This window comes from Bemisia tabaci, chromosome 9 (assembly GCF_918797505.1).
Source record: "Bemisia tabaci chromosome 9, PGI_BMITA_v3".
NCBI classification, from domain to species: Eukaryota; Metazoa; Arthropoda; class Insecta; order Hemiptera; family Aleyrodidae; genus Bemisia; species Bemisia tabaci.
Window position 1 is genome coordinate 9,300,645 of NC_092801.1, and position 259,641 is coordinate 9,560,285.

Below are 259,641 nucleotides of genomic sequence, written 5' to 3' on the forward strand. Positions count from 1 at the left end.
AAACGTGAACCGATCAACATGAATCGAACGAAAAATAAAAACGTGAACCGATCAATACCGATTCAATGTACAAATAAATAAAAAGTTTGATCTTAGTAGAACACTTGCATTTACTGTGAAATTTTTAAATTGCGCTATCTGGAAATAAGGATCAGCCAAGATTTTGATTTTTTGCCATTTTAAGTCCACACGGACCATAGACTTACCCCCTGCAAACCTTTTCTGGGTACATTTTGGCGCATTTTTTGTTTTGTTTCAAGACCATGTGCGCAACATGCAACAAGATGTCCATAACGATGTCCATAAGCCGGAAACTCCACGTTTCTCCCATTTAAACCCATTGCATATAATCGATTCTCGGTAAGGCAGCCGCCTTTGACGCATATCGATTATTCAAATGCATTTAAACGGACTGATTCCAATGCTTCCAACTGTTGAGAACCACCTGTTGAATGTGCCTTGGTAACGAACAGCAAATCATCAGTGACGTGGAGCGATTTGCGATTTATCGATTGACCTATCACTTCGTCGCCCTCCTGGCATATTGGCGCAACTGCATTTTGCGATGAGCCCTGTCAACAGTGGCGTGGCGTAAATTGCGATATATCGATTGTTATGCCATTTAAATCAATGGAATAAGATCGATAAACAGGGTGTTCGCAGCGAACACCTTAATAATCGATTCTTTATCATAGGTTTAAAAAGAATAACAATCGATATATCGCAATTCACGCCACGCCAACCGCCTGCTGTCAACCATTTTACTCAGTGCTTTCTCGGGCTCATTTCAATGTGTATTTACGCCTTATTGTCAGCCGGTCGATGATTTAAGCCTACAGAAAACGATCGATAAACAGGGTGTTTGTATCGGACACCTTAAAAATCGATTCTTCACCACAGGTTTAAATAGGTAAATATCGATAATCGATCACTCACGTCCACGTCCCGCCACTGCAAATCACCCTTTAACTTCTTCATCGTCTTAAGTGGAAGTTTTTCAACTGGTGGCACAGTTTCTTACAGCAAAGTTAGGGCTTTTTGAGACTACAGAGAATTGTTAATCTAGCTGACTAAGCATGCTGAATTTTACAGACATGACCTTTTAATCGTAGTCTCAAGATCAAGAAACAAAGGTCTAAGTTCCCGTCGAGTACGGGCAAATTAATTACGCATCGCGTTAGAAAACTAGGAAAAATTAACGCAAATTTCAACGTTACGGCGGCCTTTGATCTCGCGCCGGTTTACGCGACTTCATAAGGTAATTTATTCTTTGAGCGTTATTGGATGTCGGAGGTGGGGGTGGGTGGCGGGGGGCGGGGGGCGGGGGTGTCCGTTAAGCTAGGTCTTTTGAGTGTTCCGGGCCTCGTTTCAATAAGCTCGAGAACTTTCGTGCAAAACCGCCCGACAGCAAAATGCTCCGGAGAAGTTCAGGAAAAGTTAGATAAAACTGTTACTTTGTGGGCACGTTTCTGGGTGAATGGAATTATAGAGACGGTTGCGCTACGTGTCTAAATTTTCACGTGAGCCCTGTTTTACATATACATAAATGATTTCTGGAGCTCATGCAGTAGTCGAGATACGCCCTTACGTCAAAACAAGCGACGGCTTGTACGTAGTCCGCCATACTGAGGAAAAACTCCGTGAGAAAATTTATATGTTGCCAAATTTTTCCCCAAAATATTTATATAGATCGTATTCGATACATCAAACGGGTGAGATTTTATCGATATCGATTGGTTCAAAACATAAACATAGCCTCAAAAGTCAATTCAGAAATCTGAGGGAACGGGTCTTTTGAAATAGATTTTTTATTCTTTTGAGTACCAAATGCCAATGCAAAGTGAAGTTGTGGGAATTTTCTCATTTTCAGCTTTTTCAACTTAAATCCTAATGGTTTTGTTTGAGGTTATGTTCTATTGTTTTGAACCAAACGATACATCGAACCACTATCGAATATGGTCTATGAGATGGACTTATGTGTATCTTCCTCTGAAAGCCTCAGATATGATGGAATGAAGTGCAAATGAGATTTTTTGGCAAATACAAGAAAAAAATATGATCTTTCGCGGATATCTTATTTTATCAGGAGAAGGTTGGCAAAGTCTGAATGCATGTTCATAAGTCGTTTATCTTTTGTGAAAGGCAGTGTTGCGGAATGCAATGCGGCAAATGCACAAATATATAGGATGCAACTATTCGGCCTCCAAAACCACGCTAGGAAGTATCTTTTCTGATTGAAGGCGTTCTTTATGTGTCGACAATCTTCACCTCACAAATGGACTGCCCATATCATTTTCTAATATACACCGTTACCCTGTTGATTGGGTTTCCACAGGATGCTAAAAGATGAGAAAAAAATCTTAACTCAACCCTCTGCAGTCCGCCGCGCCGGTTTCACTCTGGGACACCCGCATTACTTGCCAATCTACGTGGTTACTTTGTTGATTGTATTTTACAGGATGCAACTATTCGGCCTCCAAAAGCACGCTAGGAGGTATCTTTCTTCATTGAAGGCGTTTTTGATGCGTCGACACTTTACACCTTGCAAGTAATATAATATAATATTTTCCTTTATTTGTCAACAATGCTCAAAAAGGCTAGCAAATGCGTCAAATAAACACAAAGATTATAAGAGTTACAGCAGATTCGCTAATTACATTTCACTAATCTTACTTCACAATCACAAATTCACTAATCAGAAAGCTCATTAAGTGAGTAAAATGTTTTCTCTGTTAAGTAATTTTTTAATTTACTAGAAAAACCTTTGACGTTAGTGACATCTGTAATAGAAGATGGAAGGGCATTAAAACACTTTCTGCACAAATGAACTACACATATCACTCTCTAATATACGCTGCTACTCTGTTGATTGGATTTTTAAAGGATACAACTATTGAACCTTTAAGACCACGCTAGGAAGTATCTTTTCTCGTTGAAGGCCTTTTTGATGGGTCTACACTATTCATCTAAAAAATGCAGTAACCGCATCACTTTCTAATACGCTGCTACTCGCCGTTGCAACTATTCATCCTTTAAGACCACGCCAGGAAGTCCTGTATTCATTGGCTCCCCTTGTAAAAATTGGCAATAGGAGCTGCGTCTCAAAATACCATAGGAGTTCTTATAGCCGACTAAAGAAGGCTATTGAAAATCATATAGCTGGCTGTAGAGAGCGGAGCAAATCATATAGCCGGGCTATACGAAGCTATAAAATAGTATACAATCGGGCTATAGTTCCTGTCGCCGGGCTTTACACTTTATCGCCATTGGCTATAATAGGCGATAAGAAATCGTGTAGAAATTCGTGTGCTTAGGAAATCATTAAGTTTGATACGGAACTACCTTAATATTTACAAGACACACATTATATTTTCCTGTGAAAAATTTTATTTTTTTTTCATCAATTAAAATGAGAATAGTCCATACAGAGTTGGCAAACATTTCAAAATCATGAGTTGAAAAACGCTGACTCCGCGAGATTAAATATTAGAGTCTAACAAAAAGCGGAGCGGCGACGCACTGGCGCCTACAAACCTAACAGGGATACTTCACGCATTGCGCAATGCGTGAAGTATCCCTGTTAGGTTTGTAGGCGCCAATGCGCGTTTCGCGCTCTCTGCCCGCCCACCGCGCCGCAGCGTGCCACGGCGTCTGAAGCAACTATTTCTCACCAGAGGTATTGCACAGTATCGTAAGAAATTGAAGGCGCTCCAACATATTAAAAGTGACAGGCAACCTTCAAAAGTACGGAGGTTTTCTAGCAAAATAAATCAAGATACTACGGCACAAAAAGAGAGCGGTAGTCCAAAAACTAACTAAGTCCTAGCATCCTTATTTAGTAGCGTTTAGCATAAACTTTATCGTCTGGCTGTTGCTTTCGCCATTGGCTATGAAAGGCTATAAGAAATTGTATAGTTGGCTTTAGGTTTATAGTATTTTGGAACACACATTCTACTGCCAATTTTTACCAGGGTATCTGAAGAAATAATGTCACTTACTTGCTTTGCCTGAAACTGCGTCATTTTTTCCGCACTTACGGCTTTCTCACATGTCTCGTTTGCGTGAAAATAAGATGAATTTTGCTGTTTTAGCTATTTCAGTGATTTCATCTAAAAGAGATTAGACGAATTTTGAGGGATACTCGATTTCGAAAATTTGACACTTACCGCTCTCTTTGCTACCACGGTTATACACTGCTCCTCCGGTAGCCTGAAAAACATGTCCATCGTTGCAAAATACCCCCTGTTCCGTGATCATCCATCATTTTTCGCAACAAACCGGCAACAAAACGGTATTCTCCCGTCTCCGATGCCCTTATCCTTCAGATGTTTGGTTTATCGTTGTCAAGCCCTCGGACCGCGTATCTTTGCTCAACAAACGCCCATTGGCGTGTCGATACATCGATTGATCCGCCATCTAAACCTATAGAAAAAAATCGACAAACAGGATACACCTTCATAATCGATTCTTTAACATAGCTTCAAACGGGGTGATATTGATAATCGATCATTCACGCCGCGCCACTGCAAACACCCTGACACTTATTAGCAATTACACCGGGAGTTTATTGGACGTGTTAATGTTAAAAGGAACTATGTTGCGCGGAATCCCTATGTGCATAGGTCTTTTTAGCATAAATGCGTTGTATTGGCCAACGTCGCATCGCGCCACAGTCCGAATCAAGAGGCACCCAAAACTCGGATCGCGTAGTATCGAAAGGCACTTGACTTGAGACTTGAGAGTGCGTGGAAAATGACCCGGAACGAGTACTACCGTGAGGTTTTGACCGCTCGGGAAAAGCTGGAGCTTCTCAGCCACCGCCGAATCGAAGGAGGTACCACGATCCACTAAATTTTTTAGGGTTGGGGATTCGTAAGTCAGGCTGCTTTTTTAAATCTTCAACACAGTTTCCCGTATGGTAAGAGTCATATACCGCCCACAGAAAAAATGTCGTGACTCGATCCCAAATTTTGTATTTTTCTTCCACGCATACTTTTCTTTTACTAGGAAACCCAATTATTGCAACGATGGCTCCATTTCTTCATCAAAAGTTCCGAATGGTACGCTAGAGTTGACTCGAAAATATGTGGGATGCATGATTGTTAGTTTTCTCGTAAAACGGCATTTGGTCAGAAACAAATTTAAAAAAATTTGAATGGAACTGAGAAAAAGAGGTTTGAAGATTTATTCCTGCACAAGGCTCAATGTAGACAGTAAACTTTTACTCCTCTTTTCACAAACTTATTTATTTATTCCGACTTTCAGATTTTGGCAGCTGAACGTATACGACTAGTGGAGCTCAAAAACATTCTTAACTCAATTTTTTCGAAAATATGCCAAATGGTTTGGTTCCTCTCTGAGAAACTTGGTCAATTTGTATCTCTGCCGTCCAAAGTAAAAACTCCTTAACCTAATTCAACATTTTTCACACTGAAAAAAAAAATATTAGTGTTGTATGCTCAAATTTGAGTGTACGGCACCAACTCATATTTGTGTGAAATGCACTCAAAGATTTACCTGTGCCGGATACAAACTTGGATTTTGGTCGGACGCAAATATTAAATTTGTGCCCGTCACCAATTAAATTTGTGCCCGTCACCAATTAAATTTGTGCCCGTCACCAATTCAATTTGTGCCCGCCACCAATTCAATTAGTGTCCAGAACAAATTTATTTGTGCTGGGAGCAAATAAATTTGTGCTGGGCGCAAATTAAACTTGTGCCCAGCACAAATATATCTGTGTTGGGCGCAAATGCTAACCTAACCCAACCTAACCTAACCTAACCTAACCTAACTCGAGGTATCATATCTAGAAGTGCTGGTCCACTTTTCCATGAGTGGACTTATATGTTATGATGCATTTGAATCTGAAAAAAATAGAAGATATTGCTTGAGCATAAAAAGGATGACTAAATATACGACTCACCACTCGCAATAGATCAGCTGTGGGATCCTTCTGTAAATCCAACTTTGGTAATCCATTGGTTAATTAATACACTCACACCAGGTTACACATCACTCACGAAAATAAATTGCAGCATTTAGAAATGCTGCAAATTATCACTAAAGATTATTGAAACTAATGATTGTTTTATCACTGATGATCATTGAAAGCATACCATGCAGTAAACTCCTCGCCCTTGTGTAGGAAATTTCGATATTTTGTCTTATTTTTGGATCTGAGGGGAAACAAGTGAGGTTTGTATGATAGCTAATCGAGAAGCAAAAAGCAGTATGATGATAAATTTTATTCGAGAGGAGGAAACACAATAGCACTGAAGCCAGAACGGCTATGAATGATGCAGCCACAACACTGGGGATAGAGGGGCACATTTTGAATGAACGATCAATTTTCCGGAAGAACTAATAACCGACGCGAAGGGAATTGGCGAAATTTTGAGATTTTCACGTTCAAATGTATATTACCGACCGAATTTGGTGGGTTTACGACCGGCTCAAAGGAAGGCGTTAGATGTCGACGACGATCTGCTAACTTCTTGTTTGTTTACAAATAATAATGGTTAGGAAAATCCGATGAATGATGCACGAACGGCTACGAGAGGTATACGCGGTAATTTTAAAACAGTCTCTAATCAAATAATCCACTTTTATATTATAATCTTCTTTATTTTCCCGACGCGGACAACGAACGCGACGCCATTTCCTTTCAAACTGACGAAAAAAAGTAACGGAAATTTGAAACAAATTTATTATTAGTGGCATCAATAAATTTACGTACGGAACAAATAAATTTGTGCACAGAACAAATAAATTTGTGCCCGGTCCTAACTACTCCGAAATGCCCTCTACGCAAATTCTAGACTTCTTACGTATCAAATAAGGTTAGTGCAAGGGGATAATTCATTGGTTTGCGGACGCAAAAAAATTGGTGCCGTCCACAAATTTCACTTCAACTCAATACGATTGTTCAGAACACAAATATTTTTTTTTCAGTGCAAATTCATTTTCCTGGAAAATGCTATTTTATACGAAAACAAATGAACATTTACCCCTCATTTTTTCATTCAACTCCGGCATACCATCAGGAACTCAAATGAAAAAATCAAACATTGTGGTCATTCGGTTTTTTTGTAACAGAGCCGTATGCTGCCATGCAACGCAAAAACGCCGTAAATGCCATTTTAAAATTGTTGGAAACAATATATCGGAGCAGAAAAACTTGCGCACCAAGGGGTAATATTTTTACAGAATTTTTTCGCAAATATTTTCAAGAACATAACCCGAAAATTTGAGGTACATGGGTAAAACATTTCTTATTTGATAAAGTTTAGTTCCAAAAATGCGGGAAATCTTGATGGATTTACGGCGATCTTGCTTAGCACGGCAGTATGCGTGGATGAAAAATATAAAACTTAAAATGGAGTTACGGCGCTTTTGCTGCGGAGGGCATAACTACATCACTGATAATTGGACTACATTTTGCAATTAGGACCTATAAATTCCGGCTCGTTTGAAAAAACACTTATGTGCATAGGGAAACTAATGGCACATACGTTGTTTTTAAACCGGGTCGGATTTTATAGTTCCAAATTGCAAAATGCAGTCCAATTGTGCTAGATTTAAAGAGTGTGACGTGATGGACTTTTCCGGAACCAACCTCGAAGATACACCTGAAAAACGCGGTGACTTTTCATTGTATCCCACCAATACTCGCGCTAATAGACGGACAACCAGCCGCGAATGGAACAAAACACAATCGACAATCACTCATTGAAATGTTAATGCCCGCGAAACCGGTGTGTAACTCCGATTTTCGTTGCTAGGTCAGGGGCCATTTCACGCTCGTAGCTTCTGCCCGTTGAGCCAACCGGCGCTCTGCTGGTCCTAAGAGAGAACGCCGTATGAGCCTTCAGACATTGCCATATTTCCTTTAAAAAAGGCAATTTACCGAGGAAATTTTGAGTACTCTTCTTCAAATTTTTTAGACAATTTTGTTCTGAAGTTCATCTAAAATATCTGAAAATTTCAAGTTAAACTTATAGTCCCTTTTTACTGAGAGTTAGGAGAATGTGAATCCATTTCTGATGGGTTCCCGTATTTTAGGCCTCCACAGTGTCACAAACGGGAATAAAGATTACATTTTCACCAATTGCAAAGATTATAATCTGGAATGGACCGGGGCATTACGGGTTCGGCAAGGAACAAACGGAATGAGAGAAGGAGCGGAGAAAGGAATTTGAGAGTGGGCCGATCAAAGATTACGAAAAACTTTCAATTTGTGTAATCTTTATTCCGCTTCTGACTCCATAAGGGGGAGGAGATGGGTGTCTTCATTCTCAGTATAAAGGGAATCTTCACTTTGGTTAAAGGATGCTCAATTTTCCTCTACACTGAAAAAAAAACACATTGGATCTAGAGTCCTGACTCTCAAAAACATCGAAAAGAAAAAATACTCTTGATTCAATCAGATTTAAGCTTAAATCAAGAACGAAGCCTCTTAATTTGAGCGGATTTCCTTCTGATTTAAGCTTAAATCTCATTGAACCAAAAGTCCTTTTTCTTGTCAATGTTTTCAAGAGTCTGGACTCTAGATCCAATATGGTTCTTTTTTCAGTGCATATGTAGAATACTTATTTTATCCGGATAATTTTGCAACTCTCGAATGTCCATACAACGTTTTTCTTAGCACAGCAGCGCTCCATACCCGATGTATCTCAATCCCATTCTTGCCCCCCCCCCTCCCCACCGGCAACGATCCCCCGCGGAGGGGGGAAGGGGGGGAGCACAAATGCGGCAAATGACGATAATAATTATTGGAACCCGGAGCACGTATGTGGCGACAAAAGAGTTCGGACAATACTCCTGCGAAAGCGAAGAGAGCAGTAAGTGCACGCTGGGATAAACCTCGAGACTCATAAAAGCGTGTGCTGATCGTGGCTCATAAATAAATGTACTTGCTGCTCTCTTCGCTATCACGGCGGAATACTCGAAGATGCTACCCGGCCCGGAGCTGACCTTGGTCAAGGTGTAATGAGTCCGTTATCACTACTGACCTCCCTCCAGCCCCACGCGACAGACTGCCAGGTTGCCAGTTGAGACGATTTATTATACTGCCGTGTTACCGATGATATAGAAATAAGGAGGTTCTTTAGAATTTTGGAGAAATTTGGAGTGGCGTGAACAAGGCCCTTTATAGAGAGAGTTAAGACAACGCAGCTCATATGTGTCACAAACGGGAATAAAGATTACACAAATTGAAGCTTTTTGTAATCTTTGATCGACTGGACTGCATTTTGCAATTTGGACCTATAAATTCCGGCTCATCCAAAAAAACACTTATGTGCATAGGGAAATTAATGGCACATACGAGTTTTTTTTTTTTTTTTTTTTTTTTTTTTTTTTTTTAAACCGGGCCGGACTTTATAGTTCCTAATTGCAAAATGTAGTCCAACTCATTTCCGAATTCGTATCTAAGTTCTTTCTCTCATTTCGTTTGTTCCTTGCCGTGCCCTCGGTTCCCTGGTCCGTTCCAATTGATGATCTTTGCAATCTGTGAAAATGGAATCTTTATTCCCGTTTGTGACACTGCGGAGGCCTAAAATACGGGAACCAATCAGAAATGGATTCGTACTGCCTTTACCCTCAGTATGAAGGGACTCTAGGCGTGACGTGCTTTGCGATGTATCGATTGATCTGCCATTTAAACCTATGGATAAGGATCGATAGACAGGATGTTCGCAACGGACACCTTGATAATCGATTCTTTACCATGGCTTCAAATGGGGGAATATCGATAATCGATTATTTAGGCCTCGCAACTGGACTTGATAATCAATCGAATAGATAATTTCTAGATTTATGAACATTTAAGAATTTTCAAGCGTCACAGCACGCTATCGTAAGTCAGGTAATAGTACACAAAAGGCCAAGAAACACTATAAGATAACTATGTACGTACGTCCCAAGTAAATATTGCAAATTGAAAGATAAAATTGAGCCGGGTTGGCCCTGTGGTCAGCGCGTCTGACTCTGTCATTAAGTTCTCGGTTCGAATCTCGGCAGTGGCAACACATTTTCACGGAACTGCATGACAGGTGAAAAATGCAGAAACACACGGCCTCAATCCGTGAAAATTTAAAAGCCTAGAGGATGAATGTGTAGTTCCGGCAGCTTAACACCTTATCATAACATAATTGAACAGTCTTTAGTTCAAAGGTTTAAATGAGTGTACGCACTTTTGGTAATCTTATTTTCTCGTTCCAATAAATATGACTGATTTTCAGATCACTTTAATCTACATTTAAATGACCTAATTTTTATAGCCTTTAGAAAAAGTCAAAATTAAGTGTCAAAAATTAATTGAATTTGTATTATTCAAAAATTGAAATAAATAAACAATTAAAAGAGAGGTTTAAGTTAATTATAAGTTAAGTTAGTGCGGGCAAAATTGGCAAAAATTACCCAAAAACAATAAACACATTTTAAGGTTGTAGATTCGCAGAAAAGGGTATACTTTTACTCAAGACAGCAATGAGCACAGTTCTCCACCGGAAAAATACTGATTAAAATTAATAAATAAAAATTCTTGCCTTTTCACGCATGTTTATTAATTTTCATCTCGGTTGCGCAACAAAGAACATGTGTTGATCAACCAGCATGCAAAACTATAAGACTTTTCATTTCTTCGTTTAAATCTTATTGATAACACACAAAAATGCATTACTCAAATTGAACTGTGTTTCGCAATAAGGAACCACAATATATGGATCATCGGTAAAAACACTTTTGTGCATTGGAAAACTAATCGTATACACGTTTGTTCTTACTTGAGCCAGAAATTTTAGTTCCTCACTGCAAAACGAAGTCAAATTATAATAATACTCACTTATGCTGTCACATGCTTCTATTTTTTTTTTTTTTTTTTTTTTTTTTTTTTTTTTCACAAATAAAGCGAATTTCATTGCTTTAAAGCTTAAAACAAAAAAAAGAAAAAAAGACGTAATAAATAAAAACCAAGATAAATTGCCAAGAAAAATTCAAAAGGTGAGAAAACTCTGAAAATTAAATAAATTCATTTTCCAGATAGTTAATTCTTTCAGATTTACAAGTCGTCGAGTCAACAATAATTGCTAAAGCGATATTATTGATTTTTCTAAAAAACAAAAAAAAATATTAAAAAAAAATGAAAAATATATAAATAGGTAGGTAAATAAAATATCAATTTAAAAAAAATTAAAAACAAAAATGGATTACACCACGGAAAAGACTAAAAAAGATGTATATCCACCGCAATAGCTCCATTAACAAACAAAAAAAGAAAGACAAAATGAATGATAACCAAAAAATTTTCTAATAAAAATTTTTAAGATGAGAAAAATCTTGACATAAAATACACTCATTTTCCAGATAGTCAATTCTTTCAGATTTACGAGGCATCGAAATCTCAACAATTGCTAAAGCGATATTATTGATTTCCGATCGATCTGGCAACATAATCGACTTTAAAGTGGATCGATGACACCGATCACAGTTCAGTCGTGTCTCCTCCAGTTGCGATCTTTGTCGCCGCGTCAATATCGGCCATCGCGCGATTTATCGTTTTTCTGGTGTTTTCACCTCAATTCACCACGATTTTCACACATTCGTCGGAAGTTTTCCAAATCATCCTTCTCAATACTATTTTTAAAGTTCGAAACCCACATAATTCACTCATCGGAATAGCTTCATTTTGTGCGTGTACACGTTTATTTTTTCCCGCGAGATAAGTTTCGATTTCATCACTCTGTGCTCCGATATGTTCTACATTTCCTTTTCCGGCTTGGTTTGAATTTTGCGTCTGGTCCCTTAATCTACGACTCAATTTTTTATTTTTCGTTTATTTCATTTTAGTTTACAGAGGTGCGCCTCTTAAATGTTTTTTTTTTTTTTTTTTTTTTTTTTTTTTTTTATCGCATTTTAAACAAAAATAAACTGTTTTTTGTGCTCTGAGGTATATAATTGACTCGTATTTTTTTCTTAAAATCGATCGGTCTAAAATTGTTTAGCTATCACGTCAATTTCCCGGTGCTGTAGTTTAAATACAATATGTGAGTTTTATTTTTTAAAACTAAAAAGTTATTTTTGAGGGAGCCTCAGATTTAATTTGTGCATGATAACGAGTGTTATTTTGGCAGTGGTTGCCTTACTTACAGGAAGATGATGGCAGAAACAAATGATAATATGGATTTGCCTGCAACAAATAAATTACAAGGTAAAATATTTAATTATTTCATCCCTTCTCACGGCTTTGAGTTATAGTTATTTTCCTCTCCTTTTTTCTGGTCTGCAAAGTTAGTTCATTGACGATTACTATTCCTACATGGTAGGACTTACGCACTTACACGAGAAACTTCTGGCGGAATAAGTTTCTTGGGTTACAGCAATCACCGATACAGGGTTCATACTCACCATTTTTGATAAGCTGAAAAAAAGTCACACGGAAAAAATGGATTGCTGATTTACCAATTAAATTGTTAAAAAATATGTCCGAAATATTTCAAAAGTACATGTTGCAATATTGGACAGCTAATTCAACCACTGGGGAGGTTGAATCAGCATTTTCTTATTATATATGTAAAATCTACATTGAAACATGTCGGGCACTTTTTTTGACTGCAAAATTGTTAAAACAGCAATTCCATTTTTCGCCGTGTACCACTGAGGAACTTAAGTAAAGCATGCCGCGGTGATTTCCTTACCTCAGTTTCAGGAATTTTAAGATGGTTCTGACCCTTAGTCAGAGTATACAATCAGAGTGGAGTGAACTCGCAGAAATTTTTAAATAAGTGCCGTATGACATTTAGTTTTAAGATCAAAGAGAAGTTTTGTGCAGATTAATACGCCGGACTGTATTCTGAAACGAAGAATTGATCGAGAAAAAAAAGGCTTCATGATTAATGACGATATATAATACTCCCCGTTAGGTCAGTATTAGTCCCTGTTGGATGCGGTAATGGTTTGATTCATATCTTAGACATTTTGTCCAAAATAAATGAATTATCTCTCTCCCTCTTTCCCTCTCCATCATGCGCAAATGTTTACGTTTGTAAATTATTTGTTAACACTTCGTCTCGTTTTGATAAGAAAGTTTCAATGTCACGGAAGAATAGCATTCAAAATGAAGGAGACAAAAACATGTTCCTTGATAAGTGCTTTACGAAGATTAATCGGACGTATTTCTATCAAACGGAATTATGTGCATTATGACGTGAGCCCTGTTATACGTGCATTCCTATGGGTCTCAGGGCTCATGTCTTGATGCACATAATTCCGTTTGATAGAAATACGTAAAACCCAAACTCGCTTCCCGATACTTCAAGCCATCAATCACCAATCAAAGATGTTTCATCTCAAAGCACGACGCTGCGACGAAGTGACGAATCGATTGGTCGAACATGCTGGGTTCCATAACAAACACCCAGTCCAGTTTATCGGCCAAAATTATCACGAATCCTGTCATTGAATGAACAAGGAAAAATGATCAAATAATGAATATAGTTCGGATTGCAAAAAGAGAAATTTTCGCTTCCTCTGTTTGAGGGTCCTGGAGGACAAGGCGCATAAGTGCAGTCTAAATTTGACGAGCTGGTGCTAGGTCATTTTTCCTAAAGAAAATATTCCTACAACAGGTTTTCCTAATATTTTTTCTCACTCGTTTTTTGTCCCTGTACAGTAAGTCCTACGAGTGAGATGTCCCACTGGTTTTTTTCCTAAGGGTATTTGTCCCAATAATAATTGAAACGTGAACATCAGTAGAGCAGAGGGAAATGTTTCAGAAAGCGTAAAATTTCCCCAGCGAGCCAAATATATGCGCGCGAACAGTAGACAGCACAATCTGAGCCTTCTATACCCTCAATTCAAGGAAGAGGATGAAGTTTTACTACTTGTGGGCATGCGACCACAACTTTAACTTGTGAGGTACCCATATGTTGTTTTTTCAAAATTGAATTTAGGACAAATGCCCCTAGGAAAACAGCCAGTAGGACATCTCACTCGTAGCACAAAAAGCGAGTAGGAAAAAAATATTAGAAAAATTTGCAGTAGGAAACAATGCTTTAGGAAAAATGACAAGCCACCTGACGAGCTTCCGTATCGCAAGCGCCAGGGGTTTTCAAATGCCGCGAGAACGCGCTGATTTTAAGAGACAAACATGTTTTTTGGAAGAAATTTCATTAAAATTCAAAGCAGGAAGTTGTGCTGGGTCAGTATTCCAAGTTTCAGGCCGAAACTCAGTCTTATGTGGTCGCAAATCAGTTTTTCCTGTGTCTTTAAAAGTTGGAAAAGTGGCGCTTGTGATACTTTGGCGGAAGGTGGCGATTTGAGGATCAATTTATGTCTAAAGACAATCTAGGGGAAATATTAAAATGCACAGAATTCATTTTTATTGGGGTAAGATGGGGTAAAACCATACATCGAAAAAAAAAGAAGCTGATTTAACATTCTGGATGTAATAAAAGTGTGCGAGAACTCACCAAATGCTAAATTACCCGCTACGGCAGTTAGTTTTACATCTTGACATTGCTAAAGTAAAACTGCTGCAGCAGTTGATGCAGCATTTTGTAAGTTCTCGCACACTTTGTTACATCCAGAATGTTAAATCAACTTCACTTTTTTTTCAGTGTAAGTAATCAACGGAATAAAGACCACAGCAAAACTTACCCATTCTTTCCACTGAAAATTGCATAAAGAAGCCACTATCAGCTATTCACCTAGGGCAAGAAAGAGTTAGTTTCTATTTCTAATTTTATTATTTTTTACTGGCATGAGGTAAAAAGAGAAATCTGCGGTGAATTACTGATTTTTGGATCCACGAGAAGAACAATTGCGGACATGTGATACAGCTGTTATTATCAAGTTGTATAACTTGAATAATCTCATTACGGATTAATCGTTTTGATCGCACGCGTTGGAGCGTCTAACAGAGGCCATTAACCTTGCCTCCAGGCATACTACGAGTAGCTAATGTTTCCAAGTTCTGAGATACATCAGTTTCCCCTCTGTGTTGATCTACGCCATAGAGTTGCAGAACAGTGGCGAGGCGTGAATGATCGATTATCGATATTTCCCTATTCGAAGCTATAGTAAAAGATCGATTATCAGAGTGTTCGGTGTGAACACCCTGTTTATCGATCCTTTTCCATAGGTTTGAGTGGCGTATCAATCGATATATCGCAAAACACGCCACGCCACTGTTGCAGAAGAGTGTAGTTGAAAAAGATTCAACTGAAGACTTTCTGTGACCAAGGACTGGAGAAACAGGCGAAGAGCTCTATTCCCAAATGTTATTTTTCAAAGAAAAAATTGCGATAATTTGAGATGAAGTTGTCATTTTTTGGCAATAAAATCGCTAGGATCATCAACATCTGAGCGAAGATGATCGCTCCTGTCGCAATTTATAGCTTTAAAATCGCGTTCGATTAAATCGACATTTTATCTCAATCTATCACGACTTTTTGCTCGATAATACTGCGATAAATCGACGTCAACAATAAAGTGATTTTAATGCAAATTTATGTAATGATGAAATAATAAATCGAAATTTTTTTATCCGATAATATTGCGATAAATTGACGTTCGTATAATCGCGACATATTTCTCGATCAAATCGCAACTTATCGCGATCACTATGGTACTGATGTAGGCAGGCCTGTGTATATCAGTCTTTTACAGGCGGATCCAAGCACTTCAAACCGGGGGGGGGGGGGGGGGGGGCGTCCGAAAGGTCCGGGAAGCCCCCCCCCCCCCCCGAAGATTTTCGAAATTATGAAGCATCTAATACGCAGTTTGAGTCAATTTCGTCATGAATATCACCAAATATGTATAAGCATATTTCCTTCTTCTTTCCTCTGTTCCTTCCTTCTCTCTTCCTTTTTTTGGGCGGAACGGAAGGGGGGGGGGTGCACGCTCCCCCCTCTTCCTAGATTTGCCGATGGGCGTTTGCCTCTCAGAACGATAAACTGCTGAACTCCGCAGAAGTGATTCACTTTAAAATGTTAGATACGCAATAATTTGGGAAATTACTACCTGTTGAATCACACGCTGCGATATTTGCACACTTAATTAAGAGTTTATCTTCCAACGCTAATCAAACATCGAGAAGTGAAAAATAAAACTAAACGGGATCATGGCACGGTGACCTCTGGAATTTTAGCTTGATACGCTGTATTTTCGACAGAAATCTGTATCCCTGAGTTAGTCAGCATTTTTCTTTAAATTTCTGTTCCCGTTGATGGTTTTACTCGTCAATTTTACTCTTTCGTTCACCATGCGGGTCACTAGGTAGCGCTTTTTCCTTTCCAAAATTCCTCTCGATATCAAAATTGAACAGATGGAAAACGCTAAGAACAAATCACGTCATACTTTTTTTTCCGATGATTGACACCCATAATTCCTGCTAACTGGTGCTCTCATTAAATAGAAGGTCCAGATAGCATTTAAATCTATTTACATAAATAAATATAAAAAAATATGTTTACGAAACATTATTAGGACTGCATTTTGCAATTTGGAACTATAAATTCTGGCTCCTCTAGAAAAACACTTATGTGCATAGGGAAACTAGTGGCACATGCGTTGTTTTTAAACCGGGCTAGAATTTACAGTTCCAAATTGCAAAATGTAGTTCAATAAGTAGAGAGATAGAATAATATATTTAATACTATTTAAGGGATTCACCAATGTCAAACTGTAGGAGAACGGATTAAACTTAAAGATAAAATTGCACCGACTCATTCACGTGAATATCGGTGAGTGAAAAAAACGTGGGACAATGAAGCTCTCTTGCACATGCAAACGAGGATCGGAACTGTAAATAATCACGTAACAGAACCTGCCGAACTCACTTGTGGAGTGAGTGTTTCGTACCTTGGTAAACATGAATTTTTAATTGGTGTTTTCGAGAGGAAGCCGTGATTTCACTCTTCAAATACACTTCAGGTACACACACACACACTCGCAACATCTCCCTACCCCCCCCCCCCCTACTTTTTACAATCCTCGCTAAGTTGAGTGCGCATCTACCACTCTTCACCGATGCTTCACTGAAAAAAATTCTCGGCGTTTTACCAAGGTCCGTTGGTAATTTTACCATCTCAATTTTTTACCAATTATTGGTAATTTTACCAAAATAGACTGGTAAGCTTGCCTAAAAATCGGTATTTTTACTGTTTTTTTCAGGTATTAATACCACTTTTATTGGTTATCAATTCCCGGTAACTTTGCCGTTTTATCTCGGTAATTCTATCACAGTCGATAAAAAATATTGGCGTTTTTACCAAGGTCCAGTAAAATTACCGAGAAAGTTCAATAATTTCACCGAGATTTCTCGGTAAAATTACCAATTCTATAAATGGTAATTTTACCAAGAAAAACTGGGATCGAATAGAATCCTGAATTCTTGGTAATTTTACCCTTTTCTTAGTAAATACACCGAGATTTTTCTCTCAGTGTTAATTTGTGGAATTTTGAGTTGTGAATGGAATGAGAAGGACCATTGAGGGGCTTGGAGGACAAGGCGCCTAAGTGCTGTTTTTGTTGTTTCGAGAAATAAGTGTTTGAAGTTCCGAAATTGCTTGAATCCTAATGGCGAAAAAAAAGGTTCAAACTGACTTTTCGATGCTTAAAAATTGGAATTCCGGAGCGATTTTTTACAGAATATGCATTAAGACAAGTTTCCCGTGAAATCATTAATATCTTATTTTGTCAAAATTTGCACTTATGCGCCTTGTCCTCCAAGCTCCTCAGTTATGAATCTTATTCTGTACTATAAAATCATAAGTTCAATAAGCGTAACGTTTAGTCCTATGGACCCCAAAATATCCATGACCTTTTGAACTTTTAAGCATAATTTAAGTCACCCTATTTTTGTACCCGTCATTCTGAAAATACGAAGATGTGTCATTTTTGCATTTTCGTACTGTACTTTTATTTTCCAAAGGATACCCAAACAACAACTTTGCAACATTCGCTCAAAAAATGGTAGTAATAGTAATTAATAGTAAAAAAAGAAAGAAGAGAAATTCAATTCTCTTAGGGATAGGCGAATATCTATTTGTGTGAGGAGGGGGATTGGCGATTTGTTCCTCGGATAGCCTGAAAGCATAATTGGACTACATTTTGCAATCAAGAACTATAAATTTCGGCCCGGTTTAAAAACAACGAATGTGCTTTTAATTTCCCTATGCACATAAGTGTTTTTTCAGATGAGTTAGAATTTATAGCTCCAAATTGCAAAATGCAATCCAATTATAGGGAGGCTCTCCTTCAAGAGAGGGAGCTCAAAAAGAGCAGCAGTTTTGATAAAGAAGGTTATTTTCTATTTTTTGATGTGCCCAGATTTACCCAAATCATTCCGTCCTCCGTAATTTCGACAGTAGTTTGACGCAGGAGCGACAAATATGGACAATTATTTTTTCACTAATTTTGAAAGATTTGATTTATCTTAGTTCACGTATAATCACTGGAAAAAACGCATTGGATCTAGAGTCCAGACTCTTGAAAACATTGACAAGAAAAAATATTCTTGATTCAATCGGATTTTTGCTTAAATCAAAAGGAAATCCGCTCAAATTAAGAGGCTTGGTTCTTGGTTTAAGCAAAAATCCGATTGAATCAAGAGTATTGTTTCTTGTCGATGTTTTTAAGAGTCTGGACTCTAGGTTCAATGTGTTTTTTTTCCAGTGATCCAAACGGCTCCTATAAATTTAAATTAGAGGAGATGCAATCAGTAAAACGTCTTTCGTGAATCCTCTCATACTTTACAGAGATTTAAAAACCAGACACTAGCGATAAATGGTGTGATTTTAAGAGAATAAAAAAAATGTAATCCCAACCTCTCAAAAATTAGATATGCATTATCTGCTGTTTCTCCGCTCATTTTTATTTGGTACTTATTCAAGCGCGAATCCTTGAAGTTCTACTGACTAATTGTCACTTATCATCACTTAATGGTGTACATGTGTTTTTTGGATATCCAAACTATAAAATATATCTAATTATTACAACTAGGAAATTGGACGCCATTCGAGGAGAGGAAATCTTTTTACAAAGGAGTTCTGAAACAAAAAAATACCATCTACTATGGCACTATAATAGGCTGTTCGCTGTATCATAAAACTCCCTTTGAATATAGGATATACTTGAAGACGTAAAATTTGAAGTGTGGAGGCACTAATCCTCAATCGTGGCTTCTCTAAGGATGAGAGTCGAAAGACAAAAGCTCTCTGGTTCAAGTGCCACTTGTGGGCAACCTGTTTCGCAATTTGACGAGGGATAGAATTTTCCACTCCTGTGTGGCACCTTCGCATTCAAGATGAAAAATCTAGGTTTATTTACGGTTAAATTGTTTTTCCGTGGAGATTTGAGATAGTTCATTGAAAGTAACACCGGGTCCATTAAATTTTTGAGATAGAATTTAAGTGCAGATTTTAGTAGACAATGCAGGCAATCAAGTTAAGGAGTTCAGGTCATGATAATGCGCACAATTTTACTGAACTTTACAATGTTTTTCGCTAGTCGCATGGTTTGATTTTCGCCTGTTTGAGTGTTTGAACGAGGAGAGAGGAGTATGATGGAAGTTTGAATGACGAACGGTCAGTTTTAAGTGGCTCTCATATTGATTTTCTACCTCTTAACTATGTTATGACCGGCATGTATTACTCAAGAGCAGTTAGATCATTGTTTCGAAAGCTAATAATAAGAAATCACTCCATTTATGAGGAATCCGATTGTCTTACTGAATTACTACAGGAGGTGTGATTTTCACAGCTCTTAAAACTTCTATTCTGAACGGCGTAAATATCATGCATGTTATGGATTGCATAATGGGATGGAAGAATATATTGATGGCTTAAATCGGAAGATAGGTATCTCAGATTAAGAGGTTGCGAACTAATTTCCGAACTAGAGTCCGTACAGCTCCACGTGAGTCTTTGAGATTTTATGAGTTAAATGAATTTCTGTTTAAATCGGAGAGTTATACGTTCTAGCCATAACATTATCCTTCCTTTTGACACTAAAACCGACGCGACAAGTAATTTTTGAAGCTCTGAAACTTGACCCCAGAAAAAAGTAGGGTTAAGCATGATGACCTTGATGCAACCAATCGCGATTGATCGCTCTCAGCAGTTGCAGATATCTCTCTCCCACCGTGACCTGTCTCTCTCACACTTAAGAGAAACTGAGATCAAGTTATAGCTTTTATTATTAAACTTTCAAAGCTCGCGTTTGTTCCTAAGGATTCCAGACGTATGCTGCTAGAACTTATGAGTCTTAGAATTTAAAATATCTATTGTGATATTTAAATCATCACTGATTTCGGAGTCGGATTTTAGCAGCGCGAAGTGGTGAATTTTTTTCGGAACTACAGCTGATTGCTCTAGTTTTTAAATTTTAAATGTTAAACTTTTAGATTTGTCAAATTTTAGACTCATATACATATAATACAATTACTAACTTTTAAACTAAAATAAAATTTATGTTTAAAATTTATATTTTTCTACTAAACATATTATAAGTGTATATTTATTTGTTTTAATCAAACTTAGGTTATATTATTATATTATTAGGTTATATTATATTATACCTTAACACGTAATAACAAAATGGCGTAACGCTCTACTCGACCCCCCTCCTCCTGCCGAGAGCGTTACAATATTTTTGGACGGCCCCTTTTGAACGTCGCGTATCTATACTATAAGCTCTCAAGCCTCCTAATTTTGCGAAACTGGTGACGCTTAGTTCCAGCGTTCTACAAAGCCGATTTTTATGATTTTTGCGGCTATCGACGGGCAATTGTCTCTAGATAAGCCAACTCTTTTCAGATTTTCAAAATATGGCCTAGGTTTTTTTATATTAAGTGGTAAAGTTGCGAATTCTCCCATTTAAACAATGTAAATTTATATTTTTTGTCATAGTTCGTTTGAGCGTTCTACCGGGCCGATTTCTAAGTTTTTTGCGGTAATCGACGGGTAATTGGCCCTAGATGAGCCCGCTCTATTCAGATTTTGGAAATAGGACCCAGGTTTTTTTTTACAATCACGTTATAAAAGTGAGTGAATTTTCAGAATGCTCGGAGACTGCTACCGCTATGCGCGGGAGGATGCGCAGTGGTCGAGGAGGTTGCGCAGTAGCTGTGTAGCCTGCGCATCAGCTCTACACTTATCTACACAAGATTCGCCCCTGCTTCCACAAGACGAGCGGTGGCCGAGTCGTCAAAGACGTCGAAAGCGTCCACTTAAATCATGATGTGGGTTCGATCCCCGTCTCCCGAATTTCTTAGTTATTACCTGATCATCAATGTTCGTTGTTTTACTGCAATATTTCATCAAGTAGTCATTCCAAAACGCGTCCATTAGACTTCAAAAAAAAAATTTTGTTTCTTTATTCATCAAAACCAGAAATTATTTCATTCTAAAAGTAAAGTATACCTCATATCGTAATTTTTTAGGGGAAAAATAAAACTAACACCGATAGGAGGGTAAAAATAGGGCCGCGAAGCGGCCTATTGATGGCGCGGAGCGCCTTCAGGGGGTTGGGCCGCGTAGCGGCCAGGGGGCGTAGCCCCCTAGTATTATAAAAGGCCTCCAGTATATCTTTTTCCGCAGACGATCACAAATAAATAAAAATACAATAAACCCATTAGAAAAGGTCTCCTGGGCGACCGGATCCAACCTTGGAGGCTACAAATTCGAGATCGAGTATCCCCCCGTATTTTCACACCGTATGAAACCACCAACACTAGCTTAGCGCCGACGCACAATGGATCGAGTCAATTGGAGTGGTCGGTCATGGAGTTTTGGAATAAAACCGCACATTTTGATGTTTATCTTGTCATATTTTAAATTTTATGGGGTGTTTCTAATGGCCTGGTTACACGATCAAATTCCCGTCAAATTCCGATCAAAATTATAACCAGGATGACGGTAGAGAGTTATCCAGATTGATGAGTGAAATGAATTAAAACAGCGTGTTGATTGAAATAAGCACGAAATAAGCACGGTTGTGTGGAAATCAGATGAAGGATGAGCCCCACGGTTCCATCATCTACCATCAAATTTTTGCAGGCCGCAGAAATTTGATGGTAGATGGTGCGCACCAATCACCATTTGATCGGAATTTGACGGGAATTTGATCGTGTAACCAGACCATAACGGAAAATTTCACGAGGAAACCAATGGAGCCACTTTCAGAACCTCAAAATGTTGTATGAATTGAGATATTAGCGTAGCGTTTAAAGTTTCCAAATTATGTCCGACCTCTCCTATTGACTCGATCCACCGTGCGGCGGGGGTGGTTAGGAGGACCCCCTACACGTAGCGTATAGGGTAGCAGAAGGAAGAGTGGGCGAGGTAGGGAGGATCAAACGAGCAAACAGATCACATCCGCAAGTTAGCGAGGGGCCGACGAGCCCCCCCCCCCCCCCCCCCGGAGTGAGCCCCGGATAAAGGACACAAAAAACCCGCCAAAGCCCGGGCTACGTTTTCGCGAGCACCGGGGGGGGGAGGGGCGAAGGGGGCGGGGGTGGAAAACGCGCGCGAATAAAGAATCGAATCCACCCGCGGTGAATGGGTTCCCGGAGCCGCTGAATAGGTGTGACGTAATGTCACGGCTGTGATAACACCTCCCGGATAAGATTTATTCCTACGCTGCCGTGGTAAGGAAGAACGCCGTATGAACGTTCGAGAGTTGCCAAATTTTCATTATTAAAAGGTTTGTTTTTGAGGAAAGCTGTGGACATTTTGCCTTGAGGTTTTCAGGAGCTTTAGGTAAAATGGGGATGTTGCATGTGTGAGGAATTTGCGATTTGACAATTGATACTAGTGTAAAAGTTCGCGAGAAACACGATGGTGCCACTGGTTTTCTCTGAAATCAACTCCCAAGCTCGAAAAAAGCTCTCAAGAAATGTTTGTTTTTGAGGGAAGCTGTGGACATTTTGCCTTGAAATTTTCAGGAACTTTCGGTGAAATGGAGATGTTGCATGTGTGAGGAATTTTGCGATTTGACTATAGACTCATAGGTAAAAGTTCGCGAGAAACACGATGGTGCTTCTGGTTTTCTCTGAAATCAACTCCCAAGCTCAAAAAAAGCTCTCAAGTTGAGGCCAAAATGGAGGGGATATCCCACGCTATCCTGAGAGTCCACCTCTACATCAAGACGAACTCTCCACGCAAAGATAGGAGCAAATACATTGACAGGGCTGCCACTTTATTTGGGGACTCTAAAACTGAAAACACGGCATCACTGCTGAAAAATTGTTGCCTTTTCCGTTGGTCAGTTTCGCTCAACACTTGCACCTGGACAAGTGTCGCACAGCGGGTCGAGATAATTGGAAAGTTTGGACACGAAAGTTTTGACTAAAACTGCAAATTTTGATGATTAATTCGTCACATTTTGAATTTTAGGAGTGTTTCATAGAGAAAATTGTACGGGAAAACCAATGGAACAATTTTTAGAATCTCAAAGTTTTGTATAAACGAAGTTATAGGCTTTCAAAGTTTCGAAATTTTGTCCTACTTCCTCTATTGACTAGATCCACTGTACGCCGACTCAATTGAATCAGTGAGTTCGAAAACACACCAACTCGGGTTTTTTTCGATTTTCACTTTTTTGCGGTTGAGTAACACTTATGGATAGAAGCATCTGCACGCAAAAGGAAAATTCTAAATTGCAATCAGAAAGTGCTCGAAACAGCGACGGGGAAAGGGAAAAATCGAAGTATTTCATTGGAAATGCCAATTTTTGGCCATTTCAAGGGGAACGGGTGACCATCCGATTTTGCTGTTTTCTTTTTTTGGTTCAGTATACCTTGTACCAACAAGTTATATAAATATTCAAGCGTTATTCAGGTCAAAAAATATACATTTTTGAGGGCAGACCATGAAAAATCGGTATCTAAAAGTCGGTGAGAACGAAAACACACCAACTCGGAAATTTTTAAACGCTTAATTCTCTGTCATCAAACATGATGTATCGATTTCAACTTGGTGCTTTACAAAGTCTCTGAGTACTTGTCCTTTGGCACCAAAAAGGTTTTCCTCAAACTAACTTCTTCGCCCGCTGCGCAGTTTTAGGTGTTTCCTAAACATTTTTTCCCCCTAGTTGGTGTGTTTTTGAACTCACTGATTCAATTTGCATCGCTGCCTGAGATCCCACGCGCGGCTCATGGAACCGCTGGAAAATACTCGGTTCAATTCCTAGTTATGTCCGTCGCGATTTTATTCACCTCGAGAGTATTGGATTTCAACCTTTTGGCGGGAAAACTTTCGACGTTTTGGCGGGAAAACTGGCAGCGCAGAGCCTTTTTCCACGCCATCTCATTCTCATAATCTCCGGGAGCCGTTTCGGCCCATATCAGTTCCTTAATCGGTGCCCGAACACTCGAGCTGTGAAGAAACTCCGCTCGAAAGATTTGGTCCGATAAAACCGGCCCAGCTCATCACTGGGAAAGTCGTAAAATTAACGCTGCCCTCTTAGAAGTTCAGCAACCGAACTTTTTGACGGCTAAAATGCTCGGCTCCGGGGCTTTTGCGGCCTGCATAGAATTACAATTTCAACCGAAGTTTGCCCCGACCGAACTTGCTGAGACGCAGCGGGGCGCGCAATTATTTTTTCGAGACGCATCGAGTTCTCAGTTTTCATTTGGACGTATTTATACTGAAACGAACTACACTGGGGAAAAAAACACATTGGATCGAGAGTCCAGACTCTTAAAAACATCGGCAAGAAAAAGCACTATTGATTCAATCAGATTTAAGCTTAAATCAAGGACCAAGCCTCTTAATTTGAGCGGATTTCCTTTTGATTCAAGCAAAAATCCAATTGAATCAAGAGTATTTTTTCTTATCAATGTTTTCAAGAATCTGGACTCTAGATCTAATGTGTTTTTTTCCAGTGTATGTTGCACGCAAACCTTATGTACATAGTTCCTTTTAGCGTAGATACGTCCATTTGGTGGGCGGAAGGTCGGAAAATGGATGGTCGGCTAATTTCCAGTCAAATTCAGAGGGAAAAGAATCCAACATTTGGTAGCTTTGAATCTTTGAATGAAACTCTTTGCCTATCCTTTTTCTTTCCCTAAGGGAGCAAAATTTTTATTAATACAAATAATTAAATTAGACTAATAAACTTGACATTTTTTTATTTTTATGATCTCTAGGCTATTTAAGATTTATGATCCACACAGGTTTTTTTTCAACCTAAGTCTCAACTGATTTCCTGTTTTTGTAATTTTACTGTTGAGCATTTCTGAGTTTTGGTGTTTAAATTCTTCTATTGTTCGTTTATATATCTTTCGTGATGTTATGTTCGTGTCCTATGTTATGCATAGCGGAATTTTTTGGAATTTCTAACCCCCTCCCCCCACCCTTTGCAACGCTTCGTAACGCAACCCCAGACCTCTTTTCCGTAAGGGTTCCGAAAATTGTGCCCGTTTAATAAAAACGTAATGCTCTCCTTTTTGTATTTCGTACTTTTTGTGGTGAAAAAGCATGGTTTTTCCTCGTATTAGTAAATGTTCAAAGTGGAACTATTGAATTTCACAGAAGTTTCATTGAAATAGTCCTTTTACTGTTTGGAATTTCTTTATTGATGACGTCCTTAAAACTTCTCTTAAACACAGTGTAAATCACACGGAGTCTCCCCAAGAAAAGGCGCTTGTAAGGAACAACTTTCACTGAGAAAAGTGTTTGCATGATAATTTTTAAATATAATATTTTTTATCGTGATTCAAGCTGAGTTTATCTAGGAGTAAGAAAAATGAAATGCTTGGGTTAGGCAAAACATTATCTTAAATCGGAGGAAATTCAACAAATTGAAACTACAATTTCTGACTCGAGTCAGAAACAACGTATGTACCGTTAGTTTTCCTATGCACCTAAGTGTTTTCCAAGATGAGCAACACTGAAGAAGAAAAAAAAAAAAAAAAAAAAAAAAAAAAAAAAAAAAAAAAAAAAAAAAAAACACATTGGATCTAGAGTCCACACTCTTAAAAATATTGACACGAAAAAATACTCTTGATTCAATCAGATTTAAGCTTAAATCAAGAACCAAGCCTCTCAATTTGGACGGATTTCCTTTTGATTTAAGCTTAAATCTGCTTGAATCAAGAGTCCTTTTTCTTGTCAATGTTTTCAAGAGTCTGGACTTTAGATCCAATATGTTTTTTTTCCAGTGCAATTACGCATCATCAGTATTTTTTCATTCAAGAAAAAATATTTGTTGGCACACAAAAAATCATCGAGGATGACCCAAGTACCTTTCGTCCTCTTTATGCCATCATTTTTATACTTTTAAAGACATATTCGCGGGGTCAAAGTTTTAACAAAAATCATCCACCACCCTTTCATCCTCATTAAAGACAATGACGTTACGAAGTTACGGGGGCCAAAGCGTTGGCCTGGGTTACGGAGAACTCGATAAATTTTGACAAATTAGCGGAAACGCCGCTATCAGTGGCTCAATGTGCCGGCTTCGACAAATTCGTCACGTGTAAGCTGTCAAAAGGGCCGTTAACGCCCGATCGTCCCCGATAACGACTCCACCCCCTTCCCCCCGCGGCGCCACACTCCCAGCGAGATTACATAGATGAGCTTCACGTTGCCCAATTTAGGAGGCTCACAATCAGAGAGATATAAAGGAGAGATATAGCACCCTCAAAACGGGGGTGGATTATGAAAAGGACTTGTTTATGCTATAAGAAACGGGGTACCAAAACATTACACGGAAAGAAATTGAATGTTGATTTAGCCTTTATACTGTGAAAAAGATGTCCGACAAGTTTCAAATGCTGATTTTACATTTTAACAAACGCTAACGTAACTACGCCCACTGCAAAACGTACAAATTAAAATGTTATGTTGGCATTTTTGTATTGTAAAATCAGCATTTGAAACTTGTCGGACATCTTTTTAACAATATAAATGCTAAATCAACATTTAACTTTTTTCCAAAAGAAAAAAAGAATCAAAGAGAAAACTCAAAATCAAAAGAAACTCCACTGAAAAAAAATCTCGGTGTATTTACCAAGAAAAGGGTAAAATTACCAAAAATTCAGGGTTCTACTTGATCCCATTTCTTTCTTGGTAAAATTACCCTTTTATGGAATTGGTAATTTCACCGAGAAATCTTGGTGAAATTATTGAACTTTTTCGGTAATTTTACTGGACCTTGGTAAAGACGCCAATATTTTTTATCGACTGTGGTAGAATTACCGAGATAAAACCGCAAAGTTACCGGGAATTGATTACAAATAAAGTGGTATTCTTACCTGAAAAAAACAGTAAAAATACCGGTTTTAGGTAAGCTTACCAGTCTGTCTTGGTAAAATTACCAATAATTGGTAAAAAAAAAGTGAGAAGGTAAAGGTATCAACGGACCTTGGTCAAATCGCCGAGACTTTTTTTTCAGTGTCCGTGCATACATTTGGGTGTTTTATATTTTCATACGATGGCTAACGAGCAATACCACCTATCTGCGAGGAATGCATACTAGCGCCTACAAGACCGTGTGAATACTTAACGCATTGCGCCAAACACAGTGCGGTTGCCTCGGTCGGTTTGAAACTCATATTAGCGCCTACGAGTCTGTGCGAATACTTCACGCATTGCGCCAATGACAATGCAGTCGCCGTGATACGCATATCGATGGTTAACGAACAATACCGCCTATCTGCGTGGAATGCATATTAGCGCCTACAAGACCGTGTGAATACTTAACGCATTGCGCCAAACACAGTGCGGTCGGCTCGGTCGATTTGAAACTCAGTGCCTACGAGACTGCAGGAATACTTCACGCATTGCGCCAATGACAATGCAGTCGCCGTGATACGCATATTGATGGTCAGTGAACAATACCGCTTATCTGCGAACTGATGATTTTGCTGAACGAAGAGAACTCGTCGCCATTTTTGTAATTTTAAGGTCAAAATCTCATTTTTTTTATATATACATTACACTGCCACCGAGGTGCTCCTCTACAGAATTGGGAAAAACTGAAATCATCAGCTTGCGTATTTGACACTGCAGAATGTGGCAACGTCGCTAACTCATTTTTGTCAGTTAGGTGGTATTGTTCGTTAACCCTCGTATATCATGTTTTCATGGATTTTATTTTATTTTATTCATTTTTTTTTGTTTGTTTCACGAGTGTGGGTCTTGGGGGTTTCTGATTTTTATGTTTGTATCTTTTATTTCCTGGGCAAAGAGGGGGTTGGAACCACCCCCAAAACGTCCCAGGCATTCTGTTTGTTGGTATTTAGCTTTGGTTGCCTATTTTCTTGTGTTTTGTCTATTTCATAGTTTCTTCTTCCTAAGTAATAAAATTGCAAATTGTCCTTTTAAGCGCAAATACGTCCAATTTTTAAATACAATGCAAAATTTAGGCCTAGGGTCGAATAATCCGGGAGAAATGGGGTTTCCTTAAATACACCGAGGGGAAAAAACTTCAATTTTAGGAAAAGTCAGCGGTTGAATGTTGGAATCCCGTAAGTAAAAGCAATAAGCTTGGAATAACCACCATTGCCAACACTAGAAAAAAAACACATTGGATCTAGAGTCCAGACTCTTAAAAACATCGACAAGAAAAAGTACTCTTGATTCAATCAGAATCTAGCTTATATCAAGAACCAAGCCTCTTAATTTAAGCGGATTTCGTTTGATTCAGCAAAAATCCGATTGAATCAAGAGTATTTTATTCTTGTCAATGTTTTCAAGAGTCTGGACTCTAGATCCAATGTGTTTTTTTTTTTCCAGTGAATAATTCATCAATGGAGGGCCTCTCTCTACGCGTGGCGGCCTCAGGGAGTTGGACCGCGTAGTAGCCAGGGGGCATAGCCTCTGGTTAGATAGTATGATATCCTGTGATGAAATATATCCTTTTATGAAAGGATACATCGCTGAGTGTCTACCATTACACTTCCAGTTATCAGAGAGATCTGACAACACTCTTTGGCGATCACGCTCCAGCGTGTTATCCCGCCATCGCCGCACATTTCAAATTTTGCACACTCGAAACGACACGATTTTTGCCCGCCATCCAAATTCGCGCTTTATCGCCTCAGCCCCGCGTTCAGCTATGCCAAATTTGTCCGATTGTTTTGCATACAGATACTCTGAATTCAAAAGGACCCATGTGGGAATTTGCATGCAAATTTTTTATTGCCTCATATGAAAGTGCTTGAAGAACTGATTTCACAGTATTTTTTATAATTTTTTACTGATACAGGAAATAGAATAAAAATACATTTAAAAGTGAGAAAATGCACGTCATCTGGCGGCAATTCCCATTTAAAAACGTATTTTAGCAGATTAAATCATTTTGTCATTTACTCTCCTATAATTGTTCAATTCATGAACCAAGCGTATCCACGTGTTCAGTTCACTCAGTAGTTTGCACTTAAACACAAAATTCATCAAATTTCAGACACCTGCAAATTCTCTGTTTGGAACTACTATTTGTGGCTTATCGTAGAAACAACGTATGAGTCATTAGTTTCCCTTCCTATGTGCAAAGTTGCTTTTATGAGGAGCTAAAAATAGTAGTTTTTAATGGCAAAATGTAGTTCCAATATGTTATGACAGCTAATGAAAATAGCTACCTTCGTAACAACGACTGTCAAAAGAACTCCTAAAAAACTTCGTAAATTTTAAAGAGACAACTTCAGAAAACTGTTAAAATGTTCATTACCCCACGCCGAAAAAAAAAGTGAAGTTGATTTAACATTCTGGAAGTAAACAAAGTGTGTGAGAACTTAAAAAATGCTGCATTACGCGACATAGCAGTTACTTTTACAATGCTGAGATGTAAATTTAATTGTTCTGGCGGGTGATTCGGCATTTTATGAGTTCTCGCACACTTGTTTCACATCCAGAATGTTAAATCAATTTCACTTTTTTTCGATGCAATTTTCATTTTTACATTTGGCGAAACATGAGAAGGAATCGGTATTTTTCAATATCTTTCATAAATTTCTGACATTTCATGAAATATTTCACATGAAATTTCAAGATAGAATTTTTCATGAAATTTTGACACCTGGGTTCCTTTTTTCCGAATACGATCCACATCACCCCTCGCTTCAGTATAGCACAAAAGTTATAACCCATCATGTCACCCTGGCAAAACACGCCGCGTTAGGCAGATACGGGTAGAACCGCCAACATTGGAAAAAGTGACAACTGGCTCATAAGCGAACGATATTTATTGGGTGGAGGCTCGTCCCTTCAAGAGATGTTTTTATTCCCCTTCTTGCTCCGCCCTGATGGCAAGTTCCTGAATCATGTGGGGAACGGTAAGCAATCGCCGCGGTGTGGTGCTTTGTGAAACGCGTGAAAAAGTGACGCAGAAATGCCGAAGTTTAACAAGCTGAACGTTAGCACAAAAAAGGAGTCGACAGTTTTGGCTAATGTTAGACACGGCGTATCTTCTATTGATTGCATCACATACATACATACATGGTGCCTCAAAGTCAAACCGCCAGCGGGCTGATTGTTGATAATGATAGACAAAGCTATTCACATAAAAGACAATGGATATGGATTTATTCTATTGGTGGAAGCGGGTGGTTGCAATAGACAAGGAAGGTACGTAATAAGCTAACTAACTGCTACCCGCGAGAGACCCTTCATTAGTCCATCGTTTATCCCCTTAGTCTATGAGAACCACCCATTCACGGCATCAGAACATAATTTAAATAAAATTATAGATCGCACATGAGAAGGTTAAAAAAAAGGTTTTTAATTTTCGTTTCATTTCCGGTTGAAAATGCATGTGATACTGTTCTTTTTTTATTTTTTATTTTTGCGGCCTCATTCCCATTTCAAGTTGGTTTTGTATTTTCGTCTCAGGCCCATTACGTCATTTTTGTTGTTTTTTTAAGGCAATAATATGCGATACAAAGATTTCATAAAATTTATGGATCGCGTTAAGCAGAAAGAAATCAAACCACATCAGCTATTGTCAAATTTAATTAGGTAGTTTAACGTTTTACATAAAAACGGTTGTGCGGATTTTCGTGCAAATTTCAGTGAATTTTCTGCATAGTACTAAGCAAAATTCTTACAATTTTCAAAAGAATCCGCACAAACGTTCTCTTGTAAAAAATTAAATTGCTCAGTTAAATTCGATAACAAACACCTGATGTAGCTTGGTTCCTTTCTGCTGAATGCGGTTCATATTGCTTTGATTCATGGTACTTACGTTACCGAGCAGCAGGCCGATTACTGAAATTGATAGACAAAGCTATAGACAAAGACGACAAAAGGGATATGAGAGGATCCTATTGGTGGAAGCTAGTGGTTGCAATGGACAAAGGCAGTGGATAATAGACAAACTAGGTAACGGCAACCCACGAGAAACCCGACAGTTAGTCCATCATTTTCTCCCTTAGTCCATAAGAACCACACATTTCAACACGGAAAAAAATTAAATGTTGATTTAGCATTTATACTGTTTAAAAGATGTCCGACATATTTCAAATGCTGATTTTACATTTTAACAAATGCTAACGTAACTACGTCCACTGCAAAACGTACACATGAAAATGTTATGTTAGCATTTTTGTATTGAAAAATCAGCATTTGAAACTTTTCGGACATCATTTTAACAGTATGAATGCTAAATCAACATTTAATTTTTTTCCGTGAAGAAACACACATTTCAACCAATAAGGACGCTCCATACTACCTATGTCTTCTTTGTCTATAGCTTTGTCTATCAGTTTCAATAATCAGCCCGCAGGCGTGCTCTTCGATATCGGTCGTCTGCTCGGAGCAGTTCGATCGAAATTGGCGTCGGGGCTTTTCTCGATGAGGAAGGGCACGCAACCCGAGCAGATCCGGAAAAAAGTTAAGCTCAAAGTTGGGCCGTGATCCGTGATTTATTCGGCGAAAAAAAAAACCCCGGAACGCCGAAAGTTCGGATATTCCCGAAGCCAGGGGCTCGTTCCGCCAGGGCAGGAGGGGGAGGGGAGGATTTATGATTTTAAAAATCATAAAAGATACTTGTCTTGATTTACGGAGCTTCCCACACGGCTGAAGAGAGCAGAACGGACACGCATGGTTGCCGATGGTCTCGAATCTAGGAATTCATAGGATTCGTAGGTTCTGTTCGAACACGCTGGCGCTGGGTTAGGAAATTAACAATGGAAGAAATAACCATTTGATCTAGAGTCCAGACTCTTGAAGCATTGCACTAGAAAAAGTGACTCTTGATTCAATCAGATTTAAGCTTAAATCAAAAGGAAATCCCCTCAAATTAAGAGGCTTGGTTCTTGATCTAAGCTTAAATCTGATTGAATCAAGAGTATTTTTTCTTGTCGATGTTTTTAAGAGTCTGACTCCAGATCCAATGTGTTTTTTTCCAGTAATAAGAATTACCAGTTTGTTCGATAGATCCAACCCACATTAATTCATCTAACATAGATCTTAATCTACATATATACAAGTAGACTCAATGTAGAGAATAACCTTTAATCCCTCCTTTCAAAAACCATTTTTTTTTGTTCGACGTATAGTTTTTGGCAGGAGAAAATATACGACTAGTGGACATCAGAAACATTCAAAACTCAATTTTTTCGAAAAAGTGGGTTGGCTCATTGCTGATAAACTCGGTCTAATTTTCGTAGCGTTAATTTATTTGAGATTTTGAAAGAAGATTTTTGAAACTTAATACTTCTAGTCTATTTTATTCATTCGTTTGCTCAGTAACGAGTTGTTCTTCTGGAAAAAAATTTGATGTACTTGCTTTTTTGTGTAATGTTTCGCAAGATATACGATGGTCCCCCTGGTTTTTTTTTTTTTTGTTTTTTTTTTTGTTTGCTGAAATCAACTACTTTTAAGCTCAAAAAAATCCCTCAAAGTTCAGGCCTTCGTGGAGGAAATATCTCACTCTACGTTGAAATTCCACCTCTATACCTCGTCCACAGCAAAAACACCGCAACTCCACTCAAAATTGTCTCCTTTTTTTCCAGCACGTACTGTTATATTACAAGAAAATTCAATTGCCACGAAGTTGTATTGAAAAAACGAAGGACGAATATTTGTCGAGTTTTTTTGTAAAACAGCATTTTGTCAGAAAAAAATTGAAAAAGTGTTAAATGGAGATACGCGGCGTTTTCACTTTGAACGGAAGCTATCTAGTCCAACTCCATTGAACAAGGGAGAGCAAGCGCGTTGAGGACGGCGCAGAGATACAACTATTCGTACTCGATGGATGTCCGTGTTGCATATGCAAAAATTGAAGGCGCTATGGTGCGAGGCGTGAACGCGCAATGCTTCGCTCTATGTTGCTAGTGAGGTATCGCTCAGAGGCGTGCGTGCTTTGCGATATATCGACTGATCTACCATTTAAACCTACAGAAATATCGATAAACAGGGTGTTTGCAACGAACACCTTCAATCGATTCTTAATACTATAGCTTCAAACGGGGAAATATCGGTATTCGATCACCCACGCTTTGCCACTGATCGCTATCATGCGGAGATTTACAAACAACGTATGTGCCATTAGTTTCCGTAGGCACATAAGTGTTTTTGCAGATGAGCCAGAATTTATAGTTTCTAAATTGCAAAATGCAGTCCAATTGATATGTATCGATAAGGAGTACATAGTATTTTCAACCCGCATATCACTGAGAGAAATAGGCATGTGTCTATCAATACATAATTCATTTTAAAATAAGGTAAAGTAATTAATGAGTTGTGGAAATTTCGAGACTTCATATTTTTAATAATAACGACATTCCTTGTTTATAAATTAAAGCTGTGTAAAATTATGAGAATTGAGTTTAGCAAAGGAAAACCAAGTTATTTTATAATTTTTTTTTTATTTCTTGAAAATTGTATAGTTTTTTTTTCCATTTTTCACGAAGAACCATTCTCGTTTCAAAATTTCAATTGTAATTAGCTATGGCTTCACTTGTCTACCTCTGACCAAAAAAGTCAAGTTTATAAGAAAAATACTTTCTCTTTTTTCTAAAAAAAGTTACTCCTCTGCATGCGACGGAGCCAAACCAAGTGCATAATTATTGACTCTTTCTGTTGCACTCACTAAAAAGCCTACCCGCGGGTTCCAAGATGAGATAGACTTCCTGTGACACTTACATACCGTGATAATAGTCTGTTCCTTTCGGTGTAGCGCTGAAAATACTGCTCAAAAAAAAAACGGAAAATGTCAAAAATTTAACACATCTGTGTTTTTCACACATGCTTGATCAAGTACCGTTCGCGTGGGGTGTTCATTGGCATGGCGTGCTTTGCGATATAGCGATTGATCTATCATTCAAACCTATAGAAAAGGATCGATAAACAGGGTGTTCGCAGCGAACCTCTTGATAATCGAGTCTTTACCATAGTTTCAAATGGAGGAATACCGATAATCGATCACTCACGCCACGCCACTGGGTCTCTTCCACCTCATGCGCTCTTTCTTTCACCTTCCATAAAAAAATCATCACTATTATTGCCTGACATGGCAACGCTGACTTACGCCGCTTCCGCAGGAAAAATCAATTGGGAACCGAGTTGGAAAGGATATCCAACTGCGAATTGGAGTTTTATTAATAAAGGCCACGTTAGCGAGGATTTAGGACAGCTTTCGAGGACCTTTTTATTCGCGTTATCAGCATGTGTGGAGTGAGCGTTACGAACCCAAATATCGCTCTGCATGGTGACGCCAGTGCTTTTATCACTCGAAACCGAGGTTCACCCTTCGGGGACAGACGAAACAGGTTATGAGGTCCGGGTTGTAATTAAAAAGTGGAACTTACATAGAACCAAGACAATTTTACGTAAATGCAAATTCATTCCTATTTATATGACCATCCACAATGAAGATGTTGCATGTGTGAGGAATTTGCGATTTGACTGTTGATTCTTATGTAAAAGTTCGCGAAGAACACGATGCGGACACTGCTTTTCCTTGAAATCAGCTCCAAAGCTCAAAAAAGCTCTCAAGTTCAGGCTAAAATGGAGGGGATATCCCACGCTACTCTGAGACGAACTCTCCATGCAAAGATACATTAAAAGTGAAGCGGTGTTTTCAGTTTTAGAGTCCCCGAATAAAGTGGCAGCCCTGTCAATGTATTTGCTCCCTATTTTTGCATGGAGAGTTTGTTTTGATGTAGAGGTGGACTCTCAGGATAGCATGGGATATCCCCTCTATTTTGGCCTCAACTTGAAAGCTTTTCGTGAGCTTGGGAGTTGATTTCAGGGAAAACCAGTGGCACCATCGTGTTTCTCGCGAACTTTTACGTAAGAATCGATAGTCATACCGCAAATTCCTCATACATGCAACAACTCCACTTCTAGTTATGTCCGTCGCGATTTCATCAATCATACAATCATACAATCATACAATCATACAATCATACAATCATACAATCATACATTATCATTTTATTTAATGCGACGAATGTTTATATTTTTAGCTTCGCAGCTCATATTTACATGTAAATGTTTTTGTTCTCCTTTTGGCACCATTATACTTCATTGCTTCCCTCTATTAATAAGTTCAAGTTGTCACTCATCGATTAAACTTCCTTTTCCTCCCATAAATCGTCGGTTAAATTAGGATTATTCATGATCATGCCGCGCGTATCCAACACCTCGTGTTGGACTTTCCTGCTTGTTTTTACTATGAAAATATACTAAAATTCAATGATTATTAAAAAAAAAAAAAACTTTACAAAATATAGCGTCTAACTACATAGAAGTAGAGACAATTCACTAAGTTTTCGGACTAAGTGAAATAAAATTTAGTAGCGCAGCACTCTTGCAATTTTTAATTGGTCATTAAAGCGGCAACCCTGCATGTAAAAACCCATCAAATGACCGTCGGGGTTAAGGGGGGCTTTGCGGCTAGCCTCAGCTCCCCCACCCCCCGGTCCCCCCGGCTGGACCATTTGCGCGATGGTGGCGAGTGCTGATTTACGGCAATGGGCGGTGCGACTTCAGGTAATCCCATTCATTAAATTTTGACTGATGAGTGATTAATTCTCGGTTTATGAATTGGCTCATTGCGCACCCCTCCCGTGCCAGTTCCCCGGAGGAGAGGGGGGCGATATCATTGATGTCAAGCAATGATCTTTTGCGTTTTAGCCGAAGTATAATGAGCAGCGGTGTCAAGTCTTCGGAAAATCCTCGCACTTCGGTTGCACGAACTTCAAATACATGGCATACAAACCTAACTCAACTTTGTGTGAGGGGTGGTTTAATACTCTGTGCCTCGGAAAAGATGACGTTGATGCCATTGAATCGAAATTGTTTTGTATTTTTTTTTCTTTTATAAAAGAAACAATGCGAGGGGGTCCAAAAGAACCATGTTCACAGGTTCACCGGGGGAGGGGGGGGGGGGGGGCTTCACATGTTTGTCGATCGATTCAAGGGTTTGTCAATCCATTCACGGGTTTATCAATCGATTAACGGATTTTTCGATCGATTAACGGGTTTTTCGATCGATTCACGGTTGTCGATCATTAACGGGTTTTTCGATCGATTCACGGGTTTGTCAATCCATTCACGGGTTTGTCGATCCATTCACGGTTTTGTCGACCGACTCACGTTTTCATTCGTCGACGACTCACGTTTTTTGTCGATCGACTCATGTATTTGACGAGTTAGGTTGACGATTCGGTTTTTTCGATCGAATTTATGTCGATCGAATCGACATACATCGTCGATTCATAATTTGTCGATCGAATCGAGTCGATCGATTCATGTCGATCGAATCCATACCCTCCAAGCAAAGCCCATCTCTTGAGTCCGGGACGTCAGCGTCTTCCCGTAACTTGCATCACTTTTGAAACACCCTGTCGTGACGAAAAATGTTGCTTCCATGCAATAGCACTTCACTGGCACTGGCACCTTGATCTGCAGTCTGCAGCCTCATTGAACCCTCTAAAAGTCCCAGAACGCACCGCGAGTCTGACTGATTGATCACCGTTGCATCTCCGTTCCTCGAACAGGATGATCGACGGGGATTCCTACTTCGGGTTGTCAAATTTCATCGGAGAAAAAATACCGTAAGTGGAGATCTGCGGGCTGATTATTGAAATTGATAGACAAAGCAATAGACAGCAGTGACTAAGGAGTAAACCGTTGAATCCTATTGGTTGAAATGGGTTCCTTCGATAAAATGTTATTATTAGGAGAGTTATGGATATTTTTCCTTAATTTTCGGAGTCTTTAGTAAATTGCAGCTAAATTATCTAAAATGGACACCATATTCTTTGTCCATTGCAATTCACGTCTTCATCCAAGGAAATCCTGCGAACGTCTGATGGTTCATACGCGTTCTTCCTTAGCACGGCAGTAGGAACATGGAACCATCCAATTGGTTGAAACGCACTGAAAAAAATTACGAGTTATATAGACACACCGTCCATGTTGGGCTCGGAATCCGAAAGTTCCGGGATACTGGATCTGTAAAGCTGATTTTGCTCCGGGTGCTACGCCCGGAACGCGCAACGGTATGTCTATATAGCTCGTAAGTACGACTTCCGAGGCCGGAGTTTTTTTTTGTTTCAGTGCTTGTGGTTGTTATAGACTAAGGGGGAAAATTATGGACTAACTACAGGGTCTCTCGTGGGTTGTTGTTAGTTAGTCTATTACTTACTTCGTTCGTCCATTGCAACCACCGGCTTTCCTCAATAGGATCGCTTTATCTTCAGTTTGTCTTCTTTGTCTTTCGGTCCGCTGACACAAAAATCGATGACTATATGAAAGTTGAGAATGAGCCGCAATGAGTGTGCCCCAGTAGCAGTGATCGCGATAAGTTGCGATTTGATCGGAAAATGTATCGCAATTTTATTGACACAGATTTAGTGCAACAGTTTTTCCATGTTATTTTTATCTTCAACATTATTGCAACAGTATCGAACAAAAAAGTGTAATAAACTGCGATTTCATCGCATACATTTGCAATGGATTTGCGATTTTATCTACGGCGATTTCGCAATATCATCGAACAAAAAGTTCAAAGTGCATGTGCACATTGGATCTTAATCGCGTGGAAAGCTAGTTCGCCTTCATATTTTTGTGTATGCAACGCGGACATCCGTCAAGGCCGAATAGTTGCATCCATGAAGAAAACTTTTACTCCTTAGTCTCCTGCGTGGCATTTCGTTTGAATCGGCAGATTTTACTTACAATCTGGCAACTGCCGCGTAAGACAAATCGAAAATCTCTGAGATCTATGATGTAATAATTGATAATTGTCAGTGTTGAGGAGGAACTCTTTTAAAAGAGGTTCAAGTATACTTTGCGCCTAGTGCATCGTTCGGTCTGCAGACTGGCAAACCGTTTTTATTTCACGGTAACTTTCTGGAAGTTTCAGCAGTGAAGTATTCAGTTTCAGTGACGTTCAGTCAGAACTTCAGCCTAAACAGAATCAGTGCCAATTGTCGTGTTGACATTTTGCCTCCTAAGTTTTGAAGATTTCCAAAATAATTTTTTCGATTGAATTTACATTATTTCGCCTCGGCTACACTCTCACAAAAGCCAAACTTTAAAGTTTTGTGAACCCAAAAAACCTTAAAAATCGCCGCAAAAGGCATTCTCCTAACTTTAAAATTAGAAAAGATATATCGCGGATAAAAATATTAAAAATGGAGCGAGGTTTCGATTTTGACTTTGACTTAATTTATGTCGAATTCTAGGGACGTGCGTGAAAGTTTCTATAATTTTTGAAAGCACGATTTTAAGGTGTTTGTTTGAGTGTTATTGGTCTACATACTCAATCATTAAACTTGCAAAGAAGAAATATCAAAATGGAGGCGGGATTTGATTTTGATTTAGACTTAATTTTCATAGAGTTTTAGGGTAATTGGTAAAAGTTCTTATTATTGGCGGAAAGTGTAAACTTAAAGTGCTTGTTTGTGATTCACGTGCTAATAGTCGACCTTGCTATACTTGTTTAAGTGGTTTTATTTTGACACGATTTAAGTTGAATTTATTATTAAAAAAATAAATTAAATATAATAGAAATTTAGAAAAATTCTCTGTTAATCGTGAAAAAAATAATATATTTTTACGATAACGATCTTTAAAGAAATAAAAATGTGTGAATACTATGAGTATTTATTCATCGAGTTCTGAGTGTAACTGAAATTCAACACAATGTTACGTTGAGTGACTCTACCAAGGAACATGTGCGACGACTACGAAATCTATTTCGTTGAGTTCTAGTGAAATTCCTTCATTACAACTCTCTCGTGACACGCCCGTTGATCCTCGAAAATGTGTTCACAAAATGAAACTGTAAACTGCAAAACACTCTCAACAGTGCCTGACCTCGAGGTATTTCAAATATAATTGTGTCATTTTTGAAATGTTAAGAATATGGTATTTTGCTTCTTAATTTTATATATTTCCCGTCATTTATCTATTTTTACAAATAGTAAACTCACGAGTTCAATGCAATCGGCGCATGATTGAGAAACTCAGGGAGAACACCATACATTCCTTCAAAAAAGAAACTATTGGTTAATTTTTCTCATTTTATTGATTTTTAGGAACACAAGGAAACCGGGTTGAACATTTCAGGCGATAATTTCATACATTTAAACATGTGTTCAAGTTCATGTACATATGATAGCAAAATTTCCGCAAAAAAGTAGTTTTTGGTACGGCCACACCAAATAAATTCAAGCATTTTATAAGTGCCACAGAGGATAAGCTGTCTTTAGTTAAGCGTTGAAACTAAATCCGAGAATAGAAATGGCGGATCTTCTGTAGCACTTTAAAAAGGTGTGCTCTTCAAATAACTCGTAAAATAAGTCAATGACTGTGGAAATTCAAGTGCTACTATCAAAGAGCCCTTTGCGGGCAATTTTTTTTTAAAAAAAAACGAATTGTGATATTTTTCAAGGATACTTCCGAGTTTCAATGATTAAATCCTGCAATTACTTAGAAAATAAATTAATGGAGTCTTTAATTACGTGATTGGATCAAAAAATTATGATGGAGAATTCATCATGCTTATCAGGGGCCGACCGGCGCTTAAAAATTAGGGAATAGCGGCCCTTGGTGCTTTTGGAACGGTTATTTTTAATTGTGTTTTCCGCCGTGTGAGCTAGAAGACAATCCAATCCGAAAGTGTCCTAAATGGACCGCGTTTAGTGGAACCAAACCACATCAGCCATCGCCTAACTCAATTGGACAATTTAATTTTTTACATGGAAATGATGGTGCCGATTTATGTGCAAATTTCAGTGAATTTTCTGCATAATACAAAGATAATTCCTTAAAATTTTCAAAGGAATCCGCAAAAAAGTTCTCTCGTAAAAAAATAAATTGCACGGTTAAATTTGACAGTAGGTGATCTGGCTTGGTTCCTTTCTGCTAAACGCGGTCCGAATATCGATCGGACTAGGATTTTTCCCGATTTCCCGCCTGCCTGTCCGCCCATAATGTTTATTTGGTTTGCAGTCTGAGAATGCTGATTTGAGTTGCTTGTATGTTACAGAAAACACGACAGAGGACTCGACGACAAATTCGCGACCTCCTCCTTGTCCGCAGGAAGTATGTGATACGGAGAAAGGAGATGGATCTCGGACGGGCCCCCAGTTTCTGGCGACGGGAATAGGTAAGATTTCAACCTTTAAATTTCCTCCATTTTTTCTGCATGATCATTGGTCATCTAAAAAAAATAGGATGTTGAATTTATATTGTGGTTGTTGAAATTTTTTTTCAACGGAGTCGGTGAAATTAACGTGACAAGGGTCTTCAAAAACAAACCCGGGTATTTTTTTCCACACCTTTATTTGGATAATTTTATGAGTCAGAGACTGGAAACATTAGACTTATGAATTTTTTCCACCTTGTTTTACTGCAATTATACCGGAGGTAAATATTATTTTTTAAAATAGAAAACTTCCCTTTCCTTGTGAATTTTACAGCTCCTTTTCAGGATGCGTTCTTTAAATTCACAAGCTTTTTTAAAAACGCATTTAATGATCCTTGCTAGACGTTTTTCTTTGGCAAGATAGTATTTATTTGAAAAGTTTCTTGATATGTATGCCAATAAGTCGCAATAATCAAAACGTGATTTGATAATTAGTAAAACTAACGAATTCTTTCCTTTCTTTTTTTTAACTTTTATCGGGAAAAAAAAACCTGTCAAGTATTAATTACTAAGCAATTTTGTTTCAGTGTCTCTGACCGGGTTTCTGATGGGTGAGATGGTCTCTTGGTCATCTCCGGTTACCCCATTACTCATAAAATCCCACAGAATAACCAAAGATGAGGAGTCGTGGATTGTGTCGACTGTTAACTTTGGTGCCATCATCGGCTGCTTACTCGCCGGATACGTCAACAAATATGTCGGCAGAAAAACCGTTCTAGTGAGTAGTTCAAATATCCTCCACAGCAGCGCTGCTTACTTCAGCTTTTTCCAGCCTCAGCCATTTCTTTATGTAGCTTTTATCCGCTGAACATGTTCTCTATCATACAGTGATTTTGTTGTTAGATCAAGTCGATCACTTGAATTTAGTCATTTTACAGACGAAAGTACGTGCCCCATTACAAGGTTGCGAAATTGATTCAAACAATTCAATATTTGCATGAATTTGACTTAGCAATTTATGTGAAGAATTTCACTAATTTTTGCGTGTGATTAGATTGGTGACATTTTTAATCAGCAGTTTCCTGTTCAAACGTGCGACGGACTGCACAAAATAAAATGATTAAAAGTTGAAAAAAATTAAAAATGGTCACTCGATCACTTGCAAAAGCTTATTAAAATTTAAAATAATCATGCCAGTTTTGCAGAGAACTTGGTCTCATCATCTGCATAGTCAGTAATCACTGATGATGAGACCGAGGTCTCGAAATTGGGCCGACGATTTTAAATTTTAATCTGTAAGCAAGTGAGTGACCGATTTTAATTTTTTTTTACTTTCTAACTATTTCCTAGTAAAAATAAAAAGTTAAGAGTGAAAATTTTGCAACATTGAAATAGAGTTACGCACCTTTGCTTGAAAATCGACGAATAGTCGCATGATAAATATCGACGGTGAAACTACCAAACCACGTATCTCGGTTTGCGACGTCGCAGACTTCCTGCCATACTTTATTTTTTAAATGAAAAACTACTTAACGTCCAGTCTTGAAAATTTCTGTGATTTTTTCTCTTCGTGCGGAGAAAATTCAGTGAAAATTTCAAGGAATGATAATGATGTGGTCTACTTCAAAAAAATAAAATGTGAGCGTAGATTTTTAAACACCGCAAACGAGATACGTGGTTTGGTAGTTTCACCGTCGATATTTATTATTTACCTACATATAATATTACTAGGAATTTCAACAGCTGTCTTTCAACACTGAATCATGATTACGATTAATCTCATACATTAAATGAAATTTTTTCGCGGAATTCAATGGCTAATTATTATGAGGGAAAATGATACCCACGTCCAGTAAAAAAATGCACTGATGAGCGAGATACAAGAATCGAATAAATGAACTTAAGTTATCGCCTGTATTCTGCTTTTTTGTTTGGACAAAAGCGATTATGCCTCTATTTTGAACCAAGGTAGAATAACAGGTCGGCAATTTTCTAATCAACGACAAACAAGTTTGACGCATTTCCGCAAAAAGGTGATTGTCCAGCAACTAAACGGCGCCAGGGGTTAATCAGCAGAGCATCGCTAAAATAATAACGACACTTACAGAGTTTTGTAAACAATAGAACGACTCCCGTTCAATATTTCGTTAACTTCCGGCCAAACTATCACAAGCGCCATGCGACCAGTGGCGTGGCGTGAATGATCGATTATCGATATTTCCCCATTTGAATCCATAGTAAAGAATCGATTGCTAAGGTGTTCGCTGCGAACACCCCGTTTATCGATCCTTTTCCATAGGTTTAAATGACAGATCAATCGATATATCGCATAGCACGCCACGCCACTGCATGCGACGTCTCAAAATTTCCGCCGCCATTTTATTTCTTTACGGATAAACTTTTGGTGGACTCTGTTTGAAAATTTCACTGAATATCATCGGCAGCACACTGGAAAAAAAAACACATTAGATCTAGAGTCCAGACTCTTAAAAACATCAACAAGAAAAAGTACTCTTGATTCAATCAGAATCTAGCTTAAATCAAGAACCAAGCCTCTTAATTCAAGCGGATTTCGTTTTGATTCAAGCAAAAATCCGATTGAATCAAGAGTATTTTTTCTTGTTAATGTTTTCAAGAGTCTGGACTCTAGATCCAATGTGTTTTTTTCCCCAGTGCACTAGAAAAATTCGGTGAAATTTTCCGACAGCTTCATTTAACAATTTCTCTGTAAAAAAATACAATGGCGGCGGAAATTTTTAACTTCGCATGGCGCTTGTAATACTTTGGCCGGAAGGTGACGATTTATTGACTCTTTTTAGTTCAGAACTACAAAATCGTAAAATTCAGACTGGTTTAATATTATTTTAAATTTATTTTCGGCGCCTCGATAGTAAAATTAATGCGGACTAAAGTGACAAGACATCAGATTCCTTTTTTTTTTTTTTTAAATCAATCGATTCTTTACCCCACCTTCAAATGGGAATGTAGCGATAATCGATCATTCACGCCCGGCGCCTTCACAAGATGAGCCTTCGTGACGTAATCAATATCAATCGGGTTCAAGTTCAAGCTATACAAACGTTGATGAAACGCAAACGCGACCTCAAAGGGCGGTCAGTTATCAGTCTCGGGTCAATTTGCAACGACACACAGTGGATCGAGTCAATTAGAAAAACCGGACTTGAAATTTTTAAATAAAACCGCAAATTTTGATGGTTAATTCATCGCATGGTAAATAATAAGGGGTGCCTGTAGATGAAACTTTCAAGAGGTAGGAAGTAGAGTACTTTCGAGTAGAGGAAACTCTGCCGTGATAGTGAAAAGAGCAGTAAGTGCAAATATGAAGTTTCGAGAAAACGGGCTCAGAAGCTTCTGACCGGAAAATTTTATTGAAAGAAGACTCCATTCTTTGTCAAATTGCCACTAATCGTCCGAAAAACTCCTAGAAATCGTTTGGATGATTAAAAATCGGCTGATTTTATTTTAATTACAGTCACGGCAATGTTAGCGCCTGCAAGGCTACGTGAGTACTTCACACATTGTGCATACTCCACGGTGCGCATTATTGGTGCCTGCAAGACTGCATGAATACCTCACGCATTGCACGTGCGCCACTGCGCTGCCGAGATAGCGAAGAGAGCAGTAATTGCAAAAATGAAGTTTTGAGAAAACGGGCTTGGAAGCTTTTAACCGGAAAGTTTTATTGAGAGAAGCCACCGTTCTTTGTCAAATTGCCTTTAATCGTCCGAAAGACTCCTAGAAATCGTTTGGATGATTAAAAATCGGCTGATTTTATTTCAAGTACATAAAAAAGGTATTTTTCATTTTCATGCTAGGTTAGTGTTAGGCAAGGCAGCCGTAAGTGCCATCTTTTTCATGCTAACGTGGTTGCGTTTTGAGAACACAACAACTAACACATTTTCAGGTTAGCAATTTGCAGAGGAGGGCGGCCTTTTACTTGATAGCACTGTTTTCATTGGCTCTCTAGAAGAATATTGTTACTTGCTGCTGTTTTTTCTGAAACCCACGTTTTTTTTTTTGTTTTTCTTTCACTTACGGCTTTCTCACAAGTCTCGTTTTATACTCTTGAGATACATTTTTTCGTTTTTGCTATTTTAGTGATTTCATCTAAAAAAGTTTAGACGAATTTTGAAGGCAACTCGATTTCGAAAATTTAACATTAACTGCTCTCCTCGCTATTAAAACCGAAAAAAAGTGAAGCTGTGTAACATTCTGGATGTAATAAAAGTGTGCGAGAACTCGCCAAAGGCTAAATTACCCGTTACGGCAGTTAGTTTTACATCTTGACATTGCTAAAGTAACTGCTGTAGCAGTTGATACAGCAGTTTGTAAGTTCTCGCACACTTTTTTATATCCAGAATGTTAAATCAACTTCGCTTTTTTTCCAGTGGAGGCAAAACTACTGAAACATCTTTTGAAAACCTCAAAAATTTGCATGGACGGAGTATAAGTATTTAAAAATCCCAAATTCTGTTCGACCTCTCCTATTGACTCGATCCACTGTGCGACGCGATAATTTGTCGGGCGGACTAATTATGACAAAATTAAAAGTACACCGCCGGATCCGGAACTCGAATCGGTCGGCGGCTGATTGGCTCCTTTGATGGACCGTTGCACGCTTTCCTAGAAAATAGAGCTCAATTTGCTTGATCCAATGGACCGCTAATCCCTGACGTCAACCTTTTGATTCGCTTTTGTCCGTCCCGGGCTCCCGGATTAATCAACGTTTATTCTGCCGCTAGGATGACGTTTCCGCACAAAACATCCAGTTTTGACATTTCCGCACGGAAAACCTCGATTTACGCTTCCGCGCGCGGTTTTCCTACGGATGTTATTCCGCCTTGCGATTGAGAATAACGAGCGTCTGAAATTTGAGAAATTTCTCAGCAAAATAACACATATTAATTCAATAATTTTTCTATAGTTTCACTAAGCTCTTACAAATTTTTCTGGTGCCGTTTTTAGTCCGAGAGCCAGACGACTTTGAGTGACAAACTCGGGATACATGTTTTGACCCCCTAAATCGATAGCCTTGCATGCACTGAAACGGAAAATTTTTGTCTGCCGCCCTCTAGCCTGTGCCATCACCCTCATCTAGGCCCTCAAAGTGGTCCAAAAAACACCATCTGGTGACAAACTCCTGACGCTCGGCAGACAAGTCTATTATTAAAGATCATACCCAGGGTGACTAGAAAAACTTTGTCTGCCGCCTTCTAGCCTGTGCCATCACCCTCATCTAGGCCCTCAAAGTGGTCCAAAAAACACCATCTGGTGACAAACTCCTGACGCCTAGTGCGGTTGCAGATGTACTCCTGTGAGCAGCTTGTGTAATAAAGTTTGAATGATACATCATTCTCTTCGTTTTTTCGTGTAGAATCCGATTTTCGATGTTGTCAAGTCCAAAAATGATGCTGGTGCCCCCAATTCAAGATGGCGCCCAAAATGGCCGCCCCGGGGGTCAAAATTCCAAAATTTGAGAATATTGTCGAGTTTGGTATCCATTTATATGTAATTTTGGTCGTAGAATTCATATCTGGTGTCAAAAAATAATTTCAACCCCTTAGGGTCCGTCAAATCCAAGATGGCGGCCAAAATTTCAACTTTAATGATAATTACCCAAGATGCACCTTTCACTGTCGAATGACGTGTCTTCATTTATGTTAATTAGGTCAGAAAACCTACAAGGGAGGTCTACAATGCCACTGCACCCTATGGAGGGCCAGGGTTCACCCCCTCCTACCCCCAATATGGCCGCCGCGGAGGGCATAAATAGTGACATTCTCTCAGAACGTCATAGTAGGTGTCCATTCCTATGTAATTTGAGGCGTAAATTCCAAATTTCAAGTCATAAATCGCAAATGTGAGACTTGCAATGGCTTATACCCTATATGGGGCCAGGGGAACCCCCTCAACCCCCTCTTCTTTCTAATATGGCTGCCATGGGGGGCATAAATAGTGAAATTCTCTCAGGACGTCATGTGAGGTGTCGATTCATAACATTGGGACCATATACGTTTTCAGATCCCAGAAATCGTCCAGAATTAAGAAAACACATAACTTCCAAGGGAAATTATGAACTTGATTTATCGACTTTTTTCACCCTGAAATGTCCGCTATTCCAATATTCGCCCACATAGGAACAGTGAAATTCTCTCAAAGCGGCATAGTAGGTGTCGATTTGTTTTTAATCTGAGGCGTGGATTTCGAATCACAAGTCAAAACATGTAAATATCCCATAGTGACGAAAATACTTATATATGGCAACCGCTTTGGCCTACATTTTGGACTAAAAATGCTGCTTGGGTTCATTTTTGTCGAAAGAGCTGGAAATGAATTGGTGATTTTAATGGTAATTGACAAATTTCACGCGTATTCTTTTTCTATGTACGCAAAGGACTCAGATGGGCGTCTGTTTTTTTCATTTTTAAAAATTCCCACAAAAATATAATTTTTTTGCCGACGAAGTATGTATCTGCATTCAGAGTTCCTATGTTATTGTTTATGAACGCACTCAGTTTAATTGCAATTAAAACAACTGGATAATTGAGTGCTTTTTGTAGCGCAGGGTTTCGTCTCCTAGTAGAAGCGACACCTACAGTTTCCTGCGTTATCTGCAACAAAACGCACGCTCCTGCTAGAAGAAAATCGATTACAAAAAGAACCATCTATTATCCAGTTATCTAATAATGAAAGAACCAGAAACCAATATGAATCCTCTGTGTACATTTGAAAAAGAACACCGGTGAAATATGTCAATCACCATTAAATTATCCGATTCATTTCCAGCTCTTTCGACATAACTGAACCCAACCCAAGATGCATTCTTTATTCCAAGATGAAGGCCAGAGCGATTGCCATGCTTAAGTGTTTTTGTCACTTTGAGATATTGACGATTTCTGACTTAAAATTCGGAATCTACGCCTCAACTTACATGAGAATCGACACCTCACATGCCGCTTTGAGAGAATTTCACTGCAACTATGTCCCCCCGGCGGCCGTTTTGAAGAGGGTACGGGGTTGCTCCTGGCCCCCCGTAGGGGTAATGGCATTCCAGACCTCTAATTTGCGATTTCCGACTTGGAATTCCGAATCTACACCTCTATTTACATTAGAATCGACACCTCACATGCCGCTTTGAGAGAATTTCACTGCAACTATGCCCCCCCCCCCCCGGCGACCGTTTTGAAGAGGGTAGGGGGCTGCTCCTGGCCCCGCGTAGGGTGAAATGGCATTCCAGACCTCTAATTTGCGATTTTCAACTTGGAATTCGGAATATAAGCCTCTACTTACATAAGAATCGACACCTCACATGACGTCCTGAGAGAATTTCACTATTTATGCCCCCCATGGCAGCCATATTAGAAAGAAGAGGGGGTTGAGGGGGTTCCCCTGGCCCCATATAGGGTATAAGCCATTGCAAGTCTCACATTTGCGATTTATGACTTGAAATTTGGAATTTACGCCTCAAATTACATAGGAATGGACACCTACTATGACGTTCTGAGAGAATGTCACTATTTATGCCCTCCGCGGCGGCCATATTGGGGGTAGGAGGGGGTGAACCCTGGCCCTCCATAGGGTGCAGTGGCATTGTAGACCTCCCTTGTAGGTTTTCTGACCTAATTAACATAAATGAAGACACGTCATTCGACAGTGAAAGGTGCATCTTGGGTAATTATCATTAAAGTTGAAATTTTGGCCGCCATCTTGGATTTGACGGACCCTAAGGGGTTGAAATTATTTTTTGACACCAGATATGAATTCTACGACCAAAATTACATATAAATGGATACCAAACTCGACAATATTCTCAAATTTTGGAATTTTGACCCCCGGGGCGGCCATTTTGGGCGCCATCTTGAATTGGGGGCACCAGCATCATTTTTGGACTTGACAACATCGAAAATCGGATTCTACACGAAAAAACGAAGAGAATGATGTATCATTCAAACTTTATTACACAAGCTGCTCACAGGAGTACATCTGCAACCGCACTAGGCGTCAGGAGTTTGTCACCAGATGGTGTTTTTTGGACCACTTTGAGGGCCTAGATGAGGGTGATGGCACAGGCTAGAAGGCGGCAGACAAAGTTTTTCTAGTCACCCTGGGTATGATCTTTAATAATAGACTTGTCTGCCGAGCGTCAGGAGTTTGTCACCAGATGGTGTTTTTTGGACCACTTTGAGGGCCTAGATGAGGGTGATGGCACAGGCTAGAGGGCGGCAGACAAAAATTTTCCGTTTCAGTGCATGCAAGGCTATCGATTTAGGGGGTCAAAACATGTATCCCGAGTTTGTCACTCAAAGTCGTCTGGCTCTCGGACTATTTTGTTGTTAGGCAAAATATTTCTACGGATCAGGGTGTTTTCTTAGAAATTTTAAAGCCACCTGGTGCGAAAAAAAAGGGGGAAATTACTGAGTAAACGGAGTACGGACATATCTCACTGGTTAATGCGGGTAAATTTGCCTCCTAATTATCAATTGTTTGTTAGTAGATTTTTAGCGCTGAGTCCGAAATTGACCACAATTGTGCTCTGTCACTTCGATTTTCGCCAGAAAAATCGAATTTTCCCCTTAAAAAATGTAATATTGGCTGCTAAATCCGAAAAGGACCTCAGATTTTCTCCATCACATCATAAATAGATTTTTCGGAAAAATCGATTTCTCTCCGAAAAAGCTCGATTTTTGGGGAAAATCAGATTTTTGGAGGAAACTCGACGCGACACAGCAAAACGGAGGTCATTTTCTGATTCAGCGCTGAAATCTACCCAGGAACGAATTGATCACAGAAAGGAGGCAAATTTAAAAAAGTTTTTTTTTTCTTGACCAGTGCCTTCAATTTGTTCAATTTGAGGAAGTAGCGGAGGAGTTATGATAGAATTATTTAGTCCAAACGAGAGCTAAAGTGGAAAATGCCGACAAATGACGCCACAAAACGATGAATTTGTTTACATTTTGACATTTTTTTTTAAATTTTTGGAAACTTTGTATTATAATTCCAATATCCGACAAAATTTACTCAATATCTTCTAATAGGTCTATGAGCCACTGAGTTAGTGTTCAACATTATCCGAGCATCCTACATCGAAACACCGCTCACCGGTTACGGACAATAATCACCCTAAATAGCTCTGTTAAGAGTATGAGTTCAAATACCTTCAAGTTGTATAAGTATCGAATGATTGGTAGGTTTTAAAATATTTAATAATCATTTACAAGTATCTACTGATCACAAGCCGTCCAAGCTTACGCGACGGGCATCCGGCATATTGTGACTCTCAATATCTAGGATACAACTATTCGTACTTCATGGATGTGCGCGTTGCATAGTGACAACTTGAAGGCGTTTTGGCTCTTGTCCTATAACCCATAACGACAGCTGTGAGCTCCATTTGCTACTTCCGACCATAAAAGTGGCGTGCCTCGTGCGCACCTACGGCAGTTTTATAAATCACTCAAAATGCTTGAATAATGTCAGAAAACTCTTCAGAAAAATGTATTTTTTCCCTTAAATCTTAACAGACGCAATATCTAAAAAGGATTCACTCACCATAATTTTCAAAAGTTTTTTCAAGAGTCTCTTCAAAGCGCTTTTTAACGATTGCTTTTGGAAGAAATGCATTTCCCAGCCACAGACCAGAAACCGTAACCCCTTTTCCGATCTCGCTAGACTATCCTTCCTCTTCCCCCTTTCATTTTCTGCGTGGATGGGAACGCGATAAATTCTCGATCGAGCGGATAACAGGTGGACTCAGAAACTACCAGATTTACGGTACCCGTCAGGCTCTCGGCGCTATCTCGCGGATTAAAGGTAAATCCCCGAGTTCACAAATCACGGAGCGACACCGTAATCGGGCAACTTTTAATTGATTTTTGAGCCGTAAACAGCGCACCTAATAGGGCTTCAGCTGCCCTTTTTTTAACGACGAGCACTTAACAGCGTCGCCTTGTTTCGTGGATTTTTCACGGTTTTGCTGGAAGAACAAATGACCGCTACACATGATACGAATTTAAGCATTCTGATTGTTTTTCTCATTGGAATTTCACGTGAAATACGATTTGTACAGCGGAAATGGAGCATTTGCCCACATATTGTTTATCGCTTCATCTGGAAATGATAGATGAGCTAAATTCGGAGTATTTTTTATATTTTTTTCTGATTTGGAAAATAGTAGAGAAACGTTTAAAAGTGAGAAAATGATCCGCCTTATGACGTCACCTAGCGACATTTCTCATTTAAACACATGCATTTTGGAAGATTGGATCCTTTGGTCATATGTTCTCCAACAGTTTTTTTTTTTTTTTTTTTTTTTTTTTTTCAATTTATAAACCATGGATATCCTCCTGTTCATTTCACTCTATGCTTCCCACTTAAACACAAAATTCTTCAAAATTCAGACACCAGTAAATTCTCCATTATGAAAAGTAACTCCAAATCAAGATAAGAATGTATTTCGCTGTAAGATTTTCCATGTCAGCGCATAATTAAGCGGTCAAAACTTGCAACACGATTTTGTCACTAAATATCGTCTGGTTTTCAGCTTAAGAGTTCCATCTACAAGCTCCCATTCCTAAAGAATATACGGCCGATGTGAACAGATACAATGCAGAGAAAATAGAGGTATGACTTGGAATTTCGATTATGATTTTGATCCTTGCTCTATTGATGAAATCTTTAAGTACTTAAACCCCTTACTTAATTTGTGGAGACTACTTTGTAAGGACTTATTAAACCGCGGTTGATAAATCGCCTTGTTGGCGAAAGGAAGATACTATTCACGCAAGTATACTTTTTTGCCTAGCTTACAATTAGAAGGCGCATTTTCCCCAGTCAATTTTCGTCGATTTCTGGGTTAAGTTACTGTACTGCCTCCACGAGAGGATGTAGAAAGTTTTTAGCCTTCCTAACTTGCTCATTCCCCTCACAAATACCTTTTTCTTAAGTTTTTGGGACCAAAGTCAATTTCCGCAATAATAGCAAGTTGAAAAGTCATAGATCTTGAAATGAAGTAATTGTTATTGTAAAATTCATCAAACGAAACAAAAAATTAAAGTCTGATGGATTCTGTTTTTCTGTTATTTTATTAGACAAATTTGTACAAAAACACCTGGGTTTTCAAACATTTGAGGATTAAATGGTCTCGGGTTTTAAAAAGTTATTTGCTTCAAGCTGATGGGCAAATCTTTAAGATCAGACTCACACTCACTTTAAAATATTACAATATTTTAAAAATAATATTAGTACATTAAAAGTATGAAAGCTATGAGCTAGCAGACAAACGTCTACGATAATAAGCCTTGGGCTTCTGAAATACCTATTATAAAATTGTGTTTCTTTCAAACGAAAAGAATTCTTAACAGTAACAAAACATGTAGACGAAATATTTAAATATGTAGAGGACCTACATATAAAAAGATCCCCTTCGGTATACGTGAAAGACAAAAGTTTAGGCTCACATTGAGCTTGTAAAAATACATGAACAATTTAAAGCACCAAATAATTGATTTTGATTTGCAGGTTATGAAGCGCACAAATTACAAACATGTTTCAATAAAATGCAAGGTATGACACTAAAACCAATACAACATATTCTATCTAACATTTATTATTTTTAATATTATTTGTAAAATTAAAATAGAGACATTTATAGTTTCGCATTGGACTGTTTTTCCTTCTAATAAGTCATAAGCCCCTTGAAAAAATCAATAATGAGACTACTTCATCATCAATCGTATGTAAGTTTCTGTTTTATAGATACTAACAATAATTACATCACAACAATTTAAAAAAATAAACTATATTTTCTCGCGTATGATTCATACCTAAATTGAATTAAGGCATTATCGCATTAGACTAGGAACTGTAAAATAGGTCATAAAACATACGCGGAATATGTAAGGTATCAATGAAGGGGAAAAAAGGTTAACCACTAACAAGTCTCAATTTTGAGATTGGACTTCTCTCCGGTTAGAAGTGAAATCAATGCACCTAAAATTTTAGCAGCACAAGTTCAGAGACATGAGAAGTAAAAAAAAAAAAAAAATAAGTAAATATTTTTGCGTGTAGAGGAATAATCGTAAGCCATTGGCCACAAGGAAAATAATCATTACAAGTATCACGGGAAATCTTTTCGTTGGGCTGAAGGTACAAATTTTAACAGGTAGGTATTTTGAATTTTTAGCATTCCCTACAGCTCAGTTGAACAAACTAAACTGATTTTGAACTATTTTAAACCGATAGTTTTCATATACATACCGCATACACATTTGTTAGAATTTATTTTTTTCCTCTCCTTCGATATAATACTCAGTAACTCATAGGTAAGAGATTGCTGATCATTTGAATTTATTTCAAAAACCAATAAGGACAGGAACTCCGAATGATGACCTAATATATAATAATAACTTTTAGAGAGTAATCCTTAAGAGTAATTTAAAAATAATTTCTTGTGCAATAGTTTTTTTTTTCACTCTCGCTCTTTAAAATGAGACATGTGTGCTATCTGTTGTACCTATCTCTGAAAACTAATTATCAAAAATAGCACGGATCAGTAGAATGACAAATTTGAAAATAAGATCAATTTTCATTGAAAAAATGTTTGATGAACAATTGCACAGTGAACAACAATCAAGAACATGAGGCACTTTTAAAACGATTTTTTAAGTCAATAAATAATGATTTTCACTTACATTACTTATTTATTTTTCCAATTTAAAAATTGTCAGATTACTTTGCATTTTTTTCTTTTACAAACATCAAAATTAATATTCAAATTTGGCAGATTTTTTTGAACGATCGCTGCCACTGGAAAAATTCCCTGTTCCATTTTATAATGTCCAAAGCATGCGGCATGAGCGATAACAGGTTTCAAATAAACCTACGAACAATCACAAACACATTCAGCGCAATCAGCGCAATCACCTCCATCACAACATCCATCACCGCAACAATCACCATTGCTTGCATGACTTCCACCGCCCCCACAACAGTCACAAAATCCATCATGATCACTTGCTCCATCCCCGCCACTGCTAACAGGCAAAAAACAACCCTCACAACATCCATTGGAACTATTTCTAACCCCCACATCGGAATCATCATCCGATGAACAGCAACATTTCTGACATACATGACACGTGCACCAAATACAGAGACATGTTCTTCCACATTGGGTGCAAAGCAGACAGCCGAGAATCGCAAAGATTATGAACAAAGCGCATGTGACCGCGAGGATTTGTATGGTGTTTGGGGCTGCAGTTTGCATCATTGCCTCAGGCGCAGGCGCAGAACCCCACAAGCCTCCTTTACATCTGATATTATTTACGAGCATCTCGATGGTGTCACTTGTCAGTAGTATCTGCTCATCTACAGAGTCTTGTGAATCCGTCAGATCCAAAAGAGTATCATTTTTTAATAACCTCTTAACTCCAACTACTTTTTTATAGTCCTCTTTTCTACTTAAAAATGATCCGATCATGCTCCCTGGTTGCTCGCTACAATTGCACGAACAACTGTCGAACGTTTCACAAGACTTTCGAGCACTGGCGAATAGTGTCTCTCTGTTGTCAACGCTCACTTGGTAGTCTCCAAATGTCCCCCTTTCCGGCCGTCCGAACTCTGAGCTTTCAACGGGATAAAAATCATCCCCATATTTTAGCAGCGAACGAGGTGCAGCCTTATCAAACTCAGATTCGTTGATTTCTAAAGTCACATCGTCTTTTGAATCCGTCCCTACATTGTCGCATTCGGAGTGGACAATACGACCTTGTCTTGGAGAATCTAATCTACTGAGATAAAATTTAAGCTGTCTTCGGTTTGATGATTGTCTCCACACACCTGACAACTTTCCTTTTTTTCGTGCTATCGCATAATGCGCGCATTTCCCTCCTGATTGATCTTGGCATTCTTGACATACATTTTGAATTGTGTCACTGTACGGTTTACTGGTCAAAAAACAATATGTCCCTTCATTGACGGAGAGAGTGTCATTCCCTTCCAAACACTCGTGCGGTGCTGTACAAAAACTGAGCTCATAGTCGGCTGTATAATATTGTAGTTGGTATCTTATCTCAATACTCACATCTATCAGCGTTAGCGGAATACGTTCTTTGGAGTCTTCAAAGCATATATTTTGCCCCTTATGCATTTTGAGTGACTCAGGTCTGATTCCGTGCGATAAAATTTGTACTACTAAGTCACACGAGCTAACATACAATGGCAATGCAAGTAGAGTAATGATCAGCCCAAGCAGAGAAATTCTGTCACGAGGAAGAGCTCTAGCACTTTTAGAGGTTTGACGTCTACTTCGATCTTCGTTTTCACCAGTTTCACCTGTTTGCTCGATTGCAGAAAACATGATTGTTACAGGAGCTCTCCAACTTGAAGGCGTTCGACATGCAACCGTGACCAGAAAAAGACAAAACGCACCTGAAAGGAACTTATTGTGTAGAGATTCTGCTCAGAATCTTAGAATACTGTTTGTAAGCCGGCATCAACCATTGCGATGTCTTTAAAATTTTCAATTGACGAGGCTGAAGGATTTGGAGCTTGAAGTTACTATCCATCCACTCCTTGGCGCATCAAATTCCTGAAACATGCAATAATTTAGGATGAACATTATTGAGAGAGTAGTACCGTATGCTAAAATGATTACAAAAGAAGAATCTCGGTAGTATACAGTTTCATTAAAGGTTATATACTTATATGTTGTTTACATGCATAACTACGAGCCACGCCTAACGGAAATTTGATTTGATATATTACGATCCCACGATTTTAGCTAATTTCTCTTTCTTATCTCGATTAAAATACCAAATTTTCTCTTGTCATGAACTACGCGGCTCTCATATTTCATAATATAATAATTTTAGATCATTTTTATGCAGAAATTACGATTACAGCGACAGACATCGAAACTGGAGTCTGAAGTGACGGTTATAATCGAAGTGCGAGGAAAATTGTCATTTAAGGTGTTTCTGAAATAAACATCGTCGAGTTGAAATAATCCACAATGGCTAAAAAAATGTCTGTGCTATGAAAATGTTTATGTGTAATCGTTTGAAAATTATCCATCGTTTAGCGGTTCCAAATTTTACTCAGACTAAAATTGCATTGGAAAAACGCTCAAGTATTTGGAGGTAAAGACGCAAGTGAACGAGTAAATATGATAAAAGTTGTTATTATGTATTTACATATATTTTTCTAGTGTAAACATTATTTTCAGTTACGGTTAAAGATTGTAGAAAAACACATTGAAACACACGATTAATACACACGAGAAATTAGAGCCAGAATAAGTGGAACGGCACGGCCCACGATCTTTCCCGCCTCTATTCAAATTCAAAGGGGTCCCGCTTTTGCCGCGAAACCTTCAACCAATGGGAGGCGTGGCTTTATTTTTAGCCGCGAGCGCTCCGTCTCAACGTCTTTGTCGCATTGATGTCGCATATGCACGAGCATTATTCGATGAAATCATGAAAACTTGGAATGCACGAAACAATGCTGATTAATAATTTAATAATACCTCAAAATATATGACTAGACGATAGAAACACTTAACCAAAACATGAAGTAACTATATGGCCTTGATAAAAGTAAACAATAGAGTTTATTCTTCATATTCCACCTCACTCTCACAGCGTTGCGAAGAGAAAAGCAGTAGTAACTTTAAAAAAAAATCACGCACAAGGTTTGAATCAAGAAAATAAATAGTAAATAATGATAGAATCCGAACCAAAACAAGAATTATCACGGGTAACGGGCGACGCACATTCTAACCTCTAAAGTAGCAGCGTTGGACGGGGCACAACACTCCACAAGTTTCCGTAGATTGGCGGCAACTTCAAATTCTAGCACTGTTGGGCTTACGAGTATAACTTAGGAAAGGGATTGTCCCAAGAACGGTTTCTCTTACACCCACCTGTTGATTTCCACCAAATTTTACATTTTGATGGCACTATATTTTATCAGTCATTTCCAAAAATTGTAGCCCCTCCCTCAAATTTTGGGGAGGGGGAGGGGGAGGGGGAGGTCAAAGTTGAAGAATTCGATTGCCCATATCTTTAAAACAGTTGAAGATTTCTCTACCCGGTTTGGACGAAATTACTCCAGAAAATGTCTTCTTTTATGTAATATCAAACGTTTTTCGAAATTAGACTAACATCTCAGATATGAGCATATTTTTGAAACAAATTGCAAAGAGGGCAATTTTTTTAAAAAAAAATTATGAAATCTAGAAATGACCGTATTCTTCATTGTAATAAAAATTATGTATATTATATTATTTTGCAATATTTTTTCGTGACATTAGCGTAAACCGCATGCTGGAGAGATTTTCATATTGGGAGTTTGGGAGTTATAACCTCCGGAGCATGGCTATCTCGACCGTGATTGGACCTCGCTCACTTAAATTTTCCGCATCGCTCGGTTCAGGGCTCCGTGGCTCAATTTTTGTGATCGGTGATTTCAAAACTTCACTAATTAGTACTTTGCCTTTTTTTTTTAAAAAAAAAAAAAAAAAAAAAATTTCTCCATCTAAAACTTTCAACTCCTTACAATCTTATAATTTTCCACGTAGAGAAATTTGCAAACGTCACAGGAAATCATTCTCGTACCCGCGCGTTCTCATTACATGTGCTTGCTTAAGAAATTCGCTTCCATTATTTGGGGGCATATGAGCCATGTTGAGAGGTGGATGGCAATATTCTTTTTAAAAGTTATGAGTTTCATTGATATGAACATTGCCCGATCAAAATCCAACCTCTGGATAACTTTTGCCCTTCAGTACCCTCAGAGGGTTCAGATGAACTGGACTACATCTTGCAAATTGGAACTACAATTTCTGCCTCAGTTTAGAAACACCGTGCGTGTCATCAGTTTTTCTATGCGTATAAGTGCTTTTACAGATTAGCCAGAAATTTTAATTCTTAATTACAAAATACAATCCAAGTAAAGCACCCGAATCCTTCTCTTCTGCATTCAAACTAATTGGACTGCATTTTGAAATAAGGAACTACAATACCTGGCTCATGGGTAAAAAACTTATGAGCATAGGAAAACTAATGGTTTATACGTTGTTTCTAAGTTGAGCCAAGATTGGTACTCATCTTCTTGCCTTCTCTTTTTCCCGATCGCTCTTAAAAAGTTATTTTTAGTGATAGCATTGATAGCAATTTTTCGCCAATAACCACGAGTTTGGACCCTGGGCGGCCTGCGCCGTGCTTGCGAGAAACGGACACAAGAAGTTAAAACGCCTTCAATTTCGCACATATGCTACACGCGCATTTATGAAGCTCAAATAATTGCATTCAGGCGTTCAACGAAAGGCAATGTGTTAATAACTAGTAAGAGCTCTCTTCTTCTCTTCTGATCGTTCCTTTTTGCCCTTTGGAAGAAAACCTGGATGTTCTTCTTGTTTTTTTTAGTTTTTTTTTAGATACAATTCAAATGATTAAATTTTGAAAAAAAAAAGTTAATGAGTAATTTACCAGGATTGTTTTCTTGTGTTTCTGCCATTCGACCAATGTTAATTTTAAACACGCACATCTTGTTTAAAGTTGATTTCCAAACTTTCAAAAATTTGATTTCCTTTGCAAACTTGAGTTGATTGCGTTATTCGTAGTTCTCTTGAAATTTTGAAAAGAATACATGTAAGATTGTCCTTTAATTCATACCTTGTTTAGAGGTCCATTGAACCATGTATTTCCCAAATCACGTAAGCGCCAAAATTGCGAATGCGAGAAAAACAAGAAATCCCGTTTTATTTGCCATGCTGACGTTCTTCGAAATCCAAAAAATGAAATTTTTTGAAGACTACTCTGAAATCGAATATGATTGATTATACCGGAGAAAATGAAGAAAAATCAACCCGTCTACCACTAATATAGAGATTGTCGCTTACGTGACTTGGAAAATAATCGGTTCAATTATTGCACTGCCTCGTTGATGAAACACACTTCTAAAAATCGTAGACAAAAAATAACACGCAGGTGATTCGATGGACGCCATATGTCGTGTCAGAACGGCATGCGATATATCGCATCAATTGGTTCCATTTTTTCAGCCATTTGTCATTTTTCTCCAATTTTGAGATCGCGATTCTGTTGTCAGGACACTAAAGCACTCAATAACCAATTTTAACAAAGAAATTCAACGTACTAAAGGTGTGGTTTTTTTAGAGAGAAAACATCGCATTCCATACTGATATCGAAACCGCACTCGAATGCGACATTATCTCTCTAAAAAAACCACGCCTTTAATACGTTGAATTTCTTTGTTAAAATTGGTGAGTGCCTACGTCTCCTGACAACAGAATTGCGATCTCAAAATTGGAGAAAAATGACGAGTAGCTGAAAAAATGGAACCAATTGATGCGATATATCGCATGCCGTTCTGACACGACATATGGCGTCCATCGAATCACCTTAACCTTCTTACTATTAATCCTTAAACCACGCGACAATAAAATGGACACTGAATTCGCGAATCGACGGAAGAAGGTAGTGCGACGTCGACGAACTGCAACTTGGTTGACTGCGGGCTCGATGACACCATTAGCGTGTGTGTAAAGTTCAATACGCTATCGCAGTGCTCGGCCAGTGAAAGTTGCCGACAGAAAAATGTCCGCTAAAGTCGTTGTCCCTGCGACGCACAGTGGATCGAGTCAATCAGAGAGATCAGACATGGAACTTTTGACCAAAATTGCACATCGTCACCTTCCAGGCAAAGTATCACAAGCGCCATGCGACGTTTAAAAATTTCCGCCACCATTTTATTTCTTTACTGAGAAATTGTTGGTTGAATCTGTTTGGAAATTTCACTAAATTTTATCGGCAGCACAAAGAAAATTCAGTGAAATTTTCGGACAGCTTCGTTGAACAATTTCTCTGTAAAAAAATAAAATGGCGGCGGAAATTTTTAAACGTCGCATTGCGCTTGTGATACTTTGCCTGGAAGGTGACGACATGCTGATGTTTAATTCGTCACATTTTAAATTTCTTGGGGTGTTCTTAGAGGAAAATACCACGAGGAAACCAATTTAATCACTTTTAAAATGTCAAAATTTTGTACAAATGGAGTTATAAGCTTTTAAAGTTTCCAAACTTTGTCCGACCTTTCTCACTGACTCGACCCACTGTGCGACGTAAGGGCGTACCTCTATTCCGCCATGAGCCCCGGAAAGCATAGAATAATACGAAGAACAGGGTCCACGTGAACACTGAGATACGCTCTTGTGTCAAAGAGGCGATGAAGAGCGGGATAGGACAGGAGTGCCACACAGTGGATCGAGTCAATCAGTGCGGCCGGACATTAATATTTTAAATAAAACTGCAAATGTTTATGTTTATTTCGTCACATTAAAAAAAAGGTTTAAATTCTTATTTAGAAATAAGAGTGTGGAGTAACATGAGGTTTCAAAATAGCGCTAGTTTTACTATAAAACAAATAACATTTTTTTACGATTTTTCGTTTTTAATTATTTTATTAATTTTGGTGTTTGTTGTGTATATAATGGTTTATTTAACATTTGAGTCTTTGATTAAATGTTATGATTTAGATAATCAAACTATATAGTCTTTTTGAACAATTTTGCCTCTAGTAATTTTAGATTTCTTACCTTTTCCCTCTATCCGAATCTTGTTTTTATTGGATGAAATGAATAGATTGATTTAGATGGATGAATTTAAGAATGTATTAAGGAGTGTTTTTAGAAGAAAATTTCACGAGGAAACCAGTGGAACCGTTTTTAAAAACCTCAAAGTTTTGTACAAACGGAGGTGTAAGCTTTTAAAGTTTCCAAATTTTCTCCGACCTTTCCCATTGACTCGATCCACTGTGTGCCGCGACCGGACCGGACACCCTCCTCTTCTGGTACATCCCTCGCCTCATCCCGAGCAAGGTATGTTTACAAACTCGCACATGTAGTGTATACTGCCATGCCAAGAAAGAACGCCGCTTGAGCCTTCGAACGTTGAAAATGTTTGCTAATGAAACAAGGTTTATTTTTTTTCATTTAAAAAAAAAAAAAAAAAAAAAAAATGAATAAATAAGTAAATAAATAAATGTGACTAGGTACTAGAATCCCTAGAAGGGCTCCTAGAATCTCAAAGGGAATATTTTCCCCAATTTATTTGTAGTATTTCTAAACATTTAAAGGAAACATATGAATACATTTCATCCAAAATAAATATTTTTTCCAAGCAAGGAATGTAGAGGAAGGTTAATAAGTGGAACTTACCCGGTCAACTTGGTATTTTCGTAAACAAAGCAACAAGGGTTTACCAAACACATTCAAATAATCACGTCTAAAACTTTTACTTCCTCTAATTTAGGACAAAATTGATCTTTTCATGTAAATAAAGATGTAAAGTCAATTAAAAGAAACATATGAATAAATTTCACGGACTCTTTCGTTCCTTACGTGATCTCTCCTCGAGATTCCGGCTGATCTTCGCCAGAAATCCATCTCAGTTGCCTTAAGAATCTTTTTGGTACGCTCTTTCATGGGCCACACTTCACTGCCGTAGGTCAGAATGCTTTTGATTATGGTGTTATAAATCATTCTCTTTTTTTCTTTAGAGATACTTTGATCCCAAAGAATCCTATTTAACATAGCAATAGCTTTCCTTCCCTGCAGGTTTCGATCTTTTATGGCTTGGTCCATCTTTCCATCCTGGGATACTCGAACTCCTAAATATTACGAAGAGTCCGAAACGAAAGAACGAAAGAGTCCGTGAGGTCATGAACGCCGAGCAGAACATCGTGCATGAAATTATGACCTAACAGCTTGTCTGGTATGGTCATGTTCAACGAATGGCGGATGATATATCATCCGCCTAAGAAGGTGCTAGATTGGGTTCCTCCTGGGAGAAGACGTAGGGGACGCCCAGCAAAATTGTGGATTGGTAGCATTCAAAATGAAATCACAAGATGCCATCTACCAGATGACCTCTGGATCAATAGGCAAGGATGGCGATCAGGTATCGCAGAGCGCCCGAGCGCGCTGTAAAGCGACTGGAATGTATGTATGAATAAATTTCATCCAAAATGAATATTTTTTCCAAGCGAGGAATGTAGAGGAAGGTAAATAAGTGGAACTTACCTGGTCTACTTGGTATGTTCGTAAACAAAGCAACAAGGGTGAACCAAACACATTTAAATGATCACGCCATAAACTGTTACTTCCCCTAATTTAGGAGAAAATTGCTCTTTTCATGTAAATGAAGATGTAAAGTCTTTAGTAATTTAATCAAGTCTGTGATTACAACGTATAAGTGAACAATTCGTCACAAAACTGACTCATAACCTCGATTGTCAGATTCCGATGAAGAGCTTCACGCATGATGTGTGATTAGTGTATGTGACGTGGTGAGATAAACGAAAGAACGGGTGGATTCAGATCCATTCTGAAGCATTATCTGGTTCTTGTGGAATGGAATAAGCACTCCATGTAGACTTTCCATAATGATGTATACTTAGGGTACTCTACTCACATTGTCGGATTTCTTAAAATGACCGTGCACTCGACAGCATTCAGTTAAAGTAACATTGGTCACGATCAGATATGGAGAATCGTAATGCATGTCCAAAGCCAAAGTGCGATACAACGTATCTCCATCAGAGTCGGATCAAGCAATCTGGCAACATCGGATTTCCTTAAATTTAAAGCTATGTTGAATAATCGATTCTTGTCGGAGCACCTGACAAGAATCCTTCAAGAATCGATGCATTTCTATAGGTTTAAATGGGGAAAAACAATGTTGCGAATTTGCTGGATCCGCCAATGACCTCCATTGCGGTGTTTCAAAATTACCGCTAGTTTTCTTCCGAAACAAAACAAGCTAACTTTATAGCTTAAACTTAACACAGAGTATTTTCTCGACACAAACGAAAAATCAAGGAAGTTTTCAAGAAATTACGTCAACTGGTTCTCCGAGGAAAAAATGAAATATGGCAGGAAGTTTACAACGTCGCAAACGGAGGTGCGTGGTTTCGCACTTTGGCCATTGATGTTTCCTCATCAAAATAATACGTGTGAAATGGTGGATAATTTTAGAATATTTCTAGTGTTCTCTGTTTGGATGCTACTGACCAAAAAAACCGAAGTCCATACTGGAAACTACTCAAATTTGATCTTTTTTGACAATTTGATAGCATGAACAACGAGATGAAGGTCCATTTATTTGGAGAATGATACGTTAGTTTTCATCGATCAATTTGGATTGCGTAGTTTATGGTTTTTTTCTGTGAACGGGAGGCTTGTATTCTTCAACTCTGACGTAAAAAATGTGCTAACTTTACTCTCTTATATGATGATTTTGGGCATTTTCAGTATGTTCAACGTGTACTGCATGAAATATTGATGTGAAAACAAATGTTGCGGTGCTTAAATGTTTATCCTATATAGCGGTCCATTGAACATGGTTCATCCGAAGAATTGGACTGCATTTTGCGATGAGGAACTACAATTATCAGCTCATTTTTAAAAGAACATATGCGCCATTAAGTCCCATATGCAGATGGGTGCTCTTACAAAATAGTCTGAAATTGTATTTCCTAATTGCAAATCGAAATCCGATTATTCTATCTTATTCATTGTTTTTTAATGCTAGAAGTTTGCCATTCTATGGCAAGTTTAATAACACTGAAATTCACATGCATCATTCGTTGAAAATATTTCAAGCTCTTGAAAAGTGTATACAAGTTTCAAGACGCCTTTTAAGAAAATATTTTGGTTTTGTTCTATCATATTAATTGAAAGTGAAGGTCTTAGTGTTGAATTCTTTTAATGTATCCTAAATAAAGTAAATTTGCAAATAGGAAACATTAAATCTAATGGAATGATTTTTAAACACAATCTCAAGAATAAGTACATACAGCTTCAAAATCGTGTCTCTTGTGTGTGGTAACGTCAAAGAAATTTATGTCGTTAACATAACAATTTAAAACCATGCGCTTGTTCCTAATTGAGCTTTAAACAGGAAACTAGGCCGGTGTTAAAATGAGAACTCAGACGTTACAAAAGAAAATTAGACTAAAATATCTGATACATACATCTGTGCTAACTGAAATTGAATGAGCATTCCTAGAAAAATTCATTTACGTTAAATTGTTACTGAGATGTTGATAATATTTTTAAATGTATTTGAGGCCATGATTGCTTTAATTCTATAATTTGATTGCAATTCTTCTCGCACAAAAAATGTAATTTCTACACCTATCATCGAATTTACGGTGTAATAAAACTGATTAGAAAAATTTCCTCCTTTCAATATTTAGCTTAACTTCGAATAAAAAAAATTATATGGAGGTGGACGTGCTGAAAAGTTAATAGGAAGTAAAAATCAGAATATATATGTAGGTCGTATATTAAAAACTTATCATATTAATTTATTTTTAACACAATATTAAACTCTATTTCTCTTAAATGTTTGCATTTTTAGACATTGATGATATTTTAAGTTTCATCAAAAAAACAGTGAATATTATACATAAATAACTTAAATTTACAAATAATAAATAATAACTGTACATGTGTATAATTACAGAGAAATCTTGGGATATTTCATTATAAGAAACATTTTTCGTATGTAAGTAGTTTTCCCTACATTTTATTCTGAAGCAGCAAAAAATTTTCATCGGCAGAGACCGAGTGTCATATGATTTCGAGGAAAATGTATTCTGCTGTAATAAGACTACGTTCTCTTACGGAGCAAAAATTGCCTTCAGATAGATGAGTATGCAACCCCACCATAGGAGAGCTGGAATAGTGCTTGCTCGCACTTGCAGGGGCTTTTTGCCTAGACGAACGCTCCTTCTCTTGTGGACGTACGGTTGCAGTTCAAGACTTACAAATTGACTGCATTTTGCAATTCGGAACTACAATTTCTGACTCAATTTAGGAACAACGTTTGCACTATTAATATCGTGCTACGGAAAACGCCATATGAGCATTCGCATGTTACCAAATTTCCTCTTAAAATACTCATTCGTGAAGAAATGGATGGATATTTTTCCCTAAAATATTCAGACATTTTATATCAAATTATACTGACAAACTCCCTGAAAATTCGGTAGAAAATGTTTTGTAAATTTTCCCGAAAATTCGTAATCAGTCAAAGAAAATTTAGCAATATCTGAAAGCCCCTAGGGCGTTTTTCCTTACCACGTCAGGCTAGTTTTCCTATGCACACAGGTGTTTTAACGGATGATCTAGACATTGTAATTGTACTTCCTAATTACGAAGTAGAGTCTAATCATTAGTCGATTTATTCATACCATTAATAATTGAGGGGCTTAGAGAACAAAGCGTATAAGTGCAGCTTTTGAAAAAATTGAGATATTAATGACTTCAAGTAAGTGTAGTTTTAATGTATCGTCTGTGAAAAATTCGCTCTCAAATTGCACATTTTAAGTATCCAAACGTCTGTTTAACCTTTATTTCTGCTATGAAGATCCATGTAATTCCGAGACTTCAAACACGTATTTCTTGGAATAGCAAAAACTGCACTTAAGGTGATTCGACGGTTGCCATTTTTTGTGTCAGATCGATGTGCGATATATCGCATCGATCAGTTCAATTTTTCAGCCACTTGTCTTTTTTTTTCGTATTTTGAGATCGCAATTCTGTTGCCAGGAGACTAAAGCATTCACTTACCAATTTTAACAAGAAAATTCAACGTATTAAAGGCGTGGTTTTTTTAGAGAGAAAACATCGCAATCAATATTGATATCGAAACTGCACTCGAATGCGATATTTTCTCTCTAAAAATACCACGGCTTTATTACGTTGAATTTCTTTGTTAAAATTTGTAAGTGAGTGCTTTAGTCTCCTGACCACAGAATCGCGATCTAAAAATTGGAGAAAAATGACGAATAGCTGAAAAAATGGAACCAATTGATGCGATATATCGCATGCCGTTCTGACACGAAATATGGCGTCCATCGAATCACCTTAACCGTGAAGTGAATCAATTTTAAACTTCCCTCTTCAGCAATGGAAACGAGAAAACCCTCCCAAGCGAGGGTATCTCGATCGAACACACCCCCGATGTCTCCTTCGCGCGTAGCGGCGTCAACATCTTCCCGTAACACACAATCTCGCTTTTATCAAAACTGCAGTTCGAATTAAAATGCATCAGTCCAACCCTCTTGATATTCGCAGGCCGCAGAACAAGAGATTCACTCTCGTCGTAGCTGCTGAGAATATGAGCGTCCAGCCACCTCTCCTCCAAAGCGATGACGTCACAATCGCCCTTCAGATCGTACCCCAGCGAGGGGAGCGTTTTAGGGATCCCCTTCGGTTCATCCGCTTTTGTGAGGATCGGATCCACTCCCAAAGCCCTTTTGGTTAGTCTTGATGTGACGTCATTTTCCACGGGCACCGGATTGACAGCGCTCACACAAAAAGATGACAGTAAAATACTGCAAACGATTGGTGTTACTAAATTTCTTAATATCGATCTGCGGTTGAATTCTTTACTTTGCCTGGTTCGATCTAATGACGTCATCGGTTGGTTATTCATTATGCCTTTGTTTCTTTGATTGATTTCGGTTTGATTTTCTTTGGCGCAGGATGTGACGCGTGCGTTTTTCTTTGTTGGGTAGTTTGTGGTTAGATCTTGGTTGATTGGTGTTACTAAATTTCTTAATATCGATCTGCGGTTGAATTCTTTACTTTGCCTGGTTCGATCTATGTTCTCGTATGACGTCATTGATTGGTTATTCACTATGCCTTTGTTTCTTTGATTGATTTCGGTTTGATTTTCTTCGGCGCAGGATGTGACGCATGCGTTTTTCTTCGTTGGGTAGTTCGTGGTTACATCGTTGCTCCCGTGTGGCGGAACTGCATTGGTTCTCTGAACGGACGATGGATATTTCGTGGTTAGATCTTCACTACCGTGAGGCGTAACGCATGAGTTTTTCTGGTTTGACATTGATCCAATCACGGTTTGATTTTCCCTGCGGTTGACCAATGGACCGCTCGTGGCTCGATCTTCGCTTCCGTGTGGCGTTAAAAGCGCGTTTTTTCTCGTGTTTGGGTTGACGATTGGACGGGTCTTGGTTCGATCTCCTCTTTTAAAGGATGTAGCTTGTAAGTAATCTTCTGGCTTTGTGGGCGCTGGCACATTGACCGGGGTGGTATAAGTTTGCCAAACATCTTTCAGGGCGAGCTGCATCGCCGACATACTCCAAGATTGAAGTTGGTCTCCGTGGCTCATTTTTGGATTTGTGGCACTTCCTTGTCTCCAAAACGTGTTGTCTCCCATTAATGTGTGTTTGATGTTTACTTTCAAAGGTTGTCACTTGATCCACCAAACGTGATTTTACATTCGATCCCCTGAGAATCTGGAAACAGACATAATTTGACACTCAGTATCTCATTATACAACATCCTAAAGCTAGGGTCAACATCCAAGGGGCCGTCCAGAAATAACGTAACGTTCTTGGAGGGGGGGGGGGGGTCGAGGAGAACGTTACACCATTTTGTTTTTACGTGTTAAAGGATAGGGACCGACGTCACAAAAGCGTTGCAATGGGGGGGGGGGGGGTGTCAAAAATGCCACACAAACGCGTTACGTAATTCACGGATGGCCCCTAAGTCACGTTTCTTAATGGCCCACTGCAGTCAAGATAAGACAACGAATATATAAAAAAAAAATGCAATCCCCATCAAAATTCCACCCACTTATTTTCTTCTGTGTTTAGTGAGTTTTCCTGCGCAAACTGTCAAGTAATTTAACATTTTTAAAATTTTAATTACTTCACCTTCTTATGGTGGAGACGTTCAACTTTCAACTCGGAAGTAAAAGAGTAGCTTTTTCCGTGCTCATAAAGTAATTTTCGCTCATCAAAAAATTCGTTCTCGTAAATTTTGACTTTGCTCGCTAAGAAGAAAAAAAAACACAATTTACTCGAGTCAAAATGAGCGCTAAACTAATTTCAGAGCGACGCATGATGCAAATATCCTCCCAAAGTGCGACCCGCTTTTCTCTGCAAGTTTATAAGTTCTGTGAATTAGAAGAGTAAAGATTTTTGTAACTTAGTTATTTTCTCAAAAGTAAGCATGAAATGGTTGATTTTAATCACGTCGATTTCAATGTTTTTATGAAGCAATGAGTTTGATTTTATCAATCCCAATATGACAAAAACGCTAATTTCATATCAAGAGTTAGCGTTGAAGATTTCCATCATTTGCAACTTTTTTTGCCTGCAATTTTGACGGTACAAGCATAGTTGGATTGCATTTTGCAAAAAGGAACCACTAGCATTGCAATGTTGCTAAGATTGTGCAACTTCTTTTGTCTTGGAGGAAAAACCCGATTATCCATTAAAAGTTTCTATTTTACTACCTAAAAACTGTAAATTAAAGACAAAAATTACCATCTAAAATTCATAGTTTTTCACGATTTCCGCAATTTTATTGCAAAAGATGAAGTTGCACAATCTTAGCATCATTGCAATGCTAGTGGTTCCTTTTTGCAAAATGCAATCCAGTTACTCTTCTATACTGCGAATACTATGTAAATGGCGGGCCCATTTTAAAATTTGTAGTGGCTAAAGGAGTTTTTTGTATTTTTTCAATTTTTTCCGAGATAGATCATTGGAATTCCACCCAAAGATTTCTCGTTGTTCGTCGACATTTTCTATTGAAATTCAATCTAATTTTGTAAAAATAAATTAAGTACCAATTTAATGATGTCATATTAAAGCTATCCTTAAACCTCCCTCAGTCACGCCTACCGAAAGCAGCAATTTAAGCAATAAGGACGATCTCAGACTTAAAAAAATACGATTACATTTGCTTTTTCTAAGACGTGGTATCTTACCTTAGAATAGAAACAATCGAAGCTGCAAAGGTTAATGAAAATTGCACTGCAAAAGCACGCACTGTAATCGCTAACAATATCGTGAAATTCTTTCCGTGCGACCTCACAAAAATTAAAAACACTTGTGGTTAGTTCATTAAATCGGCTATGAACTAAACGGCAAAGGAAAAAATGAACGGTACTGGTTCTTTGATGCACTTTCGTTATGTGTCTTAAAAGTCAGAATGAAAGTTACTCGGTAAAAGGATGACGGTTACTGAAATAATTTTTTTAAAAAGCTTTAATATATACATCTGGATTTAGCGGAAGATTTTGAAGCGGGTTTCCCACCAACATGCGTCGGTAACGGCGAGATGCTGGGGAAGCCCAGGAATATGATAGGCAGGCGTAGTGTATCTGTTTCACTTCAGCCAGGTAATCTTTTAGCTCGATGGTTCCCAATGATAAAAAATTCCAGAATGAAGCCCGAAGCTTGAGCTTTTTGCCGGGAAATCCTAATAGATAAATAAGTTTGTTGCAATCCTCATATTGAGAATAACTTATAAGGAGTGATTTTAATGGAAAATAACTGAAGAATCACGATGAATGCATCAGATACGTCTTATATTCACTCCTTACCTCACAACTTACGTAAGAATTTGACGATTTTTTGAGCTTTTTGCCGGAAAATCCGGATAGATAAATAAGTTTATTGCAATCCCAAGCCAGAGCAAAAATAATAATTTATTCTCATCGGAAAAATTGAAACATCCCGAAAATCGCATCATAAAAGTCTGGAGTCACTCCTCACCTCACAACTCACGTAGAAACTGTACGAATTTTTAACTTCTCGCTACAAGACATATCTCACTAAAATATTTAAATAATGAAATATTCAATTTATTGAGAAAATCTCGAGGGAGATAAGTTTTGGGGAAAAAAAGGTGAAAATATGCCCAGAGTAATTTTAGTGTGCTCATACAATTGTCAGACAATACGCTTGCGGGTTTTAATCTGTTTAAATTTGGACGTTTTTATACTGAAAGGAACTATGTTACACGCAGAGCCTATACAACCACCCTATGCAACCTTTTAGTTTAAACACTTCCATTTTTTAATCGGTTATTAAATAAGCTTAATCTATCAATTGGGTCAAGGTTTTGATCTTCACTCTTTTGAATCTAAAAACCGCGTGAGGTCCGATCAGTCTGAGAAAAAAATTGATTCCTGAGCGATCAAGTGGCGAATGTTCTATCGTGGAAGTTATAACGGATTTACGAGCATCATAACTTTAGTTTTGTGAATTATTCATACCAAATTATATCACGGCCGTCAAAAAGCAAATCTTTTTACCACATATCAACAAGGAATAAAGTTAAATTGAGCCATGGGTGTAATTTAATAGCCGATAAATTGAAGCAAAAGAAAAGAAAAATAAAAAAGAAGGAAGTAGTGGGAAATATATCTAGATGTTTTAGTGCTTGAGTTTTGAATAGGCAGAAACGAATGCTAATTTTTGCCGCTTAATTCATGGCCATGTTCAATTATATTTTTTGATTGTTCGTTAAATTTAAAATAAATTAAAACTTACTCTAATATTTCCTATGATTTTTTTTTTGTGTAACACAATATAAAAGGGATTGAAAAACAGTAAAAAAAATCGCAAATTTAAAACGTCTGAGACAAAAAATTACAATAACCTCACTGAAAACAAACGAAAATAAACTTAATCGCATTCATGACCACTCAAGATTGCTTGGTCGAGACACATGCAGAAAAATGAAATCGAAACAATCCTTGGATGTAAAATTTGTGACCTTTAAAAAAAGATTAGACGTCTCATCGAAGATAAAAACAAAAACCGGATATTTCCTGCAAATGTTAACAAAAAAGCACTTTTTATCAAAATAAGGAAGTTCAAAATCAATCCTCGCAATTATATTGCGTTGTATTTAATAATGATAGCAGTTAATACTCATACTACTTGTATACTTCCAACTAAGTACAATTTTGATTCCCAGGAGATCTAGTGGCCAGTAATGCACTCCTGACTGCGCTGCTCGTGCGTCTGGTAAATATCACCAAGTTCATGCGTGACACTGAAAAAAATCTATTTCTGGATAACAGATTTTCTGGGAATCTTAATTTTATAATCAATATCCATTAACCACTGAAATTCTTTTTATCCATAAAAGCTAAGACCGGGAGGGTTTTTTCCATTTTTTTCTTCGAGTCAATGATTTCGATTAGTTCTTCGATTAGTTTCTTTCAAAATTCAAAAACCAATCTGTCAATGAGTAAGTAATACGAAATTAATACGATTTTTTTAAAAAAAACATGAGATTGAAAATTGGATTGTAATGTTACATTACAACGTTCTAATTTGAACTGGTATTGACCATCGAGCATTTTGATAATGACTGACGCATGAGATAATACACACTATCTAAAATGGCAAAATACTATATTTTGATGTTCATGATGACGTCAGTATTGATGTCTCTGTTGACTGCATAACTGTTGATGACGTGACTATTTTAATAACTTCACCGTTGACGACGGCTTCATTGGTGAAATTACCATTGGTAGCGTCTTTATTGATGACGTCACTGGAGATACTATCACTTTATATTACATCGCGGTCGATGCCAGATTTTGACGGCATGTGAAAAGGGAACCAGTTTTCACTTGAATTCTATGCTATTAATTCAAAAAAGAAAGTTTAATTTTTTAAAGACACGCAAGAAAATATGTGACCGTCACGATGTACATCTCAGTCCACGGAAGCAAATTTTCAGGAGAGTAATTTCTATAAATTGGATGGAAATATCGAAATTTGAGCTTTGGGCAGAAAGCACGCCCTCGTATCCAAGAGAATATTTGGTTCCTTGTAGTCCAACGTTGGGTCAGTTGCGCTAGTCAGTTAGTCACAGAATCGTGTTTTGATGCTTGATTCTTGTAGATCAGGTAAAAATATCAAGATCTGTCTAAACAGAAACTTTCTACGTTCAAAATTAACAGGGATATCGCCCTTTGAAAAGTCAGGTTTTTGACGTCATTCACCGTGGTATAGTCGCACGCCCTTGGTTTCCTCCACCTTGTTTCATCAGTTGGTGTGACGCACATTTGCACTGGTTTCTCAATAACGTAAAACTCTAATGAAAGCAAGGTGGAAGAAACAAAAGGTGTCACTACCGCATTATCATGTGATGATGTCAAAAACCCGAATTTTCAAAGGGGGATATCTTGGTATATATTAAGCGTAGAAAGGTGCTGTTCCAACAGATCTTCTAATTTTTACCTGATCTATAAAAATTAAGCACCAAAACACGATTCTGTGATCAGTGGGACTGACCCATTATATTGAGACTTGACATTGTGTTCCTCTCTGAAACCTGCTTTTGTTGAACTGCAAACTTTGAACAGCATAGCTCTAGTTTTAATTGATATTTTCGGACCTTTAATTTTGTATGCCCAAGTATTCTAAAAAATTTCTTCTACGCAGTGGAACCATTTTTATTGAGTTATTTTCGCTACAAAGCTTCCATTCTTCTTAGAAAGTCGCGCATAAAAAAGTGGCACCCATGTATTGGAATATCATACTGCAATTTTAATTGTTAATGTAAGTATACTTACCTTTCTTCCTTGGTAATTTTACCATGACAGTTTTTTCTAAGGAAGCACTCATCCAACTGAGATCGTTTTCACTTTAGTACAAAACGTGAAAAAAATTCGATGTGCGACAATGTGACACTCAAGACTGAACTAAATTATACAGGGTGGGCCAGAAGTTCCAGGACGGTCGGCTAACTTTTTAACGGTTCGAGATAGAAAAATGAAACTTGGGGAATGTTCCTATCTCAAAGGGGACCATCTTTTGGGGAGTCAAATTTTGGTCCCCCCTAAGGGAGGGGGCGGGGGCCCCAACTTTTTTTTCAAATGGCAACCCCTATCTTGTGATACCTCATTCGAAAGACCATAAAAAACTAAGAATTTTGGCGCAAACCGCAGATCAATATCTTAATTTTTGACCGAGTTATGATATGGTCAAAGGTGAAATTTGACCTATTTTCAAAAAATCACAACTCCGGTTCAAATTATCGTAAAGAAAAAAATAAAACGAGAAAATTTACTAAATTGTGTTCGCTTTTTTGTAAAAATTGCAGAAATCACTTCGAATTAAGTTTAAGGGGGGGGGGGGGTTCGGACCCCCAAATACGTCAATTCAAAGGTCATTCAATGTTCCGCGAAATAAGCCAATTTCCCTCAGATTTGCCTCCACATTATCTCAGTAAGGTCAAAATCAGTTCAACATAACGTTGGGCAAGTCCCCAAATTTCAGGAAAAGTTAAAAAAACGCAATTTAAGGTAAGTAATTTGACCCTCTAAATTGGGTTTTTTTTAACTTTTCCTGAAATTTGGGGACTTGCCCAACGTTATGTTGAACTGATTTTGACCTTACTGAGATAATGTGGAGGCAAATCTGGGGGAAATTGGCTTATTTCGCGGGAAAATTGAATGACCTTTGAATTGACGTATTTGGGGGTCCGAACCCCCCCCCCCCCTTAAAATTAATTCGAAGTGATTTCTGCAATTTTAACAAAAAAGCGAACACAATTTAGTAAATTTTCTCGTTTTATTTTTTTCTTTACGATAATTTGAACCGGAGTTGTGATTTTTTGAAAATAGGTCAAATTTCACCTTTGACCATATCATAACTCGGTCAAAAATTAAGATATTGATCTGCGGTTTGCGCCAAAATTCTTAGTTTTTTATGGTCTTTCGAATGAGGTATCACAAGATAGGGGTTGCCATTTGAAAAAAAAAAAAGTTGGGGGCCCCGCCCCTCCCTTAGGGGGGACCAAAATTTTGACTCCCCAAAAGATGGTCCCCTTTGAGATAGGAACATTCCCCAAGTTTCATTTTTCTATCTCGAACCGTTAAAAAGTTAGCCGACCGTCCTGGAACTTCTGGCCCACCCTGTATTAAGGTCATCCAGAGAGTAATGTAGTTCATATCTCAGGGACTAAAAATGATAAATTAGAACTGCAAGTAGTCCCTGATTTCTTATATCCAAAGCTCCTCATACATAGCTCAAGTTTTTTTTTAAAAAATTTGGATCAGCGATGTGCAAGAAAATAGATTTTCACGCAAAAAACTCCCAGCAAGTGTCATCAAATGAAAGACGGATCTACCGCGCACACGCACTCCTTACTTTGAGCTTTCCGACTAAAGTTTTCCAGCGTATAAATGCCCGGTTTCAATAATATGAATCCCCGATTTCAATAATTTGAACATGTATCGACAAGAGATCGTAAATTCGTCAATTTTATGACGACAGCGGTCCACTTCTTGTGCGATATAAATCGTTTTCTCCATAATGATTGGGACAAGCAGCACAATTTCGCACTTTCCCGCGAAAAATTCCGCTAATCACACACATTTTTTAAACTCATGTGTAGCGTCAACGCCAGTGATTCCATTTTTATCTGTCATACTAAATTGTAATGATTTATCTCATTTCTAACCATTTAAAGGGCTATCGAGGCAAATTCGGCAAGCCAGATCTGTACAATCGTTATCATTCTAATTAAAAATACAATATAAATCTCGGATTATCTAAACTAATGTGGCAGTCGGCCGGTTCGGATAATCCGGAGTCAGTTTTTACTTTTCGTTAAATGAATGCAAAACTAATGAAATGAATGTAAATTTCTTTAATTTTTCACTTCCGTATACAAAATTGGTTTGCAGATATATAGTTCTTATGTACAAAAGTTTGTTTAATACTTCGCTATTTAAAATTGCTCACGGTCAGCTGCCAGAAAGTGTACGTATAGAGGAGGTTAACTAATTCCCCAGTTCTAATTTGTATTTCTACACAGGAGGAGCAACTATTCGTGCTCTGGTGCTGTGTTAATTGCCTATACTCGTGATTCCAGGCGTTTTTAGGGGCATGTTTCTTGAGGCTGTGAGTTCTGTTACTTGTGTCTGATCGTAGTTTAGAATAGTGCCGTGTTAAGGAAAAACGCCGTATGGACCTTCAGGTGTTGCCAAATTTCTTTTAATAAAACACGAATGTTCTGTTACACTTGTGAATGTTTTCCCTCCAATTTAATCAGATCATTTTGTTCCCAATTTCACCTGAAGTTCCTGGAAATTTCAAGGAAAAAGATTCATAACGTTCTGCAAAAATATATGTTTTATCGAAGAAAATTTGGCAACCCCTGAATGATCATCAGCACGGCAGAATATACGCGCGTTATTACTGATTAGAATGATGATCCATGACATTGACTCATCACATTACCTATACCGTTATGGTTGCCTGAGTAAATTTAAGGAAATCTTGGATTTTTAAAACTACAACAATTAACCTCATTTTCATCCTTCAGAACATTGATAGTTCATAGCTTCTAAGCATATTCGTAAGCTCATCAAGTGCCAGGCAAACAAATCTAGGTTTAACAGAGTGAAATGACACAATTACATCAATGGAATAGTAAAAGTATATGACCTCTCTCACTTAAATTAATAAATAATTACAATCTAAAGTCCACTGAATTGGCGTGACTGCTTGAAAGCGAGGAATTGAAGTCAAGATAAAACAGTTTCTTCTCTCGATTTTTTTGAATTTCAGATAACGAAGAAAAGTGAACGTAATTTTTATATTTGCAACGGAGGTCTGTCGTTCGAAGATAAAACATTCAGGCTGCAAGGTTTAGTTTTATCTATTTGTATAACTTGCATCAAGTCTGAGCTTTGTTGTTCAGGTTCTTAATATGTGTTACACTTTTTAATACGTTTAAAATTCCTTTCCATTTACGCTTGGAAGTGTGGTACGTCATACAAGAGAGTAAACAAATGAAGGAAAACAACGCGACTTCAACAATGATAAATAATTAGATGCATTCTCTTTACAAATTCAATTTTCATTTGTAAAATGAAAATTTTTTGGGGAAAAAATGACAATGAGCTGTGTAGCTCTCTTTTTAGTTGAGCTGCTGAACGAAGCTGGTGTAAATGTACATATATAAAATGAATGGATGGGACAGAGTAAGAAGTGTTCTATTAAATTTAAACCAACAAATTAAAATAGGTACTTCATTGGTAAAACTTTCTCGGATTACCTGTAGTACTACATAGATTCATTTATTTATCATGTTGTTTAATTACAAACTACGAAGTGAGCGGTTTGATAGTTTTCTGTATGATTTGTGTTGCCTTTTCAAAATCACTGAAAACGTTTTTTCTTAAGATTCCTTTTCCTTTTTTCTTTTATTTTGACTTAAGGCATCGTTTCTTGTCAACAATTCTTTTTTTTCTAAAGTGAAAGAAACGTTGTTTTGTCATTTTAACTTAAACTTAACGATGGCAAAGCAATGTTTCTGTAACTCAGAAAAACTGACTTTAACTTAAATCAAAAAGTATGTTATTTAAAAAAAATGTGTCGACAAGAAACGACATTTAAGTCAGAATGATATCTTTAAAAAAAAATGTTCAGTGAATATAACTTGCATTCATGCAGGAATGATAAAGCCTGTTTTTTCGAAATAATAACTAATACGACTGGAAATTTTGAAACTTTTTACTCGAGATAAATGTTTTCAATCATTGATGTGGTCACACAAGTAAGAGTCTAAAATAATTTTATGAAGAGACAAATACAGACCACTTATTGCCCTCCTAGCAACGAGTGGGAGCTTTCAATTTCAAGCAGTGGCGTGGCGTGCTTTGCGATATATCGATTGATCGGCCATTTAAACCTATGGAAAAATATCGATACACAGGGTGTTCGCAGCGAACACCTTAATAATCGATTTTTACCACAGATTCAAATGGGGAAATATCGATAGATCGCAAAGCCCTCCTCGCCACTGATTCGAGACAGTACTAGGGCCCGAGTAGAAGAGGTTGCATTATGTCGGGGTGCTTAGTAAGTCGCCGATTCTCTCATTGAAGGGGCTATTTTCATACAAATCGACGGTGAAACTACCAAACCACGTATCTAAAATCTACGCTCACATTTTATTTTTTTGAAGTAGACCAAATCAATATCATTCCTTGAAATTTTCACGGAATTTTCTCCGCACAAAGAGGAAAAATCACAGAAATTTTCAAGACTGGATGTTAAGTAGTTTTTCATTTAAAAAATAAAGTATGACAAGAGGTCTGCGACGTCGCAAACCGAGATACGTGGTTTGGTAGTTTCACCGTCGAAATGTAATGCAATGAATGGAAATAAGTTGATATATTTCTGCATTGCAAACTTTCTACCCATAACATTCAAATCGGTATTTTACGACCAAATGATGCAGAAATATTGCAATTTCACGATGAAAAATTTGTGATTTCGTCTCACAAAGCTGCAAAATTATTTCAATTATTTTGCCACACCATGCTATAGTCCACGCTAAATAAGTTTACGATATTCTAAACTACGACAGAAGATCGTCCAACGTCACTTTTACATGTATAAGAAATGGAATGATCTTGAGGGCAGATTTCTGTCGCATTCGAATAGTGCGTAGACTTATTTGCTGTGGCCCCTTATTCTACCGTGCTAAGAAAGAACGCATTATATGAACATTCGAGAGCTGCCAAAGTTCCCGGATTAAAGCAGTCGTGTGACTTGCTTTGACATAGATTGATCCGCCATATAATTTTATAGAAAAGTATTGATAAACAAGGTCTTCGCAATGAACTTCTTACTTAATATCGATTCTTACCAATACCTTCACATGGGGAAATATCGATAATCGATTATCCTTTTCTCGCCACTGGATAAAATATGTGTTTTTGACAAAATGTTTGCATATTCTTCTTTGAAAGTTCCAGATATTTTAGATTGAGTTGCGAACAAAATACAGTATGTTGGAATTTTTTAGCCAACTTGCGTTAAAAATCAGCATGAAGCTGAAAACTGCTCAGAGGATTGGCCCAATAAGGTCGAAACGTGTCTGTGGTTGCCTTCCTGAATGGTCTTTACTAGTGTTGCACCAAACAGCTTATCTCTTTGAAGGGAAAAGTGTGCTTGTGTGTGATCTTTTCCCTCTGGATTGAGATTTTCAGCTTTATGCTGATTTTTAACGCACGTCCTGGCTGAAACAGTCCAACGTATTGTCTTACGACCCGTGCGTCCACCGCAATCAGTTTGTGACGAACGAAATAGTCTTAAAAATTTGAAGCAAAATATTCACAACTGCTCCAATGAATTCGTATTTTATTACAGGAAATTTGGCAAAGTCCGAGGGTTCATACGACATTTCCTAAGGGTACGGCAGACTTGGGTATATTGGACGTATTTCTGCCAAACGAACTATGTGCATTGAGTTACGAGCCCTCATTAGAATGTATGCATAACGGTTATAGGACATTTCGTCCACGATTTTTTGTCCGCGCACCTGTTTTTTCCAGTAATTTACGTCCACGCGGTTTTTCGGCACGGGAGTTTTGGTCCCAGTGCCAGTTGAGACCCAAAGTTAATTGGCCCACATGTAAATACAAACGACAATTGCTCGCGACGTTTTTAGATGAAAATGTATAATGTCTTGGAAGAATGAGGGTTTGCTTGTTTTTTTGTTTTGTCTGTTTGGTCCAACAGAGAGTAATATATAGTTGAGAGTTTTGGTAAAAATGGGGAGCGTCATTTCAATGAGACAAAATTCATTAAAACTCTCTACACCTCTTTGGTGTAAGAGGATTTAATTATTTTTCAAGAACTTCCCACCTTGGTATACCTGAACCGGATAAATCTCTATCTGCCTCAGCTAAATGCTCTTAAATTTTTCCAGTGTACGATAAGTATATTGATTTATTTTGCGAGGAAAGATCTGTACTTTTAAAGGATGCCTGTCATTCTTAATACGTTCAATTTCGTATAATACTGTGCAACACTTCTGTTGTGAAATAGTTGCTTCAGGCGCCGCTGCACGGCGGGCGGACGGCCAGCGCGAATGGCGCCTACAAACCTAAGTGGATACTTCAAGCATTGTGCAATGCGTGAAGTATCCACTTAGGTTTGTAGGCGCCAGTGAGCCTCTCGCGCTGGCAGCACGCCGCTCTGCTCTATTAGGCTTTAATATCGATACTCGCATAGTCAGCGTTTTTTTAACTCATGGTTTTGAAATGTTTGCACACTCTGCATTGATGATTCTCATTTAAATTGATGGGAAAAAATATGTATCAATTTATTAAAGGAGAATAATAATATAATGTGTTTTCAAAATATTGGCGGTTCCGTGTCAACTTTAATGATTTCCAAAGCACTTTAGTTTTTTCTTTTACATTTTGTGCTTTTATTGTGCTGCAGGGAGGTGTACGCGCAACCAAACGCTCAAAATTTGACGTATTTGACTCAAAAATATCTATGTACAAATGGGTTAAAACTAAAGATTGCGTGCTTCTTGGTTTTTTTTTTCATCTTTTATTCATTTTTGCAGTTTCTGTCGGCACAACTGCGGCTCATTGAGATTAATGTCGCTTGAAAAAGGTTTAACAAATATTTGTCACGTTTTAAAAATATAAATGTTTTCAAAATGAAGTAATAATTTCGTAAAGAAAAAAGTTAAAAAAATAAAAAAAGTACCTATACATATATTAGGTATATTGTACATCGAATATTTTAAGGATAGAAATAAAACCAAATATTCACCGACGACAATTTAAAAAGATGTTTCAAAAGGAGAAAGTAATAACATTCCATTTAGAAAATGAACAACCATAAAAACACCTCCTTGCCTCCCAATTTCTCATTTCCATTTTGTCAGTATAATTTTACATACCGACTAAAATATAACGCTTGGACCAAGTCACAGTTGCTTATTTTACGTGTGGGCGTAAACTACTGGACAAGAAAGGTGCGCGGTCAAAAAATCGTTGACAAAATGTCCTGAAACCTGCATAACAGGTCTCATAATGCACATAGTTCCGTTTGATAGAAATACGACCTATTATCAGATGGTCTCTATTTAATTCACCTCTGATTATCACAGAAATTATAGAGAGAGTATGCTCTCATGCTGAGTACCTATATTGAGAGAGTATGGCCACTGGGCCCCATGGAGAGGCTTGGGACCCAAAAATGGCGGTGCTTTGTTTTGGTTTTTGTGGATGGGAGGGGGGGCATTGCCAACTTTTGACGATTATCACCAGTTATCACCAACTGCACTTGCTGCCAATCCTACTACATCTAAGATAATTTTACTCAAAAATTGCACACGATTAGCCTGCATTTGGGTAACTTTCTCGTTACGATAAGCAGAGAAAACTACATTTTGAGTCATTTTGCATTACATTAATTCATGGCGTCCGCCATTTTTGGGTCCTAAGGGCTCCATTCAGCCTAAGATGGCTGAGCCAATCAGAGGTGGTAACACCAGTGGCCATACTCTCTCAATATAGGTACTCTACTCTCATGAGCATCAGGAAACTTGAACACGCTACACGGACTCCTCTTGTTTTTGCAGCCTCACATGATAGAGCACCACCGCTATCACTAACAAGACTATCCCGACCACGAGAGCGATCATGCAGAACACATTCGCCCAATCAACAAAATCGAGTCGACTCAAAGATTCCCCAAACTCTTGTCCACCACCGAGCTCAAAGGGAAAGTCAACGTCACTTCCGCACTGGTGGAATTTCTCGTGGAGTACGCTGAAACCCGACAGTAACCTTTCTCACTCTTCGTCGAAATCGTCGTGAACGAGAAATACGTAACCTTGCACTTCTCAACGGACGTGCAACACTGAGAGTGTGGTGCTCGTTACCGGAACCGCTTAAAATATAACAGGACGGTTTGTTGTCGAAACCGAGCTCCTTGATCAGCCTCGCCTTGTCCCAGCTGTACAGGTCGCAGGCCGTGATCTTCCAGTTCCGCGTGGATTTCAACCGCATGTCCGCTACGTAGCGCCGGAGAGACATGTCCAGTTGCGCGACTTCCAGTTTCACCCAAACGTGGCCCACTTTGACGGCTTCGACTAACGAGTCGTCGCCCTGGCTTTCGAGTTGCTTTGCTTGTTGCAGGTGTGAAACGCCCTTTTGGTTGAGGGCGCCGATCGCGCTCGGTTGGAGGGTGCACTCGCACGCGCAGTTGAGCGGGGCTGAACACGTGACCTTGAAATCGAAAATAAACATCTACATTAAAAAAATACTCGCAAAAAAAAGGATGTGTCCCATCAAGGTGGGTATTTTCGCCCTAACTTTGGTCGAAAATTGAAACAGCTTAGAATAATGTCATGTATGGTCGAAGCTACTATTAATCATCTACCCTACGAGAACTTGTCCTTATTTGAGGTGTTGAATCTACAGTGTTCGATATCTCAGAAACTAGTGACCGCATCAAAAAAATTATGAGAACAAAATGTTTTCATTTTTCAAATTTACGTGATACGTCGGTGTCTCCTGGTCAGAAACAGCCCTTCTGAGAAATGAAAAAAATTGAATTCATGTAAGTTGAACTTTTCTACTCTTACGAGTAGAATATTCTGGTGATATGAGTATAGAAGTTCTACTCATATAAGTAGAAAGTTCTTTTCATGTGAGTTGGCGAATTCTGAATAGTCTACTCGTCATTTTAGCAGGGCATAGCAATATCAAGATGTAAAGGTAACCGCCGTGGCTGTTATCTCAGCGTTTTGTGAGTTGTCGCACACCTTTATCATCCAGAATGTCAAGGCAGCATCCTTTTCTTTCCAGTGAAGTTGTTATTAATAATATTCTTACCTTGGGTGTAGCGTAAATCGCGTTCTTCCCATCAGATTGATACTCTCCAAAAACACCGCTCTCAGGACAGCCGACAGGGGCGCTGTCAACGTAGTAGATCTCCTCGCCGTATCGCAACAAAGATCGCGATACTTGCGAATCCCAACCCGCGATGGAAAGCGTCAGATTTTTCACGCCCAGCAGACCCAAACCCTGCAAGTTCAGCTGGAAGGACCCATCCTCGCACACGGTGACAACTTGCGAGTAGTTCGATCCGCTCGTGAAATTGAACCCGCTGACTTGGAATTCCAGTTCTGGGACGCCGTGGTACACATCGTAAAGCTCGCCCTTCTGGATCAGCTCCGTGGATGTTGAGCAAACCTTGGTGGATGTTGAGCATTCGGTGCTGTTGGTGGTGTCACACCAGTAGCTCACGAGTGCCCCCTCATTTGTGTCTATACTACACAGGGTATTCGACTGTGTTTTTAGGATGACGTCATAGTCTGAGGTATAGTACGCTGCTTTGTATCTCGTTTTCTGCGTCAGATTCGTGAAGAGTAATGATATACTTTCTCCATACTCATCCTCGATACATAGTCGTTGGTCCTCGGTGAGATTCAAGAGAACTGGATACACGTTTGTTTGTATTTTGAACACTGCGTTGCAGGTATTAGCGGATGAGCAGGATAAAATTTGGCATATTATAAACAAGGCTAACGCGGCTTCTAGAGCGGTGTTTTGGTTCTTGAATCGATTCCGGACTGTCTGGTTTAAGAGGTGTCCTGCGCTGTGATTAACGGAGGCCATTGCTGATCTTTTGGCTGAGTCTACACGTTGCTTAAACTCGGATAGTCTGATATGGTTGAATTGTAGTTGGTCAGCTGTGATTTCATGGATGTTCGAGTTTTTGGTCGATGCCTGAACGTTTAGATTCTGAAATTTCGCACATGCTTCGGAGGGAACCTGCAGAAGAGACAAAGCTACTTAAGCAAACAGTAAACTTACAGTAATCACCAATAAAGATTAATGATGTTTAACATGTATAACAAAATGAGAGATATTAGACAGAAATTATATGTATATATTATAGAAACCTGCACTGCTGTCTCATGCTCAAAAGTGTGGTAGTGGACCAGTGGCGTGGCGTGAATTGCGATGTATCGATTGTTGTGCCATTTAAACCCATGAAAAAAGATCGATTATCAGGGTGTTCGCAGCGAACACCTTAGTAATCGATTCTTTACCATAGCTTCAAATGGCGAGATATCGATAATCGATTATTAGTGGACGCTCAGATTTTGCTAATGATAACGCACCGTGGATCGAGTCGATACGAGCGGTTAGAAAAAATTTGAAAAAGTTAAACGCTTATAACTTCGTTTATACAAAACTTTGAGGCTTTTAAAGTTTTTCATTGGTTCCCTCGTAAAATCTACTTTCAGAGGCACCTCTCAAAATTTAAAATGTGACAAAATAACATCAAAATTTGCAGTTTTAGTCAAAAATATCGTGTCGGATCTCTTTGATTGACTCGATTCAGTGTGTGACGCAGGAATAAAGAGTCGAGCCATCGTGTTAGAGATCTTAGTCTAATTTAACTTTCGACGGCTAACGAACAAGACCACCTTTTTGCAAACTAATGATTTTGTAGAGCGAAGAGAAAATCTCGTCATTTTTGTAATTTTAAGGTTAGATTTGCATTTGTATCATACATTGCAGCATTATTGAAGCGCTCCCGAAGCGCACAGAATGGACCAGTAGACAAGGTCCGAATTTCAGCGTTCTGATACACGTTTCGTAACCAAAATTTCACGTAGAACACGATGCGCACAACGAAAATTACCGAAATCAACTCCTTACGAAGATATTTCTTGACGCTTTAGTTCAGCTTCAGCAATTTGCCTATAGTTTGAACGACACATGGTGGGAAATGAACATTGCTCGATTGAGAAGCTTGCAGAAACCGTTGTAGTGCGCGATTTGACTCACGTAGAGCTTTGAGTTTCTTGTGAGCAGGCAGTTCAAATTCCTCATAACCAATGTGAAATAAAAATGTAATACCTCCGTTAGGAGTCGGTTTCATTAGTTTTCGTTGTGCGAATCGTGTTCTATCTGAAATTTTGGTCAAGAAACATGTATCAGAATGCTTGAATTCGTGCCTTGTCTGGAGGTCCATTGGAAAAAAACTAAAATCATCAGCTTGCTTATTTTATTCTGTAGAATGCGGCAAAATGGACCACTAGACAATGCACGAGTTAAAGGATTCTGATACATGTTTCTTAACCAAAATTTCACGTAAAATACGACTCGCGCAACGAAAATCACTAAAACCAACGCCTAACGAAGATATTAACGTTTTTATATCACATTGGTTACGAGGAATTTGAACTGCCCGCTCACAAGAAACTCAAAACTCTACGTGAGTCAAATCGCGCACTACAATGGTTTCAGCAAGCTGCTCAATCGAGCAATGTTCATTTCCCACCAAGAGCTTTTCAAACTATAAGCAATTTGCTATAGCTGAGCCAAAGCGTCAAGATTGAGGTTGCCAGATTTTTATATCGCAAAGACTGTCATGATAATGTTCAGCGCGCGATGTGAATCACGTAGAGCATTGGGTTTTCATGAGCGGGTGGTTTGAATTCACGCATCAGGAATCATTTAGTATTATTGTAAGGAGTTAATTTTGGTAATTTTTGTCGTGCGCATCGTGTTTTACGTGAAACTTTGGTTAAAAAATATGTATCAGAATGCTTGAATTCGTACCTTGTCTAGTGGTCCATTGCAAACTCTTTTTTGCCAAAATGTTCAGTCAGGAGGTATTGCCGTTAGCCCTCGTTTTGCCTCACGATTACATCGCTTAGATTATTAGAGCGAGGCCCCATAAATATATTGTCTGCGCTATCAGTACATTCAAGTAAAGCTTGTGCGGGGAAAGTTCAAATCGTGATGAAATTGAATGTGATGCTGCTGACTCGCTCTCCCTCGAAAAAAGGAAGTAATATTGGAAAATTAAAAAAATCTGCGAGCCTCTGTTTTCCTCGTTTCACTATCGATGCATGTATCAACATATCGTGAACCCATTATTAGAGTCTGCTAAAAAGCCTATGAAGATGCCTTGAAAAATACATCTTTTCTCCGTTTCTAACGCCTCGGGCGATACTAAGGTCACAAAGTCACTGAAGTGATAAGATATTTGCGTCTCCGCTGATTGTTATGTGTTGTTTCTGATATTAATATGCACGGCTCTTCATTCGGATATACTCGTGTGCTAAATACTCAACACCTAACGCACAAATCTGAGAATTTCTTTTACCGACTTAATTTTTATCTTGATTTCAAAATTGAGTGATCATCTTTGATATAGCTCACTTACTACAGCGGTGGAAAGTGACTTGATCGAAGCGGACATTTTCTGCACTGGAAAAAAAAAACACATTGGATCTAGATTCCAGGGTCTTAAAAACATCGACGAGAAAAAATACTCTTGATTCAATCAGATCTAAGCTTAAATCAAGAACTCAGCCTCTTAATTTGAGCGGATTTCCTTTTGATTTAAGCTTAAATCTGATTGAGTCAAGAGTCCTTTTTCTTGTCAATGTTTTCAAGAGTCTGGACTCTAGATCCAATGTGTTTTTTATTTTCCGTTGTGAAATTTGACGCCCAAAAGAAACGAGTAAACAGGGGGTGAAGGGGTGTGAAGGGGTGAGAAGAAGGCTAACAGGGTTCTCTCTGGCTGCTGATCAGTCCAATCCTGGATGGGGCAGCCTCGTGATTTGATGACACTATTCAGGCTCATTTAGAGACTAATACTTGCCAATAGCAAATCAAAAATCGCGCAAATAGACTCAAAAGATGTTTAGCAACAAATAAATTGTATTTAAAAAAAAATTGAAATGGTAGGGACTCTACCTATAATGGCCATGCCTTATTTTCACGCAACTTCAGTTCCACACGTTTTCCAACAATGTGCATTTAGATCAAATTGAATTCAGAATATGACCAAATTTCAATTAAAGAATGACTTCAAATACCAGATTTGCAAACTTGGCCAACCTTGTCCGAAATTTCCCTGCTAATAATGATAACATCAGTACCATGTTGGCGTCAGTATTGCCAAGTTTCACTCACCAACAATTTCATTTCCAGCAGAGTCTTATCAAAATTTTTAAAACTTGCTTGAATTCCCATGAACCTCTACATGCTCAAGGATCTCCCCTAAAACTGCGACATTATTTCCAGCAAAGAACAATTCAATGGAATTAAAACCTATCTGACGGAATTCGACTTATCGATTAGTTTATATTAGCGTCAAATATCATTAAAATTGTGTCCGAATCAGATTTTTTGCTTTTGAAATTGGACCAAGTTTAGAACAACTCATGTCTTGAAAAATCAACAATGTTTAGTAGATTGGCACATTTAGTCAAGACACGATACAACTTTGATCATTATCTGAATGCAATGTTGTCCAATTGTGCCATCATGGAAATCGTGTGAAACTGGATATTTGTATAACTGCAAGAATAATGAAATTTACTTACCTGATTATCTTAAGATAGCGTGGTATCCAAATCACTGGTTAAACATGTTTTCTTTTTAGCACAAGGAGAACTTTCTGTGAGAAAAGTGAGTAAACGTGAAGTAAATCTTCATCTCAATAAAATTTACTGAAATAAAGGTAACTTTGCAAAAGCAGTTGATCGCCAGGTTCGTTAGTCCATGCGACTGGCGCTATGGATGTATGGGGCATTTTCCGTCTCAGATTGGTGACCTAGTGACCTTGAGAGAGGGAGTTAGGGGGCGAGGTGAGGAGATAGGCAAGATTTGAGATTAAAGTTTGAATGACTGAATCATCACAATGATTCTATTCATTTGATGAAAAAGCGAAAGTGCCGACGGAACATCTATGCCGTTAATAGACTTGTGTTGCAGAAAGTTTATTTTTTTTTGTTGAAGTTCCCCTTTTTACATTCAGCTGCTATGCTCTGATCGAATGAATTATTTCATAATAGGCAAGTAAATGACGAATGGTTCAAACATCAAAACATGTTTTCCCTCATTGTTTTACCAAAGCAATAAAAAAAATTGATGAATGCAGTTCGTTGTCACCCTCACGAAAGAACGGAACTATTTCAATGTTGCCGAATTTTTCCTCGCAAATTGCAGTGTTACCAGAAATGTCCTCGGCATTTCTGACTTGACATTTCACTGATTTTTTTTCTGATCTTATGCAAAAATAAAGTAAGAAAGTAATCTGAACAAAAATTTCACTCATACATCTTTGTAGGAAAATTAATTTTTTGAGTCCATTTTGCAATATTGGATCGGAGCTACGTCCCTTCATCAAGGAAACAACGAACTAACAGCTTTATAAAAATACACCCGAGTTTTACTCGACATTCTCAGAATGATAATTATTTAGAATTGTAACTTATGATAAATTGTATTGAGAGAAAATGAACGAATAAGTATTATATGTAAATTATCAAATTATTGCATGTAAAACCTAAAATTTTGATTTTTTTTTGCCTGCATCACATGCCAAGGATTCTGATCGTATATTGGTGCTTTTATGGATCTTCAGTGTATTTTTCAAAGAATACTATTTTTGTTGTCGTTTCTTTAAATACCTAAAAAATAACCATTCAATTTCGATCACTTCAGTGTCAAGCAGAATTTCAAATTTTAATTTCAAATTCATCTTTAGAAGAGCGCTCTCCTGAAAAAATTGCCGTCGTGCTTTGATGGGGATTTTTTTTCCATGGACTTTCGAAGATTGCTAGATTGGGTCAAAAAATTATTTTAGATTTCGATATTGCACGTTACTACTCCTGTTCCCTTTTATTAAGGAAAATTAACCAAGAGGTATTTTTTTTCTTCTTCTTCCTCTTTGAAAGTTTATATGAGTTTTCTTCGCTCATTCAAAAAAGTTGGGTAGCATTACCATACTCTGGTTAAAAAACGGCACAACCATACAGTATGGTAACTTCCACCAAAATTATTGCCACAATTCGGTATAATCTTGTTACTTTCATGATAATTTTGATAAAAGTTACCATACTCTATGGTTGTGCCGTTTATTTACCAGAATATGGTAAATGCTACCTATTTTTTTCCGCGTTGAACGGTCCTCCAATCAAATGTAACGCAAGAACACAAATATGCGTATTTTTACCAGTACACATTATTAATCAAACAAAATATGATAATTTTGACGAAATTTACCATACTCTATGGTTGTGCCGTTTATTAACTAGAATTTGATAAATGCTCCTAATTTTTTTCCGCGTTGAACGGTCCTTTAATCAAATGTAACGCAAGAACACAAATACATATACCGACGGTGAAACTACCAAACCACGTATCTCGGTTTGCGGCGTTGCAGACTTCCTGTCATACTTTATTTTTTAAATAGAAAACTACTCAACGTCAATTCGTGAAAACTTCCGTGATTTTTCCTCTTTGCGCGGAGAAAAATCTGTGAAAATTGTAAGGAATGATATTGATTTGATCTCCTTCAAAAAAATAAAATGTGAGTGGAGATTTTTAAACACCGCAAACGAGATACGTGGTCTGGTAGTTTCACCGTCGATATGCGTATTTTTACCAGTGCACATTATTAATAAAACAAACACGTTCATTTTTTTTTTTTTTTTTTTTTTTTTTTTTTTTTTTTTTTTTTTAATTTTCATATTTCCACAAGATAGTTGACCGCCCGAAACGAGAGCACCAATAGGAACGCCGTGACCGAACACACAGAGCCGACAATCATCATCTTGGTGGTCATCGGGTGGTCATGCCGGGGTTTCTCCCCGTCCATCCTGAACCTCAACGTCATGTTCAACGAGTGTATCTCGACCTCGCAGGATTTCCCGTTCTTCGCCTCCCGCACGGAAAACTCCGTCACCGAGTCGTTACACCCATCCTCCCGCCCGCTATAACTGCAGTTGTAATAAAAATATAGATGACCGTTCCTGTCTCCGTTCGCCTTGATGCGAAAGTTCGATGGGCTATCATCATAGCCGAGCTTCCTACTCAACCACCTCCCGTCCACGTTATGCACGTCACACTTGCTTTTCCTGCCGGGCCTCGTTGTTGTTGAATGAATCGTTGAGTAGGCCGTTGAGTAGGTCGTTGAGTATGTCGTTGAGTCCGAGTCGATCTCCGTCGTTGATGATGTGTCTTCGTTTACGATTATCCCGCCGCAAACGTAGGAGAGAAGATGGCACAGGATGATTAAGATGAGTGCTTTTTCCGATGCGGCGGTTTTCTGTCTTAAAGTGTGGTGTTTGAAACAGTTCTCGACGCTCGTAACAACGTAGGGCGTCGTTAGTTTCTCGGAGGAGTGTAGGGGGCGCCTCTGTCGCGTTTCGTTGGATAAATCCGTGGATCTTCCCAGTTGCATGGTTGATTTTATCACGAGCTTTCAGCAGCAAAAATTCAGCGAACCGTGCAGATGAACTTTTTCTCTTGGAGAGAAAACTTCTGTCTTGGCTTGATTTTGTGCTGTTTTTAGGAGTAGTTAGCTTTATTGATGTATTTCTGATGTGGTTTTTTTCCGCTTAGATTATACTCGTGACGTCAAGCACTTGACTTCCTGATTTGTTGTAATCAGGCGACACCGTGCCTCGGTAGAGATCTACAAAAAAAAAAAAATTAAATAATATTCGTTTAGTGCCTCGCAAAAACTCAAGTAGTATTTTGCAACAAAAATATTCGTATGAATTCGCAATTAGTGCTAAAATTTCAATTGTCGTAATATGGAATTGAAATAATATCACATCACTTAGCCAATTAATGCCGATTTCAAAGGACCTATAAAATGAATTTCATACGCACCAAAATAGAAAATGTGTAATGCAAAGAAAACTCGCAACTCAGATTAATGTAATTTTTTATCACAATGAATTTCAACAAAAGGTCCCCTTCAATTGGCAAATAGGCAACATACACAACCCTTCGATGGAGTAACAAGTTATACCAGAGTAATTTCAATTTACGTGAACCTGTGATACATGGGAAGTAGATTAAATGATTTAATAATATTCTCATCCTCCTTTTGGTGTGCTTGAATGAAAAAGCTTGAATTGATCAATGGTCAGGTGGTATGACATGGTAAAAGTTATATTCTTTTCTAAGACAGAAGTAAAAATAAACCTAGAATTTATGACATCCTAATGCTAAAGCAGCATACTATTTTTTCAGTGCGGGCCAGGAAAAATCGAAAACGCGACGCAGGGGGCGCGAATAATTTTCCCGAACTACATTTTTCGCGACGCGCCGGCAGGTATACCACGCCCCTCCCGAAAGGGCCAGCCGTCCACCCACGATTTTGATGTGAATTCATCTCTGTACATTAAGAATATAAAATATCTCCATCCATTACCTACATGCATATGAAATATTAATACAAAAATTGCTGTCCTAAAAATTCAGCCCCGAAGATTGGTCCATTTTCCTGCGAAAGATCTCATTTGCTCTAAACACAAGTACACTCATTCTTCACTTAATTACCTCCTTTCCTATGATTTAAGGAGTCATTCGAGATAAAAAGAATCTTTTAAGATATCGGATGGACTTGATTTGATGGGCCATGACTAATAGGAGTGTATTAACTATCCCCCTTCCCAGAGGAGGATCTAGCAATTTGGCAACACTGAATTTCTACATTTAAACCTACGCTAAATAATCGATTCTCGTTGGAGCACTTGGCCCCTCCAAGAATCGATACATTTCCATAGGTTTAAATGGAGGAAATCCGGTGTTGCCATATTGCTGGATCCGCCAATGCTCCTTCCCCACGCCACTCTTCCACGTGCTATTTCCAGACTTCGAGTGCCCGGTCATAACTCCTCTTTTGCATTCACGCGGCATGACACCTCCGAAACAAACACGTATAACGTGATGCCAATTTTAATTCTGCAACTAGGCAAGCGCATATGTGTAGTGTGAACGCATAATTGCGCATCAACGATGCGGACTGTTGCTGTATTTCGCTTTTAAGAGGGAAGAGGGTGGATCTTACAGAAATTTTGCAGAGAGGAAAATAATACTGAAAATGATTATTCCTTGTAGTATAGTAGGTATGGTATACACCAGATAGCGTTGCCACTAAATGCAAATTGTGTTTTTGAAAAAAAAATTGAATTAAAATTCGAGATCCTGAGCCTGGGTGTCGACATGGGTAGAACTGGTATGGAACCAGGGAGTCCTAGTACCTCCCAAAAAATAAGGCAGATTTTTCTGGATATAGTAAGTGACAAATTTCTCACCTTAGGAATAATTTATTTTATCTTATTTATATTACTTATTCTAACTAGCATATAATTTTATCAGACTTCTCCGTTGTCGTATCACTCCAGTTATTTTACCTTAAAGGCAATGGTTGTAATTTTGCACTGGAAGTTAGACATAAATTATACAAAAAAAAAGATAAATAATTTCAATTCAATCAATTTTATCGGTAGAAACGGCTCAAAATAGCTCTTGAGAAAACTCAATTTTTCAGCTTATATGGGGAGGGGGGCATGGGCCCCCTTTGTAAGCCCGAGAAATCCTCTGAACCCCCTTTTGGAGCTAAAAGAGTCCCACAAACCCTCCTCAACGATATTTTTAGAGATCTCTAGACCTCCCTGGACAAGGTTCCCTGCTGCCCTCCCGTTCTTATATCCACCCGTGGCTATAAACATATGAGAACACAAAGATATTGTCTTCACTCTGACTCTCATCAGATGCTCAGGAAGGTGAAAATTCGTTTCTATAGCTAGCTGAGCTAGTTAAATTTAATTCAGGCGAGCACATTAATGCCAATTTGGTTATTCATTTTCACTTACACGTACCCTCTCTTTGCAAGTATGAAGGTCAGCAGGCTTTGAACGTCGAGACTTAAGGGGTTGGATTAAATTAGTTGCGCAGATGAGGACGATCGGTGGGTGAGGATGGGGTTATCTTCAGAGAGAAAAACACTATCTAATATGTACGTGAGGATTCAACACTAGCTTAACACTGAGCCCTCAAGTACATAAAATAGTGTTATTCTCATTAGCTTAGTACAAAGTCGCAAGAATTAAAGCATGCATTTCCCATTGACTTACCTTCCTCGGATGTCTTACGTGTAGTGACAGAAATACGCATATTCTAACTTTTACTACTGACATTACCTTAAAACATTGCGCACTCCCTTATAATCAGCTTAACTCAAAAGTATCAGAATTCACAATTTAAAATAAAGTTTTTCCAAGCAGATAATTTTACTTTTAAGTCATAAACATAGCCAGTTTGAGTTAGAACTTCCTCTTAACATACATATTCCCTATTTCTCTCTTTCTCTCCTTCTCTCTCCCTCCTCTTATCCCGTGTTATAATTGGATTGCACATATGAGAAAGGGACGCACACTCCATTTTATATGAGCGGCTTGGAGGACAAGGCGCATAAGTGCAATTTTGCTATTTCGAGAAAGACATGTTTAAAGTTTAGAAATTACATGGATCTTTACGGTGGAAAGAGAGTTCAAACTGACTTTTTGATACTTAAAGATTAGAATTTTGGAGCGAATTTTTCACAGAATATGCACAAAGACTAGTTTTACATGAAATCGGCAATTACTCAATATTTTCAAAAATTACACTTATGCGCCATGTCCTCCAAGCGCTTCATATCGGATTGCATGAATCTGAGTCTTCAACTTAATTAAACAAAATGCCACCAAGTTGCACTGGTTCCAGAATTGGGCTTTGATGCTTGATTCTTGTAGATCAACTGCAAATAATCAGATCCCTCCAAAGAACAACTTTCCACGTTGGATATTAATCAAGATATTGCGCTTTGAAAAAGTCTGCTTATCACGTCATCCACCGCCGTAGTGGCATTCTTGGTTCCTTCCACATTGGTTTCATTCGTGTTTGAAGTCGAGCAACCAGTGCATTTGTGTGTAATACTGATCGATGAAAGAAATGTGGAAGAATCCAAGGGTGTCACCACCGTTGTGGATGACGTCATAAACCCAATTTTTCAAAGCACGATATCTTGGTTAATATTGAATGTAGAGTGTTGCTATTAGAACAGATCTGATTATTTATAGCTGATTTGCACGAATCAATCATCAAAACATGGTTCTGTAACCACCGGAACTTACTAATAGTATTTGGTTCTCTACCAAAAAAGTAATAATTTTAAAGAGAAACGATCTTGTGTATGTCATTACCACACATTAGTTTTTTTCACGACTAAGAGGAAGTTGCACGATTTTGAAAACAATATATCCGTGTCGGGTTTCTTCTACTAAGTGCAAACCACTTACAGTTAAATTATCTGGAAAAAAATCTTACCAAATCGAAAAAAAATCCAATCCTAAAAGTGGAAATAGATTCTAAAACAAACACTCATCGAGGAATATACCACGCGTGGCAACCAGCACGAGGCTGTTTGTGAAACTGGCGTGCCCACCGATTTTCGGCACCAACCACGGAGGTTTATTGTGATGGAGAAATGATGAACTTAAAACCATCCTGCACGTACGATTAGGTCGTTAGCTTCCGCACATGTACGAATTAATTATTATTTTGGAGGCGACATCACAGAGTCCCAAACAAACGACAAACCTCAGTTCGTTATAAGGTCTCCTACACCGCAGTGCCAATGAAGAACGCCGAATGAACCTTCAAGAGTTGCCAAAATTCCTCAGATAAAGCCTTTTTCTTGGGGGGGGGGGGGGAGCCATGCATATTTTTCCTTGAAATGGATCACTGAACAAGGTACGAATTTAAGATTTTGATACATGTTTTTTAACCAAAATTTCACTCAGAACACGACGCACACAACGAAATTTACCAAAATCAACTCCTTCCGAAAATATTTGATGATTCTTGATGCGTGACTTCAAATCACCCGCTCATGAAAACTCAATGATTCACATTGCACGCAAAACGTTATCATAAACGTCTGTACGATATACCAATCTGCCATTCTCAATCTTGACACTTTGGCTCAGCTACAGCAAATTGCTTATAGTTTGAACAACACATGGTGGAAAATGAACATTGATCGATTGAGAAGCTTGCTGAAACCGTCCCTGGTAAAAATTGGCGATAGGAGCTGCGTTTCAAAATACCATAGGAGTGCTTATAGCCGACTGAAGAGGGCGATATAAAATCGTATAGCTGGCTGTAGGAAGTGGAAAAAATCATACGGCCGGGCTACACGAAGCGATAAAAAATTATACAGCCGGGCCATAGTTCCTATCGCCGGGCTTTACACTTTATCGCCTGGCTGTTGCTTTTGCGCCATCTGCTATAAAAGGCTATAAGAAATTGTGTAGAAATTCTTGTGCTTTGTAGATCCTTAAGTGTGTACGGAATCACCTTAATATTTACAAAACGCACATAATATTTTCCTTTACTACATATTTTTTTTCATCAATTAAAATGAGAATAATCCATACAGAGTGTGCAAACATTTCAAAGTCATAAGTTGAAAAACGCTGACTCCGCGAGATTAAATATAAGAGCCTAACACAAAGCGGAGCGGCGGCGCACCGGCGCCTACAAACCTAACAGGGATACTTCACGCATTGCGCAATGCGTGAAGTATCCCTGTTAGGTTTGCAGGCGCCAATGCGTGTTTAGCGCTGGCTGCCCGCCCGCCGCGCCGCGCCGCAACGTACCGCGGCGCTTGAAGCAACTATTTCACACCAGAGGTATTGCACAGTATCATACGAAATTGAAGGCGCTCCAACATCTTAGGAATGTCAGACATCCTTCAAAAGAACAGAGCTTTCCTCGCAAATTAAAGCAAGATACTGCGGCCCAAAAAGAGAGCGGTAGTCCAAAAACTCACTAGGTCCTAGCATCCGTAATTAGTAACGTTTCGCATACCCTTTATCGCCAGGCTGTTGCTGAATCGCCATCGGCTATAAAAGGCTAAAAGAAATTGTGTTGCCGGCTATAGAAGCTATTGGAAATCTTACAGCCGGCTGTAGGTCTATGGTATTATGGAACACAGATTCTACTGCCAATTTTTACCAGGGGTTGTAGTGCGCGATTTGACTTGCGTAGAGCTTTGAGTTTTTTGTGAGCGGGCAGATCAAATTCCTCTTAACCAATGTGTAATAAAAACGTTGATATCATCATTAGGAGTTGGTTTAAGTAATTTTCGTTGTTCGAATCGTGCTCTACGTGAAATTCTGACTAGGTAATGTGTCAGAATGTGTGTGTCGGAATTCGTACCGTGTCGAGTGATCCATTGTCAGATATTCTAGTTTAAATATCAAAAAATATTGTCAAAATAATTTGAAAAAAATATTCAAAATTTTTTCAGTAAATTTGTATTTTATTGAAGAAAATTTGGCAATGTCTGAAGGCTCATACGTTGTTTTTCCTTTGCGAGGTAGTATAACTGAGTGGATCGAAATTTGAATTACCTGCGACGTTTGCACGTTCATGATTTATAAAATGACCATTTAAATCTAATTTTGTGGGTAACTTATGCAAATAATGAAAGCAGTCTTAAAATTATCCGATGCGAATTTTTGGATCTATGTGAAAAACATATTATTATCACCTGGATACTTCGTTATTTTTATGGAAGTTTTGGTAGACCTATTAATGCGGTAACTTATTCTTATTCGCAGTTTGATGTTTGGGCGTTTTAATTGGTGTTGGATTTATATTCAAGAGGATGGAGTTCCTGGAAAGCTTGTGCAGGATTGAAAGGGCTAGGAGAAAAATAAACAACATTTAAATTCAGATCTGCCAATGAGTAATCTAATATTTGTGAGAGGAATATACAAAAAGCATAAAATTGTAATCCAAAGAAGTATTGCCGGCTAATTTCCCCAAAAACGGTTTGATGCTTTTTCTGATATTGAAGATTTCCATGAATGAAATAACTCCTCAGGTGAATCATGCGTCGCGTACATTCTCGATATTTTCTTTCAATAGCCACAAAAGGAGTTGACTGAAACGCTCAAAATTTTAGAAGCAACTATTTTAACGTCTAAGCCATGCCAATTGCATACTAGAAAAATGAAGGAGTTTTGAAGTTCATCATGTTTTCATTCAACCTGATTGCTGTTTCTGTGATTCACCAATTTTTGGCAACGCTATATTATCATTTTTCTATGAAATCGTTCATTATGATTAGTAAAACCATTTGAAATACGATTAATGTAAGAAGAGATTAGCCAAGGTGTTAGGTGTTTTCACTGCATGGTGTTTCATAGCATGTTTATTAAGCATGTTAAGCAATTATTAGCATGTTAAGTAAATCAGTGAAAACACCTAACACCTTGGCTAATCTCTTCTTACATCAATCATATTATTTTTTTGATAATATTTTGCAATTAGGAACTAAAACTGGCTCATGCGTAAGAACAATTATATCTCAAGGGAGATTGATGCAACATACGTTGTTCACACTGAGTTGGAAATTTTAGTTCCGAATTAAAAAATGCAGTATTTTTTTATACGCAGTATTTTCAGTTTTTTATTTTGCAGTATTTTCTTGTTCAGATTGGGTAATTAGATAGCCTTCATCATCTTAGGGATTCAACCAACCGGTTCCATTCATCCATTCTGGATTTTTTCAAATAGTATTTTACAAAGATTTTTGTATGTTTGTTTTTAGCTTTCATTATGCGTTCCGGAAATGATATCGTGGCTGATGCTGGCCTTTTGCGAAGGAGCCATCCTTCTGTGTTTGGCGCGATTCCTGAGTGGACTGTGTTTAGGATTCATCTGCGTCACGACCCCGCTGTACATAGCCGAGATCGCCCAACCTTGCGTCCGGGGAGCCCTGGCTACCTTCTTTCAACTCTTCATCGTCATCGGTATCCTCTTTACGTTTATATTGGGTGAGTACCTACAGATTTTAACTTTCGCTCCCTTAATATAGATGTGTAACGTGCAAATCGGGGATTGGTCACACTGAAAAAAAAGGATTGCTAATTCACCGATTTAGGGTGGAGCAAAATTTGCTTCACTTCGTAAAGCTTTCTTATCCGTGCACGGTGTTGAATCAAGTGAACGACTAGCACAAATTGCTACACCGATTTGCTACATCTGCGCGCCTTCATGCAGTTAATCTTGCATCGAGTGGCTTGGAAGTGTAACTGCATTTTTGGTATTGGTACTTTGCGAACAGTAAAAATAGCTCAATAGTTAGGCTGAAATAGCGGAATTTACGGAAAAATAGCGAAATTTACGGAAGAATAACTAAATAGGTAACAAACGTAGCTTTTCAGAGAGCAAAATCACCTACACGCGTGTGTGTAAGTTAGCTGAAATTTGTGTAGCGATTTTACCTGCATGGTTTGCACGTTCGTCTTTTAGCTACACCATGCCATGAAATACCCGCGTGCACGCCAATTTCAGCAATATTTTTTTTCAGTGCATGTAAACGTTTATTATTAGCGTTTCAATACGCGTCTGATACGCAGTTTGATCGAAAAATATCAACCTACAAACGGGGTGGGGTCAGTATGGGGATGAAAAATGGGTCTCAAGAGAGACTTTTTTTGGATCGAAAAGAAGAGTTTTTTGTGTTTTTCTTGCACAATGACGACGTAATGTTCACTCTATTAATGTTCAGTATGAACATTAATAGTTCTAGTTGTACTCAATAGTTGTGGAGGTCATCTTTTCCTCTTCGTGGAGTCATGAAATCAGGAAGACTTTTTGGTGCCAAACGACATTTGTGCGACGGTATACTTTTCGAAACAGGAAGGAAGCCTCAATGAGTATTCTATGGTCGAAATCAAAAAGCGCTCTCTATTGGCTGAGCGCTTAATATGCATACCTTAATCCTAAGTACAATTTTTCATCAGAGAAACTTTGGCAACATCCGAATGTTAATACGGCAGTTTGCCCCCGGCACTATACGGTGATAAAATTTCATGAAAAATTAAATCTTGAAATTTCACGTGAAATAATTCATGAAATTTCAGAAATTTATGAAAGATATTGAAAAATACCGGTTCCTTCTCGTGTTTCGCAAACTGTAAAAATTGTGACTTTCCTCTATTTTGTGTGCCTGAGCGCGGCTTGCATACTCTCGCCCCTGACAAATGGACCGCGTTAAACAGAAAGGAACCAAGTCACATCAGCTATTGCCAAATTTAATCGGGCCATTACTTTACTTTAATTTTTTACTTTACTCCCAAGGTTCTACCAAATCTGAATATTTAAAAAAAAAATACTGAATTTTGTAATTATTGTATTTAGCAAATGGGTGGTTTTTATACGAGGATTAAAAATTAACAAGTGGTACGGAATATAACAAAATAATATGAACTATGCAAAACGATAATCCGGGTATCGGAATTTGGCTGTTTTGAAAACGCCTTCGAATGCGGCGTGATACCTCACGCATTCCGAAGAGTTCCAGTAGTTGTATCATTGCGCCGTAAGAATGTGACGGAAGATTACAATTGAAATTGCCTTCATGCACGCTGGCCTTTTCGATTTCCTTTGACATTTTTGCAGTCATGAATGCATAGCTTAAGTGCGGTTCAGCTTGAATTGTATATTGCAAGTGGGTAATTTTTATAGGAGGATTATAAATAAACAAGTGGTACGGAATAAAACATAATAATAGGAACTTTGCAAAACGATAATCCGGGTATCGGAACTTGGCTGTTTTGAAAACGCCTTCAAATGCGGCGTGATACCTCACGCATTCCGGAGAGTTCAAATAGTTGTATCATTGCGCCGTAAGAATGTGACGGAACATTAAAATGTAAATAGCCTTCATGCACGCTGGATTTTTCCGATTTCCGTTCACAGTTTTGCAGTTATGAATGAATAGCTGAATTGCGCTCCAGCTAGAATTGAGGAGCATAGAATGGAGGCACATACACGTATGTGCCCTTTTTCCGGAAATGGCAGAAACGTATTCCTCGCATCCTAATGTACCAATGTCCCGAGTTTCAGCTTAATTGATCAATTTTCGGAGCTAAGAGACCAAGTTTTGTGAGGCTAAGTCAGGCGTATTTCATCCATTTGCCTCTCGTTACGGTCGCCGCGACGCGACGTTTAGGAGATAGCGCGCAGGGCGCAGGCAGGCAGGCAGGTGATGGGTACTGATATAAGTATAAGGATCCCTCACAACAGGTGCATCGCACTGATTCTACTACTGAATGCAATATCATCGGGTTGCAGTGATTGTCTACGCGTTGCACCGGTGACACGTGACATTTTGTAATTATTAATGAATCAATTTTTAATGGTCTCTTGTGGGTTTAAATTTTTCGTTTTTTTCCGCGTGTTTTGCTGTCTTTTTTATTAACGATGATCGAAAATGATCCACCCGCACGGTCGCGATCGAAATTATGATTTATTTACGTTTAGAAACTCGTTAAAGTCTTAAAAATTTAGCTTTGAAAGCCAAAACCTATAACCACCAGTCCATTTCCGGAAAAAGGGCACATAACGGAAAATTTTAAAAAATTCCTCCCACAACACGGAAAGAAGTGTAAGTTTTACTAATGATCGTTGGTGTATGAACGGTGATATGAGTGCCCCAGTTTCGATGTATGTCATCATCAGTGCCTAGAAAGTAGGAATGAAAACTTCAAATGAGTTTTTCTCACAACTTGTTTTTTCGGTATGTGCCCTTTTTCCGGAAAGCTCCTCAATTCGGAGCTACAATTTCTGACTCAGTGTAGGAAGGACGTATGTTCCATCAGTCTCTCTTGGGATATACTTTACTCTTTAACTTTTTACATGAAAACCGTTGTGCGAATTTTCGTGCAAATTTCAATAAATTTCCTCCGTTGTTCGGAGCAAATTCCCGAAAATTCTCAAATGAATCCGCGCAAATTTTCCCTCTTTAAAAATTAAATTGCCCAGTTAATTTTGGCAAAAGCTGATGTGGCTTGGTTCCACTCTGTTAAACTCGGTCCAAATATGAATTATTTCACAGCATCGTGAAACGTGAAATGGACTGAGTTAATCAGAAAGGGACCAACCCACATTTTGGAAAAAATTGAGTTATGAGAGGGTTCGAACTCAACCACTGCTCTACTATCTATCGCCAAAAATTCAACGTTTTTGTTGGAGCAAATTTTGCAGAAATTGAACGTGAAGTTTATCTTTTACATTGAGTCTCATGCAGGAGCCAAGCTTTAAACCTCTTTTTCTCGGTTCGATCCCGATGTGGCTTGGTTCCTTTCTGTTTAACTCCGTCCAAATATCTCACTGTTTCCAATCTTTTATTCCTCACTGGCAATAAAAACACATTGGATCTAGAGTCCAGACTCTTAAAAACATTGACAAGAAAAAATACGCTTGATTCAATTAGATTTAAGCTTAAATCAAGAACCAAGCCTCTTAATTTGAGTGGATTTCTTTTTTATTTAAGCTTAAATCTGATTGAATCAAGAGTCCTTTTTCTTGTCAATGTTTTCAAGAGTCTGGACTCTAGATCCAATGTGTTTTTTTTCCAGTGAGGCTCTCCTACTTTCATGTCACCCTGCCCAGCACGCAGCATGGCGAAAAATCCACTTAACATCTCCCTCGGTTCACAGGTATCCTTCAGGACGCCCTATGGATAACCCTGGGCTGTTCCATCGTCGTACTAGTATTCTTCGCGCTGTTCCTCTGGATGCCGGAGTCCCCGGTGTACCTGACGATGGTGTCCCGACCCAAGGCGGCGGCGGCATCCCTGCAGTGGCTGCGTGGGCGGGACTACGACATCTACGCCGAGATCCGGGTCATCGAAGCCGTCGTCCAGGAGGGCCGCGACGTGGAGGTCACTTACGGCGACTTCATCTCCGACGCCGCCTCCTTCCGCGGCATCATCATTGCCATGGGCCTCTTCTTCTTCCAGCAGATGTGCGGCATCAACGTTGTTATATTCTACATGAACACCGTGTTTGAAACGGCCGGGAGCACCATCTCGCCGACGCTGGCCACCGTTATCATCGGAATCGTACAGGTAGAATTTTGTTTTGAGAAACGAATGAGCCAGTTGCGCTGGTCACAGAATCATGTTTTGATGCTTGATTTTTATAGATATAATATATGACGTCAGTATTGATGTCTCTGTTGATGACGTGACTCTTTTAATAACTTCACCGTTGATGACGGCTTCATTGGTGAAATAACGATTGGTAGCGTCTTTATTGATGACGTCACTGGAGATACTATCACTACATATTACATCGCGGCCGATGACAGATTTTGACGGCATGTGAAAAGGGAACCAGTTTTCACTTGAATTCTATGCTATTAATTCAAAAAAGAAAGTTTAATTTGTTTAAAGACGTGCAAGAAAATATGTGACCCTCAGTCCACGGAAGGAAATTTTCAGGAAAGTAATTACCATAAATTGGGTAGAAAAATCGAAATTTGAGCTTTGGACAGAAAGCACGCCCTCATATCCAAGAGCATAATTTGTCCCTTGTAGTCCAACGTCGGGTCAGTTGCGCTGGTCGCAGAATCATGTTTTGATGCTTGATTTTTATAGATAAGCTAAAAATAATAAGACCTGTCGAAACAGCAGCTTTCTACGCTCAATATTAACCGAGATATCGCCCTTTGAAAAGTCGGATTTTTGACGTCATCCACCGCGATTGTAACACCCTTGGTTTCTTCCACTATGCTTTCATCGATCTGTTATTAGACACACTACTTGTGTACTGGTTGCTCAACGTGAAACTCGGATGAAAGCAAGGTGGAAGAAACCGAGGTTGTCACAACCGCGGTGGATGACGTCAAAAACCCGACTTTTCGAAGGGCGATATCTCGGTTAATTTAATATTGAACGTAGGAAGCTGCTGTTTCGACAGGTCTTATTATTTTTAGCTTACCTATAAAAATCAAGAATCAAAACATGATTTTGAGACCAGCGCAACTGACCAATTTACACGGGAACAATGGTTTCGTGGGCATGCATTGAGTGGTAGACCAAAGGACATCATTTTAATTTTGGGAGATACCAACCCTTCCTAAAGCCGACTTGTGTCTACACTGTCAACATTTGGAGTGAAATTCTGTGCCGGAGTCTATGTAGTGCCCAAAAATCTCGCGTGATATAAATGCGGATTGAAATCTATTCTCTTACGGAATGACTTAAAATATTACAAAACGGAAGGTATTCGTTCCGATGAGTGGCATACGATTTTATAATGCTGCTTTCACTTTGCACTCATAGCTCTCTGGGTTTTTTGAGCACTGTATAGACTCCGACACCGAATTTCACTCAGAAAAAAGAGTCCCTCCACTGGCATCTTGACAAAACCCACCAGTTCCTGAGAAAAGGTACCTTTTGTGTGAAAAAAAAACTAACTTACGGAAAACTTGATATGAACTTTCGGTAAGAAAAACAGTTGATAGCTGATATAATAGTATGTTACGCCTCGACTTTCACCCCTCAAAGGCTCCTTCCAACCGAACTAGTCATCAAAGATAAGGCGACGGTAAGACTACCAGACCACGTATCTCGGTTTGCGACGTTGTAAACTTCCTATCATACTTTATTTTTTAAATGGAAAACTACTCAATGTCAATACTTGAAATCCTCCTTTTTTTCCTCTTTATGCGAAGAAAACTCCGTAAACATTTCAGGAGCTGATATCGATTTGTGCTCCTTCAAAAAAACAAAATGGGAGTGGAGATTTGTAAATACCGCAAACGAGATACGTGAACTAGAGTTTCACCGTCGAAACGTTCTTGGTCTTGTTTTGTTCATGTGAGCAGGCAAAAAAAAATGAGCCTAAAAACGAAATTCTAAATGTTATTCGAAAGTCGATGCCCGACCCCCCAAGTTGCAGAGGTTGCAACAACTTGAAACAAAATCGTTTGATTCTTGCTGTTGAACTAATAGATTGATGTGTAGATTGCCTACTCTCTCCCTCGAAGGAGCTATCAATGTTGGAACTAGTTGCAATTAAGTTGAAACATGTTTCAACTTCAAAGTTTTGCTGGTTGCCTATCTTTAGATTCTGAACAACTTTGGTGCCGCAATTTTGCAATCTCAGCAGGTCGCAACTTTGCCTTCCGATCAGATCGCCAAAAATCGGCACTTATCGACCAAAAGTTGACCGAAAGTTGCAACTTTGTTGCAACTAAAACATTGTTTCAACTTTTCGCAACTTTTACATTGAAAAATGCTACTTGGGTCCCCATAAGGAAGGAGTGTAAATTGGATGTACATATATTCATACGAAATGGAACTATGTGGAAGTGGAAAGATGGGGTGTGCTCGTTAGTTGAAGGCCTAATAAATGGGGCTTTAAAAGTGCCATTGACGTCAGTGGCAACGGAGCCGTCTCCGTTGTCGCTCTCGGTCGACTTTAAGTCATGAGCCCTACCCACAACGCTCTTGTCTTTTGCCCACGGCTCACGAATTAGCGCTCAGTTCCTTTTGATTTAATGTAAAATCCCGCCTTTCCATTTTCTCAAAAGGCGAACTATATCCACTTTAACATTGTTTCTGATGCAGCCTCCACGAGCACACCCCATCTTTCCACTGTCACATAGTTCATTTTAGCATAAATACGTCCACTTAATAATTCCAATGCATTGATTCGACAGGTGCTAGCCACGGCTCTGTCGGTCTACATGATGGACAAGGCCGGTCGGCGGTTCCTGTTCATCTTCTCGCAAGCGGCCTGCTCGCTGTGTCTCATCTCTCTGGGCACGTACTTCTTCCTCAAGTCGCGCGGCAACGACGTGACGCCCATCGGCTGGCTCCCGGTCGCATCCGTTGCCGTCTTCCTCATCATGTTCGCCTTCGGATCCGGCCCCGTCCCTTGGGCCATCACCAGCGAGATCTTCAGCAAGAACATCGCCTCCCTCGCCCTGTCCCTCGTTACGGCCGTCCATTGGTTGCTCGCCTTCTTCGTCACAAAGGTAATCCCGTTTTCACACATTAGGCCTTGTCTCCACGGGACGTTTTCATGGGATTTGTCCCAAGTTCAAATCGCAGGAATGAAACTTCTGGGATTTTTCCCAGTTACCGTCTCCACGGGACGGGGCTCATACAGTCCTGCGACTAGTTTGCGCGGGAAGATGAAGTATAGTTAAAGTCCAGTATTTAACCGGGATTATAATAATAAATGCACTTAATTGACAATTAAACACATTATTTTAACTAAACAAACGTTAAAAATGTAGCAATGAATAAAATATCGCACAGTTCGTTTTCATTTCTTCTTCTTCTCTCAGTAGGTCCTAGGGGTACAAGTACCATACTTGGTACTGGGAAAAATATTGATTAACTCAATATTTTTCCCAGCTTCGTAAGTGGGGTTTTTCCCTGGGACAAATCTCGTGAAACGGCTCGTGGAGACAAGGCCTTAAAAGAAAAAGAGACGACGGTTCCAACGTTAAGACGTTGGAGAGCGTTCACCGTAGCACCTCGCCAATATGTAAAAGTATTCTACAGCATTTTCCGTTTTTCTTGCATTTTTATCTCCTGCGCTTAAGTCTTTTTGAGATTGACGGATTCAATTGGATCTTAGTATATATCTTCGCTATCTAGCGAGGGGTAAGTTTCAGTCGATAAAAACTGAGAGAAGACGACGGTTCCAACGTTAAGACGTTGGAGAGCATTCACCGTAGCACCTCGTCAATATGTAAAAGTGGTTTTGCGCGGACGGAAGAGAGCGCTGCACGAAGAAAAAAACCTCGTGCGTGGGACCCGAAGTTTAGGTCATATGGATCTCTGAAATTTTCAGATTGAGCATCTGAACACTTTAGGTCTAGCTGCCGAGGTTCGGATTACACATCTGAAACTTCGGTTCTCACATCTGAAGTACTTCAGATGTATAAGAACTGAAGTTTCAGATGTGTGATCCGAACCTCGACAGCTAGATCTAAAGTGTTCAGATGCTCAATCTGAAAACTTCAGAGATCCATATGACCTAAACTTCGGGTCCCTTGCACGAGGTTTTTTTCTCCGTGTGCAAGACGCTGTTGAGTTAGACGTGGAGCGTAACCTAGGAAACATACATCTATGTAAGAAATGACTAGTCTTCATAGAGTAAAATATAGGGGTCATTAGTGAAGGGGTATTTTGTACCCAACAATTTTTTTGGATCTCCGACGACTAAAAATTTGAACGATCCTTGAAACAGTCATTAAGTAAAAGTACGTTGCAGAGTTTTAAAACGTAAATATAATAATATCTAAAAGACAAGCCTACAGGCAATACATAAAGTGGACAAAATAGGAGAAAAAAGGTAGAAATGGTACATAAATAAAATTGAGAAACTAGGTATTGCTTCCCGCCACGAAAAATTGCGCCGATTCACATGGAGCATTGCGGGCCTTTACCAATGCCCAATGGATACATTAGTAACATACCCGCTGCAAAACGACGGGAAATAGCGTACACTACAAACGTGGTGAACGCTCAAAATTCACGGAGAAAAAAACTTCGTGCGTGGGACCCGAAGTTGAGATCATGCGTATCTCTGAAATTGTCGGATCACGTAACTAAAAACTTGAGGTCGAGCTGCCGAAGTTCGGGTCAGACATCTGAAGTACTTCGATATATACCGAAGGGTTCGGGTCACACATTTGAAGTACTCCGGTACATACCGAAGTGCCTCGATGTCTGACCCGAACATCGGCAGCTCGACCTCAAGTTCTCGGATGCGTGATCAGAAAATTTCAGAGATCCAAATGACCTCAACTTCGGGTCCCATGCACGAAGTTTTTTTCTCCGTGAAGGGGAAAAAATGCCTGCCAGATAGGCCCAGTGGTCAGCGGATTGAATCAGTACTTATGATAAGGGCGGAAAACTTTTTTTCAAAATCCTCTTTTTATGGAATATTAATTGTTCTCTCTGGTTGTCCTTGCCATATTACCCAAGTAAGCAGCCGCATCTGGGAACGCGAGAGATAGACGTACACTAACTAGAATCTTGCGTGAACAGAGCGTCAAAAGTGGCAAATAATATAAACAATATAAATCTATAGAAATAAGAGTTAATAATAAATACAAGAAAAATTCTTGAAAAAATAAGACATAAAATGAAAATTAAAATCAGTGGATTAAACATTATAAAAACAACTAAAAAAGTCAATAACTTCAATCAGTAAATAATTTAAAATAAAATACTAATCTGACAATGACAATGTTGATCATTGGACTTTTTAAAGTTCTGATTCAATCGAACTTCCAATAAGTGTATTAGAACTTTTCAAGCCAATTTAATCGTTCGCGGTTTGCACTGATTCTTAGCGCGTTCAATTGCATACTCATTTTCTTGCGTTAATATTTTAACTTTCAGCTTCTGTTTCGGTTGAGAGAGGGCATGCAAGTGACCCAATATGTCCTGGTTGTATTTATGTTCCATTGAGCTTTGTCTTACCCATTTTTTAGCGTATTTTCCTTGTATTTTACCTATATTCTAGGGTGACCCACAAAAAATGAATTTCGGAAATTTATAGCCGTAACCCCCTAAATCGGTTACAGCATGTTCAAAAACTCGGAAAATGAAATTTGAAGTCAACCGGACAAAATTAACCCGACGCGCAGTTGCCATTTTAAAAATAGCGAATTTTTACGTAATTACGTTTTTCAGTAATTTTTCGCTCTCCAAAAAATGAAGTCGGAGGGGTCTGCAAATTAAACAGAGGGCAAAATTAGTTCATAAACTACACCCTAGTGAAGTTTTGGACCCCCTACATGCTTTTGACCCGACGCGAAAATTTCAAGCATGAATATAGCGAATTTTTGACTGTTTTTGATGATTTTTCCCTCTCTATAAATTAACGTTACAGATGCCTAAATTGTAATCAGAGTGTGAAATTAGTAGCTTAGATGCTCCCAATGCTCCCCTTCTGATAATTTTGACACGCTGCGACGTTGCCATTTTTCTGAGCAAAATCGTGAATTTCGACTTATTTCAATATCATCTATCTAGACCTGAAAAAAAAAAAAAAAAAAACTCAGGAGCCATCGAAAAAGTGCGCTAAAACACGGTGATTATACCATGAGTATCTTTTTTGAAAATTTGGACCCTGTAAAATGTTTCAGTCGGCGTGAAGTTACCACTTGGCAAACAGTGGTTGGCGGTAATAGTCAATTTTCATACGTTAGTGCGCCTTCAATTACATTTGATACCGTGCAATAGTTTCGTGGTGGAATAGTTGCATTGGCGCCTACAAACCTAACAGGGATACTGCATGCATTGCGCAATGAATGAAGTATCCCTGTTAGGTTTGTAGGCGCCAATGCAACAATTCCACCACGAAAGTATTGCACAGTATCAAATGTAATTGAAGGCGCACTAACGTATGAAAATTGACTATTACCGCCAACCACTGTTTGCCAAGTGGTAACTTCACGCCGACTGAAACATTTTACAGGGTCCAAATTTTCAAAAAAGATACTCATGGTATAATCACCGTGTTTTAGCGCACTTTTTCGATGGCTCCTGAGTTTTTTTTTTTTTTTTTTTTAGGTCTAGAGAGATGATATTGAAATAAGTCGAAATTCACGATTGCACCAAAAACTGCACTTATGCACCCTCTCCTCAAAGCCTCTCATTTCATCCTTCATTTTTTTGTGGAGTCTGTGATCTCTGCATCATTCTTTACATGCTTGTCGTAGAACAGCGTTTCATCTTTATTTTTTTCCGCAGGTTTACACGTCTTTGGAGGCATTCATGGGAACCGGTCCTACGTTCTGGATGTTCGCGGCCTGGTGTTGGGTGGGAGTAACATTCTGTTGTCTCCTCATGCCTGAAACCAAGGGTCGACCTCAAGAGGATATCGTGGACGAGCTGAGAGGCTGTAAGAAAAAGCAAACCTCTAGCAGTTGTCCGTAAGGGTTTTTTACGGTGCTTACACTATCCCCGGTCATCTATAAGACGTGACTTAACAACTGAAATATTTTAATTCCGTGTTTTTTGTCTCGTTTTTACGTACCTCAAAGGCACACAGTTTTTCTCTTGAAAAATATACCGTACTGCTCATAGAATGTATACACAAGCACGTAATGTGCAGATGGATTGCGCTAGATCGTTAGGTTGAGAAATGCCATGAACGACCAACTCGTTGTTTCCCTAGCGAAAGAACGTAACTTCATCTCAATGTTGCAAGTTTTCTTTTGCAAAGTGCATTTTACTTACGAGAATCTTGGGCATTCCTGACTAAAAATTTCACTGATTTTCCCTCAGATTTCAGGCGAAAATTAGAAAGATTTTGGATGCGCATTGCACATGTGCACTGTTATTAAATAAATTAATTTTTTCAGTCAATTTGGCAAACTTGGAATGGAGTTATGTTCTTTTGTCCGGGAGACGACAAACTGTCGAGCAATCAGGTGACCGAGAGATCAAAAACTTGGAAGAAAAGATTGATTACTGTAGCATATTATATTATGCAAAGGAACATTTCTTGACACGAGATTATAAGATTTGAATGAACTTTTGGCTAAATATTTAATCATAAGTAAAAAAGACAACCTCTAGCTCGGAATATCGCTGTACTTTACATTACTATACACATTGTACAACCACAGTACTTATTAAATAATTTTACATACAAAACCCTTAATTTGATGTTACACTTTGCAATAAAAAATAAAACATCACCGAAAAGATCAAACTCACCCGTCGTTGAATGATCTACCACCAAGTTTCTTTCTAGAATCGTCGCAAAGTCTGTCTGCTGATAAATTGTTTTGCTTTTTGCGGGGCCTTACATTATTTTGTTTGCTTCCTTCTTTTTTTAATTATTTCACGGGATAACACTGTGCTATAGTACTCTCAGGTATAATCACTCTTTACATTTTGCCAATTACGCATGTTCAACATGTTCGAGCTTTTAAACTCCTTTCAAAAAATCTAAATTTAGTACCTCACTCTTATGTGACCGATGTTAAGTCAATTGTGAATTGTCATGTTCTAGTGCCGCATAATACATTCCAGGTTTTAGTAATTTGAAAATCAAATTTTTATCCAGTTTTTTCCTTACTTTTGTTTAGTTACTAGGTTCGTAAGAATGTAAACGGTTTGATTCATTGTCTTTTACGATTTTCTGTAGACATGTTGTTTCTTTCCAGAATAAATTATTACATTTTTTTCTACATCCCCGTTCGTCCTATGTCCGAACCATTATTATTTTCTTTCGGTCCTGCGAGCCCATTGTTGAAATCGATAGACAAAGCAAAAGACAAAGAAGACACAGGACAGGAAGTGAGAGGAAATGATGGAATAACTGTAGAGTCTTCCGTGGGTTTCTGTTAGTCAGTCAATTGTCTACCTCCATTGTCCATCGCATCCCCCCCCCCCCTGCTTACACCAATATTAGGATCCCTCAATAAAATGTTGTCTTCTTTGTCTATCACTTTGTCTACTAATTTCAACAATCACCTCGCTGGTGACGACGCTAACTGGGACGGCATTGTTACCGCAACCAAAATAATCGTCAACACAGACGTAAAGTTGTAACTTTAACCAGGAAAGAAGATAGAACCTGGAGTTAGCAATGAGCAGGGCGTTGCGGACTGCGTTAAGCAGAAAGGAACTAAGCCACATTAGCTATTGCCAAATTTAACGGAGCAATTTAATTTTTCACATTAATACGGTTGTGCGGATTTTTGTGCAATTTTCAGTGAGTTTTCTGCTTAGTACGAAGTAAATTCTTTAAATTTTTCAAAGGAACCAACACAAACGTTCTCTTGTGAAAATTAAACTGCCAAGTTAAATTTTGCAAAGGCTGACGTGGCTTGGTTCCTTTCTGATTAATCCGGTCCTTGTAAGAGCAAGATTTGTTTCACCACATATGGGTGAAAAAATTTTACCCTTGAGCAGTCACAAACGTAAAGATAGCTTCTTTTTTAGAGATAAGATGATCAGAAGGAGCAAACTTGAGGACCTAAGTACAAATTTTTAAAGTTCTCGCCCAGGGCTTAACTTGTCAATTCTGAGTGCTGTTCAACGATCGCAAAATCTGCCATCATGTGAAGTGCCACTCACAGTAGACACATTGCTTGAAAATGTTGCTCTCGAGTCACTATTGTTATAGTAAATTGATCAATTGGTAGCTATTAAACGCAACGTCAAGCTTTTGAAGAAAATCTGAAGTCACTTTACTGAGTCATGATGGATTGAGATTCCTATTCATTTCTGCTCAAGCTTCCAGTATTTCACGGGCAAAATTAGTTTCTAGTTTTTGTGGTTTATAACTGAATTTAGATTTCTTGTCCTCCGTTTCTTTCCGATTAACTTCTTGTTGGACGTTCTAACCTGTGGCTCTGCTTAATGTGAGACTTTTTGTATAAACATCATAACATTTCTTTCCTAACTACGCATTATTTTTCATAATTTAATCATTGATGCTCATCGAATGTAAGCCACAAAGATAATGTTGATAATGTGTACTTATCCCGTTTGCTTAGCAAAGTCTAATTCTTTATTACTCAAATGCCGGACGCTTAGTTAACATCAAATGTCACCTTTTCCAATTTTAAAAGAAGTTTAGTACGTTGTCAGTGATCTGTGAGATTGATACTTTGTATCTAAAAATTAGTACAATTTAAAAAAAGAAAAAGCCATACTCATCTCATATCTTAACTTCTTTGATTTTGTATGGAGCATGAAAAATGTTCGATAAAAATTGTTTGAACTTTTAACAACGACCTTGTCATGTGATTTTATGCAAAATTTCGAGGTGCCAATTGTGTTAAAAAATATAAACGACAAATTCCGAGGAGCTTCGAAATGCTTTAAACATTTTTCAGTGAACATAAATTAGAAATTCAGTTCATTTTTTTACATAAAGTATGGATACACCCACAATCGAGGCACAACCCGTGAGTGTCTTCACAAAATTACATTTTCAGAAGAGCAAAAGTAGTGTTTTAACATCAAAAGCAGATGGAATGAAAGGTAAGTAACAATATTCTTATACTTGTATAGGTGAAAAGTAATTCATGGCTCAAAATTAAAAAATCAATGATGCATGAGTGTCAAAGATTATGATAGTCCTGTATATTTTTACGAGAAACACAATTATGGAATATATATGTACTTATCAAATCACAGAAAATAACTGCAATCAAGTTTACATTGAATGTAAAATTTGGAAAGAAAAATGTGATTTATTTACCCAAAAGCACGGAAACTTAAGCGTCAATTCCTTTACGTGGATCTAATGAAACGTATTTCTGCCCAACGGGACTATTTGCATTAAGGCATGAGCCCTGAGATCCATAACAATATTATGCATATCATGGCTCACGTCATAATACACATAGTTCAGTTTGGCAGAAATTCGTCCAATTAGCAGTTCTCGTGTTTATCCTCATTTTTTACGCACTAATATTTCAACTTTTGTCACAATGTATAGTCTGCTTCATTCTCACGTGATACTTCAAAACTATTTCGGAATGCGATCTCTTGCATGCTTGATTTCGTCATTTCAACGATGTGTGCATAATGCATGCATCAACGCCAGTAACTTGAGACATGAGAAAAGCCAATATTTACCTTCATTTTTGCGTGATACCACACACCATACTCAGGAGTTTGAATAGTTGCACGTTTCATTTCCACATTTAACGATGCGCGGATTTTACATTCATACTGCCGAGCTAAGGAAGAACGCCGTAAGAACATTCAAGAGTTGCTAAATATCCTTTGATGAAATTTATTTTTGAGGAAAATAATGAATATTTTTCCTTAAAATTTTCAGGAACTTTAGATCAAAGCACAAACAAAATTCTTCAAAAAAATATTTGAAAAATATTTATAAGTTTACCAGGGAATTCTCGTTTTATCAAAGAAGATTCTGCAACGCCTGAAGGTTCCTACAGCGTTTTCCTTAGCACAGCAGCATACGCGTCCGAAATTACAGTAGGTTACACCTACGTCAGGTTACTAAGTCGCGCGTATTACCGAGTGAATGTATGATCTGTTTCAGCAGAGATTGAAGCTGCAAAACCTGAAGATAGTCCTCCAGAGGTTTTTACGTTAAAAGATGAGGAGGTGGACGAAAGCAAAGCAAAGACCGGGACTCAATATCTCGCAGCAGCAATTGGTTAGACTTTATTTTCATCACTTACCTAAATAAAAGGTAAAAGGGGAAATAGAAGGTTGCGGCTTATGGCTTGCTAAAAAATGGGGAAAAAAGAGTTACAGAACATAATGTCAAAATTGTTTCAGGTGAAACTTAAATGCTCATTTTGATACCCTCGCAGGTATTTTTTGCTTCCCAGGCCTACGGGAGTATTTTTTGTCGACCTTTTACTTCGCTCCGCACATAAAATGACTACTAAAAAGCTGAATCAGCGAGTCATTTTGGCGCGTATACGTAGTATACCGCCTTTGCGATCGTTTCGACCCCCCACTCGATACAATAACCGAGTCCCTTAGTTCCTTACCGAAAAGTGACTACCGCGAACTTCTGAGATTTTCCAAAGCCTGTAAAAAGTTTATTTATCCGTCAATAATTATGATTTAAAGTTGTTTCTCATTCTGGGGCTCTCTAGTTTATGTGCAGTGAATACCAAGAGTCTACGTTACTTGGTTTTTTTAAAAAAAGCCTAAGAGTAGGGCGCGCTGATTTAAAATATGCATATATAAGCAGAAACAAGCGAACTGATTCGAGGATGGCTGATCAGGTCGGCACTCGTTGAATGAGAATTTCACTTCTTCGTTTTGTTTAAAACGTTGCCTTGACAGATCTCCACAGCCCTGTTAAGATTTTCAAAATTTGGTACCCCTTGCTCTGATAGCCGGGGCCAGCAGGATAGTGGTAAGTGCAATCTGTGATGAGCCTCGAGACTCATTAGACCATGTGCTAACCGTGGCCCATACAGAAATTCACTTCCCTATCAGGCCAAAACAGTGCACAGGCAGGCACAAAACCCAGGTAGTGTCCCGGTCCTGGCTCGGTTCGCCGCGTTGCTTCCCAGCTGAAGAACAAAAGGCGACCCTCGCGGTCCTCGTCACAGTCAGACCTAATTACTTTCACTCGATTACCCATTTCACCGTCACGCTGGGATCCATCAAATTTTCGAAAAAATTGTTTCGCGAGTACTTAGCAATTTTTTCCTTACTCTCCGTTCAAAGACGAATTGAAAGAGGTCTCATTCATAAAAATCGGCCGAATAGAAGAGAAGTTGCAGTATTCGAAATTCGAAGAAATCAACGAAACTTCTCCAAACAAAAAATAAAATGAAGGGGAAAAAAGAAATGTATAAATTACAATTAAATATAATTGACCTCAGAATTTGGCAAGCAATTCAACTATATAACGGAGAAAAAATTGGGAGAAATTACAAAAAATTCGCCTCTCGCAAGGGGCTTCCTTGTAAGAATTTTAATCTGAAGGCAAGGATTGAATACCAGCGCAATACACCATACAATACATGGTGTGCCTGAACAAGCATTTTTTTGTGTGTTAAAATCGAAAATTCTTTATATTTTTTAACTACAGTGTCTCTTGAGTCGTTTAAGCCAAAAAAAAATTCCGTCAAGATTCTGGAAAGTAAAGGCGCTTTAAAAGTATTCTGGGGCTATGTATCCTAACTGTGTCCACACATGGTTTCTGTTCAGCATATCCATGTGTAAGTATTTTTACACGTAGAATCTAATTTTCACGTCAGGGAGTCGACACATCTCGATTTTTTCGATTTTATACGGAAAATTGATGGTTTTTCGGGATTGAAATTATTATTTTTTCATGAAAAATAAATGCACCCAAAATGACTATAGCATATTGATTTTTATATATTTGCACTCACGAAATTGGTTGGTAAATTCAACGAGTGGGTGCATCGACTTGGTATATCGAGTTTCTGCAATTTTTTACGGCAAATCGGTAGATTTTCGGGGTGTAGATTGCTTACTTTCAATTCATGAATGAATAAAGCATGGACATGGTTGAACTTCTTTGCATGGAAATACGTTTAAAATAACAAAATCAAGACATATCTAATGCAACTGCATTTATAATGAGTCAATTTATTTTCAATAATATATCGGGATTTATAATAGGTACCGGTAATTTGGATATTTCAGCCCCAAAAATACCTTTAATCGACTGTATCTTTCAGGAGTTCGACAGAATTTTTCCTTTCTTCGCTTAAATTATTCCGTAGCACTTTTCTTTAAGAATCTGATAAGATATTGCTGGGGGCAGATCAAAAAACTTAAACTCGTTCGAATGGCTTTCTACATTCACAATACACGGTCTCGTCAAAGTGCGTCGTCGAAGAGTTGGATCGTATGAATTCTCTTGTTGTGCTACTTGCCTATTTTGAAATCTCTGTAAATGAAAACTAAAGGGGTTGATATGTGTGAGTTAATGACGCGCCTTATCAACACATTGTGTTGGAGTTCACTGCTTGTTTTCGTTACATTTTGTGCATCCATCGGGAATGACACTGAAATATTCCGAATTTTTAAACTAATGGTTTATAGAGTGAAAAACGGACGAAAAAGCGTAACTGTAGATAAAAAAGGGGCCCTAGTAGCAAAAAATCTATCATGAAGACATGTTAAAAGGATTTATTTTCTACAAATATTTTGTAGAAAGAATTGCTGTGTGTGTCAATATTCTTCTGATCGCAATCAAATCGGTGTATCAAAGCGAAAGAATGATCGCATTACTCATCTCACAAAGGGCAACAGGTAACCTTCAGCGACGAGCCTTATTGCCCATTCAACTCCATCTTTTCCAGAGCTCAGGAGAAAATTGGACGTATTTCTATTAAACGGAACTATATGCATTATGACGTGAGCCCTGTTATGCATGTATTCCTATGGGTCTCAGGGCTCATTCCGGCTCATGTCTTAATGCACATAGTTCCGTTCGATAGAAAAACATCCAATTGAGCTCCTCTCTTTCGTCAGAGGAGCAAGCAGTTTACGCAATTCGGTAGTGGGTATCTGCCGCTAAGTTTATCAGATGCGTGATCCATCACTCACTTTGACAGAAGCATCGTATCTGAAGTGGACCGATAAACTTTGATAAGTACCAGCGCCACTTTCGTGATGTCATTTTTGCGTTTAAGGACATATCTTATCGATCATTTTTACGAATTTTTTAATATGCAGTTGCTCCCATTTCCTTGTCCCGTGTGAACAATACACTGGCATTATTTTTGTTTTCTTTGATGCCTTATGGCTATCCAGAATAAGAAAACATTCGATTTCATTTGCTTTTATATTGCTGTCATGCGGACTCCCATCTTTTACCTCGACCCTTGAGTGTTAGATGACGATTAAATTTCCATAAAAAATCAATCTACTCCCTTGCAACGCAAAAGCTCCATGGTATCTTTACCAAGAAACTATTGAACATATTCAATTTAAAAATGTACTGATTTTTTCATTTGAACTTAGTTCTGCTAAACGGAACTGGAGACGTATCGGAACTATTCGGTGTGCTCTCCCTGCTGAAAATGACGAGTAAGCTATTCAGAATTCGCCAACACACATAAGTAGAACTTCCTACTTATATGAGTAGAAATCCTCCTCATATCACTAGAATATTCTACTCATTAGAGTAAAAAAAAAAGTTCAACTCATGTGAATTCAATTTTTTTCATTTTTCATTTTCTCCTGACCAGAAGACACCGACATACCGACATAGTATGTAAATTTGAAAAATAAAAACGTTTTGTTCTTACAATTTTTTGAAGCGGTGACTAGTTTCTGAGATATCGGACACGGTAGATTCAACACTGAACTCATAGGAGTTGATATCTTTAGTCATATGAGTTGGCAAAAACTGAATAGAGAAATTCTGCTCATATGAGTTAAATTATGTTTATATAATTTGAAATTCTATTCATATGACTTTGATTTTCTACTCATCTGTACTCACCATTTTAGCAGAGCTAGAAAGCTGCATAAGAGACAATGTTAAAAATGAACGTGATTCCTTTTGCGGAAATGGAAAAGTGGAATTTTCTATTCGATCAAACGGATCTAAGCGCCAACTGAATGTGGCACTCATGAGCCGTGGGCATATGACAAGAGCATTGTGAAAAGGGCTCATGAGTTAAAGCCACGATCCTCGTCTTAGTCGTCGTCGCCGCTGACGTCACTGGCGCTTTATAATTCCCATACATTCTTACGGCCCTCAACTAACGAGCACACTCCTTCTTTCCCATCCGCTTCTGGTTCCTTTTAGCAGAAATACGTCAATTTAATCACATGTATTCATCAGCCCTTGAAGCAGAAATGAACAAGTAATACTTTTATAAAAAGTCACAAAATATAAAATTAAATAAAAAAAATGTTTTTAAATAAAATTTATAAATTCGTCACCATCCGGCCAAAGTATCACAAGCACCATGCAACGCTTTAAAATTGTAGCCGCCTTTTTATGTTTTTACAGAGAGATTTTTCCATGAAGCTGACCGAAAATCTCACTGAATTTCCTTTGTGCTGTCGACTAACTTTAGTGGAATTTTCAAACAGATTCAACCAACAATTTCTCTGTAAAAAAATAAAATAGCGGCGAAAATTTTGAATCGTCGCATAGCGCTTGTGATACTTCGGCCGGAAGGTGGCACATTGTTCAAGTCACTTTTGCAACTTTGGAAGGAAGTTACTTTGCTTCCCCTGTAGAAAGACGATTTGTAGTGAATTAATAAGAGCCTTGCTTACTTATAAATATGTTTTTCCCCCTTTAGCGTCTTTGACGGGAGTAATGATGGGTCAGATGCTCTCGTGGTCATCTCCCGTGACACCGCTCCTCATTAAGGAGGGGAAGATCGATAAAATCGAAGAGTCATGGCTGGTCTCCATCCTGAATTTCGGCGCTGTGCTTGGCTGCACGGCCGCTGGCTCAGTCAACAGTTACGTCGGCAGAAAAAGTGTTTTAGTAGGTAAACGAAGTCGTTTCATATAATAACTCAAGCGTCAAAGATTGGCGAATCCGTATACGGTTTATAAAAACATATCAAAAAAAGGAGTAAAAATTGTAAAAAATTGCTTAGAAATAATGTTTGAGTGTCCATTCTCCGAAGCTTTTGATAACTTTTCCCCTTTTTTTTGTCTCAACAAGAAAAATGTATACTTGAGATCTTTGGTAAAAGGGGGAAGGGGCGTCAATTCCACAGAGGAAAATTCACTAACACACTCTACACCTCTTTGGTGCAGCAGGACTTAAGTAGTTTTCAAGAAAATCCTATCTTATTATACCTGACCTGGATAAACCTATTGATTTGCCTCAGCTAAAGGCTCTTAGATTGTTTCTGTGTACGATACTCCGTGACTGCGTCGGCGTGCCGCGGCGATTTGAGCTAGTATTTTGCGACGGAGGTGTTGTACAGTATCGTACGAGATTGAAAGCACCCCAAAGTATCATGGTAGATGTCATCTTTCAAAAGCACGAAGTTCCCTCGCAAATTAAATCCGGTGACGAAGACAAAAAGAGAGCGATAGTCGAGAAACTTACCAAGTCCTAATATCCGTATTCAATAACGTTGAACGTGATTTTTTTTTAACTTCATTTGTTCAAACAGAAATATGCTCAAATTTACCTCACAGAAGATTTCCTTTTGAAACAATTAAGGAAATTATGATTGTTTAAAGAAGAAAAGATACTCATATATGAAGAAAAATCACTTACATCAAGCAGAAACCCACTGTCATTCAGCGATCTTATTCTTGGTTCAGAATAAAATCTTCGTGGCGGCATACTCAAGAATGTCTCTGCCTAAATCGAGCCACTTTTTCCTCTAATAAAATTAAAAAATTATACTAAACATTATGAAATAAAGATGCTAGGACTTGGTGAGTTTTTGGACTACCGCTCTCTTTTTGTGCCGTAGTATCTTGATTTATTTTGTGAGGGAAGCTCCGTACGCTGAAAAGACGCCTGTCATTCTCAATATTCTCAATAAGTTCGAGCGCCTTCAATTTCGTATGATACTGTGCAACACTTCTGTTGTGAAATAGTTGCTTGAAGCGCCGTGGTGGGCGAGGGCGGCCAGCACGACACGCGCATTGGCGCCTACAAACCTAACTAGGATACTTCACGCATTGCGCAATGCGTGAAGTATCCCAGTTAGGTTTGTAGGCGCCAATGCGCGTGTCGCGCTGGCAGGACGCCGCTCCGCTTGGTTTGGCTCTAATATTTAAACTCGCGGAGTCAGCGTTTTTCAACTCATGATTTTGAAATTTTTGCACTCTCCGCATGGAATATTCTCATTTGATCTGATGGAAAAAGTATGTATTAATAACATATATTATGATAAACTAGGGCTCGTTGAGATTAATATCGATGCCATCGCTGGGAATCGGTTTTACACATATTTGCCACGTTTTAAAATGTCAATGGTTTTAGAATGAAGTAATATTTTCATAAAAAAGAGGGTATATTTTATATCGAAAATTTTAGGGATAGAAATAAAACCAAATATTCACCAATGACAATTTGAAAATATGAATCAAAACGAGAAAAAAACATTTCATTTAAATAACGACTTCCCATAACAATATCCCTTTCCCTCTCAACTCTCTCATTTCAATATAATTTTCGTTCCTCCTCAGCACGGTGGCATGCAAATATACTCCAAAAAGATATGAGACCTGATTTTTTTTTTTTCATCCACAGCTGACCGCATGCTTGCCGCAAATGGCGTCCTGGTTGTTGCTGGCCCTTTGTAGTGACATCAGATTGCTTTGCCTCGGCCGATTTCTGGGCGGCCTTTGCGTTGGTTTCTTCTGCGTCACTTCGCCCCTTTATATTTCCGAAATCGCCCAAGTCTCCGTTCGAGGGGCGCTGGGAGCCCTCTTCCAACTATCTGTCACCATTGGTATCCTTACAACATACACGTTAGGTGAGTGATACAATTTATTGACCAGTGGGAGGCAGTGGCGAGGCGTGAATGATCGATTATCGATAGTTTCCCATTTGAAACTGTAATAAAAATCGATTATTAAAGTGTTCATTGCGAGCACCCTGTTGTACATATAAAGTAAAGTCAGTTTGGAAAAAATATTTAAAGAACCAAAATCGAGCACATTCTACGCATATAGTTCCTTTTGATACGTCCTATAAGTCGATCCTTTAATTGCACCACGTTCAGCAGAAAGGAACCAAGTTACACCAGCTATTGCCAAATTTAATTGGGAAATTTAATTCTTACAAGGAAACGGTTGTGCAGATCTGTGTGAAAATGAGAGTGAATTTTCTGCAAAGTGCGAAGCAAATTCCTTTATATTTTCAAAGAAATCCACACAACATTCTCATGTAAAAAAATACATGGCCCAGTTTTTGGCAAAAGCTGGTGTAGATTGGTTCCTTTCCGCTAAACGCGGTCCAAGGGGACTACATTGAGGAAAACTACAATTTCTGGCTTATTATATTAGCAACACATTGCACTTAGATTTCTTACGCAAACAGATGCTTTCGTAGATGAGCTAGAAAGAGTAGCTCCTGATTGCAAAATGCAGCCTAATTCATTATTCCGAAGACTTTTTCGACTATTTCGAATTGAACCCCCCCAAGTTAGAAATCGTTTCCTAAACGTTCCGCTAGAGGTGTCGTCAGCTAAGTTGACGGTTGTTTACTTTCGGTTTGCAGGCGTTTTCGCGTCACTACTGTCCACATGAAAACATCTGGCTCTCTCAGAAGCAAGAACACAAGCTTAGATAAGTTTTTTAATACTTTCAAACCTTGTAACACTTTAATTTTTAGCCACACAGAAATCACAACCACAAAAAAGTCGCAAATCATAACTGATAAGTAGTTTTTTTACGATACGATCATGAGACTGATGTTTTCAATGTGGATAGTAGCGAACGCCGCTTTGTTCAGAGGCCCAAATTCGTCGTTGGCGCTTGCAAATTGAAAGTAAACAACCGTCAACTTAGCTGACGACACCTCTATCTTATTTCCCCCAGCGGGGCGATTATTGAAACTGATGGACAAAGCGATAGACAAAGAAGACATAGGGAGTATGGAGCGATCCTATTGGTTGACATGGTTGGTTCTTATAGATTAAGAAAAAATATGATGAACCAACTGTCGGGTCCTTAGTGGGTTGCCGTTAGTTAGTCCATTACCTACCTCCTATGTCCATTGCCACCGCCTGCTTCCACCAATAGGATCCCTCCAAATCCCTTTTGTCGTCTTTGTCTATAGCTTTGTCTATCAATTTCAATAATCGGCCCGCAGGTCTCCTCCCAACAGCGACATCAATAACCCTGGCCTCCTCCTCGACGGTGGTTCTCTTCTTCGCGCTGTTCTTCTGGATGCCGGAGACCCCCGTCTTCCTGCTGCGGACCTCGCAGTCCAACCGCGCGGCCGCCTCCTTGCGCTGGTTCCGCGGCCCCGCCTACAACCTCATCCCCGAGATGCGCCTCCTCGAGCGGATGGTCCAGAAGGCGGACTCGGCGGCCGCCTACTCCGACTTCGTCACCGACCCCGCCAGCCGCCGCGCCCTCGTCGTCGCCCTCGGCCTCTTCTTCTTCCAGCAGTTCTCCGGCATCAACGCTGTTGTCTTCTACATGAATACTGTGTTCCGGACGGCCGGAGGGGATGTGTCGCCGACCGTTGCCACTATCGTTATAGCTGCGCTGCAGGTGAGTTGCATCACGAGTTTTTGCCTCACGAGTTTTTACAGCAAAGAGGAACCAGCGGGCTGATTATTGGAATTGATAGATAAAGCTATGGACAAAGAGGATATAGAGAGTATAGAGCGATCCTATTTGTTAATTTGGGTACACTGAAAAAAAAAAAAAACACATTGGATATAGAGTCGAGACTCTTGAAAACATTGACAAGAAAAAGGACTCTTGATTCAATCAGATTTAAGCTTAAATCAAAAGGAAATCCGCTCAAATTAAGAGGCTTGGTTCTTGATTTAAGCTTTCATCTGATTGAATCAAGAGTATTTTTTCTTGTCGATGTTTTTAAGAGTCTAGACTCTAGATCCAATGTGGTTTTTCCCCAGTGTAGTTCTCATGGACTATAGGAGAAAATGATGGACTAAGTATCGAGTCTCTCGTGGGTTGCCGTTAGTAAGTCTATTACCTTCCTCCTTTGTCCGTTGCAACCCACCGCTCACACCAATAGAATCCTCCCTAATCCTTTTTGTCGTATTTGTCTATACCTTTTTCAATCGATTTAAATAATCGGCCGGCAACGCGATCTCAGTGTTGTACCTAAAAACGTTATGCTTTCTAAATCATCTAAAATATATCTCAGAGTGGCAAATAGTTTTTGCATCCCACCAAAAAATTGCTGATTTTAAAAGAAAATAATTCTGTAAATTTTAATACTCTATATACACTGAGTATTTTTAAAAGGAAAGAAGAAGTTGCACGATTTTGAAAACACTGTAATCGCGTTGATTTCTCTTTGCTAGATGCGATCCGATTGAGCGTAGCTTGTGTTCTCGAAAACTGTTTTTTTTTTTTTTCTGTGCCACACTAGGTGCTTTTTAAAATTTCCAAGGAAACACCCAGATCCGCAGAAACATTTTGCCTAACAACAAAATCGCACACAAAAAATTTGGAAGAAATTTAGAACAACTCAGTGAAACTAGATAAATTATTGAATGACACATTTCCTGTGATGTATTAAAGTGTCTTTGTACACATCGACGGTGTAACTCGGCAATCTTATGACTCGATTTGCGACGTCCCAGACTTTCTGTCATACTTTATTTTTAAACGGAAAACTACTCGACGGCAATCCTTTAAAACTACCGTCACTTTTCTTCTCTGTGCAAAGAAAATTCTGCAAAAACTTCAAGGAATGATGCCAATTTATTCTCATTTAAAAAAAGAACAAAGAGGCGGATATTTCCATAACTGAACGTATTTCTACCAAACAGACATACGTGGAGGAGAGAAATATGGGGTGTGCCCGTTAATTCTTTGGCCGTAGGAGTGAATGAGAATAATGAGGCGCCAGTGACGTCAGCGGCGAAGAAACCGTCGCCGTTGTCGCTCGTGGGCCGCTTTAACTCATGAGCCCTGTTGATAACGCTCTCGTGCCATGCCCGCGGCTCATGAATCCCGCATTCAGTTGGCACTTAGTTCCTTTTGGTAGAGTGTAAAATCCCGCTTTTCCAATTTTTCAAAAGGAATCACGCCCACTTATACATTGCTTCTTATGCAGCTTTCTAGAGCACACCCCATATTTCTCACATGCACACAGTTCTGTTTGATAGAAATACGTCCAACTGTAAACGAGATACGTGATTGCGGACTTACGCCGCCGACATGCTATTTTTCTAAAGTGTCCGTTTCCTGACTTTCAATATCCATTGATTCCAGGTGGTGGGCACAGCTCTCTCGGTCCTCCTCATGGAGCGGGCCGGTCGTCGCTTCCTCTTCCTGGCCTCCTTCTCCGCCTGCACCCTCTGCGTCTTCGCCCTGGGCCTCTTCTTCTTCCTCAAGGAGCGCGGCCACCCGGTGGCGGGCCCGTGGCAGTGGGTCCCGCTCGGCTCGGTGGGCCTCTTCCTGGTGGTCTACGCCCTGGGCGCGGGGCCCGTGCCGTGGGCCGTCGTCGGCGAGCTCTTCTCCAAGCGGATGGCCGCCCTCGCCATGTCCCTCGTCACCGGCGTCGGGCACTGGGCCTCCGCCTTCGTCGTCACCAAGGCCTTCGCCATGCTCGAGGCCTGGCTCGGCATCGGCGGCACCTTCTGGGTCTTCGTCGGGTTCTGTCTCGTCGGGATCGTCTTCGCGTGGGCGCTCCTGCCCGAGACGAAAGGGCGCCCTTTGCAGGAGATCCTCGATGAGCTCGGCGGGAAAAAGAAGGGAGTGAAAAGCGAAACGTAATCCAGCGGACAGATTAATGAAATCGATAAATGGACCGCGTTTAAGGTGATTCGATGGAGGCCATGTTTTGTGTCGGAACGGCATGCGATATATCGCATCAATTGGTTACATTTTTTCAGCTACTCGTCTTTTTTTTCGAATTTTGAGATCGCACTTCTGTTGTCATAAGACTTAAGAACCCATGTACCAAATTTGACAAAGAAATTCAACGTAATTAAGGCGTGGTTTTTTTAGAGGGAAAATATCGTATTGGATACTGATATCGAAACTACACTCGAATGCGATATTTTTCCTCTGAAAAAACCACGCCCTTTATTACGTTGAATTTCTTTGTCAACTTGGGTACATGAGTTCCTCAGTCTCATGACAATGGAAGTGCAATCTCAAAATTGAAGCAAATGACAAGTAGCTGAAATTATGGAGCTAATCGATGCGATATATCGCACGTCGCTTTGACACCAAAAATGGCCTCCATCGAATCACCTTAAGGTGATTCGACGGACGCCATATTTGTGTCAGAACGGCATGCGATATATCGCATCGATTGGTTCCATTCTTTCAACTACTCGTCATTTCTTTCCAATTTTGATATCGCAATTCTGTTGTCAGAAGACTAAAGCACTCTCTTACCAATTTTAACAAAGAAATTCAACGTGATAAAGGCGTGGTTTTTTTTAGAGAGAAAATATCGCATTCGAGTGCGGTTTTGATATCGGTATCGAATGCGATGTTTTCTCTCTAAAAAAAAAGCACGCTTTTATCACGTTGAATTTGTTTGTTAAAATTGGTAAGTGAGTGCTTTAGTCTCCTGACAACAGAATTGCGATCTCAAAATTGGAAATAAATGAAGAGTAGCTGAAAAAATGGAACCAATTGATGCGATATATTGCATACCGTTCTGATACAAAATAAGGCGTCCATCGAATCATCCTAACTAAATCGATTAATGAACCGCGTTTAACCGAAAGAAACCTAGCCGCATCAGCTTCTGCCAAAAACTGAACGATTTAATTTTTTACGAGAGGACGTTTGTGCGGATTCCTTTGAAAATTTTAAGGAATTTGCTTCGTACTATGGAGAAAATGCACGGAAATTTGCCAGAAAATCTGCACAACTGTTTCAATGTAAAAAATTAAATTTCCCAGTTAAATTTGACAACAGCTGATGTGGCTTGGTTCCTTTCTGTTTAATGCGGTCCAAATGAAAGTATACAGGGTGACCCAGGATTAAGTGCGAACAATCGAACATGGAACAAGTCGATTCTTTGGGTCAAAAAAGATGTCTTTGTAATGTTTTTTTTTTTCTAAAAACGCTTTCCCTGGGGGCCACAAAGTTGAAGAAAAAAATATTTTAACACCGTCACAATGTTTAATAAATTTGCAATAAAATCACAATTTTATTGACGGCATTTTAATGCAAAACAATTGAACGATGAACTAACTTCGATATGTCGCAGGCAAATAGTAAAATCAGGCATTTTGTCAAATGCCTAGGCAGATAGTCAGATCTTCTTGCTTAGATTGAACTCCTGTTCTTTCCGTAATTTTAAACAAAATAATTCATCCCTCATATGCGAAAGAATTCTCTGTAAAAATATGCATCATATATTGAATTTTAAACGATTTTTAGCTTCTGAATGAAAATTTATCTTGAAATTTTTAGTATGTCATAAAATGCAGAATTTTTAAAATGTTAACGTTTAAATATATAAGAGGCATTTGAAGAGGAAGAGACAAGAAGAGTTCGTAGATTTGATGAGTTATTTTTCCCAAAATATTGAAAGCTTAGGAGCTTTTCACTGTAAATTTACACAATTTTGTAAACCGTCAAAATTTGATTATCTGCCTGGGCATTTGGTAAAATGCCTCATTTGACTAATTGCCTGCGACAGACACATTCTAAAACGTAGAATATTTTTTCCAAAGCTCTGAATATTTTCTTAATCCGATCTAATTTAAGGGGATTTTCCCTCTGGAAAACATAAGAAAAAACTGGTAAACAAATACCAAAAAATAAGTCGATAATGAATCTTAAAAATACGAAACACCGGATCTCAGTTTGGGGGTTGAGGTTGGAAGAGGCCTGATTTTCGTTATCGCACAAAATTTCGTGGGCATTTTCGTTCTGCCAATTTAGATTCTTCTGAGAACTCGTTTGTGTACTCATGCGTGTGATAGGAGCTCGTATGAAATAAAACTTTTTGAAAGTATATTAAAGATCAAGTATTATTTTCTCCCCTACGCATTATACTGATATGTGAATGTATAGGCTATTTTTTACTAGATCTGCGATGTGGTAACTAACAAGCCCTGAGGTATTTAATTTTCACAATAAACGTTAATTTCAAATAAAAAGTTTTTAACAGCGGAAAACCTTGTTCTGTGAATCATTTTAAAGTGGGCGATATGGGCGACAACGTATTTGTCACAATGATCGAATTAAAAACCTTCCTGCGTAGCTCACACTACTGCCACATTTGGGCCGCGGTAAGCAGATTAGACCCAAGCCACATTAGCTATTGCAAAATTTAATTTTAACATGAAAACGCATAAGCGGAATCTTGTGCAAATTTTAAATTTGGGAACAGGTGATGTGGCTTGATTCCTTCCTACTAAACGCAGTCCATTTAAGAATAACAAATGCGCTTTTATTACAAAAAGGTCTTTTTTCTCTGATGTACATTAGGCTAATTTTAGCCTTAAAATTAACCATGTTATCCGCTGTTTGATTTGTTATCATTGCATATCTCGTCACGGGCTGCATAGCATCAAACATATCCCTGCTAAAAATGAACATGTTGGTAACGAAGTTGGTCTGGCCCAACATAGTAGCAACATGGTGAATGGAACCTGATATCAACATGTTATCATCATGATATCAACATGTTCCCAATATGATATCAACAGATGGGGGAGAGTGTTCAGCTCAGGCAGTTTGCATTGGAATGTTAAGATGAGGTCACGTCGGGAGATCTATAATTTTGGGTGTTTTTATACCTCATCAGTAGATCACACTATTTAGTGAGATCAAAAGCGAAAAATTTCAAAAATTTTCAATCAGAATAACAAATGTTGAGCTCTAATGAGTACCAATACGTAACTTACCGTCTTGCAGTACAAAACTTGAACTTCGAACTTGTGATTTGATGTCGTCTTGGATTTTGCAAGACTTTCAGTTGGGTTCACTGACAAGTGTGATCTACTGATGAGGTATAAAAACGAAACAAAATTATAGATCTCTCGACGTGACCTCATCTTAACATTCCAATGCAAACTGCCTGTGCTGAACACTTTCCCCCATCAGTTTTGTGCTGATCCTCATTGGCTCAAAATTTTTAGCTCTGATTGAAAATGTTCGAGCTTTTTGGCTTCCCCCCCCCCCTCCCAAATAGTGTGGGCCTATCTTTACCACCTTGTTACACAGTTTGGGCCACGTTATTAGGTTTTTTCTTCTTTTTTTCTTGATTTTACTTAAAGGAGATGGTCGACAAAATCACAATTTAAGGGCGGAACTAATGAACCGCTGTTTCACAGGATTCAATCAAGTTTAGGAACTAATGACATATGATTTTTAGAAGTAAATTTTATGCTTTTTTCAATGAGCATAATTTTTTTCTTCTCAGATAATCGTGGCTGGAGATATGAAGTAAAGAGCCGTATGCAAAAACGACATTTTTCGCCCCCCCACTAAAACTTATTCAAACTTCGTCTATCAGTTACTAATACTGGAGCGCTTCTTTCCCCAAATTTTCAGACCCCCAAAAAATTTTGGGGGGCGCTAGGGGGGGTGGAAGTCAAAACCTGTGACCCTCGATATCTTTCGAACGAAACAAGATATTGAGGCCCGGTTTGGACGAAAAATCGTCAAAAATTGTATACTTTAAGATTCTAAAGGTCAAAATTCCAAAATTAAATTTTTAACTTAACTTATGTGCTTTTTTTAAGTTTTTGAGGAAAAACAATTTTTTTTAAACAGATTAAACTGAAATTTCACATTTTTTGATTTAAACCAAAACCAGTTTTTTAAATTGTTCGTCTTTTTCCGCATCCAACGAGTGGTCGTAAAAGCTGGAGAACCGAACGGTTCCGGAGTTATGATCGATTGAAGTTTCCGCTCAACGCGCCGACCGATTTTCGCGCGCAAAAAAGTCGGATTTGACTATTATTAAATCAGATTTAATGTTCAAACTGAGCAAAATGTATTATTAGGGACCCTTGAGGGTTGCTGAGTCCAGGAATTACAGATACTTCCAAAAAATTCACGTTTTTAAAATTACAGCTCCGGACAGGACCACAGAGCGGCCGGTCGGCGCTCAGTGGGCCTCTAAAATAGCGCTACGGAGCTGTAATTTTAAAAACGTGAATTTTTTGGAAGTATCTGTACTTTCTGCACTCAGCGACCCTCAAGAGTCCCTAATAATGCATTTTGCTCAGTTTGAACATTAAATCTAATTTAATAACAGTCAAATCCGACTTTTTTGCGCGCGAAAGTCGGTCGGCGCGCGTTGAGCGGAAACTTCAATCGATCATAACTCCGGAACCGTTCGGTTCCCCAGCTTATACGACCACTCGTTGGATGCGGAAAAAGACGAACAATTTAAAAAACTGGTTTTGGTTTAAATCAAAAAATGTGAAATTTCAGTTTAATCTGTTTAAAAAAAATTGTTTTTCCTCAAAAACTGAAAAAAAGCACATAAGTTAAGTTAAAAATTTAATTTTGGGATTTTGACCTTTAGAATCTTAAAGTATGCAATTTTAGACGATTTTTCGTCCAAACCGGGCCTCAATATCTTGTTTCGTTCGAAAGATATCGAGGGTCACAGGTTTTGACTTCCACCCCCCCTAGCGCCCCCCAAAATTTTTTGGGGGTCTGAAAATTTGGGGAAAGAAGCGCTCCAGTATTAGTAACTGATAGACGAAGTTTGAATAAGTTTTAGTGGGGGGGCGAAAAATGTCGTTTTTGCATACGGCTCTTTCCCCTAAAATCAGCAAAAATGCGCCTTTTGAAAGGTAGTTTTTGAAGAAAACGTTAATTTTACGACCCAAAAATTAAGCTAGAAAAAACGAGGGAGGGTGATTTCGGTAGGATTTTATGCTCTTTTTGCTGGGGTTTTTTTTCGTGGAATGAACCGCTGAGGAGATATTTGCAAAAATCTAATCGTGGGTTTTCCCAATTTTGAAAAATTCAAAATGCCGACGTCCTGAGCACCAGACAATTTTCCTTAAGTTAATATGGGCATTTTCGGACTTCTGTAGCATACCTAGGAATCGAAAAAAATTGGTTTGGTTCAAAGGACAAATCAAAACTGGAAATTTGTTGTGCTGTGTTATCTTTCTTTTTGGGGGAAGAAGAGGGGGAAGGACGATAGACGCAATGAATTGTGTACGTTGTTTACGCTGTATGATTTAATCTGTGTAGAAAAGTGCGAAATAAGTACTTACATCCATCCAGCTAATAATAATTACTTAGGCCATAGACAATAATTTTAGTGGTCACTAATCTAAATTCAAGTAATGATAATAAAACTATACAACAAAGATAGATAAATCAAATGTGTTGAATAGTTAATAATTAATTTGTTTTTATTCATGTGCGTAACCATTCAATTTGCAGTGGATGTAATGAAAGTATCTGTGGGGTATTTTCTGTGACGAAATTAAAATACACTTTGCATAAGGGGATGTAGGGAATGGTTACCTACTAATCGGTTACTGGTTACTGGTTTATTCTTAATCTAACAGTCTTGGGTGCCATTTTAGTATTGTCTTCAGCCATCGGACGATGCTTACGCTCCGGCCGAGGAAATGGCTTTGTATGGATGGAATTTTCTGACCTTGTTATAGTTGGTTGCTATTTATCCCCCAACGCGGGGATTTCGGCGATGGCAGAGTCTCTAGACTGCCTTACGGTAGATTTCGGCCCCTTAAACAAAAGAGTTTTATTCATGGGAGATTTTAATGGAAGATCGGAAGAGTGGGGGGACCGCCTAGCCAATCAGCGTGGCACAACGCTTTCTGATTGGATCGCTTCGAACAACTATGTGATACATAATGTGAATTCGGGACCCACTTTTCGTAATACGAGGGGCGGCGAATCGGTTGTAGATCTGGCAATTACAAATCAAAAATTGGCACCGTCCGTGCTAGAATGTACAGTGTTACAGGATGATTATCTAAGTGATCATCAACCGATACGGCTGTCCGTGCGCACTAGGGGTCGTTCTTACGTCCCGCCGCAAAAAATACTGCCCCGCTGGCGCGTCAGAGACGGGGACCTTGAGGAATGGTCCAAGTTTTTCCAGGGGCAGACCACTCCTGGTGTCATTGACCCTGCGGAGTGTACTCATGTGCGTAACCATTCAATTTGCAGTGGATGTAATGAAAGTATCTGTGGGGTATTTTCTGTGACGAAATTAAAATACACTTTGCATAAGGGGATGTAGGGAATGGTTACTTACTAATCGGTTACTGGTTACTGGTTTTTTCTTAATCTAACAGTCTTGGGTACCTAATGACCTATAGATGCTTTGGAGCCAATTAACTGTCATGCAATACATTTCTAAGAACTTATTAAATACATTTCCTTTAACTTATTTTTCTGGGTGAAATCGTATTTGTAGTGAAAGAGTCACTTTTATCATCCATGTTACTCTTTCAGGTACTGAGTACATCACTTCCCTCCAAGAAATAATGGAGAACCAAGTTTGCAGAAAGTATCCAAAAGAGTGTCATGGACACAATCGTAAAAGAAGCTACAGAGAAATTTTTATCCTGGCTAGGAAAAAATATGTAAGTATACTAAGCACTAGATACATGGAAAACATATCTGAATTAGAAAAATACCTATGTGGGCATGTCAGGTTGCAAAAATGTCTGTGTACCTATACCTACGTTTCTTTATGCAAGGTTAACAATAATTATCAAAATAATTTGCATCGCTCTAATTCGATTGTGAATGCAAAAAGAGAATTTACAATACATTTTTTTTTTCGATATTTCATAATCCGTTGTGTCTCTAGATCACTTATTTCGGTATGTTTTATGTTTAAAAGTAATATTTATTTGTTAGAGAAAGTATGGCATATTTGCAGAGAGTTAGAAATATAAATCTAGGATTTTCCCTGGCAATATTGTGTTTTCTCCAGCAACTGTGAGGGACAAAATGCATCTCTCCGCGAAGCAAATTTTACAGCCGTTATTTAGACATATGGTATGTATTGCTCGAATAATTTTCAAAGGCCCTGATAACGGATAACTTGATAAGGCCATCTGCACGATCACATAATTTCGTTTAGCATTAATACGTCCAATTGGATGTATTTTTATTTATGCTAAAAGGAACTATGTATGCTCGTACAGGAAAGATGGGGTGTGCTCGTGGTGGGCGCTGGATAAGAAACAATGTAAGTATTAGTGTAGATATAGTTCCTTTTCAGAAAATGAAAAAAGAGATTTTACATTAAATCAAAAGGGGCTGTTAGCGCTAACTCATGAGCCGTGGGCATGTGACAAGAGTGTGGACAGGGCTCTTGAGCCATGAGTTGAAGGCCCGCGTTCTTCAATATATTCCTCGCCGCTGACGTCACTGGCGCTTTATGATTCCCATTCATTCTTATGGCCATCCATTAACGAGCACACCCATCTTTCCACTTGCACATAATTCCTTTTAGCATAAATACGTCAAATTCATTTTTAGCGCCATAAAGCACGAGAGGCTTGGCATTTTTGCATTATCATGCCACTTTGTCGAAGTGTAGATATATATGCGGCCAATGCTGAATATTTAGAACACTGCACGGATATACGTGGCGCGGAAATTACCATTGAGTTGAATGCCTGTCATGTTCTATGCACAAACACTTAGTCCCTTTTCATCGATGAGAGGAGAACAGATTTCACACCGAGTAATACACGACAAATAACCTAAAATTAATATTCTCGTCATATTAAGCAATTTTACTTCAACACTGCACCAAAGAGACATGGAGCACAGGTTACTTAGTGATTCGAATAATCTAGGTACAAACCTGGAGTCAGGGTTCTCTATCTCTAAACTCATCGTGATTGAGCTTATATACAGAGTTAAAACAGATTGTAGGTTGATAATCGTTGATATCTCTAAAGATAGGGAATTCTCATTACATAATCGATACTAGCTCAAACACAAGGAAGGGCCAAAGGAAATATTAAACTTGCATAAGAAACAAGTGCACGACTTTTGAAAAAAAAAAAAAGAAACGTAAGTTTCCGGTCTAGACTAACAATAAGTATCGTTTCTCGTGAGAACATGCTGATTTTTACGGGGAGGGGAGGGGCTTTATTTTAGTTCGATTCATGCAACTAAATATTTTAGTAGTTTCCAGCCATTTTAAACAAAAAAGATACCTGGGTGCAAAACATCTCTGACACAGCGATTCCTGATTTTGCAATTTTATGGGATTTGCCTTGTAACATGCTGAAAATTCACTGAAATTTTTAAACAAATCCGCTCCGCCGTTTTCATGCAATAAATTAAATTGCCCAGTTGCCAGTAACGCGGTCCAATGGAGATGTTGCATGTGTGAGGAATTTGCGATTTGACTATTGATTCTTAGGTAAAAGTTTGCGAGAAACACGATGGTGCCGCTGGTTTTCTCTGAAATCAACTTCCAAGCTCAAAAAAAGCTCTCAAGTTGAGGCAAAAATGGAGGGGATCTCCCACGCTATCCTGAGAGTCCACCAATACATCAAGACAAACTCTCCATGCAAAGATAGAGAGCAAATACATTGACACGGCTGCCACCTTATTTGGGGACTCCAAAACTAAAAACACGGCTACCCTGTTAATGTATTCGCACCCTATCTTTGCATGGAGAGTTTGTTTTGATGTAGAGGTGGACTCTCAGGATAGCGTCGGATATCCCCTCTATGTTGGCCTCACTTTGAGAGCTTTTTTTTGAGCTTGGGAGTTGATTTCAGAGAAAACCAGTGGCACCATCGTGTTTCTCGCGAACTTTTACGTAAGAATCAATCGTCAAATCGCAAATCCCTCACACATGCAACATCTCCATTCTACAATAACTGCGGCACACCATTGAGATTCCAAATTTACAAAATGAAACATAATGTTGATCAAGTTTTCTCGTAATAGGACAGTATGTAAGGGAGAACGGTGAAAAGTCCTGATTGGAGTTACGGCGTTTTTCCTGTGAAAAAATCAAAGAACCCCGTCAAAAATGCGTCATGAGGGCAGAAGTTTGGTGACTAGGCGGACGTTCAGTACTTTCTGAAAAGTGGTGTCGCATCACATCGGTGAAATTTAAGCCTACTATCAAAGCTGTCCGAGGCGGGGGTGGTAGGCGAACCCTCTGAAGTGGGGGGGGGGGGGGTGATTGATAAACTCGCCGCCTCGGGTTTCGGGCCCGATTTAAGCCGGCAAAAAAACTTTTCTTCTCCATCGAAAGGGCGGTCTCTGATCCGGGTTAACGGGCTGATTATCGGAACCGTTTCATTGCCTCTTTTTCACCACTCTGTGGGGCCATATCCGAATTTCCATGTTGGATAAATAACAGAGAGTAACTGCTTACTAGAAGAAAGCACTAGCTTCTTCATTTTTTTAGTACGTATAAACTGCGGGCCAGTTATTGTTTATCGACAAAACTATAGACAAAGAAGACAGAGGGGACATGGAGAGATCCTATTGGTGGAGGCGAGTGGCTACAATGCTGCCGTGCTAAGCACCGCAGGCCGCCCGCCGTATGAGCCTTCAGGTGTTGCCAAATTTCCTCCGGCAAATCACTAATTTTCGGGAAAAGTTTTGAATATTTATCTGTCAATTTATCAGATAATTTTGTTTGTGATTTGATCAAATTTCAAGGGAAAAATTTCAGAATTTTTCTAAAAAGTGAAAATTTTATTGAGGGAAATTTGGCAGCTCTCGAATGTTTATACGGCGTTCTTCCTTGGCACGGCAGAAAGGAGGTAGGTATAGCCTGACGAACGGCAACTCATGAAAAATCCCATACTGTCAGTCTATCAATTTATACCAATAGGGTCGCTTTATACTCCTCACGTCTTCTTTGTCTATCACTTTGTCTATCAATATCAATAATCAATCCGCTGGTGAATTAATTGAGACGCATATATTTCATAAAATATAGGGACAAGCATAGCGTACGGATTATTCAAGATCAACATAAAATGAGACTAAGACCGCAAAAGTAGAAATATAAAATAAAACATCCGGGACGGTTCGTAGTGTTACGACTGAATTTTCAACCGGAAAAAAAGGAAAATCATAAAAAGACAGAAACCAGCCCTCACCGCTACTACAGTGAAACTTACAATAACGATGTTTCACAAAGCTGCATGGTTTTTTTTTAAATTTCCTTTTTTCTGGTTGAAATACTTTTTTTTTACTTAAAAAAGCGCTGTTTTGCTATCGTCAAGTTTAAGTAAGTAAGTTAAAAAAAAAAAATAAAAAAAAAAAAAAAAAAAGTTCACTTAACTAAAAAAAAACTTACTCAAATTTAAGTCCACACGCATTTGAATGAGAAAACCAAATTTTGTCGATAAAGAACGACATTTTAGGTCAAAAAAATATCCCAAGAAAGTTTTTTTCAGTCTAGTCTCTCTTTTGTTCTCTTCCCAATCAGTTAACACATGAGCCTTTTTTCAATGTGCTCGTCGTTCACATTCACAACCATTCACATTGATACTCCAATGACTCGAGCCGAATTTTTAGTAGCAGAGTCCACTGTGCTCCGTGCACCCCCCCCCCCCCCCCTCCACCCGGTTAAACCCGGGTGATTTGAAGCAAAGCGTTACTTATGACTGGTGGGCATCGATTTCAGATTTCCCGCCGTCAGCGTCGCACAGTGGGTCAACAGGAGAGGTCGGAAAAAAATTGGAAAATTGAAACGCTTATAACTCCGTTTATGCGACAAATCGAGGTTATGAAACTGATTCCAACGGTTTCCTTGTAAAATTTACTACCATTAGCACCCCTCGAAGTTTGAGATGTGGCGAAATAAACGTCTGAATTTGCAATTTTAGTGAAACATGTCATTTCCATTCCCTCTAATTGACTCGATCTACTGTGCGTCGACGCCTACGAGGCGCGACGCGATGACCTTCCGACGAGCGTTTAACATGACGAAATCCCGCAAAAGCCCATCAGCCGCCCAGTGGATCGAGTCGATTAGAGAGTTCGGACATGAAATTTTTGACTGAAATGGACCACTAGACAAGATATGAATTTCAGCATTCGGATACATGTGTCTTTACAATATTTTCACGTAAAACACGATGCGCAAGACGAAAATTACCGAAATCAACTCCCTCCGAAGATATTTAATGATTCTTGGTGCATGAATTGAAACCACCCGCTCATTAAAACTCAATGCTCTACGTGATTCACATCGCGTGCTAAACGTTATTATGAACGTCTCTGCGATAAAAAATCTGGCAACCTCGATCTTGACGCTTCGGCTCAGCTATAGCAAATTACTTATAGTTTGAACAACACATGGTGGGATTTGAACATTGCTCTATTGAGAAGCTTGCAGAAACCGTTGTAGTGCGCGATTTGGCTCACGTAGAGCTTTGAGTTTCTTGTGAGCGGCCAGTTCAAATTCCTCGTGACCAATGTGAGATAAAAATGTTAATATCTACGTTAGGAGTTGGTTTCAGTAATTTTCGTTGCGCGAATCGTGTTCTACGTGAAATTCTGGTGAAGAAACATGTATCAGAATGTTTAAATTCGTACCTTGTCTAGTGGTCCATTGCAAATTTTGATGTTTATCTCGACTTGTGTTAAATTTTGAGTGGTGCTTTTAGAAGAAAATTTAACGAGGCAACCAATGGAACCACTTTCAGGACCTCAAAATTGTGTATAAACTGAGTTATAACCTCTTAAAAATTCCAAACTTTGTCCGACCTCCCCTATGGACTCGATCCACTGTGTCGCATAACGACGCTCCTCTAATATTTATTCCCCGTGAGACCGCGAGGCGAAGCGTTTTATTTGGACCGCGTTTAGTAGAAAGGAGCCAAGCCGCATCAGCTTTTGCCAAATTTTACGTGGCAATTCAATTTTCAACGGGAGAACGTTTGCGCAGATTTCTTTGAAAATTTTAGGGAATTTGCTTCGCACTATGCAGAAAATTCACAGAAATTTACACATAAATCCACACAACCGCTTTTGTGTTAAAAATGTAATTGCCTGGTTAAACTTGGCAATAGCTGATGAGGCTAGGTTCCTTTCTGCTTAGCACGGTCCATTTGCCGATTTGAGTAAAATTGAACTCCACCGAACGGTCGTTATGACTCCCGGATGAGACGAGCCCCTTCAAATACAAGATATGCAACCAGCCGAGCACACTTTGGAGGGAAAATCGCGCTATTTTAGCCGATGTCACACGATCAAACTGTGCAATCAGTTCATAGACGTCAAGTGCTGAGATTGGTCCAAGTCGTCGAACAAGCCAATCACAACAACTGACCTTGAGGATGCGACGGCTTCATTTGATGGTATAACACCAGCTAATCACGTGAAGCATACACGGTGCGCAGAAGATCGAGTCAATAAGAGAGGTCGGACAAAATTCGGAAACTTTAAACGCTTATAACTCCGCTCATACAAAACCACGATGTTCTAAAAGTGGCTCCATTGCTTCCCTTGTGAGATTTTCTTTTGTAAGCACCCCTTGAAATTAAAAATGTGACGAAATAATCATCAAAGTTTGCACGGCCGGGCTACACGAAGCGATAAAAAATTATACAGCCGGGCTATAGTTCCTATCGCCGGGCTTCACGCTTTATCGCCTGGCTGTTGCATTTTTGCCATCGGCAGTAAAAGGCTATAAGAAATTGTGTGGAAATTATTGTGCTTTGTAAATCCTTAAGTTTGTACGGAATCACCCTAATATTTACAAAACGCACATTATATTTTCCTTTACTGCATATTTTTTTTCATCAATTAAAATGAGAATAATCCGTACAGAGTGTGCAAACATTTCAAAGTCATGAGTTGAAAAACGCTGACTCCACGAGATTAAATATTAGAGCCTAACACAAAGCGGAGCGGCGCGGCGGCGCACTGGCGCCTACAAACCTAACAGGGATACTTCACGCATTGCGCAATGCGTGAAGTATCCCTGTTAGGTTTGTAGGCGCCAATGCGCGTTCAGCGCTGACTGCCCGCCCACCGCGCCGCGCCGCAGCGTACCGCGGCGCTTGAAGCAACTATTTCACACCAGAGGTATTGCACAGTATCATAAGAAATTGAGGGCGCTCCAACATATTAAGAATGACAGGCATCCTTCAAAAGTACGGAGCTTTCCTCGCAAAATAAATCAAGATACTACGGCACAAAAAGAGAGCGGTAGTCCAAAAACTAACTAAGTCCTGGTATCCGTATTTAGTAACGTTTAGTATTAACGTTATCGTCTGGCTGTTGCTTAATCGCCATCGGCTATAAAGGCTAAAAGAAATTGTACAGCAGGCTACAGAAGCTATTGGAAATCTTACAGCCGGCTGTAGGTCTATAATATTTTGGAACACACATTCTACTACCAATTTTTACCAGGGAACTTAGGATAATTAATGGTAGGATAGTTCAGACTGATTCTAGAACTTGCAATTATCTGGAAAATATCAGTGGTGTAAGTCGGCAATCACATAACTCGGATTGCGAAGTCGCAGACTTCCCGTCATACTTTATTTTTGAACGGAAAACTTTTCATACTTAATGGCAGTTTTTCAAAACTGCCGTGATTTTCCTTCTCTGTGCGAAAAAAATTCTGTATAAACTTCGAGGAATGATGTCAATGTGTTCTGCCTTAAAAAAATAACATAGAGGCGGAGATTTTTAGACACCGCAAACGAGATACGTGATTGCGGACATACGCCGTCGATATAGAGTTAAAGATTGAAATAGGTATTAAGTAGAATTTTGTAAAAGCAACCGATAACAAAATCAATAAAGAGACATAAAAAGAAAGATCATAAAAAAAATTTCCTTGCTGTATAATGATCTATCATTATTTTGAAACCCTATTTCTTACAATTACTCCTGAAAAAGAATAAAAATCTGTTTTTATACTTTAAAAATACGTTTTTTAATTTTTTATACTCGGTTTTAGATTGAGTTTCGATTGTGTTCACTTTTTATGTCTTGTTTTTTTGCGATGCACATGTATAGTCCTAGTTGTGTGTGTTCTTGAGTCCGTCACCCAACCCCCCCCCCCCCACCCACCCATGCGACATTACAAATGCAGCCTTTAAATCGAAACAGGGAGTCCTGTATTTTGGGTTTGACGTCGGAGGTAAACGCAGCGAGTATGGGTGGGATGGGTGTGTATGGAGCGTTTGTTTGCGTATCATCAAAGTGAGTGATGTTGAAGTGGCTCCCCTCATTCCTTGCCATTACTACCGATTGCGGTCAAGGGGCTTCACAAATACGAGTTGCACCGACGGACCATCCACCAGAGGCAAATTCGTGAAATGGAGATGTTGCATGTGTGAGGAATTTGCGATTTGACCAATGACTCTTGTGTAAAAGTTCGCGAGAAACAGGATGGTGACACTGGTTTTCTCTGAAATCAACTCCCAAGCTCAAAAAAAGCTCTCAAAATGAGACCAAAATGGAGGGGATATCCCACCCTACCCTGAGAGTCCACCTCTACATCAAAACAAACTCTCAATGCAAAGATAGGGAGCACATACATTAGCAGGGTTGCCGTGTTTTCAGTTTTGGAGTCCCCAAATAAAGTGGCAGCCCTGTCAATGTATATTTGCTCCCTATATTTGCATGGAGAGTTTGTTTTGATGTAGAGGTGGACTCTCAAAATAGTGTGAGATATCCCCTCCATTTTGGCCTCAACTTGGGTTTTAGCGGCTCTGGTGCTTGCACTAGAGCTGCTATTCCGGACGGTCCCAGCTGGGGAGTATCAATGCAGCATGTTACATTGTAGAGACCGCGCGTTGGTTGATGGGAATCGGCGCCATTTTCGGCTATGTTCCTTGTCATGACTTTATTTTATTGCATACTGTTTTATTGTTAGTCAATGCTATGTTGTGTATTGTATTTTTGGAATCATGGTGATACAGTCAACAATTCAAAACTTGTTTGTGCTTTTATCTCGTGATGGAAAAAATGTACTTTACGTTCAAAATTTGAAAATTTGAATTTTAAAGTTTTCGCGGTTAAGGAAGCTTTAACCACTGGGTTGGAGCTTCCTAGTCATTTACTCGATATCAGCTGATAGCAAACAAAGGTTACCAGGGAAACCGTAAACGTCTAACAACTATCGTGGCCATTGGGGCGATTATTGAAATGATATCGACTTTATGTCGCCGCTTACGACAGGACATAGCCCTATCTTAACTGTGTAATATATCGCAATTCGATATTGTTTTGATTTTTAAAAGGAGCACTTCATTCATACAGTTCCGATTAGTTTTGGCGAACGGGCCCTTAGCCTGCTTAGTACGTATAATCCCAAAACGCAGGAAAATAGATTGTAGGAAAATATTTGCATCGGAAAATCGTAACAATTTTCCCCTAGATGTCTTCCATTCCGGGTACATATTTATTGAAAACGGCGAATTTTTCAACAGTCCTATTTTTATCTACAACATCTAAGTGGCCCTTCATAATCATTTAATTTTGGCCCCTGGCCAGAAAAAGGTTCGGAAATTGCAGTGATTTTGCCGAAAATGCTGAAGTAAGTAAATTTGGGCATTTTTTTTCCTTCTTCAAACTCTGTGGAGAAGCACTTCTCCTCCAGTACATCTATTTTTTTACTTATCTCTCGCAAGGTACATTTACAGAAGGTGTGTTCCAGTATTAACAGTTCAGATTCGTTGTTTTTTTATTATAACGCTTATTTCGGAAAGCAATTATTACATTGTTCAATTCTACTGACTTTCAACACTCGATTATACTCCCGGCAAATTCTGCAGCAGCGTTTCAAATGTTGACTCTAATGCTTCCAACAGCCATCCGATGTCTAAGAGTTTATTCCTAGATTTAGGGATTTTCCGGAATTTCCAGGGATTTAGGGATTTTTCAGGAAATCTACGGATTTTTTTTTGATGAGGTAAAGTTACCAAAAATCAACTTTTTAACCTCAATTCTAGCTTCGACAATCGAAAACATTTTTTCATCTATATTTTGTAGGCCTTTTTGGCAACACTATTTTCCCCGCAAATAAGCCGGAAATTAAAACGATTGCGTCCTTCGATGTACTTAACATTCAACTGCATTCAACCTGTTAATAATAAGAAATCAACTAATATTCTTTCATTTTATTGGTCTGGATTAGCACTGCTTTCAGAGAGCGCCAAAATTCAAACGAGCCAATCAGATTTAAATATTGCAAATCGCTACATCGAATGACATCATGATTCTTCATAAAAAAATGGCGCTTTTTGCAAAATCTAGGGATTTTTTAAGTATATTTGAGCAAATCTGGGGATTTAGGGATTTTTAGCGAAATCTAGGCATTTTTTTTCTTCCCCGCTAGGGATTTAATATCGGAAGACTGGCTTCCAGTATCGTAGCGTTGATCGTCGCTGATGTCGAAATGGAACCTAATGCCGGACTTACTGTAACACCTCCATTCCTCAATTCCGGTGAGGAATACGTCTCTACCCTTAACTCAATATAAATATACAAATTGATAAGTGAGTGCTTTAGTCTCCTGAAAACAGAATTGCGAAACTTAAAATTGGAGAAAAATGATGAGTAAATGAAAAAATGGAACCAATTGATGGGATATGTCGCATGCCATTCTGACACAAAATATGGCGTCTATCGAATCACCTTAACTAAATAAAATAACCAAATTTTCAACTCTCAAACTATCAACTATCAACTATCAAAATTCAAACTATCAAAATTTCCAACAATGACAAAAATGATTGTAATATACCTATAATGTAATGAAATATACACGCTCTAATCATTTAATTTGTATTACCTTTATGTTATGTACCTACATGTTATACTATTTTTATAATAAATTTTGCCAACATGCTTTTCAATTCAGTCTACAACATTTCATTCCGACGTGGCAATAATGATTTATAATGCCCCTAAACATTAAAATGAATTACAATAGTAATGCCGCATTATAATGTCGTATTATACATCGCAACGATTCATGTCCTACTGATTATTGATTATTGTAAGATGAATTCTGTTTTCTCTGATTGTATGTTTCATACGTGCGAAGCAAGTACGGGTCACTAGAAACGTGGTTCGTACGGGTGGCTGATGAAATTGATCTTCGAATACCTTTTGATGAGCTAGGGAAATGGAACCATCTGCATCTCATGGACAATAAATAGTTGCCGTAATTAAGGTCATCCCGTGATTAAGGTGCCGTGATTTAAGTCATAAATTCTTCATCTAATTCTTGATTCATCTCCAAAATGTCTGCTAAAGCTTTCATGCGCTTCTCCTTGTATGCATGAATGAGCAAATTGGGTATCGAACAAGCGGACACTTTTTGAAAATTTAGATGATTCTGGACAATATCGTACAGAAGTCCACGAGCTGCAGATAGAACCATTACCTCTAGCTCATCAAAAGTTATTCGAAGATCATTCAACAACCTCTTTGACAAGTTGCAAAAACTTTTCGTTAACAATAGTGTCACACGGTACTAGGAATATTTACTATTTAACGAACCTTATATTTCCCTGACTCAGTCCTAAATTATAGAAGTATGCGTTACTTTTCCAGCAATCCAAAAAAACAATTATACAAAAAACCAATACCTACACTTTCAGATATAAAAATGCAAATTTTTTGCAGCCTCGCTAAACGACTTATCAACCAGAGATTTTTTAGGAAGCGGACCTCCAAAGAGCTTTCAAAATTAAAAGTATACAACAAGTGATAATGCCATGTATTCGCCATATCAAAGCCCAATACACATTTATACACCGGCTACGTAAATCTGCTAAGTTACAAAACATGAATCGACAGTTGTCGGATTGTACATCAATGACAAAATGTGTCTAGGCCCTCATTCTTGACTACAACTACTGCCCCCAGAGCCGCTCTCCGACGCCAATGCGTTGGAGCTTCCTGCTTGTTTTTTTTTAGCTTGGGAGTTGATTTCAGAGAAAACCAGTGGCACCATCGTGTTTCCCGCGAAATTTTACACAAGAATCAACAGTCATATCGCAAATTCCTCACACATGCGACATCTCCATTGAGGGGAGCTATCTCCTCAATATGTACAGAGAAAAAGTCACCACGGTGTTGTGCAAACGTCATCTCTGTGTGACTTTGTTTCCTAGTGTCCCTTTCAATTCGACGGACGAAAATTTGCGTAAAGTTGTGAAACCAGGGTGACTTGTCTGAATCAAATTATGGCACTGTCCGTTTTTGAAGCAGGGAGCTCTGGAATCGTTGTTTCCCTCACGACTGAACATAAATACACATCAATATTGCCATTTCACTTCGTAAATTGCATTTTTACAAGAAAAATCTTGAGTACGTGTAACGGAAAGCCTCACCAATTTTTCATCTGATTTTTTGGAAAAATTAGAGGAGTTCTAGTCCAAAATTGCGCAGGTATATTCTCGCAAAAATTGGATTGTTTCGGTCAATTTCGCAACTCTGGAATGGAGTTACGCCCTTCCGTCCGGGGAGCAACGAAATGTCATTTAGACCGCGTTTCATAGAGATGAACTAAGCCACATCAGCTACAGCCATATTAAACACGGCAATTTAATTTTTTATGAGGGAACGCTTGTGCGGATTCCTCTGAAAATTGTAAGAATTTGCTTCGTACTATGGAGAAATTTCACTGAGATTTTCGAGAAAATCCGCACAGCCGTCTTCATGTAAAAAAATTTCCCGATTAAATTTAGCAATAGCTGATGTAGCTTTGTTCCTTTCTATTTAACGCGGTCCATTATAAACAAACCTATCGGTAGAATTCGTCAAATCAAATCGTTTTCTCAGCATCCTATCACGAAAAACGACTACGAAACCGTATGTCAACGGCCATACCACGTTGAAAGCACCGGTTCTCGTCCGATCACCGAAGTTAAGCAGCGTCGGGCGTAGTTAGTACTTAGATGGGAGACCGCTTGGGAACACTGCGTGCTGTTGACTTTTTTATTTCGTTTTGGAATATGTATGAATAGCAAAAATCCAAGAACTAGACATCAAGGCGAAATTGCCACCACTCATCGGCATGCGAATTCCTGAAAGTTGTCTCGCCTTCTGTATCACAGGATGCACGGTCTACGTGATTCAATGTTTTTGTCAAAAACCAATGTTGCGATTCGTTAGGCACCGAATCGGAAGCTCCGAACTCAAATAAAATGACAGCTCGGAGGTTCGGGCACAAAAGTAGTACAGAGCCTCTAAATAAAATTCGCTTAAAATAGGACACATTTATTACCCCATCATATATGTTATTTCTTGGTCGCTTTCAAAGGAACACTCTTAAGCGCCACTGTCTCGACGGTGAGACCTGGTCCAAACCCTACGAGCACGCCCATCTCCAGCCCATCGCCTGTAGTGCTTCTCCCTTCACCCATCGACTTCTTCCTGAGTGCATCCAGGACGAAGAGGACGCATGGAGAGCCCATGTTCCCATATTCACTCAGCACACTCCAGCTCGCATCGAGCTTTCCCTCCGCCAAGCCGAGTTTCTCTTGCATCCCTCGCAAAATGGCCGCGCCTCCTGTGTGAACCGCGTAAAAAAGCTCGTTCCAGTTCTCCACGCCCAACGGAGCGAAGGTTTCGGCCAAGCACTGCTCGATGTTCTCAGCAACCACCTTAAATATTGAGCACAAATTGAATGCGGTGGACGCACGGGTCACAAGACAAAATGTTATCCTTTTTTTTTTAGCCAACGTGCGTTAAAAATCATCCTAAAGCTGAAAATCTCAATACAGAGGGAAAAAGCTTTTATGAGCACAATTTTCCCTCTAAGAAATACGCTGTTTACGCCGTAACTGGTGTTGTACCAAACAGCGTATATTTTTGAGGAAAAACTGTGCTTGTGTGTGAGCTTTTTCAGTTTCATACTGATATTTAAGGCACGTTGGGTAAAATATTCTAACATACTGTCTTAAATATTAAAGATTAAAAATTAAATTAACAGAATTTCGAAGGAAACCAATAAGAGATTTTTTTAGCCAACGTGCATTGAAAATCAGCCTAAAGCTGAAAATCTCAGTACAGAGGAAAAAGCTTCTATGAGCACAATTTTCCCTCTAGGGAATACGCTGTTTACGCCGTAACTGGTGTTGTACCAAACAGCGTATCTCTTTGAGGAAAGACTGTGCTTGTGTGTGAGCTTTTTCCCATTGTATTGAGATTTTCAGCTTCATACTGATATTTAAGGCACGTTGGGTAAAATATTCTAACATATACTGTCTTAAATATTAAAGATAAAAAATTAAATTAACAGAATTTCGAAGGAAACCAATAAGTGTGTGAGCTTTTTCCCATTGTATTGAGATTTTCAGCTTCATACTGATATTTAAGGCACGTTGGGTAAAATGTTCTGACATACTGTCTTAAATATTAAAGATTAAAAATTAAATTAACAGAATTTCGAGGGAGACCAATAAGAGATTAGGTCTGTTGCAAGCAAGAGCTACAGCCAGCTGAATACAATTTTTAAGGGAAAATTCGCTCAAAATTCACGTTGGGCACAGAAAGTCTGAAATCCACTCTTTAGAGCGCAGTCTCTGGAGTTTGTACCAAGTTTTTTCAGTTAGTCAATGACGCTAGTCAAATATCGGGTATTGCCTTCTAAGCGCCAAATAGACCACGTTTAGCGGAAAGGAACCAAGCTACATTAGCTATTGCAAAATTTAACTGGGCAATTTGACTTTTTACAACAGAACGTTTGTGCGGATTCTTTTGAAAATGTTGAGGAATTTGCCTCGTACTGTCCAGAAAAATCACCGCTTGCACAAAAATCTGCCTAACCATTTGCATGTAAAACATTAAATTTCTAATTAGATTTGGCGATAACTGATGCGGCTTGGTTCATTTCTGCTTAATGCGGCCCAAATGGTAATTCAGTTTGTATAACCCTACGCCTTCCAATTTCCCGAGATATATCTCTATTAGTTACAGTTCCAACTTGTATTTTTCTCATGTTCACTTTTTACATTTTGCAATTTTAGGGCAGCCCTCTTGTTTTTGAGGCACACTTTTCTATCGTAAAGAATTTATGCGGTTACAGAATTGGATCCCACGCGTGAATTACCTAAAAATTGATACCCCAACGGCCTATATCCGTAAAATTCAAATTTTTCATTTTTGAGAGGATCATTTAGAGGCTTTTTGGACAGCAATATTGGGTAATGTAGCATCGCATCCATGATATTGGACTCCATGATCACCTATATAATGTCCGGTTGCTCATCACGTCCAAGATCTTGGACTCCATGCTCACTTTAATGAGGGATAATTTTTTAGAAAAATCAAAGCGAGCATAGCGTCCAAAATTGTGGGATGTAGGTATTCTCTGACAACACAAGAGCATATGGTCCAAAAATTTATTCAGACAATTTTTGTGAAATAAAGACGTAAAAAAGTGTTTTCGTAAAAAATTGAGCATTGGTTAGGTTAGGTAGGTTAGGTTAGGTAGGTTAGGTTAGGTTAGGTTAGGTTAGGTTAGGTTAGGTTAGGTTAGGTTAGGTTAGGTTAGGTTAGGTTAGGTTAGGTTAGGTTAGGTTAGGTTAGGTTAGGTTGGGTTCAAGTTAGATTAGATAAGAGAGGTATACGATTTTCGATCATGGTGAACTATAAAAACTAGAAAAGGTCTACTTGCTATTGGACTCCATGCTCAAGCAAAGAAGTGAGAAGTTTAGCGATGAGCATGGAGTCCAAAATCTTGGACGAGATGAGCAGGCAAAATATATCAAGGGTGAGCATGGAGTCCAATATCATGGACACGATGCTACATAATCCAATATGCTTTTAAGGCCTAAATTGCAGTCCTAGAGAATGTTGGTCCTCAGAATCGGACGCTATGGGAAAAATTTCTCCAGAATCAATTGAATCAGTGAGAACAAAAACACACCTAACTCGAAAATGCTTAATTTCCATCAGAGACAATTAATTTACATAAAGTTCATTGCAGTTAGCGCATCTGCTCCAACTTAGACCTTTTAAGTCTCCATAAATACTTGTCTTTCGGCAGCAGCAAAAATCTTTTTCTTCAACTAACTTCTCCGCCTACTGTGCAGTTTTGCGAGTGTCTTGATTATTTTCATTTTTCTGAGTTGGTATGTGTTTTCGTTCTCACTGATTCAATCGTAATCGGTCATTGAATGAAAAAAAAATCTAAAAGTCGCAAAAAAGTCAAATGAAATTCTGATGATCACCTTGGGCGCAGCTTTGTTCCAAGAGACGCGAACCCCCGCCTCACATGTAACAAATCCAATAACATCCTCCGTATTTAAGATCTCTGTTTGAGTGGCTGATACTATTTCGAAGAGAGGCAATTGGCCTCTCGAGGGTTCCGAGTTACCTCCACCGTTGCCCCCACTAATAATCACGGCTGCAGCCCCATCCCCCATCAGTGCCGCCCCCACTAGAATGTCCATTCGGGTCTCAGAGGGTCCTTGAAAACGGCAAAGGCTGTAGATTTCGCAGCAAACGACGAGAACATGAGCGTCTTCGTTGTTTTCGACCACGTCTTTGGCCAGACGGAGCGCAGTCCCGCCGGCGTAGCAACCTTGCTGGTAGATTATGAATTTCTGAAAGTGTTACATGAAAATTTGGAGTTATGGATCAGTTGCGCTGGTGACAGAATCGTGTTTTGATGCTTGCTTCTTGTAGATTAGCCAAAGCTAAGAAGATCCGTCCAAACAGCAACTGTCTACGTTAAATGAATCAGTGAGTTCGAAAACACACCAACTCGGGTTTTCTTCGATTTTCACTTTTCTACGGTTTAGTAACACTTAGGGATAGATGCATCTGCACGCAAAAGGAAATTTCGAAATTGCAATCGGAAGTGCTCGAAACAGCGGCGGGAAAAGGAAAAAATCGAAGTATTTTATTGGAAATACCAATTTTTGGCCATTTCAAGGGAAAAGGGTGACCATCCGATTTTGCGGTTTTCTTTTTTCGGTTCAGTATACCTTGTACCAACAAGTTATATAAAAATTCAAGCGTTATTCAGGTCAAAAAATATACATTTTTCAGGGCTGACTGTGAAAAATCAGTATCTGAAAGTCGGTGAGAACGAAAACACACCAACTCGGAAATTTTTAAACGCTTAACTCTCTGTCATCAAACAAGGTGTATCGATTTCAACTTGGTGCTTTACAAAGTCTCTAAGTACTTGTCCTTTGACACCAAAAAGGGTTTTCTTCTAGAGTTTTCAACATATGTTTATTCTTTCATAAGTTTTTTGTTCATTTCTTATAAATAGAGGACCTTGTCCACATAGAGATAGGTTTACGGAACTTAACTTTCCTGCAAAGTTCCGTGAAATTTTGCTAGTAGTGTTGCCAGGGCTTTCGCAAAAAATGTATCCAACACGAGTATCTAAACGCGTCTTATACACCCCTCCCCCACCGGTACGTTCAGTTGATGGTTTTTATTGACGTTTCAAAACGAATGAGAAGGGGGCGGCAAAATACAGGCGGCCCATGGGCGGCAAGTAGGTAAATCCGGCCCCGACTTCGGGTCCCATGCACGAAGTTTTTTCTCCGTGCACACGCGTGTAAAGGCAATACTTTTTTCCTTCATTTATTTCATTTCATAGAAAATTGTTCTTTCACTACCATTATTTACACACTTACTTGAACCGATGGTTTAAGCCCGATAAGTTTAGCCAGGCGACGATCAGCACTAGGCGCGCTGATTTCCGACGACGTGCAAAATACGAGGTGCGTGATGCTCGCCGCGGGTTCGCCCCATTCTTCGATGGCTTTCATTGCCGCCTCCATGGCGAGCTTCGGTACTTCTTCTACAAGAATATCTTGACGAGCATCCAGGGATGGCGCTCCGTATGTACGGATGTTAGGGTTCTTTTCAACAATCTCCTCCATCGGGAGCATGTACCTCTTTTTAATTTTCGAATTTACACCTGTCGGATCAAATGGTAGATGAGGTGATGATTCTCTACGAGTAACATTCGTTCGTTGTACAGTGGAAAACAAAGAGGATGTAAAAGCAGCCCGAAACGGAAACAACAATCGAAAACACAGTAAATGCGGAAACAAGGCTAAAGTACAAAATACAAAGGCAGGACGTTTCGGTACCATACGGCACCATTATCAACTGCTAAAACAGAATTAAAATTAAAAAAGAAATTAAAATAAAAACCAGCAAACGGCGTTATATGGTGAAATTGGTATTGAAATGAGACTGCAGTGATAACAGAATCCACACAGAATGCAGTGTTCCTGTTATTACTGCAGTCTCATTTCAATACCAATTTCACCATGTAACGCCGTTTGCTGGTTTTTATTTGAATTTGTTTCTTAGTTTTAATTCTGTTTTAGCAGTTGATAATGGTGCCGTATGGTACCGAGACGTCCTGCCTTTGTATTTTTATTTTAGCCTTGTTTCCGCATTTTCCTGTGTTTTCGATTGTTCGTTGTACATACAACAGAATGGGTCAGTTAAATGGATAAAATAGCATTCAGGGGTGAACAATGAATATTGTTCCCGACAGCTTCAGGTGCACAACTATGGGTGAAATCATCAGGTTTTCTAAGTTGTAGAGTCCGAAAATGAGGTCATTTTTGAGCCTGCAACTCCCTGAGAACCTAATAATTAAATATGATGACCAGTGAATACGCGCAAATACCAGGAAAGCATCAGCGCAAAATGTGTGAACCAAAAAAAAAAAACATTGATAATTCATTCCAACAACTACCCAATTTGTCCGTTTTGATGCGCAAACTGATTTCCGAGTAGTTTTGGCGATAGAAAATATAGTCAATCTGAAATGCCTATCTCCGTGTACTTGAAGACCTAATAAATTGAGTATCGGCCCCCAAAAATACCATTAAACTATGGGGAACTAAACAGAACGCGATTTCAAAACTAATGCCACTGTCCACTGAGCGCAAAGCTAATCTTGGAACCGGGAAAGTAAGAACGGCTTCATTTTTCGATGCGCAACACGGACAACCTAGGAACACGAATAGTTGTATCCAGGCGCCTTAAAGATGACCCACTATGTCCTCTGTTGATCGACAATCAAAGCGTTTGGATAGGATTAGGTTCATTTTAAGGCGCCTGGATGCAACTATTCGTGTTCCCAGGTTGTCCGTGTTGCGTATCGAAAAAGGAAGGCGTTTTCACTTTCCCGGTCCTAAGAATAGATTTGCGCTCAGTGGACAGTGGCATTAGTTTTGAAAGCGCGTTCTGCTTTGCTCCCCATAGATTCCTAGTATTTTTGGGGGCCGATGCTCAATTTATTAGGTCTTCAAGTACACAGAGATAGGCATTTCAGACTGACAATATTCTCTATCGGTAAAATTACTCGGAAATCAGTTTGAGCTCATGAAGCAAGTTTAAAATACTCATCAAAACAGACAAAGTGGGTAGTTCTTGGAACGCATTTTCAATTTTTTTTTCGTTCGCACATTTTGCTTTTACGCATTCACTGGCCGTCATCTTGAATTATTGAGTTTTTGGGTAATTGCAGCTCAAGAATTACCTCATCTAACGACTCTACAAATTAGAAAACCTAATGATTTCAACGCTAATTGCGCACTTAAAGCTCTTCGGAATAATGTTCATTGTTCACCTCTTAAAGCGATTTTCAGCCGCCGTATTGGGTTTAAGCCTGACAATGGCCTTTAGGATATTTTTGACGGTTAATTTAGATTTTCCGTTCGAATATACATAGGAATGAGCATATTAAACTATGTGTTTGGAAACAGAAAGTTTTCCACCATAAAACCGCTATTATGGCTGATATCTTAAGTTTGGATGGAGTTGGTATGAATTTGAGATGACCATCACCAATTTCCCTTTTCTCGACATCAAAACAAGAGATTGATGTACGGCTCACGGCTCACGGCTCACATGCTCTTGAATATGGCTGTTTGGACTCCATCTTGCAGTAGGCACTATAATTTCTCTTTCATCAAAAAAACATCTATCTGCGTGTGGTAAGTTACGGCACATAAGTTGCTCCTCAAACGAGATAGCTCCTATTGCAAAATGCAGTTCGTCTGATCACTGTCCTCTAATTGCATTAGATTCTACCTTTAGCTAAAAAGGAAGGCGAAAGGATTTTTTTAGTAAGCCCAGTAATGAAGCTGGTACAAAAAGGAACGAAGTCAGGAATTTTCAATTGTGTATACTTACATATCCGTTTTAATTTGTCTTTCAAATGTGGCAAATGCTGGCTCTTGGTGATTTCAAAATAAAGCTCCGGGTAATCAGCCTGCAGGTAGCAGGTAGGTGGGTTTGCTGTACCAATTGCTTGAATTAGAGCTACTTTCTTTCTTCTTTCACTTTCCATGTTTGAATACGACTTCTTAAAACAATAATGATACCGTCTAAGAGAGACGGCACAAACAGCTCAGTCAAGTGAATACTTTATGTAGACTGCACTTTCCAATGTTTAAAGAAAATTACAAGTAGACAACATTCTCCCAACGGGCAAAACTGGATAAAACAAAATGTGAGATTGTCAGCGGATTACACAGGTCCTATATACTGATGCAGTTTTGCACGTCTGCCAAGGAACAAACGGTATTTATCTGTCTTTAAGTGATGCCAGTCAAATTTTTCAGATTTTTTCCTTAAACGGAGACTGGAAAATCCGTATACCGACGGTGTAAGTCCGGAACCACGTATTACATATCGACGGTGAAACTACCAAACCACGTATCTCGGTTTGCGACGTCGCAGACTTCCTGTCATACTTTATTTTTTGAATGAAAAACTACTTAACGTCCAGTCTTGAAAATTTCTGTGATTTTTCCTCTTCGTGCGAAGAAAATTCTGTGAAAATTTCAAGGAATGATATTGATTTGGTCTACTTCAAAAAAATAAAATGCGTGCGTAGATTTTTAAACACCGCAAACGAGATACGTGGTTTGGTAGTTTCACCGTCGATATGCGGTGTTTGAAAATCTCCGCTCTTATTTTATTTTTTCAAAGGAGAACAAAGCGACATCATTCCGTTAAGTTTTCGCAGAATTTTCTTTTTCCAGGAAAGAAAAATTACGGCAGTTTTTAGGAAATGCCATTGAGTAATTTTCCATTCAAAAAAATGAAGTATGACAGGAAGTCTTTCACTTCGCAAACCGATATACGTGGTTACGGACTTATATAGTCGATTTATCTGTCGTCTTTCAGTGCCTGCTAGTCAAATGTTTCTGAATTATCTGATTCTTTGCTAAAACGAACACCGGAAGATTTGTAAATAGCTCGTGCATTTTCTGCACATGGAGCATAGGACTATACAAAATTAAATATTAGAAATTAAACCACACATCTACATTTTTCCAATTTTGCTTAAATGTCTCTGAAAATAGTCCGCGTTTTATCAGGTCCGTACCTTAGTACTTTACGTTATCACTATTTTTTTGCAAAACTAAGCGCGCAAAATGTTGATCCCCAAACGGATGGTAAATATCGTGCACAAACATTTTCATAAAAAAATCTCCATTTTGTTAAAAATATCCGCGGCGAATCTTCAATTTTCTAAGATCCTGAGGCCCGCTGATTCTACTCGCTGTCTGGAATTTTCCGCAATTTGGCACCTCTTTTCCGCCCGCCGAACCATTCTCCGCGATTGTCTCTAACTGTGAGGCCCATTGTTTCTATTCGCAATTCATTCATTGAGCCTTCTTAACAATGAGAATAAATGATAATCAAAGTTAACCGGTCTTCTTTAATGGACGAATGGTCATAAAGAAGATATTTTCGGTATTTTCAATTTTCCGAGAGTATACTGTAAAGTTGCATTGGTCAATGACGATCCGTTGACCTTGAACCTGTGTCTGGAAAAAGTGAAGGCTATGTTAGGGAGAAGACCCTTTCATCAGAAATTTTGATTATTTGAAATATGGTAAACTGACATGTCATTTCCAACGGGTGCGTATGTCAGGAGTAGACCTCGACTTAGAAATCCTTCAAAATTCTTGGATACCACCAGCCTGCCTTAGATTAATTTCAATCATCTTTTATCGTTGCCGAATAGAGTACGCAAGTCATTAAATGTGACTTTTATGCTAAACTGGTGGCTCTATTAAACGAAATTACAACAAGAAACATGTGTATGTTGCAACATGTCCTAACGACGTCACGTTCATTAGGATAATATGTCTTATTAATGAAATAATCCAAATATTATTGTTTTAAAAATATTATATTTTAGTATTTCTTGTACATGCTGTATGTTTCGATCTTCATATGATTTAGCTCCTTGCATGCCAATTCCGCATAAGAATAACCAATTCTCAAATTTTGCACATTCTTAGAACGTTAACTCATAACATTAAACAAACTGATCGTTATCTATTCATACTCAACAATAAGTCTAATGCTTTTAGGGGCATTTAGTTAGGCCCAATTCCACAACTAGTGGATTTGGAATGTGTGCATGATTTAGGGCCATGGAAATTTTTTTCTTCAATAACGTTGAAAAATATTACCTCAATTATTAGACACATTATTTCAATTAGAGCAATATCTAAACAAAACGGAATGTTACGTGATCTCCGAAACCTCACGCTAGTAAAAACCGGTTCAAGAACTATCTGACAAACCGCAGTCTTTATTCTTTTGCATAAAAGGATACTCTACTCAAGGAAGTAGAAAGTTATGGAGAAGGATATGTTTAGGCAATGTGTGAACATGGTGACAACGTTGATGCAAAGTTACAAATTAGATGAAAATGAGATATTGGCGTAATTAACTCCTAGAAATTAATATTAAGATGCGCAGGAAAATGTGGTCGGAACATGTTGAGAGGATGGACGGGGAAAGGTTTGCCAAGATTTGCATATGGTAGGACGACATCATAGCCAAAGGCAACCCGGACGACCGCCCAAGAGATGGGCATAGAGCTGCCTTTCATTCCCGGAGTATTGAGTGATCTCTCTCATCGCCTTCATATTTTATTAATTTAGAGGCTAGACAAACAGGGCCATGGCCCTAGTCAGAAGTTAGAAGAAGAAGAAGAAATTAATATTGCTGACAATACTGTAAAGCGATGATCCCAAGAAATATTGATACAATATCTCCTGGCAATATTGCAATTTGTAGATTAACAAGCGATATTACCCATAAACGTAATGCAAGTGATCGAAAAACAGCGGAAAGTAAGAAAAAAAAAAGGAAAAAAAAACAGCAAAAGGCAAAAAAGTATTGTCTCTTTTTTTGCTGGTACCAACTGGCAATAACATCCTTCATCAATATCGGATATTGAGGCAATATCTTTTCGTGCGGTAAGAGAGTGTTCGACGCGACATCGATAGTAATGTATTAAAGTTCATTAATAAAAATCAAGCTGCTTTCGCTTTTGCTGATTTGCCCAGGAATACTCGAAACAAAAAATTACAAAGGTAATAGAAAAGTAAAATAATGGTAAGCGTAAAGGCTAAAATGACAGCAATGATGTCGAGGCAGAAAAACTGGAGAAGGGTCGTGTCAGCGGTAGAAGGTCTTAAGTGATCTGCTCCGCCATGTCTTGCCACATGCTCCACCCAAAAGGTCGCCTCCTCCAAGGCGATTGAGCTTAAATCACGTGATATCGCTGAGTATTTACGCATGTTTTCCAAGATGCTGTAAAACAATAAAATTTTCCGCATGAAACTGGAAATCAAAGAAAACTAGGGAGTTACACCACACCACTTGACAGCTTCGCGCTTCAGGCGTTATGCGGTATGCGTTATGTGTTACTCTTATGGTTTCATATTAATCAATTAGACGTTGTAAAGAGGCCGCGAAAAATGCCCCTTGAGGTGTAGGCAAATGTGATGAGAGACTAGATTGGCAGCTGATAAAAATAACTGGGTGCATAAATCAGCGCCAGAAATTTAGTGGTGGTTGTTAGATTTTTGGGCAATGACACTACCCTACTTACTCACCACATTACTTTTCATCGGTTTGCGCACACGGAAAAGAATAAATTTGCTGATTTGAAAATTTTGTAGTTAAAAAACGTGTCCGAAATTTTTCAATGTAGATTTTACAGTAAAATCGACATTTTGCAATGTAAATTTTACAGTAAAATCGACATTTTGCAATGTAGATTTTACAGTAAAAAAAATGCTAATTTAATTGCCCCGAGGTTAAAATAGCTTTTTACACTTGTAAAATTCACATTTGAAACATGACATATTTTTAACAATTCAATTGTTAAATCAGCAATCCATTTTTTTGTGCAGATGCAGAAAGATGACATATGGAATGGACTCGTTTCGCATTCAGGAATTATTAACCTGATTACATTTCCAATTAAATAATTTTCTTCCCTTTTTATTCATTACTTTTACTTTATTTATTTTTATTTAAATTTTTTTTTGCAGGAAGATAAAAAAATAACGCTCTAAGAATTTCTACGCACAATTTTTAAAAATTTTACGAGAAATATTCTCACAAATTTTCGAGTCGGAATGATGTTAGGTTTCCTTTTATAAAAGAACGCAATATGAGAAAAAATTAAGCAACACCTGATGTAGTCCCTAAGCTGATCTGGTGAATTTCGTCTTAATCATCATTAAAAGCTGTTCAGTATGATACTGTCATGCTAAGGAAAAACGCCGTATGAACATTCAAGAGTTGCCAAATGTCCTTCGATAGAACGTCTCTTCCTGAGAAAAGTCGTGAATATCACTGGAAAAAAAAACACATTGGATCTAGAGTCCAAACTCTTGAAAACATTGACAAGAAAAACTACTCTTGATTCAATCGGATTTTTACTTGAATCAAAACGAAATCCGCTTAAGTTAAGAGGCTTGGTTTTTTATTTAAGCTAGATTCTGATTGAATCAAGAGTATTTTTTCTTGTCGATGTTTTTAAGAGTCTGGACTCTAGATCCAATGTGTTTTTTTCCAGTGATTTTTCATTTATATTTCCAAACATTGCAGGTCTAATTACGAAAAAAATTCTCTGAAAAATGCGAGGAATAACATTCACAGATTCTCCTGCAAATCATTTTTTTATCAAAGAAAATTTGGCAATGTCTGATGGCTCATACGGCGTTTTTCCTTAGCACGGCCGTGTAAGCGTGCTTCTCACCTCTCTCCGTGCAGAACACTCTCGATGGCGGTTTTAACTTTTTCGAACGACTCAAGTTCTTTCGGAAGTAACCGGGCTCCGATTTTGGCATCCACCATCTTCGAAACCATACTCGCTTGATCTCCATACCATGGAATCCCAACCATCGGAACTCCAAAGTGAACCGCCTCCTGAAAACTCTGAAGACCTCCTTGCGTGATGAAAACTCTTACTTTGGGATGTGCTGAAAAACATGATAAAACGATAACTTCATTTTGAAGTGAGGGAGTGCTTTATACCTACATTCTTTGTAAAAAGAAGCGAATCGTGTACAAATACAATGCTGCTGTGCTTAGAAAAAACGCCGAAAAAGCCTTCAGAAGTCGCCACATTCCTTTGACAAAAAACGAATTTACTGGGAAAATTGTGAATTTTTCCCCTCAAATTTTTCAGACGATTTTGTTCGCAATTCAATCCAAAATATCGGAAAATTTCATGATTTTTCAATCTCAGAATTACATTTGAACAATATTCAAAGCTTTCTTCAGAAATACATGTTTTATCCGAGAAAATTTGGCAACCTTCGAATGTTCTTACGGCGTTCTTCCTTAGCTCGGCAGTATGATAAAAAGTTCAATACAGTTTCATACAACGGTTCTCCTTTTTTTATTTTTTTTTTCAATAAATACGTCACAAAAACCGGTTATCTTAAATTTTTTAAGTTCTCAGCTTGCTTTAATCACTAATCACTTGTTTTATACGGAAAATTTACGGAAAAATAAGCTGAGAATACTTTTCGTAATAATTTTAGAAACTTTGAGGCTTTGATTCATTGGAGCTCATTTTCCATCCAAAAGAAGTTCACCTGCATTGAATTCTATAGATATAGATAGTCTGCCTCAGCATAAATTGGTTCAATTCATATGAATGATACGATTGCATTTGACAGCATATTCATAGAGAATGTTAGAAAAGGATCATGCCCTTGTAGAACCATTCCATCATTTGGACTGCGTTTAACAGAAAGGAACCAAGCCACATCAACTATTGCAAAATTTAACCAAGCAATTTATTTGTTTACAAGCGAACGTTTTTGCGGATACCTTTGAAAACGTAACGGAATTTGCTTCTTAAAATGCAAAAAAAATTCACTGAAATTTGCACCAAATTCCGCACAACCATTTACATGTAAAACATTAAATGGCCAATTATATTTTGCAAGAGCTGATGTGGCTTGGTTCCTTTCTGCTAAACGTGGTCCATTTGAGACCTGATCATAGCTTATATTTAAGATTGACTACATTAATAGCAGTATCTGATAAACATATGTCCTCAATTAGAGTTATTGCGCATTATTTTATTTATGTCTTTCAAAATTTAGCAGTACCTAATATGCTTTCTTGAGGAAACCACTCCCGAGTCAAAATATTACTCGCATGCTTTGGAATATTTTGAGCTTCGTCTTTCCAAAGCGCCCGATATCCAGGAGGCAATCCCTCGAAAAACTTGAAAAAGTTGGCTCGAGCTGTCTTGGACAGAGATTTACTTTTGAAATTGCTTCCCATGCTGAAATAAATGACGCCTTTTTCCGCACCATCCAGCCAGTCTTGTAAATCCTATAATCATTTCAGAACTTAGTAATGAAAAAGAAGTGACCGATATTTTACTCATACATTGCAAAATCAGTCAGAATAAAACACATTTGCACTGGTTACTCAAAGTGAAACTGGGATGAAGCAATTGGTGGAAGAAACCAAGGGTGTCACTACCTCGATGTATGACGACATGATCCGAATTTGTCAAAGCGCAATATCTCGATTTATAAAAACATTTAAAGTCGATATTTGGACGGGTTATTAGTTTCAGCTGGTCTTTTAAGAATCAAGCATCAAAACACGATTTTTTTACCAGCATAACAAACCCATTGCTCCCTAAGACTGAATATTTAAAATGTGTTGGTTTTTTTTTGGTTTGGTTTTGTACAAAATGAATAATTTTCAGCTGTATTGTCATGCTTTTCATTATTACTTATTTCCACTTTAAAACCATTTTCCTGATTCCATCATATATAACTATAACGCAGTCCGGGCGAGAATAACGGACCGGTAGATGTAAGAGTTGGAGACAAGTTGGACCTTATTTTTGAAATCATATTTGGACGTATTTCTGCCAAACGGAACCAGATACAGGTGGGAATGAAGGGGTGTGCTCGTTAATCGAGGGCCGTAAGAATAATTGGACTACATTTTGCAATTTGGAACTATAAATTCTAGCCCGGTTTAAAAACAACTTATGTGCCATTAGTTTCCCTATGCACCTAAGTGTTTTCCCAGAAGAGCCAAAATGTATAGTTCCAAATTGCAAAATGCAGTCCAATTGGGAATTATAAAAGGCCTGTAACGTCAGCGGTGACAAAGCCGCGTCTTCCGCTTTAACTCATGAGCCCTGTTAACAACGCTCTTGTCACATGCCCATGGCTCATGAGTGCCGCATTCAGTCGGCACATAGTTCCTTGCGACAGAATGTTAAATCCCGATCTTCCATTTCTCCAAAGGGAATCACGCCCACTTTAACAATGTTCCTTATCCAGCTTTCTAGAGCACACCCCCATCTTTTCCTCTCGTCTATGGTTCCGTTTGGCAGAGATACGTTCATTTTAAGGTGATTCGATGGACGCCATATTTTGTGTCAGAACGGCATGCAATATATCGCATCAATTGGTTCCATTTATTCAGCTGCTCGTAATTTTTCTCCAATTTTGAGATCGCAATTCTGTTGTCAGGAGACTAAAGCACTCTCTTACCAATTTAACAAAGAAAGTCAACGTGATAAAGGCGTGGTTTTTTCAGAGAGAAAACATCGCATTCGATACTGATATCGAAACTGCACTCGAATGCGATATTTTCTCTCTAAAAAAACCACGCCTTTATTACGTTGAATTTCTCTGTTAAAATTGGTAAGTGAGTGATTTAGTCTCCTGACAACAGATTCGCGATCTCAAAATTGGAGAAAAATGACTAGTAGCTGAAAAAATGGAACCAATTGATGCGATATATAGCATGCCGTCCTGACACAAAATATGGCGTCCATCGAATCACCTTAAACCACTCCCAGTTAAAATTGGACGTACTTCTGTCAAACGGAAGTATGTGCATTATGAAGTGAGCCCTGAAATGCATGTATTCTTATGGGTATCGGGGCTCATGTCTTAATGCACATAGTTCCGTTTGATAGAAATACGTCCGATTGATGGTTGAATTCCTACCTTTGGCAGCTTTTTGGGGGGCTTAAGATGCAAAGGCCCAACCTCAATGACGTTGGGACCCAGGAGCCTCGGGTAAAAAAACAGAGAGTTCGAAGCTATTAAGGAGAGGCTGATCTTTTTCCAACACCCGTCGACAAGACTCTCAAATTCCGGGCCGTAGGTTTCCACGGAAAATCTTCTTGCGGCGGCCTCCATCGTATCCTTGAAACCGTTGTAGATGTACCTATCGGAAATCCAGTTCTCTATCCTTTGCCACAAGCTCATTCTGTCCGTGTAATCGCTGAGCAAGGAGGGAACGAAGGACGAATGAGGGATGCTGCCAAGACTCTCCTCCGCGGAGTTGATCATCGAGAGTGTTGACATCGAGATGATCGGTGCGGATCCGGTGAGTTTCCGCGTAACCGGGCATGCGTAAGGAGTGAAAATGGTCTCAACGATGACGACATCAAATGACACGCTCTCGGATTCTATTCGCCTAGAATGGGGAAATAATTAAACTTGGAATTACGGAAGATTGCCACGGAAACGTGTTTATGAAATTAGCTAACTCGAGTAAGTCAGGAGCTCACTTTTCGAGAACCTTGTTAGGGAGATTATGGCCACCTCGGTTACCACCTCTGATTGGCTGTGTGAGGGATTTGCGATTTAACCATTGTTTCTTATGTAAAAGTTCACGAAAAACACGATGGTGCCACTGGTTTTCTCTGAAATCATCTCTCAAGCTCAAAAAAAGCTCTCAAGTTTAATCCAAAATGGAGGGGATATCCCACCCTACCCCGAGAGTCCACCTCTACATCAAAACAAACTATCCATGCAAAGATAGGGAACAAATATATTGACGGGGCTGCCACTATATTTGGGGACTCCAAAACTGAAAACACGGCAACCCTGCTAATGTATTTGCTCCCTATCTTTGCATGGGGAGTTTTTTTTTGATGTATAGGTGGACTCTCAGGATAGCGCGGTCTATCCCCTCCATTTTGGTCTCACTTTGAGGGCTTTTTTTTGAGCTTGGGAGATGATTTCAGAGAAAACCAGTGGCACCATCGTGTTTTTCGCGAACTTTTACATAAGAATCAATGGTCAAATCGCAAACCCCTCACACATGCAACATCTCTATTCCAGCGAAAATTTAAAAAAAAAAAAAACACTCCCCTCAAAAACATTATAATGGCATTTATAAATCCTCAAAATGTATCCAAGTGAATGTATTTTGATACAGGCTAATTTAAACCGACTTGAGACTGCTATGAAAAAAGTCTTGGACACGGATTTAATTGGATGAAACTTGCTTATCGTCACAACTCACCTCTGGAACTGCATGAAAGCCTCGCTTCGGAATTGCGCTGCAGCTATGTTGGCTAATGGTTTGAAAATTTCTGCGAACGCCCACTTGGACATATCTTCCTGAGTCGTGACTGTATCCTCTTTCTTTTCATCGCTGAAGTATTTGTAAGAAAATGAGACGTCAACGTAAGTGTAGTTAGAATTCTGTCCCAGGCCCTGCAAAGGAAATATTTTTGTAGAGACTTTCAAAGCTCGAGTCAAAGTTTTAGGGATCAATATTCATTGAGGTCAAAAGAAGGTGTTTTCGAATGATAGCACACTATTTTTCCAAACTTGTCCTGAGCTACTCTTCACAAATTCTTAAAAATCAGATTTTATCTCTTACTGTGTCTACAATGTTACTTTTCTGGGAACCTCGTGAAATTATTTATTTATTTATTTTTTATCTTTTATATTTTTTTTCTCAAAAAGTATTTATTAGAAAAAATTGCACAATAAATGCATGGAGACACGCCGGATGTGACACTTCGCGTATATCGTCGTCTGGCAAAATCAAGTAATAAAAACTTATACTTAAAGTATATAATATAAAATAAACTATGTAAACCTCCACTTAAGGAGAAATGTAAATACATATTAAAAACGTGATTGCGTGATCTTGATCGTGATCTTTGTGTGCATTCTCATTCTCTCTCAACGAGGTAAACGAAGATGAAAAATCCCGTAAGTGGGGAAAAACAAAAACATTGCAGATACTGAGTTTTCACTTTTTCACTCTAAAAAGGCTTTCCCTTTATAATCTGTAAATGTGTATACTGAGTTTTCACTCTTGAAGAATAAATAGGTAAATATAAAATTTTAAAAACTTGATTTCATGACCTTTAAGCTCCAGAAAAACTTGATTTCGTGATCCGAAAAATTATTTACTCTTATATCGTGTGCTTTTCAACTGTTTTTGCGTTTTATAAGATTGAAGATCAATATACTCACGGGAACGGGGTTTGGGCTAACCACGTAGAGCTCATGCCCTTTCTGAACCAAATACTCCGTGAGGGCCATGATTGGACGCTGATGGCTGAATGCAGGACTGGGGTATATAACCAATATTTTGAAACCCTCTGCGACACAGCAAACGAGTAAACATCCCAAAATGTACCGCGGGATCATGTCCATGTGCTTATCAACAACGGGTCTACAGATATCTATTTTCTGAACTTGTTTCTATTTGTTTATACAACTGGAGTTCTGAAAGAGTAAAACATTAATTGAATCAGTGAGTTCGAAAACACACCAACTCGGAAAAAAAATAGTGCAGGAAACACCCAAAACTGCGCATCGGGCGAATAAGTTAGTTTAAGAAAAACCTTTTTGGTGCCGAAGGACAAGTACTAAGAGCCCTGGTAAAAACTGACGATAGGAGCTGCGTTTTAAAGTACCATAGGAGTTCTTATAGCCGACTAAAGAAGGCTATTGAAAATCATATAGCTGGCTGTAGAAAGCGGAGCAAATCATATAGCCGGGCTACACGAAGCTATAAAAAAGTATGCAATCGGGCTAAAGTTCCTATCGCCGGGCTTTACACTTTATCGACATTGGCTATAAAAGGCTATAAGAAATCGTGTAGAAATTTAAGTGCTTTGGAAATCATTAAGTTTGATACGGAACTACCTTAATATTTACAAAACACACATTATATTTTCCTTTAAAACATTTTTTTTCATCAATTAAAATGAGAATAATCTATACCGAGTGTGCAAACATTTCAAAATCATGAGTTGAAAAACGCTGGCTCCGCCACATTAAATATTAGAGCAACACAAAGCGGAGCGGCGACGCACTGGCGCCTACAAACCTAACAGGGATACTTCACGCATTACGCAATGCGTGAAGTATCCCTGTTAGGTTTGTAGGCGCCAATGCGCGTTTCGCACTCTCTGCCCGCCCGCTGCGCCGCAGCATGCCACGGCGTCTGCAGCAACTATTTCAAACCAGAGGTATTGCACAGTCTCATTAGAAATTGAAGGCGCTCCAACATATTAAGAATGACAGGCATCCTTCAAAAGTACGGAGCTTCCCTCGCAAAATAAATCAAGATACTACGGCACAAAAAGAGAGCGGTAGTACAAAAACTAACTAAGTCCTGGTATCTGTATTTAGTAACGTTTAGTATAAACTTTATCGTCTGGCTGTTGCTTAATCACCATCGGCTATATAAGGCTATAAGAAATTGTACAGCCGGCTACAGAAGCTTTTGGAAATCTGACAGCCGGCTTTAGGTCTATGGTATTTTGGAACACAGACTCTACTGCCATTTTTAACCAGGGAGACTTTGTAAAGCACCAAGTTGAAATCGATACATCATGTTTGATGACAGAGAAATAAGCGTCTCAGAATTTCAGAGTTGGTGTGTTTTCGTTCTCACCAACTTTCAGATACTGATTTTCCATAGCCTGCCCTGAAAAATTTATATTTTTCGACCTGAATAACGCTTGAATATTTATATAACTTGTTGGTAAAAGGTAAATTGAACGCAAAAAAGGAAACCGCAAAATCGGATGGTCACCCGTTTCCCCTGAAATGGTCAAAAATTGGTATTTCCAATGTAAGATTTGAACTCTATTGCGTGAATTGATACCACCCGCTCATGAAAATTCAATGCTTAACGTGATTCACATCGCGCGCTAAACGTTATCATGAACGTCTCCGAGATAAGAAAATCTGGCAACCTCAATCTTGACGCTTTGGCTCAGCTATAGCAAATTACTTATGGTTTGAAAAACTTATGGTGGGAAATGAATATTGATCGATTGAGAAGCTTGCTGAAACCGTTGTTGTGCACGATTTGACTCACGTAGAGCTTTGAGTTTCTTGTGAGGGGGCAGTTCAAATTCCTCGTAACCAATGTGAAATAAAATTGCTAATATTTCTGTTAGGTGTTGGTTTCAGTCGTTTTCGTTGCACGAACCGTGTTTTACGTGAAATTCTGGTTGAGGAACATGGGCCAAAATGCTTAAATTCGTACCTTGTCTAGTGGTCCATTCACTATGAGTTTCACGGGATGTGTTTTTTTGCCGAAGCATAAAAGCTTTTCGAAACTTAGAAACGCACAGACACCTTACTTCGCATCGTCAGAGAAATAGTCACTTGACATCCACTGTCCACGTTAGGATTTCGACTGTTGACTTCACAATGATAAGAAAAGGTTTCGTCGGTGCGTCAAATTATCAGTCGGTATGTAGAAGCATCAAAGATAAATCCGAATGCAAGACTTCCGACTAAGTAACTCGAGATCAGTGATAACCTATGCATTATCGAACAAATTGAATGAAATAAAGAAACCAGAATCAGGAAATCAGAATCATAGAAGTTCGGAACTTGGGAACTGTTTCCATAGTTAACGACGATGACAATTTTGCATTTGATTCTAATAAAAGAACCGTTTTAATTTCGTAAATCGCAGAGCGTTATTTTTTCTATTTTAACAAAAATATTCCAAAATTTCACACACCTATTCAGTGATTGACATTTAATATAATTCATTTCTTTTTTTAGACAATATTAGAAGTGCTGTGTATCAGAGGTGGAGCTATGAATATAACCAAGGCTCCAGTAATTCGCCCAACATTTCGGTTGCTTTCAATTTTAAATATACTTAGTAGTATTTTTTTTAACCGGCTTAAGTTTAGACTTAGAATTTATTGTGTAAACTTCGGACGTTAATGTTTCCGTGTTGAGTTCATTTTGAAAAAGTGCAATGTGTTCAACATAATCAGCTTGAAATTTTGATGAAGAAATATGTCCATGGCCAAAGTGCGGTACACCACGTATCTCCTTTGCAATGTTTCAAAATGTTTGCTCCCATTTTACTTTTATGAAAAAGAGCAAGCTAACTTATCACCTTGAAAGTAATCCGGAATTTTCTGCTTACAGAGAAAAAAAATCAAAAAATTACGTCGACTAGTTCCTCAACGAAAACATAAAATATAACATGAAGTCTGCAACGTTGCACACGAAAAAAATGATATTGCTAATTCAACAGTTCTGTGGTTAAAAAAAAGTATCCGACATGTTTTAATGTAGATTTTGCTAATGCTAATTCAACCACCCCCGTGGTAAAATTAGCTTTCCACTATTGTAAAAAGTACTTTTGAAACGTGTCGGACGTGTTTATTAAGAATATAATTGTTTAATCGGCAATCCATTTTTTTTTTTCGTGCAAGCGGAGATACGTGGTTTCGTACCAGTGGCATGGCGTACTTTGCGATATATAGATTGATACGCCACTAAAACCTATGAAAAAAGATCGATTATCAGGGTGTTCGCAGCGAACACCTTAGTAATCGATTCTCTACCATAGCTTCAAACGGCGAGATATCGATAATCGATCGTTCACGCCACGCCACTGTTTCGTACTTCAGCCATCGATAAATTTCAGAGGCCTGCCTATTCTTGTGGATCATTGGCCTCTTTGTTTTTTTTTTTTTTTTTTTTTTTTTTTTTTTTTTTTTTTTTATGCTTATTTCAATATAAAGACAATTATTTTGATGTATTTTATGAGGGAGACGAGTAACATATTTGCTTCATGGTCAATTTTACAAGGCGAGATTTCCTTTTTTCCCTCTTCCCATCTCATCCCCCCAGAGAGCCTTGATCCACTGTGCGGTCAAGGGACAAGACCACCAGATGCTGCAAATTCGCAACCTGCTGCCAAGATCCCCGGCAAGAAATCACCACTCTAGCCAGTTCCGTTCAAATCGTCGTAAAGCATGGTTGCAACACCCAATGATCTGTCGTGAGTCCTGCCATGGAGTAATGCCGAAAAAGAATGATTCACCGCACAGTTGGGCAGCAGTGCGTTTAGAAAAGCACTCTTCGCCATAAACTACCACCGGACGCCGCGCTATCAGCGGTCCGATGCAGTAATCAAAAATTGAGCTGGCTTTTCCTTTCAGGGGATTGTATTTTCGCCTTCCCTTTTGATATGAATACAAGTGTAGGTACTTAGGGTTTCAATTTTGCCGTTTCTTTCTCCGAGCTGGATATTCATTATTCAGGGTACAATAATATTACCTCAAAACATGTATTCGCATCAAAATTCCCGGAGATTTTGCTTCTGACGTAACCCGTATCACATTGCTGAAAAACGTATCCTGTTGCCTGAGCCCATGATACGCCTTCACCTAGCCGGCTATGCAAATTGACTGTCACGACGCATTAATGGTGGTATCAGAATTTTGCATTAAGATAACGCAGTGTGTTGAAGGCGCTCCTCTGTATCCTATCTGAGTGACCCTGTACAAAGATGCTGACCAAAGATATACATGATTTTGGAGTCTTTAACCGAGTCGTAATTTTGAAAAATGCCCGTAATTTTAAAAAAGAACACAATTTTGCGTTCTAAGATATTTTGTTTTGCCTGCAAGCCTCATTTCAAAAAAGAGAGCCGAATCGCTTGGCTGAGGTTTTGGTTTTTAAGCCTTCTTGCTTTTGTCATCGTATTCTCATGCAAAATTGAGAGTCGCCGTTTACAAGATCGCAATTTACTCCAAAGCGGATGTGAATTCAGATAGTTTTTTAATGATAAAATGAGCTTCATGCAAGAAGTTTCAACCGAAGTATTTGAGACATGTTTCCTGAAAATTGGCGGCTGAGACCTCAAGTTTTTGTATTCACGATCCGATTTTTCAGAGATCCATATAACCTGCACGTTGGGTCAATTGTATGAAATTTTTCTCTCCATGTATAAATCCGCTAATGAATAAAATAAAGAATTAATATAGTCTTTGCAAAGTTAACCTTTCTTTACTTTAGCGATTGAAAAATTGGACACCATTTCTATTACCGACTCACAACCTTTAAATAGAATAAAACTGATCACAAGTAAAACAGCCATAAAGATACTGATGATATCCAAGCAGAGGTATTGGATAAGATTTGCGTCTACCATCGAGGGTCTCAAATGAGCTGCGCCACCATGCCTGGCCACATGTTCCACCCAAAACGTCGCTTTGTCTAGCGCCACAGAACTGAAATCTCGCGAAATCGCAGAAAGCTTACGGATGTTCCTCTGATAACTGAAACAGAATGCAGGAAACCATTAGTCACGCGTATTATGCCATCGTGTTTTGATTCGATGATGTTTAAAACCAAAAATGAAAAATTTGTCACAATTGAAAACTTTAGTGGGGAGCAGAGACAGTAAACGGCATCAACGGAAAGGAGAACACTTAACGGAAAAAATTGATTACAGATTTAGCAATTACATTGTTACAAAATATGTCCGACATGTTTAAAATGTACATTTTACAATGAAAGAAAGCTAATTAACCACTGGGATAGTTAATGTAACATGTTTCATTGTAAAATCTAGATTAAAACATGTCTGACACTTTTTTTTAACTACATAATTGTTAAATTAGCAATTTCATTGTTTTCCGTGTTTGTCCTCGACAACTCAACCTTACAAATATTGCCCCAGAGCATGAATGAAATTTTCTACATACTTAGAACTACTAGTACTATTGGTGTAGAAAATTCCCAAAAACATTAAACCAAAATCGGAGTTTTCGTTATATGTAAAGTTTGTGGGTGAAAAACAATAGCTTGGAAGGAGAGTCATGTATAATGCTAATAAACCGTTCAGGAGCGAGATTCTAGCATTGAAATGCAACACTACCCAAAAATTGTCAAAATACGTTCTCCTAGAAACGCCGCGCCGTATCTTTTGCATACACCCTCTTTCCGGCGCGGTTAATTGACAACATTGTTTTACTCCACTTAAACTTATAAAATTGTATCGATTCTTGGAGGAACCAAGTGCTCCGAGAAGAATCGATTATTTAACATAGGTTTCAATGGAGGGAACTTGGTGTTGCCAAATTGCTGTATCCGCCTCTGGGCGCGGCCCTAAATTTTTCCCTGAAAAGATTATACAAAAAGGAAACTATGCAGGAATAACACAGTTACCGTATTATTCTGTTTAAGACTGTTCAATTGCACCCAATTTATAATACAAACAGACAGTATACGAACACACGAAAAAAAAAACACATTTTATCTAGAGACCAGACTCTTGAAAACATTGACAAGAAAAAATACTCTTGATTCAATAAGATTTAAGCTTAAATCAAAAACCCAGCTTCTTGATTTGAGCGGATTTCCTTTCGATTTAAGCTTAAATCTGATTGAATCAAGAGTATTTTTCTTGTCAATGTTTTCAAGAGTCTGGACTCTAGATCCAATGTGCTTTTTTCCAGTGCAGTATACGAAAAGTATGCTTGTAGGTCTGATTTTCCGCTCACCTTTCATCATACAGTACACTTTCAACTGCTGTTTTAATTTTTTCGAATGAATGCAGATCCTTCGGCGATAAGCGGACTCCAATCTTGGCATCCACTATCTTGGAGACTTGACAGCCCTGATCTACGAACAGCGGGATGCCAACCATTGGAACCCCGAAATGAACTGCTTCTTGAAAGCTTTGAAGGCCTCCTTGCGTAATGAAGAGCTTCACATTTGGATGCGCTGTAATTGTTAAAACAGAATTTTGCTTTAATCCAGGGTCTAAATAATTCTTACTATACAGTACAGGCTTTCTTATAGGTTATTCTGACTGAGTCCAACACTAGCGCTTCAAGGCGCATTATGGGATAGACATAATTTGAGATTCTTGTTGAATTAATTTACCCCAGGGCCGGATTTACCTACTTGCCGCCCATGGGCCGCCTGTATTTTTCCGCCCCCTTCTCATTTGTTTCAAACATCAACAAATCGTATTCGACAGTGGTTCGATGTATCGTTTGGTTCAAAACAATAGAATATAACCTCAAACAAACATGTTAGGATTTAATTTAGAAAAGCTGAGAATGAGAAAATTCCTGACAATTTCACTTTTCGTGTAATTTCGTATAATACTCTGCAACACCTCTATTAAGGAATAGTTGCTTCAGGCGCCACCGCACGGCGGGCGGGCGCCAGCGCGAAGCGCGCATTGGCGCCTACAAACCTAAGTGGATACTTCACGCATTGTGCAATGCGTGAAGTATCCACTTAGGTTTGTAGGCGCCAGTGAGCCTCTCTCGCTGGCAGCACGCCGCTCCTGTTTGGCTTTAATATTTATACTCACATAGTCAGCGTTTTTTGACTCATGATTTTGAAATGTTTGCACACTCTGCTTTGATTATTCTCATTTAAATTGATGGGACAAAAATAAGTATCAATTTATCAAAGGAGAATAATAATAAAAAGTGTGTTTTTTAAATATTGGTAGTTTTGTGTCAAATTTATTGATTTCCAAAGCACTTTAATTTTTTCCTTTACATTTTGTGCTTGTATTGTGCTGCAGTGAGGTGTAAGCGCAAACAAACGCTCAAAATTTGACGTATTTGACTCTAAAAGATCGGAGTGCAAATGGGTTAAATCTAAAGATTATGGTAGGATGGATTATGGATTATGGTTAACTAAGCAGGTATATTGTACATCGAATATTTTTAGGGTAGAAATAAAACCAAATATTCACCAATGACAATTTAAAAAGATGATTCAAAAGGAGAAAGTAGTAACATTTCATTTAGAAAATGAGCAACCATAACAACACCTCCTTCTCTCCCAATTTCTCATTTCCATATTGTCAATATAATTTTACATACCGACTAAAATATAACGCTTGGACCAAGTCATTGTTGCTTATTTTACGTGTGGGCGTAAACTCCTGGACAAAAAAGGTGCGCGGACAAAAAATCGTTAACAAAATGTCGTGAAACCGAAAAAACGAGTAGCATTGCCAGATTCAGCGAATAGGAATCGACGTTGGAGGTAATGACCGTATAAAATAAATCGGGAGGTAAGAAATGTCTTTCTTCCCGATTTTATTTTATGTTGTTTTACTGTAGATTTTTTGTATCTCTACATACCTAGTACGCTGTCCTGTGGCACCCAATCTTGCATTAATATGTTGTGTGGTTTTCTTACGGCTTCGTCAATATCCTCCGATTTCCATAGGACTCTATATCCGGCTGGCAATTCATCGAACATTCTCAAGAAATTTGCACGAACTTGAACAGGAAGTGACTTTGCTTTCATATTACTTCCGAGACTGAAGTAGATTACTCCTTTCTCTGCACCATTCAACCATTCTTGCAAATTCTGGGGAAAATGAAAAAGAGCATATTCTACCACTATTTCAGCACTTCTGTACTACAAATGGGCCTTTAAAGTATTACATAACGCACATGGGGGAAAGGAAGGTTCTAGCCAGCGTTGCGGAGGATTACATGCCGAGAAATGTAAATTTTTCAAGGAGACCATGAAAAATCAGTGGTTTAAAGTCGGTGAGAACGAATAACACCAACTCGGGAACTTTCAAACGCCTAATTCTCTGTATTACCTAAACATGGCAAATTTATTGTAAGATGGTCCTTTACAATGTCGCTAGATACTTGGCCTTTATCACCAAAAATCTTATTCTTATAAATCAAACAAACTTATTCGCCTGCTGCGCAATTTTTTGTGCCTCTTGAACATTTTTATTTTACCAAGTTGACTTATTGTTTTCGTGCGCACAGTTTCACATGTGTTTGGAATTTTTCACCAAAAATAAAACAAATCTTATTCTTGAACTAGCTCATTCGCCTGCTGCGCATTTTCTTGGATTTCTTGAAGATTTTTCTTTTCTCAAGTTGGCGTGTTATCGTGCTCACAGTTTCACTTGTATTTGGCCTTTCGCCGGTGATACACAGTTGAAACCTTGTTTCTTCCGATTTCCAACGTCATCATAATATCATTATGTCGTGCCTCGTACAAAGGAAAAACGTCGTATGAACCTTCAGGCGTTGCCAGATTTCCCTCGATAAAAACCGATTTTACTGGAAAATTTGTTATTGTTTTGCTTCAAAATTTTTCAGACGGCATAGTTCGCAATTTGATCTAAAATACCTGCAAATTTCAAGGAAACATATTTATAACTTTCCTCAAAAATACATGATTAATTTCAGGAAATTTGACAACTCCCGAATGTTCATACGGCGTTTTTCCTTAGCACGGCAGTATTACCTTCGGTAGTTTTGCAGGCGTCTTCAAATGCAGAGGCCCTGTCTCGATAATATTCGGGCCCAAGAGTCTAGGATAATAATAGAGTGAGTTAGAGGTCACTAGTGAAAGGCTGACGCTCTCCCAGCATCCATCGACCAATCTTTCACTTTCGTTCCCGTATGCGTCCCTGATAAACTGCCTTGCTGCTTTCAACATCTGACCCTCCATGCGCCATGAAAGATATTTGTAGGACAACCAATTTTCGATTTTTTGCCACAAGCTCATCCTGTCCGTGTAGTCGCTCATGAGCGTTGGCACGAAAGAAAAATGTGGGACATTACTTATTCGTTTTTGCACCCCGAAGTCAGCTGAGAATGTCGTCATTGAAATGAGTGGTGTGCCATTACTAACCATCCGTGTTATCGCACACGTATAGGGTATAGAATATGATTCCGCGATAACGACATCGAATTTGATTTTCTCAGAAATTACTCGCCTGAAATGGAAAAAGAACGAATCTTTACTGCCTTACCAAAGAAAAACATCGCAAGCGCCTTTAGACATTGACTTTTCAACAAAAGCCTTGAAAATTTGCGTCGTTTCTCCAAAATGTAAACCCGCAAGCATGCAGGCGATAGCATATAATGCTGATTTACCAACCATAAAATGAATAAAGCCTTTGTTTTGATATAGTCAGAATTAAAATTAACTTCTGCTCTGCACTGGAAAAATAAATCCCTTGGATCTAGAGTCCAGACTTAATTACATCGGCAAGAAAAAATACTCTTGATTCAATCCGATTTTTCCTTCAATCGAAGAGCCGGGCCTCTTGGTCTTGTCAGATTTCCTTTTGATTCAAGCAAAAAGCCGATTGAATCAAGAGTTTTTTCTTGTCAATGTTTTTAAGAGTCTGGACTCTCGATCCAAGCGCTTTTTCTTTCCAGCGTCAGCGCCAAATTCATTGAATCTACTTCCGCTTCTAAACCCCTGATTTTCAAGCATGTAATCAACGGATGTTTTGAATCAAGGGAATTATATTCGGACGTAAGGAACTATGTTTCACGCAGAATATGCTTATAGGTTCTTTTAGCATAAATACGTTCATTTGTAACACATTAAAGGAGAGCCTTAAGTATATTTCGCAAGCTGAATTTGACCTATACGTTGAGTTCACCAATACGTTGTTGATTCAAGAATATTTCTTGCCTTAAAGCAAATATTTTGCCGCGTTAAAGAAAAACTATCGGATCATCAGTTTTAAGCAAGATATTTTTCCGGTCTCTGAGAATACGTCATATGGTGATTAAAACCGGAAAGTTTAACATTTTCACAAATTCATTGTGGAAATAAAGCCGTTCGAGAGCCATACGTACATTTACTCACCGCTGAAATTGAAAAAAAGCTTCGCTGAGAAATTGAGCTCTATGAATATTTGCGACTTTTTCATGCGTTTGAACATAGGCCCACTTAGATATTTCCTGTTGAAGCACCACAGTTTCGTTTTCCTTCTTGTCCGAAAAATATTTGTAAGAAAATGAAATGTCCACGTAAGTATAGTTGGCGTAGTGTTCCAGTCCCTGAAAATTGTATAAAAATGTGTAAGTGTACACGTCTTATCAATCGGATCAAATCACGCATTCAGCAATTTACAAATAAGTTATAACATTATTTTCGGACATTTCAATCAATATTGGAGACGTTGACCAATTTTTTGGCCTCAAACAACCTCATGGAAACAGATATGGGTGGTTTCACGATAACTGGAATAATTTTGTCGCCATAACAGACAACGAATTTTTCGGTCATTTTTTTTTAGTAGAAATGATAATCACTCAGATTTTTTCGCATTAATCTTCAAAGGGTTGCGTATCATAACGTTTTCTAATGATTTATTGCTTTACTTCTCAATTAATATTATGTAAATTCCGAAAATGTGCTGTCTGTTACGCGGTAAAAAGTCAGCGTAACATACAGCACATTTTCGGCCATTTATATATTAAAATTGAAAAGTAGAGCGATAAATCCTTGAAAATCGTTATGACACGTAACTCTGTGTAGATTAATGCAAAAAAATTCGAATGAGTATCATTAATACTAAAAATATGACCGAAATATGTGTTGTCGGTTACGGCGACAAAACTATTCCAGTTATCGTGAAACCACCCATACGATGGAACAAATGACAGAACGATTTTTAATCATAACTGGCGAGAATTGAAAATATTGAAATGAGGTGATTATAGCGATCAAGTGGGTAATCAGCCTAACTTCCGTTAAGTTGTAGTCGAATTGGCTTACGTAGGCAGACAACTATGTAATTGAACACTCTCAATATGCCGTATGCGTATAACTCGTAGGTATGAAAAATTGCCTATCTAACGTACACACGGCTGCGACTTATCAGCGGTTGCCGTACGGTTTCTAATTTTTTCCGGCCCAATGGACCACTAGACAAGGTACGAATTTAAGGATTCTAATACAAGTTTCTTAACCAGAATTTTACGTAGAACACAATTCTTGCATCAAAAATTATTGAAATCATTTCCTATCCAAGATATTCACGTTTTTATTTTACAATGGTTACGGGCAATTTGAATTGCCCGATCACACGAAACTCAATACTCTACGTGAGTTCAATCGCGTACTCCGAAGGTTTCGGCAGGTTTCTCAATCCAGCACTGTTTATTTCCCACCCTGTGTTGTTCAAACTATAAACAACTTGCTACAGCTGAGCTAAAGCGTCAATATTGAGGTTGCTAGATTTTTATAACGCAGAGAGAGCCATAGTAATTTTTAGCGTGAGATTTGACTCACGTAGACCATTGAGTTTTCATGAGCGGGAGTTTTGAATTCATGCGTCAAGAAACATTAAATATGTATATTGGTTAGGAGTTTCAGTAATTTTCGTTGCGTAAATCGTATCCTACGTAAAATATTGGCTGAGAAACATGTATCATAATGCTTGAATTCGTACCCTGTATAGTGGTCCATTCATCACCTTCCTAACATAAGAGCGTAACTACACTCGACAATGAGCCCTGTTGTCCATATAACACAATGTCCTCTCGGGCTCATCTCATATTGTCGTGGACAGGGCTCATGAGTTAAAGATGATCACGGGCGACCGCGGCGGCGCACAGTGGATCGAGTTCGAGGTCGTACACAATTCGGAAACTTTAAACGCTCATAACTCCGTTTATACAACATTTTTAGGTTCTAAAAGTGGTTCCATTGGTTTTCCAGTGCAACTTTCTGCTTAGAGCACCCTTTAAAATGTAAAATGTTACCAAATAAACATCAAAATTTGCAATTACAGTAACAAATTTCATGTCCGACCTTTCTGATTGACTCAATCCACTGTGCGGCGGTTTCGTCACCGATGACGTCACTTTACTTTTACAATTCCTATTAGTTCTTATGACCCTAGAATTCACGAGCACTCCCCTACTTTCCCACCTGTCTCTGGTTCCATTAGGCAGAAATACGTCGAAATATCTAAAATTCCCGACAAATTTGAAGAAGAGTTTTTAAACTTTGACACTGCAATCATCGTAATTTTACAGCATTTTACTGAGGGACTATTTCTATCTTCAATAATATTTTGCAGCAACCTCATTATGACACCTCATTATGACAGAGTCTTCAAAAATTCAAACGAATCGCTATGAATGTTACTCACCGGTACAGCATTTGGGCTGACCACAAAGAGTTCATGACCTTTTTGTACTAACCGCTCAGTCAGGGCCATTATTGGGCGCTGATGACTCAGGGATGGAGTAGGATAAAAAACTAAAATTTTGAAAGCGTCCGTTGTTAAAAACATACTGCTCTGGAGGAGGAGGTGGAGACGAATCACGAATTTCCAATTTTTTTCCATTTTTCAATCTAAAATCATGGAAGCATTTTGCGTCATACGAGTTAACGTGAAATTGAAAAAAAAAGAACAAACAATGAAACCAAAAAAAAAAAAAAAAACAGCGTTGGCATTGATTTCTTAAGGTCAGTATTCATTTCAGTAGCACGGCCGAAATAACCGCTGCTGGCTGTCAGCTGAAGATAATGGTTTTATTGTTGGTGAGCCATCAAAACATTGGTGCATCCAGAAATTTGGCAACACTGTCTTTTCTCCATTTAAACCCATAGGAGAGTATCGATTCTTGAAGGGGCCAGGTGGTCCGACAAGAATCGATTATTAAGCATAGGTTTTTTGCTGTATCGGGAAATATTTTAGCACTTATTGACATCAATGATCATTGCATTATTCTGTTATTGCTAATCAAATCAAACTACACAAGGAATATTGACGTAATTTTACAAATTCAACTAAGATTTAAGGGGTTTTGTTTGTCAAGTGCTAGCGGAGCCATCCCGGAATACTCTTATGTCTATCAAAACAACAGCAAATAAGTTGGTTTTCATTTATATTTAATTTGTTATAATGAAAATAATTAAATTAGCGCCATGCAAATATCTCCAAACAAAAAATTTACCTTTAAAAGTTGTAAGTGTGAACGTTTTCATGAACCATTGAACGCTTCCTGGGACTGAAATTTCCAAAAACACGCAACGGATACCCGATTAGGAGGTCGAAAGTAATAACACCAAGGTCAAAAAAAGTCTCGCTTCATGAACTTCTAATTTGCACACTGTTCTTTCAGATTTCAAATACTCGTGTATATCTGATCGTTTATTTCTTTCTTTCTTCATTTATTTTTTGTCGTTTTATGATTTACAAAATTAATCAATTTACTCAAATACATCACCTTATTCTTAATACGACAACTTGTCGGTGAGTGTGGAGAATAAATTTAAACTAGAATGCAATATCCTCATGAAGTGCAATTTTTAATAGTATAGTGATAAAGAAGCATTGATTTGCTATTTGATGTATGGATAAAATAAAAACTATATTTTCCGCTAATTTGAAGTGCTTGATGGTGCTATTGAACCAGTATTAGACTCTCCAGAGGATGCTTGCGAACTGTTAAAATGGGGCAATGAGGTTAAGTGTCTAGTTGTCATGATAAATAAATATCGCATCAAAACTTCAAAAAATCTTAACTTATAATGTCACTAGTTGACACAGGTATTTTTCTTATTCTTTTAACGTTCATCTTTGCTGTTAAAACTCGCGTTATCCGAGTGCCTTCTTATTTTAACTCATTTGTTAACTCGCGACGGTGAAACTACCAAACCACGTATCTCGGTTTGCGGCGTCGCAGACTTGCTGTCATACTTTTATTTTTTAAATAGAAAACTACTCAACGTCAGTTCGTGAAAACTTCCGTGATTTTTCCTCTTTGTGCGGAGATAAATCTGTGAAAATTGTAAGGAATGATATTGATTTGATCTCCTTCAAAAAAATAAAATGTGAGTGGAGATTTTTAAACACCGCAAACGAGATACGTGGGTCTGGTAGTTTCACTGTCGATCGTCGGAATTAGATGATGCCTAGTTCAATATTTATTTGAAGCAGTTTCGGCTGCTATTAACTAGGGGAAGATTTTTGAACATTGAGTGTAGAAAAAAAACAAGCAGGAAAGTTATCCACTACGTTCATATTAAAAAATCGCTCAGTTATTTACTATGTAGCTATGGTCTCCTTATGCACGTCAAGTGATTTTGGGGTATGCCAAAATTTAGAGGAAGGGTTAGGGGCGAAACATGAATCATATCAAATTCGCAAGGAATGCTCACTTTGAAGGACCGTAGATTTTGATTTTTTACCACTTCCGAACTTGCACTCTCCATTTCTACTTTTACCATATACATTTACCATGTACACTTGGCAACTATTCCTAGAGCCACAGCAGTATTTTCCAGTAAAGCCATGTAGCTCCGGAAACCTTGGCAAATTTTCGGGTATTACTTTAAAACTATTTTATGAGAAATTTAGAACTAAGATTTCCTCTGAAAAATGTACTGATGTCTTTCGATGCCTTATCCAAAAGAATTATGCGAATTAAATTAATGTGAAAAAGAAAATTGCGAAAACAGAGACGTCGTCGAAACTTATCGTCTGGTATCGCAGGTGCTCACGGCTGTGAGTTTGTTATCATAATCTTTCCATGCATCGATAAAAACTAACACAATGAACGGGCACTTTAATAGCTTGCACTTCAAGCAAAGAGTTTTGCGGTTACAACCACTCCCAACTAAGCTATTCAAATAGAGCTTTAGAAATTATCTCAGATTTGGCACAGATACTACATATATCCAACGGTGCACTGAACGATAATTCAATTGCCACTTTGCCAAGACTGTAGTTAGTTCCATGCGCAGTGCAATAAGTGTATCAAGTGCTGTAGTGCTTGAAATTTTATTTCTTCGCACTTTTAAAGATCACTACGCACAAATTCATCCCAAAACTTCATAAGTGGTACGTGGTAAGTATTTTATCTAATATCTATCTTTCATTTCATAATTCATTTAATTTCAGATCACCACACAGAAACTCAGTTAGAAAATAAAAACAGAGATCTGGTAATATTTATGCTGTCATTTGAGCATTGCGAAATGGTTTATTTTACTTTTATGTGACTTACGATTCAAAAGGAATTCTTTCTTTCATTTCCCTCTTAGAGTCTTAAAATATTTATCAGGCTATTTTATTCTTTTTGTATGGTTTTATTGACTTTGGCTCTTACTTGTAAGAAATAATAAAAAATCATTCTCTTCAAATGTGACACTGGACATCAGTTAAATTGTACGTTCTGGCGGACAGGCGGATAAGGCAACCCTACATTGTGTTTCATGTTGTGAAATAAGGCTCTCATTTATAGTGTCCGATGAAAATTTCTCATCAAATAATACCAAGAGAACCAAACTGTTACTTACATACGTCCCATACGTGGCTGCATAAATTACGGAGCGCATCACTAGTTGCTGTAGGTACTCTCGTTAAAGCTGCGAAACTTCTTGAGGTCTGCTCAATTAAGTCAAACTCTTCATGCAAAGAGAAAATAATACATTGACATGATAGCCACTTTCCTTGGGGTTTCTAAACTGAAAACACGGCAATCCTGCTGATTCATTTTGACGGTGCAAAGCGACGTCGCAGACTTCTTGCCATATCTAGTTTATTTTTTAAGCAGATAACTATACTCAACGGCAATTCTTTAAAACTGCCATGATTATTCTTCTCTGTGCGAAGAAAATTCTGCATAAATTTCAAGGCATGGTGTCAGTTTGTTATCCTTTTAAAAAATAACATAGATACGGAGGTTTTCAGACACCGGAAACGAGATATGTGATTGCAAACTTACGCCGTCGATTTGCTCCTTATCTTTGCATATAAAGTTTTGCTTGATACGAATGTGGACTCTCAGAAAAGCGAGGACATCCCCTTCAATACGGCCTTAAGTTAGAGAGTTTTTTTTTTTTTTTCAGTTTTGGAGTTTGTTTCATAGAATACCAGTGAAACCATCTTGCTTCACGCGAAGTTTTACAAAGGAATCAGTAAGTACATGAATTTCCAACCCCTGATACGAACAAGAGCTTCATCATTTTATTACAAGTAATAGCCGAAGTCAATACAACCATACAAAAAGAATAAAATAGCCTGATAAATATTTTAAGACTCTAAGCCTTTAAGTATAAACTGTCGATTATTTTATTTAGTTGATTAACTTTGGATTGTTTAGTTTGTTGAAATTGATTTTCCTACTATAGCCAATATATTTTACTAAGCAAATTTGTCTCTCCGATATACTTATACATTTTAACTGTTTTTAATGTTGAAGTGTATCCAGGTAAATTCATAAAGATACATTACAACGGACGGGAACTCTCGGGCCCGCGTAAGCTTGAATGCGTGCGTGCGGCATGTCGCTTAGGCAGTGCAGAGGACGCGCGCGCGTTGCGCTACGGCGCGCCCATTTTGTTCCTAGTGTCTATCGTTGCGCGCGCCTTTTTCGAGTGTTTTGCGGCTTTTACAACAGTGGTTTCTACTAAAAATTTGTATGGGAAGATTATCAGCAAATAATTATTTTCCAACTCAGAGAAAATGCGTGTCTCGCAGAATCTATGAGAAAAATCTTTGATATTTCACTCGAGCTGCAACGTGGGGCAACCTTAGCTGGTGCAAATCAGCGAAGCTCGTTAAAAAATTACCCCTCGCACGTACAGTGAATTCGTAAAATGAGGAAACATACCTGATAGTATCATGTATGTGTAGTTCAAATTTTGTATCGCATCATAAACAAATGCACCATACGCTCGTTCAATATTCCCCATTTCAATCCTCACGTTATCAAGTAAACCAGGATTAAGAGTTTTTCGAGTAGACAATAAGTGAGTGTCAACGGAATGGTCTCAAATCCCACAACAAGAAAAAACAAACGAGTTGGCAGCTATCATCCCGTTGGTTAGATTGACTCCTGCAAGGTGAACAAACTTCCGTTACTCAGATATCGAATGGACCACTAGTCAAGGTATGAATTTCAGCATTTTGAAACGTTATCATGAACGTCTCTGAGATAAGAAAATCTGGCAACCTCATCTTGACGCTTTGGCTCAGCTATAGCAAATTACTTATAGTTTGAAAAACACATGGTGGGAAATGAGTATTGCTCGACTGAGAAGCTTGCTGAAACCGTTATAGACCGCGATTTGACTCACGTAGAGCTTTGAGTTTCCTGTGAGCGGGCAGTTCACATTCCTCGTAACCAATGTGAAATAAAAACGTTGAAATCTTCGTTAGGAGTTAGTTTCAGTAATATTCGTTGCGTTAATCGTGTTCTACGTGAAATTCTACTTAAGGACCATGTATCAGATTGCTTAAATTCGTACCTTGTCTGATGGTCCATTGTTAAAAAATTGCAAAAAACTTTCCTGCTTTAACTCAGAACCATACTCAGATATCGAATTTTCATTTTTTCTTTAAATGAAAAGATCCTAAAGATCCTCTTTCCATCCTAAAGAAAAGCAGGCAAAAATTTACCAGGAACATTTCCACAATCCTTCGATGCTAAGATTGCAGGCAGGCTCGCGGTGTACACTATGGTCGTATATTGTGCACACCGCGGGTAGTATAAGTTTAAAGCAGCAGATACACTTGGGAGTAGAACGCGTGTGTTGAAAGGAAAATACCAATAGACAAAGAAGTTCTAGCCGTGGTAACAACGTTTATTATTGTTAAAATTAGTATTTGTTTAGTATTGTTTGTTATTTATAAATTCAAACTTTCTGCTCATGGAACATTAATTATTTACTAGGGTATTAAATTGCACGCTAAACTATGACAGTCTCAGCAATACGAAAGTATGGCAACCTCAATCTTGACGCTTTGGCTCAGCTACAGCAAGCTGTGCATACTTTGAACAACACAGAGTGGGAAAGAAACAATACTCGATTGTTCAGTTTGCTAAAGCTGTTGCAGTGCACAATTTAACTCGCGTGGGTTATTGTTTTTCTTGTGACCGAAAAATTCAAATTTCCCGTGACCAACGTACAATAAAAACGTTAATATTTAAGCTATATGAGTTGATTACAGCCGTTTTCACTGCACGAATCGTAATCTATGTGCAATTCTGGCGGGGAATCATGTATCAGAGTGCCTAACTTTGTATACCTTGTTTAATGGTCCATTCAATATAAAGAAGCGAACATAGGAACTTCCCTAACATTTCCCGGGGAGATTATTTTATCGGGAGAAACGAGGCAACGTTGGAATGCTCACACAGCGTCGAAACGCAACATGGGCCGTATAAGCCCCAGTATTCGATGCCGCGATAACTTTAACGCAAGTCCGAAAAATCTTGCCGAACAAATTACGATCGACCTGAAAAGCATATTAGCGCCTACAAGACTGGATGAATACTTCTCGCATTGCGCCAAACGCAGTGCAGTCCGCCAGTTGGCTTGAAATGCATATTAACGCCTACAAGACTGTTAGAATACTTCACACATTGCGCGCACAGCAACTTGCGCGCTTTAATCGTTGTGATTTTTCTGCGTCAGGTGTGGTGGACAAAATATTCAACCAGTACACAACGCGAGCCTGCAATTATCTAAGGATAGTGGAGACTTTTCTGCTTCCTATTAACTTTCCCATCATTAAATATACCGAATTATTATTAATATTTGTAAGTACTTTAAATATGGGCTGAATTACGTATTTACTGATGGGATTGTGTCCCGGGTAAACCGCTAGTAGTAAATGAAACTAATGAAAACGAAACACTGTCATAAAATCCGGCCATGTTGCTAAATTTACAATATGTTCAATATGATGAACTCATAATGCATTAAGATTGAATTCCTCCTTATTAAGTATCAAATGTATGGATGTGCTTCGGCTGCAATAAAGAAGTTTCGATTTTCCGGAACTTTTAATTATTTCACAAACTTTATTTTCAATTTTTCCTCTTTTTTGAGTAAAAATATTCAAATCTATCAACAGGACGAAGTGTTTTTGGAGGATACGGTGAAAGTAAAACTGCACGATAAGTATTCTAAGGTGAAGTGAACTGCCAAAGCATGGTGGTTTTATCAAGAGTATTTTATGTTATCAACTTTTGAAAAGAGAATTTGAAGGGTTCAAGTACACGCAGTGTACACTCTCATCAAAAATGTTGACCGACTTCTCAGTATCGATTAATTAATGAAATCAGCAAGTGCTAATGTCTTCAGATAGCGGCAAAAAGATAATTTTTGGCCAGATAAAGCTACTCTCAAAGTTTTCAGGTGAAGGTGACAAAAAATTATGTAAGGTGAAACTTGTTCAAGATGTTAGCCCATGATGATCATTTAAACCACACTTTCAGCGTTGTATCAAGGCGCTTCCTCCTTATTTTAGGACATTAACACTTTTGTCATGCCAAAATATCTGTCGAAGTATTTTGTTACGGACAGCTGTTATGTTTTTTTCGGTTCAATTTTGACAACTCAATTTTTCATTCCATCACTGTTCGCTTTTGTCGAGAGAAAAGTTGGAGTGTAAGACTCGTAAACGTAACTATTTGATTTAAAATTGAACAACAACTTGAATGCAACTTCGTATTCAACGTTTCGTTTAACGTTTCATTCAATTGGCGGTGCTACTTAGTTAAATTGAACGGAAAGTTGAATCAAAATCCTCCGATCGACATAAAGCAAAACTGCATCTTAGATCACTGGAAGCTGCCAGAGATACTCGAACTCCGTTTGAAAGTAAAATCGCAACGATTCTGCAGGTTAGTTTATGTTACATGATATGTTGACAGATCGAGAAATGGTTGACTTAATTTTGCTGTGCATGGGAATATGCTTAGCAATTTACGCTTATGTGACCTCAACTTTCGACTACTGGAGACGCCATGGCGTGGTTCATCCCAAACCTCTCCCATTTTTTGGCATCATTAAACCACTAATCACCTTCCAGATGACTTCCGGACAACTATTTCAAAACATATACAAGTGAGTCTTATTCATTGTTCTCTTTTGTGTGTGCGTACTGCGTATGTGCGGTAGGGGAGGTTTTCTGACAAATGAAATCGACATCTGCTCTGAAACGTTGAAAAATTTCTTTGTAAAAAAATAAAATGACGGCAGAAATTTTGAATTGTTGCATAGTGCTTGCGACTTTTTGGCCGGAAGGTGACGACATGCCATTTTGTAGTTTCAGCGTAGATATAATATAATATAGGTATATGGGCTATCTACATTTTAAAACTAGGTTTAAGTCTTGGTATTTGGATCCATTCATCTGTGAGTTACTTTGAGTCAAAAGAAAGATAAAGTTTAATGTTACACACCATTTTATATATAGACAAACTCTTCAGAATCCTCGCTGAAAAGCCTAATTTGTGGTAGAGAATGGATTTCTATTGTAAAGTTTGTTTTTCTCCATCACCTCAGAAAATATCCAAATAATACGCGCCTGATGATTTGAATCATGTTATAGCAACTACCCCAACGAGCCCTTCGTGGGAATTTGGATGATAAGGAAACCGGCCCTGCTTGTAAGAAGCCCAGAGGTGATTGGGGATATTCTGGTGAAACAATTTCAAAAATTTGTTGATCGAGGACATAAATTTGACGAACGCAGAGAGCCAATCACAGCTAACTTGGTCACTTTAACCGGTGACCGGTGGCGCTACCTTCGGCAGAAGTTATCTCCGGTTTTCAGCACCGGAAAACTCCGTTTAATGACCGACTTAGTCGTCAAATGCGGAGAAGCTCTAAATAGACACGTTTTGGTAAGCACTGAGAACTGTAATATTTTATCTAGCATGTAGATACAATTTGGTGGAGAGAACTCAACCAATTTATGAATGATTAAAAAATATTTTGTCTCCGCGTGAAGTTCACAGAAACTTTTTTCTTGGTTCGGATATTATAGGTAGAAAATAGGAATAAATTTCCAGCCATAATTTTATTGTTTTTTGCCATATTTTGGGTGTAGAGAGGCTGTGGAAAAATCCAACCCTGGCGGGCACTCCGCGTGAAGTTCACAGAAATTATTTCCATAGTGGAGACATTTTAGGTAAAATGTAGGAATAAATGGCCAGCTATGATTTTATTCTATTTTTTCATCTTTTGGATGCAAAGAGGCTGTGAAAAAATCCCTCTCTGGAGGACAAGCAGCCCCCTCCAGGATGGAGTTTTTTCCGCAGTCTCTGTGCATTTAAATGATCACAAAAAAAAAAAAAAAAAAAAAAAAAAAATTAAATTGCGGCTGGAAATTTTCTCCTCTATTTGGTAAAATTCCACATATTGTTCCTGTATTGTCCATACAACAAACGACGCTTGTAAACTGATTCTACATTAAGCTATTGCGTGACACAGGGATTTACGATCTAAGTACTTTTTATGACGTAAAATTTGTAAAAAAAAAAAAAATACGATGGTGCTACCGGTTTTCCTTGGGAATAAATCTCGAGCTCAAAAAGCCCCTCAAAGTTGCAGATATTGCTTACGGAATGTTGAGAGTCCACGGGAAAAAAAGTGTGAGGGGTTATCCCCTAAACTTGTGGTACTACTAAAATTTGTTGGATGATATGGACATTTCTAATTAATTTTGGTAGTATCGCAACTCAAGTAAGGGTAGTACCGTAACATTTGGGTTAGTAATCTAATTTATCGGGATACTACCACAATTTATCGGGGTATTACCACAATTTATTGGGGTATTACCACAATTTATTGGGGTATTACCACAATTCATTTGAAATATCCATATTATCCAACAGTTGGGACTTAACCCCTACCTCTTTTTTTCCGTGTCCGCCTCTATTTAAATTTAAACTTCCTATGCACAAATCGGGAGCGAATACATCGATAGGTCTCTAAGTTTGCAACTAGCTCATTGCGAGAGTCACATCTCGAAACGCATTCAGCCGTTTTCAAAATGCTTTCAGGAATCCCTGGAAGAGACTAAACGTGGCGAGATTGAAATTCGAGACTTGACTGCGAAATACACAACGGATGTTATCGGTACTGCGGCTTTCGGTCTAGAGTTCGAGTCTTTCACCAGTGACGACGCGCCTTTTCGGAAAATGGGCAGGAAACTCTTCTCTCCATCCTTGAAATACGCAATCGCGCTAGTTATCCGTCAGTTCTTTCCGGACTTTTACAGTTACCTGGGGCTTCGGAGTTTTCCGAAGGAGGTTAACTCCTTCTTTCTCGACCTGACGAGGGACACGATAGAGATGCGCAAGAAACATAATATTCAGAGGAATGATTTTATGGATTTACTAATTAAATTGAAAGAAGAAAAGGACTTAAATGCTAGTCATAAAACGTTTGGTAAGTACACAAACTCATCTGCGCTGATTTGCACCACACATTTGAATCGGTGAGTTCGAAAACACACCAACTCGGGATTTTTTCGATTTTCACGTTTTTACGGTTTAGTAACACTTATGGATAGAGGCATCTGCACGCAAAAGGAAATTTCAAAATTGCAATCGGAAGTGCTCGAAACAGAGACGGGAAAAGGGAAACATTGAAGTATTTCATTGGAAATACCAATTTTTGGCCATTTCAAGGAAAACGGGTGACCATCCGATTTTGCGGTTTTCTTTTTTCGGTTCAGTATACCTTGTACCAAAAAGTTATATAAATATTCAAGCGTTATTCACGTCGAAAAATATAAATTTTTCAGGGCAGACTAAGTGAAATCAGTAGCTGAAAGTCGGTGAGAACGAAAACTCACCAACTCGGAAATTTTTATACGCTTAATTCTCAGTCATCAAACATGGTGTACCGATTTCAACTTGGTGCTTTACAAAGTCTCTAAGTACTTGTCCTTTGGCAGCAAAAAGGTTTTTCTTAAACCAACTTCTTCACCCGCTGCGCAGTTTTAGGTGTTTACTGAAAAAAAAAAATTTCCGAGTTGGTGTGTTTTCGAACTCACTGATTTATTTTGGCCAGATACCGCTGTTTGACCAGTTTTGAGAATATTGCTGATTATGGTATTTACATGAATGCTCCAGTTTGAGCTTGTTAAGTCTGTTTAGGTTCTACATAAATCTGTATTTTTACACATTTTATGAAGTTATTAATGGGTCAGGCGATTTATTTGCCACTACGAATATTATCTGGCGTATTCTTGAATCCAAGGAGCCCCCCTCCCCTTTCAGTGACCAAATTTTTCCTGAAAAATAAAGGGCCCTCTTCTGTCGCGTGTGTTTTTTAGTCACGGAATACAATTATTTTAGAGATTACTACTGTAATTGCAAGGGAGAAAAACTTCAGTTGCTAATTTTGCTGATACTCTCGCGTGTAAAATTGTCACAAACCTCATGAAGAAGAGTAAAGAATGACGTCAAGTGACGCCTTGCTGAATAGTTTGCACCTCCTGTAACGCTGAGTAACAACAATGCGTAACCAGTTACGATGCGAAATTTTATAAAAAAATGATTTTAGAGGAGGAAGATATCTCAATTTTGGAATGCCTTCAAATGAGAATGTATGCAATTTTACCTATACATGAGTGTGTAGATTTGTATCCAGCTTGAACGCCTTCCACAGGTAAATTAAACTTCCAACTTTGAAGATTTTGGAGCATCCTCCACTTTAACGTTGTAATAAACTATTCGCCACACTAATTACTCGCTTCCGCCGTATATTCTACCTAAATTTTTCATTTTATTATCGATTATATTTACAGAAATCAATCATAAAACTTTAACAGCGCAAGCGTTTGTATTTTTTACTGCTGGTTTTGAAACTACCTCAACAACTCTCTCCTTCTGCTTGTATGAGTTAGCTCTGAACCCTGAGATCCAGCTGAAAGCTGTTCAAGAAATTCAGGAAGCAAAGAAAACGAATGCTCATCTCACCTACCAAAGCACGCAAGAGATGCCTTATCTTGAATGCATTCTTAAAGGTAAGTATTGTGTTTATTGTGAAAATGTATTCATGAAATATTTTGATCATTAAGATCCATTTGATATTCCGAAAAAACTGTTGAGTAAAGCATGAACAATTTAACATCTACGCTTTATTTGCATTGATTTTATGAACGAATTTTTGGGTGCGTGGCGATTTTACACGGAGTTCCTTTGAAAAATTAGTTTTGTTTTAATAACATATCGAATTTTTTAGGAACACTTTCATTTTTGACTGCAGCTACACTGTCCTTCAATTACATTTAAATGCCCACTTGGGTGGGATTTGATTGAATTTTGCAAATCAGGAGCTACTATTTCTAATAAAATTTGATTTGAACAACACCATATTTAATTTTAGTTTTGAAGTATAACCAAGGTGATGTAATGATCGTTTTCATTAATTTACTTAGGACCTTTCAGCATTTCGCCATCTTCAGAGTACAGTCATTAATACATAAATATATCACAGTTATTACACTTTCGTCCTAAACTTAATAACACACAACAAGGCACATTATACCAACCATTATACCATACATTATACCATATATTTGGTATAATGTGCCTTGATGTGTGTTATTAAGTTTAGGACGAAAGTGTAATAACTGTGATATATTTATGTATTAATGACTGTACTCTGAAGATGGCGAAATGCTGAAAGGTCCTAAGTAAATTAATGAAAACGATCATTACATCACCTTGGTTATACTTCAAAACTAAAATAAAATACTATTTCTAGTCCATTTTAAGAAAAATGTGTGTGTGCCATATTTCCACACGTAGGAAAACAACAATGTTTACAATTAACTAAATACTTAGCTAGTCTTATAAATGCAGCAATGACGGACTAATGTTTACTAGTCCCTTGTCGTTGAATTTAGTCCATTAAGACACTCTCAAGGGAATACTGTCGTGCTAAGGAAGAACAATGAGCCTTCAGAAGTTGCCAAGTTTTTTCTAGTAAAAACTGAATTTACATGGAAAATTCCGAATATTATTTTCCAAAATTTTCAGACAATTTTGTACGCAATTCAATAAAAAATATCTGAAAATTTCAAGAAAAAAAATGTACGAATGTTGTCAAAACTACATGTTTTATCGAGGGAAATTTGGCAACTCTCGAATGCTCATACGGCGTTCTTACTGAGCACGGCAAAATAACAATCTAAGGTCATTCGATGGACGCCATATTTTGTGTCGGAACGTCATGCAATATATCGCATCGATTGGTTCCACTTTCTCAGCTACTCGTCATTTTTCTCGAATTTTGAGATTGCAATTTTGTTGCCAGGAGGCTAAAGAATTCACATATCAATTGTACGTATTTCTGTCAAACGGAACTATTTGCATTAAGACACGAGCCCTGAGACCCATAAGAATATATACATAATAGGGCTTACGTCATAATGCACATACTTCCGTTTGACGGAAATACGTCCAATTTTGACGACTAAATTCAACGTATGAAAGGCGTGGTTTTTTTTAGAGGAAAAATATCGCATTCGACACTGATATCGAAACTACACTCGAATGCAATATGTCTCCTCTGAAAAAATCACGCCTTCAATACGTTAAATTTTGTCGTCAAAATTTATATGTGAATTCTTTAGTCTCCTGGCGACAGAATTGCGATCTCAAAATATGAGAAAAATGACGACTAGCTGAGAAAACGGAACCAATCGATGCGATATATCGCATGTCGTTCTGACACAAAATATGGCGTCCATCAAATCACCTTAAGGTAGAGAAAGGTAAGCCGTAGTCAATTGTTTTTATTCGCCCAACTACACTGAAAAAAAGCTCTCGGCGTTTTTACCAAGGTCTGTTGGTACCTTTACCATCTCACTTTTTTTTACCAATTATTGGCAATTTTACCAAGACAGACTGGTAAGCTTACGTAATAACCGGTATTTTTACTGTTTTTTTTCAGGTAAGAATACAACTTTTATTGGTAATCAAGTCCCGGTAACTTTGCCATTTTATCTCGGTAATTCTACCACAATCGATAAAAAATATTGGCGTTTTTACCGAGGTCCAGTAAAATTACCGAGAAAGTTCAATAATTTACCGAGATTTCTCGGTAAAATTACCAATTCCATGTATGATAATTTTACCGAGAAAAAACCGGGATCAAATAGAACCCTGAATTCTTGGTAATTTTACCCTTTCCTTAGTAAATACACAGAGATTTTTTTTTCAGTGTAATTACTAACTTTCTTTGTTCTTTCAGAGACCCTCAGGAAATATCCTCCGGTCATGAATCTTCACCGAGTTTGCAACGAAACAACGCAAATTTCAGGGACAAAACTAGTGATTGAAAGCGGCACAGATATTAAGATCCCTGTCTTTGCCATTCACTACGATCCTCAGTACTACCCTAACCCACTTGTTTTCGATCCGGAGCGATTTTCTCCTGAAAACTGCCTGAGTAGGCCCAAATTCACCTTCCTCCCATTTGGAGACGGGCCCAGGATCTGCATCGGTATGAAAATTATTTATATAATTATATAAAGTTATTAATATAATAATATATAATATTTATATAATTTTATAAAATTAACTTGTTTAAGTTTAAATAGTGACAACCGAAAAATTCATCGGGCGAAAAAGAAAGTAGGTAAGTCGAAAATTATTTAAGTAGCACATACAGTAGACTCTGGATTATCCGGATTAATTGGTGCCGGGTCCGATCCGGATGAAAAAAAAATCCGGATAATAATAGTAAACACAAGCACCACCAACCAACACTACGGTACACTGAAAAAAAAGTAGCTTGGATCAAGCATGATGATTCTTAAATTTGCCGCCAAGAAATTTTTTTTTCTTGCTTTCAGCTGACTTTTTCTTAATACAAGAAAAATAATGCTTGGGTTAAGCAAACAAGTAGCTTATATTAACCAGAAAAATTCTTGATTTAAGAAGAAATACTTATTGGCGGCAGATCTAGGATTCTTTTTTTTTCCAGTGTATTCTTATTATGTATACATCATGTACATACCAACACGAATTTAAAAGGTTAACGCCAAATTAAACGACTCAATGGTGATTGTGAATGGTAAATTACAATACAACGATTAAAGCGCGCAATGCGTGAAATATTCATACAGTCTTGTAGCCGCTAATGTGCGTTTTAGGATAACTAACCGACTGCACTGCGTTTGGCGTAATGCGAGAAGTATTTATGCAATCTAGTAGGCGCTAATGCGTTCCACGCCGACCTCACAGTTTGGCGCAATGCGTGAAGTATTCCTTCAGCCTTGCAGGCGCCAATATGCCTTGCGACCGCTTCTTTGCGGATCCGCTCACTTATGGGAATGCGTACGTAGTTACATGGTTGCAAAATCGATTCGGATAATCCAGAGTCCGGATAATACGAAGCCGAATACTCCAGAGTCTACTGTATCAACAAAAACATTGAGATTTTTTTTTGTCGCACTAGGTGGTTTTAAAATTTCCAAGGAAACGCCAAGATCCATAGAAACGTTTTTCCTCGCAAACAAACTGCACAAGACAAATTTGGAAGAGCTTAGTAAAACTAGAAAAATTATTATTGAATGACACATTTCCTGTGTTGTTTTGCTGATCTGCCGCAAAACCAACGGGTACTAAGTAGAGCCGATCAGGCTCTATTTATTCAGAATACTTCAAGATTGGTAAAAAGAGGAGCCGACCGGCTAAAAATAATCCACCTCTTAATTTGAATTTTGGTGCGACACGCCGCACAGTGGATCGAGTCAATTAGAGAGGTCGGACATGACATTTTTGACTAGAACTGCAAATTCTGATGTTTATTTCATCACATTTTTAACTGTAAGGGGTGTTTCTGGAAGCAAATACGAGAAAACCAATGAAACCACTCTCAGAACCTCAAAACTTTGTATAAACGGAGATATAAGCGTTTAAAGTTTCCAAATTGGACGTATTTCTACCAAACAGACCTATGTGTAAGTGAGACATATGGGGTGTGCTCGTTAGTTCTCTTTGCGTAGGAGTGAATGAGAATAATAAAGCGCCAGTGACGTCAGCGGCAATGGATCGAGCCCCAGAGCGAGGAGCGCGATCTTTGTCTGGGCGCTTTAACTCAAGAGCCCTGTCCACAACGCTCTCTTGCCATGTCCGCGGCTCATGAGTTCCGCATTCAGTTGGCACATAGGTCTGTTTGATAGAATGCAATATCCCGCTTTTCCAATTCTTCAAAAGGAACTACGCCCACTTTTACATTGTTTCTTATACAGATTTCTAGAGCACACCCCATATTTCTCACCTCCACATAGGTCTGTTTGGTAGAAATACGTCCAATTGTGTCCGACCTCTCCTATTGACTCGATCCATTGTGCGTCGAAGCCGCTCGGAAGCACTACTTCGGTAAAAAAACATTGAGACGAGAGTGCAATTTTTTCATCGGCGGATCCAAAAAATTGGCGATATTTTTTTCTCCGTTTAAACCTATGGAAATGTATCGATTCTTTGAGGGACCAGGTGCTCATTATTTAACATGGGTTAATATGGAAGGAACCCGGTATTGCCGAATTGCTGGATCCACCTCTGCATTTTTTTACCATGCGTGGCAATATTTTTACATCATTTGGACGTATTTCTATCAAACGGAACTATGTGCATTATGACGTGAGCCCTGTTATGCATATACTCTTATGGGTCTCAGGGCTCATGTCTTAATGCACATAGTTCCGTTTGACAGAAATACGTCCATTTGGGAAATACGTGAATTTTAAACGATTATAAGATAAGTAAAGCTACATGTGTAAAAAAAAATATGGACAATATGCAATGCTGAAATAAAAAGTACACACAATTCTGATATTCCGATTTTATCGCGATAAAATTCAACGTAAAAAATCCCTTCAGTTAGTCGATAGGCAACACACGCGACACTCCGACGCGCGATCAATAATTTTATTCTGTAATCGCAATTCATCGTTTGTTTTTAACTATTACACTTGGGACTTTGAGCCGAGTTTAATTTACGCATGCAAATTATTATCAAAAGTCTCTATGAAGCTTTTTGACAAAATAATAAAAAAATTGGCCCATCTGAAGTCCAATGACCGTTGCTAAAGAGATCAAATATTAAAAAAAATGGCATTACACAATATGGAACTGCTAGCGAGCCGTAGGCTTCAGGAGCTTTTAAGCCTTTAGCCCCCCCCCCCCCCCCCCGAAGATTGTCCTTTTTGAGATAGAAACATTCCCGAAGTTTCGTTTTTTTATCTCTAATCGTTCAAAAGTTAAAGGGGGAAACACCCCGTATAGGTTGAGATTATAACATATCAGCAAAAAATAGAATTCAACGTTCAAGTTTGATGGCTGATTCCTTGATTAGAGCAGATTATGTTATTGAAAAAGTAAATTTATTTTTACCCTGATAATTGCTTGACGAGTGTTGTTTTTCCTTATTCCCAATCCATCGATGGCGACATCTTTTTGGGCAGAAGTTACCGATATTCATGTCTAGGGCTTCCTCGCAATATTCCGTGATATCGCGTATCACCGTGTTACAACATTGAATGAAATTATCTCTAAAAAACACTTTGAAAACACTTTCAACTGTTGAAAACTTAGAATCGGATTTCTATCGAGTAAGTAAATTTATTTTTACCCTGATAATGGCTTGACGAGTGTTGTTTTTCCTCATTCCCAATCCATCGATGGCGACATCTTTTTGGGCAGAAGTTACCGATATTCATGTCTAGGGCTTCCTCGCAATATTCCGTGATATCGCGTATCACCGTGTTACAACATTGAATGAAATTATCTCTAAAAAACACTTTGAAAACACTTTCAACTGTTGAAAACTTAGAATCGGATTTCTATCGAGTAAGTAAATTTATTTTTACCCTGATAATGGCTTGACGAGTGTTGTTTTTCCTCATTCCCAATCCATCGATGGCGACATCTTTTTGGGCAGAAGTTACCGATATTCATGTCTAGGGCTTCCTCGCAATATTCCGTGATATCGCGTATCACCGTGTTACAACATTGAATGAAATTATCTCTAAAAAACACTTTGAAAACACTTTCAACTGTTGAAAACTTAGAATCGGATTTCTATCGAGTAAGTAAATTTATTTTTACCCTGATAATGGCTTGACGAGTGTTGTTTTTCCTCATTCCCAATCCATCGATGGCGACATCTTTTTGGGCAGAAGTTACCGATATGCATGTCTAGAGTTTCCTCGCAATATTCCGTGATATCGCGTATCACCGTGTTACAACATTCAATGAAAGTATTTCTAAAAAACACTTTGAAAACACTTAAAACTGTTAAAAACTTAAAATCGGATTTCTATCGAGCCTCGCGGCATCGCGAGCCACGTCTTACTATCACGCGTTAATCGGTCACTCGTCAGCTGTACATCACGGGGGAAAAAGGTTGTCTCGTGCAGCCGTGAAGATGGTCGGTTCGACCATCTTCGAATATAGAAAACCGCGCCAACCAACTTGTTGGGCAGATCGGAAACCGGCAGGTAGTGACGCTGGCTGCATGCCGCGCGGCCGAGTTGACCCGGCAAAGATGGTTAGATCCACTTGAGCACGCGGTCGAAGCGTCCAGCATTTATGTCAAAGCTGTCCGTATTGAGGGGAACGCTGCCCGACAACTTTCGCCAAAATGGATGGCGGTCATTACCGCGATTTTCAGGGTTTTTATCGAGAAATGAGGGGAAAAGGACCTCTAAAATGAATATCGGAGAACGCTAAATTGTAAAAATTAAACCTCGACGTCATTTCTCGACGAGATAATAAATTAACTTAACTTTGTTAATAAGATTTCAATGTGCTGAACATTAATAAAACGAAACACTTTATGTTGCAGGGATGCGATTCGCCTACATGGAAATGAAGCTGTGCCTGGCTCAGTTTTTAGAAAAATTCCGTGTCACCCCCTGTTCCAAAACCGTGATACCCATGAAATTTGACACAAAATCATTTTTACTCAGACCGGAGGGTGGACTTTGGCTCAGCGTATCCTCTCGTGAAAGCCTTTGAGCTTTTGACCTTTTTACGCCGGTGTGTTTCATTTTAGATCATGAGAGGACACATGCACTTTTGGTGGGGGTGGGATCAGTGGCGTGGCGTGAATTGCGATATATCGATTGTTATGCCATTTAAACCTATGGAAAAGGATCGATAAACAGGGTGTTCGCAGCAAACACCTTAAAAATCGATTCTTTACCATAGGTTTAAACGACATAACAATCAATACATCGCAATTCACGCCACGCCACTGAGAAACACCTAATCAAGGGCGGCCTAGGGGGCACCAAAAAACACCCCGTCAAGAGGGATCTCTGTAACTATCTCAGCTCCAAAAAGGGGTCCGGGGGAGTTATATCGTCACCCTCCGGCCAAATTATCACAAGCGCCATGCGACGTTTCAAAATTTTCGCCGCCATTTTATTTTTTTACGGAGACATTGTTCAACGAAGCTGTCCGAAAATTTCACCGAAATTTTTGGTGCTGCCGATAAAATGGACCACTAGACATGGTACAAAGTTAAGTATTCGGATACATGTTTCTTAATCAAAATTTTACGTAAAATACGTTTTGCGCGACGAAAATTACTGTTATTACCTCCTAACCAATATATTTAATGTTTCTTCACGCGTGAATTCAAACCTCCCGCTCATGAAAACTCAATAGTCTACGTGAGTCAAATCGCACGCTAAAAATTACCACGACACTCTATGCGATGTAAAAATCTGGCAACCTCAATCTTGACGCTTTTGCTCAGCTGTAGCAAGTTGTTTATAGTTTGAACAACGCAGAGTGGGAAATGAACAGTGCTGGATTGAGAGCCTGCCGAAACCATTGAAGTACGCGATTGGACTAACGTAGAGTGTTGAGTTTCGTGTGATCGGGCAATTCAAATTTCCCGTAACCAATGTAAAATAAAAATGTTAATATCTTAGATGGGAAATGATTTCGGTAATTTTCGATGCAAGAATCGTGTTCTACGTGAAATTCTGGTCAAGAAACGTGTATCAGAATCCTTACATTCGTACCTTGTCCAGTGGTCCATTCAGTGAAATTTTCAAACAGATTCAACCAACAATTGCTCTGTAAAAAAATAAAATGGCGGTGGAAATTTTGAAACGTCGCATGGCGCTTGTGATACTTTGGTCGGAAGGTGACGTTATAGCTTCAAGTGGGGACGTTAGGGGGGCCTCTATTGGAAATGTTTGAAAAAATTAGCGGTTTAAGAAATATTTTGAGCTGTTTTCGCCAAGAAATAGGTGAAGTTACAATGGGCCTGTTGCAAACTTTTGCTAGAGCAAAAATAAGAGTTGTTTCTTGTAGATAATGCCTCAAAAATCACGATGAGCGCATCGGCAAAGTCTGAAATGCACTCATAACTTCACAATCTGCGTAAGAAATTTGCGTTTTTTTAAGCTTCCCGCTTCAAAAACGATACTACGGCATAGGTGAACTTTTTGTTAGAGGAGTCGCTCCATCGTCGGCGATATTCATCATGGCCGACGCTTGCACGCAGTTCCGCGCGTAATTCAAGGAGAGTTCAAGGTCAATCAATTCGGGCGTGGAAAATATGAACGTTAACACACCGATTGTTATCTGGTCTAATCCAGTTCAGGTGTTATCTCGTCCCATCAAACGTGTTTTGGCGGATTGGCGTCGGCTATGATGATTATTGCCGACGATGGAACGACTCCTCTTACAAAATGTTCACCTGTGCCGTAGTATCGTTTTTGAAGCGGGAAGCTCAAAAAACCGCAAATTTCTTACGCAGATTGTGAAGTTATGAGTGCATTTCAGAGTTTGCCGATGCGCTCATCGTGATTTTTGAGGCATTATCTATAAGAAAAAACTCTTAGTTTTGCTCTAGCAAAAGTTTGCAACAGGCCCATTGTAAAGATGAAGAATATGTTACAGTCTCCCCCGGTAAAAATTGGCAGTAGAATGCGTGTTCCAAAATACTATAGACCTAAAGCCGGCTGTAAGATTTCCAATAGCCTTTTTAGCCGGCTATACAATTTCTTATAGCCTTTCATAGCCGATGGCGATTGAGGGCAGAGAGCGCGGAACGCGCATTGGCGCCTACAAACCTAACAGGGATACTTTACGCATTGCGCAATGCGTGAAGTATCCCTGTTAGGTTTGTAGGCGTCAATGCACGTTTGCGAAATGCGTGAAGTATCCCTGTTAGGTTTGTAGGCGTCAATGCGCGTTTGCCCAATGCGTGAAGTATCCCTGTTAGGTTTGTAGGCGCCAGTGCGTCGCCGCTCCGCTTTGTGCTTTGTGTTAAGCTCTAATATTTAATCTCGCGGAGTCAGCGGTTTTCAACTCATGATTTTGAAATGTTTGCACACTCTGTATGGATTACTCTCATTTTAATTGATGAAAAAAAATATGTTTTAAACGAAAATATAATGTGTGTTTTGTAAATATTAAGGTAGTTCCGTATCAAACTTGATGATTTCCAAAGCACACGAATTTCTATAGCCTTTTATAGCCAATGGCGATAAAGTGTAAAGCCCGGCGATAGGAACTATAGCCGACTGTATACTTTTTTACAGCTTCGTATAGCCCGGCTATATGATTTGCTCCGCTTTCTACAGCCAGCTATATGATTTTCAATAGCCTTCATTAGTCGGCTATAAGAAATCCTATGGTATTTTGAAAACGCAGCTCCTATCGCCAATTTTTACCAGGATCATTTCGTCACCTTCCAGGCAAAGTATCACAAGCGCCATGCGACGTTTAAAAATTTCCGCCGCCATTATATTTTTTTACAGAGAAATTGTTCAACGAACCTGTCCGAAAATTACACCGAATTTTCTTTGTGCTGCCGTTAAAATTTAGTGAAATTTTCGAACAGATTCAACCAACAATTTTCAGTAAAAAAATAAAATGGCGGCGGAAATTTTTAAACGTCGCATGGCGCTTGTGATACTTTGCCTGAAGGTGACGATTTGTGAACATTTCCTAGAATATACTTACGAAGAAGTAAATTTATAGAGAGGGGAGGGCAGCCCCACTCCCTCGTGTGGATATTCATTCCGACCATGCTCTACATCGATGGATCCTGCCGTGCTAAGGAAAAACGCAGTACGGTCCTTCAAACATTGCCAAATCTCTTTTGATAAATCATCGTGTATTATTGGGAAAATTTATTAATATTTTTCTTCCGATTTTTCATTGGATTTTGTTCGTATTTTGATCTGTATAGTCTGCAATTTTCAAGATAAAATATTCAGATAGAAAATGATGGTGATGTAGCAAACGTTCATTCAAAATCAGCATAAAGCTGAAAATCTCAATACAGAGGGAAAAATCTCACATGAGCACTATTTTCCCTCAATGAGATGTGCTGTTTGGTGCAACACTGTTACGACCATTCAGTAAGGCAACTGCAGAACGAACGCGTCGCAGGTTTAATTCAGGTCTAGTATTGCACCAAACAGCACATCTCATTGAGGTAAAATTGTGTTCATGTGAGGTTTTTCCCTCTGCGTATTGAGAATTTCAGCTTCATGCTGATTTTTAACGCACGTTGGCTACATCACCAACTTTTTCTGTCTAAATGATCCGTGCCTCTACTCTGCCGTAGTAAGGAAGAGCGCCGTATGAACCTTCAGGCGTTGCCACAGCCACACTGCCCTTGATTAAACACAAATTTCCTGGTCAACCTATGAATCTTTTCCTTCCAATTTTTCAGATAATTTTTCTTACAATTCCACCAAAAGATCTGAGAATATCAAGGGAAACTACTCACAAGTTTCCTCGAAAATGAACATTTTATCGATGGAAATGTGGCAACTCTCGAATGTTCATACGGCGGACTTCCTTAGCACAGCAGTACTGCAATCAGTTTGTAAAAAATATTCATAACTTTCTGAAAAATTAACAATTTTCTGGAGAGGAAATTTGGCAACATTCAGATGCTTAGGACTCATTAATTAGAATGTAACAATAGACCTTCCGGGTTATGACCCGTCCCTCGTAATTCATCCTTGTCAGAAAACAAATAAAACTACTCTTTGTTCAAAAAACAATAAATAAATTATAAAAAATCTAAAAATCAACAAATCAACAAATCAACAAATCAAGAAGTCAAAAAGTCAAAAAGTCAAAAAATCAAGAAATAAAAACATCAACAGATCAAAAAATCAAAAAATAAACAAATAAAAAATAAACAAAAAAACAAACATAATGAAAAAATAAAAAATTAAAAATTAATAAATAAATTTATAAAAAAAAAAAAATCATTCAGATGGTCATACGGCGTTCTTCCTCATCACGGCAGTTTTGAAGATTATCTCACATCATTTTCGACTGGAAAGAGCAACTACACAACTATTAGCTAGCTGTCATCGTACAGGGCGTGGATTCTATCCCAAGCCCTGGCAAGACTGCCCATCTAAAGCCAACGGAAACGGAAGTTACACAGTCGGGTGTCTCTATTTCCGGCGCAAAGGAGCCTGCCACAAACACGCGCATGCAGTTCACGTATCCATTACCCTACGCATCTAGCACGGACGTGGTAATTAAATATTTTGACATCGTAAGTTTCGTTTCCGCTGTACACGTCCCTCCACCGCAAGGTTGCCAGATTGTGCAATAAAATGTGTTACAACCCTGTTCATATAGGTTAAATGGGGAAAAGTACTGATTTTTCAGCACTATCTGGCAACTATGTGCCGTGGTAAGGAAGAACGCCGCATAAACATTCTAGAGTCTCCAAATTTCCCCAGATTAAACCATGTATTTTTGACGAAATTTATGCATATTTTTCCTTGAAATTTTCAAATATTTTAGATTAAATTGCGAACAAAATAGTCTGAAAAATTGGAAGAAATATATTCACAATTTCTCCAATAAATTCGTATTTTTTCAGAGGAAATTTGGTAACGCTTGAAGGTTCATACGGCGTTTTTCCTTAGCACGGCAGTATGCTCTACCGTGATGTCAAAGCCGCTGCTGCACATCGAATCTGCAATGGGTGAAATGTGAGAGAAGATACTGGATGCTCATTGCACGAACAGGAAGTCGGTACTTGTAGCTGAAATTAGGATGAATAAATGTCTTCTTTGCCTGAAAAATACGTGTTTTTTCCACACAAAAAAAATATTTTCTGGGTAATTGATGAAAGATGAAAAACAACGAAAGTCATTTTTGGCCTGTACAGCAAGAAATAAGCGAGAGCAACTCGACAGACACCGGATACATTCTTTTAAATTTTTAAAATTAAAAATAAAGGTATCTCTATTTATGAGTAATAAATCCGTAAATCACTTGGTTTACCTCAATTACAAACCAAATTTCCGAAAAATTATATTTTTCCTGAAAGTGCCCCATTTTCTGGTACATGCGAGGGTCATAAAAAAACAAGACCATTTCCGGAATCAGCGCTAAACATAAATGCCATAGAGTTTGCCGAGAGTTGCCAAATTTCCCTTGATAAATGCATATTTTTCCTTGAAATATCCAGATATTTTAGATGAAATTGCGTACAAAATTGTATGAAATTTTGGAAAATAATATTCACAATTTTCCTAGTAAATTCGTTTTTCATCGGATGAAACTTGGCAACGTCCGACGGCTCATACGGCGTTCTTTCTTAGCACGACAATATGACACTCAGTATTTATAAGCTTATTGAGGAAAGTTCTGCGTCCTGAGAAAAAAAAACCTTCATCTCAAAGCACATTCAAATGAATTTAACTCCAATTGAAGTTTGAATCAACCCGTTCCAAATGGCACACTGCAAAAAAAAACACTTTGGAGGTAGAGTCCTGACTCTTAAAAACATCGACAAGAAAAAATACTCTTGATTCAATCAGATTTAAGCTTAAATTAAGAACCAAGCCTCTAAATTTGAGCGGATTTCCTTTTGATTTAAACTTAAATCTGCTTTAATCAAGAGTCCTTTTTCTTGCCAGTGTTTTCAAGAGTCTGGGCTCTAGATCCAATGTTTTTTTATTTTTCAGTGCATCATAGATCCATAATATTGAAGCATTGAATTAAGTAAATACGTTATTACTTCATCTAAGATTTTAGAACGGGTTGATTTAAGCAGCATTTTCCATATTTCCTGCATTTTTATCTTCTTGCGCTTAAGTTCTTTTTGAGATTGACGGATTCAATTGGATCTAGGTATATATCTTCGCTATTTAGCGAGGGGTAAGTTTCAGTCGATAAAAACTGAACAATCTTATCTCCTCTGATCATTGAACCTGGAAGACTAATGACGTAAATAGGGTGCGCTGAGGGGAAATCGGAAGAGGGTACACTCGGTTTAATGCTAACTCTTTAATCAGTCTTAAGGGCTATTCCGGAGATTTTCAAATATTATACGCTGGGACGAATATATTTTTTAACGTTTCCCAAAAATGTCTGCGATGTCTATTTTTCACCAACAAAATCCCGGAAAATTCAACATTAAAATGTGTTCTTAGTTAAAAAATACCCATCGTAGGGGGTGCCTTGCATTTGTCGTATATGTTTTGGTTATAGTTGTTTTATGTTTGTGTTATGAGTTGGAAATATGTATGGTATATACTTAGAGAAATCACCCGATATTAGTTAAGGTTTTTTTTTACACACATTTACTGCTGTGGTGTGTGGTATACTAGACTCGGCTCTGCCTGGGGGTGGGGCACTGCTAGCGAGACCGGGGATCTGTACCGATCCTGAGGGGCTCTGCGATGATCGTCCCCGGAAGAGCCTAGCTAGAAGAAAAAGGACTTCAACAAACTGTAATATTTTTTTAGGTCGATACATCGGGATTTATTTTTTACCAAGTTACATCTAAATATCGTTTATTTCTGTTAGAGAAGTCGATATATGTTTAATAAATTAAAAAAAAGGAGTTTGATGCTGCTGAGGGAAAATGAGGATTGATGGGTTGTGCATAGAAAGGAATAAAAACAAAGCCGACCTTCAGGTTTACCTCGTGTTGTCTGGAAATGCAACTATTCGTGTTTCAAGCAAAAACGTCCCTTATTGCTTCTCCCGAAATTGGGGAATGGCCGCTTTCTTAATCGCAGTGCACTGACAAAGTGACCTCAACCGGTCGAACTTAACCTGATCAATCATCCTCACTTCATTAAAAACCTTTACCCATATTGTCCCGAGGCCCGTATTGCTGAATGGGCCGGTTGCAAAACTTTTGCTAGAGCAAAAATAAGAATTATCTCTACTAGAAAATGTCTCAAACATTACGAAGAGCGCAACGCAAAGTTGAATACACTCCTAACTCCAATCTGCTCACAATATTTCGTAGAGGCGCTCAAACCCCTGACGCATTCAATCAACATGGCCGACGCTAATCCCCAAAATCGTCGAACCTCTGATCGTAACGGGCACCCGTTCACAACTGGGTGATTTTCTACGTGACACCTAATCGCAATTTTCCGTATCCAACAACTATGCAGTTCTAAGGCTCATGCAAAAATCGCGAATACACCCTCCGATCAAATCCCAACTTATCGCAATCACATCTACTTAGGTAATCTTCAGGTGGTTTATTCCTTATAATTTTAGTAGCCCGTTTCAAGGTTATTGAATCAGTAATTCGGAACTCAAACTAAATGGCAACCAGTTGCGTGGCCTGCTATGCAATATATCGATTGATCTGCCATTTAATCTTATGAAAAGGACCGATTAATTTCGCAACGAACACCTTGATAATCGATTCTTTACCATAGCTTCAAATGAGGAAATACACTGAAAAAAAATTCTCGGCGTTTTTACCAAGGTTCCGTTGGTACCTTTACCGAATTCACTTTTTTTTACCAAAATTAATTGGTAATTTTACCAAACTGGTAAACTTACCTAAAGACCGATATTTTCACTGATTTTCAGGTAAGAATACCACTTTTATTGGTAATCAACTCCCAGGTAACTTTGCCATTTTATCTAGGTAATTCTACTACAGTCGATTAAAAAATATTGGTGTTTTTACCAAGATCCAGTAAATTACCAAAAAAGTTCAATAATTTTACCGAGATTTCTCGGTAAAATTACCAATTCCATTAATGGTAATTTTACCAAGAAAAAACTGGGATCAAATAGAACACTGAATTCTTGGTAATTTTACCCTTTTCTTAGTAAATACACCGAGATTTTTTTTTCAGTGTTGGGCATTATCGACGGATGGAATGTAACCAGACCATCGTATATCTCGTTTGCGGTTGTTTAAAAATCTGCCGCTCCTCATTGTTTGCTTTTGGAGGAGAACAAGATGTATTTTAATTCTGGGAGAAAACTTCACAGAGCTTTTTCTCACGTAGTTGGAAAAATGAAATTATCATTTTTTCAGGACATTTTTTTCAGTGTATCGAGAATCGATCATTCACGCCTCGCCACTGATGACAACTGTAAATTTTTGCTGTTGAAACTAGTTGAAAATCTCAAATTAAAATATTTCGAGTCCGACAACGCTGTCAGAGAGGAGCCTTTCGCGACCCTCGCACACGTATTTGTTTTGGATAGGTCGGGAGCGGAGCTGCGAGTCCATCTTGCTCGCGAGGGATTTGTTTGTTCTCCCACTTAGAAGCTGTCACGGCCGCGAAATCTCTCGGCTTCATTTTGAGCTGACGTCCCCGGATTATGAGCCGATCGCCTTGTTCAAGAGCACCGCTCTGCTCCAATTGGGGACCGCTTTAAGCAGAAAGGAACCAAGCCACATCAGCTATTGCCAAATTTAATTTGCAATTGAATTTTTTACCCAAAAACACCTACTCGAATTTTTATGCAAATTTTAGCGAATTTTATGCACAGTGCAAAGTGAACTCCTTAAAATGTTCAAAAGAATTGGCAAAAACTGGACCGAGTTTAACAGAAAGGGACCAAGCCACATCAGCTATTGCCAAATTTAATCGGGCAATACAAATTTTTACCCGAAAACAGCTATTCGAATTTTTATGCAAATTTGAGCAAATTTTATGCACAGTGCAAAGTGAACTCCTTAAACTGTTCAGAAGAATTGGCAAAAACTGGACCGAGTTTAACAGGAAGGAACCAAGCCACATCAGCTATTGCCAAGTTAACTGGGCGATTAAATTTTTTTACGAGAGAACGTTTGTTTGGATTTCTTTGAAAATTTCAAGGAGTTTGCTCCCTACTATGGAAAATTTTCACTGAACTTTGCACGAAAATACGCACAACTGTTTTGATGTAAAAAGTTAAATTGCTCAATTAAATTTGGCAATAGCTGATGTGGCTTGGTTCCTTTCTGTTTAACGCGGTCCAACTTTCTCTCGTAAAAATAACTAACTCTCTCGGTTACAAATTTGGCAGCAGCTGATGGGGCTTGGTTCCCTTCTACTAACTCGGTCCATTTAAACCGCCGATGCAGGACGTTATCTCTTGATGCAAGTAGAAAAGAACCAAACCACATCACCAATTGCCAAATTTAACGAGCAATTTAATTTTTTACCTGAAAACAGCTTTGCGGATTTTTGTGAAAATTTCAGTGAATTTTCTGCGAAGTGCGAAGCAAATTTCTTAAAATTTTCAACGGAATCCGCACAAACATTATTTCGTAAAAAATTTAAATTGCCCAGTTACTCTACCCCAGATGAAATTAGAACTTACGACTTTTCGATTTTAACAGAAATTCATTTAATTTTTATATAAACTTAAGGAATCACGTCAAACTGACCGAACTCTAATTACGCAACTTTCAAAATCCAAACACAGCGGTCGCGACCCCCTGCGCGAAGACATTTCTTCCTTCCGCGGAGCTGTGGTTAAACCTCATATCTCTTTTGATCAAAATGTGAACAAACAGGACATCGATAAAGGAAGGCGCAGTTAAGGCTCGACTAAAAATACGACTCACAGTGGATCGAGTTAAAGAGAGAAGTCGGACATGAAACGTTTGACTAGAACTGCAACATTGATGTTTCTTTCGTCACATTTTAAATTTTCAGGGGTACCACGAAAAGCAAATTTCACGAGGAAACCAATGGGACCACTTTTAAAAGCTCAAAGTTTTGTATGAACGGAATGGAGATGTTGCATTTGTGAGGGATTTGCGATTTGACCATTGATTCTTAAGTAAAAGTTCGCGAGAAAAAGCTCTCAAAGTGAGGCCAAAACGGAGGGGATATCCCAATTATCCCACGCTATCCTGAGAGTCCGCCTCTACATCAAGACAAACTCTCCGAGCAAAGATAGGGAGTAAATACATTGACAGGGCTGCCACTTTATTTGGGGACTCCAAAACTAAAAACACGGTATCACCGCTAATGTATTTGCTCCCTATCTTTGCATGGAGAGTTTGTCTTGATGTAGACGTGGACTCTCGGGATAGCGTGGGACATCACTTCCATGTTGGCCTCAACTTGAGAGCTTTTTTTGAGCTTGGGAGATGATTTCAGAGAAAACCAGTGACATCGTCGTGTTTCTCGCAAACTTTTACATAAAAATCAATGGTCAAATCGCAAATCCTTCACACATGCAACATTGCTACATCTCCATTACAAGCTTTTGAAGTTGCCAACTTTTGTCCGACCTCTCCATTGACTCGATCCACTGTACGACTCCATGACAGATAGGTATTATCGCGATTTGATTGAGGGAATGTGCTCCTTGAACTCGTGTTGTGACTGTTGTCGGCAGGAGCCGAGGTCTCCATTGACGGACAGCTCGTGCCGTTGAGCGAATGAGGGTGCAGTTGCTTAAAGGTCGAGTGCTCGACCTACAGCCGCACAGTGGATCCAGTCATTCACAGAGGTCGGACATGAAATTTTTTACCAAAACTGTAAAGGATGTGTTCCATTAGGGAGGGTATTTTGGTAAAATTTGGAAAGTTTAAAGGCTTATAACTCTATTTATATGTTGCAGGCAAATAGTCAAATCAGGCATTTTCTCAAATGCCTAAGCAGATACTGAAATTTTCAGAGTTTACGAGGTTTTTCACGTTTTCACGAAGACCTCTCTAATTTTCAATTTTTTTGGGATAAAAATCCCGTTCAAGTACAAACTGTCAACATGCTCTGTCCAAACTGTGAAAACTTTATATTTTACGAAATGCTGCATGAGTTGAGATGAATTCGCATCAAAGGACCAGAAAAAACGTATTTATGATCGTACGGAACAAGTTTTTACGAGGAAGTCTTCTCCACATGTTCAGAAAATTATTTCGTCTACAGTTAGCAAAATAATCAGAGTTTCAGTCTTAATAAAAAATTTTCACTGCTTGCCCAGGCATTTAACAAAATGCCTGTATACCAAGTATGAGCACAAGCTACTACTACGTTCTTCTTTAAATATGTGGTAATGGGTGTACTAAAGATTAACATATTCGAATATGAAAGTGGTAGTCGCTTGTGCTCATACATAAACAATCTAATTCAGGACCGAAAATGAGCAATTGTTCGAGAAAGCTGTAAAACTTGCGCTGCTAAATCAGGCAAAAACCTTTCAAAAACACCTCAAATAAGGACATGTTCTCAGAGTGTAGATGATTAAGAGTCGATTTGACCATACATGACATTATTCTAAGCTGCCTCAATGTTCGACCAAAGTCAGGGCCAAAATACCCTCCTTAATGGGACACATCCTTTGATGTTTAATTCGTCACATTTTAAGCTATGAAGAATGTTTCCTGAAGAAAATTCCACAAAGGGCACCAATGAAACCACTTTTGGAAACCTCAAAGTTTTGTATGTGTCGCAGGCAAATAGACAAATCAGGCATTTTGTTAAATGCCTGGGCAAGTAGTGAAAATGTTTTATTAAGACTGAAACTCTGATCATTTTGCTAACTGTAGACAAAATAATTTTCTGAACATGTGGAGAAGACTTCCTCGTAAAAACTTGTTCCGTACGATCATAAATACGTTTTTTCTGGTCCTTTGATGCGAATTTATCTCAACTCATGCAGCATTTCGTAAAATATAAAGTTTTCACAATTTGGACAGATGAAGAATTATGAGGAGCATGTTGACAGTTCGTACTTGAACGGGTTTTTTGTCCCAAACAAATTGAAAATTAGAGAGGTCTTCGTGAAAACGTGAAAAACCTCGTAAACTCTGAAAATTTAAGTATCTGCTCAGGCATTCGATAAAATGCCTGATTTGACTATTTGCCTGCGACGTATAAATAGAGTTATAAGCGTTTAAACTTTCCAAATTTTGTCCGACCTCTCCTCTTGACTCGATCCACTGTGAGTCGGGACGTCGGAATCGATAGGACGTTGTAAGAGAAATGAAAACGCGAAAGAGGCTCACAAATCGTCCTCCTTCTGCGGTTAAGGCGTATCTTAATTCGCACATGAGCCCTGCGAAGCATGTAGTTAAATGGAAAACAGGGCTCACGTGGGCAACGAGACACACCGTTACGTCCGAGGAGCAACGGACGGGATAAATGACGAGAAAACCCGAGCCCCAACAGGTGCATGGAAGCGCCGCTCCCGGCCGCAACACAGATTTTTCACCGAGTCCCGGCCTTCACAACTGATGTGCCAAGTTGGGCGATGATATACTGGAAATAAACAACTCGGAAAACCGCTGAAAGTTAATTGGATTGCATTTTCCAAAAAGGAACCAGGAGCATTGCAATGTTGCTGAAATTGTGCAACCTCTTTTGTCTTGGTAGAAAACCCTGATCATCCATAAAAGTTTCCATGTTACACGATGAAAACTGTAAATTTAAGACAAAAATTACCATATACATTTCATATTTTTGCATGATTTCATAAGTTGTATTGCAAAGGATGAAGTTGCTTAATCTTAGCAACAATGCAGTGCTCCTGGTTCCTTTTTGCAAAATGCAATCCAATTCTTCGAAAACTTCCCTGTTTTTTCAACTCTGTGAGAAGAAAGCTCTGTGAAAATTTCCAGAAATGGAAATGGACCATTAGATAAGGTACGAATTTCAGCATTCTGATATATGTTTCTTAACCAAAATTTTACGTGAAACACGATGCACACAACGAAAATTACCGAAATTAACTCCTTACGAAGATATTTAATGATTCTTGATGCGTGAATTCAAACCACCCTCTCATGAAAACTCAATGCTCTACGTGATTCACATCGCGCGCTAAACGTTTATCATGACAGTCTCTGCGACATAAAAATCTGGCAACCTCAATCTTGACGCTTTGGCTCAGCTATAGCAAATTGCTAATAGTTTGAACAATACATGGTGGGAAATGAACATTGCTCGATTGAGAAGCTTGCTGAAACCGTTGTAGTGGGTGATTTGACTCACGTAGAGTTTTGAGTTTCTTGTGAGCGGGCAGTTCAAATTCCTCGTAACCAATGTGAAATAAAAACGGTAATATCTTCGTTAGGAGTTGGTTTCAGTAATTTTCGTTGTGTGAATCGTTTTCTACGTGAAATTCTGGTTAAGAAACATGCATCAGATCGCTTAAATTCGTACCTTGTCTAGTGGTTCATTATATTCATTTGTTCTCCTCCAAAAACATAGAATAGAAGCGGAAATTTTTAAACACCGCAAACGAGATATACGTGGTCTGATAGTTCCACCGTCGATATGCCCTAACGCCGGAGGAGCATATTTGGATGACAGGCGCTTCGTCACGTATTATTTACCCTTTATAACACAGGAGAAATATTCAGGCTCAAAATTATTAAAAATTTCTTATTTACAGCCAGTTGAGTTTATAACTTGTTTTTTCCTCAATATTTATTTACTTTTTTAGTCATGTGAATGTCCTTCTTATCAATTGACCCATTATAATCAAATTATCAGCTATCCTTGATCTTGTTATCGGCGGTCTTTATCTTACCAATCTATGATCTGATAAAATGTCATCATCGTACTTAACGCTTGGATCCAAGTCTCGCTTCTACAAGATTGTTGAGTCAGTTTTTACGGTTGGATCATTTCTCAGTGGACGTATTGTGATTCCCTTAGTCCGAGCGAAAATCCTTGTAATTCAGTTACGCGGAGGAATTATAAAGGATTTTTGAAGGAAATCATTAGTCTATAAAGCATTCGTATTTACGATTCCGCGGAGGGTAAGCTTAATTTATTTAACGCGCCTTTTCCTTTTTGATATTAAACCTTATTTTTGCTGGTTCATATTTTCGGTAGGGTATGTGCCTCGTTTTATCGAATGGAGATGTTGCATGTGTGAGGAATTTGCGATTTGACTATTGATTCTTGTGTAAAAGTTCGTGAGAAACACGATGTGGCCACTGGTTGTCTCTGAAATCAACTCCCAAGCTCAAAAAAAGCAAGAGGCCAAAATGAAGGGGATATCCCACCCTACCCTGAGAGTCCACCTCTACATCAAGACAAACTCGCCGTGCAAAGATAGGGAGCAAATACATTGACAGGGCTGCCACTTTATTTGGGGACTCCACAACTGAAAACACGGCAACCCTGTCAATGTATTTGCTCCCTATGTTTGCATGGAGAGTTTGTCTTGATGTAGAGGTGGACTCTCAGGGTAGGGTGGGATATCCCCTCCATTTTGGCTTCAACTTGAGAGCTTTTTTTGAGCTTGGGAGTTAATTTCATAGAAAATCAGTGGCAGCACCATTGTGTTTCTCGCGAACTTTTACATAAGAATCAACAGTCAAATCGCAAATTCCTCACACATGCAAGATCTCCATTGGCTTACTCACAACCCCTGTGTGCTCACACATTTGCGGACCCAGCAAATTGGCAACATTGTCTTTTCTCAATTTAAACCTATGGAAATGTATCGATTCCTGGAGGGGCCGGGTCCTCCGACAAGAATCGATTGTTTAGCGTAGGTTTAAATTAAAGAAATCCGGTGCTGCCAAATTGCTGGATCCGCCTCTGATGCTTCGCACGTTTCTAACATTACAAACTGAGTGACAGTTAAGTTGGTTCTTACCGCGTCAAAAGTGAAGGTGTGGAGCCCAGCAGACGTAGATTTTGTTTGAATTCGGTTTGCAGGATTAATTCATCACTCAACTGCTGAATAGAACATATTTGAAGCGTGGCACTCCAACGTTTCAAATAAGACTAATCGGTCCAACAAGATTATGTTAATTTTTAAATTTTTTGAATTAGCTCATTCTACCCCTGGTAAAAATTGGCGATGGGAGCTGCGTTTCAAAATACCATAGGAGTTCTTATAGCCGACTGAAGAAGGCGATAGAAAATCATATAGCTGGCTGTAGAAAGTGGAAAAAATCATACGGTCGGGCTACACGAAGCGATAAAAAATTATACAGCCGGGCTATAGTTCCTATCACCGGGCTTTGCACTTTATCGCCTGGCTGTTGCTTTTTCGCCATGGGCTAAAAAAGGCTATAAGAAATTGTGTAGAAATTCGTGTGCTTTGTAAATCCTTAAGTTTGTACGGAATCACCGTAATATTTACAAAACGCACATTATATTTTCCTCTACTACATATTTTTTTTCATCAATTACAATGAGAATAATCCATACAGAGTGTGCAAACATTTCAAAGTCATGAGTTGAAAAACGCTGACTCCACGAGATTAAATATTAGAGCCTAACACAAAGCGGAGCGGCGGCGCATTGGCGCCTACAAACCTAACAGGGATACTTCACGCATTGCGCAATGCGTGAAATACCCTGTTAGGTATGAAGGCGCCAATGCGCGTTTCGCGCTGGCTGCCCACCCGCCGCGCCGCAGCGTACCACGGCGCTTGAAGCAACTATTTCACACCAGAGGTATTGCACAGTATCATACAAAATTGAAGGCGCTCCAACATATTAGGAATGGCAGGCGTCCTTCAAAAGTACAGAGCTTTCCTCGCAAAATAAATCAAGATACTACGGCCCAAAAAGAGAGCGGTAGTCCAAAAACTCACTAAGTCCTAGCATCCGTAATTAGTAACTCTTACCATACACTTTATCGCCAGGCTGTTGCTTAACACGGAAAAAACGGTTTTAGGATCGGGTACTGCGGCGCAGGGCCCGGCCCTAAACCCGGGTAGGTGAAATTGCTTCACCTAAACCTCGGAGGGTCGGGCCCAAGCTGAAGGTAGGGTCCAGCCCTACCTGCATATCGACGCCAAGCGTAAAAAATCCGTGCCCTCGCATGGATTCGAACCCACATCGCAGAGATGGTAAACCAGCGCGGTACCACCAGGCTACGAGGCCTCGATGAGGGAGCCAGCGAATTTACGCCTCTTGAGTGCAATTCCCCCTCTCGGCATGTCAATGACACCTGATCATACGGGCATCAGTCCTCAACTGGCGTTCAGCGAGAAATGACGGTATTCGCTACTCCTGCGCATGCGCGCGCATGCGCAGTAACTAAAACCTCAAAACCCAGTCGGTGGCAGCGTTCGCAACTAGCTCATGGAGGTCTCGTGCCTATAATCTGTAGGGACGTGAGCTACCTCTCACTGCCCTACCTCTAGTTAGGGCCCCATCCTAAACTCGTTTTTTCCGTGAATCGCCATCGGCTACAAAAGGCTATAAGAAGTTGTGTTGCCGGCTGTAGAAGCTACTGGGAATCTTGCAGCCGGCTGTAGGTCTATGGTATTTTGGAACAAAGATTCTACTGCCAATTTTTACCAGGGACAGCAATATCATTTTTTCGACTTTTTCTCTATTCGGTTTTTTGTGTTATGGCTCCGCTTTTAATTACTTAGGTTGATAAAAAATTGTTTCTAGACTAATTTTTTTCTTAAATACCAATGCACACGGAAAAAATCGGATGTTGATTTAGCATTTGCACTGTCAAAAAAATGTGCGACAAGTATCAGATGCTGATTTTACATTTGAACAAATTCTAACTCAACATGTAATTTGTTCATATAACAGTGGACGTAGTAAACATAGCATTTTTTTATTGTACATTAAGCATTTATACTTGTCGGACATTTTTTCAACAACATAAATGCTAAAGCAACATTCTTTTTTTTTCCCGTACAGTTGTGCTTATTTGAACTTAAATTATGGAGACTTAGATTTCATTCTCCCCGTATGGGGGACTGTAGTGTCACAGGGTTAGCAATCCTGCGGACCCCAGCTGGTAACCCCTGCCTCAAAGGGGCCATGGACATGGTCACCGGCTTCAAGGCGTATGAACCACCCATGGAAGGGGCTGATTGGGCTCTTAGCCGTAGTGAAGGCAGCCAATCTACGAGAGCGTACTCCGAATTCAAACGCTGGTCCTCCAGGTTGGGGGTTGTGTCATCGGGCTAACTCCCCGATACCCGTAAAACCTACGCAATGTTAAACGACCTAATTTATGCCTCGGTGAACAACGGATTAAACGGATATTTCGACAAAAACTGCGCAAAAGGACAATGGTATTTGGGACGTGGAATGTCCAAGGCATTTCCAATAAACTAATGGATGTTGTTTCGGAGATTAAAAATAATAACGTTAACATAGCAGTAATTACAGAAACGAAAAAAAAGGATATGACTCTGAAAGTTTGGGATGCTATGATATGTTCTTTAGCGACGTAAGCAAAGATCAGCGGGCCCAGCAAGGAGTGGCGATTTTGGTTCGGAACGACTTACGTAAATGCATAACTTCTTGGGAACCGATCAACGAACCTACGTCAAAATGAACGTTACTGTGTACGGTCACAAGATAACCCTCCTTGGAGTGTATGGTATCAACGATGATGCGCCATAGTTGCAGCTAAAGACCAGTTCTTTGAGCTCCTGAACGATGAAATCTTAAAAGTTGGAACCTCAAGGGAAGTTATCGTCATAGGCGATTTGAATGGAAGAACAGGACGCCGGATTGGTTGCAAGGTCGTTGGTCCATTCGGTGAAGATGTGGTCAATGACAACGGGAACCGCATCATCGAAGTCTGTGAGCAAAACGAGTTAAAAATCTTAAACGGATTCTTTCAACATCGGGATATCCATAAGTATACGTGGGTTCAACGTACTCGAGACTTAAGATCCATCATCGATTATGCGATAACAAACCAAACAACGAAGATAAAGGTTCAACAGGTGAAGGTGTGCCGAGGGTTATCTTGTGGCAGTGACCATCATTTCCTCAAAGTAGAAATAGCTTTTCCTGTTAAAAGTTTCCCACATAGCGTGCCTCAACAGCAGCAGCAGCAACAGGGAGAGAAGGTCCAGCCAGTAAGGTATAACATCGATAGTCTGCACCACCAAAGTGTCAAGGATCTCTATAGGAAGCGGTTAAATGAAAAACTTGATGAAAAACAGGATTTCTGTGATGCCGAAGATCAGTATCAATTCATCAAGACTTGCATCCACGCTGCGGCTAGAGAGGCCCTTGGAGTGCGCGAAAAGATCACCACTGAATGCAAACCTTACTGGTGGGACAAAGAGATTGAGGAAGAGATCGATGCAAAGAGGCGAAAGTACCACTCCTTCCTTCACTCCAAGAGTGATGAGGACAAAATTGCTTACAAACATGCGCAAGCAAAGGTACGAAGACTCATTACGAAAAAGAAAAACGAGTCCTGGGAAAACACCTGTTCCAGAATTAACACGTACCTGGGAGGAAGGAGGAGTGCGGAAAGCTGGAAATTGCTAAAAGGTTTGCGAAGGAACATGAAGAAGGATATTATATCTCCGATTACAATCAACCAACTAGAGGACCATTTTAAAGTATTATTGACGGAAGGGCGACCCGAGTTTCAAGACAGCGCTGCAGAATGTAACGAAGAAACACAGTCCCTTGAGGTTAAACTCGAGGAAGTTGTGAAGTCAATCAAGGAATTAAAGAATGTTAAAGCTCCAGGGGCTGGAGATATACCATCACAGTTGATGAAATGCGGAACGGGAAAGTTATTTCAGCTTCTAAGGGACTTGTTTGATCGTTGCATTAAGGGTGAGGAAGTACCGAAGGAGTGGAAAGAATCCTGGATTTCAGCTAAGCACAAAAAAGGAAAGAAGGATGACTGCGAAAACTACAGGGGGCTATCTGTCGTAGGGACAGTTAGTAAAATTTACGGGAAAATTTTAAAAGCTAAAATCGAAGAAGAGTGGGCTCCATATGAAGCAGAGGAGCAAGCAGGATTCAGGGCCGGTAGGTCAACTGTCGACCATTTATTTTGTATCACACAACTGGTTGAGAAAAAAATGGCCGTAGGACAGGAGCTCCATCTAGTTTTCGTTGATCTTCAGAAAGCGTATGATAGCGTTCCACTAGTGAAACTCTGGGAAGCCCTGAAAAAATCGAATTTTAGTGATGGACTTGTGAATGCGATTAAGAAATATTACTATGGAAGTTTTACTAGAATTAAATGTCAAGGGAGGTTATCTGGTGGTTTTTATGTTTCTAAAGGTTTAAAACAAGGATGTTGTCTGTCACCTACATTATTTAAGATCTTTCTAGAACACGTTTTAAAAGAGTGGAAAAAGAAGTGCTCTGGCATCCCTGGAAACAATTTGGTTCAAAACGTTCTTGGGTAATTTACCGTGACGAAAAACGTTCTTGAGTAATTCACCGTGACTAAAGGATCCTTCTCGGTCTTCGAGGGACAAGTTTTCTGGGAGTATTCTTCAATGCTTCTTGAAACCAGGGCTTCAAGAAGGATTGAAGTATCCTTGCAGCCAACTGGAAGCCTCAATAAATTGAACAATAGGTCGGTCGAAAAAAGGGGCTGAGTTATGGTCAGGTTCAGGTAAATTGCCACTGAATTCGTATCAAACGAGTTTGAAGGAGATTTAAAGGTCCAACCTTGTGGAGTTTCTTTTTCCCGACCTGACCCGTCGAAAAACCTTGAAAGAGATGGGACGAGAGTCGAGATTCTCAGCTCAACTCCATGCTCGAAGCTCAAATATCCGATACTTCAGACCTTAAAGCTACTCCTCCTACAGGTTTGTTGAACATTTTTTTAACAAATAAGGGAAGATGGAAAACTCCCGGTATTAAGGATTACTTGCGGAATCTGTGGACAATAGAATTTAGAAGGTCTGTGCAATAGAAACCGGAGTTTAACTATAACTTGTTTTGTGCTTCCGAATAAGGTTGTTTTTTAAATTCTTAGGAGAGAAAATAGTCTTTTTAAGGGTTTATCGTTTGTCGAATTAAATTTTTAAAGTCAGTTTTGTACATGGATTGTGTGAAGAAAGGCAATTTCATGAGTATCGTTCAGCAATTATCATATTTCAAATATAGAATCACAAAGAAAAATAAATAAAAAGGATATATTAAGTATCACTCGGGTATATCACGTGGAAAATCGAATACTTTTCATTTTCGTACAGTTCGAAATAATCCCTGCCAGCATTAATCTTTCCAACGCCGCTTCCATTGGCAAAAACTTCTCTTGGACTAATTGGATAACGCACAGCTCCTGCAATGAATGTTCCTTGCTTTTTTCCACTTTTTTTGTATCGCTAAGCTTTTAACATGGATTTAAGCTTGGGATAAAGGTACCCGACCTAAACCAGTTACCTAACTCCGTCAGGTTTCTTTCACACTGCTCTCATGAATCTGCGATACTGATATTTACACGGATTGCTTCATTTGCGTCACTGGTAAGAACAAGGTGGAAAAAACCATGGCACGCACTTTTGCGGTGGATGCCGTCATCCACCGTGCGTTTTGGAGGAAGAAATCTCCGTTATAATTGAACGTAGAAACTTGGGGAATAGATCTTTTTACTTTTTGCTACTTTATCATTTTCAACCATGAAAATAAGAATCTGGAACCAGCGCAACTGATCCATCGTTTACTTACGCAAAAGGCAAGAGGACTGAATCCTTCAAACGACCATCCACGGTCTCTAATAAAGTACATTAAGCAACTTTTTGGGACCCCCCCCCCCCACCTTGTTCATTGTGCAGCTCCGAGGGCGAGGTCTCTCCCCTACAATGATTACTTCGCGCTGCTTTCTACCCGTACCTACCCCTTCAAACTCAATACATCGACTGTTGATTTAAAGACTATAATTTGGCAATATTTCCTAAAAATTCCCCCAAATGTCCGCTAGAAACCAGTATGCTTTGCGTTCATTCCTACGTGACTTAAAATATCGTCTTACTCTTCACTGCCGTGACAGTGAAAAGAGCAGTAAGTGTCAAATTTTCGAAATCGAGTTTCCTTCAAAATTCGTCTAATCTCTTTCAGATGAAATCACTGAAACAGCTAAAACAGCAAAATTCATGTTAATTGTATAGAAACAAGACTTTTAAAGCCTTAAGTGCGCAAAAAATGACGTAGTTTCAGGCAAGACAGCAGTAAGTGACAACATTCCTCCAGAGAGCCAATGCAAACAGTGCTTTGAAGTAAAGTGCCGCCCTCTTCTGCCAATTTCTAACCTGGAAATGTGTTTGTTGTGTGTCCAAATGGTCCAAGACGCAACCAGGAAAGCATAAAGAAGATAGCACTTGCGGCTGCCTTGCCTAACAATAACCTATAGCATGAAAGTGTGAATCACCTTTTTTACGTGATTGGAATAAAATTAGTCGATTTTAATCATCCAAACGATTTCTAGGAGTCTTTCAGATGACTTGACTAGTGGCAATTTGATAGAGAACGGAGGCTTCTTTCAATAAAATTTTCCGGTCAGAAGCATCTGCCCCCCTTTTATCAAAACTTTATTTTTGCACTTACTGCTCTCTTTGCTATCACGGTCCTTCCTGGCATCCTGCAATAATTGCGCATTCTTTGATTCCTTTCCCCCAAAAATGTGAAACTTAAAGATAGTCTATACGCAAAAAAATAGCTGGGTGCTGATGACAGAACCTTCTGTTCACAGGGCTCCTGCACTTTCTATCTTATGCCTACAGAACTTTTCTGTTGTGAGAACGGAACTTCGGTCGTGAGCACAGAGCATTCTGTCCTCATTTAGGAAACTTCTGTAACTGTTACAAAAAAAGTGCAGGAGCCCTGTGAACAGAACTATTTTTTCAGGGTAATTGGCCACAAGGTTACAATCTTCAGTTCGAGGTTTTGCAGATGATATTATGGGTCTGGTGTGGCAATTCATGAATGATTCTGCTTAATTCATGTCTACAGGGTGATCCAAAAGTCCCTTCCACCCCCTCTAACTTTTTACCTAATTGAGGTAAAGATTTGAAACTTGGGGGATATTCCTAGGTCAAAGGGAGCTACTTTTTGGCCCCCCTAAAATTTTCAGGGGGGACCCCCTTGGGGGGTCAACGGCCCCCAACTTTTAATTTTCAAATGGGAAGACCCCCTTTGTGATAGCTCGTTCGAAAGAGCATAAAAAAAGAAAACTTTTCGCGCAAACCCGAAGTCAATATCTCAAACCGTTTCAAAATGGCGGCCGGTTAAAGTTCAAAATGGCCGAAAATTCACACCGGTTATTTGTCGATGGATTTGCGCGAAAATCGGTATGAAGGGGTATTTTGACACGAGAAAAACGAATTTGACGTTAGATTTTCAAAAAAAACCGAAATTTCCAAAATGGCCGCCGGTTAAAGTTCAAAATGACAAAAAATTGATTTTTTTAGAAATCTAAGTTCAAATTTGTTTATCTTAAGCCAAAATACTCTCAATTCCAAGTTTTAGGCAAATCCATCAGCAAAAAACCGAGGTGACAATTTTCGGCCATTTTGAACTTTAACCGGCGGCCATTTTGGAAATTTCGGTTTTTTTGAAAATCTAACGTCAAATTCGTATTTCTCGTGTCAAAATACCCCTACATACCGATTTTCGCGCAAATCCATCGACAAATAACCGGTGTGAATTTTCGGCCATTTTGAACTTTAACCGGCCGCCATTTTGAAACGGTTTGAGATATTGACTTCGGGTTTGCGCGAAAAGTTTTCTTTTTTTATGCTCTTTCGAACGAGCTATCACAAAGGGGGTCTTCCCATTTGAAAATTAAAAGTTGGGGGCCGTTGCCCCCCCAAGGGGGTCCCCCTGAAAATTTTAGGGGGGCCAAAAAGTAGCTCCCTTTGACCTAGGAATATCCCCCAAGTTTCAAATCTTTACCTCAATTAGGTAAAAAGTTAGAGGGGGTGGAAGGGACTTTTGGATCACCCTGTAGAAACCTCAGGTACATAAAAGCTGCATTTACAGCGCAGCTTCGAGCCCTGCGCCAACCCAAACACCACTGCTCTCTTTATTCTTGCAGATCATAAAATTACTGACACCGTCTACTCCCGGAAGGAATAACCCGATCAAAAATTGGCTTGGGCAACGGAGCTAGGGCTTATTTAGAAACCTTCGTCGAATTACAACTTCGAATAGTTTGCAGTCTTACCGAATGGTGGTGAGATAGACAAAACTGCTCGAGGACCATTTATAAATTACGTCGCACCCACCTGAGGTGGGACAGGGGTAAGAGGGTGATGGGGAGGGAGAATCAAGCGTTGCGTGACGTCACGTGAAATCGACGCAAAGCGCCGATTTATACGTGCCTACTAGCTCTGCACCAAAGCCTTAAATTTGCCACTAGGTAACTGGCACGTAAAACTTTTCAATTTTCATTGAATATTATTTTAACTTTCAGTGTCAATTTCGCGGTATCGTTGCGGGTAAAATAATGACTGATCAAATGAAAACGGAATGATATGTTATTATTTATCTTAGAATGGAAAATAAAGAATGCATCTTCATTAACGATCATAACAGTAGGGATTGTTAGTACAGCGAAATGTCCAGGGTCGTCGGCGATGCCCTAATTTCGGTCGAGGCGGAAAGACCGCCAGGGATGCAACGTGTCCAATGTAATTGACGCAGTCAATGGAGGGGCTGTAAACTATAGACGAAAAGCCGGCCTGTCGGCCCCAGCAAAATAGAAAGTGGCAAAGCGGGTAGGTTGCGGCATGTCAAGGAGTATAAATTAGACCCTTGGCTAGTCTTATTTTCTTTGTATCTCCTGTTTCTCAAACAAAAAGGCGCTGCAGTTCACGATGTGGGTGTTAATCCAACGCATTATCATGCTCACCATTCTTACCTGAAACACTTTCTTTTCCACATTTACACCATAGAACGTGCAACAGGGCAAAGGTTCCTCCCTCGACAATGGAGCGTGCTAAAATTAAAAGGAACTAAGTATCTTCATTGGGACCTGGAGACACACATAAGAATACGTGCAAGACTGGGCCTATGTCACAAACGGAGATAGTTCCTTTTGGTTTAAATTGGTTCAGTTATTTTTGTTGGTAGGTATGTTGGTTCACTCAAGTGAATAGGAGGTGACTTCTGTCTTGTGAAAATGTGTGCCTGAATCCAGAGTGATCCTTAATAATGTGGTTCTTGCGCGAGCCTCGTTAAAGGGCTGATGAACAATGAGCACCGTAGCAGGGAGAATCACATTTCGATGGTGAAACTGGAGACTGTTTTGAGTTAATTCCGTGAATGCGTTATTGAAGTTGTTTTCTATCTGCCATCAAGAGATTATAATCGAAAAATATTGTGAAGTCACCTAAAACCGTGAAACTTCTTTCGCATATCTCGGGCAGAAAAACATGCAGAGATTCGTATCTCATTCTGGCGCCTTCGTTTGATACGACGTGCTTTTACGCACAACGCGCGCTCCTCAGCGTTTCCAGTCATCAGCTTCAGCATTATTACGAGCTCGCACATCAGATGATGAACCGTGTTTGTTTTTATTTATTTTCTCACTCTCGCAATTCTCGCATAAGAATTTATAATTACACATTGGGCCCCTATTAACTTGTGACTATTAGAGTTCAGGCAGTCCAAAATGCATAAAATCATAAACAATAATGTAGAAAAAGGATGCAATCATAAACTCCAGGTTCATCATGACGGTCAGCTGTATTAGAGTCGATCAAATCATACAATACTTGATCTAGCTATGTGTGGGATTAACTAAAGCATCGAAACGAGTTTTAAGTGTGAATGACTCGTGTGATGTGATAAATGATAAAATGATGCATGTGACAAATGAGCGATTTCACTCACCTGTAAAAATTTTACAACATTAAAAATCGGACGGAAAACAAAACCTTTACTCGATCATAGAATTAACTCGCGCCCTTCAACTTTTTTATTCAAGTTTTATTCCTTAAAAGTGTTTCGGCTCAACCTCCCCCCCCCTTCCCCAATGAACGAAAGTCGCACATGTTCCTTACACTACATGGGCATTGGCGTCTTGTTAAGGGAGTTCGTTTCGCTTGCGGGGCAGAAATGATGTTTTGAGACTTTAATGAATTGACATTTCTTGGCAATACATAATTTTTTCAATCGATCATTGAAACGAGCACAGGTAAAGGGATAGGAAGTATTGTTAAAGGAAAGACAAAGTTGGCACAAACCTCTGTTCAAATGGGTTTGAGGTCCATTTCAACAGCCCCCCCCTCCCCCCCGCCCACCACATTCGAATTTTAAGCAAGAAATAATATCACAATTTTGTGCTAATTTTGTGCTGCAAAATTAAGGGGGGAACGCTCCTTAAAATTGGGGGGGCTGTAGAAATGGTGGCCCCCCACTTTCGAATTTTCGAAGAAAAAAAATGCTATAATTTTGTGCTAATTTTGTGCTATTTTGTGCTGCAAGAAAAAACTGTTGTGCCGCAAAATGAAGGGGGGTAGAAGCATTCCAAATTGGGGGGAGGGGGCTGTAGAAATGTATGCCCCTTCTTTTGATATCTCGAAAAAGGAACATGCCATAATTTTGTGCTATTTTGTGCCGCAGCGAAACATTCCATTTTTTCAAATTAAAGGAGAGTAATGGGCACATCAAATTTTTTTTTGGGGGGGGGGGGGCTGTAGACATGTATGCCCCCCTTTTTGATTTCTTGGAAATGGAGTATGCCTTAAGTGTTTGCGAATTTTGTGCTATTTTGTGCCGAAAAAAAAACCGATTTATTTTTGTAAATTTAGTGGGATAAGTGGGCACATCAAATTTGGGGGGGGGGGGGGTTGCTGTGGACATGTTTGCCTCCCTTTTTGATTTCTTGAAAAAAAAAGTATGCCGTAACACTCTCATAACTTTGTGCTATTTTGTGCCGCAAAAAGAAAAATTTTGTGCTCCAAAATTAGGGGGGTTAAATACCATTTGAAATGGGAGGGGCGGGGACTGTAAAACGCAGTTAGCGCTCCGTCGGAACTCGAATCTTCCGCTCCGGAGTTGCAGGCTCGTAGGTAGTCGGAACCTTTGGTAGCGCAGCGTGGTCACATCTCTCTCCGCTTAGACTTCTGCCCATGGAAACGGACGGAAAGGGCCAAGCACCGTGGCAACTCAAGAAAGATCCGGGCGGGAGATCCGGCACGCTCCGCGATCCGCTCTTTGCACGGGATATTTAAACAGAGAAATTGATCCTGATCATTAATGAGCCTTTTGGGGGGATTATATACCGTTGGGTGTCAGCGAAATCCAAATCGAATATCGTTTTACTGTTTTTTTCTTTATTTTTTTATTTTTGCACGCTACCGATTGTTTACTGAATCGAACAGTTTTGAGAAATACATGATTGGCTTTCATTTCAGAAGCAACAACAATTTTGACACGTATCCAGCAAAACATATCATAAAAGGACCACTTTTAAGAAATGTTTCAGAAAATGTGTTATCTTTGATTTCAAGACCTCCGAAATCTAGTTTACATTACCTCACTGGAATGCGTCCTGTATGCTCTTTTCCAAATTTTAATGACAAAATTCGATTTTTCCACCGTTTTTCGTTAGGTGCCGATGTTTGGTTTTAAATAAAGTACCCACACAATTTACATGTATATTTTTTAATACTGCTTTATTTATACTAAAAAGCACTCAAGCCTCCTAATTTTTTTGTCGTAACGCTTATCTCTAGTGTTCTACTGGGCTGATTTTCATGATTTTTGTGGATATCGACGAGTAATTTTCTTTTTTCTTTTACGTGTCACAAATCCTCGTTCCTTGAAATACCATTTTTCCCTTCCTTAGATATTTGTTTGCAACACTTTCCTGTACAAATGCGCATCCGTCTCACTATCGCAGAATCGGATTGCGCTTTTGATAGTTTTCGAAACTTATATTTCGTGCGCATCGGCATCGCGTAAATCTATATGATATTAAATTGATTAAGATTAAGATATTATATTATTGATCCGATGTAAAATCCCCAGCCGGGAAGAAAAAAAAATCCCTAGATTTCGTTAAAAATCCTTTAATCCCCAGATTTGCTCAAATATCCGTCGAAAAATCCCTAGATTTTTACAAAAACCGCCATTTTCAACGTAGTTATATGACATCATTCGATATGTCAATTTGCAGTATTTAAATCTGATTGGCTTGTTGGAATTTTTCGCCTTATGAAAGCAGTGAACAGACCAATAAAATGAAGGATTTTTTTTTCTTTCTTTTTTTTCTTTTTGGGTGAACTGTCAAGTACATCGAATGACGCTATCGTTATATATTCCGGCTTATCATCGGGTAAACATAGTGGTGCCAATAAGCCCTACAAAATATAGATGAAAAAATATTTTCTACTAAGTCCAAGGTAAAATTAAGGGTAAAAGAGTCTATTTTTACTTACTTTTACCTCATCAAAATAATCTCTAGATTGTCTGAAGAATCCCTAAAACCCTACAATTTCCGGAAAATCCCTGGCCCTAGATACCAGATCACAGCCTGTCACCGTGTATCTGGGCGGGGGGGGGGGGGGGGGGGGGAGACAGATTTTTTTTTTGGCACCGGGCGGCAAAAACCCAAACCCGGCTCTGGCCCGCTAGAATCACATTTTGAAAATATGGCTCAGGTATTCGTATATTACGTGGTGTAAGTGAAAATTCCCCTATTTAACCAATGTAAATTTTAATGTTTTGTCACAGCTCGTTTGAGCGTTTCACAGGGTTGATTTCCATGACTTTCCGGCTATCGACATGCGATAGTCCCTAGATAAGCCCGCTCCATCCAGAGTTTGGCAATATGACCCAGGGTTCTAATATTCGGGTTGACTGGTGAGCTAGGCAAGGGTAGGGGCAATAAGCAAAATTTGAAGTTCCCTCCAATGAAAAATGACTGGAATTTCAAATTTGGCGGAAACTCGACCAAATTAGAGATATTAAATTTTGGGTTTTTTTAGTCAGTTCGTTTGGATGATCAACCGGGGTGATTTCCCATGGTTTTCGTGGCTACTAATGGGAGATGATCCGTGGATAGTGGATAGTCCCGCTCTATATACTGAGGGCGCGATACGATGATGTATGGACCTGAGGTTTTTCCAGCACATGCTGACACCAGCGCAACCACATCTCGGCAGATGCCATGGCGGTCTCCTGTATACAATAGACCGCTCGGCGGCGCTCGGCAGCAATGGATCTCAATCCGTCGGCCTTCTCTCTGGGCTATTGGAGCTCCAAAGAAATTTGATGAAATTTATAAGATCTGCTTCGATTTTAACTCTCTCAGTAAACTTAGAGTACCTATATTAAGAGAGTATGGCCACTGGGTCCCATGGAGAGGCTTAGGACCCAAAAATGGCGGTGCTTTGTTTTGGTTTTTGAGGATGGGAGGGGGGTCATTGCCAACTTTTGACGGTTATCACCAACCGCACTTGCTGCCAACCTTTCTACATCTTAGATCATTTTTCTCAAAAATTGCACACGATTAGCCTTAAAAATATGTAAAAAAGTCGCAATAGTGCATTTGGGTAAAGTTCTCGCTACGATAAGCAAAGACAACTACATTTTGAATCATTTTGCATTACATTAACTTTATGGCGTCCGCCATTTTTGGGTCCTAAGGGCTCCATTCAGCCTAAGATGGCTGAGCCAATCAGAGGTGGTAACTCCAGTGGCCATACTCTCTCAATATAGGTACTCTAAGTAAACTTACATTCTGCGGAAAGAGCAGAATACAATGAACTAAATGTTTTTATGATTTGTATAAATACAACGGAGATGTCGTTCAGCAAGTTGCAAATTCAGCAGAGGAGGTATTGGACCGTATTTAGAAAAAAGGAACCAGCGTGATTACAGTGTTTTCATAATCGTGCAACTCTTTTTTCTCTTTTAAAAATACGAAAGATATGTACTGTATTAAAATTTACGAAATTATTCCCCTTCAAAATTAACAAAAATTATTTAGTAAGTGGGAAGCAAAAATATTTGCTATTTACGGAGATTTTTTTAGATAATGATGAAGAAGCAATATTTTAACGACACTAATTGCGCCGGTTCCTTTTTGCTAAATGCGATCCTATTGATCTCGCTATGCCACAGAATCACGTATTTTCTTTTATTCTTTTCTTTGGTTTCTGTATTTCTTTATTTTGTATTTCTTTCTTCGGTTTGATCACCAATTTCCTCGAAATTTTACCGTGAATTTGAAAATATAGACTAAAAAAACTTTTTTTGATGAAATAAAAAAATTGCACTCGCGAGCTGCCTAATCCTCGGTTGTCGAGGGTCAGATTCAGGTAAGCGCAAGACAAAGGGGCAGCGATGTCGAGCGTGCCGAGTAGCGGTCTCGAGGATTGCTGTGTTGCCATTTACTAGATTATGGTATTTACCCATCCGATTTTCCAGACATAATCGTAGCGCGCCCCCAGTATACTTAAATTGAGCAACAAAGGCCTGCGAAGCGGGCTTGGGCTCGGGGTTTGGACTGCGTAGTGGCCAGTAATTCAAAAAGACCCATCATGAAGAACAAAAGCAGTAGCATTTCTGGTTCCTTGGTCGACAAGCAAGGGTATATAGGGTGTTCCAAGTCGATGCAAAAATTTTTAGGAAGCCAGGGTCGCTCCGAAATGGAACAGAATGCATTGATCGCAATCAAGCGGAGTGATATGAGTCAAGGGACCAGATTTATCATATCGATGGCTATTATGGCCCAATCACACATGGTAAAATTTCTTTTGCGAATTTTTTTGGTCTTAATCCCTGAAATTGATCCATTTGATCAAAAAGACTCTGCTAAGTTTCAGCCAAGTTGAATAATATTAAGCTATGTCGACTGAGCCGTCATTTTTATATGGGATTTTACATTGAAGAACACTTTTTTTCCGAAAAATTGATTTTCTGGAAAATCAGTAATTTCTAGAAATAATCTGAAATCGTATTCGGATTAAGCCGCAAAAATTGAGAGGGGAGAGTCCCATCAGACACTTCAAAAACAATAAATTCACCTCTCGTTTAAAGGGTGGAACATGGGAAAGTGCTTTTATGAAGGGTAAATGGTGGTATTAAATCTCAAATAATTACATAGGTCTGCGTCCGAAAACAAAGCTAAACACGATGGATGTTATTGATGTGTTTTTTTACGCTGTGTTCGATTATACTATCCCTATTTCTTCATCTCATCAAGATATCCTGGAAACTAGATTTCCTCGTAAAAAGGGAGGGTTTACCAGGGATCGACGTTAAAGATATAGTCCATTACTTCATACCTTGTCTAGAGGCCGAATGTGCAGAAATTTTCCTCAGAACCATGAATAGCACACCAAGTGTTAGAAAGTATTAGTGTGGGTACTTTATTTAAAGGTCAGTCGGAGGTGCTCAGCAAAGCATAGTCCTGGAGGATGGTCAAATTATAGAAAGTTGCGAACAATACAAGTACCTGGGGGTGAAGTTGACTTCGGATGGGAAGTTGGATCAGGCCATTCGGGACCGTAATCTTCAAGGACGGAAAGCCATCGCCATGCTTAATGGGATTCTTTGGGACCAAAGGATTTCCAAGGACAATAAAAAGAGGATTTTTAACTCGGTTGTCAAGCCTATTATCACCTATGGCAGTGAAGTGTGGCAGTTGAAGAAGCGGACCCAAGAAATGCTCAAGGCGACCGAGATGGATTTCTGGCGAAGATCGGCTGGAATCTCGAGGAGAGAACGTGTCAGGAATGAACGTATCCGAGAGATAATGGGCGTTGAGAGGACGATTGTGCACGATATCATGACCAAGCAATTGGTATGGTATGGGCATGTGCAGAGAATGGCTGATACCAGGTTGCCGAAGAAGGTGTTGGAGTGGGTCCCCCCAGGTAGGCGACGGAGAGGGCGTCCAGCCAAACGGTGGGTAGAGGGCATCCGTGAAGAGATGGAGAGATGCCAGCTTCCGGAGGATCTCTACCATGACAGATTCCTATGGAGAGTAGGCGTCGCAGAGCGCCCTAGCGCGCCGTAAAAGCGGCTCATACATACATACTTTATTTAAAACCAAACATCGGCACCTAACGAAAAACGGTGGAAAAATCGAATTTTGTCATTAAAATTTGGAAAAGAGCATACAGGACGCATTCCAGTGAGGTAATGTAAACTAGATTTCGGAGGTCTTGAAATCAAAGATAACACATTTTCTGAAACATTTCTTAAAAGTGGTCCTTTTATGATATGTTTTGCTGGATACGTGTCAAAATTGTTGTTGCTTCTGAAATGAAAGCCAATCATGTATTTCTCAAAACTGTTCGATTCAGTAAACAATCGGTAGCGTGCAAAAATAAAAAAATAAAGAAAAAAACAGTAAAACGATATTCGATTTGGATCTCGCTGACACCCAACGGTATATAATCCCCCAAAAAGGCTCATTAATGATCAGGATCAATTTCTCTGTTTAAATATCCCGTGCAAAGAGCGGATCGCGGAGCGTGCCGGATCTCCCGCCCGGATCTTTCTTGAGTTGCCACGGTGCTTGGCCCTTTCCGTCCGTTTCCATGGGCAGAAGTCTAAGCGGAGAGAGATGTGACCACGCTGCGCTACCAAAGGTTCCGACTACCTACGAGCCTGCAACTCCGGAGCGGAAGATTCGAGTTCCGACGGAGCGCTAACTGGTTTTACAGTCCCCGCCCCTCCCATTTCAAATGGTATTTAACCCCCCTAATTTTGGAGCACAAAATTTTCTTTTTGCGGCACAAAATAGCACAGTATTAGCACAAAATTATGACGTACTTTTTTCTCGAAATTCGAAAGTGGGGGGGCTGCCGCACCTACGACCCTCCCCCATAAAGGGGTGGTATTTCAGCCCCCTCAATTTGGAGCACAAATTTTTCTTTTTGCGGCACAAAATAGCACAAAGTTATGAGAGTGTTACGGCATACTTTTTTTTTCAAGAAATCAAAAAGGGAGGCAAACATGTCCACAGCCCCCCTCCCCAAAATTTCAGAAAAATTTAGAGAAGTCTGCAAATTTTGCTTATGGGGGTTCATTGAAACCTGCTCTTTGCTGAAGGTAAGGGAGCGATCGCACAATCAGGAGTGTAGAAAGTTCTTTGGAGCGTTAATTAATTTGCGACTCACACTGACGATTTCAACATTCTTTCAAAATTTCATCAGTTCCAAAAAAAGCGAAAAATACCCGGGTCTCCAGACAATTTAAGGCGTTGAAGGAAAAATGTCATTAATTGATACATATTCCATCTCAGGGCGCTTTAACTCTCGCCGCACATCTATTAATCGATTGAAACGATAATTCTTATCCTACCATTAATTCTAAATCTAGTGGAGTATTTAAGAAAACCATCCGTCTAGTGAAGCGATAATCTCCCACACTGCTATATCTAAATCAAGTGGAGCGTATAGGAACCTAGAACAAATTATTTATTTATTATATCGGAGCGAAGCCTTAACAATTATTTTTTAGCGGGAAGGGGGATGACAAGTAATCCTTTTACGAGCAATCTACTATGGAAAAAATTTCTAGGATTTTTCTTTATCGTCGAACCGTAAAAAATGAATTGCTGATTTAATCATGTTCGAATTAAAAGTGAAAAGTTCCTTGAGATTTTATAAAATGATATTTCACGATCAAATTTTAAGAGCTTTTAGAAACTTATTGAAAATGTTTAAGAAGACCCAGGAAGCCATAAAACACGCATACCAAATGGTCGGAACTAAATTCTATGAAAAGATAAAGGGAGAGTGGCGTCGAATCAAAGGTGAGGCCCAAAGAAATGCAGAGCTGTAGTGCTAAGGAAGGACACTCGAATGTTGCTGAGTCTCTCCGATAAAATATTTATGTTTGAGGAATGTCTTGAAAATTCTTCTTTGAAATTTTCAAATACTGTACAATTATCTGCAAAATATTCGTAAGCTGACATGAAATATAATAGGACCCATGAAATATGATTTTTGAGCCGCGGGTATTTCTTGCAAACGCTAGAAGCAGCGATACTCCAGCCTACGCCTTGATCTCGCGCAATACAATGCCGCGCCGAGCCACAATAGAACCTTATTACTTGCGCCTAATTTCCCATTTCACCATCCTACCAAAATGAACTAATTCTTCTTAAAATTTTATTTCCATGTATTTAACAAGTGTTCCCTTACACTCCGTTAAAACACGATTAAAATGAGACCCAATGCGTAAAAATCGGTCAAACAGAAGGAAAATTACAATTACTGACCCATGACCTTACCTGTTTCGCTAACGAAAATATAAAGAGGAGAAAACAACCTTTAATTAAAATTACACATCACCCTGGTAAAAATGGCAAGTGTTAGGTCAGTGAATTTTCCACTGAGGTCAGTGCAATTTGCTCTGAGGTCAGTTCAGTTTTCTCTGACGTAAGTGTTAAAGCACTTACCCAAGAAGTCAGCACTGAGGTAAGAGGCACTGACGTCGGGAGAAAGACTTACCTAAGTGCAGAGATGTCTCTGAGGTAAGTGGGACTGAGGTCAGGACTTGGTTCAGAGGGTAATAGTCTCTGACATCAATCTTAATCGAACCGCACTCACTCCCAAAAAGTAGAGATGGCTCCCCCTTCCCCCACCCTATTTCATTTTCGTGGGGAATATTTCCTCGGGATACGGGGACCACAAACTCTATCTTACAGAGAAGCATATTTTTTAGGAGGGGGGATTTTCCAAGAGGAAAGGAAAAGTTGTTTAGGTAGCCACACACTCTTGAATAATTTGTTTTGCCTTCTTCGTTTATGATGGCACTTAAATAATGAAAACACAACAAAAAATGAGATCGATAAAAATATTATCATCGCTATAATATGTATTTCGATGTATTTATTAAGGCATTATTATTTTTTTAACTTAAGAGTTTTTTTTTAAATAAATTGTTTTAAATTTGGTTTTAATTTTTTCAGTTTTAACTGTTTTTAAAATGTTTCAGTCTTAATTTTTTTTTTAAATTTTTCCTACTTTATTTTCAATTCTTTTCTAACTTTTTTACTCCTTTACTTTGAATTTTTGTATTTGCTAATTTATATTTTTTGTATAATTTCAACTTTAATTATTTTTTTTGCATCATTAGCTTTAATTTTGAATTTTAGTGCGATCCATTTTTTTTTCAAAGAAACGTAACTTATAAAACTTCATTTACATGTTGATTGATTAAAAAAGAATAATAAAAAAATTAAGTATCGGATTCACATTCAAAGACAAAATCATCATTTGCTGGCAAAATTACTCCAATGGGGGCCCTGAAATGGTAAAATTACGCCCCTAACACGTACACGCGCAGGTAGTGTAGTGGTTCAATCGCTAGGACGATCACCGAAGTTAAGTTACGTCGGGCGTAGTTAGTACTTAGATTGGAGACCGCATGGGAACGAGCGATGTCCCCTGAAGATTGTGATACTTGCTTGGGATTGAAAACTCACAGCAGCCCTCCCTGGTCGTCAAATAGTGACTTAACGTACCTGGCAGATCGGTAATTAACGAAATTTTTGCCTGTACAGTATTTCTGGGAGTTTCCACTCCGCTTACGTCTGAGACACTTAGGTCAGTGCCACTTACATCAGAGGCACTTGCCTTTGGAACAGACCTAACACTGACGTAGCAGATCAGCGCCAGGCAGCACTGACATCAGTGCTTAGGTCTGTTCCAAAGGCAAGTGCTACTGATCTGAGCACTTGCCATTTTTACCCAGGGCAATTACCTCAGAATTTTACGAGGAATGCAGTCATGTCAATCATGGCATAGAAAAAGAGATTGAGACAAAATTTAAAAAAAAATTGGTCTCTTGTGAAGTGCTTTCTAGTTAGAATTTTGACTTGAGGACAGAGGTAGAAAGTCGACATTAGCGTAAACAATAGCCTTGTGCTCTGACAATATCGGATGCCGTTGAGGTACATACGTGCTCAACCATTAGCATGGTTTCAACGTTTTCTGGTCTGATATTCAGGGATCATCCCTCATGGGCTACTACAGGTGTGTTGAAACAGGAAATATTTGGCAACGTTTGAAGGTTTACGCGGCGTTTTTCGGGGTTTTCGACAGAGGGCGAATATTGTTAAAGGTCCATGACCTACGCACGACAGAAAAAGAGAAGGAGACATGCTAGAGGAGGAAGCGCGGCGTATTGCGGGAGCGCGGGCAGGCGAAGAAGACGAGTTTCGGTCCCTCACCGACTGACAAGGCATGCACAAATCAATTTTCTAGTTCCTTTTATATGAACTGCCGCTAAAATGACCAGAGCCAGGGTGAGTTAGAGACACGAAGGGACGAAGAGGATTTCCAGGCACGATGGCAACTTCTCACTCCCGCGTGTTCCCTGGCTGCTACGGGCCTAACTGCCAGAGGTTCAGAGGCATCAAAATTAGAAGACAAACACAAGTATGCCTGAGTTTGTTTGATCGTCTTAAAATTTCCCTGGGCACAAATGGATCCGATTTTAAAAATAGGTACCAATTGCGATTTCGACAGTCAGATTCCTCTTGAGAATGCTTAGATGATAATTTATTATCAATAATTAATTAGGTACTTATTATGTTCGTTTTAGCATGAGTACGCCCATTTTGAAGTTTCTAAAACTTGATAAATGCCTATGTTTGTGTACCCACATGAATGAAAACAAACTCAACAAACATATATTTCCTTGCGGTAATGCTCCTGTTGTGGGTTTTTTAAATAATTTCCTGCTTAGCAATACGGGTCTGCAAAAAAAGGAACAATTCTTAAAAACGCGAGGCATTCAATGGTGAGAAATGGAATGAATGGTAAAGAGATATTCACGGGGAAAGTGGAATTCCCAGCAGAAATATTCATCAAAATTTTGTCGGAAGTTTATAGTAAAAAATTATAATCAATCATGTCAATAATTCTTTCGACATCTCGTTTATTTATATAGATCCCATACTAGGTTTTGAAGGGAGGGGGTCCTTAAGACGGGGAAAAATGCGGTGCAACCAATTAGCATTTAGCATGTGACACAGTTTTTCTTTACTGGAAGTAATAAGGCGGCAATACTCTTCCTTCTAACGTCGTTTTCTAAACCATCTGTCCACTTTGTAAGTAAAATCACTTGTCAAGGATTTAAATGTTTCCTTTTGTAGATTCAAGCAAATTTTTAGAAATAATCCGTCCATTTTTCCGACAAGTACCATAAACTTCACTACACTTCCTTCAGAAAATACATTAAAACATTAATAATATCAAAATTTCGATCATTCCTAAGTACCGCCTAACTTGAAAAGTTTGCCTAGAACGGAATGAATCTTATTTTCATTCATTTTCTACTCCCATATCTGGGGCCGTTTGTTTTATTTCCTAATCGTTTTCGAAAGAAATTAAAACAAGAAGAAAAATCCAACATGAGTGTGTTGGAAAAAGCGTGCCGAATAACTGAAATGTTGGACACATACCTACTATTTTCACGTCTTTGCTATTTGTATCAATTGGTACTTTTTGCTACATTTGGGAGAAAATATTAATTCATGAACGTTGAATGTAAATTAATTTGGAAGATCCGTCCAATTATCTTGATTTTAAGCAGATATGCGGCATTTACGCACGACCGCGATTTGGGCGAACTGCCGTGCATCGAAATCGCGTTACACTACTTAATCTCTTTGGATTTCTAATTGTAACTTCTCTCCTATTCGGCTAATTTTTACAAATGAGGTCTCTTTTTATTTGTATTTTAACGGAGAGTAAGGAAGCACTCGCCAAAAAGACGGAAAACAATTTTTGTTAAAATTTAGTGGATTCTGGCGTCACGGTGATTAGTTAATCGAGCGTGAAAGATAATGGTCGACTGGGGCGAGCGGCGGCTTTTGTCCTCGTGCTCGAAACCCCACAGGCCCACACTGATATCCGACCGACCGATACTTCACTGCAGTGGTGTAAGTTTTCTGTATGGGCCACGGTTAGGACATGGTCTAATGAGTCACGAGGCTCATCACAGATTGCACTTACAGCGCAAGACGCTCATTGGCTAAAAAGTTTTGGCGGGAAAGGAGCTTCTAAAGTTGAGTCCTCCGAGCGTAGAAAAGCTTATATGAAGTTTCTGTCAAATGAAATAATTCGGGATTCACAGGAAAATGTTCTAAAGGGTTTCCAATCAGCAATTCATTCGATTTTTTGGTAAAAGATCATCAGGGATTGACAGTATAACGGTTCAAATACAAAAAAACGGGTCCGAGGAAAAAAATATTTGGATGACCCGCTATATAGCATTGGTTGATCGGTGTGCTGTACTATGGTGCATCCGAGTGATTTCAAAAAGCGAGCCCTACTGGCACGCTTAAAAATAACCTTAAATGTAAATGGGTCGCTAAGCCTTGTGTTTTTTATCGAATATTCTGAAAATACCAGGTAAGTAGATTACGTGGTGATTTATTGCGTATTATTTGAGCCAAAATTTCGGACAAGCCCTCTTTTAAAAAGTCCAAAGACTCGAGAGAATTTCAAATCCATTGAAAATGATGGAAGTGATGCACTGCGGCAGTCATATCGCTGTCTCCTCTCATTTTCCATCGATGTTTATTAAAATAAACCGCACTCCAAAGTGAAATTGTGGTTTGTTAACTGCGAATATCATGAATGAGATTGGATTTTTCCGATTCTGAAGATACAGTTTCGACTTTCCTATTATTGTTTTCATATACGAGGAGTAGAAAGAAAAGAGGACGCCCAGCCAAATCTTGGATTGATGGAATAACGTAGGAAATGAGGAGGTGCGATTTGCCGGAGGAGCTTTGGCAAGATCGCTATCTGTGGCGGTTGGGTGTCACGGAGCACGGAAGCGCTGTAAGAGCGGCATGTCAATAGTTAGTAAACAGCCATTTGACAGGAGTCGTACGAACCCGTGCTCGCTTCTGATTGGTGCCGGATGACATCATTCGTTTCGGCCAAAAACCGGGGCGTTTAAGTTTGCGGAAAAGTTGCGCTTTTTGAACTTCGTATTTTTCGGTTTCTAACATATTTTTTCGCGTTTCTAATGTGCACATGGGGTTAACGCGTCACTTTCCCTAGGGAAAGTGTATCACCACATTTTTGGTTTGATTATTGTTTTCATTAATTAATTTATCACTCTTTACATTCATTTATTTATATTTCTATATGTTTATTTTTCAATCACTCGCGAATACGTTTCCTCAATTTATTCTCATTTAATCCAGCAGAGTCTGGGGGTGGACATGTACCTACTTTGCTGCGCCTAGGTAAACGTCGATTCGCAATCAGACATTATGAGGGACGTGTAAGTAAGTTTGCATAAAAAAAGCCAACAAAAAAAATGTGTATCATGAAGGACGATCTCCTAATCAGACTTCTATGAAAGTACGCCAGAGCATGGATAATCGCGAAGTGCGTGCCGAAATCAACGTAGCTATTTTCGCTTAGGACGACGCAGTATCGGAGGACGTGCGGTGCGCACTAGTGGCGCACTCGCACGGATCGGAGGAAGAACTATTAAGGTGTGGAATTGGTCAGATTGTATGGCCAACGATAAAAAGGTTCGAAAGGCGAGTCAACCTGCAACACAACAGTTATGCAACACAACTAACTCAGCGCTGCGCCGACCCTTCGCCGACCCTAATTAAAGCGGAACCGACCCTCATCAAAGCGGGACCAAATCCGGGTCTCGCGGCCGTCCCGGGTTGGAGCGTAGCATGAGCCAAGAATTCCGCAAGAATGTTTGAAGAGACAGAAAAATACGGTTCTTCAAGAATTCTAGATTTTTTAAGAAACCTCCAAGTATTCTTCCAGAGACAGAAAAAGGAATCAAATTGTTTCCAGGGATGGGCGTTCCCTTAAATGATACGGACACATTGTATACTCTATGTTTTGCTGATGACCAGGTGGTGATCGCGCAGGATGCGGATGACGCTGAATATATGACTCGGAAATTAATGCTAGAATATCGAAGGTGGGGCCTAGAGGTCAGTGTCAAGAAAACGGAAAAGTTGACGATTGGAGGGGATCAGCAAGACATAGAGCTGGAAGATGGACAGTGTATTAAAAGCTGCGAGCATTACAAATATTTAGGAGTTCGAGTATCCCAGGATGGAAAGATGGACCAAGCCATAAAAGATCGAAACCTGCAGGGAAGGAAAGCTATTGCTATGTTAAATAGGATTCTTTGGGATCAAAGAATCCTATTTAACATAGGAAGAAAAAAAGAGAATGATTTATAACACCATAATCAAAAGCATTCTGACCTACGGCAGTGAAGTGTGGCCCATGAAAGAGCGTACCAAAAAGATTCTTAAGGCAACTGAGATGGATTTCTGGCGAAGATCAGCCGGAATCTCGAGGAGAGATCACGTAAGGAACGAAAGAGTCCGTGAGATCATGAACGCCGAGCAGAACATCGTGCATGAAATTATGACCAAACAGCTTGTCTGGTATGGTCATGTTCAACGAATGGCGGATGATAGGTTGCCTAAGAAGGTGCTAGATTGGGTTCCTCCTGGGAGAAGACGTAGGGGACGCCCAGCAAAATCGTGGATTGGTGGCATTCAAGATGAAATCACAAGATGCCATCTACCAGATGACCTCTGGATCGATAGGCAAGGATGGCGATTAGGTGTCGCAGAGCGCCCGAGCGCGCTGTAAAGCGACTGGAATGTATGTGTAAGATTTCATTCTCCGAGAAACCCGATATTTTTCAAAAATGACTCTTCTACTTTCCGATTTTTTGCCAATTCCAGCTTGGAATTCATGCATTAAAGAGTATAAAGCATTTCATTTTACGCATCGAATGGTTGAGGATTTAAAAAAATAAAATGAAGGGAGCTTATCACAGGGAAAATTTAATATTTTTAAATTATAGTGTCTCCAAGAGAGTAAATTGAACTGAGACCTTGCTACGTCTTCGACGAAATGGATTGCATTTTGCAAAAAGAAACCACTAGCATTGCAATGTTGCTCAGTTTGTGCAACTTCTTTTGTCTTGGAGGAAAAACCCGATTTTCCATTAATAGTTTCTATTTTACTCGCTAAAAACTGTAAATTTAAGACAAAAATTACTATCTAAATTTCATTGTTTTTTCACGATTTCCGCAATTTTATTGCAAAGGATGAAGTTGCACAATCTTAGCATCATTGCAATTCTAGTGGTTCCTTTGTGCAAAATGCAATCCAAATGATACATTTTCTTAGTTGAATTAATTTTTGCATGATACGAACAGGAATAACTTAAAATTTTAATAGTCTCATTTTCATTATACAGAAAAGGGGATGGAAGATACAGACATCAGCGTCAATAAACAAGAGCCAATCACCATTGGGGCCATTGTGAATCCAAGCCTTTTATGGGCCTGCTACCCACCAGGAGTAAATAAGAAAGCCACTTATTTAAAACATCAAATTGATGAGGAACTTGATGAATACTTTTCTATACGGGTGAATCGGATACCTGTTCCTCCAGAAAATCTCGAAAAACATGCTGTAAGTATCTATGCTTATGCGGCAGTCATTTATCACGTCACATGCCACGGGTCTAAAGGTGCACATTAACTCACAAATATAAATATTATGAAATCTAAAAATCGTTGAAAATAAAGAGCTCGTTAAATCAATAAAAACAGCAATAAAATATTCAATCATCATCAAGAGAGGAGAGCCGGCTATCTGCCCTTTTTTGGAGGTCGTCCGGGTAATCTCTTTCTTACGGACTGTCTGGTCATAGAAATTTTTGCTAGTCTCTCTTCATCCATTCGATCAAAATGCTTCGACTACATTCTTCTCATCACACTGGTATCCACTGGCATCCGTAATCTCCCCAAATAGGTGTCATCTCTGGCACGATCCTTTCTGGAAATACCAACAGATTCATGCCAAAACTGCTGTGCTGGTGGCAAGTCATTTTTCCTAAAACATTTTTTCCTACTGCAATTTTTCCTAATACTTTTTTCCTACTCAATTTTTGTTCCATCACAGTTACTCCTACGAGTGAGATGTCCTACTGGCTTTTTTCCTAGGGGCATTTGTCCGAAATTCAATTTTAAAACTAGGGGATCGAGAAAGTAAAAAAACAACATAGGTACCTCACAAGTTAAAATTGTGGCCGCATGCCCGTAAGTAGTGGAGCTTCATCCTCCTCCTTATATTGAGGGTATAGAAGGCTCAGCTTGTAATGTCTCCTGTTCACGCACTTATATTCGTCTCGCTGAGAAAACTTAGTACTCTTTCTGAAAAATTTCCCTCTACTCTACTCATGTTTACGTTTCAATTATTATTGAATTATTAGGACAAACACCCTTAGGAAAAAAGCCAGTGGGACATCTCACTCGTAGAACTTACTGTAATAGGACAAAAAACGAGTGGGAAAAAAGTGATAGGAAAACCTGATGTAGGAAAAAAAAATTAGGAAAAATGACCTAGCACCGCTGTGCTGAGGAAGGATGCCGTAAAAGCCTTCAGACTTTTCCAAGTTTTTATTGACTAAAACTGAATTCATTGGGAAAATTGTGAATTTTTTTTCCACAATATTCAGACAATTTTGCACGTAATTTAATCTGGAATATCTAAAAAACTTTAAGGCAAAATATGCATGCATTTTGTCAAAAATATATGTTTTACCAAGGAAAATTTGGCAAATCTAGATTGCTCATACGGTGTTCTTCTTTGGCACGGCAGAGAAGTCCATATCTGTTCCTTCGAAAACCACCCAGATCTTATATTTCATCGGCCATACTTCACACCCTTGGTACCATACCCAGTACACTAAGGTTACCATACTTAGCATACTAGGGAAGTATTTCTACTAATTTTGAGAGATTTTTTCTCCTATGAAAATTTTACCAATTGCTTTCATTTTTTCTTTTCAGCGCGTTTCTGTGCGATACAATAACTTGTGGTTCAGAGGAGTTATAATGGGTAGAAAGTTAGATGGGCGGAAAGAATTATTCTCAGTACTGCTGGTTGACGTGGGTGTTGAAATCAACGACTTGACCGATAACATGATTTTTGAACTTCCCAAAAAGATCCAAGACTACGAAGTTCAAGCATTCTTAATAACTTTACACGGTATTGTGCCTCTGTCAGTGGAAGTCGACATAAGCGCTGGAAAAACTGTTTTGGAGTAAGATCATTTGCATCTTTAATTTTATTATTCTCAAGTTGCTTGATAATCAAATTACTCACTCATAGCTTACTTTGTTATTTTTAAAGACTGCAATATGGATTTGTTTTGCGCGAGAAGCTCCGTACTCTTAAAGGACGCCTGCCATCTTCAATATGTTGGAGTGCCTTCAATTTTGTATGATACTGTGCAACACACCTGTGGTGAAATAGTTGCTTGAGGCGCCGTGGCACGCTGTAAGGCGGCAGGCGGCCGGCCGGCCAGCGCATTGGCGCCTACAAACCTAAGGAGATTGAAGTATCTCCTTAGGTTTGTAGGCGCCAGACGGCACAAAAACAGAGCGGTAGTCCAACAACTTATTAAGTCCTAGCATCCGTATTAATTAACGTATAGCATGATTTTTGAATTTCATCAGAGAAAAAAAGGACCCAACTTAGGCAGAAACATTTTTAAGTATGCCGTCAAGAGGATTTTATTTTGAATCAAGAAAAAATTTGCTGAATTAAAGCGGATTTCTGCTTGAATCGGATCTTTTTGTCCTGTGATTAAATTCAAAAATCATGCTAAACGTTTTTGAATACAGATAATAGGACCAAGTAAGTTATTCGACTTTTTGTCGTTCGTCACTTGATTTAATTTGCGAGGGAACTTCGTGCATGCTTTTGAAAGATGCAATCAATTATGAAAGGTTGGGGTGCCTTCAATCTCGTATGATACTGTCCAACACTGCTTGATGTAAGTGTCTTTTCTTCTTCTATAAGCAAATATTCTTCTTTAAGCCATCATTAATTTATGTATTGATTCATAAAGAAATCTTCTCGGAGTTAATTTTTAAGCATATTCCTGCTTGAATCATTGAATTGTTGATTTATGTTAAATTTTTCAGGACTTCACGGAGCTGGGGCCCGTATCAGCATAAGGTGTTTCGAAATATTTTAGAAAATCACGATGCAGCTTATTTTAAAACGATAATTGTTAAAGAAAATGTGAGGCATGGTGTTCTTTACATTACCAAAGGCAAAGAAAAAATTAACTTAAACCAGATTCTGGTCAACTCAAAACTTGCTCACGATCTGAGCTGTGAAATTGATGTAGCCAAGTATTTAAGCCGAAAAAGTAGCTACCATCGATTTGTACTAAGTATTCTTAAACGTGAAAACCAGAGGAAAATACCCACATACTCTTCAAGTGGTGCAGAAGGTATAGAATCAGCGAGGTCAACTTCAAGAGTGGACCAGGTTCAAACGGTTGAAAAAAGTGAAGGCTTTGCCATCCCTAAAGATGATTGTAAAAGTAATCACCCCCGTTATCATGATGACTTTATAGAACGCTCGCCTGGAAGTAAAGGAAAAACTTGTATCTACCCTGCTGGTTTTCAACTTCCAAATAAGAAGAAAAGCCAGGTTCAAGCGGTTGAAACATGTGAAGACTATGCCATCCCTAAAGATGATTATAAAAATAATCAGGCTCGTTATCGTGATGACTTCTTAGAACGTTCGCCTGAGAGTAGACGAAAAACTTGTATCTACTCTACTGGTTTTCAACTTCCGAATAAGAAGAAAAGCCAGGTTCAAGCGGTTGAAACAGGTGAAGACTATGACATCCCTGAAGATGATTATATATATAAAAATAATCACGCTCGTTATCGTGACGACTTTATAGAACGTTCGCCTGAAAGTAGAGGAAAAACTTCTATCTACCCTGCTGGTTTTCAACCTCCAAATAAGAGGAAAAGCGACCATCAGTTAGTAGGTAAAGAATCAACTTTAAAAACTTCACTGTCTAAATTAACTTCAGGAGTGGGACAGGCTCAGGCGGTTGATAGAAGTGAGGAAAATACCGCCTCTATAGATGATAGTAAGAATAATAATACTAATTATTTTCATAACTTTAGAGAAAATTCGCCAGAAGGTGGAGCCAGAACTTGTATCTATCCTGCCGGTTCTCAGCATACAAATAAAAAGGAAAATATCCGACAGGTTCATGGGTATGGAGCCTCGATTCAAAACACTAATAGTTCAAACGTCAGAATCGAAAAAACCACCGGGCTGAAACTTGTTGTGAAATCTTCAAAAAACGATTTAAAATCAGCCGACTCTGTACAAATTTCTTTTGAACAGAACGACGAAAAAACCTCAGAATATGAAAGCATGAATTTATCGCTGTCAAGCAAGAATGAAGTTAACTTATCAGGAGATGAAACTGTGATTTCTTCATCAGAGACTGATAATAAACCAAAAGGGAGGCTTTGGAATAATATCATGGCTCCTCATAATCAATCTAACGATGATAAGGATGCGAGTAGCGGTGAAGAATGTGATATTGAGCTTCCTCCAAGAAAGTCCAGGGCCACTTTCAAGGAGCCTGAACAAAAATCAAAAATACTATTAATGTTTAACAAGAGCCTCGAGACACGTTCATCAGTGGATTGTTCAACTGATCCTGCTGCTCGTGCGTGCTTTAAAGGTGCTGAAGATTGTGTTACGGAGAGAAATGCATCTGGACACACACATATTTCAAAAAACACAGTACCCGACTCATCTTTCTCTGAGCGTGTGAGGTTAGCAGCTTCAACGTTGAGGACGATTACGACACCTGCCAAAGTCTCGATGCTCACCTCTCTCCACAGTTTTCCAAATGCAAAAAATGTATCAAGAAATATCCATGCACCTACGCAGAATGTCTTTGATGCCTCGAACCCGTCAAAGGGAGAAAAGACAAAATAGTTGATAAGTAAACAGTGAATAGGAATAACAAATTGAATGGACCACTAGACAAGGTACGAATTTCAGCATTCTGATACATGTTTCCTAACCAAAATTTTACGTAGAACACGATACGCACAACGAAAATTACCGATATTGACTCCTTACGAAGATATTGAATGATTCTTGATGCGTGAATTGAAACCACCCGCTCATGAAAACTCAATGCTCTACGTGATTCACATCGCGCGCTAAACGTTATCATTAATTACATAAACGTCTCAGCGATATAAAAATCTGGCAACCTCAGTCTTGACGCTTTGGCTCAGCTATGGCAAATTGCTTATAGTTTGAACAACACATGGTGGGAAACGAACATTGCTCGATTGAGAAGCTTGCTGAAACCATTGTAGTGCGCGATTTGACTCACGTAGAGCTTGAGTTTCTTGTGAGCGGGCAGTTCAAATTCCTCGTAACTGATGTGAAATAAAAACGTTAATATCTTCGCTAAGAGTTGGTTTCAGTAACTTTTGTTGCGCGAATCGTGTTTTACGTGAAATTTTGGTTCAGAAGCATGTATTAGAATGCTAAAATTCGTACTCTGTCTAGTGGTCCATTGCTGATTTAACAATTAAATTGATACAGAATATGTCCGACATGTCTCTAATGGACGTATTTAATGCTAAAAGGAACTATATGCAAGTAGAAACATGGGGTGCGTGCTCGTGGAAGCTAGATAAGAAACAATGTAAAAGTGGATGAAGTTCGTTTTGAGAAAATGGAAAAGCGGGATTTGACATTAAATCAAAAGGAACTGAGCGCTAACTTGTGAGCCGTGGGCATGTGACAATAGCCTTGTGCATAGGGCTCATGAGTTAAAGAGTCCCGCCACCGACCTCCCCGTCGTACGACCCGGGCTCGATCGTTGCCGGTGACGTCACTGGCGCTTTTAAATTCCCATTCATTGTTATGGCCCGACCACTAACGAGCACACTCCATCTTTCCACTTGCACATTCCATTTAGCATAAATACGTCCAAATGTACAATTTACAATAGTGGAAAGCTACTTTAACAACTCGAATTAATTGGAGATGTTGCATGTGTGAGGAATCTGCGATTTGACTTTTTATTCTTTTGTAAAAGTTCGCAAGAAACACGATGGTGCCGCTGGTTTTCTCTGAAATCATCTCCCAAGCTCAAAAAAGCTCTTAAAGTGAGGCCAAAATGGAGGGGATATCCCACCCTACCCTGAGAGTCCACCTCTACATCAAGACAAACTCTTCATGCAAAGATAGGGAGCAAGTACATTGACTAGGCTGCCACCTTATTAGGGGACTCTAAAACTGAAAACACGGCAACCCTGCTAATGTATTTGCTCCCTATCTGTGTGTCACGTCGAAGGGTTTTTTTGGGTATTAGACGGACTGAAAACATCTAATAAATCCTTGACGCGGCGGAGGTTGTGGAAGAGCTGAATAAAAAGATTTGTGTTGTTTGGGTGACGTAGACTCGCGTATATTATAGATTGAAGGAATCGTTACAAAGATGGTGATGGATACATGACAGACATTCGGAGCACTAAACGGAAGGCTGTGCTTGGTGGTGAAAACCGAAGTGCCGAGACTCCTCTTTTCAAAAGTGGAGCTCAGTCCTGAGAGAGCCTTATCTTTCAATCCATCTCGTGACGCTGGTAATAAAAAATATAATAAAGATAGATGCGTACGACTTGATCACAGCAACGAGTAAGTGAAGCTTGCTCGATGCTAGGTTTTGCAAATTCATAGAGAAAGACCGATGGGAGAAAGGGAGATAGAGAACCTCTATGAATAAACGCGTTGCAGTATACGCGACATCCCCCTCGCCGATGAGAAATCGCTTCTGCGATTTCAACATGGATGGTGAATGCAAGAAAAAAAAAAAAATTACAAAAAAATAAATTAAAGAAAGATAAGAAAGGTAGGGAAATTAAAAGAAAATGGGGCCTAGTGACCAGTCAGGTAGGATTGAAAGTTTCAACTTTACAGAAAATGATGGAAAATCATATGAGAGAAGTCCGTAGATGTATCCAGGAGTATGCATGTCGATTCCATTTCAAAGGGTGCGTGAGTATGCAGATTACAATAGGAGGAGTATGAACATAGTACATCGGTCTGAAACACACACTATGGGTAGGATCGAGTCTTGAAAAGTTACATACGTCATATCAAAAGGTGAATAAATATAATAAAAAAATAAAGAAAATATATAAAATGTCGTCAGAGCCTTCCCGGGGTCTCAACACCACAGAAACAAAAAGTACGTAAAAATGCCAGAAAGTATCAGAAAAAGGAGAATGTTCTGAACCAAATCTTGTGAAAAGGAAAATACTGTTATAGTATTATTAGAATCGAGACGTGTAGTGGAGATAATTCTTGAATTTTTAAGTCTGTTTATGGTTAAATCATAACTAGGGGCTTATGGGGCTGCTTCGCAGCCCCTTATTTTTCATGTACACCTTTTACTTTCACATGCCTTTTTTTTTTTTTTTTTTTTTTTTTTTTTTTTTTTCATTTAATTTTCTGGTTTGTCTTTGAATTGGTCCTAATTTTTTAATTGGTAACAAAATTTTCATCAAAGTTCTGATCATCAATTTTATACTTTCGAAATGAAGAAATGAAACTTTGATTTTCTTTACAAATGATAGAGTTCAGTTCTTGCTTCACCAAACGAAGATGCGAAGAATTCTGGAAAACGTGAACACGTTTTGGAGGACGACCGCTTCGGTTATTGAAAATTTCACTCATAACAACTGTTAAATTTAAAATTAAAATTATACGTTTAAAAATTATTATTCTTTTAAAAAAATCATAACTGACGGAGTTCATTTACTAATTTTAAAAAAAATAAATCAGAAGAAAAAGGATGAAAAGTAATAAACATATTAAAACACATTGAAAAGGAAATAACTAACAGCGTGAAACGCTCTGATTGGAAATGAGAAAGAAAAATTGGAGGTTATTGACTTGATGAGGAAAAATTGGAAATACAAAAAAGATGGAGCCAATCATGATTTGGGAGTAAAATTGGAAAAGATAAAACGCGGGAAGATAATATGACGAAGCGTAAAAAAAATTCGCCGGAAAAAAGAAAAATGTAAGTTGATGGCAGTTGAGTGTTGGAGGTAACCTCATTTAATGATGATTGTTGAATGAAAACAGCTGATAAAAAGACAGCAAATAGTAAAGTAAGATGCGTAGCAACAAAACTTTTCCGAAAAACAAAAAAGAAAAAAACCCTACTTCCCCTCATCCAATTTATGAGTTTTTAGGGATTTAAAAATCGGGGACAGACCCCAGAAAATAATTTATAGTTTTCCCGAAGCATTGAGTACAACACCTTTCAAATGAACCAACGCCCCTCGCAATTAGTACAGAGGTTAATTAACAATTTCATTCTATTTTTCAATTTATATATTAAGATGAGCTCAGGTAATGAAAAATCCTGATATTAGTAAAATCATAGTGTTTAATAAAGGAATATCTATAAATCTTATCTGAGTGACCTTGAAGGGGGGTCAGATGGATCCTGTTTCTATATCTGGTCTTAATCTTTAATAAAAATATATTCAAAAGAATGAGCCAAACAGGCAGATTTCTGAAATAATAAAAAAAATCATGCCAGATCCAATAATATAGTTAATTTTTAAAGACCGGGATCCCAATCCCAGTTTTTAAATCCCGGGATCTCTTGTTCCGCACATTTTGTTTTTTCTGTTAGTTTTGGATTTCCTTTTTGGTTGGCGTTTTTAATTTTGGGTTGATTTAACTTCAATAGTAAATGTTTAGCAATGCCCATGTTTGCTATGATTTAAATTTAAAATAACCACACAACTGAATAAATGAAAGAAAGAGAGAGAACAACTTGACCTGTTCCGAGTTTAAAGAACACTAAGTTTGTGAATTGAAAATTGACACACTATCAACCAGAATGAAAGGCAGGAAGTGCCAGTTTCTCCGAAGTCTGTGTTCATTTTCGAAAGCATGCCGCGTGGCAGGAAGTGAATGAATTCTGGGGAATTCGAAAAATCTGTGAGGAACAAATGAGAAATATGACAGGACAAGAACGATTAAACAGAAGTCTCTTTCGCGAAGGCGCGAGTTATTGGCCTGTTAATGACGGTTCTATCGTTGATTTGGATGTCACTATTTTGCGGAGCGGAAGCAACGATGGGAGAATGACTATTGTAAGGTTTTAAACGGGAAACATGAATTAATTCATTAGATAAAGTACCTCGTATTGGAAGTTCTACAATGTAATTATCTAACTGTTCTCTAGATATGATTTTGAAAGGTCCTTTAAATAATGGATCTAATTTTGAATTTCTTCTCGTTAAGCCGACCATTACCAAATCTCCAGGTTTGAAGAAAATTTCGCGTCTATCAGAATCGTAACGCTGTTTATCCCTTGCTTGAGCTTTTGCAATTGAATTTGGTACGTTCTTCCAGATATCTGTTAAAATTTCAATGTTTTCTAAAAGATTGGAATCCATACTACTCGAGGGAAGTATTGCAGAGAGAGAGGTGTCAGGGGTGAATCCATACAACAAGAAAAAGGGTGAGTATCCGGTTGATTCTTGAGTTGCCGTATTATAAGCTAACGTTATCCACGGGAGCAAGGTCGGCCAATTCTTTCTAGTATCGTTGATATAATGACGCAGAATTGTAAGAAAAGTTTGGTTAAAACGTTCTACTAAACCCTGCGACTGGCTATGGTAAGCTGTACTTGTTTGCTGTTGAATGTTAAAGGAGTTGCATAAAGAAGTTAATAACTGATTTTCAAAGTGCGTGCCACGATCTGAACTGATTTTTTTTATGAAACCGTACTGTGGAATGAGTTTTTGCATAAGAATTGTTGCAACGGTGGAGGAATCAGCATTTCGTGCAGCGCACGTTACAGCGAACCTGGTCAAGGTGGACATGGCTACCAAGACATAAGAATACCCATTTGAAGACGGTAAAGGTCCTTTGAAATCTAGAATTACATGTAAAAACGGTTTACCAGATAGGGGAGGTGAAATTGGGTGTAATCTATCTATACTAATAAAAGGGAAATATATTGATCATACACTGATCCATCACGCTCGCCTCCCCGCTCCCATCGGTCGGAATCGGTGCGAACTTAGCCGTTCGACGGGCACTGTCCCCGAGGGGTGCAATAAGCTTTCTTTTCGCGATCCGCCCGTCCGTTCGCGAGTAACCGCGGTCGGAAGTCGCGGATATTCCCGTAAGCCCGTGTGTGTTGGAAAGAGAGACGTAGCAGTGCGGGTATATTTCCTGACGCGGCCGTTGCCGGGTGGCCGTCGGATACCTTTAGCTGCGCGCGTAATTGGCCCTTGATTTCCGCTGTTCTATGCTATGAACGGCAACACTGCGGGCCTTTCTATGTTTCATCCGATTATCAGCTGATGAAAGTTTTTGAGCTTTCTTATGTTTCCATAGTTATTCTTCTACGCTTACTGCTCGTATATTTATTCGCCTTCCCCCCTCCCCACGAACGTTTTTACTTTGTTTTTTTTTTTTTTTTTTTAAACTGAGCAGCTGATGAAAATAACATCTTTTTGAATGTTTTGGGTCAGTTATTTTCCATTATCTGAACTTTAGTTGTTGCTTTCATAGTGGGTTTCTTGTGTAATCATGGATTTTTTAACTATTAATTCCAGTGGAACTCAAATTAACTGTAGTTGTCGTTTTAATAGTGGTTTTCTAGTGTAATCATGGATTTCCTAACTATTTCTGAACTTTAGTTGTTGCTTTCATAGTGGGTTTGTTGTGTAATCATGGATTTTTTAACTATTAATTCCAGTGGAACTCAAATTAACTGTAGTTGTCGTTTTAATAGTGGTTTTCTAGTGTAATCATGGATTTCCTAACTATTAATTCCAGTGGAACTCAATTTAACTGTAAAATCATTCATCAACCTAAAGATGGTGGTTGTTTGTTCAGCTCTATATCTTACGTAATATATGGCACCAACAGTCTTCGTCATAAAGTTCGCAGTGAAATAGTTCAATACGTTGCAAGTAATTGGGAAAGATTCCAGTTCTTAACCGAGGGAGAAGACCACCATTTTTATTCTACAAAAGATGAGTATATTTTGGAAATGTCTTTTTCATCAACATACGGTGCTTATAGCGAGATAGTTGCTGCAAAGGAATTATATTTTTACAATTTTGAAATATATTCTACTGCAGGTATATTAATCTATAACATTTCTGATTCTTCGAATTCCAAATTAGCAAGATTTTTATTCAGTGGTCCTATTAATAGCGGCCATTTTGATGTCTTAGATGTAATTAACAGTACAGTAACCCCCCTTCATTTGATGATTTATCAATGATTGTAAGTACAGCAGAGTCAATTCCTATGTTATCTGATTTTCAGGCATTACCGAAATTAAAAAAGAAACGTCGGATTCGAATGAATAGCAGACTTGATAAATTTAAAAATAAAAATCGCGCCGCCAATTTTAGAAAATTAAATATTGAAAGTCAAAGGAAAACTTATTCTAAATATAGAAATAAAAATCCTCAGGTTAATAGAGATGCGGTTAAAAAGTATTCACGCGAAAACCCGCAAGTCAATAAAGCTGCTTGCAAAAAATATTCTCGTAAAAATCCTCAAGTTATTAGAGAGGCCGTTAGAAATTACATTCAGAAGAATCCTGATAAACGCAAGGAAATTATAGAAAGTTATTTAAAAAATAATGTTGAGAAAATTACAGAATCCGTTAAAAAATCTAATATGAGAAGAAAATCTGTGAGCTGTAAAAATAATTATTGTGGGTTTGCTTATGACAAAAATATAGATTATGAGTTGAATAATTTTATCTCTATTGGAAAAATGAATCATATTTGCAAATGGTGTCATGCTTTAAAGTGGAAAGGTGAATCTGAAGGAATGTGTTGCAAGTCGGGTAGAGTGATTTTGCCTCCTTTAGCAAAAGTTCCGGAACCCCTTTTTTCGTTAATGAACGGTAAACATGAAAGTTCTGAGCATTTTCTTGATTCTATGCGTAAGTATAATTCATGTTTCCAAATGACTTCTTTCGGAGCTAACCTAATAAATGAAGGTAATTTTATGCCCACTTTTAAAGTTCAGGGCCAAGTTTATCACCAAATAGGTAGTTTATTTCCGTTAAACAGTACCCCTGCTTTCCTTCAAATTTACTTTGTGGGCGATGAAAAAACTGAATCTGATATTAGATACGGTCTTTTCTCAGATGTTGATTATGATTTAATTGTACAAATACAAAAAATGCTGCATACTTCAAATAAATATGTTAAAACTTTTAAATCAATTATTCAATCTGTTCCAAATCACGCAGATTTCAAAGTCGTAATAAAAGCAGACAAAATACCTAATGAGGGGCATAAAGCTGTTTACAATGTGCCGTCCGTAAATGAAGTTGCTGCTATTATTGTTGGTGATCAGTTCGAAAAAAGAGGTATCATTATTCATAAACGTGATGATACGGTGAAACGAATAAGTGAAATAAATAAAGGATATGATTCTCTGCAATATCCACTTATTTTTTGTTTTGGAGAGAATGGCTATTCTATTGATATTTTTCAAAAGGATCCTATTTCAAAAAAGGATTTGAAAAAAACAGTTTCATGTGCTAATTTTTATGCTTACCGCATTATGATTAGACAGAATGATGGAAACAATAGGCTTTTATTTTGTCGTAATTTATTTAATCAATTTTTAGTAGATATGTATGCAAAAATTGAAACGGAAAGGCTGAGATACATAAGAAATAACCGAAAAAAATTAAGAGTCGAACGGTATATCCATTTGCAAGATGCAATTCAGCAAAATGATTGTAACTTAAATGATATAGGCAAAGCGGTCATTTTGCCATCATCGTTCACGGGTGGGCCTCGATACATGCACGAGCGTTGCCAAGATGCAATGACTTTTGTCAGAGCTTATGGAAAACCCGATCTTTTTATTACTCATACTTGCAATCCAAATTGGTCTGATATTACTGATAATTTAATGAAAAATCAAAAACCACATCACAGGCATGATTTAATTTCACGTGTTTTTCAACTAAATGTTAAAAGTTTGATGAAATTTATTGTAAAAGGAAAACTATTCGGATCTGTAAAATGTTTCATGTATACTATTGAATGGCAAAACAAGCAGTTCCAACGCCCAAGCGTTGGAGGGCGCTTCTTTGACATTGCATATTACAACCAACTAATGTACCCGAAGACTGACGAAGATGGAATTTAAAGTGGGATTCATTAACCGCAAAACCAACCAAATCTTCAGATTGACCGCGACGATCTGAAATCTTCCACAAGCACTTTGCGATGAATGTGAGTTATTGGAGAATGGAAACATAAAGGATGCACTGTAAATCAGACGACGGGAAAGAGCGGCGGAACCTCTAAAGCTGGTGCGTCAACGCGATCTAGCGGACAGCGGCGTCGCGACGCCGCGAGGTAGGGCGCGCAGGTCGCGGGGGAGCGGGGCCGCGTGAAGAGGAGTTCAGCAGTGGGGAGGGGAAGCGCGGGTCGCGGGGAAGAGAGGGACTGGCCGGCCGGCGGTGACATTGGCGCTGGCTGGACCCATATTCACGGCGTGAACCGCTAACTGGAGTTGGGGGTCCTTATTCATTCTCTTGGTCCATGACATAACCTTAAACCTTCCGCTCAATGCCGCAAACAGCTGACGTGTCGATGCTGCGCCAAGAAAATGAACCAATCACAAAGTAGCACAGTAATACGTCACTAAAATGAAGAGATCACGTGACTGTTCGTAATATTTTCAAATCAATCTGAAAGTACTGCCTCGGATATAAGTATTTAAAGCATAAGGAGGCCCTAAAATACTTTAACCAGGTAATACGTCCGTGCGAGATTGTTATGCTTAAAAGCAAAACATTTCACGAAAACTTTTACGAATACCAGATGCAGAAAAAAATCAAATTTTCCCGGGTGTACCAGAATGGCGTCATTACCCATAAGGCAAAAGGGCATGTAGTATAGTACATGTTACATCGGGGAGTCGAACGGTTGGAAAGGGCGCATCTGGTTACCCAGAAGCGCCCAAAAGGGGTCTTCCGCATGTTCACATTTTACTGTGGTTGGTAGAAAAGCTTCGACCTAATGATGTAGATAAAATTGTGTGTGCTGAAATTCCAGATCCAAATGAGGATCCAAATTATATGAGATAGTAAAACGATTTATGATTCATGGACCTTGCGGTATTTTAAATCAAAATTGTTACTGCATGGTTAAAGGTTTTTGTAGTAGACGTTTTCCTAAGCCTTTCATTAAAGAAACGCAAACTGGTGATGACAATTATACGCAATATAGGCGATTATCACCAGAAGAAGGTGGTTTTACAGTTACTATTCGTGGAATTGAACTTGATAATAGATGGGTTGTTCCTTACAAATCCAGTTTTGTCTCGAACTTTCAAAACCCATACAAATGTGGAGCATTGTGGGTCTGTAAAATCAATAAAATATCTTTGTAAATACATAATGAAAGGAAGTGATCAAGCAGTATTCACAATAGAGAATGAATTTGATGAGGTTGAGAAGTATGTTACGGGGAGATACATCAGCAGTTCAGAGGCTTCTTGGCGTATATATTGTGCTTTCCTATTCATGAAAGGTTTCCATCAGTTTTTAATGCAAGTGTTCATTTAGAAAATGGACAAAGAGTTTATTTTGATCCAGCTTCATCAAAAGAAGAAATAATCAAACCAAAAGATTCCACTTTAATGGCTTTTTTTAATCTTTGCAAAACAGATGAATTTGCTAAAACACTCTTATATAATGAAGTGCCTCATATATTATACTTGGAAAAAATAATAAATTTTTGCGACGAAAGCAAGGTGACGATGTACATTTATGGCCTGGCGTAAACAAATCTACGTGTTTCAAATTCTAGTTGGGTCAAATGTAATTCTGGTTAAATCAACCGGAAAATCTGGTTGCGAAATACACCAGAAATTCTGGTTTGTGACAACAGAACTTTTTTTCAGTGTACGGTCACTAGAAACGTTGGTCGTACGGGTGGCTGATAAAATTGATCTTCGAATACCTTTTGATGAGCTAGGGAAATGGAACCATCTGCATCTCATGGACAATAAATAGTTGCCGTAATTAAGGTCATCCCGTGATTAAGGTGCCGTGATTTAAGTCATAAATTCTTCATCTAATTCTTGGTTCATCTCCAAAATGTCTGCTAAAGCTTTCATGCGCTTCTCCTTGTATGCATGAATGAGCAAATTGGGTATCGAACAAGCGGACACTTTTTGAAAATTTAGATGATTCTGGACAATATCGTACAGAAGTCCACGAGCTGCAGATAGAACCATTACCTCTAGCTCATCAAAAGTTATTCGAAGATCATTCAAAAACCTCTTTGACAAGTTGCAAAAACTTTTCGTTAACAATAGTGTCACACGGTACTAGGAATATTTACTATTTAACGAACCTTATATTTCCCTGACTCAGTCCTAAATTATAGAAGTATGCATTAATTTTCCAGCGATCCAAATAAAATCAGTGAATTAAAAGTTATACGCATATATTATGAGATATTTCCGATTTGTTTCCTGCAATATCGCCGCGCGAAGCGCGGGTTTACTGCTAGTTCTCCATATTTTGAATGATATGTAGAGGTGGACTCTCAGGGTAGGATGGGATATCCCCTCCATTTTGGCCTCAACTTGAGAGCTTTTTCTGAGCTTTGGAGATGATTTCAGAGAAAACCAGTGGCACCATCGTGTTTCTCGCGAACTTTTACATAAGAATCAATGGTCAAGTCGCAAATCCCTCACACATGCAGCATCTCCATTAACATTTTTGATTGTATAATCTACATTAAAACACACCCGACACTTTTTTTAAACACAAATTTGTTAAATTAGCAATATCATTTTTTTTCGATGTAATTCAATGCTGCAACCTCGGGATGGAGGTATGTTCCTTCGTCAAAGAAACGACGGGTTACGCACGGGGCAGTGGCGTGGCGTGCTTTGCGATATATCGATTGATACTCCACTCAAACCTATGAAAAAAGATCGATTATCTGGGTGTTCGTAGCGAACACCTTAGTAATCGATCTTACCATAGCTTCAAATGGCGAGATATCGATAATCGATCATTCACGCCACGCCACTGAAAAGATGCGAGCGGATCCTGACGTCTCTTCCAAACTATCAAGCTTCGAAAATTATGAGCTTTGATCGGCATCGGGCAGCTCTGTAAAATTAATTTCTCCCCTATTTTATTTCCAATTAAAAAGAGCGTCAAACCGGTAGTTTCGCTCCGTGCAGCCCTGCCCGTCTAATGGTTATTCACCATGCGAACAGGGTCGGGTTTCATTTTGCTAGCCTCCCTTCTGCCTCCTGTTATCGCCTGGAAACGAGGAGGTGACCTGTGAGTTTCGCCACTGGTCAAGGAGATTTCATTGTAGATCTGAATAAGCGTAATGAGTCAGTGCATGCAGCTCTTGCATTTGTGCGGGATTCTGGGGTTAGAGTACTTTTCCTAGCGTAAAATGCGGGAAACACGATGGTGCTTCAGGTCTTCTCTGAAACGAACTCCAAAAGTAAAAAAAAAACCGCTCTTAACCCCTCTGTGGCATGAGTTGATTTCGGATCTTGGGTTCGGGGGGACACAAATATATTGTTTAGCTTGCATAAAACAAAGAGTGTGATGGCCACCATTTGCAATGGAAATTTTGCAAAGAAGAAAAGGGGTGGTCACCCTTCCTTCAGGGATAGACTCGATTCCGTATAAGACGTAATTTTATAAATTTACGACTTACACTTACACGGAATCAAATCGTATCACTGGAGGAGCGGCTATAAGATATAAATGACTGAACACTCTGATCTTCACCCTTAAAGTGAAGATCCAAGTATTTAGACAATCATACCTGCTGAAAAACTGTAGGGAGAGCGTACTTAGAAAACTGAAAAAAAAGTTAGCATTCATGCGTTTTGATCTGAGGAATTTAAATCTAACAAGAGAATAAAAACGAAAGGCAAGAAAAGATTGGCGTTTTTACAATTTATTCATTGAAAATGGCTTGGAATGACTCGGAAAAGCCTTTTATTTAAAATAAATTCGTAGATTTTTGACATTGAGTTTAACATACATATTGGGCGGTATGCTTTCGGAGAGTTTGGTTTTTTAGTTTGTTTTGGTAGTAAAGCTAAACGAGCGGTTTTCCATGTATCTGGAAAGTCACATTTTTTCAATAGAGAATTGATCATATCTTTAAATGGTTTAAATTTGCTGTGTATATATATTATACTCAATATTGGAATGATATTGTCAGGGCCTGGGGCTTTATAACTTTTTTGTCTTTTTATTGCATTGTGTAATTGATGAAAAAGTTGAAAAATTGAAAAGTTGACAATTAATGCAGATCGCCTGTGCATAATAGGGTTTTATGCTCCATGGATCCACACTTTCTGCATTTTTCCTCATGATTGTATTTGTTGTAAATGGTTGTAGTCTAAACATGACACTTTAGGTTATACATCCAAGAATTTTTTACATCAACCACCTTTAATTTAAAAAGGTATCAATATGAGTTTGGAGATTAAGAATTTCTACGGTAAAGTTTTTGGTTGTTAAGTAAACATGGGCTGTATAAATTACGTTAACTGTACATGAAAATAACTGGGAAGAAACCGAAGGGTAAAACCTAGTTTGGTTGATAAGAGGTGGGATGAAAAAGTAAAAAACCCGGGATGGTAACTAAAAATGGTAACTGGTAACTAAACTGGTAACTAAAAATGGGCTGTCTCGCGGATGTTACATCAAAGCTGAAGTGTTCATACCAACATTGGAGCGATGTTGTTTTCAACATCATGGATGTCAATTTAGCAATTTTTCTCTGTTCTTTGTCAAAAATTGTAATTGATTAGACCGGTTACCTTACCTTCAATGGTGATGCAGCTTGTAACAGGCGACAGAAGAAAAACTACGCCGCACATCCAGACACTGTTGGGAACCCAGCCAACCTCATTGCGACGAAGAAGTTTCTTGAAAACGATCCTTATAAAGTTCGAGAAACTGTTGCCAAACGCCGCAGACTGCAGACAAAAATGAGTTGCGCGCCTCTGCAATACCGTTTTAGTTTAAGACTTTTTAAACAGTGTTAGCCAAACCACTCGTTTAAGTTTTTACGCCTCTCGATTAAATTGCTAAAATGTGTATCATAAATTTTTTTTTTAAAAAAAAAAACTCTATTATCAATAGTTTTTGATATCCAGAAATTTATTTCATTCCTTCCGTCTCTATTGCACTGAAGCTGGAGGTCATTTGGACAATATTTTGCAATTGGGAACCTGACTGTTTCATGTGTCTGGCTCACACATGAAACAACATACGTACTATTTCTTTTTCTGTGCAGTTAGGTGTTTCTATGAATAGGGAAAAAATGTCAACTGAACATCTCAGTTCTCTCAACTGCATGAGCATTCAGTCCTCTAAGAATAAGCCGAAAAGCGTATGCAGCCTGATTGTTGAAATTTATCGACGAAGCTTTAGACAAAGTAGACGAAAAGGTGTGAAGGGATCCTTTCGGTGGAAGCGGGTGATTGCAATGAACAAAGGAATCAAGTAATAGACTAATTAACGGCAACTCACGATACACCCTTTAATTAGTCCATCATTTACACCCTTAGTTTATAAGAGCCACCCAAATTAACCAATAGGATCGCTCCATACTCATTATGTCCTCTTTGTCTATCACTTTGTCTATGAGTTTCAATAATCAACCCTCCGGTAAGCCTCCCGGTTTGTACCTACGTTGTAACCAAAGTTTTTTCTCCGCACAGGAGCAGAAATTTCGAATTATAGCAATCTAAGTTGTATTCTCATAGGGTTACACTGAGGTTAATTTTGTTGGAATCAGGAGGAATTGACACTGAAACATCCCAACCCCCCAGAAAAAAGTCTAGTATTGACCCCCCCTCCCCGACAAAAATTGAAATATCGTCCAAATGTTTTAAAAATAACTGCGGTCAATTTCAGAAGAATTATTTTTGAAACACCTAGAATCATTTCTCGGAAAATATACCATGAAAATTATTTTTAACTCAAGCAGAATTCACTGTACGACAAGTCGGAGTAAAGAAGGAAAGCGGTTCACTGTGGAGCGTATTTTACCCCCAAAAAGTCGGAGTGATGTGAGTGCTGAGCAAAATCTACCCTTTCGCGAAGTGAAGTTCACTCGCACTAGGCGGATATAAACTCTTTATGGAGAGTTAATTCTCCTCATAAGTGAACCACTTTAAGAAGCGGCTGTAGTCGAGTCATTTTTGAATAAAGTGGATCTCACTCTCTATTCATTGGGTTTCCTGGGGGCAAAATAGGCCACGAAGTGAAATGCACTCCAGAGAAATGTATACGAATGGAGATGCTGCATGTGTGAGGAATTTGCGATTTGACTATTAATTCTCATGTAAAAGTTCGCGAGAAACACGACAGTGCCACTGGTTTTCCCTGAAATCAACTCCTAAGCTCATAAAAAGCTCTCAAAGTTGAGGCAAAATGAAGGGGATATCCCACGCTATCCTGAGAGCCCACCTCTACATCATGACAAACTCTCCATGCAAAGATAGGGAGCAAATACATTGACAGGGCTGCCACTTTATTTGGGGACTCTCAAACTGAAAATACGGCAACCCTGCTAATGTATATGCTCCCTATCTTTGCATGGTTAGTTTGTCTTGATGTAGAGGTGGACTCTCAGGATAGCGTGGGATATCCCCTCCATTTTGGCCTAAACTTGAGCGCTTTTTTTGAGCTTGGGAGTTGATTTCAGGTAAAACCAGTGGCACCATCGTGTTTCTCGCAAACTTTTACATAAGAATCAACAGTTAAATCGCAAATTCCTCACACATGCAACATCTCAATTAAGCACTGATCCCTTGGTCATGCCTGATGCGTAACTGGAAGCTTGGAGTTAAAAATAAAGTTCGCCTTCAACTCGATGGATACAATTTGAGCGACTCAGGAGGTGAAATAGTTGTATCACGCAACTTACACTTTGTAGTTTAGTATGATGTCCAGGGACGATCGGCTTTCGTTGTAATCTGTGTTTCTCGCGAACTTTCACATATAAGAATTGATGGTCAAATCGCAAATTCCTCACACATGCAACAACTCCATTGTCTTTACTCTCGGTGTAAAGGGACTCTAGTCCATCCTACAAAATTCCTAACGGTGTTTGTTTCGAATGCACCGTTTATCGGTTCGATTTATTTTATCCACCAAAAATATTCCAGGTTGGCAACCCCGCCCCGAACGACAAAGTGAGTGTACGACTCAATCTTCGTTCGTCACCAGCAGTGTTGCGAATCTCTTGAATCAATAACCAGCAGCTCCGTTCTTCGTGCGACTGCGGGACTGCGGTTGGCAGCAGTGGAGTGCGGGTAGCTTGTGACACCGCCGTTTGCATGTTGTGGCAGACACAGAAAACTTTGTCCCGGCGGCGGAGGGACGGCAATAAGTCACGAAACGGAGAGCACCGGTGGAGGGGATGTAACAAAGTCGAGTCTGTGTGCAATTGCTTCACCGTCGAATTATCAATGTAGAGATTTAGATAAATATTCAGATTTTGGTAATTGTCACGGTAAATAAATGTGTAGAAGTTAAGTACATAGGTTGTCCCAAAAGTACTGCACGTTTTTTTTTTTTTTTGTTTTTTTTTTTGGACGAACGGTAGCAGATATCAAAATGCGGTTTGTGTAGTCTTAAAAACCGAGCAATTACTAATAAAACAAGACAAATCTGAGCTCTCTAAGTCAAAAAATGACCAAGTTACAGTGCTTTGAAAATGACTTGTAGAAGGGACCCCTACAGGATTTTCAGCTTCTTTTCTGGAAAAAAACGAAGAATTAAGGATTCAAGTGGTTTTATTAAATCCATTTTGCAGAATCTTACCAAGATTACTAGCATTTACCCTTCTTCATTGGACCACTGGACACTAGTTTCCTTCTCAAAATACCTTCTATCACTCGCCACACAGCGCCGCAACCGTTCTTCCCACTACTTCAAACATGTTTTTTCGAATTCCTCTTGCCTGATGTTCTTTAAGAAAGTTTCAACAGCTCTTTTTATCTTGTTGATGGAGTTAAACTTCCTGCCTCTTAAGCCCTTTTTCAACGTAGGTAATAACCAAAAATCGCAGGGTGCAAGATCCGGGCTGATACCATGTTGCCAACTTCATTCGATCGCGACGATTTCTTTGTAGAATTTTTGATTAACCAAATCTTTGTTTTTTCCAGAAAAGAAGCTAAAAATCCTGGAGGGGTCACCTCTTCAAGTCATTTTCAAAACACTGTAACTTGGTCATGTTTTGCCTTAGAGAGCTCGGATTTGTCTTGTTTTATCGGTAATTGGCCAGTCTCTAAGACTACAAAAGCTGCATTTTGATATCAACTACCGTTCGTCCAAAAAAAAAAAAAAAAAAACGTGCAGTACTTTTGGGATTCCCTATGTATCTTCGGTACTTATTCGGCCCTCACGGCCGGAGTTTTTTCCAGTGAAGAGACTTCGATTTGGAACCAAAAATTTTAATCCATGTAACACCTGTCGATATTCTCAATTTTGGACAGGGAAGAAAATGTTGAAATTAGTATCGAATCCCACGTAGTTTCAGGCGTAGAGTGGATTGGGCCCCGCTCTCGCCACTGCTTCGTGATGAGTTGACAAAGAAGAGATTTTTACCGTTTTGACTGTTTTCGACCACTGTGACCTATCCAATCCACTCTCTCCTTTGCCAGTTGTGCTTCAATAAAAAATGAATAATTTTTCAGAGGGTTATTCCCAAAAGGATGGTTTCATTCGATTTCCATCGAAGAACTTTCGATTTTGACTCGGAAACTTTGATTATTCCCTGCCTGATTACTCTGGAAAAATTTAGAAGGTGAGAAAACTTATTCAAAGTCGTGCAAAATCTCGAAGTTGATGGGTACTGTTATCAGAATGACCACTCATAACGTTTTTAAACCCTTTGACTTCTACGGAAGAGAATTCTAGTCTTGGAACTTCAAAAGGCTTCAATTTTGGGGTAATTTATTTGAAGAAGAATAATGAACAAAAAATTGGCTGCCGGTGATTCATTTTTGGTGGCTGATCTTCAAAGCACGCGGTCTTTGATTTTAAACCATTTGTAGATCGATTTATAGATTTTTAGAGTCAAATACTTCCAATGTTGAGCGTTTGTTACGCATTCACCAAGCTGCAGCACAATAAAAGCGACAAAATATGAAGGAAAAGGTTAAAGTGCCTCGGAAATTATTTTTGGCACGGAACCACCTTAATATTTAAAATTTCATTCCCATTAAATTTTTTTAAACACATATTTCTTTTTCGTCAATTTAAATGAGAATAATCCATGCAGAGTCTGTAAACATTTAAAACTCATGAGTTGAAAACACTGACTCCGCGAGTTTAAATATTAGAGCCTAAGACAGAGCGGAGCGGCGTGCTGCCGGCGCGAACCGGGCACTGGCGCCTACAAACCTAAGGGGATACTTCAAGCATTGCGCAATGCGTGCCGCGTGCCACGGCGCATCAAGCAACTATATCACCACAGGTGTGTTGCACAGTATCATACGAAATTGAAGGCGCTCCAACTTATCAAGAATGACAGGCGTCCTTTAAGAGTACGGCAGAAAGAGAGCGGTATTCCAAAAACTCTCTGAGCCCTAACATGTTTATTTCATAACGTTTGGCATACTTTTTGAATTTCATTGGAGGGAGAGGTCACTCGATTTAAGCAGATACATTCTTGAGTATGCCGTCAAGAAGATTTTATTTTGAATCAAGAAAAAATTTGCTGATTTAAAGCCGATTTCTGCTTGAATCAGCTCCTTTTGTCCTGTGATGAAATTCAAAAAATCATGCTAAACGTTTTTGAATACAGAGAATAGGACTAAGTAAGTTATTTGACTAGCGCTCTCTTGTTGTCGTTCGTCACTTCATTTAATTTGCGAGGGAACTTCGTGCATTCTTTTGAAAGATGCAATCAATTATGAAAGGTTGGGGTGCCTTCAATCTCGTATGATACTGTGCAACACCTCCGTGGGAAAATAATAGCTCGAAGCGCCGCGGCACGCAGGCACCGTCTCGGAGTTATGTCACACCGGAAAAATCCTTGGCGCCTTTAGCTAAGGCAAATCAAAAGGTTTATCCGGTTCAGGTATAACAAGATGGGATTTTCTTGGAAGATAATTTAAAACAATGTAACACAAAGATACGACCATATTTCGTCACCTTCCAGGCAAAGTATCACAAGCGCCATAAGACGTTTAAAAATTTCCGCCGCCATTTTATTTTTTTTACAGAGAAATTGTTCAACGAAGCTATCCGAAAATTTCACTGAATTTTCTTTGTGCTGCCGATAAAATTTAGTGAAATTTCCAAACAGATTCAACCAACAATTTCTCAGTAAAGAAATAAAATGGCGGCGGAAATTTTTAAACGTCGCATGGCGCTTGTGATACTTTGCCTGGAAGGTGACGATTTCCGCTCAATAGCTGTCCTTATTGCTTAAGCAAAAAATGAAGGCGTTTTGTTTTCTGGAAAGTTCCGGCATCCTAGCATCAATTTTGAAAGCTTTTCATGACTTTAAGAAAACCGGGCAAATCACCCGGGAGGCGTGGGAATAAAACGAAAATTCGAAAAGGTTACGTTTAAATAGTCTTTATTTCCAACATGTTCTAAATTATAAAAAATAAAACTAAAATCTGTTAAAAATATCAGCTGAATTTTTATAAATATTTACACAAACAACAGGTAAAAACAAATTTACAAAATCATTGAACTCGAGGGGTTGCCCCCTCGACTAACATCCAAGAATCTGTACAAAACGTTTAAAAAGATGTACACATCTTAAACAATAAATAAAAAGTAGACACTTATTGATTTTAACGTTGGGCATCTTCCATAAACTGTTATTTCTTGAATAACGCGCTTTCTATTGTGCAATATGATCAACGCATTCTACAGTCTCTCTAGTGCAGACTTCGTAGCATTATTTTGTTCAAGCTCTCTCTACGAATTAGCCAAACTTTCAAAGAATTTCAACCATTGACACAAAATTATCTGCATTTTAAGTTGATATGCGCATTTGGTTGTTGTAGCTGATGTAAATAATACGTAGAAAATGTCAACAGTCTAAGTATTTATAAATACATAAAAAATCTAGAATATTTATACCCGCTTTTGAGTTAAATTCAGTGGCGTGGCGTGAAGGATCGATTATCGATATATCGCCATTTGAAGCTATGGTAAAGAATCGATTATGAGGTGTTCGCTGCGAACCCCTGATAATCGATCTTTTTCCATAGGTTTAAATGGCATAACAATCGATATATCGCAATTCACGCCACGCCACTGGTTAAATTACATCATCAGTTCGTTGTAAAGCCATACGACTAGGGAAACTTTGGGTGTGAGATTTTCATGCTTGCGGACTTGCGGAAAATCAGTATTTATTAGGAAATATTTTGTTCTAGTGGTGATTTAAAAAATATACAAAACCAGAAACAAAAATAAAAATTACGGACCTATAGCCTAAATAAGGTGATAAAAGGACTGGCTATAGGGGCTGCGTCGTCTGATCCAGACGCGTTGTCAATAATCGATATTTCCCCATTTGAAGCTGTGGTAAAGAATCGATTATTAAGGTGTTCTTTGCAAACACTCTGTTTATAGATTCTTTTCGATAGGTTTAAACGGCATATCAATCGATACATCGCAAGACAGGCCACCACTGGTTGTTCTCTCTACGTGCTTTACTTGTTGTGGACGTTGTTGTGGGCTGTTGTATCATCCTTTGTTTCATTGTCAGTACAAATACGTACACTTTTACTTACTTCGTCGTTTCCTAGACGAAAGAACGTAAATTAATCCCACGGTTGCAAAATCAGCTCAAAAATTTCAAAATTTTCAAGAATACACCAGAAGAGGCGGATCCAGCACTTTGGCAACATCGGATTGCCTACATTTAAACCTATGCTAAATAATCGATTCATGTCGGAGCACCTAGCCACACCAAGAATCGATACATTTCCATAGGTTTAAATGGAGGAAAGACAATGCTGCCAATTTGCTGGATCCGCCAATGTACATTTGTGTCATCTGTGCAGAGAATTTTACTGAGTTTGGCATAAGATCAGAAGATAATTCAGTGAAATTTTCAGTTAGAAATGCCCGCAATTTTCTGGGGAAATTTTGGTCCCATCGAAATATAGTTACGATGTTCCATGACGCAGGAACGACGATTTCTCAAATGCAATACCTCTTGTAAGACGGAATACGGGGCAATTTCCTCCCTGCAGTGGCGTGGCTCGCTTGGTTCTAAATCGATTGATCTTCCATTTAAACCTATAGAAAAGGATCGATAAACAGGTTGTTCGCAACCAACACCTTAACGATCGATTCTTTACCATAACTTCAAATGGGATATCATCGATAATCGATCATTCACGCCTCACCACTACCTCCCTGCAAGATCCATTTACGATTATGCAGAGTTTATCCACGATCCACGCTCACCGAGCTAAGAATAAGTTTCGATGGGAACGGTTGAAGATGGAGCAAAATACAGTTCCGTGAGCGCGCATTGTTGCCAGATTGTGCTGAAAAATCAGCACTGAACATTTAAACCCGCGTAAAATATCTCAATGGACCAGTAGATAAGGTACGAATTTCAGCATTCTGATACATGTTTCTTAAACCAAAATTTCACGTAAAACACGATGTACACAACGAAAATTACCGAAATTAACTCCTTGCGAAGATATTAAATGATTTTTGATGTGTGAATTCAAACCACCCGCCCATGAAAATTCAATGCTCTGCGTGATTCACATCGCGCGCTGAACGTTATCATGACAGTCTCTACGATATACAAATCTGGAAATTTCAATCTTCACGCTTTCGCTCAGCTATAGAAAATTGCTTATAGTTTGAACAACATATGGTGGGAAATGAACATTGGTCGACCGAGAAGCTTGCTGAAACCGTTGTAGAGCGCGATTTGACTTACGTAGAGCTTAGAGTTTCTTGTCAGCAGGCAGTTCAAATTCCTCGTAGCCAATGTGGAATAAAAACGTTAATGTCTTCGTTAGAGGTTGGTTTAAGTAATTTTCGTTGTGCGAATAGTGCTCAACGTGAAATTCTGAGTAGAGAGCATGTATTAGAATGCTTGAATTCGTACCTTGTCTAGTGATCCATTAAATAGTACAAGCTGGCAACTGTGAGATCGGTGAGGAAGGGGTGATAAATATGCAGTTTACAGGGGGCTCGATTTTGTGCCGCGCTGAAAGGCCGAAGGAAGGGCTGCTGAGAAAATCAATGGACTTTAAAATTATTTCCGGAGCACGGATTCGAGGCGCATCGAGTTTTGGAATGGTTCATGCATCCTATCCCAACTCCAGCGTTGCCGACAATGAACCAGAACTACAAGGAAACAGAGTACAAAATTACGCACCACGATTCGTGTTTTACCGATCAAAGTTTCGCGTTGGATAGGATGGACGCATTGAAATGTTCCGAAGTTAACTCAATATTGTGAGAAAATCTCGGTTCTTGTTCACTTTCGTTCACACTTGCCGCCAGCGGAAAAAAAAACTGGGGTTTACTCGAGTCAGATCGAGAACAATGTCGGTTCGGTATATTCTCCGATAGAAGAAATTTTCGGTGTAGATACGAGTAAAGATACATAATAGATACACATAGAGATTCTGCATGTGTAAATAATTTAATACCTATGATTTTAACGAAAAAGTTCCGAGTCCCAGAACTGTTACACTGAAAAAAAAACACATTGGATCTAGAGGCCAGACTCTTGAAAACATTGACAAGAAAAAATACTCCTGATTCAATCGGATTTTGCTTGAATCAAAAGGAAATCCGCTTAAATTGAGAGGCATATTTCTTGACTTGAGCTAGATTCTGATTAAATCAAGAGTACTTTTTCTTGTCGATGTTTTTACGAGTCTGGATTCTTGATACAATGTGTTTTTTTCCAGTGTAGCGGAAATGGAATGGGAGCACTGCGTTGCGAACACCCTGTTAATCGAGTTTTTCCAAGGGTTCAAGTGGCAGATCAATCGATATATTGTAAAGCACACCACACCATTGAAAAGAACTACTATGAAATACGACCCGGAGTTAAGATCCGTTGCACAGGAGGTCACCAGCGCTAAGCTCGGTGGCGTTGGTGTTAAAGCGACAACAGCCGGGTGCATCCCTTTAATGAGCTCGGCTCCGCGACGGAAGGGCGCGCCCGTTTTTCTTTGATTAAAATCGCATTTCTAGCCAATTAAAACCGGTCGGACGACTAATCACAATATTCCGTTATCGCTGCTCAGCGCCGGATCCAGGGGCGCGAACGAGCAATTCGCGACGCCGCGCCGCACAGTGGATCGGGTCGATGGAGATGTTGCATGTCGACGGTGAAACTACCAAACCACGTATCTCGTTTGCGGTGTTTAAAAATCTACGCTCACATTTTATTTTTTTGAAGTAGACCAAATCAATATCATTCTTTGAAATTTTCACGGAATTTTCTCCGCACGAAGAGGAAAAATCACAGAAATTTTCAAGACTAGACGTTAAGTAGTTTTTCATTTAAAACATAAAGTATGACAGGAAGTCTGCGACGTCGCAAACCGAGATACGTGGTTTGGTAGTTTCACCGTCGATGTGTGAGGAATTTGCGATTTGACTGTTGATTCTTGTGTAAAAGGTCGCGAGAAACACGATGGTGCCACTGGTTTCCTCTGAAATCATCTCCCAAGCTCAAAAAAAGCTCTCAAGTTGAGGCCAAAATGGAGGGGATATCCCACGCTACCCTGAGAGTCCACCTCTACATCAATATAAACTCTCCATGCAAAGATAGGGAGCAAATATATAAGCAGGGTTGCCGTAGTTTCAGTTTTGGAGTCCCAAAATAAAATGACAGCCCTGTCATTATATTTGCACCCTATCTTTGCATGGAGAGTTTGTCTTGATGTAGAGGTGGACTCTCAGGGTAGGGTGGGATATCCCCTCCATTTTGGCCTCAACTTGAGAGCTTTTCTTGAGCTTGGGAGTTGATATCAGAGAAAACCACAGGGACCATCGTGTTTCTCGCGAACTTTTACATAAGAATCAACAGTCAAATCGCAAATTCCTCACACATGCAACATCTGCATAGGAGCGGGCGGACAAAATTTGGAACTTTGAAAGCTTATAACTTCGTTTACACAAGACTTTGAGGTTCTAAAAGTAGTTCCATTGATTTACTCGTGAAATTTTTTTCTGGAAGCACCACTTGAAATTGAAAATGTGACGAATAAAACATCAAAATTCGCAGTTTTAGTGAAAAATTTCATGTCCGATATCTCTGATTAACTCGATCCACTGTGCGCCGCTTGGTGGGCTGAGACTATCCTGGAGCTATATGATGAATCACTTGCCTTGTAGTGTCAAGGTTTCTAACGTGATCGAACTGGCATGCGATATATCGCATCGATTACGTCAAAAATATCGGCAGATTTTGAATTTTTAGTCAAAAGTAAGACGATATCCCCTGACCATGAGCCTAAAGAATCATTCTGACCCGAAAAATTGACAAAATTTAAAAAAATGGAAGGAATGTATACTGTGTGGGGAAAAGAAACTCGCATCCGATACGAAAATGGTTAAGTTGTTCTGGAGAGAAGTGTACCTTTCTAAAAACCTTCAAAAAGCGATCATCTGTCGAGTGAGAAACTAGATAATTTTCCCAAGACTTTCCCTGATTTGTCTTGATGATTTCTTTCTTTTTTATTATCTTAACACTTCAAAACAACACATAAAGATCTCATGGCTACATTCCCCCTCAGATATTTTCTGATTGAACATATTACACTTAGATACCTCTATCACCAATATGTTTCAATTCCTTCACATTGGTCACCCAGACTCTCCTGCAGAACTTGCTTTGCTACATGATATTTTTCAATATCTTTCATGAATTCCTGAAATTTCATGAAATATTTGACGTGAAATTTCAAGATTTTATTTTTCGTGGAAATTTTGCCACCCTGTGCCTGAATGATGTCTAAATGATGTCACAGTGATATCAGAGTAACATTCTAATAATGTGTTTCACCAAGCATTGTGATGTCTCAACAGTGTTTGAAACTCATCTTTAAGTTTTAGGAGCCATGTGGCGCATCAAGCCCGATTTTTAGGCGCCATTGAAGATTTTTTAGGGCCAAATTGACTTTTTGCCCATATATTACGGCGCATTTAGTGAAAAGTTAGACGCAAGATGTTTTCGTAACAGACGAAGTAGTAGTAGAACAGTAGCTGTAACTTGGGGAAGACAAGAGCACTAAGAATGAAATCGTGAAGAATAGAAAAAACTTTCACTTGAGGTGCTGAAAATTTCGAATTATCACCGAACATGAAAATTCAGATTTTTAGGGGCAATTTTTAGGGGCCACATTGGCGCAGAGCCTTCATTTTTAGCGCTGTGGCCGATTTTTTAGGCACATTTGGCGCGTTGGCGCCTGTGAGTTTCGAACACTGTGTCTCAATGACAAGGTTTTCCCATTATTTCCCATTTTTACCAGGAAAAGCTCATTTCTGCTCACCGAGCGACGGGCGCCCGATACTATCCGAGTTGCAGCGCGGAAATCAATGGGCCGATCCGAGGAGGGTTGCTCAACGCCCGACTTTAATCTTGCGAGCGGGCCATTGTTCCACGGCCGGATGTGAGACTCCCCTCAGGTCGCAATGAAATCCAATCTGCCCTCTCAGCATTGGGTTACGCGGCCAGAGGCTCGTACTTCGTCCTGCAGTCCCTGTCCCAGCTTATTTTCGCGGGGGGGTTGAGAGGGCAACCCGGGATGACTGAGTACTTTCTTATTGCTTCAATGGACCACTAGACAAGGTAAGAATATAAGGAATCTGATATATGTTTCTTAACCAGAATTTCACGTAGAACACGATTAGCGCATTGGATATTACTGAAACCAACTCCTAACGAAGATATCACCGTTTTTATTTCACATTGGT

General features: G+C 38.8%; 11 protein-coding genes and 1 non-coding gene across 20 annotated transcripts; 6 read left to right on the forward strand and 6 right to left on the reverse strand.

Annotated features, from left to right (window-relative positions):
* The first annotated feature begins 11,957 nt into the window (after positions 1–11,957).
* Positions 11,958–108,130, forward strand: LOC109030883 (facilitated trehalose transporter Tret1). Of its 2 annotated transcripts, none has more exons than XM_019042079.2 (7): positions 11,958–12,211; positions 40,456–40,575; positions 41,142–41,332; positions 95,713–95,938; positions 99,611–100,020; positions 102,621–102,938; positions 106,681–108,130. In XM_019042079.2, exons 1-7 carry the CDS (start codon positions 12,157–12,159, stop codon positions 106,864–106,866), a joined length of 1,506 nt encoding a protein of 501 aa, XP_018897624.2. In that variant the 5' UTR covers positions 11,958–12,156; the 3' UTR covers positions 106,867–108,130. The 2 variants fall into 2 exon arrangements, with proteins under 2 accessions (XP_018897624.2, XP_018897625.2); XM_019042080.2 differs by lacking the exon at positions 11,958–12,211 and adding an exon at positions 38,219–39,287.
* On the reverse strand, positions 51,638–61,936 carry LOC109030882 (uncharacterized). 4 transcript variants are annotated; one of them, XM_019042077.2, is made up of 2 exons: positions 61,676–61,936; positions 51,638–55,162 (listed from the first exon to the last, which is right to left on the reverse strand). In XM_019042077.2, exon 2 carries the CDS (start codon positions 54,929–54,931, stop codon positions 53,453–53,455), a length of 1,479 nt encoding a protein of 492 aa, XP_018897622.2. In that variant the 5' UTR covers positions 54,932–55,162; positions 61,676–61,936; the 3' UTR covers positions 51,638–53,452. The 4 variants fall into 4 exon arrangements, with proteins under 4 accessions (XP_018897622.2, XP_072160076.1, XP_018897623.2 ...); XM_072303975.1 differs by lacking the exon at positions 61,676–61,936 and adding an exon at positions 56,135–57,066; XM_019042078.2 differs by lacking the exon at positions 61,676–61,936 and adding an exon at positions 56,099–57,066.
* Positions 62,851–69,943, reverse strand: LOC109030885 (uncharacterized). The gene is made up of 2 exons (XM_019042082.2): positions 68,403–69,943; positions 62,851–66,921 (listed from the first exon to the last, which is right to left on the reverse strand). Exon 2 carries the CDS (start codon positions 66,840–66,842, stop codon positions 65,550–65,552), a length of 1,293 nt encoding a protein of 430 aa, XP_018897627.2. The 5' UTR covers positions 66,843–66,921; positions 68,403–69,943; the 3' UTR covers positions 62,851–65,549.
* Positions 75,952–86,018, reverse strand: LOC109030884 (uncharacterized). The gene is made up of 3 exons (XM_019042081.2): positions 85,631–86,018; positions 81,108–82,049; positions 75,952–80,498 (listed from the first exon to the last, which is right to left on the reverse strand). The coding sequence occupies exons 2-3, from the start codon at positions 81,891–81,893 to the stop codon at positions 80,004–80,006; spliced, it is 1,281 nt and encodes a 426-aa protein (XP_018897626.2). The 5' UTR covers positions 81,894–82,049; positions 85,631–86,018; the 3' UTR covers positions 75,952–80,003.
* Positions 87,739–92,685, reverse strand: LOC109030886 (uncharacterized). The gene is made up of 2 exons (XM_019042084.2): positions 92,418–92,685; positions 87,739–88,728 (listed from the first exon to the last, which is right to left on the reverse strand). Exon 2 carries the CDS (start codon positions 88,492–88,494, stop codon positions 87,778–87,780), a length of 717 nt encoding a protein of 238 aa, XP_018897629.2. The 5' UTR covers positions 88,495–88,728; positions 92,418–92,685; the 3' UTR covers positions 87,739–87,777.
* Positions 108,131–108,809: 679 nt separating the features above from the next.
* Positions 108,810–124,013, forward strand: LOC109030881 (trehalose transporter 1-like protein). 2 transcript variants are annotated; one of them, XM_072304542.1, is made up of 6 exons: positions 108,810–109,932; positions 110,966–111,082; positions 115,692–115,882; positions 117,620–117,845; positions 119,186–119,592; positions 121,294–124,013. In XM_072304542.1, exons 1-6 carry the CDS (start codon positions 109,827–109,829, stop codon positions 121,795–121,797), a joined length of 1,551 nt encoding a protein of 516 aa, XP_072160643.1. In that variant the 5' UTR covers positions 108,810–109,826; the 3' UTR covers positions 121,798–124,013. The 2 variants fall into 2 exon arrangements, with proteins under 2 accessions (XP_072160643.1, XP_072160644.1); XM_072304543.1 differs by having other exon boundaries at positions 108,811–109,932; positions 110,969–111,082.
* A 16,781-nt stretch (positions 124,014–140,794) lies between these two features.
* LOC140225560 (5S ribosomal RNA) lies at positions 140,795–140,913 on the forward strand. Its single transcript, XR_011900606.1, has one exon. It is a non-coding gene; the product is annotated as a 5S ribosomal RNA (ribosomal RNA).
* Positions 140,914–141,177: 264 nt separating this feature from the next.
* On the reverse strand, positions 141,178–148,620 carry LOC109030945 (uncharacterized). Its single transcript, XM_019042192.2, has 4 exons — positions 148,108–148,620; positions 145,581–145,867; positions 144,156–144,530; positions 141,178–141,584 (listed from the first exon to the last, which is right to left on the reverse strand). The coding sequence occupies exons 1-4, from the start codon at positions 148,262–148,264 to the stop codon at positions 141,219–141,221; spliced, it is 1,185 nt and encodes a 394-aa protein (XP_018897737.2). The 5' UTR covers positions 148,265–148,620; the 3' UTR covers positions 141,178–141,218.
* A 1,482-nt stretch (positions 148,621–150,102) lies between these two features.
* LOC109030843 (uncharacterized) lies at positions 150,103–172,187 on the reverse strand. Its single transcript, XM_072304421.1, has 14 exons — positions 172,049–172,187; positions 171,238–171,443; positions 168,942–169,135; positions 167,580–168,054; positions 166,442–166,673; positions 164,831–165,053; positions 163,326–163,603; positions 159,461–159,507; positions 158,520–158,750; positions 157,552–157,745; positions 156,243–156,717; positions 154,365–154,593; positions 152,999–153,221; positions 150,103–151,539 (listed from the first exon to the last, which is right to left on the reverse strand). The coding sequence occupies exons 2-14, from the start codon at positions 171,433–171,435 to the stop codon at positions 151,260–151,262; spliced, it is 3,279 nt and encodes a 1,092-aa protein (XP_072160522.1). The 5' UTR covers positions 171,436–171,443; positions 172,049–172,187; the 3' UTR covers positions 150,103–151,259.
* A 1,592-nt stretch (positions 172,188–173,779) lies between these two features.
* Positions 173,780–192,736, forward strand: LOC109030938 (cytochrome P450 6k1). 4 transcript variants are annotated; one of them, XM_072303882.1, is made up of 8 exons: positions 173,780–173,944; positions 174,948–175,016; positions 178,763–178,955; positions 179,443–179,737; positions 180,899–181,286; positions 182,653–182,871; positions 185,106–185,357; positions 189,708–192,736. In XM_072303882.1, the coding sequence occupies exons 3-8, from the start codon at positions 178,771–178,773 to the stop codon at positions 189,878–189,880; spliced, it is 1,512 nt and encodes a 503-aa protein (XP_072159983.1). In that variant the 5' UTR covers positions 173,780–173,944; positions 174,948–175,016; positions 178,763–178,770; the 3' UTR covers positions 189,881–192,736. The 4 variants fall into 4 exon arrangements, with proteins under 4 accessions (XP_072159983.1, XP_072159984.1, XP_018897722.2 ...); XM_072303883.1 differs by lacking the exon at positions 174,948–175,016 and adding an exon at positions 177,519–177,643; XM_019042177.2 differs by lacking the exon at positions 174,948–175,016 and having other exon boundaries at positions 173,781–173,944.
* Positions 192,737–203,484: 10,748 nt separating this feature from the next.
* LOC109041591 (uncharacterized) lies at positions 203,485–235,662 on the forward strand. Its single transcript, XM_072303982.1, has 4 exons — positions 203,485–203,849; positions 229,993–230,210; positions 231,593–231,846; positions 232,733–235,662. The coding sequence occupies exons 2-4, from the start codon at positions 230,001–230,003 to the stop codon at positions 234,570–234,572; spliced, it is 2,304 nt and encodes a 767-aa protein (XP_072160083.1). The 5' UTR covers positions 203,485–203,849; positions 229,993–230,000; the 3' UTR covers positions 234,573–235,662.
* Positions 235,663–237,114: 1,452 nt separating this feature from the next.
* Positions 237,115–243,605, forward strand: LOC140225366 (uncharacterized). Its single transcript, XM_072303983.1, has one exon. The coding sequence runs from the start codon at positions 240,924–240,926 to the stop codon at positions 242,826–242,828; it is 1,905 nt and encodes a 634-aa protein (XP_072160084.1). The 5' UTR covers positions 237,115–240,923; the 3' UTR covers positions 242,829–243,605.
* The last annotated feature ends 16,036 nt before the right edge of the window (positions 243,606–259,641 follow it).

Bases quoted from the DNA above. Each gene is read 5' to 3' on its own strand.
- LOC109030882 (XM_019042077.2), bottom strand. From the start codon at position 54,931: ATGTTTTCTGCAATCGAGCAAACAGGTGAAACTGGTGAAAACGAAGAT.
- LOC109030883 (XM_019042079.2), top strand. From the start codon at position 12,157: ATGATGGCAGAAACAAATGATAATATGGATTTGCCTGCAACAAATAAA. The intron at 12,212-40,455 runs GTAAAATATTTA...TGTATGTTACAG, and splicing joins TGCAACAAATAAATTACAAG to AAAACACGACAGAGGACTCG. The intron at 40,576-41,141 runs GTAAGATTTCAA...ATTTTGTTTCAG, and splicing joins GTTTCTGGCGACGGGAATAG to TGTCTCTGACCGGGTTTCTG.
- LOC140225366 (XM_072303983.1), top strand. From the start codon at position 240,924: ATGATTGTAAGTACAGCAGAGTCAATTCCTATGTTATCTGATTTTCAG.
- LOC109030843 (XM_072304421.1), bottom strand. From the start codon at position 171,435: ATGGAAAAAAATTGGAAATTCGTGATTCGTCTCCACCTCCTCCTCCAG. The intron at 158,751-159,460 runs GTGCGAAACGCG...ATAAACAAATAG, and splicing joins GCGCAGCGGGCGGGCAGAGA to AAACAAGTTCAGAAAATAGA. The intron at 153,222-154,364 runs GTACTGCTAAAT...CATGTTTTTCAG, and splicing joins TCCTCAAGAAAGCATATTAG to CACATCCCAAAGTAAGAGTT.
- LOC109030881 (XM_072304542.1), top strand. From the start codon at position 109,827: ATGGATACACCCACAATCGAGGCACAACCCGTGAGTGTCTTCACAAAA. The intron at 111,083-115,691 runs GTTAGACTTTAT...TTCCCCCTTTAG, and splicing joins ATATCTCGCAGCAGCAATTG to CGTCTTTGACGGGAGTAATG. The intron at 115,883-117,619 runs GTAGGTAAACGA...TTTCATCCACAG, and splicing joins TCGGCAGAAAAAGTGTTTTA to CTGACCGCATGCTTGCCGCA.
- LOC109030884 (XM_019042081.2), bottom strand. From the start codon at position 81,893: ATGGCCTCCGTTAATCACAGCGCAGGACACCTCTTAAACCAGACAGTC. The intron at 80,499-81,107 runs GTAAGAATATTA...TTCGATTTCAAG, and splicing joins CGATTTACGCTACACCCAAG to GTCACGTGTTCAGCCCCGCT.
- LOC109030886 (XM_019042084.2), bottom strand. From the start codon at position 88,494: ATGCAACTGGGAAGATCCACGGATTTATCCAACGAAACGCGACAGAGG.
- LOC109030938 (XM_072303882.1), top strand. From the start codon at position 178,771: ATGGTTGACTTAATTTTGCTGTGCATGGGAATATGCTTAGCAATTTAC. The intron at 179,738-180,898 runs GTAAGCACTGAG...AAATGCTTTCAG, and splicing joins CTCTAAATAGACACGTTTTG to GAATCCCTGGAAGAGACTAA. The intron at 181,287-182,652 runs GTAAGTACACAA...TTATATTTACAG, and splicing joins TGCTAGTCATAAAACGTTTG to AAATCAATCATAAAACTTTA.
- LOC109041591 (XM_072303982.1), top strand. From the start codon at position 230,001: ATGGAAGATACAGACATCAGCGTCAATAAACAAGAGCCAATCACCATT. The intron at 230,211-231,592 runs GTAAGTATCTAT...TTTTCTTTTCAG, and splicing joins AAAATCTCGAAAAACATGCT to CGCGTTTCTGTGCGATACAA. The intron at 231,847-232,732 runs GTAAGATCATTT...TAAATTTTTCAG, and splicing joins GCTGGAAAAACTGTTTTGGA to GACTTCACGGAGCTGGGGCC.
- LOC109030885 (XM_019042082.2), bottom strand. From the start codon at position 66,842: ATGGGAGACAACACGTTTTGGAGACAAGGAAGTGCCACAAATCCAAAA.
- LOC109030945 (XM_019042192.2), bottom strand. From the start codon at position 148,264: ATGGAAAGTGAAAGAAGAAAGAAAGTAGCTCTAATTCAAGCAATTGGT. The intron at 145,868-148,107 runs GTAAGTATACAC...TTGATCCGACAG, and splicing joins AGACAAATTAAAACGGATAT to GTGTAAATTCGAAAATTAAA. The intron at 141,585-144,155 runs GTGATCATCAGA...TCAATATTTAAG, and splicing joins GGAACAAAGCTGCGCCCAAG to GTGGTTGCTGAGAACATCGA.